Here is a 288,358-nt window from a genome sequence, read left to right on the forward strand (position 1 = left end):
TTGGCCGGTCACATATTCAGTCTTCTTATTTTGTGTATATTGTATATTATTAGGTGTATATTGTATATTGTGTTGTGTAACTAGATGTGTAAACTGTGTTATTTGTAAATCAGATGTTTTTTGTAATTGTAATACTGCTATGTTGCTTGGAACTGCATCCAATACTTTCACCCACTGTTGTACTTGTGTATATGGTTGAGTGACAAGAAGTGACTTTTATTTGATTCATCGCATCAGCCATTGGTGAACTTGTCAACCAACCTACCTACCTGCCTGCCTGCATGTCTGTCTGTCTATCTTTGTTAGTCCTGAGATTTTGATAGTCAGTGGATAAATACAAGGATCAGAGCATTTGATCGGATGACTGATTGGTCTTGTAAAATCTTTGCCCGAATTAAAAAGAGTTCTGGGTTCTAACCCACTCTCACCCTGATATAACTTGTATTTTAATAAACCAATATTGAATTCTGTATGACAGTGGATGTACAGTATGTCATGGGTGGTAATGCATTTGTTAGCATTTTGTTTTGAAAGCCACACTCAAAAAACATATTTTTGCAGGTTGTTCAGTTTACGTAATTAAAATGACATTCTGGAACATTTTGCCTTAACTTGATTTCATAATGTTCTTTCCAATTACATTTATAAAAATTACGTTTACTTAATTTGAGTTGGTACTACATGAATACTTTTGCAGCATTGATGAAACTGGGTGGGGATTTCCACTGATAACAGCAACAATGAGCTGTCATTTTACATTAAAAAAATTATTCCTGCTCCGGCTTACCTGTCATTTGATCACACAAGAAACAGTTGGAAACTCCATGGAGATGGTGGAATGTTGCCTCTGTATTAGACACGTCCCAGATGCAAAGTATTTAAAAAAATGGTGAGGACATGTCCCAACCATAAATTATATTTAGAAGCACAATTGAGTTTTGTCACCAAATCCATAACTCCACCCCTATCTGTAATTTCAGTACTATTAGAGGATCCTTTCACTTGCAACACCTTTAACCTGAAAACAGAGGATTGAATCTCCACAGAATCTTCATTCAGTATCTGTAGAACAGCGGTAAAAATGATCGGAGGCTATTTTTTCCTCGCTCTCTCCATTATTCTCGTCAATGGTAAGATTTGTATTTGTCATAGTTTCAGATCCAGCTTTCATGCAGGAAAGATGACGCTGTTTCAGACAACTTTGTCTTTCTCTTAAATTGTACAGTTATTTTTTTTTAGGTATTTTGAACCTTTTTAATGCTATATTTCTACTCGAAATGCAGCCATAAATGATAATCAATAATAAAAAAAAATATCGAAAAATCAGTTTATGATAATGTTTAGTTCTCTACTTCATTCATTCATTGTGGATTCTGGTTGTTTTAAGAAATCAAATGATTTCCAATTTATTAATTGAGCAATGATTTAAGCATTGAAAATGCTTACACTAAAAGTGTTTTATGAAACAAATATCAACATTTAAATTATGCCATACTTTTGCCTTATATCACAATCACAGCACTAGAGAGAATAGATAAAGGCCATGAAATGGTTAAATAAACATGAGGAATATTACCCTATCACTCTGGGGGGTTTCTTGAATTAATGGTATTGGGGGTTTTTCTTCCGTTTCTGGGTTGTAAGTGATGCAGTTTATTTATACTAGTTCTGTTCACTTTTCAAACACTTCTAACTTGACGAATAATTACCGTGATCCAAACCAAATAGACAAACTTACTGATAATTGGCATATGATTGGTTGGTTTAACAATGATTCAAAATTTCTGGCCATAATTCAAAAGATTGAAATCATTATTGAAGTCGAAGAAAGTGATGAAACACACGGTCTTCATGAACAATCCACAAATAAGATTAGTATTACTAAGTACTAGATTCAGAACAGCAATCTTTGAATACCCGTAATTTCCGGACTATAAGCCGCAACTTTTTTTCCCACGCTTTGAACCTCATGGCTTAAACAACGACGCGGCTAATATATGGATTTTTCCCGCTTTCAAATTGTATTTAAAAAATAAAAAAAAAATTCTGTGACGTGCTCAGTTTTTTGGCGGCGTGAAGCTTTCATTAGACCAATGAAATTGCTGAACGGGTTAAGGTCAAAACAACTTTTTTGTTTACTGTTTAGATTAAATCGAAGGCTCAAACTTCCCATCATTCTGATTACGGTAGTCATTTTGTCACCCTCAAGACACGTAGAAATGCATATGATGCAGCTTTCAAGTTGAAGGCTGATTGATCTGGCTGTTGGAAAGGAAATAGAGCTGCTGCACGGAGGCGTTGGAAACAGCAGCGTGAGGAATTGACTCAGTGCAAAAAGACAACTAAATCTGAGGCTATTCAACTCCGACACTGAAGGAGATGACTTCAGTGTTTTCATGTGCACAAGAGGAAGATAGTGACCAATGACTTTCTTGCTAGGCTACTGTTTACTGCAAATTTTTTGTTACAAGCCGTGTGTGGCAGCGGGGGCGTCCGGGAGAGAAAAGCGGTAAGGGCGCTTACACCTGAGCTAATGTCTAACACCTGTGTCTAATTTCAGTAAGCGTAGGGAGAACGGCATAAAAAGGCAGCAGAGAGAGTGTGAGTGAGTGAGTGACAGACACACACACACACACACACACGTCAGTCTAGTGTTGGCGCATAGAAGTCCAAGAATTGAGAAACTTTATAAAATTGATTGTAAACTTTGCTGTGGCCATTAAAAGCCTTACCTGGAACATCAAGTGCCCTGCTTCACGTGTCCTTCTTGGGAAAACTGTCACACTGGCGCCAGTGTGACAGTTTTCAGCACTTGATGTAAGCGCCTTACCGCTTTTCTCTCCGGACGGCAGCTTGACCACGCCCGCTGCCACACCGTGTTTCATTAAAGCCTATTTATTTTTGTTACAAGCCGTGTTTCGTTAAAGCCTGTGTAAAGTTCATTTGTTTCAATGTACCGGTAGGCACCTGCGGCTTATAGACAGGTGCGGCTTATTTATGTTCAAAATCATATTTTTTTTTAAATTCAGTGGGTGCGGCTTATATTCAGGTGCGCTCAATAGTCCGGAAATTACGGTATCTTAAAAACATATTTGGGAAGTCTAACCATTCAAACACATTGGCAAAACCCATATCATGAGCCACTTACAACAAAAACGGTTCATGTTTTAAGAATAAAATAAGTAAATGGATCCACTTTGAGTCAAACATTAAAAGAAGCTTTCAGAATCTATCATTTTCTATTATTGATATATATTATTGACCCCCAATGTAGAGAATGTTCCGGGTTCAGGACAAGTTCAGCTCAATCAACAGCATTTGTTTCCTAATGTTGATTATGTAACGTTGGTGTCTGGAGTAGAAAGTGTAGATCTTTTAATCCTTTAATTATACACGCTGGAGTGGAACAAACGAAAGGCTCAACAATAGTAAGAGCAATGCAACACTTCAAGGACTGACCAACAGCTAAAGAAAATTTAAGGGTATTTATACACAGTGAACTAATGAGGGAATGGAAAGCAGGTGAGGATGACGATGAGCAGATGAAAGAGATTAGGGCAGTGAATTCTGGGAAATGTTGTGTAGGGGAAAACCTCAAAATAAGAGTCCTTGAAGAACACAATGGAGACAGTCTGTGACAGATTTATACTCTTTATAAATCTGTAAATCTGGTTTACAGTGAGACACATACAATGGAAGAGATTGGAGTCCATTTTTGTAGGGTTAAAAGACATTTTGAATGTAATGTAATACTGTTAATGAATAAGTCTTCTGTATCATAACACAATGTGTAGATATCAAATGTTAATCTCCAAAAGGCTGTATTAAGTATCAATGCAAAAATACCCACCAGCAACTCTTTTGTCTGTTTCCAGGTGTGTTTGGTGTTGAGACAGGTGAAATTAAGACAGTGAGCGTGGGAGATTCTGTCAATCTAGACCCTGGTTTTAACGTACAACCAAATGAAACGGTGCAATGGTATTTTAATGGCAATCTCATTGCTCAAATCAGAGGAAATGCCAATACGACTAGTTTAAATGATGGTGATGACGGGATGTTCAAAGGCAGAATGAAGGTGGACTATCAGACTAGAAATCTCACCATCGAGAACTTAACACGTGAACACACTGGACACTATGAAGCAAAACACCTAAACGGGCAAATCATGGAGGGAAACAGCATCATTAGCCAATCCAGTAATGTTATCTATGTTAATGTCAATGGTGAGTTGTTCAATGGGTGGTGTTGGGGGGTCCACCGTCATTCCAGGCTAACTCTGGGCCTGTAAGATGAAGGTAAAATGGAAATTAATGGCATAACTATCTTACGACTGCAAGTCTTTCTGGTAGAACTATCGATTAGGCTCCCGTTAACTGAACCAGCAAAACATCACTGTTGTGCCATTCTCGCCTCAGATCGGACAATCACAGGCTCGGCAATCTTCACATTTATCATGTATGTTTAACCGCAACATGTTTCATTATACTTCTAAATATGAGTTTAGTTACATCATACTACCGTATTGATATTTTAGATCCCCTAACCGAACCCCTAAATTAACCACTACAATATTAAACCTGTAACAGGCTAGTAAATGTCGTAACACCTAACCCAACCCCTACGCCTAAACCTAACCAATAATATAACAATATGATTGGTTACAATGTAAATGTAAGAAAAAAAAAGCACTTAAATATTGAACTATTTCTCACCCAAACCTTTAATATAGCTTCTGAAAATATCGATTTAACCACTGGAGTCTTACGGATTACTTTAATGCCTCCTTTATGTAATTATTTTGACCTTCTGAGCTCTGGCACCCCTTCACTTGCATTGTATGGACCTACAGAGCTGAAATATTCTTCTAAAAATCTTTTATCAATTAATTGTTTCTCTCTGTATCTCTGTATTACAGTACAGGGTCTGTCCTCAGGTGCAATATCAGGAATGTGTTTTGGTGTTTTGGTGCTGGTTGGACTTCCAGCTGGTGGGGTAGTTTACAAGGCAAGTATTACATTTTAAAAACGTGTCTTTATTGTGTAAGTATTGTGTCAGAATTTGTTTTTAAATTGTATATGAGACTATTTGGTAATATAGGCTTGGTTTAAAAACAAAAACGGAAAAGAGCTCTTGTGAGGGATCATGTGAGATCTAGAGCAAACATTTGATCTGAATCTGAAGAAAACTCAAATCAAGATGGAGATCTTTCAGACATGTATGACATTCTTTGTTCAGCATAGCTAAAATGACGATTTTTAAAAAGAATATTTCAGCCCTGAATGCCCATGCAATGCAAATGAATGGTGATCAGACCTTTGCATCTTAAATAATCCCATAAAGTCAGTATATAAGTAATCCATAAGACTCCAGTGGTTCAATCCATGTCTTCAGATGTGATATAATAGGTGTGGGTGAGAAACAGATCACAATAAAAAAAATAGTAATCTAAATATCCACTTTAACTTTCACTTTCATAAGTGAAAGTGAAACTAAACAGGCACATGTGACTTTCAGATTTAAAAGTGAAAGTGGAGATTTAGAGTAAAAAAGAATTTAAATATTGATCTGTTTCTCACTCACACCTATCATATCTCTTCTGAAGACATGGATTAAACCACTGGAGTCTTATGGATTACTTTTATGCTGCCTTTATGTGATTGTTGGAGCTAGAAAGTTCTGGTCACCATTAACTTGCATTGTATGGACCAACAAAGCTACAGAAGAAAGGTTGTTAATACAGGAAGGGTCCTTTGTGATGTTAAAGGTGTCCATGGAATTTATTATTTGTTTTTCTTTTTCTTTCTTTTTTGGCGGGATTTGTGAATAAATCACAGTATTCAACTGATTGACAACAGCAGCCATGCAGGCATCTCAAACCAACAGGTAAAACTTTTAATTTTCTGATAGGGAACAAGTTTTGATACGAGTTATTCATATAACTTTTATTGTGCATGTGTGTCCTAATGTGTTGTAATGAAAGAAGCTTTTGATCATAAATGCTCTTGGGGACTCTTAATACAGGACAAGGATTTGTTGCATGGTGACGGGCAGGAAATCGGCCTATAGATGTCTTCACTCCGGTCAAACCACAGATCATCTTTCCCCTTCTGGACCTTTATCGTATTGTTCTCAAGCTAATCTCTTTGTTCTATATTAAATGATGGTTCTTCTTGTGCAAGTAACACATACAGCTCTGGATCAATCTAGAAACCCTCTGGCTTGGATCCCTTACAAATATTGTTGTTGGAAACTTCTGCAAACCTGAATAATGTCTACAGCGAAATCTTAAATCAAAATTATACTCTTGATTGACTTTGTAAATGATGTTATGTAGTTATTGCATTTTTCTGTTCTATGCATTATTTCTCTGAAACAAATATAAGTGTCTGGGAAGATTTTGTAGATTCATGGTAAAAGACGATAGTAATAATCCAGTGGGAGAAATCAGTAGGATTTGTCAAAAACACCCTTTTGTTCTTTTGCCTTCATCCTGTACAAAAAAATAAAAACACGCTGATCAAATGTGAACAGTAACTTACTAAAAATAAATGGAAGTACTTCTGTAACAACCACAGCAAAATCTGTGCTGTTGAGATCTCGGTGTTAGCCCTTAAAGTGTTACTGTGTTATAACACTAGTGTACATGTCCTGCCGTGAACCCCAGTTTGTGTTAATGACTTACATTTATACACAATTTACAATCATATTTAATCAAACTACACAATCTAAGACTTTATAGATATTGCAGTTTCATTTTCTGTTAATGCACGATCTTCTGTAAAGCTGCTTTGAAACACTATAGCAGGGGTATTGCACTATAGCAGGGGTATTGCACTATAGCGGGGGTATTTCACTATAGCAGGGGTATTGCACTATAGCAGGGGTATTGCACTATAGCAGGGGTATTTCACTATAGCAGTGGTATTTCACTATAGCAGGGGTATACACTGCTAATTAAGAAATGCCCACTAGGGGGAGTTGTTGTATTTTGTAGGGATATATGTATGGAAGAGGAAAAGAAGTGTGTAAAAATGCCTACCATGCTTGAGGAAAGACGTGCATTATCTTGGTGGGATCTTTCCTAATTCTTAATGACCACACAACAAACTGACGATGAGGATGGCAGTTCATCTTCCTCCTATATACATACAATGCCCTGTTGAACCTTTAATTCCATTTGTAACATGGACTCAAATGTTTGAAAACTATCTGCTGACAATTCATGCAGAGGGAGATGACTGGCCTGATCCTGGAAAGCGTGCAACATTGCTTCATTGCCTTGGTACAGAAGCACGAAGACTTTTCTACACTCTTCCAAATACCGGTACAACCTATGCATCTGAACTTACAGCTCTGAGAGCACACTTTGTCCCAAACGTTAATGTCATCACAGAGTGGCATGGATTTAGCCAAAGGGAGCAAAGGCATGATGTAAATATTCAATGTGGCTGTGCTCCATGATATGGTGTCATTATGTGCGTTTGGTGACAAAGACGACGAAATGCCGAGAGATCAAATTGCTGAGAAAGTGAACAGTAATCGAATTCGTGAACGTCTATTGCTTGAAGCAGATCTAACTTTAGACAGAGCAATACTAATAGCAAATCAAGTGGAAAATGCAATGGTCAATGCGAATGAATTTACAAAGGCTGTCAACCTTCCAGTACAAAGACTGCACGTGAGAAAGAAAGAAGCGAACGCACATAGTCGAATGAGAGTACATCCTGAACGGTGCAATTCTAGCAGTTATTTAGTAAACTCAAAGCGGTGCTCAGCTCTGGTATCTGGACACAACACGCCAAGCAAAGATTCCAAAGCTCAAGGATAAGGTGACTTTGTAAGGGTGAGAAAACCTGTGCACCTCATGAAAGGGAACATACACAGCTATGAGCTGAAGGACGGATGAACTTGGGATGCATCTCATCTGGCACCACTGCATACAGATTTCACCCCTGATGAACAATCAGATTCTGCTCCATCTCCAGAAAACTTTAACATTCGAGCAGGAAGACACATATATCAATGTTGATGTTGCACATGCTTGGTTAAGAATGCATTGTTCTGCATATTGGTGAAATGTGAACCACTCAGAAAACTTGGGATTAACTGAGTATCCTGTTTTGTACCTTTGTTATTGTAACTACAGCACAGGTATCATTATTTAAGTTTGGGGAGATGTTGTGTTCATGTAAAGACACTGCTAATTAAGAAACGCCCACTAGGGGAGTTGTTGTATTCTGTGGGGATATACAGTATGTATTTAAGAGGAAAAGAGGTGTATAAAATGCCTGCCATACTTGAGTAAAGACATGTGCATTATCTCGGTGTGATCTCTCCTAATTATTAACGACCACGCAACACTGACACCTACCTGTCGCAAAAATGTCTGTGTCTTCTCTTGCTATGATAAACACACATTTATCATAGTAAACTACACACATAGTTCATAGACATCTATTAAAAATAATTTACAAAATAAATGTTGTCTTGCCAGTGTACCTGCCGTACTGGTACCGCCACGTTATGCTGTTCTATACTAAGCTTGTCGGGGCATCCTATTAAAAGGGTTCTGACTGCACTTACATCCCACAATGTAATTAACATTCATTTTAATTTTATAAACATTTATATTTACATTTATGCATTTGGCAGGCGCTTTTATCCAAAGCGACTTACAGAGCACTTATTACAGGGACAATCCCCGAGCAACCTGGAGTTAAGTGCCTTGCTCAGAGACACAATGGTGGTGTCTGTTGGGATCGAACCAGCAACCTTCTGCTTACCAGATTACCAGTTATGTGGTTTAGACCACTACACCACTAACCATTCCATACACCACTTAAACAAATGGTAGGCAGCAAGAAACACATGAGTCAGTGACAGTGTGATCAATGTTTAATAATAAAAGGTGACAAGATACTTGTTAGTTTAAATTAAAGGGATAGATCATCCATAAATTCTGTCATCATTTACTGTCACACAGGGCTGGACTGGGAAGAGAAATCGGGCTGGGATTTTGCATAGCAACTGGCCCAAAAGTTGAGCGGGAGCGCTGTCCTTTTCTGCATATAGTGGCACAGTTTTGTGGTCCATTCTGCATAACGCGGTGGCTCATTTTAGCTTATCGTGGCCCATTCGGCCCGATTCACGGCCAACCCACCGGCCCACACGGTTCTCCCAATGGCCAGTCCGCCCCTGATCAGCCCCAAATTGCGTCGGCCCACCGGGAAAATGCCCAGTATGCCAGATTACCAGTCCATCCCTGCTCTCACTTGTTCCAAGCCTGTCTGACTTTCTTTCCGTGGAACATAAAAGAAAATGTTAGACAGAGTGACAACCTCAGTCACCATTCACTTTCTTTGCATCATTTTTCCATACAATGAAACCGAAAGGTGTCCGAGGCGGTCAGTCCTTAATCTTTTTTTTTTATGCACTACTTTAAGCTAAAATACAGTCTTGCATTTCTGGTATATACACTGCAAGATTATCACTAAAGCATAGCAACACAATTCAGGCCAGATATCAAAATAACAGCTTATGTGAGAGATCAAGAAGAAAACCAAAAGAAGGTGTCGTTAGGTAAAAAGGCCCAAATAAAGTCCCAATAATACACATGTTCCTCTGAATAATATCCTGCCAGAGAATAAAGTCCAACTTGATAGAGTTAGTTCATCGTTTCATGGCAACATTTTCATACACCGCATCTGCACCCTTTGATTTCTGCAAGGAAACACATCAGTAAGTTTTTCATTGAATTGCAATCCTCACAAAACCCTCACACTACCTCGGCGGGATGCATCTTCATTATTTCACAAGGTGGAATTGTAACATCAACACAAAAGCAAAAGAACACAGAAACATGGAGCAGCAGGAAATGACATCAAGCATCTAGTTCTTACATCACAATCGTAACAGTGAAATGATCAAACAGATAGACCGTTGAGACTGTTACACTGCGGAAAGCTTGAAGTCAGACTAAAGCAGAGAAACAGTGATGATAAAGCTCAAATATTTCCATATGCATGCCAGTTTAGCAGGAGCACTAAAGTCTGATTCAGTTAAAAACAGATGATCTCAGTTCTGATGTTTGTTTCCGACAGCCGTTGTTTTTTCTTCAGAGAACAGCAACACCAACTTCTTGCTGCACCATGTCTACAAAGCAACCTTACAGTTGTCTACACTGGCTGCATGTCACCTCTGACCACAGACTAGCTGTGAGCTCAAGATGACTTCACGAAAGGTAAAATGGGTGAATAACTGTATATCCTTCTGTATTTTCAAAGGAAAATGCATCGATTTAAAACTGACTTTGTTTAGAATTTAAGAATAATGAATCACTGCCATGCAAGTTAAAACTGTACATTAATACAGTTATCAATAAATATGACTTAAAGTTTTAGTATTGTTTAACAGTAACAACACAACTCATAATGAAGTCATATGTGTTAATAAAATAAGCTCATTTCAGGCAGATGGGGAAAGGTGTTGTGCACCACATAAAAAATAGTAATGGGGCGTCCTCCATCAACTAGATAAAAGGTGCATCGTGGTGCAACTCTGGCCCTGTTCACATCTGGCATTGCTATGCATCTCTTTAGACCACTTCTGTTTGGATTTCAAAGGGAGTGTCTCTGATTGAAGTATGTGACGTTATGATTCGTGTTACTGCTTGATAAAAAGTGCAAAAGCTTAAAGGAATAAAATGAAAATGCTAAAACTGTAACGTTGGTTCGAGGAGTGCAAGAGAAGAGACGCAGGAGTATCTTTCAAGTCTTTTGTAAGGAAGCACGCTGGAGAGGAACATCATACAAAACGAAACGTAATTCATAACCAACTAAATAACACTGACAAAGGAATGGACAAAACTAGAGGGTATTTATATGCAGGTGCTAATGAGGGAATGGAGAACAGGTGAGGTGAATTGGAAACAGTGATTAGGACAGTGCATTATGGGAAATGTAGTTGGAGAAAATTTAAGTCATAGGATAAAAAAACATTTCATAATAAGAGTCCATGTAACAGTTATTTTTAAATTTAATGTAATAACATTTGAATGCATGATGTTTAGAGCAGAGTAGGCAAATGAGCCATTGCCTCCTCAAAAATTCGGGTGCAAAAATAATTGACTACATACAGTGAGGAAAATAAGTATTTGAACACCCTGCTATTTTGCAAGTTCTCCCACTTAGAAATCATGGAGGGGTCTGAAATTGTCATCGTAGGTGCATGTCCACTGTGAGAGACATAATCTAAAAAAAAATCCAGAAATCACAATGTATGATTTTTTAACTATTTATTTGTATGATACAGCTGCAAATAAGTATTTGAACACCTGAGAAAATCAATGTTAATATTTGGTACAGTAGCCTTTGTTTGCAATTACAGAGGTCAAACGTTTCCTGTAGTTTTTCACCAGGTTTGCACACACTGCAGGAGGGATTTTGGCCCACTCCTCCACACAGATCTTCTCTAGATCAGTCAGGTTTCTGGGCTGTCAGCTGAGAAACACGGAGTTTGAGCTCCCTCCAAAGATTCTCTATTGGGTTTAGGTCTGGAGACTGGCTAGGCCACGCCAGAACCTTGATATGCTTCTTACAGAGCCACTCCTTGGTTATCCTGGCTGTGTGCTTGGGTCATTGTCATGTTGGAAGACCCAGCCTCGACCCATCTTCAATGCTCTAACTGAGGGAAGGAGGTTGTTCCCCAAAATCTCACAATACATCCTCTCCTTAATACAGTGCAGTCAGCCCTGTCCCATGTGCAGAAAAACACCCCTAAAGCATGATGCTACCACCCCCATGCTTCACAGTAGGGATGGTGTTCTTGGGATGGTACTCATCATTCTTCTTCCTCCAAACACGGTTAGTGGAATTATGACCAAAAGTTCTATTTTGGTCTCATCTGACCACATGACTTTCTCCCATGACTCCTCTGGATCATCCAAATGGTCATTGGCAAACTTAAGATGGGCCTTGACATGTGCTGGTTTAAGCAGGGGAACCTTCCGTGCCATGCATGATTTCAAACCATGGCGTCTTAGTGTATCACCAACAGTAACCTTGGAAGCGGTGGTCCCAGCTCTTTTCAGGTCATTGACCAGCTCCTCCCGTGTAGTTCTGGGCTGATTTCTCACCTTTCTTAGGATCATTGAGACCCCACGAGGTGAGATCTTGCATGGAGCCCCAGTCTGAGGGAGATTGACAGTCATGTTTAGCTTCTTCCATTTTCTAATGATTGCTCCAACAGTGGACCTTTTTTCACCAAGCTGCTTGGCAATTTCCCGTAGCCCTTTCCAGCCTTGTGGAGGTGTACAATTTTGTCTCTAGTGTCTATGGGCAGCTCTTTGGTCTTGGCCATGTTAGTAGTTGGATTCTTACTGATTGTATGGGGTGGACAGGTGTCTTTATGCAGCTAACGACCTCAAACAGGTGCATCTAATTTAGGATAATAAATGGAGTGGAGGTGGACATTTTAAAGGCAGACTAACAGGTCTTTGAGGGTCAGAATTCTAGCTGATAGACAGGTGTTCAAATACTTATTTGCAGCTGTATCATACAAATAAATAGTTAAAAAATCATACATTGTGATTTCTGGATTTTTGATGTCTCTCACACTGGACATGAACCTACGATGACAATTTCAGACCCCTCCATGATTTCCAAGTGGGAGAACTTGCAAAATAGCAGGGTGTTCAAATACTTATTTTCCTCACTGTAAATTAAACAAATAAAATATTATGAAAGGTGTCCACCACACGCTTCTTTACTGAGCTTCAGATTTGTCTCATCAGTGTAACTGCATGTTGATATCAGACACACTTTAATTATATGCAGTGCCGAGTAGTAACGGATTACATGTAATCTGGATTACATATTCAGATTACTAAATGAATTACTTGTAATGAGATTAAATTACATTTTAAAATACTCGCAATTAGAATACAGTTACTTTTTCATAGGTTACATGATTACATTTTAATGTAATAGCAATATTCATTCTGAATCAGCACACCGCTGATATTCGTTCAGTAAATCTTCAAGTGTTTTTGGAAGGGGGGGGGGGGTTGTGTGTTACCTCAGCATTTAACCACCATTTATCACTATAGTGATAATTTCATTTTTAAGAATGATTGAATTTAATTGCTTCAGAGTATCTAGTGGATGCCATCTCTAAGGGTGCACACAATGTGCAGCAATATGGAACAAAGCCCATCGCTCTACGCAATTATTTGACATTTATGCATTTGGCAGATGCTTTTATCCAAAGTGACTTACAGTGCCCTTATTACAGGGACAATCCCCCTGGAGCAACCTGGAGTTAAGTGTCTTACTCAAGGACACAATGGTGGTAGCTGTGGGGATTGAACCAGCAACCTTCTGATTAACAATCATGTGCTTCAGCCCACTACACCACCACCACTCCACATAAAATATAATTTAGGTTGAAAGTAATCCAAAAGTAATCGGATTAGATTACCACAAAAATGTAATCTGTGAGATTAGGTTACTGATTGCATTTAATTGTACAATGTAATTTGTAATCAGTACCAGATTACAATTCACAAGTAATCCGCCCAGCACTACTTCTACGTATTCGCTTTTCAAATGATATCCTTAAGTCGCATTTAACCAGCGAAGTTTAAACTCTTGTTTTAGTGTGGGGGTTGATTGACAGGTGAGTGGGCGGTGCTTCAGTGCTGAACGAATGAGCATTTACACTATGAGCCCAATGTGGTCACATGCATTTTCCACCACCTCCGGATGTGGTTGTAGTGGGCAAATCTCTAAAAGGTTTTGACCCCGTATACACTTGCCTTTAGCATCGTCCAACTTAAAACGGACTGCGTTAAATGCATCTTAATGCTAAGTGTAAACAGGAAATCTGATTTATCGATCTTGTTTTGTCGCATTGCAGTACACAGCACATATCCAGTGTAGACACGGTTACTTTACATTACTTTTCTCAACTTAGATGGAGCTTGACAAGACAGATAATGGTTTAAAGAGGCTCAATGACTTTCATGTAATTGGGAGATCATTTTGGTTACTTTTCCACCGAGTGTCTGATGCTACACACAAAACTAGAGAGAATGTGTTACATCACAAGCTCCAATCAGATTGCCTGACTGCAGTGCGATGTCTTGCGACACTCATAAATCATCTTACCATCTTATTTTGTGACTTTCGTTTTTTGGAAGCTTCTTCCTGGGTCTGGGCTGCATTAATAAGAATGACAGGCATGTTAAAACAAGAAAGCTTTTATAGTAATATGTACTGTATTTTTACAATCTTTTACCAGATTCATTAATTACAGGTAATACTGTCCTGACCTATTTTTGTGCATTTCTTGTAAATGCAGAATATCACAAATGCAACCAAAATCAACAGAGATCCGGCAGCAGCAGAGATCAGCACCATATGAACTAAAGATGAGTCCAGATCTAATATAAACAGAGAGAGAGACAATAGTGTAACTGAATCTGTCAATCTGATTTTAAACATGTTATAAACACAAATATCAGCACTGACACACCTGAACACGTCTGACAGACTTCAGTGATGTTGAGATGTTTAGTCTGGTTTCTGATGGGATTGTTGATCACACAGCTGTAGATGTTGTTCTCCTGATATTCCACCTCCAGAGGTAGAGAGAGACTGCTGTTGAGATCAGACACACTGATGGAGGACAATAAACTGTTTCCTTTGTACCAGGAGAGAGTCACCTGTGTCACATTCACCACTGAACACACCAACACACATTTAGAGCTTGAAGAACATTGAGAAGAGTTACTGGTGATCACAGGAACCGGCAGACGAGCTGGAAAGATTGCAAGAATACACAGAAGAATGGATCAATCAAATCAGTCTTATTTTCAGTTTAATATGTCGAGTGAGAGTTTAGAATGACGTCATTAAATCATCTCGAACGTTGAAATGTTTGATCATTTTCAGCCTGATCGCACTGATATAGGTAGCTATTTGTACATTAATATTTGTAACATTTAAACGTACATGTTTGAACATTTGAATAGACACTAAAATGTTCAATATGGACGTTTGAAAGCATCTACTTTACTAGTTACTCTCACTATTTTATAGATAATTTAGATCCCTTAACCTACCCCAACCTCTAAACATAACCACATTTCAACAATATAGAGTCATGTAACAAGTCGCTTCATGTACAGTAGCAATCATTTTATATATATATATATATATATATATATTACACACCTACTCCTAAACCTAACCAGAACCATTTATTAAGCGTATAAAACACGTAACATGCAGATCAATTTAATCACAAAAATGCATTCAGAAAAATGGCCAAATTCAGTACAAAAGTGGTCCAAATGGCGATGCGCTGCATCCGATGTGCTCCCTGACGGCGTACAATAGCATTGTGTGATGAAGAGATTGGAATTAAATTATGAATCGCTGTAAATCTTCACCATAACGGCACTATGACACCTCATTCAAACATACAGTATTTATCGTAGAATACAACATGTTGGAAATGGAGACGCTTGAGAGCCAAGGAGCATTCGACATCACTGCTGTAAAACCGGTCGTAATGCTTGAGCAATGTTTGAATTTTGAAAACGAAGCCGACGCATGTTGACGGGTACAGCGGGAGCGGATTGAGACGGACATCGTTGAATAAAAGGCTTGAATTTGTGTCTGTTCTCAACACAAAGCAGTCTTACGATTTGGTGCTTCTGTGGTTTGTTTTGTTTTTTGGCATATCCTGAAAATTCCTTTTGTGTCCCAAAACAAAAATAAAATGCTTAATAAATGATTAAACACAGTTTTTAATCATTTTAACATTTTAAATTGGTTAAGTCTTGGTTAAAGTGATATAATCCTTTAACACGCTGTATAGGGCAGCAGAATCCCATTGATTATAAATTAAATGTAATTTCTTGATTAATTCTATGAATTATTCAATATTAATCCATTCAAACAGTACATGTAACCATTTGTAAGTTTCTATAGGTGCTAATACGTACAATTAGGACGTTTAGATGCGTTAGTTACGTTTGCTTGAGCCAGACTTTACATCGAATACAGACGAATTCTCATGAGATCACGTTGACATTTTCATAATGTAAATAGAGCTGTTCTGTTTTTAGTCCTAAAGTGTGGAAAATGGAGTGGTGGTGGTGTAGTGGGTTAAAGCACAGGTAACTAGTAATCAGAAGGTTGCTGGTTCGATCCCCACAGCCACCACCATTGTGTCCTTGAGCAAGACACTTAACTCCAGGTTGCTCCAGGTGGATTGTCCCAGTAATAAGTGCACTGTAAGTCACTTTGGATAAAAGCATCTGCCAAATGGATAAATGTAAAATAATTGGCACTTTTGAGTGATTTTTCAAGACAATTTTTTATGGTTTTTCAGAATGCCATTTTTCAATTTGTGACTAAAATAAGTTCTGTGGTTAATATTGCTTGAATAGACTTTAACATTGTGTTCTACAACATAAATTGCAGTTATACCTCAAATGCAAACTTTGAAGCTGTTGTCTTTATTTAGCATCATGTTAGCAACTTGGAAAAAAATCACAAATGTGTCTTCAACATTTACGATTGAGGTGACGGTGTAATGTAGAACAAAACATTAAAATCTTAAATAAGCTAGCCTTCCAGGTTGGCCTACAAATCAATGTCAAGACTGGACAGTTCTTGAGATAATAAAATAGCATGCATTAGCAGGACAAACCAGACTGTCAATAATGGAGCTAGGACAATGACTGAAGTATCTCAATCTAAATTATCTTAATTTGAATTCTAGATGAGAAATTTAACAAAATGGAAGATTTTTTTTTGTGCTTTTTATTCGTCTTTATTTATAAATCACAGATATTTATTTCAATTTATTTATCAATTTTGTTTTTAAGGTGGAATTAACTGTAAATACTCAGATTATAAAATGAAAGACTGCAGAACTCCAAACACAAATCTCTCAAATATAGATCTCAGAAATTCAGATTGTAATCCAACGAGGCTCAAAGGTTAAGCTTCCATACTCCAGAGGGACAAGTAGAGGTTATACGAATAAAATGAAGCATTTTGGTCAATCACAGAGCTACCAGAATTCTCTGGCGCGGTCCAGAGATATGTACATGACACTTTGCGAAGCCAAAAGGCCGAGGGAATGCATGCACTGTTAAAATGCATATCACAGATGCGCATTAAGTTTGTGTGAATGTAGATGTTTAGCTGCCTTACTGTAAACAATCAAGTCAATTGTCTTAAATGTCACATGTCTAGAATTCAAATGAACAAGATTCAGATTCAAATATTTTAGTCATAGTTCCCGCTCCATAGTAACTCTACTCACCATTGACAGTAACATTGAATGTTTTTGATGACAGTTTAGCTCCACTGATCTGTAGTTTATAAAATCCAGCGTCTGTGATTCTGGTGTTTGTGATGGTGAGATCTCCAGTTTTATGGTTCAGTAACAGTCTGTCTCTGAATCTCCCATCAGGACCATCAGACATTGAGAAGATTCCAGCCTCTTTATTGATTTGAGTAAAGGGATCATTTTTAGCTCCAAAATTCCACATCATGTCATCACCTTCATGTATTTCAGTATCATTAATGTATAAAGTGACAGATTCTCCCTCCATCACTGACACCGACTCACCGCCAAACACACCTGGAGAACAGATAAGGTTTCTCTTGGATTAGGGCTCCTGTTGGTTTACTTGACCTTTAACTGAGATCAATTGTAGTTTTAAATGAGAAATGGAAAATGTTCAGAACAGCAGCACAATCACAAAAGGAGAAAATGACAGGTGAGGTACATTAATAGATTAGCGTGTCAACCAATAATTTAATCTTTTTGAATGTGATATTTTGAAATCTGTGAAGATAAATATGTTATTTATATCCGATTGAATTTACAAGTTTAATTCTGCTGGACATTTGTAAAAGCTTAATAATTTTTAGGTGTGGGACGGCCAACACAGAATCTGCACCCACAAATTTCAGTAGAAAGCTGGGCTGTATTTCCACAGAATTCAAACTCCCGTCGTGCAGCAATTCAACACGTCTCTAGCCGCAATCGGTTTTCGTTGCTCTTATATTTGGGCTAATTTGATCATGCTTACAGTTGCTAAAATTAGCAACTCTTGTCTAAGGCCACATCCACACTTACCCATTTTCATTCGAGTATGAATTTGCAGTTATGGAGGAAAATATTGTTCTATAAGAGGCGTAAATGCAACATCGAACCGTTTGAATGTTTGAACCCATTTCAAAACAAATTCTACAGAATTTCCCAAAGAATTTCAGCTCAGAAAATTTTAATTAGCAGATCCCATCTAGGCCAGCTGATGGGACATTTAGATCAGCGAAAACAGGGAAATCACAAAACGATACCTGAATCCAAAGCTGCTCTCATTTGAAATGACTGAAAATGCAATGAACAATACTATTCTGTTCTGAAATAGAAATAAATTAAGCCATAAAGGTACATTAATAACTTACCAACCAGATGCCACCAGCACAAACAGAACAAAACACGAGTGTGAAACATGTTTCATATGGCAGAGATTGAAACACATTAGTAATCTGGTATTGATCTGCTGTTACGTGTGAATCCTCCCCCATCAAAATTTGACGACCCTCCCAGTTCACACAAGCTCTGTTAATTGGTGATTTTTTTTGTAGCCTAACATAAAAGTGTTCTTTTAGCTCCTAAGACACTGGTGATGGAAATCGTTCTTTATTTTGATGATTTAACAAAGGTAGTTGTTGAAAGAAGGTGATTTGGCTGTGTTAGATATCTAAAAGTACATGGTTGATTATTGGAATAATCATGCTAAATTTAATGTCAAAATAGAGATTGTTAGTTTTAAAATTGTTGTATATTCATTTAATAGTCAATGGTTGTGTATGCCAAACATAACAACAAAAAGTTAAAACCGTCAATCATCTTGCATTCACATTTTCCTTGTAGTATGCACTGTGACAGTTTACCAGCTTGGATTTGTTTGAGTCAAAGTGAAACCTGTTGTGGTCTAAACTCTTTAAAAATGTGGTTTGATCTGTTGGGTGGACAACGCTTGTGCATGCATGTTTAGTTTGCAGGCAAGGGGCTCTTTCCGGTCCTGCTAATGTGAAGTGATGAACTCACAGACACTGATGTTTGAAGTCAACAATTACTAAAATCTCAATTGTTATATTAATAATTTAAACACTGGTCCACCATTCATCATGATCATAGATTTTATAAAGTTTCAACATAGAGTAATATTTTTAATGTCAAAATGTATAATCAGACATTCAATATTCAACATAAAAATCAAATTCAACAGCAATGGACATTTGTTTATTTAGAAGTTCCCTGGGAAAATCCACCATCAATTCTCTAGTATGTGCCGTCAGCAATGTTCGTACGAAGAGCGTTTTGAACTTGACTATGTCAAAACTCATAAATAAGCAGTTTTACAACATATTTCCACAAATGTTTTATTTCTCTTGTAAAAGAGTTGCAATTTTGGTTTCCCTAGGTAAACTAAAGCTTCTCTGTATCTCAAATATATTGCCTTTTTAACCTTAACGGTATTCAAAGCGCTTTACACTGTGACTCATTCACCCATTCACACACACACATCAATGGTGGCAGAGCTGCTATATAAAGGTGCTAGCCTGCCATTGGGAGCAACTTGGGGTTCAGTGTCTTGCCTAAGGACACTTCGGCATGTGGGCCGGGATTTGAACCACCAACCCTGCAATTAGTGGCCGACACGCTCCACCACCTGAGCCACAGCCGCCCCACATTTCACTAGTTTTCCCTCAGATGAAGAACGTAGAAGTTGGTGAAAGTTTCTTCAACTCGACAAGGCTCAATATTATTAAAGGAGGTATACCACTAAGGCTATAACTGGTTATCTGTTTCCCATATTCCTCATGGTGGCTTAGTGACTCGCCTCAATCCAGTTGGAAAAGGACGAATCTCATTTCCCTCCACGTCCGAGACGTCAATCCGCACATCTTATCACGTGGCTTGTTGAGTGTGTTACCGCGGAGACCTAGCGCCTGTGGAGGCTTCACGCTATACTCCACGGCATTCAATCTCAACTCACCATGCGCCTCACCGAGAGCGAGAACCACATTATAGTGACCATGAGGAGGTTACACCATGTGACTCTACCCTCCTAGCAACCGGGCCAATTTGGCTGCTTAGGAGACCTGCCTGGAGTCACTCAAAACACCCTGGATTCGAACTCACGACTCCAGGGGTGGTAGTCAGCGTCAATACTCGCTGAGCTATCAAGGCCCCCTAAATGGTTGACTGTTAAAAAATTATTATTTTAATTAAGTGTGAAACTTTGCTTTACTCAGGGTTGAAAGCAGGTTTTAAAAAGACGATGGCCTGAGGTTATGTGCATTGTGAAAACCACTAACGCGTGTCACTATCCACTGCCATTGTATTGAAAAATGTTTTTATTTTATGTTCTACAGAAGAATGAAAGTCATCTGGGATTGGAAAGACATGAGGGTGAGTAAATGTCATGGTTCTGGCATTTGTGCCAGCTCATAGTGTTGTTTATTTTTCTCTCTCTCCCTCGTTTTTCACAGGTGGAGCTGACACAGCCTTTCCCGGGAAGGCGCTGATCATGGCAATGATTTACTCGCCCGTTCCACCTACTTCTCACTGATTGCACTCCCTACTGATTCCTTGTGTTTTCACTCTTTCTTTGCCAGTTTATTGTTTGCTGTCAAGTGTTAACCATGCTCTCTTGTTTAGTTGGAGATTGGTCATGTGTCTGGGCGTTACCTTCCTGTTCGCCTGTTATGTCGCCCAGTTCCCTTGGAGGAGGATTCCTCGGTATCTGCCCACGTGTCTGGGAAGAAACTCGCCTGGGCTTTGCTTCACACCACACCAGCTTCAACTGACTTTCTTCGGATAGCTCCTGAATTACACAACGCACGCACTCATCATATTAACATGCTCATACCTTAGCCCACTGAGCGGCTATAGCTTTTGACTCTGCTCATCACTGCAGCCGGTGCCAGGTGTGCCTATCCTCGTTTACAAACATTGTTGTTAATAAACTCATTGACCGTTTCCCATTTCATTTGGGTCTCTTTGTCTCCCCTCGCCCTCTGACAGTAAATTATGACAAAATTGTCATTTTTGGGTAAACTATTCCTTTGAAAAACTGACGGCTTGAATCCTTGAGGTCTTAAAAGCTGTGAATGGTTATTTTAAGAACAGAAAGTTTGAAATAGAAAAAGTAATTTGCAACATTATATTTTTGCTGTATTTTTGGCACATTTAGAATAGATTTTTGGAGTTGTGTGGAAACCCAAGCCTACTTAAGTATGGTGGAAAAGATGCCAGTGGCAAGAAATGTGTTTATGGTGTGTGACTGTGTAAGTGGTTGGGTAAGCTTAACTTGGGAGAGGTTTGTAATCATGCAAAAAAATGCACAGGAACACCTCACCTTCCTGTGTTTGACTGACAGATGGCACAAAAAAAGAGAGTGTATTTGTGTGAACGTGAATGTGTGTGTGGGTGTGTGTGAGAGAGAGAGAGAGTGAGAGGCAGATACCCCCTAATTATACATATTGAAAAACGATACACCGTGAACACCGCTGCCTCTCTCTCAGATGAGCTTAATACTTTTTATGCTCGTTTCGAGGGAAACAACAACGACCTCATGGAAAGAGCTCCCGCGGCTGAAGACTCCAGCCACCCGAGCCATGGGCTGCTCTCACTGCTACCATCAGGCAGGCGGTATCGCAGCATCAGGACTCGCACCAGCCGACTTCGTAAGAGCTTCTTCCCCCAAGCAATCAGACTTGTGAACTCTTGATCGCTCACGATACATATATCAGCACTGCACTTTATTAGCCTCAGACTGGACCTATATTTTATACTTCACTTAATAATACACTGGCTACTTAATAATACACTGGCAACTGACTATCAACTGACAGCTGAATGTCAACACAACATTTCATATTTTTTTCCACTGATTACATGAGGGGGGTCTATGAGTCTGTGCTCACTGTGACGCTTGTGAGGTCGAGACAGACACACTTTCTCCTTCACTGTGAGAAATTTTCAAACCTCTCAAAACTCTCAAACCTGCATGTGTGTGTGTGTGAGAGAGAGATTGAGTATGTGTGTGAGAGAGAGAGAGAGAGAGTACTGTATGTGTGTGTGTGAGAGAGAGAGTACTGCGTGTGTGTGTGAGAGAGAGAGAGAGAGAGAGAGAGTGAGTACTGTATGTGTGCGAGAGAGATTGAGTGTGTGTGTGTGTGTGTGTGTGTGTGTGTGTACTGCTCTGTTTTGGCCTCAGCATCTCCTCCAAACCTCAATGTAAACACCCACTGTTATGATTGGCTAACATTGTGCAGCCCATCCAATGCAGCCATATGTGATCTGAGCAAAGGAACAAGCTCAGCAAAATGATACAAATTAAATTACACATTGTATCCAAATATATGAAACTGTTTACTCAAGCACAGCAGCACCATCAATTATAAAATATCAAACAGTCATAACATTTGAAACATTCATGAAACTGGTTAGTTACTTAACTGCCCCATCCTTCAAAAACAATTCCTTTGCAAAACTTCAGTTGTATTATGACTGGTTCACAAGCAATCCTCGCTGATATGAGATGAAAAAAACATACAATACACGCTGAATACACTGAAGACAAATCTACATAACACAAACACAGTACATATTCCAATGCACGATGAAACAAGATGCACTCATACAGTATAATCCTCTACTGATGCACACATAGCCATAAAAATGGTCAAAGACATCCACCTAGTGCATGTCAACAATCAAAAATATTGCAGATGGGTGCAAGAACACATCCAGGATGTGTTTATGCTCAAACTAGCAAGACAGTGCAGCTGAAAGAAACAGAATGGGAGTTGTAACACTTAAGATTAAAACTATGGTGTGATTGCTCTGTTAGTGCGGTTCATTTGAACAAGTGTAAACCTTGGTGTGCACCAAACAAGCAGACAGAGACCGCCTGAATGGGTCTCAGTCCGCTTCCAAACAAACTCTGGTGAAGTTTGACGGATATATGTATGCAACATGGACCAAAGACGTCTAAACGGACCAAAACCAGGAAGTAATTTGACTCAAGCATACCTGGTTCTTCTAATCATAGGAGCGATGTTGCCCATTACAGTTCGGTACAGGTGTCGGAACCGCCGTCAGCCGTCCTTGCAGTTTTTGTGTGCAACGGAGGAATTCCAACCAAGTTCCGTCAAATATATACAGTGAGGAAAATAAGTATTTGAACACCCTGCTATTTTGCAAGTTCTCCCACTTTTAAATCATGGAGGGGTCTGAAATTGTCATCGTAGGTGCATGTCCACTGTGAGAGACATAATCTAAAAAAAAAAATCCAGAAATCACAATGTATGATTTTTTAACTATTTATTTGTATGATACAGCTGCAAATAAGTATTTGAACACCTGAGAAAATCAATGTTAATATTTGGTACAGTAGCCTTTGTTTGCAATTACAGAGGTCAAATGTTTCCTGTAGTTTTTCACCAGGTTTGCACACACTGCAGAAGGGATTTTGGCCCACTCCTCCACACAGATCTTCTCTAGATCAGTCAGGTTTCTGGGCTGTCAGCTGAGAAACACGGAGTTTGAGCTCCCTCCAAAGATTCTCTATTGGGTTTAGGTCTAGAGACTGGCTAGGCCACGCCAGAACCTTGATATGCTTCTTACAGAGCCACTCCTTGGTTATCCTGGCTGTGTGCTTTGGGTCATTGTCATGTTGGAAGACCCACCCTCGACCCATCTTCAATGCTCTAACTGAGGGAAGGAGGTTGTTCCCCAAAATCTCGCAATACATGGCCCCGGTCATCCTCTCCTTAATACAGTACAGTCGCCCTGTCCCATGTGCAGAAAAACACCCCCAAAGCATGATGCTACCACCCCCATGCTTCACAGTAGGGATGGTGTTCTTGGGATGGTACTCATCATTCTTCTTCCTCCAAACACGGTTAGTGGAATTATGACCAAAAGTTCTATTTTGGTCTCATCTGACCACATGACTTTCTCCCATGACTCCTCTGGATCATCCAAATGGTCATTGGCAAACTTAAGACGGGCCTTGACACGTGCTGGTTTAAGCAGGGGAACCTTCCGTGCCATGGATGATTTCAAACCATGACGTCTTAGTGTATTACCAACAGTAACCTTGGAAACGGTGGTCCCAGCTCTTTTCAAGTCATTGACCAGCTCCTCCCGTGTAGTTCTGGGCTGATTTCTCACCTTTCTTAGGATCATTGAGACCCCACGAGGTGAGATCTTGCATGGAGCCCCAGTCCAAGGGAGATTGACAGTCATGTTTAGCTTCTTCCATTTTCTAATGATTGCGCCAACAGTGGACCTTTTTTCACCAAGCTGCTTGGCAATTTCCCTGTAGCCCTTTCCAGCCTTGTGGAGGTGTACAATTTTGTCTCTAGTGTCTTTGGACAGCTCTTTGGTCTTGGCCATGTTAGTAGTTGGATTCTTACTGATTGTATGGGGTGGACAGGTGTCTTTATGCAGCTAACGACCTCAAACAGGTGCATCTAATTTTGGATAATAAATGGAGTGGAGGTGGACATTTTAAAGGCAGACTAACAGGTCTTTGAGGGTCAGAATTCTAGCTGATAGACAGGTGTTCAAATACTTATTTGCAGCTGTATCATACAAATAAATAGTTAAAAATCATACATTGTGATTTCTGGATTTTTTTTAGATTATGTCTCTCACAGTGGACATGCACCTACGATGACAATTTCAGACCCCTCCATGATTTTCAAGTGGGAGAACTTGCAAAATAGCAGGGTGTTCAAATACTTATTTTCCTCACTGTACGTCATAAAAGTCCAATCAGGTTGTGACTTTCTTGTTGCCTTGTGTTGTATCGATAGGTTCGGTTTTTAAAATGCCAGTGTGAACGCCAAGCGAACTAGGACTAAATGTATCATTTTCTTTTTTGGTCCAGACCAAGAGAACCGAACTACAAGTGTGAACACACCCTTAAAGTGGCGTGAGATACATGACAACGGTCAGAGACAACAGTCTAGTGCATGTTTATATACAAAAATAATCCTAAATAGTCCAAATCGGTCCCCTTTGGTGTTCAGGAATAGTTAGGCCACAGTAGATTTTTGCCCTGCTCTCTCTCTCTCTCTCTCTCTCTGTTTACAAATGGAGTTCCAATGGATGGGGTCAAGGGTATGTAAAGGGATGCAAGGGATGATGTAAAATAGGCACCGTTGTTGTTGCTGTAGAGGCGGTCATGAATTACTGGACCCCATAGTGACGGAGGTAAGTTGTGGAAATACAAGGCTTTTTTGTAGCTTGGTTTCAATAAATGCTTTTTTTGCATCTGGGATTAGGTTTTAAGATGTAAAATTTACAATGTGTTGTTACAGTACAATTACCTCTTATTTGTCAAAATATCTAGGGATATTTTATTCATGACCCCTTTAAAGTGGAATATGCAGTGAGTGATTAGATGAGCCTTATGTAGCTTGATGAACAGTATTTGTGGCTTTCCATGCATTCATGCACAACTCCTCATAGAATAAGGCAAAATATAAAGGATTATAATGTTAATGCAAATTTAGCATACATCTCTTCATCCCATTCAGTGCAACTAATCACTCTGTGAGGGTTGGGGAGATCGCTTGAACTCTGATCTCTGAACGCTGATTGCTCCGATTGGAGAGCTATGTGAGAACTTCATTTCAGACAAGGAAGACTCTGAGAGGATAGGGTTGGTGTGGCTGAGAAAAGGGTGACTTTTTAACACAAAAAGACCTACAAATGTCTTATCCACACTTGTAATTGTTTCTGCATCAAGGATGAACCACATATTCAAGATTGGGAAGGACCATATGTAAGGATTGAATAATCAGCCATGGAAAAACCCCATATTATACCACTATTATAAATAATTGGGGGGATACGTGTCCCCTTCAGTGTCTATGGTGGTTATGGCACTACTCTGCATTTTAAGCTGGGATAGAAGAAAGTATTTTTTCACAATGAAAAAGTTACACTCTTCAGCTTTAAGTGGAGATTTTGTCTCAACAAAGGGTTATATACAGCAATATACTTCAACTTAAGCACATTCAATCTTGATACTATTCTGACATATAACTGTCTATTTTGACCAACGTTGCAAGATTTGTTACTGAAGTAGCTTAAACATTGGTACGAAACATTGTAATTATGTTATGATGCAATGTATGTAATATGGACGCTGTAGTGTAAAATGTTACTCCATTTCTCATACTCCATACTCTTGTTTCTAAGCCAAGCAAAACCAAAAATGTTTCCACAAATGACGATAGTTTGTTGTATGAGGAAGTTTGGAATGAGGAGGTTTGAAAATCTTACCTCTCCCAGACTTGACTTGTTAATAGGAGTTTGTCAGGGTTGCCATGTGTCTCCTTGTTTCTTTTGACTGCCCAACTCCTCTTCTCTTTTATATTGAGTAGTCACCTGCAAGGTATTATTATTGGTGACTAACGGATTCTTATTAGCCAATTAGCAGATGATAAAACTCTGTTTTTGAAAGATGAACCACAGATCCCCATTGCTGTTGAGAACATTAAGACTTCCTCAAATAAATGTGAGTTGCTAGCCATTTAAACCTGGCCTGACAGTATCCCAGTTAAGTCACAGGCATATTTAGTTATATTTGACATATTTAGGGATATCAAGAAAGATAGTGCTAGATGTAGGCTGAACTTTTGACCCAGTGGTTGGAAAGGTAAAGAGGAAATTCAATTCCAGGTTACAGAGATATTTATCTCTGAAAGGAAGGACCCTCCTTGCTAAAGCTGAGGATATATGACCGTAGCAAGAAATTCTGGGCCATTTGAATGTATATTGCTTTGGGGCCCCTTTCATATTAAAAATACAGTTTACATTTTGTTGTGGGTCCTCCTGGTCCCTAGAATCGTTTCTACCTTTCCTTTCCACCATTAGCTACAGCTCTTGTATGACCTACCCTACTCATTCTCTGCATGTAGACAAATCTGTATGAGCAGATATTGGCAGAATGCATTCTGACTTTTTGTGGAAACACAAGACATGAGACATTATGTATAAAAATCGGTCATTATAAATATGGTGGTGTAATAACCAGGATATATGTTGCAAAAAATATGTCATTATTTCTCCCATGATTGGTGTTATTAACATTGTTTTGGTCATTAACAAATGCTGCTGATCGATTACTTTCTTATTCAGAGTTTTTGAATAATATAAACATATAAAACAATAAAAAACAAGGACTTCCCCATAGCTTGTTAGGATAAGATCCTTATAAACTCTGTACAAAGCACAGACTAATAAATTGACTATTATAATAGATTTGCAAGTCTCTAAATTATGTGTCTGAGACTTTACTGCCATCTAGAGGAAGCATTGCATTATTGTGTGCGTGCATGTGAAGGGTATTTTGTCTGAGTGTTCCACTTAATGGATGGGGATGGAAATCTGGTAGCTTTCAGTGATTGTTGTTGCAATGTGTTCAATTGTACAACTAATATAGAATTGTATACTTGTACAACTTTGCACACTCAATTTATATAATTCTTATATGTTGTACTTGTCTTATTTTTCATTGTTATAAAATTGTCATTCAAATTTTTTATGTATAATTATTGATTTATTCATTATTCTGTTGTTTGTATTATTACAATATATTTACTTTTTGTTTATCATTCTGTTTATCTAGAAACCACACTCACATACCCACATACAAACCTCCATCTTCAAGTTAGCATTGCTTCATGAGTGGCATGGATCATTGCGTGTAAATAAACTATCATTTTGGACATTTGCATTCTTGTTCTTGCCGGACAACCTGTGGCGATTGTAATCAAAAGTCTCTCTAGCAAGTCAGTCCACTGTCGGGCATCTTTGGAACGCTAAAAAACTAAATCTAAAAAACAAAACAAAAAACGGGTGGTCAAGATAACGATCAGAGAACATATTTTAAATCAGCAATTACATTTGTATAACATCAGAATCATAAATTGTGCTTCTTTACCTCAGATTACGCTAAAACACGCTAGTTTCCCAGCTTGTATAGATAATGCGCATGCGCGTTCTAGAGTTGATTGACAGGCGATGTCTGTATCTAAAAGGTGATTGGCTCTTTTAACTGTAAGGCGGGACTTAATTTCTACATCCGTTGACCGTTGGGCGTTCAGAGCTTCCCATTCATTTAATAGTAGAGGCCCGTCTCTGCTAAATAATCACTGTTGTAATTAAATCGAACAAATACACTTCAGGTTTAAATTATGTGAGGTCACAAGTTTGGATACAAAGTTAGCCATCACCTCCACAACATATATGAAGACAAAACCTTACTTTGCAGTCTTTAAAATAGATTTTATTTATTACTATATTCCATCCCCAAGATCTATGTAAAGTAAACAAGCCTGTGTAACGGTGTGTAAATATGTTAAATTACTGCATAAATGGCGACAGCGCCGTCTATATGGTGAATGATGGTATTTGCCGAGTGGAATAGGGAACTCCCTACAGCAGAGCTAATGAGACATGCTGTCGGTAAGTGGCACATTTTGAGTGGTCTGGGGATTTATCAGTTAAAAGTACTCAAAACACATAAATAACTGCTCTATTGCGAATTGATCTTGTAATGGATATATTAGGGATCTGTGTTCTTTTATATCGAGTTTTTCTGACTTTGTTTTACGAGGCTTGATCGTAATTCCTCTGTGTATTATCTTGAGTTTCAAGTAGGACTGATTTATTCTCTGTGCCACGAAACCCTTATTTCCATTTTTGTATATTATACAGTGAGCAACACACAGTAAATAGACCACTCGGGCAAGACCGTCACACCTGCAAATTTGTTAAACTTATACAAGACATGAATTTGTTACAAGATGAGTAAAAAGACTTTTTTTTTTCCCTCGTTACATTTTTGTTAATATAGTTTACATGTATATATGTATGTGCCTTGCTTTATGTTTTCATTCACATTTGAATTGCCATGCTTGAATGTATATTTCTATTGTTCAATAAAAAAAATATATAAACCGAATTTGAACTTGCCATGGGTTCCCTCTGGATTTTAGTTTTTTTAATGGCAGTTGTGGTTTTATGAGTAAAACAATGTCTGTGGTTAACATTACTTGAAGATACGTGGATGTTTTTTACATTACACACAAGCAGCATTGAATATATATATATATATTGGTACTGTGCAGAAGTCTTAATCACTTAAGATGTCACAAAAGCATTTGTCCGAAGATGGTTAATTATATCTTCAGCTTTAGTGTGTCAATAGGAGATATATATTTTAGACTCCCAAACATTGCTTTTACAAATATAAAATATTAGAATAGAAGAGCAGGGAGCCCTGCAACAGCCCCCAAAAGAGCCCCCCACTGAACATCGGGCCAGTCTGATATTAAATGAAGAGACAGATGTAATTGAGACAGCTTAAATAGATCGTAGAACTGTGACGAATTCTCCAAGAAGCTTGAAACATCCTGTCTGCCAACAATCAAGAAAAAAAAAGTTGCTGTATTGTCCTGTTTACATTCTCGGGAGAGCATATAAACGCGTTCTGAGGAGATGCTGATGTAAATAGAGGGTCCGCAACCGCTAAATCCATTTGTGTTGTGCATTATCATCGATAACCCAAATCTGACGACTGATAGGAGCCAAGCAAAACAATAAGCCCCAGGGCCCAGGACAACCTTAATGAGGCCCTGGAGCTCAGTTTTCTTACATTGCTCTTCAATGTTATTTGAAATACCCAATCAAATCAATGATGGTGGGACTCAAGTTTAAAAAGCTAAGCGGGAAGCATGTGGATTATTCCAGCACCTTGTGCCAGCATAAGAAAAGTGTCATGTAAGATGTAAGTATCTAACTAAACATGCAATATTTGCCCACTGTTTATGATTCAAATGTGCCGACTGACAATGATTTCCAAGGGTGCAAAGTGCAAACTTTTCACCATTTGCAAAAGTCACCATTTTAAATTGAAAATGTCATGTATAATTAGTATGATTTAAAACATGAAACATTAACAGCAGTTTTCAGCATATCAGGCTTATGACAAATAGTGAATGTGTACATTGTGAAGAATTTTTTTGTAAAGGCTTTAGAAGTAGCCTTCTAGAAAACTCTGTTTTAGAAAACATTGTGTTTTATAGATAATTTTCTTTGACAAAGTAGAGCGTTTTCACCCACAGATAGCTAAAGAACATAGACCTAAATTTCCTTTGAGTTTTAAGGTTGTGGCAATCAGGGGAGGACAGGGAAGAGAAGTCAGCCCTGGATTTACATAAAAACAGTTGGGCTGGAGCAGGCGTGAACACTCTGGGACAGACTTGGCTTCAGGAATTGACTTGCAGACCATGGCAGGCGTGGGCAGTGAAGAAATGGCCTCAGTCGAAGAAATCTTCTTGACCACTTGAGTAGACAGCAGAAGGTCAACCATTACGATGTTAGCAATCAAGTTCCCATGGGGCAGAACATCAGTCCAAAGGGACCATCTTCCTCACAAGTTTATTCAGTCCCAACCAGAACATGGTCCGGAGGACTCTCTCACTCCTTTTATCGTGAAAGACCAAGTTCCAAAACCTTGCACATTAATCCTCCACCGAAGAAGAACTTTGGGTGAGTCGCTCGAGTTTTACTGCTAGATCCATCTTATGTGGGTCGGGAGAGGAGTTAACAGAGAAAGACGCTGTAGTTCTGGTAGCACCAATGATGGGGAGGTGGTAATAGGAACTCTCCCTATGGGATCCAGTGTGTGTCGAATCCAACAAACAACAACCACAAAAGGCTGCATAACTTGTTTGAGAGCATCTTGGGGTTGTGGCTGGTATTGGATCCTTCTGGGTTCATTTTTGTGGTTCGGTTCTTCTTTCATCAACATCAGTTTGCTGGCTAACTTTGTGTGCAACGTTCACAAACCAATATGCTAACAAACAAACAAGAACTGATAAAGACTAAGGGAAACATGAGGGCTATATATACACAAATGGGGACTAAAGACATTACAGTGAACAGCTGGGAACAATGATCAGGTGGAACTGGGGTTGGGCCGGTTGTATCAACTATACGTAAGTTACAACTTAGTCTAGTTGCGGCGTAAATGGGCACTAAGTCTCAATTTACGCACTACTAAATATTGGAGTGTGGTGGTGTAGTGGGCTAAAGCACATTACTGGTAATCAGAAGGTTGCTGGTTCAAACCACACAGTCACCACCATTGTGTCCTTGAGTAAGGCACTTAACTCCAGGTTGCTCCGGGGGGATTGTCCCTGTAATAAGGGCTCTGTATGTCACTTTGGATAAAAGCGTCTGCCAAATGCATAAATATAAATATATATATAAATATAATCTTAGGCAGGACGTAACCCTACATATAAACTAAATATTTAAGAAAGCCTCCGACCAGGAGTAACGGATGGAATAAATGAGCTGAATGACTTTACACTCGTTTACTTTACAGCATGATACCGATCTAACAGTGCAGTTTTCAGTTTCAACACATTCAATATAGGATATTAATATGAATAAATGTCTATTTTTCCAGCCTGTTGTATTAGTCTTTATTTATCACCCCTTATTTATTTTAGATACAGTTCCTATATATGTGTATATACACAAATCTACTATTAAATCTACTTTCATTACATATCGTATTTTAATGGGGGTATAATTTATTACAGCTGACAGTTACATAAGCACACAAGGTCTAAACATCAACCGTAACAAGATAAAACTTAAATGCAGGGCTTTTTAACAATTCTGTGTCACATTTGAAGGCTGTTTATTGGATAAATGTGGGTAAACGTAATTTACAGAGAGTTTACGAGCTACTAGTTAAGTCTTGCCTTAAGAATATGTGGTGCAACCAAATTAAGCTCTGACTTAGTTACAAACTAACTAGTAGTTACTGAGCCCTTACTGTGAACTTTACGTGAGAACTTACGCACAGCTGGTGCAACCCTGTCACTGACGAGGACGTCTGGAAGGTGCATGATGGGAAATGTAGTTCGGGGGGGGGGAAACTCAGAAACAGTCTCAGAACACAAACGTTTGATGACGACGAGACTTTAACACGTTTAGTATTATTGTTGAACACAATCTCTCATATATGATTCAGTATATTGTTAATGTATTCGTTATTCTTGGTATATTTATATATATAAATGTATACTTTTATCTAAACGCCACTTGTGAGATATGATAGTGTGTGTCATTCTTACCTGTAGAGGTCGCTCCTGTGTTCCTGATGTATCCTGTGTTTTAAAATCATCACATCTAATGGAGCTCACGAAGATATTACACCACTACTCTCATTTTTTTTAATGGTTTATGGTTCTGTTACGTCTATATCAGTCACAAAAAAACCCTAAAAAACATGTTTTAAATTCGAAGAACAAACAAGTTTGACGCCCACTTGTTTTGCTTGTTTCCGGGACTCAAACATTTTCACTTTCACCTTCATCTAGTGCGCTCGTGTTTTTGTCTTTCTTTTAGTTTTGGTGTATTCGATAACTTATATTGTAATTAAATATATTATTGACTATGTATTCAACTTACTTTAGTCCCTACACAGAACAAACAGATTTAGACTAGTATCTCGTTCAGTTTTGGTGAATTCAAGCTCGTTTTTTCTGGACTCGGATCACTTCCGCAGAATCTTCTGCGATGAAAATTAAAGAACTCTGTATTTTGTTCGCTGTGATTGTGATTGTGCTCGTGGATGGTAAGTCATGAATCTGTTTTTGATCTCTTTCTGTCAACAGCAAAGAACAAGTGACTCATTTTTTTGTGTGAAAACAATGTGAACATATATTTCTACATTTCTTGTGTAGGCCGAAACCATAATTAATGACGTCACAACAGATTAAAAACATCACTTATGAACTCATTAATATTCATGAGGAACGGTAGATAAATATGAAGTGTCATATTAACCTGTTTTGTATTATTTTAATTTGTATAGCTTTAGTCAAACTGTTTTAGTTCATTGACAAACAGGTTGTGAATTTCAGGCATTCATCTCTTATTTCTTAATAATAGTTTTAATTCTGAGACTCAAGTGAAGAAGATTTTATGTAAATGCAGGTTGTGAATTGTGGGATTGAGTGGATTTTAACATAATAATAATAATAATAATAATAATAACACGTCTGTGTAAATGTGCATGAATTTATGACTTGTATAGAATTAAAGTTAATGAAGAATATTTCTACTCTTCTGTCTCAGTTGTTTCTGCAGCTGATGAGCAAATATCTGTGTCAGTGAATGTGGGGGATTCACTCACTCTACACACTGGATATATAAGAAAACAAGAAGACAAGATGAGATGGTATTTTGAAGACAATTGTATAGCTCAAATCATTGGAAATGTCATGAAGATCTGCACTGATGAACATTGTGATGAGAGTTTCAGAGACAGACTGCAGATGAACAATCAGACTGGAGATCTGACCATCACAAACATCACAACTGAACACACTGGAAATTATCTACTAAAGATTATCTCAAACTTCAGTGAGAAGATCTTCAATTTAACAGTAAAAGCTGGTGAGTCTTTTAATTAATGTTTCAAAATAAACTTCCCTGCTGGAAAATCCAGTTTAAACTGGTAACTGTGTTTTGGAACATGGTAGCTGATCTAAACTGGTCTCCAGCTCATGGACCAGTTAATGACCAGCTTGGACCAGCTAGACACCAGCAGTCATGTTCCAAAACACAGTTCCCATCTTAAACTGGATTTTCCATCTCATCTCATTTAAGGAATAATTTACCCAAAATTAAATTCTATTATTATTTTCTCCCCATAATGCTCCAAACTCTTCTGACTTTCTTTAATGGACCACAAAAGGAAAATAAATCTTCACACATCCTTTAGTCATATTATGAAGGTATAAAGTGACTCGCTCCATAAAGGACAAAAAACACAACAAAACCCCAGTAAAAGATGACACGACTCGAGCACTTTTAAGTAAAAAATCACTTTGTTTGATGAACAGACGGTGCCCAAATCAGATATGGTGTCCACGTCAATAACATCAACATGTTCTTACTCGTCTTGAAAACAAACTTCATGATTCAAGAATCATTGAGATTTGATGGTATTGACAGAGTCACCATATCTGAAGCAGAAGTGTTGTTTTGTTCCTCCCCTAAAAAGATTGATTGTGCATTTGTGTTTCAGGTGTTTCTGGGACTGATGTAATTAAGAAGGTGAAGGAGGGAGAGTCTGTCTCTTTAGATTCTGGTGTAACTGAAACACTAAATGATTGGATCACATGGTATTTTAATGGTACTCGCATAGCTCAGATCAATGGGAATCCCAGTGAGGCCTGTACAGATGTGCAGTGTGATACTGGAAATGAGAGATTGCGAGAACGATTGGAGCTGAATCATCAGACTGGATCTCTTACCATCATAAACACCAGAATCACAGACACTGGAGAATATCAACGAGAGATCACCAGCAGCAGCAGCATCAGTCGTCGTCGCAGCATCAGTCGTCGTCGTCGTCGCAGCATCAGCTTCAGCAGCAGAAAGACCTTCAGTGTTACAGTCATTAGTGAGTGCAGTTTAGTTGTTTAATGTGTATTTAATTGATATCAGTGATTCAAACTGTAATGCAGGTGACTGAAGAAATTTTAAAGGGATAGTTACTTAATAATGATAATTCTCATTATTTACTCACACTCATGAGATCCCAGATGTGTATTTCTTTCTTCAGCAGGACACATTTTAATAAAAATAGTGAAATATCTCAGTTCAGTCGGTCCTTATAATGCAAGTGGATGGTGATCAAACATTTGAAGCTTCCAAAAATCACAGACAGTGAGCACAACCATCATCCATATGACTCCAGCAGTTAAATTAATGCCTTTTAAAGCAATATGATGTTTTTGGTGCAAAAACTATCAATATTTAAGTACTTTTTATCTATAATCCAATGCTTTACAAGAGGGTGGAGTCCAAGTGGTCTCTCGTGTGAAGTATTCGTGTTGGCATGTTACAGACTGTAATAGATAAAGGGCGGGAAATGAGGATTTGGGAACCAGCTGAACAGTCAACGTAAAGTTTAATGGTAAAACTGAACATAAAACACAAGACAAACAGACACACACAATGTGGCCATGTGCGTCTCTCTCGAACTTGCATCTCTGGTTCCCTTTATCTTTCCTGTTGATCAGCTGATTCAGTGCCATCTGTGCACCCTCACAGTGCGTCCACGCCCTCCTCCTCGTCACACTCCACCCTGCCCGATTCAAGCCGGTGGGCCAACTGAACTGACCTACTCATCCCACCACCTCTGGTGTGGAGATGCTGCCCTTCCAGACGTTCTGTCAGCCGGTGGTCCACCCCACCTCCTGTGAACCTCGGGGAGAGACGAGGGAATGCATGGAGAGAGGAAAAGGATGAGTGGGGATACAGAGCGAGAGGAGTGAGAGAGAGAATAACTTGTTCGCCGGTTCCCGGACACAGTGTCGCCTGGTTCTCAACCACTCCTCTGTTGGATGGCAGCGAGTCCTCTGACCCCTGGTGGACGGAACCGCTCCTCCCCTTCTTGGCTGCCAGCAGTGACCCCCTCCATCCCCAGGCAGACGGCCGCGGCTGTTCCCCTCTTGGATGGCAGCAGCGAGGACTCCCACCTCCCTAAATATTGATATTTTTTCACACCAAAAGCAATCGTGTCACTTTTGAAGACATTAATTTAACAGCTGGAGTCATATGGATGATGTTTATGATGATTGTCTGTGATATCTGGAGCTTCAAATGTTTGATCACCATCCACTTGCATTTTAAGGACCTACTGTGCTGAGATATTTTTCTTCAAATGTGTTCTGCTGAAGAAAGAAAGTCAGACACATCTGAGATATCATGAGGGTGAGTAAATAATGAGAGAGTTTTCATTTTTGGGTGAACTGTCCCTTTAACACCAACATGAAATAAAACTGCATTTCTTGTTTATTAACACCTTCTGCTATTTATACTAATGACGGAAATAAGCGCAGTTAGAATAGTTCAATAATGTGGGAGAGCATTAAAACCTTATTATGATCTTATTGTTATGCAAAATAAAGCACTAAAATGTTTCATATTAATATTAGTTGCATAGTAGGGCTGGAAAGTATTATCGGAATGTAATCTAAATTCATAACTTCTAACCGATGTAATTTTCCCATTTCGTATTTTTAATCCTGTTTAGCTGCTTTCACACTGCTAGCGACTTTGTCGCTGCAGGTCGCCAGTGGCTGGCGGTTAGGTCGCTAGTGGGCGTTCCCACTACTGGTTGCCTAGTAACGTTTATAAATGACATTCACGGATGCCATTTCATTGCTGTTGACAGCGAATCAGTTTTCTTGCCACTAAAAACAAACGTTTTGGAGAGAAAAGACTAAATATAAATGGAATCAGTACATAAAATGCTTTATATCAAAGATGAATGAGAAACAAGGTGTGCTGTTTGCCATAGCGGCTGTTTATCTGCGGTGAAAATGCAATTGCCGGTCTGTCAGGGTCCACAAAACCATTCAATCTCTGAGTCAGCATGCCGGTGAGTACCACCGGCTGGTGCAGGAGCTGCGGCTGGATGAAGTCCGGTTCCAGCAGTACTTCAGGCTTTACAGGACCCAGATTGATGAGCTGCTGCAGAGGATGGGTCCCCTGATCTTTCCGTTACTGCAGGAGCTGAGAGAGCGAGAAGGATCACGTGAGCTCTACCGTCTTCTCTCCTATTGGCTGTTGCTCCCATAAGTCGCTCTTCATTTGAATAAAGTTAAACTTGTCTCAACTTTTCCCGTTGCTGGACACGCCCACATCTGGTCGCCAACGGTCGCGACAGCTCGTGTCGCCGGAAGTCGCTGTGCTCTCATTGAAAATGAATGAGATGGTGTCACTGTCTCGCGTGATGTCGCTGGCAGTGTGTATGCTGCTTTACTACTTCCCCTTAAAATATACTACCGCTTGTGTAGTCACGTGACTTCGCCCCGTCCAGTCAGCGGCATTGAAGCAACATGGATGTGAACTCAAACACTGAGTCAACTGAGCAACAGGAGCAGCTTGTACCAAAGAAAAATGTAGTGTCCGTCATTTGGACACATTTTGGCTTCAGTAAAGAAGACATTGTGCATATAGAGTGACAGGACAAGATCACTGTTCTTGATATGATTCACATCTATAAGCACACAGGATACACAGCCTGCTGAAAAGTCACATTTCAGTGACTTTCTTTCATAAGACGTTTTCATTTCAAGCAATGTGTGCTTTGATTTAAATTGTTCAAAATATTCATTAAATAACCATACATGTGTTTCCTTCAAATATTTTAAAATCTCAAAGATAAGAAATGCACTCTTTCATTAGAAACAACTATCCTTTAGTTGTTGAGCATATTTACAGTACAAAACTTGTCAGTGAACTATGAGGGCAAAAAAAAAAAAAAAAAAAAATTATATTTAATCGTAATCGAGGTAAAATGTTCAATTAATTGAGATTTTGATTTTAGGTCATTTCGTCCAGCCCTATTACACAGTGAAATTCAACTAGACATTAAAGAGGAAATGTTTAATAACAGTAAAGTCAGATGAGTAAAATTTAGATATGATCGTTACAAATTATAAATATGTAGATGAAACAAGTATGCATACTACCTGAGCGAGAGACAATGGAAGATAGAGAGAGAAAAGAGAGAGAAAATGGTCAGGTGGTGGAAAAGAGAGCAGGAGCACAAGTTACAGTCTTGTTTCTGAGCAATCAGTACTTTAACACACACTGAATTCAAGCTGCTGCCATTTGCAATATTCTGCTGAATCAGATTCATATTTCCTCTCTCAGATCTGCTGATGTTTCATAGTGTTTGTTATAGATTAGACGGGCAGGACTTTGTGACACTGTCTGGACACACACAGAAGTTTCATTAATGACCGTCTCTTTAACTGTTACAGATTCAGGACCGTCTTCAGGTGTAATAGCAGGTATAAGTGTTGTTGTTCTGCTGCTCGTGACTGCAGTGACTGCTGGAGTTTATCATCTCTGTAGAAGAGCAAGACATCAGGGCAAGTATTACATACAGCTGATATAAAAGAGGACAATCTGAGATTTATTGGGCAAAACGAGTCTTTAAAAGAAAATGTGTAAATATTTTCTTATGAACAAATGAATCTGTGTTTTCTGTGTCAGTGTTTTCAGTCAGAGTGTATGTGAACATCCTGCTGAGATCTTAACCCTTGTGTGACTTTTGGGACATTTTTGTCTTTGTCATTTTGGCTATTAATGCCAACGGCATACATTTTGCCAAAGGTGTGTATTTTGGGGGAATTTTGACATTTCAACCTCATTTCCTATAATACATCTATAACACACTGTGTACACAAAATAGTCACACTCAGGGCCTTCAGGACAAAAATGTCCCCATTGAAACCCATTAAAACTTTGATTATTTGATCCCAGTGCCATTAAAGCATAAAATCATTAATTATATGATATTATACTTTCATTCTGGAGTCCTGGCTTCAACATTGACATTTTTAATATTTTCCACCAGGTGGCGCCATTTTCCTCACGTTTAGCCTGTGGAGCAAATACAAGCTTTCCCCCTATTCTCTGTTTGCTGTATTATAGATCACTGCAGGACAACTGAATAAATTATGCAGATAAAATTGTGTGTGTTGTACATTACAGTGATTTGACCACAGATAAGAGGACTTCACTGTAATGTATGAACTCTTGTGGATTATTGCTTTTATTCATTTCAAACAGGACTTTATTCACAGAAAGATGACTGTTGTGCTGGTAGTTGCTCTTGTGTCAGTTTCTGTTATCTGTGTTTGAAATCTGTGTTTTATTTAGAGGAGAATGACGGAGTGAATCCACCACCTCCTCAGAATGACGGAGTGAACGAGTTGACTCCTCTGAGTAACGAAGTGAATCCACCACCTCATCAGAATGACGGAGTGAATCCACCACCTCATCAGAATGACAGAGTGAATCCACCACCTCATCAGAATGACGGAGTGAATCCACCACCTCATCAGAATGACGGAGTGAATCCACCACCTCATCAGAATGGCGGAGTGAATCCACCACCTCATCAGAATGACAGAGTGAATCCACCACCTCATCAGAATGACGGAGTGAATCCACCACCTCATCAGAATGACGGAGTGAATCCACCACCTCATCAGAATGACGGAGTGAATCCACCACCTCATCAGAATGACGGAGTGAATCCACCACCTCATCAGAATGACAGAGTGAATCCACCACCTCATCAGAATGACGGAGTGAATCCACCACCTCATCAGAATGACGGAGTGAATCCACCACCTCATCAGAATGACGGAGTGAATCCACCACCTCATCAGAATGACAGAGTGAATCCACTACCTCATCAGAATGACAGAGTGAATCCACTACCTCATCAGAATGACGGAGTGAATCCACTACCTCATCAGAATGACGGAGTGAATCCACTACCTCATCAGAATGACGGAGTGAATCCACCACCTCATCAGAATGACAGAGTGAATCCACTACCTCATCAGAATGACAGAGTGAATCCACCACCTCATCAGAATGACAGAGTGAATCCACTACCTCATCAGAATGACGGAGTGAATCCACCACCTCATCAGAATGACAGAGTGAATCCACTACCTCATCAGAATGACGGAGTGAATCCACCACCTCATCAGAATGACGGAGTGAACGAGTTGATTCCTCTGAGTAACGGAGTGAATCCACCACCTCATCAGAATGACGGAGTGAATGAGTCGATTACAGGAAACAATGGGGAATAGTGAATCTGAGACATTATGACACCTACACTACATGAGCACCAGCACTGGCATACTGGACGCCCCTGCGACGTTATTATAAGCTCTTACGACACTCGGCCAATAATATTACGGTTACATTTGGTCATAAAGTGTGATTTTTACTGTGCATAGAAGCAGCATTAAACTGACAAATATATTGTCTCTTCAGTAGCAGACAGAATGTACGAAGATGAGAGATGCACGAATAAATTATAACATGGAGGTTGATGCGCTGTAGTCTTGTAGTCTTCCCAGCAGATAATGAAGGATAAGATTGATGGGTCTCAAACTTTTCAAGCCAAGTATCACCTCAGATCAAATTAGAACAACTGTGCCACCTTGTTTTTATTCACTTTGAGTCCAAGTTTAAAGGGATAGTTCACCTAATATTGACATTTTATTCATTCTCATGCATCCCAGATGTGTACGACTTTCTTTGTGCTGAAAAACACAAGTGAAGATGAGAAGAATATTTCAGCTGCCAATAATATAGTCTTAGATAAAGCTTTACAATATTTTACTAAAGACATTTTTACTGATATATTTACAATGTTTTTCTATTTTCTAAGTAATTTTGAATTGTCATGTTGTGTGCCCGTTTATAAGATGATTGATTTAAAGATTTTGATTTCTCAGTCTTTAGTTGGTCATTTTAATATCTCATGTATTTTCTCTTCTATTGTTGACGGATTGTAAACACGAGTGAAAGTAGTTACAGGTCTAAAGTGTGACACTCATCGTTACCTTGTGTTACATCTTCATCAAAGCTTCCTCGTTGTTAAGAAGATTTGCACAATTACTGGAACTGTGAGACCTAAATATGTTGAATAATGTTTGATGATCTGTACACTTGAAACTGCCATTGTGCAACATTATATGTGACTGTAATGATACAGAATAACAACATGCAGATCAGAGGAAGAGGAAACTGTCATAATGGATCGGAGTGGTGGTGCTGTAGTGGTCTAAACCACATAACTGGTAATCGGAAGGTCGCTGGTTCAATCCTTGAGTAAGACACTTAACTCCAGGTTGCTCCAGGGGGATTGTCCCTGTAATAAGGGCTCTGTAAATCCTTTTGGATAAAAGCGTCTGCCAAATGCATAAATGTAATGTATTACAAAACTCTGTTGCAGCATATTGAACTGTGAGGTGTTGATGAAGCGTCAACTTCATGACAAATGTGCGTTTTACATGTATAAATGTTTTATTAAATAAACAGAGGTTTATTAGAGAGCAGTTCTTACACAAGATGGTGCTCAATGCAAAATGTGTAACTTGTAATGCCGATGCATTCTCTCACACTACACACACTTCCTGTATTCATACTTTACATTCACCAATATGTCCAGAATATAACCATGTCAAATCATCCTTGATGAACAGTAAAACATGAATAAAATATTAGACAGGAGAGCAGTGAAGAATATCAGCATTGTTTAATAATAATCTCTGATGTTAGTTTATTCTATAATTGACATGTTATAAACTACAACAGATAGTTAGGACTGCTGAGAGGATAATTGGTGCCCCCCTGTCCCCCGTCCAACACCTGTAAATCTCCAGATTTAGGAAACGTGCAGGTCGAATCACTCGGGACCCCACACACCCTACCCCCTCCCTCTTTGAACAGTTTCCCTCTGACCGGGGCTACAGAGCACTCAGCAGCAGGACATCCAGGCACAAGAACAGTTTTTACCCTCAGGCCATTTACCACATGAACAATTAAACCTCCTTCAGGACTCCCCCATAGTGCAATAATGTAAATAAATATCTCATTCACTCATATGTAATTCAATAACTGTACATACCCCTATCTTGCACGTGTACAAACACCATTCTATGTTATATGTCCTATTATTTGTATGTCTCTTTATACTCTTACCTTGTGTCTCTGAGATGTTCTGTGTGCACTGCTTGTGTACGTGAGCACACTTGGCAATAAATCTCATTCTGATTCAGATATTGTTTATGGGTAAGTTCTTCCAGATTTTTACTCTTTTACTTATGTTGTTCAAGCCCTTTTGACTTTCTTCCATGAAACACATAAAGAGGTTGTAACAAGGTTAAGGATGGGAAAGGAGAAGGCGAAACGGCTGAACCATCAAAATAATAGTTTAATGAAAACTTAAACAAAAAGACACAGAACACAAATGCAAACACTGCAGCTGCAATTGGCTCTCTCTCTCTCTCTCCCGAACTGCCGCATTCCACTTATCCCTCTCCTCGTCTGATTAGCCCAATTGTCTCTCCTCGTCACATTCCTTCCTCCTTTGCCGGAACCCCCGGCATGACGTACATCGTACAGACATGGAGAGACAGAGCGCGAGGAAAAACCTGGTTCGCCGGAAGTAGAAGAATGTGCTGCTGTGATTTTAAAGAGCCAAATAAGGCCTATTGATATTTTTTACAGGGTTGCACCATTTGGACAATAATAACTGTTGCTACTGCTTAAAAAAATACATTATAAAAGATCAACAAAACATAAAATGACATTGCACAGCAGCTCTCATGTTGAGGTCTTAAAACTAAGAGTAAGAGATTCATTTCAACCAAAGGAATGCATCAACACATTTACTAAATTATCAAGGAATCAGGGACAACCCAAAGTGTAGGACCTTGAACTGGAATGCAGTCCCCTCTACGGCGAATCTCAAGAACGGCCTGTGATGAAGGGGCAGTCTGCACATGAAAGTATCGATTGATACTTTCAGCTCGATTGATACAAAACAATCCGGAGTAAGGACATGAGACAGGTTCTGTCTCTGAGTCACCATCTTGAATGTCTGATTCAAGGGTCTCAAGTCCAGTATGGGCCGCAATCCACCACTCCTTTTATAACTGCACCACTGTGGATTGCAGCCCATACTGGACTTGAGACCCTTGAATCCTATTCGCGTACGTTGGAGAAGAGATTGCCATTGAGGCAAGGTGGCTGCTTCACAAACTGAAGCACAAATCCTTTCTGGACTGTCTTCAGTATCCAACTGGATAGCCTTGGACACAGGGGCTGATCTCTGACCACTGGGGTTTGAGCACTCAGTCACTCATGATAACATACTTGGTTAGTTAAAGCTGGAAATGTATTTTTGTGTTTGTGCCTCAAGCTTCTTTATTTTTTACAAAAACAGACCGTGGGGAGGGCGAGAGGAATGCTGCGGGACACTGAGAAATGTTCCGGGACCTCTGCGGAGCTGAAGTAGACTGGTCAAACAGATCAGTAGGTGCCAAACCATCAGGAATGCTTGACCCACCCAGAAGAAACTTTACTGTTGGGACAAGCACCAGGATGCATCACCTTTTACTTAGGTGCAGGCAAATTTAGGCAAAATCAAAGGTTGCTTGGGCATTAATCTATATATTTACATCCATAACACATGGAAAACTTTTTAGATGTGCTTGCCAATTATGTTCGGGCCTAAACTGGTTTGAAAGTCTGAGATTTCACCTGCTTGAATCAGACTCAAGGAAGTAAAAGAAACGGTGCACACAGACTCAATCCATCATGCCAAACATATGCTGAAGACTTTCGTCTGGAGAGAAAACAAGAAAGATTTGCTGTTGGGGATAGAAAAGTGTTATAATTAAGAAGACTTGCAGTGTTTTAAATTTTAAACACATTTTAACACTAAAATGTGCACAAATTGGAACCTAATAATGAAAACAGAATTACACGTTAAAAATTATTTAAGAATAGTTTTATTAAAATAATAATTTAAGTGCTAATCTATCAAAACTATTATGCAATAAACAATTTTTACCAAACCCTTGCATAGATGCAACATGAGCCTAATTGTTACATTTACAAATATTTACAGAGTTTTCTGAAGTTAACATACCTCACAAACTAGTTATACAACTTAAGATAAAGGGGGGTTCAGTTTGCCTAACCGATATTTGAAGAAATGCATGAAGACTATCTTTTATATATACACAAATTAAATAATAATAAATACCTACACCCAAACAGGAAATACATGATAAATCACATTAAACAAACCAATGTAATGGATGGGTAGGAATTGGTCATTAGGTTACACAGTTCAATAATGTGAAAATTTATGTGTGTGAGAGTCTCATCTGGTACATAGTTTATAGAACAATGTCCAAAGTTGAAACTGTCCCTTAGCAGATGAATAATCCAACCATTTGTAAAGAATTCACTCCAAACGATAACAGTTCTCAAGCACTAGACTTTTCTAAATCAGGAACCGCCATAAGTAAGCCAAAAGCCATTAGCTTACTTCCATCTGGGCTTTAAATCCATATTGGTTCGCAACATTGCAGTGTTAAAGTCACTGATAAAGAGTCCTTTTTAAGTTGAGCTTGAAATGGAGCATTTCCCAACTAGAACATAGCACAAAAGCCGTTAAGCCATGCTTTCTACTGCTGCTGTTCTGCTAACTTCCTCTACTAACCCACCTTTATTAAAGGAGCACATTTAGGTGCAATAGCACCCCTAGCGGTGAGAAATAAAACTGCAGATAACATACTTAGTAGCAGGCATGTCTGTTACAATTGTGCCTATAAATATTTATTTATTTACACATTTATTACACTTACTACATTTGTTTTACTACATGCAATTGTGCCAGAACCCTCCTACTAAGGCAGGAGTTCCCAAACTATGCCCCACAGGCCAAATATCGGCCCTCTGAAACGTTTGAGGAACCATAAGTGTCACACGTTTTGATCGGCCCGCACTGGAAGCGTGAGACTATGGTGTGAACCAATAGCATTCAAGTGCGGTCTGTTAAGGCAGTGGTTCTAAACCTTTTTGGCCCCCTAGTGGGTCCCGACCACTGAGAAACACTGTGTTAAGGAGCATCTCATTGGTTTTACCAGCGGAAGTTCGAGTCGGTCGTTTGAGTCTGAATGAGAAAAGAAGTCTCATTCATGATGGAATTGAATGTACTGGTACACTTCTTCACAAACAAAATGCATGAGCCAATGGATGGATCCACTGATGTAAGATGAAGCTAAAATGTAACATTAAACACAGATTTTAAGTTTTTTCATGTTAGGCTACAATAGAAAAACATATAATGAAAGTTCTCTTGAAGTGACTGGGATATATACAGGATACTGCCATTGAAGTGCTTCTTCTCTCCTGTTGGCAGGTAAGAATAAAGGGGTAATGAGAATTCTGGGAAGCTGAAATACTGTTGAGGGGAAGCATGGTTTTGTGGTTTAATTGGGTGTGATTTATGAGTATTTTATCTTCTCATGAAAACACTGGCGTACTGAACCTCATCCTCTTCTTCAGCTTTCTGTGAGAAAATCACAAAAATTAAAATTAAAACGATGGAAAAGTATAAACAAATAAAAGTTAAAGTTTAAATTAAAGTTGTTGATTATAAGTTTAGAAACAAATATAGTGATTTTATTGCAAAAATATTCAGATATTTGTACACAATACAAATATACAAGTAGTTTGGGAGTGTAGGGAGAGCGACTTGATTGCGTCTTTCACAGTGCATTGCATCAGAGCTCTTTTCACGCACTTTATTTGCCATGATTCTCTGATTTGGTTGATCTTTCTCTGAAAATGCTCTCATTATTTTCTCACCCACATGCATCCCAGATGTGAATGATTTTCTTTGCTGAACACATTTGAAGACAAAAAAATACAAATATTTAATCTCAGCAGGTCCTTAAAATGCAAGTGGATGGTGATCAAAACTTTGAATCTCCAAAAATCACAGGCAGTCAGCAGAAACATCATACATGCAAATCCAGCAGTTAAATTATTTTTTTCTAAAGCGACACGAACACTTTTGGTGCAAATAAGATCAACATTTAAGTACTTTTTAACTATAATCAGATGCTTCCGGTAAGCTTCATGAGACCGCTGAGTTCACGCTTTCTCTCATGTGTCGTATTCACGTTGCCATGGATACCGAGGTAATCTCATGAGACATCCAGAATAACAACACAATCACACCATTGTGAAAAACAAACTGATCTAAACCAAAACCAGTGAAGCTTCTGTACAGCGTTCCTCCTCACTTGTAAACAGCTGCTCTTCCAGGTGTCACTCAAGTGCATCAGTAATTGCGTGTTGCCCGCTACTGACCGAAAACAATGGTTTATCGTTAAAAAGCTTAAATATTTATATTTTTTACACCAAAAAGGATTGTGTCGCTTTAGAAGACATTAATTTAACCGCTGGAGTCGTATGAATTATGTTTATGCTGACTGTCTGTTATTTTTGGAGCTTCAAAAAACTAATCATCGTACACTTGCATTTTAAGGATCTACTGAGCTGAGATTTTTTTTATATTTTCTTCAAATGTGTTCTGCTGAAGAAAGAAAGTGATACACAAATTGGATGGCATGAGGGTGAGTAAATAATGAGAGAATTTTTGGGTGAACTATCCCATTAACAATCTCAGAGCTTACGATAGGTAAGTTGTCATTTAAAATAAATTCCCAAATGGAAAAATAAAACATTACCAGACTTTTGTACTCTATAGTGTCTTAGTCACCATGTTTCCAAGGTCCTCTGTCTTTGTACTTTTCCTTGGACTACGTTTCCCAGAATGCACTGCCCTCATCACTGTCATCTGCTCCCATCAATTTCGCCTGTTCTCGATTCTATCATCAGCCCTTTTGTGTGTATATATATATATATATACCCTCTAGTTTAGATCTTTCATTGTCAGTTCTTGTTCATAGTTACATTGTTTATGTACGACTATCTTGTTTTGCAGCCTTAGTCATCGTCTTCTGTGTATCCTCACCTTCTTGTTATTGTCAATTAAAGGATTGCTGCATTTTGATCCCACTCTCTCGCCTCATCTATACAACACGTGACAGAAGAACTAACGAATAAACTGACTTTTTCCTATATTCCTTCACAGTCATCTAGCACAGTCATGGAGCTGACCGGTCCTTTTTTGAAACTATTCAAACAAGACTTTCCATACACCGTCAAGTTCTGTCAAATCGTCTTATCCACCACTCTCTCGGACCCCTACCTGTAGTGTAATCTACAGAATGGGCTTGAACAATCATGTTCCACTGCTCTTCTGGAAGTGGAGAATCGTCCAGTCTTGGAATATGTATATTTCCGAACCACGCTTTTCATCCATCACCCCTCGCTATCTTCCATTTCTTTCCCCTCATGGGGCTGCCATGATAAAATCACATGATCAGCCAAATACTTCTCGCTTAATCTCAGTAACCACTCTGTTATTGGACACTTTCATTCATGTATGCAAGTAATCATGGCTGACTGTGAAAAGTAAATTACTGAAATAGCATTTCAATGAGGTTGCATGCAAGCAGCTAGGTGTCATTCTCCAAGATGACACAAACACAAAAGTTACTGAGTGCACATTTAAGATATTCCTAAATATTAATTAAATCATTAAGAGCCCAATACAAGGAAAATAAATACATACAAAAATCTGCTATGGATCAGGACATACAACACACTAGCACAGACCCAACTCAGTTAAGTGATCTGCTTATGGACACAGTCAGAAAATATCTAATCTCACAGAAATAAAAACAAAAAAAATAATTTTGATTTCGTATAGCAACTTAAATGGGTAGTTCACTCAAAAATGAAAACCTCTAATTGCCACCCTCATGCTATCCCTGATATATATATGACTTTTGTTCTTCAACAGAACCCAAATATAAGATATTTAGAAGAATATTTCAGCTCTGCAGGTCCATGCAATGCAAATTAATGGTGGCCAGAACTCTGAAGGTCCAAATATCACATAAATGCACCATCAAACTAATCCACTGAGAGAACGAGGGAAGAATGCGACAGGGCGTAGGGCAGGACAGAGTTGTGATGCTACACACCCGGCCCCTAATCAGGCTAATCAAGCTTCAGAGAGGGATAAAGACAAACTGGAGACTGTAGTAGGACAGAGAGAGAGATTGACGGGCAGCCGTCCGACACCTTTGTGTGTTTGTCTTTTTGTTTAAGTTCTTCATTAAAACTATTATTTATATCATTGTAACGTACTGTAGCTGGCAATGGCAAAGAAATGAAGAACCCAAGTGCAATTTATTAATAAACATGAAAACCATATACATGAATACAACATACTATAAACTTGAAACATAAACATGAACTTTGCTAGGCTTAAACTTGACTTGAACTAGAAATAAACAAAAATAAACAATGGTAAACATGAGGGCTAATATACATGACATGGGTAACAAGACAAGAACTATACAGACAGAACTATAAACAAGATAACAAGACTATTAAACTAAACCAATGACAAACTAGAACTGATAACAACCTAACAAGACAATGAAACATGAACCAATAACAAGACAAGACTAATAAACAAAGGAACCAATGAGAACACATGAAACATGGCAGGAACAGGATAATCACATGACTAGACAAGGAAGTGAATAAATTTCAAAATAAAAAGACATGAAATCCAAACATGAACAAAAACACATCTAAACATTACATGGAGCAGGCTGAGGCGTGGCTTTGACATGGCATGGAGCAGGCTGAGGCATGGCTGTGACATGGCATGGAGCGGACTCTGGCATACACAGAGACTCTGGAATGACCTCTGTGGTCGTGAACATGGGCAGAGACTTGGAAACAACCTCCATGGTCCTGAACATGGGCAGAGACTTGGAAACAACCTCAGTGGTCCTGAACATGGGCAGAGACTTGGAAACAACCTCTGTGGTCGTGGGCATGAACAGAGTCTTGGATAAGACCTCTGTGGTCGTGGGCATGAACAGAGTCTTGGATAAGACCTCTGTGGTCGTGGGCATGAACAGAGTCTTGGGAACAACCATTGTGGTCAGGGACGAGGACTGAGACTCGGGAACGACTTCTGTGGTTGTGGGTATCGACAGAGTCTTGGGAGCGACCTCTGGGGTCATGAACATAGGCTGAAACTCATAGACGAAATCCCTTCTCCTCCACTCCGTTGATGTGTTTTCAATAAAGTTTAGGCAATATGTAACTGTGTGTGTGGTGTATGTTGAGAGACGTATCAGGGGCTAATCAGTCGGGACTTAGGCACAATCTTTAATTAAACGAACAAAATAATTATTTTGCAGACAATTCAGATTTTATTTTAATACTTAACGATTGTAGTCCTCGTCAGTGTGTGTGTGTGTGTGTGTGTGTGTGTGTGTGTGTGTGTCTTAGTCATGTGGGTAGTTTTAGCTAAGTGTAGCTACTGCCTAGCAGTTAAAAAAAAAATACTGGCTAGGGTTGAGATTTGATCTAATCTTAAAAAAGAATGTTTGTGGGTTTAGTCTTTAAAAAGACTGTTGGGGTTTTGTAGTAAAGGCCTATGTAAATCGAGATTGATAAGACTAGCGAGAGCTGGCACAAGCGAACTTGGCAAGAGACTAGACTAGAGTGAATGGAAAGCTATGTCATGAGTCAATTTAAATGCAGTGATTTATTTTTGTGTGAGAGTGAGTGAACATTTACATTTATACCCCGCTCTGTAAGCCAGGGCGGGAACGGCGGCGGCCATGCGCGATTCATTTGCAGCCTGGACGCGGGGGGGTGTGTGTCTCCTCTCTGCTCTGACTGCTGTGCGAGGCTACTGAGAGACTGATCGCCTGTGAGTGCTTTTGGATGGGAGAGGGGCTCACGGCAGCACTCGCTGTTCGTTGAGCACAGTAGGCCTAACTGCAGAGTGATTCGTGCTTTCGAGTCTCCAAACACCACAAAAGTCTCCAAAAACACCAGTAAAAGTCGCTGGATTTGTCGCTTTTGACAAAACAAAAAGCCGCCAGGAGGATGATTTGTTTGTGTTATAATCAGTGCTTGAAGTGGCGGGAAAAGGTGGCGGCACTCTCTTTGCATTGGCAAATCATGACATTTTTACAGTGAAAAACAAAACTTGGAGATATTGCTGTTACAACAATGTATTGTTATTTATTTAGCATAGCGCATCTCACAGCAATACTCAATCGTGTTTTGAATGATTCAGTGTTGTGAACGAATCGGTTGAGTCAAAGATTCAATGACCCATTCACAAACATCTGTCTCATTCTTGATGAATCGGCCGTTTGAACGAATCGTTTGAATGAACGACTCAATGACTCGCTTAATGAATCCGCTTATGCTTATCACCTGCATTTGCGCTCACTATCGACAAACCAATCAAATTTGTTCAAAACTTTTTTAAATCAGTCCAAACACATTTACATTTTTATTCAGGAGTTATGTATATACAAAACTATAACTTTTTATGACAGTAGTTCAGTGATAAAAAAAAAAATGTGCCCCAAAAAAAAAAATTCCAGTTTTTTTTCCCTTCCATCGTAGCCTACTCGCGCCTCCCTGGGAGAGAACCACTGGTCTAGGGGATGACTCCCCTGACAGAGGCTGAGAAGCTGAACTGCTGGGTCCATTGTTGTCAGTCTAGTATGCTGTAACATACTGTAGCTGGCAATGGCAATGACAAAGACGATGAAGATGAAATGAAGAACCCAAGTGCAATTTATTAATAAACGTGAAAACTATAAACTCTAACTATATACATGAATACAATATAATATAAACTTGAAACAAACTTTGCTAGGCTTGGACATGACACGACACGGAAATAACCTACACAAACTCACATTAATACTAGACAAAGGACAATGGTAAACATGAGGGCTTAAATACATGACATGGGTAACAAGACAACCAATGAACAGACAGAACTATAAACAAGATAACAAGACTATTAAACTAAACCAATGACAAACTAGAACTGATAACAACCTAACAAGACAATGAAACATGAACCAATAACAAGACAAGACTAATAAACAAAAGGAACCAATGAGAACACATGAAACATGGCAGGAACAGGATAATCACATGACTAGACAAGGAAGTGAACAAATTTCAAAATAAAAGACATGAAATCCAAACATGAACAAAAACACATCTAAACATGACATTTTGATATTCTAGGAACTATTAACAGGCCACAATTTTGCGATCATCATGAACGTGATGGAATATATAATTTCAGAAGGTTACTTAAGTACTGTGAAGCTAGACCATTCAAAGCTTTGTATGTAGTTAACAACATTTTAAAACTAATTTGTATTCGGAAGCGATCCAATTGGTTTTGGGTGAGAACAAACCCAAAAAAATACTCCCTTTTCACTGTACATCTTGCCATTGAAGTGTCTATGCACCATCATGATTTCAAACTCAATTACACTTCCTAGTGGTTGATGTTTACGCAGAGTGCTAGATGGTGCTATAGGAAGTGTAATCAAGCTTGAAATCATGATCGGCAAGCAGACTGCTGTCCAGATTTTATTGTGAAATGGGTATTGCATTTTGGTCTGTTCTCAACCAAAGTGGATTGGATCTATTCAGAAGACATTGATTAAACCATTGGTGTTGTATGGATTACTTTTATGATGCCTTTATGTGATATTTGGACCATCAGAGTTCTGGCCACCAGTCACTTGCATTTTATGGACCTACAGAGCTGAAATATTCTTCTAAAAATCTTAATCTGTGTACTGCGGAAGTAAAAAGGTTATACACATCTGGGATATCATGAGGGTGAGTAAATGATGAGAGAATTTAATTTTTTTGGGGTGAACTAACCTTTTAAATTGAAAATAAAAAATCTTAAAAGTGTCAAATTGAAAATGGTACAGATGTTATATAACTAAAATAACTCAGAGTACTGAAATACTTCAGATTCATTGTTTAAATAACAGTTTTTAAATCAAGATAAATACCATGTTATTACCATCACTTTACTATACTACTGTCTATTTTATAACTCACTAAAATCACATGCTTTGGTGGGGTACTTTTAAAAGATTAAAGCATGCACCCAGACCCCCCTACAAAATAAGGAAACACTATTTGACTAGAGAAGCCTACAAAATATAATGTACATACTGTAGTTTCTGTTTTATTTAGGCACCATACAGTAATTTCTATGCATTCATATCTTATTTATAGATTATATGTTAATCTAAATTACATTTTGCATGCTTAGGTTTTTTTTTGCCCCACCACTTTTGGAGTAGTGTTGCCACCCCTGATTACCTCGATCAAAAAACAAATGTGGTGCCATCAGTCCACAAAATAAATAAAATATATTATATAACTAGACTCTTCAATCTCTAGAATGAAAGATCATTACACAAACACAATGCAGAGTTCTCAACATTCAGATCAGAGACACAGAATATAGCTTACCAAGTGACGTGCATTTCGTTTACAGAATGTTGGATCAGCATAAGTTATCTCTTCTCCACACGTCTGGACTGTTTCAGAAATAACAAAAACAAATAAAACACTGTATTTTAAACAAAGAATGTTTTTACATCAACTGATTAATGTTAACATGTTAGGCAGTTAACACTTGCCCTCTTGATCTGTTTTTTTGTGTTTCCTGTAGATGCAGAACATCACAACTGCAGCCACAATCAACAGAGATCCGGCAGCAGCAGAAATCAGCTCTATATAAACCACAGATGAGTCCAGATCTAATATAAACAGAGACAGTCAATAGTGTAACTGAATCTGTCAATCTGATTTTAAACATGTTATAAACACAAATATCAGCACTGACACACCTGAACACGTCTGACAGACTTCAGTGATGTTGAGATGTTTAGTCTGGTTTCTGATGGGATTGTTGATCACACAGCTGTAGATGTTGTTCTCCTGATATTCCACCTCCAGAGGTAGAGAGAGACTGAGATCAGACACACTGATGGAGGACAATAAACTGTTTCCTTTGTACCAGGAGAGAGTCACCTGTGTCACATTCACCACTGAACACACCAACACACATTTAGAGCTTGAAGAACATTGAGAAGAGTCTCTGGTGATCACAGGAACCGGCAGATGAGCTGGAAAGATTGCAAGAATAAATAAATGGATAAATGACATTAGTCATGTTTAGGTTTCATGTGTTGAGGGAGAGTTTAGCATGATGGCAGTCATTAAACCTCAAATAGAGCTGTTCAGTTTATAGTCCTAAAAGTCGTGGGTTCCCTCTGGAAATTTCTGTTGGGTTTAAAGAGTTGCAGTATTCAAATAATGAGTAAAATCAGGTCTGTGGTTAAAATCACTTAAAGAAACTTGAACGTTTTGTTCCAAATTAACCTGAATTACTCACTTATAGCTAAAGCGTGAATTTTGAAGCTTGTTTCACTACATAAGCACAATAAATACCACAAGAATGCAAGTTTACATGCGTGATGAATCACTATCACTGTTCTCCATATGTAGCAACATGTTCTCCACTTACATTTTAAAAGGTCACAACAGCTCCAGAATTCACGTTTGGGGAATGACTGTGTCATTATTTGTAGAACAAAACATGAAAGTCTCTTCCAGTAATATTAACTAAAAACATTATTTTACTCGTCATTTGAAAAACACTTTTCTAAAACAGATATTTGAAACTCCAGAGGAACACATGGTGAAATAACCTTCCAGTTTGGACTACAAACAGACATCATGACTAAACAGCTCTGTATGTAATATTATAAGAACATATAGAGGACAGGATAAATGACACTGAGACTCTACTCTATTTTAAAATTCTGTTAACTACGTACAAAGCTTTGAATGGTCTCCGCAGTGCTTAAGTGACCTTCTACCACGCTATATTCCATCACGTTCATTACGATCTCACAATTCTGTCCTGTTAATAGTTCCTAGAATATCAAAATCCACAAAAGGAGGATCTATCGCACCGTTGTCACGAAAAGAGAGCTGAGCCGGAAGGCAAAGCTCTCGATCTACCGGTCAATTTTTGTTCCTACCCTCACCTATGGTCATGAAGGCTGGGTCATGACCGAAAGAACTAGATCACGAGTACAAGCGGCCGAAATGGGCTTCCTCAGAAGGGTGGCGGGCTTCTCCCTTAGAGATAGGGTGAGGAGCTCAGTCATCCGTGAGGAGCTCGGAGTAGAGCCGCTGCTCCTTTGCGTCGAAAGGAGTCAGTTGAGGTGGTTTGGGCATCTGGTAAGGATGCCCCCTGGCCGCCTCCCTAGGGAGGTGTTTCAGGCACGTTCAGCTGGGAGGAGGCCTCGGGGAAGACCCAGGATTAGGTGGAGAGATTACATCTCCACACTGTCCTGGGAACGCCTCGGGGTCCCCCAGTCAGAGCTGGTTAATGTGGCTCGGGATAGGGAAGTTTGGGGCCCCCAGCTGGAGCAGCTGCCCCCACGACCCGACTATCGGATAAGCGGTTGAAGATGGATGGATGGATGGACAAAAGGAGGAAGATCCTTTTCATATTTGGCTCCTAAACTATGGAATAGTTTCCCTAACACTGTTGGATATGCAGACACACTCAGTTTATTTAGCCAGACATACACCTAATTTATCCTCCAACCCACAATTAGGCTGCTTTAGTTGGGTCTGCCGGAACCAGAAACAGTGATCATGATCTCTAACTCTGCAATAAATGTAATGGCATCTATGCTAATATTATTCTATTTGTTTCCCTGTCTCAACCTCGGGACTCCTATCCTGAGGTCTCCAGAACCGGCTGGATCCAGCTCCATTCCTGCTTCGTGTTGGACTCCACTGCTACATGTCTCTGAATGATGATGACTAAATTCAGCCGGTGCCAGCCAAACATCACTTCGATCTATGATGACGGACTTCAGTGGATGAACTGATGCCAACTCCAACCTGCATCACCTCAGTCTATTGATGGACTACAATCTTGAAATGGAATGCTTAGACTAACTATTGCCAACAAAAGCCTTCATCAGCCAATTAACAAGGACAATTGCATCTATGTGAACTTCTGCAATGAATCTAGATGGACTTCAAAGACAGTAATCATTAATCTTACAGTTCAAACACAATCTGTGTTTAAACATTGACCCTTAACCCTTACTTAGTTTAATCATTTTAAACCATGATTTTAACTATACACAAGTAATATTTACATTATATTCATGATGTTAGTCAGAGGGGAACTGGCCCCCAAGGTTCTGGTATCTCAAGGTTATTTTTCTCCATTAATCTACATCTTCTGGAGTTTTGTGTTCCTTGCCACAGTCGCCTACAGCTTGCTCACTGGGTTTATAAATACAATTATCATTTAATTATTTTTAAACACGATTAAGAATCGTATTTTATCTAAATTGCACAATGATGATTCATCGACTTTATAGACATAACAGTTTTATCTTCTGTTAATGCTGATCTTCTGTAAAGCTGCTTTGAAACGATGTGTGTTGTGAAAGGCGCTATACAAATAAACTTGACTTGACTTGACTTGACTACTCACCATAGACAGTAAAATTGAAAGTTTTTGATGACCGTTTGGCTCCACTGATCTGTAGTTGATAAAGTCCAGTGTCTGTGATTCTGGTGTTTGTGATGGTGAGATCTCCAGTTTTATGGTTCAGTATCAGTCTGTCTCTGAATCTCCCATCAGGACCATCAGACATTGAGAAGATTCCAGCCTCTTTATTGATTTGAGTAAAGGGATCATTTTTATCTCCAAAATTCCACTTCATGTAGTCAACTTCATGTATTCCAGTAACATTAATGTATAAAGTGACAGATTCTCCCTCCATCACTGACACCGACTCAACACCAAACACACCTGTAGAAAAAACAGGAACAAAGTTTTTCACAGATTGAAGCAACTGTTGGTTTATTATATCTTTAACTGAAATCAGATGTAGTTTGTAACTAAATGTGAACTGAATAATATCCAGAACGGCAGCAGTGTCGCAGAATAACAGATTGATTTGATTTATCTGGGAATTACACCAAATGCAAATCCTCTAATTTGAACAGTAGTGATGGTGTGTTATTCTGTTCTGAAATGGAAAGAAATGAAGCAATAAAAATGCATTTATAACTTACCAACCAGACGCCACCAACAAAAATACAATAAAACAAGCGTGTGAAACATTTTCTTCAGTGGTTCAGTCTGAAATAAAAACTCTTGTGTTACGTGTGAATCCTCCCCTGACAAGTTTTAACGCCCTCCCAGTTCATGCATACTCTGTTCACATAGGTGAGAGATGCTGTATATGTCACATATAAAGGTTTTAGACGTTCTCTGTTTTAGTGGTGAAAAATATTCTTTATTTTCATGAATTAACATATTTGTTGAAAGGTAGTAATCTGACTGTGATAGATCTCTAAAAACTGAAGAGTGGAATAAAGTGACTGTTGGATTAGTCATCCTAAAATACATGTTAATATAGTAATTATTGATTTAAAAATGGTTGTATGTTTTTAACTGTCAATTGTTGTGTATGGCAAACAAAACAAAGAAAGTTAAAACCGTCTATCATCATGCACTAACATTTATACTGAAGTATGCACTGTGACACTTGTCCAGCTCAGTGCAGTCAAAGTGAAACCTGTTGTGGTCTGATTGTTTTTTAGTTGTTGTTTTTTTTAGACATGTGGTTTGGTGTGGAAAAATAGCTTGTGCAAAAGAACGGCCATTTACTGCATGTCAAGTCATTTTTATTTATACAACGCTTCTCAATATACTTATCAAAATACAATATACAGCTTTACAGAATATCATACTGTAATGTCCAGTGACCAGCTTTATTGAATATCAAACCTTAATGCTTTTGTCTTTAAGCCCCCAGTGAGCCACAGATGATGGAGTTTTATTTGTAGGTGAGAAGCTCTTTCCAACGGAAGCCCCAAACCGCAAAGCAAATTCACAAGGTGAGAAAAATGTCTTAAGGCCTATTTGGACATGACTAGTTTTATACAGTGCATTCATAAAGTATTCAGACCCCTTCATCTTTTCACAGTTTGTTATATTGTAGCCTCAATTGGTTGGACATGATTTGGAAAGGCACACACCTGTCTATATAAGATCTCACAGCTGCAAATGCATATCAGAGCAAAAACCAAGCCATGAGGTAAAATGAGCTGCCTGCAGAGCTCAGGGACATGATTGTGTCGAGGCACAGATTTGGGGAAGGCTACAAAAATATTTCGGCTGCATTGTAGATCCCGAGAGCACAGTGACCTCCATAATCCTTAAATGGAACAAGTTTGGTGCAACCAGGACTCTTCCTAGAGCTGGCCGCCTGGCCAAATGGAACAATCAGGGGAGAAGGACCTTGGTAAGAGAGGTGACCGAGAAACCAATGGTCACTTTGGTTGAGCTCCAGAGATCATGTGTGGAGATGGGAGAAACTTGCAGAAGAACAACATCACTGCAACACTCCACAGATCTGGGATTTATGGCTGAGTGGCCAGATGGAGATGTAAGCCTGCTTGGAATTTGCAAAAACAAAAAACACCTAAAGGACTCTCAGACTGAGAGAAACAAGATTCTCTGGTCTGATGAAATGAACGTTGAAGGTTGAAGAAGAGCTGAATATAGAGATAGCCTTAATGAAAACCTGGTCCAGAGTGCTCAGGGCCTCAGACTGGCCCGAATCTTCATCTTCCAACAGGACAATGGAACCTAAATGCAGATTATTTACAGTGGCATCCAAATGTGAAACATAACAATACATAAACAGGAACTTGAATAAACTTGACTTGAAAAACCCAACAATGTTACATTAACACAAACAATACTATTCAATGGCAAACATGAGGGCTTAAATACATGGACAAGGGTAACATGACAGCCAATAAACAGAAAGAACAATAAACAAGACTGAACTAATAATAAGACAATGAAACATGAACCAATGACATAACAGAACTGATAACAAGATAACAAGACTCATGAACACAAACCAAGGAAAACAAAACACATGGAACAAGAGAGGATCAAATGACATGCCAATGAAACAGGAAGAAACTTTCAAAATAAAAGACATGAACGTGACATATACCCCCTGAAAACAGGGTGTGGAGCATGAGACCAGGGCGGAGCCAATTGAAGGTGGAGCTATTAGAGGCTCGAGGGGTGGAGCCATGGAAGGTGGAGCCATGAGAGTCTCGAGGGGTGGAGCCATGGAAGGTGGAGCCATGAGAGGCTCGAGGGGTGGAGCCATGGAAGGTGGAGCCTTGAGAGGTTCGAGGGAAAGAGCCATGGAAGGTGGAGCCATGAGAGGCTCGAGGGGTGGAGCCTTGGAAGGTGGAGCCATGAGAGGTTCAAGAAAAAGAGCCATGGAAGGTGGAGCCATGAGAGGCTCGAGGGGTGGAGCCATGGAAGGTGGAGCCGTGAGAGGCTCAAGGGGTGGAGCCACGAGAATCTCGAGGGAAAGAGCCATGGAAGGTGGAGCCATGAGAGGCTCGAGGGGTGGAGCCGTGAAAGGCTCGAGGGAAAGAGCCATGGAAGGTGGAGCCGTGAGAGGCTCGAGGGGTGGAGCCACGAGAATCTCGAGGGAAAGAGCCATGGAAGGTGGAGCCATGAGAGGCTCGAGGAAAAGAGCCATGGAAGGTGGAGCCATGAGAGGCTCGAGGGGTTAAACTGGAGAACTGGGAACCCGGGTAGGGTTGCACCAGCAGTGCGTAAGTTCTCACGTAAGTTAGGACGTAAAGTTCACACTAAGGGCTTAGTAACTACTAGTTAGTTTGTAACTAAGTCAGTACTTAATTTGGTTGCACCACCTGTTCTTAAGGCAAGACTTAACTAATAGGTCATAAGATCTCCGTAAAGTAATGTGTAGTTGCATAATATGACGTTTACCCACATTTATCCAATAAGCAGCCTTCAAATTTGTACACAGATATGATAAAAAGCCATGAGTTTAATTTGATCTTGTTAAGGTTGATCAAACCTTGTTTGCACATGTAACTGTCAGTTGTAATAAATTATATCCCCATTAAAATATGATACATAATAAAAGTAGATTTAATAAATAGTATATTTGCCCTGTGTAAATAACAATATATATGAACTGTATCTAAAATAAATAAGGAGTGATAAATACTAATAGAACAGGCTGGAAAAATAGACATGTATTCATTTTAATATCTTATATATTTTGTATATGTTGAAAGTTGACACCGGCCGACGCATCCTGAAAATGGCACCGTTTGATTGGTTCCATGCTGAAGAGTTTTTTTCACTCTCATAAATGTAAATGAGTGTAAATGTCAACACCATAATGTCGAAATGATTGATGCCTGTCATGTAAAACATGAGCTCATTGATGTCATCTCGTGGAGCAGAGGCAGGCATGGGCGCTGGCTCATGCAGCAGAGGCAGGCGTAGGCCTGGACTGTGGAACAGAAGAGGGCCTGTGACAGGGCATGGAGCAGGCTGAAGCTGCTCTGTTACATAGCATGGAGCATGTTGAGGCTTGGCTGTGGCAGGGCATGGAGCAGACTGAAGCTGCTCTGTTACATAGCATGGAGCATGTTGAGGCTTGGCTGTGACAGGGCATGGAGCAGACTGAGGCTTGCCTGTGACATGGCATGGAGCAGACTCAGGCATGGCTGTGACATGGAATGGAACAGTCTCAGGTGTGACTGTGACATGGCATGGAGCAGACCGAAGCATGGCAGTGACATAGCATGGAGCAGGCTGAGGCATGGCTGTGACATGGCATGGAATAGACCAGGCACAGACTGGCCATTGGGAAGTTTGGGAATTTTCCTTGGCTTGGCCATGGCAGGCATAGGCATAATGCCAGGCATAAAGCAGAGGCAGGCGTGGGCCTGGACTGTGGAGCAGAGGATGGGCCTGGACCGTGGAGCAGAGGAGGGCCTGTGACAGGGCATGGAGCAGACTGAAGCTGCTCTGTTACATAGCATGGAGCAGGTTGAGGCTTGGCTGTGACAGGGCATGGAACAGTCTCAGGTGTGGCTGTGACATGGAATGGAACAGTCTCAGGTGTGGCTGTGACATGGAGCAGGCTGAGGTATGGCTGTGACATGGAGCAGGCTGAGGTATGGCTGTGACATGGCATGGAGCAGGCTGAGGCATGGCTGTGACATGGCATGGAACAGTCTCAGGTGTGGCTGTGACATGGCATGGAGCAGGCTGAGGTATGGCTGTGACATGGCATGGAGCAGGCCGAAGCATGGCAGTGACATGGCATGGAGCAGGCTGAGGCATGGCTGTGACATGGCATGGAATAGACCAGGCACAGACTGGCCATTGGGAAGTTTGGGAATTTTCCTTGGCTTGGCCATGGCAGGCGTGGGCATGGAGTAGGCTGAGGCTTGCCTGTGACATGGCATGGAGCAGGCTGAGGCATGGCTGTGATACGGCATGGAGCAGGCTGAGGCATGGCTGTGACATGGCATGGAATAGACCAGACAGGTCTGGCAGGGCGGAGGGCGGGGCCGGGTCGTGATCATACACACCCTACGCCCTGCCACAGTCAATAACAATACTAGCTTAAAAAAGGATTATGAGTTCCAATAACATCAATATATTATTGTAATGTGTGGTCTGGACATCACTTTCTTTTATTCATATATTATCTGGCCATTTTTCTTATTGAAAAAGATCGACCAAACGACATGCAGCACCTCCTCACATTCAGATGGTCAGCATATTGTTTAAGAACGAGATGACAGATTCATTTAATTTGTTCATGAACTAGTTTACCAGTACATTTAGTTCGTTCACGAACAACATGACTGACTGTTCAGTGAGGGGTGTATTCATGTAGTTGGTCAAACAAATGAAATGCCCCTTCACAGCCCGCCCTCTAATGCTATTGGCTCAATCTAAAGTCTTTAAAAGCAAAACAAATGGAATTTGCATGTCTACAAATGTACAAAGACACTTTAAAAAAGTGTTTAAATGCCATAACCGTTTTCACCTCAAATGGCAGGTCTTGTTTTCCCTATATTTTGTCAAATGCTGGTCATCATTTTGTTCAAGACAGAGAAAAAGTTCAAGAAAATCCTAATAATATCTTACACTCTGCACCAAAGCACAACATTTACGTTTATGCATTTATGCATTTGGTAGACGCTTATGAATTTACATTCATAATTCATGTCCTTATAACTGTACGTCTTCATTCAATTTTACATATTCATAAATAGGGTTATAAATTATGTTTTGTTCATACCTATAAAATTGTCTTCACTGCATTTCACCCCTTTCTCTACTTGTTGAACGTGATTGACTCACATGCTGAACTGAATGAACGATACACCTCCTCTTGTTCAGTAGTGTAGCAGATACTCATTCACAAATGAGATGATTGAGTGAGTCATACATTAATATATGCCAATATTTACATTTACATTTATGCATTTGGCAGACGCTTTTATCCAAAGCGACTTACAGTGCACTTATTACAGGGACAATCCCCCCGGAGCAACCTGGAGTTAAGTGCCTTGCTCAAGGGCCCAACAGTGGCATCTTGGTGGTGCTGGGGCTTGAAACCCCAACCTTCTGGTCAGTAACCTTGAGACACAACCACTGAGCCACCACTGCCCCACTGCCAATACATTCTGTTTGATCATGAACGACACCTCTCATCTCGTTCAGACTCAATGACTGACTAAAACCTCAATTCTGAAAAAGTTGGGACAGTATGAAAAATGCTAATAAAAACAAAAAGGAGTGATTTGTAAATTATATTCACCCCTAAGTTGAAAGCACTACAACTACACATTATATGATATTTTACCTTGAGAATTTCATTTTTATTTTTTTTTTAAATGTATAGTAATTTCAAATCAGATGATTGCAACAGGCTTCAAAAAGGTTGAGACAGTCAAGTGTTTACCACTGTGAACCATCACCATTTCTTCTAATAACACTTTTTAAGCATTTGGGCACTGAGGAAACAAGTTTGTTAAGTTTAAAAAGTGGATTTTTCCCCCATTCCTCCATTATGCAGGTCTTCAGCTGCACAATTGTATGGTGTCTTCGTTGCCGTATTGTGCGCCTTATAATGTGCCAAACATTCTCAATTGGAGATGGTCAGGCCAATCTAGCACCTGCACTCTTTTCTTACAAAGCCATGCACTTGTAATCTGGGCAGCATGTGGTTTGAAGTAGCAACTTCTACATCCGTCTTCAAGCCTTTTACCTCTCGGAGGTCTCTCCACCGCTGAAAAGCCTAGCCGATGTTGACGTGGCTCCTAGCCCTCGACTTATCATAATTCTTCTTTTTTAGATTATATTTGTCTGACAATTTTATCTTGGTCTGTTTCTCAGCCATTTGTCCTCCTTGGAGTAGGGCTAAGGAGGAAGGACATCCAGGGTCTTTTTGTGAAAGCGACAGGAAGAAGGAGTGCACGTCTTCACCTCAAGGGAGGGGAAAGGTGCTATAAGCAAGCAGTACACCCGGCCAGCTGTTCCGAGACTTACCTGTTTGATCCTGACAACAAATGGGATGAAACCGGCTCAACCCGGAGGTTGTAGAACCTCGCAAAGGTGTTAGGTGTTGCCCTGCAGATGTCTGCTAAAGAGGTGCTGTTGGTCAGAACACACGAGGCCGCTACACCCCTGGTAGAATGGTCGGCCTGTCCTGGGCATGATATGTGATGGCGTCAATGACCCTGTGGGCGATCCTCTGTTTGGAGACAGCGCTTCATTTCCACTGTAGCAGTCAAAGAGCTGCTCGGAGCTTCTAAAGGTCTCTGTGCGATCCAAGTAGATGTGCAAAGCACGCACCGGACACAGCAATGCGAAGGCTGGGTCTGCCTCCTCCTGGGACCGCGCTTGCAGGTTCACAATCTGATCCCTGAATGGAGATGTGGGAATCTTGGGCACATAGCCCGGTCGGGGTCTCAAGATCATGTGAGAATAACCCGGACCGAATTCCAGGGTTCGCTGACAGAGAACAATTCAGAAATAGCAGGTCCAAGATTGGCCGTAGCCCACCACCTTTCTTGGGTACGTTGAAGTAGGGGCTGTAAAATCCCTTCTTCTTCTTGGCTGGAGGAACTCTGCGTGCAAGGCAGTGGCTTTCTTGCCTTTCACCGGATTGAAGCGGACGCCGTTGAACCTGGGCGGGCGCCTGGCGAACTGAATTGCATAGCCGAGTCGGACAGACCTTATCAGCCACCGTGATGGGTCACGCCCCCAAGCTCGGCACGAGGGGAACTGTGTCGGATGTAATGGCGGGGCCTCGCGACGGTGCAGAGCCTGAGGTGCCACTTGTGGCGGTGCCAAGTCCAGGGGCATCAAGGCACTTACCTGGCTCCTTGTGACCACTCCCAGAACAGCCTGGGATGGGAGAGGAAGAATTTCGTCCTCGTCACCCGTGGAGGCGATCACATCAGGGGAGGATTTGTGCCACAGCTGGGCGAGACCCGCCTCCAGGGCGCTGAACCTGCCAGAGAGAAACGTGATAACGACGGCCGTGGACACAGAGTATAGGGCCCAGGAAGTGAGGAATCTGCTCTTTTCTTGAAAAAGTGGGTACTGCAACCTGTTGGGTGTGCGGCAAAGTCAAAAGAAAAGGGAAATAAGGATTCTCCACCCAGCTCTCCACCGGGAGAAGGAGTGGTCTTCTTACCAGCTCCTGAAGTGCAGGTTTCAGACTTCCTGGGCTGCCCGTCTCATGGGTTATTGGCGGCTGGCTGTGAGACGGGTGGCGTCTGCTTCTTGCAGATGGCTCTACACTGAGGCCGGCCCACTGCAGCGGGGGGACCCCCTTGGTGATGAGCAGATGTGGTGTGGAATCTTGAGCTTTGCCAGGACAGGATGTGTTGAATAGCCTCCGTCCGCTTCCTCACCATCGAAAACGTGCCACCCACGGCTTTGCCCCTTGAGCCTCCCACGGCATCCCCACCCACGGCTTCGCCCCTTGAGCCTCTCATGGCACCCCTACCCACGGCTTCACCCCTCGAGACTCCTATGGCACCCCCACCCACGGCTTCGCCCCTCGAGGCTCTCATGGCACCGCCACCCATGGCTTTGCCCCTCGAGTCTCCCATGGCTTCGCCTCATGAGCCTCCCATTGCACCGCTACTCACGGCTTCGCCCCTTGAGCCTCCCATGGCACCGCCACCGACGGCTTCGCCCCTCGAGCCTCTCATGGCACCGCCACCCCACGGCTTCGCCCCTCAATCCTCCCACAGCACCCCCACCCACTAATTCGCCCCTCGAGCCTCCCACGGCACCCCCACCCATGGCTTCGCCCCTCCAGCCTCTCATAGCACCCCTACCCATGGCTTCACCCCTCGAGCCTCCTACGGCACCCCCACCCACGGCTTCGCCCCTCGAGCCTCCCACGGCTTCACCCCTCGAGCCTCCCACGGCACCACCACCCAAGGCTACCCTTCCTCACCTATATCTTCCTACCCTCCTCAGCCATCTTAAATGGGGGGTTATGTCACAGTCTGTCTCCCATGTGTTTCCCCCAGACTACTTACCCAGTATGCACTGCCCTCATCACTGCCATCTGTTCCTGATTGTTCTCACCAGTTTTCAATTCCCTCATTAGCTTTTGTTTGTATAAATACCATTTAGTTTTTGCATTCCTTGGTCAGTTCCCGTTTGTTGTTTCACTTTTATTTTTTATTAAAGCCTGCAAATAGATCTTATGTCTCCTGTCTCATCTCAGCAACTATTCGTGACAACATGAATGAGGGAACATTTGTGTTAAAGCCATAAACACCATAACATTTTTAATATATCATAATATTTTTCTAAATATAAAGTGTGTTTTTTGTATATTAAGATATGCTTATTTTGAATATTATTTCTGTATAATGTAATTTTATATTATTTGGTCTTATATCTTGGCATTTGTATTTGAACATTCAAATTAAAATATTCCCTCTTTTTTAGATCACATGACGAATGTCATTTTCATACGTGATACGCAGGGTTGGTCAACCTTTAGGTTACATAGTTGAGCACCTAGGGCGCATTGCTTCAGAGGCGCCAATCTACTGAGCCAATAACTGTGTTTAATCTGTGTTGAACAAAATTTGCCCTCTGCATTCCGATAACATGTTGTGGCCTTCTTGGAACAAATAGACTGTGTACTAAATGCCTAACTTCCATACTTGTTTTACTGTTTCTGTTATATATCTGTGTTTGTCAAAAACAGGGAGAGTAGTATGGATAGTGTGCCATTGTGAACACGGCCATAGACTCAAAGTGATGCCTGATAAGTGAAATCACTCTTTTGTGTCTGTTCTTCTCAATTAATGTCTAACATGTGGACTGAATCATTTGAAGCTCTTTGTTACTCAGTAAAACAGTAACAGGATACTTTAGAAGAAAGAGAACAGAAACAGCACTGAATGAAGTGTATATTTACTTACAATTCATTTAAACCCTGCAGCTGTGTTCAGTGATTTGCCAGTGATGATGATCATGTGCGTGTGCAGCCTGTGAGTGATTGTATACTGCAGGTAAATATACTTTCTAAATAAAAGTGTATCAAAACACATTACATGAAATACCAAAATTACCATACTAATACCATGTTTATTTGGACATATTCTTTGGAATAGCCTTCTATATAAATACCATGATATAGTCCTACTTTATTACAAAAAATACCAAGGTTTTACCATTTTGTACCATATTGTACCATGATACTGTCACAGCAGGCTTTTTGGGGGTGGGGGTGTGCTGGAGGGTCTCCCCTAGGGTGCCAAATGGGGTAGGCCCAGCACTGGTAATACCTACTCCCAAAGTAGCCAGTAGCTTAATGGCATGTTTCTTTTTCTATGTAATTGATTTCAAAGTGTCAAAGTTTGACCTCTGCTGGTAGATGCTGTAACTGCACCATTTTGCTGGCAAAAAAAAAGCATTTGGCCGAGTTCAAAATGGCATAGCACTATGCTGCTTTATAAAGATAAGGTAGAAATAGTAACAGTAGTATGGTAGAATACCATCCTGAACACAGTATCTGTCTCCTTTGATGGCCATTCAAAAGTTGTTTTCTGACAAATTGTTTTTTGCAAGCAACATTAAATGTTATGGCATTATATGGCAGATGGTTGGACAAATTAGCAAATTACCGGAAAAGCTTCTGTCACATTACTGAAGATTTTTGTAAATGAAGTCACTGAAAAAAGTTATTAGTGTTACTTTTATTTAGTACCCAAAGCTGATGAAAACTAAAGAAATCATCAACTAAAGATCATCTCCATAATGCAATAAATAATGCAACTATCAAGGCTAGTTGAAGCTTTCTAAGAAAGAAGAAACCTTCTGTTAACTCAACTAGTCTTACCGTTGTTCCTTTGTTGTACTGGAGCTCTTTGTATTGTGCCCTGGATCATTGCTGCTACTAATCGGGCTGTGCGTCATGAAACCCCAATTCATGACACATTGTTAAAATACACAAGACACGACACGCTCAACCTAATTTAATCTCGATAATCTTTTTATTGTTTTTCAAATGTTTTCCAAAACATGCAACAGACGGACATCTTTTACCATCCCGCCATGTTTATTTTCAGCATGTCGTGCAGGAGCACTGCGTTTTTAGAAGTCGTGTCAAATAAAAAATTACTTCTCTCCTAATAAACTTTTAAAAACATGTCTCAAGACCAAGGACGGATTACTGACCGGGCCAATGGGTCCTGGCCTAAGCCCTTGACTACCAGGGGGCTAAGGCTGCGCGATCTAGGGATCCAAATTGCATTCGTTTACTGTATATAGTCCTGGAGTACATTAAGGTAAACAGATTTGGTGTGCTGTCCAGCAGGGCACTAGCAGGGGAGTCCCGACTCAAGCTCTGAGATTTACAGTATATAATGTCCATTTTTGTCCTGCAGGTGTCCTCCTGTTGTTTCAAGCACAGAAATTAGTTTTCAATGGGAAATTAGACCTAATAATAATTGTTTTTGCAGTATTAAGAATAGCGATGAAAGTAAATATGATAAAACGCTATGAAAACTGTAAGTTACATAGTAAATCTCTACTCACCACAGACAGTAGCATTGAACCAGTACCACCACTCCCTATACGCAGATTATGCAGAACAAGATGTGCTTTAACTGCAGACTTTCAGCTTTAATTTGAGGGTCTTTACATCCAAATCAGGTGAACGGTGTAGGAATTACAACAGTTTGTATATGTGCCTCCCACTTTTTAAGGGACCAAAAGTAATGGGACAATTGGCTGCTCAGCTGTTCCATGGCTAGGTGTGTGTTATTCCCTCATTATCTCATTTACAAGGAGCATATAAAAGGTCCAGAGTTCATTTCAAGTGTGCTATTTGCATTTGGAATCTGTTGCTGTCAACTCTCAATATGAGATCCAAAGAGCTGTCACTATCATTGAAGCAAGCCATCATTAGGCTGAAAAATCAAAACAAACCCATCAGAGAGATAGCAAAAACATTAGGTGTGGCCAAATCAACTGTTTGGAACATTCTTAAAAAGAAAGAACGCACCGGTGAGCTCAGCAACACCAAAAGACCCGGAAGACCACGGAAAACAACTGTGGTGGATGACCGAAGAATTCTTTCCCTGGTGAAGAAAACACCCTTCACAACAGTTGGCCAGAGCAAGAACACTCTCCAGGAGGTGTATGTGTGTCAAAGTCAACAATCAAGAGAAGACTTCACCAGAGTGAATACAGAGGGTTCACCACAAGATGCAAACCATTGGTGAGCCTCAAAAACAGGAAGGCCAGATTAGAGTTTGCCAAACAACATCTAAAAAAGCCTTCACAGTTCTGGAACAACATCCTATGGACAGATGAGACAAAGATCAACTTGTACCAGAGTGATGGTAAGAGAGGAGTATGGAGAAGGAAAGGAACTGCTCATGATCCAAAGCATACCACCTCATCAGTGAAGCATGGTGGTGGTAGTGTCATGGCGTGGGCATGTATGGCTACTTCCAGCAGGATAATGCACCATGTCACAAAGCTCGAATCATTTCAAATTGGTTTCTTGAACATGACAATGAGTTCACTGTACTAAAATGGCCCCCACAGTCACCAGATCTCAACCCAATAGAGCATCTTTGGGATGTGGTGGAACGGGAGCTTCGTGCCCTGGATGTGCATCCCACAAATCTCCATCAACTGCAAGATGCTATCCTATCAATATGGGCCAACATTTCTAAAGAATGCTTTCAGCACCTTGTTGAATCAATGCCACGTAGAATTAAGGCAGTTCTGAAGGCGAAAGGGGGTCAAACACAGTATTAGTATGGTGTTCCTAATAATCCTTTAGGTGAGTGTATAACTGTCTATTTTGACCAACGTTGCAAGATTTGTTACTGAAGTAGCTTAAACATTGGTATGAAACATTGTAATTATGTTATGATGCAATGTATGTTATATGGACGCTGTAGTGTAAAATGTTACTCCATTTATCATACTCCATACTCTTATTTCTAAGCCAAGCAAAACCAAAAATGTTTCCACAAATGACGATCGTTTGTTGTATGAGGACGTTTGGAATGAGGAGGTTTGAAAATCTTACCTCTCCCAGACTTGACTCACAGATCCCTATTGCTGTTGAGAACATTAAGACTTCCTCAAATAAATGTGAGTTCCTTATAAACTCTGTATAAAGCACAGACTAATGATTTAGAGATATGTTGTAAATAAATTGACGATTTTAATAGATTTGCAAGTCTCTAAATTATATGTCTGAGACTTTACTGCCATCTAGAGGAAGCATTGCATTATTGTGTCCGTGCATGTGAAGGGTATTTTACGGTGGCCGGGAAGTGCAAAGCAACATTACAAAGACTGAAACACTTTTACAAAGCTCGAGACAAATTTACATTTCGGAAAACATTTTTACCTACCATAAAACACAATTACATGGGCAAAACACTTTTACCAAGGACAAAACAAATTAACATTTTAGAAAACAAATTAACATTTTAGAAAACAAATTAACAAGACGCAAAACACTTTTACCAGTACCGAAACAAATTTACAAACGATAGATTCCTCACGGAAAGGGAATGTACCACATACCGGAAGTGACGAGATGAAAGCGGGTGATAGGTGTTGTTGGTGAGCGCGGTCAATTCGTGTTGTCAATGTGGAGTATATGGCGTGAACTAAGTTTATGGTGACCTAACATGGACTGCGGCCGAGGGATGTTTTGCCCGTTTTGTGGCAAAAACACATGAACACCTTAACGCGGTTTTTCTTTACGTGTGGTCGGTGTTTGGAGTTTTTGAAGGACGCGGACCAGAGGGAAACACAGGGGACTTCTCGACAGCGCTAAGCAAAGTAAGTGTAGCAAAACCCTAGCTATCTGAGGACATGTGAATAAAAGTGAGTAGTAATGCTAATGATTTTTCGAGCGGCTTCTAACTTTCTATTTTGAAACGGAATTCTGTCCATTTCAGCAGAACAACCATGCCCATCATACAAACAGTTCATGGAGTACAGAAGCTCGAAGTCAAAAGAACGACAGTCTTTTAACAATGGGCCAAAAGGAAGATATAGGCCTAAAGAAAGAAAACACGTCCAGGTAAGTTGTACTGACCGTCCTATACAATTTTGCAATGTTCTATGTATTTGTGTGTCTGTATATTTATTTTATCTATACATTAATTATATCTTTGTTATTTTACTAGATAAACGTAGGATTGATGGGGCCACATGGAACTGATTTTAAACCTCTAAGAGGGAAAACACTCCCGTTATTTACAGACCCAGAGGTAGCAGCACCTACTTAGGTAAAGTTGGTTTTATATTGCACATTCGCACATTCGCGGACTTCCGCGTTCAGTAACTCGCGAACTAAACGTTGTTGCTACACACAACACCTATCACATATAACTACAGATAAAACACCAGAAGCTACAACATAAATTTCCTCAAAACGATCTTTCCTTCGCACTGTACAAAATACATTGATCTCTATGCGCAGGCTGCTAAGAAGGGACCATCTGCAAAGTGCAAACCCGAAGGAAAGCTCGTTTTGAGGAGATTAAAATATTAAAACAATGTTATTTGTGTAGTAACAATATTCAGCTCATGAGATATTGAACGCTGAACTCCAGCAAATATGCAGCTGAATATAAAAAGCAACTTTACCCAAGTTGCAGACTTGATCATGTAGGACCTTCAGGACCACATAGCCTACGTGGACAGCACCATGAACATAGTCAAGTTTAAAAAAAAAAAACCCAACCAGGGTAAAAATAGTTTCAGGTTGGATATTTGCTGCGTATTCACCTAGACTGCTTTAGTGTACTTTTGTGTAGGCTATTGTACATACAGTACGCAAAAATGTTTTATGTAAATCTTACAGTAATTCACCAAAGGGATTTTTTCATGTTCCAAAGGCTGTAGTGCTTTTCTACTGACCAGGCTGACTTACTACAGGTGGAATTTTGACAATAACTCACTTACTGTACAATTATCAAATATATTTATGTAATAAACATTATTACATGTGTTTATTACATATGTATATGTAATAAACTATAATTCCCCTATAGTATTTTTTTTATATTTATATTCCAAAGGCTGTAGTGCTTTCCTAGTGATCAGCCTGACTTACTACAGGTGAAATTTTGACAATAACTCCCTTACTGTACGTACAATAAACTAATAAGTTCAAGAAAACATTACTGTAAGCCCCCTAAAGTATTTTTTCCTGTTCCAATGGCTGTAGTGCTTTCCTAGTGACCATACTGACTTACTACAGGTGGAATTTTCACAATAACTCCCTTAATGTACAATTATCAAATATATTTATGTAATAAACATTATTACATGTGTTTATTACATATGTTTATGTAATAAACTGTAATTCACCTATAGTGTTTTTTTTATATTTATATTCCAATGGTTGTAGTGCTTTCCTAGTGATCAGACTGACTTACTACATGTTGAATACTGCCAATACCTGCCAATCATATTATTCTGAAGAAATTATTCTATTTTCACCTTTTTTCATGTTCCAGAGGTTATAGCATGTTCCTAGTGATCACTCTACTCAATTAACTTTGATCAATGTATTAGGTAAAAGTATGTATTATAACTGCTGTTCCTTGTACAACACATTTCTTTCATTGATTAAAGAAATTCAGATACTTTAGATTAATCATATTTTCAACGTTATAAATAAGCAACACCCTTATTGTAATGATTCAAGTAAAGTTTTTGTTATGAAGTCCTGAAGAAGTGGATTCTGGAATACAGGATAATGTATGACATTCAGTCCCACGGACAGTAATATTTCTGCAGGACTGTAAACATCAATCAATGTACATGAATTGTGTTATTGTTAGAGTTTCATGTTAAACACAGATGTCATACAACAGGAAAACATCAAATAGAGTTTAGCCATTCTTTTTATTCAACACCTGGAGAACACTGTTACACAGTCTTTATCACAGATAAAAACAGAAAAACAGAGGTGAATAAAACAGCAAGACATGGGCTGTAGTATGTTCTGTAGGGTCCAGACAAGATGATCCAACTTGCTTTGTAGCAGTCGTCTCGATGCTTTTCAAAACCTTTTGAAATAAATCATATGTCACTATTAAAACCACCACACTTACACAGTTCTTTTTCATTTTTTTCTCAAATAAATAAATAAATATAAACGGTTGTAAAATGAAGCAATTAACTATGTTCAGGAGATTAAACATGATTTTCCTTTCTACAGTCTGGATTGTTACCAAATTACAGTTCATGTACAGATTCATTCATTATTATTTCATAAACACATTTTTAAACACCATCATTATAATGCAGGTTTTGTTGCTAAAGGACATTCTATAGCATCAGAACACATCATGTGAGAGATATTTGCCAGTAGGCTACATCTGCAGTTGGCTAAAATGTAGTTGTCTGTTTGCACACGATGAAAAACAATATTAACTTTTTAGACGGTCCCTATCTTGGTTACGACACACATTGAATATTCATCTCTAAAGTACATGCTTAAAAATATACTTGCCCATTTTGATCGATTGTAAAAAATGTTGTAGTTCACAACCTTTGTTGTCAATATCATGTAGCTGCTTCGAATCTGAAAAAAAAATAGCTTTATTGACTATTTAATTGAAAAAGTTCTTTAACGCGAATGTGCGAATATAAAACCAACTTTACCTAAGTGCAGCACCTGATCTACTGAAACAAGCTGTCCAGAAAATGAGAACATTTAACAAGGACATGCACGAAGGACCTTATGTCCTTTTGTATCCAGACTGCTCAGAGGTGGTCAATGTGCCTGGGTCAGAAAGGCCATTTAAATTGGCAGAATATAAAAAGGAAAAATAGGAAAGGCATATTCCAGGATTACTTTTTTTCATTTGCCTAGAAAAACACTTTAAAAGAGGTTAGTGGATCTCATAATTCAATATTTTTACATATTTAGATACTCTGCTGGAGGATAAATCATTCATTCAAAGCAAAAAATAATTTAATAACTGAAACAGAAATAGGGAAAGCTTTGCAAGAGGTGAGAATAGCATAAGGCTAGGGTATGGTAGGGCAGAATTTTACATAGTTCCTGCAGTGTTTTGAGACAATGTTTACTTCCTATATCACGTGCAGAATTTCATTAATTTATTAGTTTTTGATAGTGTAAGATTACACCATGCTATGTATGTCATTAAAAAATAGGCAAGGAGATACAGTGCACAGTTATTGACTGGGGTGTTTATGCCCATTTTCATGTGTTTCAGATTGAGAATGCTGCTTCATTGGATGCTTTGCAAGAATGTATGATGAGACACAGCACAATGTTACAGACAACAGGTTGTCTGAGACATGTGGCTACTGTGTGAAGAAAAGAACGAAATTGTGTCAGACTACCTCCAATGGTATATTATTGACCGCAACTCATCTGTAATTGACAGGTAAGATGATATTTGTGGTGATGAGATTTTCTTCTTTTTTCATGTATTTATGTAAGAACTTTTTGTTTGAAATGCCTCATGGTCCCCTTCTTTGGTTTATGCAGGCATGTATATCTGTTATCAATTTGTCACTGTGACAGAATTTGTACCTTAGTGTATTTCAACTGATATGTGATGTTGCTTCATTCTGTGTCAAACTACAGTGCCTTCAATAAGTCTTCACACCTTATAGATTCAATTTAAAATATATATTAATCCTTTTCCTCATCAATCTACACACAATACATCATAATGACAAAGCAAAAACAGAAATTAGATCTCAGGTTTCTCCTCCTGACTAACTCTTCCATAGAGGAAAATCAGTCCAGTTACTCCTTAAAGTGATCTGAATCTATTTCTGACCTCAGTTCTCATAGAGATCATGACATCCAGAGATGTTTTATTATCTCTTGTGAGTGTCCCTGAAAATCAGTTATAAAGAGTGTGGTGATGTTGATGGGTGTGTAAAGCCTGTAGCATCATACATGAGGAATCCAGGCTGGAATTACTTCCAAAGGTACTTAAACATCGTACTGAGAAAATGGTTCATTAACTTGTGTGAATGTGATATTTCAGCTTTTAATTTGTATTAAATTTGCTACAATTTCTAAAAACCTGTTTTTGCTTTGTCATTATGATGTATTGTGTGTAGACTGATGAGGAAAAATATTAATATTACTATTTTAAATTGAATATATTACGCAACAAAGTTTTGAAAAAGTGCATGGGGTGTGTAGACTTTCTGAAGGCATCGTATGAGTGCTCAAGCTACCCAGCCGTCTGTGTCATTCCAGTCTTTTGTTTCTATGTGTTATACTTCGTTTGTAACAATTAACATTTAATGTGCAACGCAAAAATAGGGTTTCTTAAATAAATTTTCAACACAATAATTTTTTCCCCCAAATGTATGTTTGTTAAGGTGGATAGTAATGGTAGAGAAGAGAATATTTAATCGTTTTCTTTAGATAATTGAAATTAAATTGGCACTACACAGCAGTGAAACAATGTTTGTGTTCACTCTGTAGATTCAGAGACGGTCTTTCAACCCTGGAGTTTTTGACTGCACTACAGCATCACCCTACTTTGCTGGCCCCTGTTCTGTACCACTCTGAAAGGTGACTCACTGCTTTTGTTACTCAGGGAGTAATCAAAGACTTAAAGATAGTCAAACCATGGCCTACTGGGCAGACTATCTCCTTGATTTTGAAGGTTTGTTAGTTAGGTCATTTGTTTTGTATAACTAGTTAAGAAAACACATGGCAATGATGTATCTGAATTGTTTTTTCTTTGCAGAAGGCCAGGCTGCTGTGTCTGTGGAAGATGTTTTGATGTTTGCTACTGGGCTGTCTTCACTTCCCACAACTGGCTTGGAACCACTGCCACAAATAGAGTTCCTGGATGACTGTGTTCCCAATGGCAAATACATGTTCAAACTCCTTGAGATTACCACTCCTAGACTCATACACTTTGTTTAAGTCACAAATGGACTTTGGAATTCAAAATAGTCCAGGATTCGGCTGTTTCTAAGCTATATGATGGATGACCCCTAGAGTTAAGACTCTGAAAAAGTTGTTTTTATAATGTTACAGTATGTGAGCATGTTCTTTTCTCAGTTAACATTTTGAAAATGTTTTAGATCCATGACTCTCAAACTGGGATTCCTGTTTTAGATAAAGAAACAAGAACTTTTGTTTTCTATACTACAAAGTGTAATAAATACTCATTACTATTTTTTATTCATTTAATTCACACTTAAAAACAATTAAGCTTTGGGTGACAGATTCATAAATATTGTGTTCAGACAGGCAGCAGTGTTTCACCACTACAAAAAAAAAAAACTATAATTTCATAGCTGAGCCTTTTCTTTTAGTTTCATATACAGTTCTGATGCAGACTCCCAGTTCTCTGGCTTCTGTAACTGATTGTGTTCCATGGCAAAGTCCAAGTACTCCTGCATGCTTGGGTCCCCACAAGGAGTCATTGACCAGGGATGCAAACAGCGCGCTTTTCGGCGCCTCCCGCTTTTTTCACGTCAGTTTGGGTGACTTGTGTGAATCGTGCAGATTCGAAGAGTTTTTTTTGGGGGGGGGGGGGTCTGTCTGATTATAATTTCACCAACAGTAATTCTGGATTGCATCCACCAAACAAGTAAATAGGAAATAAGCAAATCAAAACACTGCGCGCCAAAACATATCATGCGCGCAAGCGTGAGCCACTGTGTTTCTTCTTGCTGCGTAACTGCCACTTCAACAAATTTCTCCCTGAGGACCAGAGTTCGGCGCCGCGAATTCCCGTCTTACTGGCAACTGGTGAGATCACTGGAGGTAAGGATATTTTTGATTTATAATGTTATATAATCTACTAGTCATGTAATTTATTAAACATTTCAACAATGCCTATTTCAATTGGGTAGGTAATATGTTGTGTGTGTGTGTGTGTGTGTAACCTACATATATATCATTACGTTTTAGCTAACGTTACATCAAGTTCACCTGTAAAAGACCTAACGTTAGTGCTCGTTAGCAGATCAAATTATGGATGGCTGTAGCTACATAGAAAAAGTTGTTCGCCTACAATCACGTTCGTTTGCACGTTATGCATTTTTATATTAAATTCCTGACTTGGCTAACGTTACTATCGCCTATCTTGTACAGTAATATTAAACCCTACGTTACCGATTTTCCAATGTTGTTGTTAATGCTAGATTAGGGCTAATGCTAGATAAATGCTGCATGCATGCCCATGGATTTACTATGGTTAATGTGTAAGGAATAATTGACGACAGGCCGTTGCATTATTAATAATGCACACCCGAGGTGGTAATGCGGTCACGTTTTTTTAGAGTTAGGAACGGAGGTTTGAGCCACTGATAGCAGACTAATGATGGGGACACACTTACGACTTGCTGAAACATTTAAAGACTGACTGTTTCCATCGACTGTAGCAGGTCTTAAACACCGACTCTGAACACCGACTGAACGCGCTGAACACGCGTTTGGGCATGATCAGTCATAAGTATAAAATTACATTCATAACTGGCCTTATAAGTGTGTGCCCGGCTTTTAATGCAGTTATTAGAGAGAGAGAGAGAGAGAGAGAGAGATGTTGCAATAATGAGACAGAAAAGCATGTGCGTCAATATTATTATTTATGTATTAATTAAATTCGTTTTAATTAATTCGTTCATTCTTGTTTTCTATTATTGACAGTAGATAACCTAATAAATGAAACGCACAAAGCCCTTTTAACAAGTAGGCCTATCAATAATTATTTATTTGTTATTATCTGGAATAATTACAAAAAGCCGTGCAGCAGGACTATTAATTTATTTATATATTCAGTTTAATTTTCTATTTATCATAGATAGGACTACTGTATATGCTTTATTTATTAAAATTAAACTATATGTGTCCATTGATTGTGAAGTTAGACATAGAAAATTGCAGATCAAGGGCATGGGGCTGCATGTTTTTTCTTGTTATAAATTGTATCCTATTTTCCGTTATGAACTCAGGATAAACATGTTTTTTGTATGTTATGTGTTGCAGATAATCATGGATTTTATTGGGAAGGTGACCAAGGCATACACAGCTTGTGGCAAGTACATGCAGAACAAACTACCTCTCAAAAGTAAGACCCTACAGGCCTTGTCCTCCATTGATCCTGTGGTAAGAGGCCATTCCCAGGCTGTTCTTCAGCTGAAAGAGTTGGCTAGGATCATGAAACATTTAGTGCCCCTAGAAAGTGACATCACCCAGGAGATCATTAGGTACAATGTGGACCCTAACCTGGCCAAGTATGAAGATGGAGATGACATTGTGAAGTGGTGGGCCCATGTCATGAGTTTGGGGAAGTAGCCAGCTCTCAGCTTATCAGAGGTGCCCTCTCCATCTTCCATGGGCCACTGGTAGAGTCCTCCTTTAGTCTCATGGGAGATGTAATTGACGCTAAAAGATCTAACATGAAGATCTCCACCTTTGATGCAGTGCAGACTGTGAAATATGTCCTGAGGTCTAGGGGCAAGACTGGCATTGGCATGTTCAAAAGAGATGACATCAACATGGGGCCAATTGATAAAACTCTCTGCCGGAACATTAGGGCTGCAGGGAGAAGGGACAAGACCGACAGAGAGAAGAGGATGGAGGCAAAGCAGAAGAGGCAGGCGGAGTATGGCTGCAGTGCTACATGTGAAAGTGCCGAGAAGGCCAAGACCACTGCTCTGGCCAAAGAGAGACAGACACATCTCAAACATGTTGAAAAGAAAATGAATGCAGCCAGACGGAAGGCCCTGGATACGTTGCAGGAGGTGGCCAGGAAGAAGAGGAAGGAGGTGTAAAGCAAGAAAAATAAGTGCTAGATAGTTAAATAAGAGTTTATTGTTCAGAATTAAAAAATGAAATTGAAATTCCAAATTTATGTCGGTGTATTTGATTTTCAGTATTTCATAATACTTTATGTGCCTATAGGGGTGGGCCGGGGATGGCAGGGGTTGGTGGCAATGTAAGTATCTGGATATTTTCCGCGGGGCGAGGGCTTCGATTACCTCTCTCTTTTTTGACCATACATGTGTTTGCATCCCTGATTGACAGGCTGGCCTCAGGAAGGGCATCCAGTTCAGCCTGTTCCATTTGAAATCTGCAGTCTGTGGAGCCAAACCTATGTTAAATAGAAAACATAATTGCATTTCTTTTCATTTAAGTTAAAACGTTATATTAATACTTTGATCTGTTTATCACCTGTGTGGTAAGTAGTAGCATTGGGCACTCCTCCTGGACATGCTGCTGTTCTGGAAGGGCGAATCCTGTGACTGTTCCACAGTCTCTCACACACTCATCCAATAACATCACCAAAGCAATATCTCAATAGGCACTGATGCTCATGACTCCCGTTGAAGTATCCAGCATCTCTAAGTTCTGCAAATAACTCCATGCAGAACTGAGACCTATAGAAATTTTGAGTCCTCAAGTTGATGTTTACACCGTGTATACTTGACATCATGTTCACGATTACAGCGTACGAGTGGCCCTCGTTAAAATATTGAACGCAATGATGCAGTATGTCTGGTGTTTCCGTCTGGTCCGCGTCTTTAACGCGTCCAAACACCGACCACACGTAAAGCAAAACTGCGTTAAGGTGTTCATGTGTTTGCCGCAAAACATCCCTCGGCCGCAGTCCATGTTCGGTCACCATAAACTTAGTTCACGCCATATACTCCACATTGACAACACGAATTGACCGCGCTCACCAACAACACCTATCACCCGCTTTCATCTCGTCACTTCCGGTATGTGGTACATTCCCTTTCCGTGAGGAATCTATCGTTTGTAAATTTGTTTCGGTACTGGTAAAAGTGTTTTGCGTCTTGTTAATTTGTTTTCTAAAATGTTAATTTGTTTTGCCCATGTAATTGTGTTTTATGGTAGGTAAAAATGTTTTCCGAAATGTAAATTTGTCTCGAGCTTTGTAAAAGTGTTTCAGTCTTTGTAATGTTGCTTTGCACTTCCCGGCCACCGTAGTATTTTGTCTGAGCGTTCCTCTTAATGGATGGGAATCTGATAGCTTTCAGTGATTGTTGTATAAAATGCAATGTGTTCAATTGTACAACTAATATAGAATTTAATACTTGTATAACTTTGCACACTCAATTTATATATATGTTGTACTTGTCTTATTTTTCATTGTTATAAAATTGTCATTCTAATTTTTAATGTATAATTATTGATTTATTAATTATTCTGTTGTTTGTATTATTTCAATATTTACTTGTTTATCTAGAAACCACACTCACATACCCACATACAAACCTCCATCTTCAAGTTAGCATTGCTTCATGAGTGGCATGGATAATTGCGTGTAAATAAACTATCATTTTGTACATTTGCATTCTTGTTATTGCCGGACAACCTGTGGCGATTGTAATCAAAAGTCTCTCTAGCAAGTCAGTCCACTGTCGGGCATCTTTGGAACGCTAAAAAACGAAATCTAAAAAACAAAACAAAAAACGGGTGGTCAAGATAACGATCAGAGAACATATTTTAAATCAGCAATTACATTTGTATAACATTAGAATCATAAATTGTGCTTCTTTACCTCAGATTACGCTAAAACACGCTAGTTTCCCAGCTTGTATAGCTAATGCGCATGCGCGTTCTAGAGTTGATTGACAGGCGATGTCTGAATCTAAAAGGTGGGACTTAATTTCTACATCCGTTGATCGTTGGGCGTTCAGAGCTTCCCGTTAATTTTAATAGAAGAGGCCCGTCTCTGCTAAATAATCACTGTTGTAATTAAATCGAACAAATACACTTCAGGTTTTATGTGAGGTCACAAGTTTGGATACAAAGTTAGCCATCACCTCCACAACATATATGAAGACAAACCCTTACTTTGCAGTCTTTAAAATAGATTTAATTTATTACTATATTCCATCCCCAAGATCTATGTAAAGTAAACAATCCTGTGTAACGGTGTGTAAATATGTTAAATTACTGCATAAATGGCGACAGCGCCATCTATATGGTGAATGATGGTATTTGCCGAGTGGAATAGGGAGCAGAGCTAATGAGACATGCTGTCGGAAAGTGGCACATTTTGAGTGGTCTGGGGATTTATCAGTTAAAAGTACTCAAAACACATAAATAACTGATCTATTGCGAATTGATCTTGTCATGGATATATTAGGGATCTGTGTTCTTTTATATCAAGTTATTCGGACTTTGTTTCACGAGGCTTGATCGTAATTCCTCCGTGTATTAGCTTGAGTTTCAAGTAGGACTGATTTATTCTCTGTGCCACGAAACCCTTTTTTCCATTTTTGTATATCCATTATGCAGTGAGCCACACACAGTAAATAGACCACCCGGGCAAGACCGTCACACCTGCAAATTTGTTAAACTTATACAAGACATGAATTTGTTACAAGATAAAAATATTTTTTTTTTCCCTCGTTACATTTTTGTTAATATAGTTTACATGTACATGCATGTGCCTTGCTTTATGTTTTCATTCACATTTGAATTGCCATGCTTGAATGTATATTTCTATTGTTCAATTAAAAAAAATATATAAACCGAATTTGAACTTGCCATGGGTTCACTCTGGGTTTTAGTTTTTTTTTAATGGCAGTTGTGGTTTTATGAGTAAAACAATGTCTGTGGTAAACATTACTTGAAGATACAGGATGTTTTTTATATTACACACAAGCAGCATTGAATATATATATATATTGGTACAGTGCAGAAGTCTTAAGCACTTAAGATGTCACAAAAGCATTTGTCCGAAGATGGTTAATTATATCTTTAGCTTTAGTGTGTCAATAGGAGATATACATTTTAGACTCCCAGACATTGCTTTTACAAATATAAAATATTAGAATAGAAGAGCAGGGAGCCCTGCAACAGCCCCCAAAAGAGCCCCCCACTGAACATCGGGCCAGTCTGATATTAAATGAAGAGACAGATGTAATTGAGACAGCCTAAATAGATCGAAGAACTGTGACGAATTCTCCAAGAAGCTTGAAACATCCAGTCTGCCAACAATCAAGAAAAAAAAAGTTGCTGTATTGTCCTGTTTACATTCTCGGGAGAGCGTATAAACGTGTTCTGAGGAGATGCTGATGTAAACAGAGATGGTCCACAACCGCTAAATCCATTTGCGTTGTGCATTATCATCGATAACCCAAATCTGACGACTGATAGGAGCCAAGCAAAACAATAAGCCCCAGGGCCCAGGACAACCTTAATGAGGCCCTGGAGCTCAGTTTTCTTACATTGCTCTTCAGTGTTATTTGAAATACCCAATCAAATCAATGACGGTGGGACTCAAGTTTAAAAAGCTAAACGGGAACCACGTGGATTATTCCAGCACCATGTGCCAGCATATGAAAAGTGTCATGTAAGATGTAAGTATCTAACTAAACATGCAATATTTGCCCACTGTTTATGATTCAAATGTGCCAACTGACAATGATTTCCAAGGGTGCAAAGTGCAAACTTTTCACCATTAGCAAAAGTCACCATTTTAAATTGAAAATGTCATGTATAATTAGTATGATTTAAAACATAAAACGTGAAACATTAACAGCAGTTTTCAGCATATCAGGCTTATGACAAATAGTGAATGTGTACATTGTGAAGGATTTTTTTTTGTAAAGGCTTTAGAAGTAGCCTTCTAGAAAACTCTGTTTTAGAAAACATTGTGTTTTATAGATAATTTTCTTTGACAAAGTAGAGCATTTTCACCCACAGATACCTAAAGAACATAGACCTAAATTTCCTTTGAGTTTTAAGGTTGTGGCAATCAGGGGAGGACAGGGAAGAGAAGTCAGCCCTGGTTGGGCTGGAGCAGGCGTGAACACTCTGGGACACACTTGGCTTCAGGAATTGACTTGCAGGCGTGGGCAGTGAAGAAATGGCCTCAGTCGAAGAAATCTTCTTGACCACTTGAGTAGACAGCAGAAGGTCAATCATTACGATGCTAGCAATCAAGTTCCCATGGGGCAGAACATCAGTCCAAAGGGACCATCTTCCTCACAAGTTTATTCAGTCCCAACCAGAACATGGTCCTGAGGACTCTCTCACTCCCATTCACTTGAAAGGCCAAGTTCCAAAACCTTGCTCATTAATCCACCACCGAAGAAGACCCTTGGGAGAGTCGCTCAAGTTTTACTGCTAGATCCATCTTATGTGGGTCGGGAGAGGAGTTAACGGAGAAAGCCGCTGTAGTTCTGGTAGCACCAATGATGGGGAGGTGGTAAGAGGAACTCTCACCATGGGATCCAGTGTGTGTCGAATCCAACAACAACAACAACAAAAGGCTGCATAACTTGTTTGTGAGCATCTTGGGGTTGTGGCTGGTATTGGATCCTTCTGGGTTCATTTTTGTGGTTCGGTTCTTCTTTCATCAACATCAGTTTGCTGGCTAACTTAGTATGCAACGTTCACAAACCAATATGCTAACAAACAAACAAGAACTGACAAAGACTAAGGGAAACATGAGGGCTATATATACACAAATGGGGACTAAAGACATTACAGTGAACAGCTGGGAACAATGATCAGGGGGAATTGGGGTTGGGCCGGTTGTACCAACTATATGTAAGTTACAACTTACTCTAGTTGCGGCGTAAATGGGCACTAAGTCTCAATTTACGCACTACTAAATATTGGAGCGTTGTGGTGTAGTGAACTAAAGTACTAAACTGTTAAGCAGAAGGACACTGGTTCAAACCCCACAGCCACCACCATTGTGTCCTTGAGCAAGGCACTTAACTCCAGGTTGCTCCGGGGGGATTGTTTCTGTAATAAGGGCTCTGTAAGTCGCTTTGGATAAAAGCGTCTGCCAAATGCATAAATATAAATATATATATATAAATATAATATTAGGTAGAACGTAACCCTATGTATAAACTAAATATTTCTGAAAGCCTCCGACCAGGAACAACTGATGGAATAAATGAGCAGAATGATATTTTATGACATCAATGAGCTCATGTTTTGTGTGACAGGCTCCAATCTTTTCAACATTTACACTTGTTTACTTTACGGCATGAAACCGATCTATCGGTGCAGTTTTCAGTTTCAACACATTCAATATAGGATATTAATATGAATAAATGTCTATTTTTCCAGCCTGTTGTATTAGTATTTATTTATCACCTCTTATTTATTTTAGATACAGTTCCTATATATGTGTATATACACAAATCTACTATTAAATCTACTTTTATTACATGTCGTATTTTAATGGGGGTATAATTTATTACAGTTTATTATTATTTGCCTTAAGAACAGGTGGTGCAACCAAATTAATCTCTGACTTAGTTACAAACTAACTAGTAGTTACTAAGCCCTTAGTGTGAACTTTACGTCCTAACTTACGTGAGAACTTACGCACAGCTGGTGCAACCCTGTCACTGACGAGGATGTCTGGAAGGTGCATGATGGGAAATGTAGTTCGGGGGGGAAACTCAGAAACAGTCTCAGAACACAAACGTTTGATGACGACGTGACTTTAACACATTTAGTATTATTGTTGAACACAATCTCTCATATATGATTCAGTATATTGTTAATGTATTCATTATTCTTGGTATATTTCTATATATAAATGTATAATTTTATTTAAACACCACTTGTGAGATATGATAGTGTGTGTCATTCTTACCTGTAGAGGTCGCTCCTGTGTTCCTGATGAATCCTGCAATTTAAAATCATCACATCTAATGGAGCTCACGAAGATATTACACCACTACTCTCATTTTTTTGTGGTTTATGATTCTGTTACGTCTATATCAGTCACAAAAACCCCTAAAAAACATGTTTTAAATTCGAAGAACAAACAAGTTTGACGCCCACTTGTTTTGCTTGTTTCCGGGACTCAAACTCTTTCACTTTCACCTTCATCTAGTGTGCTCGTGTTTTTTTATTTCTTATTTTTTCTTTTAGTTTTGGTGTATTCGTTTAACTTCTGTTGTAATTAACTATATTATTGACTATGTATTCTTATTTTAGCTCCTACACAGAACAAACTGTTTTACACAAGTATCTCGGTCAGTTTTGTCGAATTCAAGCTCGTTTTTTCTGGACTCGGATCACTTTAATTTCCGCATAATCTTCATGTATTTTACAGCGATGAAAATGAAAGAACTCTGTATTTTGTTCGCTGTGATTGTGATTGTGGATGGTAAGTCATGAATCTGTTTCTTTCTTTCTTTCTTTCTGTCAACAGTAAAGAACAAGGGCGTGACTCAGTTTCATTTTCAGTGATAAACTCGTTATTTTCTGCAGAAATTCGTCTATTATTACTTCATCTTCGCTGTTTAAAATAAGAGTGTTTAATGTGTTTGTGTGAAAACAATGTGAACATATATTTCTTCAGTTCATGTTTGTGTCGGCCGAAACCAGAATTAATGACGTCACCAACAGATTAAAATCATCACTTATGAACTCATTAATATTCATGAGGAACTGTAGATAAATATAAAGGGTCATATTAACCTGTTTTGTGTTATTGTAATTTTTATAACTTTAGTCAAACTGTTTTAGTTCATTTACAAACAGGTTGTGAATTTCAGGCATTCATCTCTTATTTCTTAATAATAGTTTTAATTCTGAGACTCAAGTGAAGAAGATTTGATGTAAATGCAGGTTGTGAATTGTGGGATTGAGTGGATTTTAACAGGAGGTTAGGCAGCTTTAACATAATAATAATAATAACACATCTGTGTAAATGTTGTGCTTGAATTTATGACTTCTATAGAATTAAAGTTAATGAAGAATATTTCTACTCTTCTGTCTCAGTTGTTTCTGCAGCTGATGAGCAAATATCTGTGTCAGTGAATGTGGGGGATTCGCTCACTCTACACACTGGATATATAAGAAAACCAGAAGACAAGATTAATTGGTATTTTGAAGACAATCGTATAGCTCAAATCAGTGGAAATGTCATGAAGATCTGCACTGATGAACATTGTGATGAGAGATTCAGAGACAGACTGCAGATGAACAATCAGACTGGAGATCTGACCATCACAAACATCACAACTGAACACACTGGAAATTATCTACTACAGATTATCAGCTCAAACTTCAGTGAGAAGATCTTCAATTTTACTGTCCAAGCTGGTGAGTCTCTTAATGAATGTTTAAAACTAAACTTACTGCTGGAAAATCCAGCTTAAACTGGTAACTGTGTTTTGGAACATGGTATCTGGTCCTAAACTGGTCGACAATCTACCAAAAACCAGCTTGACCACCTCGACCTGGTATGACAAGCTGGTAGCTGGTCTAAGCTGGTCTCCAGCTAATGGACCAATTAATGACCAGCTTGAACCAGCTAGAAACCTGCAGTCATGTTCCAAAGCACAGTTACCATCTTAAACTGGATTTTCCATCTCATCTCATTTAAGGAATATTTTACCCCAAATTAAATTCTATTATTATTATTTTCTCCCCATAATGCTCCAAACTCTTCTGACTTTCTTTAATGGACCACAAAAGGAAAATAAATCTTCACACATCCTTTAGTCATATTATGAAGGTATAAAGTGACTCGCTCCATAAAGGACAAAAAACACAACAAAACCCCAGTAAAAGATGATACGACTCGAGCACTTTTAAGTAAAAAATCACTTTGTTTGATGAACAGACGGTGCCCAAATCAGATATGGTGTCCACGTCAATAACATCAACATGTTCTTACTCGTCTTGAAAACAAACTTCATGATTCAAGAATCATTGAGATTTGATGGTATTGACAGAGTCACCATATCTGAAGCAGAAGTGTTGTTTTGTTCCTCCCCTAAAAAGATTGATTGTGCATTTGTGTTTCAGGTGTTTCTGGGACTGATGTAATTAAGGAGGTGAAGGAGGGAGAGTCTGTCTCTTTAGATTCTGGTGTAACTGAAACACTAAATGATTGGATCACATGGTATTTTAATGGTATTCGCATAGCTCAGATCAATGGGAATCCCAGTGAGGCCTGTACAGATGTGCAGTGTGATACTGGAAATGAGAGATTGCGAGAACGATTGAAGCTGAATCATCAGACCGGATCTCTTACCATCATAAACACCAGAATCACAGACACTGGAGAATATCAACTAGAGATCACCAGCAGCAGCATCAGTCATCATCGTCGCAGCATCATCTTCAGCAGCAGAAAGACCTTCAGTGTTACAGTCATTAGTGAGTGCAGTTTAGTTGTTTAATGTGTATTTAATTGATAGCAGCGATTCAAACTGTAACGCAGGTGACTGAAGAAATGTTAAAGGGATAGTTACTTAATAATGATAATCCTCTCATTATTTACTCACCCTCATGAGATCCCAGATGTGTATTTCTTTATTCAGCTGGACACATTTGAAGAAAAATATCTCAGATCAGTAGGTGCTTATAATGCATGTGGATGGTGATCTGACTTTTGAAACTTCAGAAATCACAGACAGTCATCATAAACATAATATGACTACAGTGGTCTTCTAAAGCAATATGATAGATTTTGGTGCAAAAACAATCAATATTTAAATACTATTTTACTATAATCCAATGCTTTACAAGAGGGTGGAGTCCAAGTGGTCTCTCGTGTGAAGTATTCGGGTTGGCATGTTATGGACTGTCATAGATAAAGGACGGGAAATGAGGATGTAGGAACCGGCTGAACAGTCAACGTAAAGTTTAATGGTAAAACTGAACTTAAAACAACATAAAACACAAGACAAACAGACACACACAACGCGGCCGCGTACATCTCTCTTGAACTCACGTCACCGGCTCGCCTTTATCTCGCTCTCCCGTTGATCAGCTGATTCAGTGCCATCTGTGCACCCTCACAGCGCGTCCATGCCCTCCTCCTTGTCACACTCCTCCCCACTAGATACAAGCCGGGGGGTTAACTGAACTGACCTACTCATCCCCCCCATCTCTGGTGTGGAGATGCTGCCCTTCCGGACGCTCTGTCAGCCGGTGGTCCACCCCGCCTCTTGTAAACCTGGGGTAGAGACGAGGGGATGTGTGGGGAGAGAGAAAGGGTGAGCGGGGACACAGAGATAGAAGAGTGAGAATAACTTAATCTCCGGTTCCCGGACACACTGTCACCCTCTGGCGGACGGCAGCGAGTCCTCCAACCCCTGGTGGATGGAACCTCCCCTTCTTGGCGGCCAGCAGTGACCCCCTCCATCCCCAGGCAGAAGGCCGCGGCTGCTCCCCTGGTAGATGGCAGCGGCGAGGACTCCCTCCCTCCCGGATTTCGGCACCACTGTAATAGATAAAGGACGGGCAAGGAGGAAGCGAGAACCGCCTGCACAGTCAACGTAAAGTTTAATGGTAAAACTCTTAATCGCTTAAAACAACATAAAACACAAGACAAACAGACACACAATGCGGCCGTGTGCATCTCTCTCTCTCGAACTCGCATCTCCGGTTCCCCTTTATCTCCCGTTGATCAGCTGATTCAGCACCGGCCGTGCACCCTCAAGGCCCAGCCACGCCCTCCTCCTCGTCACACGGATGCAATCTCACATTCTCTCAGTTGAGACATTCAGGTTAAGCACACAAACGCACCATTGTGAGTAAAGAAACAGACAAATACAGATCTAACCCAAAACCAGTGAAGCTTCTGTACAGTGTTCCTCCTTTTAATTTGTAAACAGCGCTGCTCTTCCATGTGTCTCACGTGAACATGCCAACGCGATTATGTCACACGCGTGTACCGCTCCTGACCGGAAGCATGATTTAGATTTAAAAAGTAAATAATATTGATATTTTTCACACCAAAAGCAATCGTATCGCTTTGGAAGACATTAACTGCTGGAGTCGTATGGATGATGGTCATTTCTGGAGATTCAAATGTTTCATATTAATATTAGTTACACAGTGAAATTCAATGAGACATTAAAGAGGAAACAAGTATGCATACTACCTGAGTGAGAGACAATGGAAGATAGAAAGAAAAGAGAGAGAGAAAAGAGAGAAAATGGTCAGGTGGTGGAAAAAGAGAGCAGGAGCACAAGTTACAGTCTTGTTTCTGAGCAATCAGTACTTTAACACACACTGAATTCAAGCTGCTGCCATTTGCAATATTCTGCTGAATCAGATTCATATTTCCTCTCTCAGATCTGCTGATGTTTCCTAGTGTTTGTTATAGATTAGACGGGCAGGACTTTGTGACACTGTCTGGACCAGTGGGGATTTCTTTAAGACTGCAAGGGAAGCTCAGCTTCCCCTATAATGTCAAAAAAATAATGGTCAAATATGTACTATTGTGTAAACAATTTATTGACTAAAAATGCGTTAGAACACGTTCATCTCGGAGACGAGTTCGTTCAGAATCAGCTACATTACATATAGCAGGTCGGCTGACTCGATTTACTTCTCATACATTCCCAGAAGCGCCAGTGCATTTCCTGTTGAAGCCGAAGCGCCCATTGACTTCAATGGGGCTGCTCTGAACAGTTTTTTCAGTGCTCCGAAAATAGACGGTCATTGGATAAATGCTGCGATTATGTCCCGCCCACGGACGCTCAGCGCCTCTGGGGGTGAATGAGGAGTGGGCTGGCCCGGACTCCGGCTTCCGCGTGATGATTGGAGGATCTGTCGAAAGACTGCATCTCCTTTTGATTGACATCGAATCTGTACTATAAGAAGTCACTGAAGCTATTTCGCAGCCAGTCCCATCGTGATTTCTCAAGTGTAGTCGAAAGACAAACTGCTGCAACCTATTTCTTTATATTTGTTTGGCGTAAATTGCTAGTCAATTTGCATAATACATTTCACACGATTATACACCACATTCCTTGTTTCAGTTTTACCAAGTTTAATATATTTTGTTTTAGAGCGCTCGCTCGTTCGCTCGCTCGCTCGCTCGCTCGCTCATTCATTCATACAGTAGGCTAGGCTAGCGTCAGACGGGTGAAACTGCGCACGATGGCAGACGGTGCTAATATTGTCGACCTGATTTTGGCAAAGCCATTTGAAAGTCTTCCTTACGTGGAAAAAATTAGAATTAAACAGCAGGGCAGATCAACACCTAAGATTGATTTAGTGCAAAAAATAGGGAAAAATAACAGGTCTTTTCAGCTCTCCTGGTATGACAAAGTTAGCTGGCTGACTGGAAGTGCTGTGACAAATAAAATGTTCTGCTGGCCATGCCTCTTGATGAAACCATCTCACGGATGTGTTGTTTGGTCAAAAGTGGGGTTTGGAGATCTGTCTAACTTTGACAGGGCATATAAAAGACATGAAAAGAGCAATGAACATGTGAGTGCATGTGCAACATTAAGTTGCATGGGCAGGATCAGGGTTGAGCATGCAATCAATGAAGGTGCTCGCATTCAAGTGACTAAACATAATGAAACAGTCAAACAAAACAGGGCCTTCCTAAACCGCCTTATTGATGTAACATCCTTGCTTGGCCGACAGGAGCTGTCATTTAGGGGACATGATGAGAGTAGTGAATCATCCAACAAGGGAAATTACAGGGAGTTCACAGAAACATTATCTAAATATGACTCTGTACTGTCCACACAATTAGAGTCCTCAACTGTGTTTTCTGGTATGTCCCATACTATTCAAAATGACTTGATCTCTGCTCTTGCAGCCACCATTTCTGATCAGATCAGAGATGAAATTCAGGATGCTCCCTTTTTTGGATGGCAGGTGGATGAAACAACTGATATATCCTGCCGTGCCCAACTCTCTGTCATTGTTAGCTATGTGGATAGTGCAGGTAAAATTCAGGTGCGCTTTATTGGATTTTTTGATGTTTCTGGAGGGCTGAGATGCTCAGTCCGCTTTTTGATGTTTTAAATGAGAACATGCAGGCCTACAATTTTAAGGATAAGCTTGTGGCACAGACCTATGATGGGGCTGCTGTCATGGCTTCAGCACTCAATGGTCTGCAGGCCAAAGTGAAAGCAATAGCCCCAAGTGCAATGTTTGTGCATTGCTATGCACACAGACTGAATCTGGTGCTGTCACAGGGGGCTAAATGCTTGCCTGAGTGCAGAATTTGTTTTGCATCACTCTCTGGGTTTGGCACATTTTTTTCAAAATCCACAAAGAGGACGTCTTTTCTGGAGTCTGCAGGCTGTTCAAGGTTGCCCAGAAACGCTCCTACTCGATGGAATTTCACATCACGGATAGTGAGCACTGTGGCAAACAATTATGATGGCCTCCTGCAGACATTTGAAAACATCATTGGCACAATCCAGTGTATCATCATCAATTGTCGTGTCTGCAAAGGCTTTCTGAGGAAACTGGAGGATTTTGAGTTTGTGTTCATGTTGTACACATATGAACAAATCTTCACTGAGACTGATGTGGTCTTTGATGTTGTCCAGCAGAGGGCTGATGGATGTTTTTACTGCAAGAAAAGAATTGAATCTCTTCTTGCATTTGTCAAAGAGAAAAGGTCAGAGGGGCTTTCCAAGCTGTTTATGCCAAAACAGCAGATCTCACATCAGACCCACGAGATGAGCCCATGAGAAAGCCCGTCTGACCCAATTGCAGGATCCCCAAGAGCACTACAGAAATCTCTACATGGCCATCCTTGATAACATCTTGGAGCAGATTCCTCAACGTTTTTCAAATTTGGAAAGTATGCTCTTCTTAGAATTAGTCAATCCAGGGAAATTTGATGACATGAGACAAGAATTTCCAGAGGAGGCCTTCCAAAGTGTCCTGAAAAGTTATGGCCATCACTTTGATTCAGGGAGACTGAGGTCTGAACTTCAAGTCCTGTATTCAGATCAGGACTTGCAGGGTAACGGGGAAAGCTGTGTGATTACTTGGTGTTCCTCAAAGACATGGAGTTGGACAGTGCAATGCCTCAGCTTTACAAAATGTTCTCATTAGTGGCAACAATTGGAGCTACATCTGCAGGTGTAGAAAGGAGCTTCTCCTGTTTAAAGCGTCTCAAGTCCTACACCCGTAACACAATGGGCCAAGGTCGTTTAAGCAGCCTAGCTCTGCTGGCCATTGAGAAGACACTGGTCAAGTCACTGGAAAAGATGCCTAGTTGGTACGACAGAGTCACAGTGCATTTTCTCGAAAAGGAACGTAGGGCAGAATTTACTTTTAAATAAGTTTATAATGTAGGCCGAAAATGAGCTTCCCCTCTTTGAAAGACCAGCAGCCGCCACTGGTCTGGACACACACAGAAGTTTCATTAATGACTGTCTCTTTAACTGTTACAGATTCAGGACCGTCTTCAGGTGTAATAGCAGGTATAAGTGTTGGTGTTCTGCTGCTCGTGACTGCAGTTGTGACTGCTGGAGTTTATCATCTCTGTAGAAGAGCAAGACATCAGGGCAAGTATTACATACAGCTGATATAAAAGAGGACAATATGAGATTTATTGGGCAAAACGAGTCTTTAAAAGATGTGAAAATGTGCAAATATTTTCTTATGAACAAATGAATCTGTGTTTAATGAGTTTATTGTTTTTAAAACAGGTCAAACGCAGCCGTGTTATTATCAGGTAAGATATGATGTGCATTGAATCTCTCTGTATCTCTGACTGCACAAAACTCAATTCACAACAGATGCAGTCGTGTATTTGATTTCACTTGAGACGTTATTTTCTGTGCTTTACGACTTCAGTGTTTTCAGTCAGAGTGTGTGTGAACATCCTGCTGAGATCTTAAATAAGAGCAGAAAATATCAGTCCACAGATTTTATGTCAGACTGTTCAATAAAAGACATTTAGTTTGATATGGTTTAACAAGTTAAAAGAACGTTAGAAAAGAAAAGCAATAAAATGTCTTTATTTAGTGATAATGTCAAGTGAGTTTATTTGTATAGCAGCATGTATAGTTTATAGTCAGATGTTGATTTAAAGAAGCTTTACAGGAAATAATACCCCAAATAAACAAGCTAAAGATGACTGTAAGAACAGATTCAACAGTAAGTCAATAGAGGCTGTACATTACAGTGATTTGACCACAGATAAGAGGACTTCACTGTAATGTATGAACTCTTGTGGATTATTGCTTTTATTCATTTATTTCAAACAGGACTTTATTCACAGAAAGATGACTGTTGTGCTGGTAGTTTCTCTTGTGTCGGTTTCTGTTATTTTCTGAATGTTTTTGTATCTGAAATCTGTGTTTTATTTACAGGAGAATGACGGAGTGAATCCACCACCTCATCAGAATGACGGACTCGACTCGTTTGATAACTGATTAGACTGAGTCTATCAGTCTGTTTCCCCGTTAACATTATTGTATTATTTTTGTATTGAGAATGAGAGAGAGATTACAGGAACAGTGTTGAATCTGAGACATTATGGCAGCTAAACTACATGAGCACCAGCACTGGCATACGGGACGCCCCTGCGACGTCATTAAAAGCTCTTATGACATTCAGACAATAATATTATGTTAGATTTGCACATATAGAGTGATTTTACTTTGCATAGAAGCCGCATGAAACTGACAAATATATTGTGCATTTACTGGTGTATGATATCGTGATTGTGCCTTGAGATTGCAATGACTTCTTGAGAGATGTGAGGAAGGACTGGATCAGAGCTGCATCTAATAAGCACACACACACACACACACATACACAAACCAGAATGATACATTTTATGACTTTTTTCAGTGCAAACTTTTGTTCCAGAAATCACCCCGTCACAATCCTGAAACAATAATATATAGTCTTAGATAACGGTTTTCCACATTTGATTTAACACATTTTTACTGATATATTTACAATATTTTTCTATTTTCTAAGTAATTTTGAATTGTCATGTTGCGTGCCGTTTATAAGACCATTGTTTTAAAAGATTTTTGTGCATTATTTTGATTTTTCAGTCTTTAGTTGGTCATTTTAACATCTCATGTATATTCTCTTCTATTGTTGATGGATTGTAAACACGAGTGAATGTAGTTACAGGTGTAAAGTGTGACACTCATCGTTACCTTGTGTTACATCTTCACCAAAACTTCAGTTTTATATGAGGCACAAAAGACAAGCGTTTGTTCAATGTTTTTATCTACACTAAAAGTGTTGGTCAGATCAACTCAATGTAATATTCTAAAACATTTTCCTCATATTGGGGATATTTTGATCAATAATTATCATGTTTTTGCATTATTATTTTAAAGGATCTACACTATCATCAATGATCTTTCAGTGTTTGGTGTATTTCAGTCTTGTGTTGGGTTTCCTGATAACGTTGTCTTAACGTTGTACATTATTGTTCAATGGTGCAGCAGCTGTTTTCCAAACCTTCATGTAGATCCTCGTTATTAAGAAGAATTTGCATAATTACTGGAACTGTGAGACCTAAATATGTTGAATAATGTTTGATGATCTGTGCACTTGAAACTGCCATTGTGCAACATTATATGTGACTGTAATGATACAGAATAACAACATGCAGCTGATCAGAGGAAGAAGAAACTCATAATGTATCACAAAATCTGTTGCTGTATATTGAACTGTGAGGTGTTGATGAATAGCTCGTAACAGTCTTCTTGAGATTATATCAGAGGGTTTGTGGTATTTTTTGGAGGTGCTGGTTAAATTAGATGATTTGTGCTATTGAGGACGCAACCACAAAATCTTACAAACATTTTCTTAAATTATAAATGTGCATTTGTTCAAACTTTGACTTGATCATTTTTCTATGTGAAACATTTTTAAGTCTTTAATAAAATACTGATTTAGATACACGGGGTCATCTTACTCCAAATATTATAACCAGAACATTTAATTAAATCAAATGACTTTCAGTATAAACCAGCGACTCAACTTTCTCCAGACTGTCCGGATCCTTTTTACAAATAGTGACATTTTGGACAAATCCCCAAACTCAGAACTTCAGGGATAAAATTGTGCCAATTCAATTCTGTTGATCGACTGGATGTACAACAACAGGCATGATATGTAGTTTTGTCCCTGAACAAATTTACTTTGGCACAACAGCCAGTAAACCTCAAATGCAAATTTCTCACGTGCTTCTCTTGGATAGAAATGATGGACACTTCCTGTTTACAAGATCACTTGACCAATAAAAGTACAGTTGTCTAGATTACAGACTCTGACCTCAATAAGAAATGATCACGGCTGTTTGACGCCATACTGGAGTTTATTCAATGTGCTGATGTTGTAAATGATCATCATATAATCAGATTGAATTCAGATTCAGATGTGAAAGGTTTGTGTTGTGCATAAATGAGTATTATAACACACTCTTTTGGGCATAGAGAGCGGTTCTTACCTGCTTTGTGCACAAGATGGTGCTCAATGCAAAATGTGTAACTTGTAGCGCCGATGCATTCTCTCACACTACACACACTTCCTGTATTCATACTTTACATTCACCAATATGTCCAGAATATAACCATGTCAAATCATCCTTGATGAACAGTAAAACATGAATAAAATATTAGACAGGAGAGCAGAGAAGAATATCAGCATTGTTGAAGTACACTGGTCCATGAATATTTTAAGTGCTACTCTATCAAAACTATTATGGATTTTGGTTTTACCCTTTGTTAAATGTATAAATATATACTTGAAGAGTTTTCTGAAGTTAAAATACCTCACAATGTATGATTGTGTGTATAAATATTTATGTATTTACACATTTATTACAGTTACTACATTTACTACATTGTGTTAAATGTTTGTTTACATGCAATTGTGCCAGAACCCTCCTACTAAGGTGGGGGTCCCCAAACTACACCCCACAGGCCAAATATGGCCCTCCGAAATGTTTGAGGAACCATAAGTGTCACAGGTTTTGGCCGGCCCGCACTTTTCATGTCTGTGAGACTGACTATGGTGTGAACCGATAACATTCGAGAGTCTGTTAAGTCAGTGGTTCTCAAACGTTTTGACTCCAAAAGCCCCCCCCCCCATAAGCAATTAGATATTTATATTATAAGATATATCTAATATAAGATTCCTTTGATACTTCTACTGTAATGATGACAAAGCTTGAATTCAAAGTTTTTTAATTATTAAAACAATTAATCATAATAAATTTGTCTAGAACTGTTTAATCTTCATAAAAATTAAGCTGATGAAGGGAGATATTTCATTTTGAGCTTTTTCAATACATTGAATTATAATAATTATACCAAAAAATTTTAATAATCTACCTTATTTTAGAAAACACAATAGTAAGAGATCTTGAGTCCCCCCTGGAAGTGTGCTGAGGCCCCCTAGTGGGTCCCGACCACAGAGAAACACTGTGTTAATGAGCATCTCATTGGTTTTACCAGCAGAAGTTCGAGTCGGTCGTTTGAGTCTGAATGAATGTAGAACTGAATGTACTGGTACACTTGTTCAAGAACAAAATGCGTGAATCAGTCATCGTTAACGAGGATCTGCTGAACGACTAAACAAGAGCAGGAGGAGGACAGTGGTTTGTTTAATTCGGCAATCTGGTTCAACAAGAGTGATAAATAATTTACTACAATGGCACCTGGACTTTATTGAAACTCATAATTATTTTTTAGGCTAGTATTGTCTTTTTTGAATAGCTTGATAAATATGAATGCTTAGCAGGTCCCAATGTGATAGATATGTTTTGTTGACATTTGAAGTAAGCTAATATGTAACATTAAACACAGATTTTAAGTTTTTTCATGTTAGGCTACAATAGAAAAACATATAATGAAAGTTCTCTTGAAGTGACTGGGATATATACAGGATACTGCCATTGAAGTGCTTCTCTCCTGTTGGCAGGTAAGAATAAAGGGGTAATGAGAATTCAGGAAAGCTGAAATACTGTTGAGGGGAAGCATGGTTTTGTGGTTTATTTTGGGTGCAATGAAAAGAAAACTAAAAAAGACAAAGAATGGCTATTCAATTGCAACAAAAGCTACCAACAATCTCCAGCGTTTTAAAAAATTCAAACACGACTTATGCTAACAACAATGTTCCTTCTGCTGCTTCAAGTAAAGATGGTGCTAGCACAAGTAACTATAATAGCATTGATACTGTCACGATCCCTTGTTGTCTGTCCCGTGTTTTCTGTTTCACTGATCACGTTCCATGTCACGTTTTCCTTGTTGTCCGCCCCGTGTTTCACTTGTCTATTGTCATGCACTACATTTCCCATCTTTCCCGGCTCTCTCTGCCAGCACAGTGTTCATTTCATGCTCCCCGTATTCGCTGTCTTCGTTCGAGGTTTCCCTGTCTTCTATGGATGTTTCCCCAACCTGTTTAGCCCCTTTATGTTTTCCTCATTTAGTTTATTTTTCCCATCGTGGACTTTTCGTTTGTTCCTGAGTTTGTTTTTGTTTGTGCTTGCTAATAAAAGCCGCGTGTGGATCCGAACCTGCCGTCTGCCTTCTCCTGATTTCCCAGATCATTACAGATACTGAGCCACCTGTGATTACCACAACACCGCCGCCACTGCCACAAAGTCATCTTACTCAGAACGATCACAGAAAGAGTAAGACAGATGAGGACCACCTGTTTTGGGAGACAAACAGCGACCCAGCATTGTGGGGAGATATAAAAAGGGATTTGGTGAGAAGTATTCTTATTTGTCATCAAGTAGATGTGAGGAGTTTATTGATATATTGGTAGAAAAATATAAGTTAAAGTATATTATATATAAGTATAAATTAAAGGATGCCAAATATTTTTCAGTCATCGTTGATTCAACACCAGATTTGTCCTAAATAGACCAGTTAATATGCAGATTCAGATTCGTCAATGCAAAAGTGACTAATAGAACGATTCATAGCTTTCGAGCCCATTTCATGTCACACAGGTTAGAGTTTGTGTGATTATGTCATTAAAATGGTAAACTACCTTGGCTTGGACATATTAAACTGTACAGGCCAATCGTACGATAATGCGAGTTATATGTCGGGCAGATACAATGGACTGCAGGCTCACTTAAAATGGAGAAATCCATGGATCCATTACATACCTTGTGCTGCTCACTCATTGAATTTAGTAGGTGTAAACTGTATACACAGCAGTCCAGAGGTCTGTACTGCTTAGTCTGCTACAGCCATTGTATTAATTTTGTTTTGCATCTACTCGCCGATGGGGAAAAGGATTTGAAAAGACAAATTTAACACTTAAGCATTTGTCTAATACTCGGTGGAGCTGTAGGGCTGATTCGGCCAAAGCTCTTTGGCAAAATTACAGTAATATAAGACAGGCCTTAAACAGTATAGGTGCAGATGAGACCAAAAAAAAGGGATACATGCAACGAAGCATCGGGACTGTGTGCAAAGATGGACAAACTAGAAACTGCATTTATGGCGCAGTTCTGGAATGCTATACTCGACCAGTTTATGTCTACAAAAAAGTGATATGGACATTCGGACAGCAGTGTGACTGCTTGAATCATTGCGTGAGTTTGTATCAGTGGTGATGGCGTAGTGGCTAAAGCACAGGGCTGTTAATCAGAAGGTCGCTGGTTCGAACCCCATGGCCACCACCATTATGCCCTTGAGCAAGGCACTTAAATCCAGGTTGCTCTGGGGGGGATTGTCCCTGTAATAATTGCACTGTAAGTCACTTTGGATAAAAGCGTCTGCCAAATGCATAAAATGTAAATGTAAAATGAATCAGCTCAGCGAGAATGTGATTTGAAGAGGTCAGAAGCTTATGTTGATCGATACTGGTGAGATATAATATACCAATTTGTGGTTTGAAAGTACAGAATATTGTGTGCATTTTCCCCCACATATTAGTTTCATTGTAAATCCTGTATGATGGGCATACAGGTGCAACACTGTTGTCAAAAAATGGGGTGTCGGGGGCCTTTGAGACATCCATCCCCAGGGTACATCAAAGTAATAATCCGTCCCTATTTGGGTGTCATTTATGAGAGTATTTTATCTTCTCATGAAGACACCGGCGTACTCCACTTCACCCTCTTCTTTAGCTTTCTGTGTGAAAATCACAAAAATAGAAACATTAAAATTAAAAAGATGGAAGAGTATAAAACAATTAAAAGTTAAAATTTTAATTAAAGTTGTTGATTATAAGTTTATATATATATAGTGATTTTATTGCAAACATGACTTGATTGCGTCATTCACAGTGCATTGCAGCAGAGATCTTTTCATGCACTTTATTTGCCACGATTCTCTGATTTGGTGGATCTTTCTATTCAGGAATAACTGTGATATCCAATAGCAGTGGACTGATGGCTTTTACAAAAGAATCTACAATCGATTAAAAGGATAGTTCATCCAAAAAATTTAAATTCCCGTATTATTTAATCACTGAACTGCTGAACACATTTGAAGAAACAAATTAAAATATCTCAGCTCAGCCGGTCCTGAAAATGCAAGTAGATGGTGATCAGTACTTTGAAGCTCCAAAATCACACTGTCAGCATAAATGTCATCCATGCAACTCCAGTGGTTAAATTAATTGTTTTCTAAAGCGACACGATTGCTTTTGGTGCAAAAAATATCAATATTTAAGTACTTTTTAACTATAATCCGAGTCTAAGCTTCGTGAGAGAGCTGAGTTCACAGTCTCTCTCATGTGTCATATTCATGTTGCCATAGATACCAAGGTAATATCACGTTTTTCTCTAGGTTTAGACATCCAGGATAAGCACACAAATGCACCATTGTGAAAAACAAACTGATCTAAACCAAAACCAGTGAAGCTTCTGTACAGCGTTCCTCCTTCTCACTTGTAAACAGCTGCTATTCCATTCACTTGCATTTTAAGGACCTACTGAGCTAAGATATTTAAAAATAATTCTTCAAATGTGTTCTGCTGAAGAAAGAAAGTCATACACAAATTGGATGGCATGAGGGTGAGTAAATGATGAGAGAATTACAATTTTATATGGATGAACTATCCCTTTAACAATCTCAGAGCTTACGATAGGTAAGTTGTCATTTAAAATAAATTCCCATATGGAAAAATGAAAAATAATTTTTCATTCTGGAACCAGACCTTTGTACTCTATAGTGTCTTAGTCACCCTGTTTCCCCTGGACTATGTTTCCCAGAATGTACTGCCATCATCACTCCCATCTGCTCCCAATCATTTTCACCTGTTCTCGATTCTATCATCAGCCCTTTTGTGTATATGTACCCTCTAGTTTAGTTCTTTCATATTCAGTTCTTGTTCATAGTTCATCGTCTTCGGTGTATCTTCACCTTCTTGTCATTGTCAATTAAAGGACTTCTGCATTTTGATCCCACTCTCTCGCCTCATCTATACAACACATGAGAAAAGAGCTAACCATTAAACAGACTTTTTCCTATATTCCTTCACAGTCATCTAGCACTGTCATGGAGCTGACCGGTCCTTTCTTGGAACTATTCAAACAAGAACTTCCTCTCCTGCAATACACCATCAAGTTCTGTCAACTCGTCTCATTCACCACTGTCTCGGACCCCTACATAAGTGCTATCTACAGAATGGGCTTGAATATTCACCATCCCACTGCTCTTACATTTACACATACATTTACATTAATGCATTTGGCAGACACTTTTATATATAGCAAATTACAGAGTCCTAATTACAGGGACAATCCCCCCAGAGCAACCTGGAGTTAAATGCCTTGCTCAAGGACACAATGGTGGTTGCTGTGGGGATCGAACCAACAACCTTCTGCTTAACAGTTTAGTACTTTAGTTCACTACGCCACCACCACACCACTCTTCCGGAAGTGCAGTATCTTCCTTCCATTTGCAAGGTAACTCTTCTCCATTCATTAAATAATTGTTATTTTGGGGGGTCTCACCGTCTCCAAGCTCTGGTGGTCGATTCACTGCCACGAACACGGAGATGGCATTCTCTCCATATGCTGTGAATTAAGGCTGGAACCCCGGGCCACAACCAGCAACCATGCCTGCCATGGTTAATGAGCCAGTGCCCATGCCTGCCACGGTTAACGAGCCAGCACCGATGCCTGTAGTCTCCACCATCCCAGAGCCGATGCCTGAAGCCTTGACCATTCCCGTAACAACACTCCCAGCTGTCCGTAAAAGGAGAAGGAAAAGGACAAGTTTTCCCCATTCTCTGCATATGTTCACGACCACGAAGGTCGTTCCCCAGTCTCTGCCTGTACTCACGACCATATAGGTCATTCCCCAGTCTCTGCCTGTACTCACGACCATATAGGTCATTCCCCAGTCTCTGCCTGTACTCACGACCACGGAGGTTGTTCCCCAGTCTCTGCCTGTACTCACAACTTCGGAGGTCGTTCCCTTGTCGCAGCCCATGTTCAGGACCATGGAAGTCGTTCCCCAGTCTTTGCCAGTGCTCATGGCCATGGAGGTCATTCCCCAGTCTCTGTCAACACTCACGACAATGGAGGTCATTTCCCGGTCACTGCCAGTGCTCAAGACCACAGAGGAAGATCCCCGGTCTCTGCCTGTGCTCTTGATCACGGGAGTCAGTTCCCAGTCATCCTTGGCTCTTAGTCCCAAGCCTTCCATGGCTCTTAGTCCCAAGTCTTCCTCAGCCCCGGCCCTCAAGCCCCCCAAGTCTCCGCCTTCCATGGCTTCACCCCTCAAGCCTCTCATGGCTCCGCCTTCCATGACTTTGCCCCTCGAGCCTGTCACGGCTCCGCCTTCCTTGGCTCCGCCCCCTCAAGCTTCCCGCGGCTCCGCCAGCCTTCTTATAGTCTCCCTTGCCTCCTGAACTGGTCTGTGCCCTGTGACTGCCTCCCAAGCCTCCTGACCTGTTTCCTACCCTGAGGCCACCTCCCAGACCTCCTGACCCTGTTCCTGCTCTGCTGCCGGCTCCCAGGCCTTCTGACTCTACCCCTGTCCTATGGTCACCTCCCTGGCCTCCTGATCATCCCCAGACTAATTTCAGGCCACAGGATCATCCACCAATCCCTCCTGGACTCCATAGTCTCCTTCCAGGATCCTCCCCAGTCATCTGTTTCCTCCTGCCCTTCTCCACCTTTAGGAGCCAGAAGTCACCTTGCAAAGGGGGGGGGGGGGCGGGGGGTAATGTCACAGTCACCGTATTTCCAAGGACTCTTATTTTTAAGTGGTTTTCATCCTCTGTCTTCTCTTTGCTCCAGACAACGTTACCCAGAATGCCCTGCCCTCATCACTAACATCTGTTCCCCATCATTGTCACCTGTTCTCGATTCTATCATTAGCACTTTTGTGTATTATCCTCTAGTTTAGTTCCTTTATTGTCCATTCGTAGTTACATTGTTTATGTAAACTCTAATGACTGTCTTGTTTTGTAGCCTTTGTCATCCTCTTCTGTGTATCCTCGCCTTTTTGTCATTGTCAATTAAGGGATTTCTGGATTTTGATCCCGCTCTCTCGCCTCATCTGTACAACACATGAAATATAGCGTGATAGTGAGGGAGATTTACCGGTCAAAATGGGATACTGAAAACGATTGAGGGAAAAACCCTCCTGGACGGCAAAAATGTTTGACAGGTGGTTTGCACTGGGGCCATAATACAACACAGCTTATGAATATTGGTGAACTACACTCACCTAAAGGATTATTAGGAACACCTGTTCAATTTCTCATTAATGCAATTAGCTAATCAACCAATCACATGGCAGTTGCTTCAATGCATTTAGGGGTGTGGTCCTGGTCAAGACAATCTCCTGAACTCCAAACTGAATGTCAGAAAGGGAAAGAAAGGTGATTTAAGCAATTTTGAGCGTGGCATGGTTGTTGGTGCCAGACGGGCCGGTCTGAGTATTTCACAATCTGCTCAGTTACTGGGATTTTCACGCACAACCATTTCTAGGGTTTACAAAGAATGGTGTGAAAAGGGAAAAACATCCAGTATCGCGGCAGTCCTGTGGGCGAAAATGCCTTGTTGATGCTAGAGGGCAGAGGAGAATGGGCCGACTGATTCAAGCTGATAGAAGAGCAACTTTGACTGAAATAACCACTCGTTACAACCGAGGTATGCAGCAAAGCATTTGTGAAGCCACAACACGCACAACCTTGAGGCGGATGGGCTACAACAGCAGAAGACCCCACCGGGTACCACTTATCTCCACTACAAATAGGAAAAAGAGGCTACAATTTGCAAGAGCTCACCAAAATTGGACAGTTGAAGACTGGAAAAATGTTGCCTGGTCTGATGAGTCTCGATTTCTGTTGAGACATTCAGATGGTAGAGTCAGAATTTGGCATAAACAGAATGAGAACATGGATCCATCATGCCTTGTTACCACTGTGCAGGCTGGTGGTGGTGGTGTAATGGTGTGGGGGATGTTTTCTTGGCACACTTTAGGCCCCTTAGTGCCAATTGGGCATCGTTTAAATGCCACGGCCTACCTGAGCATTGTTTCTGACCATGTCCATCCCTTTATGGCCACCATGTACCCATCCTCTGATGGCTACTTCCAGCAGGATAATACACCATGTCACAAAGCTCAAATCATTTCAAATTGGTCTCTTGAACAAGACAATGAGTTCACTGTACTAAAATGGCCCCCACAGTCACCAGATCTCAACCCAATAGAGCATCTTTGGGATGTGGTGGAACGGGAGCCTTGTGCCCTGGATGTGCATCCCACAAATCTCCATCAACTGGAAGATGCTATCCTATCAATATGGGCCAACATTTCTAAAGAATGCTTTCAGCACCTTGTTGAATCAATGCCACGTAGAATTAAGGCAGTTCTGAAGGCGAAAGGGGGTCAAACACAGTATTAGTATGGAGTTCCTAATAATACTTTAGGTGAGTGTATATCCCTATATCTCAAAATAGGTAAAAAGTTATAAAAATTAAAAGTATTTTGAAACTTTGAAAACACAACTTGAGACCATTTAATTTTGTTTTGCTCTATCAAGCTGTCTTTTTTCCCTCCCCATTTCGCCCCAATTTGGAATTCCCAATGCACTCTAGGTTCTCGTGGTGGTGTAGTGGCTTGCCTCAATCTGGGTGGCAGAGAATGAATCTCAATTGCCTCCGCGTCTGAGACCATCAATCCGAGCATTTTATTACGTGGCTTGTTGAGTGTGTAATTGCGGAGACATAGCGCTTGTGGAGGCTTCATGCTATTCTCCACGGCATCCATGCACAACTCAAGCCACACCCGAAAGTGGCAGCCCAGTCGAGTCCTCGGCGTCTGTCATCACCACGGTTCTCTCCGATGCAGCGATCAACATCTCATCCAGCTCACGAGCTCCGGAAGTGCAAGGCTGGCGATAAGGCAAGCCTGAATCATCCCAGTGCTGGACGGAAGTGTATGAGTGTACCGGGGAGTGGGAGGTCCGTGGGGATTTACCCAGCGGAACTGTACCCACTGAAGCCCTCGAATCGCCTTCATCATCAGCCAAAGCGGTCTCGTAACCGTAGGTAGGAGGAGCTGTGAGGGGGACAGCCGATGTGGCTTTCCCTCAGGATCATGACCATCAGAGGCGGAGAGGTAATGACTGCATCCAGGAACGGCACAGAGACGGAAAGGTATCTTTAAAAAGACATTCAACGTTACTGTGCCTTCTCTAATAGAGGAAACACACTCTTTTAGAGGAAAAGCTATGTAAAGTGCTGTCGAATCGCCCAGGGTTGTAGTCTGCAGTGGAGTGCAGTGTGGAGAGAGAACCACTGGAATGCGCCATATATAAAACAGTAATGCTTGCAGTGGTATTCAGCTTGCTGTCAATACAACTGCTCGGCTCCGAATAAAAAGTCTGAATGAATCCGCATACCAGTCTCCCTTTTATACCATTATTTTGCGAGGATTAGCATGCAAATTCAACTCACCAATTTCTCATTGGCCTTTACTCAAAGATCTGAAGGTGAATCGGGTTCCCAAGAGCGACCCCTAGTTTCACTACATCGACACAACGTCGAGTGAGTGACAGAAGTGGAAATTTTGTTTGATTTCATATCACGCCTTAAATGGGTAGTTCACACAAAAATTAAAATCACTAATCGCCACCCTCATGCTATCGCTGATTTATATGAATTTTGTTCTTCTACAGAACCCAAATTAAGATTTTTAGAAGAATATTTCAGCTCTGCGGGTCCATGCAATTCAAATGAATGGTGGCCAGAAATGTGAAGGTCCAAATATCACATAAATGCACCATCAAACTAATCCACAAGACTCCACTGAATTAATCAATGTCTTCTGAAGCAATCCAATCGGTTTTGGGTGGGAACAAACCAAAATATAACTTCCTTTTCACTATACATCTTGGCATTGAAGTGTCTATGCACCATCATGATTACAAACTTAATTACACTTCCTAGTGCTTGATGTTTACGCAGAGTGCTAGATTAAGAGTGTCGACATTTTATTGTGAAATGGGTTTTACATTTTGGTCTGTTCTCATCCAAAGCAGATTGGATCACTTCAGAAGACATTGTTTAACCAGTGGTGTTGTATGGATTACTTTTAAGATGCCTTTATGTGATATTTGGACCGTCAGAGTTCTGGCCACCATTCACTTGCATTGTATGCACCTACCGAGCTGAAATATTATTCTAAAAATCTTTTGTGTTCTGTGGAAGTAAAAATGTCATACACATGTATACACATACACATATATTTATAGATTATATGATAATCTAAATGTAATTTTGTATGCTCTGGTTTTCTTGCCCCACCATTTTTGGAGTAGTGATGCCACCCCTGATTACCTCGATCAAAAAATTAATGTGGTGTCATTCAATCACTAGAATGAAAGATCATTACACAAACACAATGCAGAGTTCTCAACATTCAGATCAGAAACACAGAAAATATCTTACCAAGTGACGTGCATTTCGTTTACAGAACGTTGGATCAGCATAAGTTATCTCTTCTACACACGTCTGGACTGTTTCAGAAATAACAAATAAAACACTTTCATTTTTCTTTTCATTAAGACATATCTTTTAACAAAGAATGTTTTTACATTAACTGAATAATGTTAACATGTTAGGCAGTTAACACTTGCCCTCTTGATCTGTTTTTCTGTGTTTCCTGTAGATGCAGAACATCACAACTGCAGCCACAATCAACAGAGATCCGGCAGCAGCAGAGATCAGCTCTATATAAACCACAGATGAGTCCAGATCTAATATAAACAGAGACAGTCAATAGTGTAACTCAATCTGTCAATCTGATTTTAAACATGTTATAAACACAAATATCAGCACTGACACACCTGAACACGTCTGACAGACTTCAGTAATGTTGAGATGTTTAGTCTGGTTTCTGATGGGATTGTTGATCACACAGCTGTAGATGTTGTTCTCCTGATATTCCACCTCCAGATGTAGAGAGAGACTGTTGAGATCAGACACACTGATGGAGGACAATAAACTGTTTCCTTTGTACCAGGAGAGAGTCGCCTGTGTCACATTCACCACTGAACACACCAACACACATTTAGAGCTTGAAGAACATTGAGAAGAGTCTCTGATGATCACAGGAACCGGCAGATGAGCTGGAAAGATTGCATGAATAAATAAATGGATGAATGACATTAGTCATGTTTTCAGTTTAATGTGTTGAGGGAGAGTTTAGCATGATGGCAGTCCTCAAGGAAATTTCGAATGGGTTTAAAGAGTTGCAGTATTTGAATAATGAGTAAAATCAGGTCTGTGGTTAAAATCACTTAAAGAAACGAATGTTTTGTTCCAAATTAACCTGAATTACTCACTTATAGCTAAAGCGTGAATTTTGAAGCTTTTTTCACTACATAAGCACAATAAATACCACAAGAATGCAAGTTTACATGCGTGATGAATCACTATCATTGTTCTCCATATGTAGCAACATGTTCTCACTTACATTTTAAAAGGTCACAACAGCTCCAGAATTCACATTTTAGGAATGACTGTGTAATTATTTGTAGAACAAAACAAGAAAGTCTCTTCCAGTAATATTAACTAAAAATTTTATTTTACTTGTCATTTGAAAAACACTTTTCTAAAACAGATATTTGAAACTCCAGATGAACACATGGTGAAATAATCTTCCAGTTTGGAGTACAAACAGACATCATGACTAAACAGCTCTGTATGTAATACTATAAGAACATATAGAGGACAGGATAAATGACACTCACCATTGACCGTAACATTGAATGTTTTTAATGTCCGTTTAACTCCATTGATCTCTAGTTGATAAAGTCCAGCGTCTGTGATTCTGGTGTTTGTGATGGTGAGATCTCCAGTTTTATTGTTCAGTATCAGTCTGTCTCTGAATCTCCCATCAGGACCATCAGACATTGAGAAGATTCCAGCCTTTTCATGGATTTGGGCAATTGGATGCGTTTCAGTTCCAAACTTCCATGTTAAATCATCATCTTCATGTATTTCAGTGTTATTAGTGTATAAAGTGACAGATTCTCCCTCCATCACTGACACTGACTCCATCACTGACTCAACACCAAACACACCTGGAGAAAAAACAGGAACAAAGTTTGTGACAGATTGAAGCAACTGTTGGTTTATTATATCTTTATCTGAAATCAGATGTAGTTTGTAACTAAATGTGAACTGAATAATATCCAGAACAGCAGCAGAGTCGCAGAAGAAGGAAATGAACATCAACAGATTTGTGTGTGAAACAATAATTGGATCTTTGTGGTATTTATGTTGCACATGATAATTGTGTGAAGTTATATGAGTTAATTACAGAATTAAGTTGAATTCTGCTGAATATTGTTAATAACTTCATATTTGTACATGTGGTCTGTCGCGCACAGAATCTGCACTAGTGAAATGTCGAATTCAAACACCTGAATTCACAAAGTTCTGCACATCTGACACATTCAGTTTCTCAGTAACATATTTTGGATAATTTGATCTTGCTTTCAGATACTAAAAGTGTAGATAGTGAAACTCATTCTGTGCCATGAACATTCTGCAATCATTACAGCACAGAAATTGTGAAATAAAAGTAATCAGATCTCGTCTCAGACTGCTGATGGTACGTTTAGATCGATAGACCTGAATCCAAATTCACTCTCACAATAACAGATTGATTTGATTTATCTGGGAATTACACCAAATGCAAATCCTCTAATTTGAACAGTAGTGATGGTGTGTTATTCTGTTCTGAAATGGAAAGAAATTACGCCATAAAAATGCATTTATAACTTACCAACCAGACGCCACCAACAAAAATAGAATAAAACAAGCGTGTGAAACATTTTCTTCAGCGGTTCAGTCTGAAATAAAAACTCTGTCTGAAACAAACACAATGGAAATGTGTTAATAATCTTGTGTTACGTGTGAATCCTCCCCTGACAAGTTTTAACGCCCTCCCAGTTCATGCATACTCTGTTCACATTGGTGAGAGATGCTGTATATGTCACATATAAATGTTTTTAGACGTTCTCTGTTTTAGTGGTGAAAAATATTCTTTATTTTCATGAACTAACATATTTGTTGAAAGGTAGTAATCTGGCTGTGATAGATCTCTAAAAACTGAAGAGTGGAATAAAGTGACTGTTGGATTAGTCATCCTAAAATACATGTTAATATAGTAATTATTGATTTAAAAATGGTTGTAGATGTTTTTAACTGTCAATTGTTGTGTATGGCAAACAAAACAAAGAAAGTTAAAACCATCAATCATCATGCACTAACATTTATACTGAAGTATGCACTGTAACACCTGTCCAGCTCAGTTCAGTCAAAGTGAAACCTGTTGTGGTCTGATTGTTTTTTAGTTGTTGTTTTTTAACATGTGGTTTGCTGTGGAAAATTAGCTTGTGCAAAAGAACGGCCATTTACTGCATGTCAAGTCATTTTTCAAACATTTCTCAATATATGTTTTTTAAAGCAGCTTTACAGAATATCATACCATAATGCTTTTGTCTTTAAGCCCCCAGTGAGCCACAGATGATTGAGTTTTATTTGTAGGTGACAAGCTCTTGCCAACGGAAGCCCCAAACCACAAGGTGAGAAAAATTGTCTTGTGCATTCATAAAGCATTCATTTTTTCACATTTTGTTATGGTGAAGCCTTATGCTAAAATACTTTAAATTATTATTCCACCTGTGGCAAATTCAATTGGTTGGACATGATTTGGAAATGGTCTGCACTTATATAGTGCTTTTATTAACCTTAGAGGTTACCAAAGCGCTTTACACTGTGTCCCAATCACCCATCCACACTCACATACACACACCAATGGCGGCAGAGCTGCCATGCAAGGCGCTAGCCTGCCATTGGGAGCAACTCGGGGTTCAGTGTCTTGCTCAAGGACACTTCGGCATGTGGAGCTGTGTGGGCCGGGATTCAAACCACCAACCCTGCGATTGGTAGCCGACCCGCTCTACCATCTGAGCCACAGCCGCCCTAAAGGCTCTGTCTATATAAGGTCTCACAGCTGCAAATGCATATCAGAGCAAAAACCAAGTCATGAGGTAAAACGAGCTGCCTGCAGAGCTCAGAGACATGATTGTGTCGAGGCACAGATCTGGGGAAGGCTACAAAAATATTTCGGCTGCATTGATGATCCCCAGAGCACAGTGACCTCCATAATTCTTAAATGGAAGAAGTTTGGAGCAACCAGGACTCTTCCTGGAGCTGGCCGCCTGGCCAAATGGAACAATCGGGGGAGAAGGGCCTTGTTAAGAGAGGTGACCAAGAACCCAATGGTCACTCTGGTTGAGCTTCAGAGATCTTGTGTGGAGATGGGAGAAACTTGCAGAAGAACAACATCACTGCAACACTCCACAGATCTGGGATTTATGGCAGAGTGGCCAGCAGGAGATGAAAGCCCGCTTGGAATTGGCAAAAACAAAAAACACCTAAAGGACTCTCAGACTGTGAGAAACAAGATTCTCTGGTCTGATGAAATGAACGTTGAAGGTTGAAGGAGAGCTGAATATAGAGATATCCTTAAAGAAAACCTGGTCCAGAATGCTCAGGGCCTCAGACTGGGCTGAAGGTTCACCTTCCAACAGGACAATGGAACCTAAGTGCAGATTATTTACAGTGGCATCCAAATGTGAAACATAACAATAGATAAACAGGAACTTGACTAAACTTGACTTGACTTGACTTGAAAAACCCAACAATGTTACATTAACACAAAAAATACTTGACAAAATTCAATGGCGAACATGAGGGCTTAAATACATGGACAAGGGTAACATGACAGCCAATAAACAGAAAGAACAATAAACAAGACTGAACTAATATTAAGACAATGAAACATGAACCAATGACGTAACAGAACTGATAACAAGATAACAAGACTCATGAACACAAACCAAGGAGAACAAAACACATGGAACAAGAGAGGATCAAATGACAAGTCAATGAAACAGGAAGAAACTTTCAAAATAAAAGACATGAATACAAAACATGAACAAAACACATAAAAGTGACATATACCCCCTGAAAACAGGGTGTGGAGCATGAAACCAGGGCGGAGCCAATTGAAGGTGGAGCTATTAGAGGCTCGAGGGTTGGAGCCATGGAAGGTGGAGCCGTGAGAGGCTCGAGGGGTGGAGCCATGGAAGGTGGAGCTATTAGAGTCTCGAGGGGTGGAGCCATGGAAGGTGGAGCCGTGAGAGGCTCGAGGGGTGGAGCCATGGAAGGTGGAGCCATGAGAGGCTCGAGGGGTGGAGCCATGGAAGATGGAGCAGGGAGAGGCTCGAGAGGTGGAGCCATGGAAGGTGGAGCCATGAGAGGTCTGAGGGAAAGAGCCATGGAAGATGGAGCAGTGAGAGGCTCGAGAGGTGGAACCATGGAAGGTGGAGCCGTGAAAGGCTCGAGGGAAAGAGCCATGGAAGGTGGAGCCATGAGAGGCTCGAGGGGTGGAGCTGTGAATGGCTCGAGGGTAAGAGCCATGGAATGTGGAGCTGTGAAAGGCTCGAGGGAAAGAGCCATGGAAGGTGGAGCCATGAGAGGCTCGAGGGAAAGAGCCATGGAAGGTGGAGCCTTGAGAGGCTCGAGGGAAAGAGCCATGGAAGGTGGGGCCTTGAGAGGCTCGAGGGGTGAAACTGGAGAACTGGGAACCCGGGTAGGGTTGCACCAGCAGTGCGTATGTTGGGATGTAAAGTTCACACTAAGGGCTTAGTAACTACTAGTTAGTTTGTAACTAAGTCAGTACTTAATGTGGTTGCACCACCTGTTCGTAAGGCAAGACTTAACTAGTAGGTTCAAAAGCTTTCCGTAAAGTAATGCGTAGTTGCATAATATGACGTTTACCCACATTTATCCAATAAGCAGCCTTCAAATTTGTACACAGATATGTTAAAAAGCTATTAGTTTAATTTGATCTTGTTATGGTTGATCAAACCTTGTTTGCACACGTAACTGTCAGTTGTAATAAATTATATCCCCATTAAAATATGATACATAATAAAAGTAGATTTAATAAATAGTATATTTGCCCTGTTTAAATAACAATATATAGGAACTGTATCTAAAATAAATAAGGGGGAAAAGAAAGTGGTCACCGGGCGACGCATCCTGAAAATGGCACCGTTTGATTGGTGCCATTTTTCACTCTCATAAATGTAAACGAGTGTAAATGTCAACACCATAATGTCGAAATGATTGATGTCATGTAAAACATGAGCTCATTGATGTCATTAAATGAGTCTGCTTTTTTATTCCATCCGTTACTCCTGGACTGAGTCTGCCTTAAATATTTAGTTTATACATAGGGTTACATCCTTCCTAAGTTTAATGGTGCAACGCTCAAATATTTAGTAGTGCATAATTTGCGACTTAGTGCCCATTACTGCCACAACTAGGCTAAGTTATAACATACGTATAGCTGGTGCAACCGGCCCCCTGGAGGGTAGCCGAAGACTCAAAGGGCCAGGGTGGAGCCGGAGGCTTGGAGGACCAAGGCAGGGTCACTTGACATGGCAAAAGTGGTAACATAGTATGATAAGGTAGGAATGCCAGCATGGCATAACGTGGCCTCTGAGGCTTGCAACACTGGCTCTGGGATGGACAAGGCTTACAACGCTGGCTCTGGGACGAACAAGGCTTGCAACTCTGGCTCGTTGGTTGTGGCAGGCATAGGCGTAGGCTTGTTGGCCATGGCAGGCATGGACATTGGCTCGTGGAGCAGAGGCAGGCATGGGCGCTGGCTCATGCAGCAGAGGAGGGCGTGGGCGTGGAGCAGAGGTTGGTCCTGGACTGTGGAGCAGAGGAGGGCCTGTGACAGGGCATGGAGCAGACTGAAGCTGCTCTGTTACATAGCATGGAGCAGGTTGAGGCTTGGCTGTGACAGGGCATGGAGCAGACTAAGGCTTGCCTGTGACATGGCATGGAGCAGACTCAGGCATGGCTGTGACATGGAATGGAACAGTCTCAGGTGTGGCTGTGACATGGCATGGAGCAGGCTGAGGTATGGCTGTGACATGGCATGGAGCAGGCCGAACCATGGCAGTGACATGGCATGGAGCAGGCTGATGCATGGCTGTTAGTTGTTGTTTTTTTTAGACATGTGGTTTGGTGTGGAAAAATAGCTTGTGCAAAAGAACGGCCATTTACTGCATGTCAAGTCAAGTCATTTTTATTTATACAACGTTTCTCAATATACTTAGAATACATATATACAGCTTTACAGAATATCATACTGTAATGTCCAGTGACCAGCTTCATTGAATATCAAACCTTAATGCTTTTGTCTTTAAGCCCCCAGTGAGCCATAGATGATTGTGTTTTATTTGTAGGTGACAAGCTCTTGCCAACGGAAGCCCCAAACCACAAGGAGGGGAGGGGGGGGGGGGGGGGCAAATTTACAAGGTGAGAAAAATGTCTTAAGGTCTATTTGGACATGACTAGTTTTATACATTGCATTCATAAAGTATTCAGACCCCTTCATCTTTTCACATTTTTTTATATTATAGCCTCAATTGGTTGGACATGATTTGGAAAGTCTCTGTCTATATAAGGTCTCACAGCTGCAAATGCATATCAGAGCAAAAACCAAGCCATGAGGTCAAAGGAACTGCCTGCAGAGCTCAGAGACATGATTGTGTCGAGGCACAGATCTGGGGAAGGCTACAAAAATATTTCGGCTGCATTGAAGATCCCCAGAGCACAGTGACCTCCATAATTCTTAAATGGAACAAGTTTGGAACAACCAGGACTCTTCCTAGAGCTGGCCGCCTGGCCAAATGGAACAATCAGGGGAGAAGGACCTTGGTAAGAGAGGTGACCAAGAACCCAATGGTTCTGTGGACATGGCAGGTGTGACTGTGACATGGCATGGAGCAGGCCGAAGCATGGCAGTGACATGGCATAGAGCAGGCTGAGGCATGGCTGTGACATGGCATGGAATAGACCAGGCACAGACTGGCCATTAGGGAAGTTTGGGAATTTTCCTTGGCTTGGCCATGGCAGGCATAGGCATAGGCTTGTTGGCCATGGTGGCCATTGGGAAGTTTGGGAATTTTCCTTGGCTTGGCCATGGCAGGCATAGGCATAGGCTTGTTGGCAGGTGTGGGCATGAGTAGGCTGAGGCTTGCCTGTGACATGGCATGGAGCAGGTCGAGGCGTGGCTGTGACATGGCATGGAGCAGGACGAGGTGTGGCTGTGACATGGCATGGAGCAGGACGAGGTGTGGCTGTGACATGGCGTGGAGCAGGCCAAGGCATGGCAGTGACATGGCATGGTGCAGGCTGAGGCATGGCACATGGCATGGAATAGACCAGACTGGCCATTGGGAAGTTTGGGAATTTTCCCAGTGGGCCTGCCACGAAACGGGGTCGAATAGACCATGATAAGCTGAAATGGGCCATCAGAAAAGGACGGTGACAGTGACAGAAATAAACTTTCAAAATAAAAAAATATGAACACAAAACATCAACAAAACACTTAAACGTGACAGAACTTCTGAGCACTTTTTTTAATCAAGCTATGCAAAAAAACGTCAACAACAATACTAGCTTAAAAAAGGATTATGAGTTCCAATAACATCAATATATTATTGTAATGTGTGGTCTGGACATCACTCTCTTTTATTCATAGATTATCTGTCCATTTTTCTTTTTGAAAAAGATTGACAAACTGACCGAAAGACATGCAGCACCTCCTCACATTCAGATGGTCAGCATATTGTTTAAGAACGGATGACTGATTCATTTAATTTGTTCTTGAACTAGTTTACCAGTACATTTAGTTCGTTCACGAACAACATGACTGACTGTTCAGTGAGGGGTGTATTCATTTAGTTGGTCAAACAAATGAAATGCCCCTTCACAGCCCGCTCTCTAATGCTATTGGCTCACTCTAAAGTCTTTAAAAGCAAAACAAATGGAATTTGCATGTCTACAAATGTACTAAGACACTTTAAAAATAGAGTTTAAATGCCATAACCATTGTCACATCAAATGGCAGGTCTTGTTTTCCCTATATTTTGTCAAATGCTGGTCTTCATTTTGTTCAAGACAGAGAAAAAGTTCAAGAAAATCCTAATAATATCTTACACTCTGCACCAAAAGCACAACATTTACATTCATAATTCATGTTCTTATAACTGTACGTCTTCAGTCATTTTTACATGTTCATAAATAGGTTTATAAATTATGTTTTGTTCATACCTATAAAATTGTCTTTAGTGCATTTCACCCCTTTCTCTACGTGATTGACTCACATGCTGAACTGAATGAACGATACGCCTCTTCTTGTTCAGTAGTGTAGCAGATACTCATTCACAAATGAGATGATTGAGTGAGTCATATATTAATATATGCCAATATTTACATTTACATTTATGCATTTGGCAGACGCTTTTATCCAAAGCAACTTACAGTGCACTTATTACAGGGACAATCCCCCCGGAGCAACCTGGAGTTAAATGCCTTGCTCAAGGGCCCAACAGTGGCATCTTGGTGGTGCTGGGGCTTGAAACCCCAACCTTCTGGTCAGTAACCTTGAGACACAACCACTGAGCCACCACTGCCCCACTGCCAATACATTCTGTTTGCTCATGAACGACACCTCTCATCTCGTTCAGACACAATGACTGACTAAAACCTCAATTCTGAAAAAGTTGGGACAGTATGAAAAATGCTAATAAAAACAAAAAGGAGTGATTTGTAAATTATATTCACCCCTAAGTTGAAAGCACTACAACTACACATTATATGATGTTTTACCTTGAGAATTTCATAAATGTTTTTTTTTTTTTTAAATGTACAGTAATTTCAAATCAGATGATTGCAACACGCTTCAAAAAAGTTGGGACAGTCAAGTGTTTACCACTGTGAACCATCACCATTTCTTCTAATAACACTTTTTAAGCATTTGGGCACAGAGGACACAAGTTTGTTAAGTTTAAAAAGTGGATTTTTTCCCCATTCCTCCATTATGCAGGTCTTCAGCTGCACAATTGTATGGTGTCTTCGTTGCCATATTGTGCACCTTGTAATGTGCCACACATTCTCAATTGGAGATGGTCAGGCCAAAGATAGCACCCACACACTTTTCTTACAATGCCATGCACTTGTAATCTGGGCAGCATGTGGTTTGAAGTAGCAACTTCTACATCTGTCTTCAAGCCTTTTACCTCTCGGAGGTCTCTCCACCGCTGAAAAGCCTAGCCGATGTTGACGTGGCTCCTAGCCCTCGACTTATTATAATCCTTCTTTTTTAGATTATATTTGTCTGACCATTTTATCTTGGTCTGTTTCTCAGCCATTTGTCCTCCTTGGAGTAGGGCTATGGAGGAAGGACATCCAGGGTCTACACTTTTGTGAAAGCGACAGGAAGGAGTGCACGTCTTCACCTCAAGGGAGGGGAAAGGTGCTATAAGCAAGCAGTACACCCGGCCAGCTGTCCCGAGACTTACCTGTTTGATCCTGACAACACGTGGGATGAAACCGGCTCAACCCGGAGGTTGTAGAACCTCGCAAAGGTGTTAGGTGTTGCCCAGCAGATGTCTGCTAAAGAGGCGCTGTTGGTCAGAACACACGAGGCCGCTAAACCCCTGGTAGAATGGTCGGCCTGTCCTGGGCATGATATGTGATGGCGTCAATGACCCTGTGGGCGATCCTCTGTTTGGAGACAGCGCTTCATTTCCACTGTAGCAGACAAAGAGCTGCTCGGAGCTTCTAAAGCTCTCCGTGCGATCCAAGTAGATGTGCAAAGCACGCACCGGACACAGCAATGCGAAGGCTGGGTCTGCCTCCTCCTGGGACCGTGCTTGCAGGTTCACAATCTGATCCCTGAATGGAGTTGTGGGAATCTTGGGCACATAGCCCGGTCGGGGTCTCAAGATCATGTGAGAGTAACCCGGACCGAACTCCAGGGTTCACTGACAGAAAACAATTCAGAAATAGTATGTCCAAGATTGGCCGTAGCCCACCGCCTTTCTTGGGTACGTTGAAGTAGGGGCTGTAAAATCCCTTCTTCATCTTGGCTGGAGGAACTCTGCGTGCAAGGCAGTGGCTTTCTTGCCTTTCACCGGATTGAAGCAGACGCCGTTGAACCTGGGCGGGCGCCTGGCGAACTGAATTGCATAGCCGAGTCGGACAGACCTTATCAGCCACCGTGATGGGTCACGCCCCCAAGCTCGGCACAAGGGGAACCGTGTCGGATGTAATGGCGGGGCCTCGTGACGGTGCGGAGCCTGAGGTGCCACTTGTGGCGGTGCCAAGTCCAGGGGCATCAAGGCACTTACCTGGCTCCTTGTGACCACTCCCAGAACAGCCTGGGATGGGAGAGGAAGAATTTCGTCCTCGTCACCCGTGGAGGCGATCACATCAGGGGAGGATTTGTGCCACAGCTGGGCGAGACCCGCCTCCAGGGCGCCGAACCTGCCAGAGAGAAACGTGATAACGATGGCCATGGACACAGAGTATAGGGCCCAGGAAGTGAGGAATCTGCTCTTTTCTTGAAAAAGTGGGTACTGCAACCTGTTGGGTGTGCGGCAAAGTCAAAAGAAAAGGGAAATAAGGATTCTCCACCCGGCCCTCCACCGGGAGAAGGAGTGGTCTTCTTACCAGCTCCTGAAGTGCAGGTTTCAGACTTCCTGGGCTGCCCGTCTCATGGGTTATTGGCGGCTGGCTGTGAGACGGGTGGCGTCTGCTTCCTGCAGATGGCTCTACACTGAGGCCGGCCCACTGCAGCGGAGGGACCCCCTTGGTGATGAGCAGATGTGGTGTGGAATCTTGAGCTTTGCCAGGACAGGATGTGTTGAATAGCCTCCGTCTGCTTCCTCACCATCGAAAACGTGCCACCCACGGCTTCGCCCCTCGAGCCTCCCATGGCACCCCACCCACGGCTTCGCCCCTTGAGCCTCTCATGGCACCCCTAGCCACGGCTTCACCTCACGAGCCTCCCATGGCACCGCCACCTACGGCTTCACCCCTCGAGCCTCTCATGGCACCACCACCGCACGGCTTCGCCCCTCAAGCCTCCCACAGCTCCCCCACCCACTGCTTCGCCCCTCGAGCCTCCCACGGCACCCCCACCCATGGCTTCGCCCCTCGAGCCTCTCATAGCACCCCTACCCATGGCTTCACCCCTCGAGACTCCTACGGCACCCAAACCCACGGCTTCGCCCCTCGAGCCTCTCATGGCACCGCCACCCACGGCTTCGCCCCTCGAGTCTCTCATGGCTTTGCCCCTCGAGTCTCCCATGGCTTTGCCCCTCGAGTCTCCCATGGCTTCGCCTCACGAGCCTCCCATTGCACCGCCACCCACGGCTTCGCCCCTTGAGCCTCACATGGCACCGCCACCAACGGCTTCGCCCCTCGAGCCTCTCATGGCACCCCCACCCACGGCTTCACCCCTCGAGCCTCTCATGGCACCGCCACCCACGGTTTCGCCCCACAAGCCTCCCACGGCTTCACCCCTCGAGCCTCCCATGGCACCACCACCCAAGGCTTCCCTTCCTCACCTATATCTTCCTACCCTCCTCAGCCATCTTAAATGGGGGGTTATGTCACAGTCTGTCTCCCATGTGTTTCCCCCAGACTACTTACCCAGTATGCACTGCCCTCATCACTGCCATCTGTTCCTGATTGTTCTCACCAGTTTTCAATTCCCTCATTAGCTTTTGTTTGTATAAATACCATTTAGTTTTTGCATTCCTTTGTCAGTTCCCGTTTGTTGTTTCACTGTTATTTTTATTAAAGCCTGCAAATAGATCTTATGTCTCCTGTCTCATCTCAGCAACTATTCGTGACAACATGAATGAGGGAACATTTGTGTTAAAGCCATAAATACCATAAGATTTTTAATATATCATAATATTTTTCTAAATATAAAGTGTGTTTTTTGTATATTAAGATATGCTTATTTTGAATATTATTTCTGTATAATGTAATTTACTTAATATTATTTGGTTTTATATCTTGGCATTTGTATTTGAACTTTTTTAGATCACATGACGAATGTAGTTTTCATACGCGATACGCAGGGTTGTTTAACCTTTAGGTGACATAGGCGAGCACCTAGGGCAGCATAGCTTCAGAGGCGCCAATCTACTGAGCCAATAACTGTGTTTAATCTGTGTTGAACAAAATGTGCCCTCTGCATTCTGATAACGTGTTGTGGCCTTCATGGAACAAATAGACTGTGTACTAAATGCCTAACTTCCATACTTGTTTTACTGTTTCTGTTATATATCTGTGTTTGGCAAAAACAGGGAGCGTAGTATGGATAGTGTGCCATTGTGAACACGGCCATAGACTCAAAGTGATGCCTGATACGTGAAATCACTCTTTTGTGTCTGTTCTTCTCAATTAATGTCTAACATGTGGACTGAATCATTTGAAGCTCTTTGTTACTCAGTAAAACAGTAACAGGATACTTTAGAAGAAAGAGAACAGAAACAGCACTGAATGAAGTGTATATTTACTTACAATTCATTTAAACCCTGCAGCTGTGTTCAGTGATTTGCCAGTGATGATGATCATGTGCGTGTGCAGCCCGTGAGTGATTGTATACTGCAGGTAAATATTCTTTCTAAATAAAAGTGTATCAAAACACATTACATGAAATACCAAAATTACCATACTAATACCATGTTTATTTGGACATATTCTTTGGAGTAGCCTTCTATATAAATACCATGATATAGTCCTACTTTATTACAAAAAATACCAAGGTTTTACCATATTGTACCATGATACTGTCACAGCAGGCTTTTTGGGGGTGGGTGTGTGCTGGAGGGTCTCCCCTTGGGTGCCAAATTTGGGTAGGCCCAGCACTGGTAATACCTACTGCCATAGTAGCCAGTAGCTTAATGGTATGCTTCTTTTTCTATGTAATTGATTTCAAAGTGTCAAAGTTTGACCTCTGCTGGTATATGCTGTAACTGCACCATTTTGCTGGCAAAAAAAAGCATTTGGCCAAGTTCAAAATGGCATAGCACTATGCTGCTTTATAAAGATAAGGTAGAAATAGTAACAGTAGTATGGTAGAATACCATCCTGAACACAGTATCTGTCTCCTTTGATGGCCATTCAAAAGTTGTTTTCTGACAAATTGCTTCTTTTTTGCAAGCAACATTAAATGTTATGGCATTATATGGCAGATGGTTGGATAAATTAGCAAATTACCGGAAAAGCTTCTGTCACATTACTGAAGATTTTTGTAATGAAGTCACTGAAAAAAGTTATTAGTGTTACTTTTATTTAGTACCCAAAGCTGATGAAAACTAATGAAATCATCAACTAAAGATCATCTCCATAATGCAATAAATAATGCAACTATCAAGACTAGTTGAAGCTTTCTAAGAAAGAAAAAACCTTCTGTTAACTCAACTAGTCTTACCGTTGTTCCTTTGTTGTACTGGAGCTCTTTGTATTGTGCCCTGGATCATTGCTGCTACTAATCGGGCTGTGCGTCATGAAACCCCAATTCATGTCACATTCCCATTGTTAAAATACACAAGACACGACACGCTCAACCTAATTTAATCTCGATAATCTTTTTATTGTTTTTCAAATGTTTTCCAAAACATGCAACAGACGGACATCTTTTACCATTCCGCCATGTTTATTTTCAGCCTGTCGTGCAGGAGCACTGCGTTTTTAGAAGTCGTGTCAAATTAAAAATTACTTCTCTCCTAATAAACTTTTAAAAACGTGTCTCAAGACCAGGGACGGATTACTGTAAAAGCAAACAGCAATACACAATATTTCAAATGCTAATAATAGCTACAATAACAAAGGCATTTCAGCTCTGCATGTCCCAATGGGTCCTGGCCTAAGCCCTTGACTACCAGGGGGCTAAGGCTGCGTGATCTAGGGATCCAAATTGCATTCGTTTACTGTATATAGTCCTGGAGTACATTAAGGTAAACAGATTTGGTGTGCTGTCCAGCAGGGCACTAGCAGGGGAGTCCCGACTCAAGCTCTGAGATATACAGTATATAATGCCCATTTTTGTCCTGCTGGTGTCCTCCTGTTGTTTCAAGCACAGAAATTCGTTTTCAATGGGAAATTAGGCCTAATTATAATTGTTTTTGCAGTATTAAGAATAACGATGAAAGTAAATATGATAAAACGCTATGAAAACTGCAAGTTACATAGTAAATCTCTACTCACCGCAGACAGTAGCATTGAACCAGTACCGCCGCTCCCTATACACAGATTATGCAGTCTGTGTAGGGCACCAACTCCCTAGGGGGCACCATCTTATCCTAAGAAGGGCACCAGAATGTCCACCATCTGCCCTTACACACACGTTATGCAGTCAGGTCCATAAATATTGGGCATAATTCTAATCAAGTCTAATCTTTTTGGCTCTATACACAAACACAATGGATTTGAAATGAAACGAACAAGATGTGCTTTAACTGCAGACTTTCAGCTTTAATTTGAGGGTATTTACATCCAAATCAGGTGAACGGTGTAGGAATTACAACAGTTTGTATATGTGCCTCCCACTTTTTAAGGGACCAAAAGTAATGGGACAATTGGCTGCTCAGCTGTTCCATGGCCAGGTGTGTGTTATTCCCTCATTATCTCATTTACAAGGAGCAGATAAAAGGTCCAGAGTTCATTTCAAGTGTGCTATTTGCATTTGGAATCTGTTGCTGTCAACTCTCAATATGAGATCCAAAGAGCTGTCACTATCAGTGAAGCAAGCCATCATTAGGCTGAAAAATCCAAACAAACCCATCAGAGAGATAGCAAAAACATTAGGTGTGGCCAAATCAACTGTTTGGAACATTCTTAAAAAGAAAGAACGCACCGGTGAGCTCAGCAACACCAAAAGACCCGGAAGACCACGGAAAACAACTGTGGTGGATGACAGAAGAATTCTTTCCCTGGTGAAGAAAACACCCTTCACAACAGTTGGCCAGATCAAGAACACTCTCCAGGAGGTAGGTGTATGTGTGTCAAAGTCAACAATCAAGAGAAGACTTCACCAGAGTGAATACAGAGGGTTCACCACAAGATGTAAACCATTGGTGAGCCTCAAAAACAGGAAGGCCAGATTAGAGTTTGTCAAACAACATCTAAAAAAGCCTTCACAGTTCTGGAACAACATCCTATGGACAGATGAGACAAAGATCAACTTGTACCAGAGTGATGGGAAGAGAAGAGTATGGAGAAGGAAAGGAACTGCTCATGATCCAAAGCATACCACCTCATCAGTGAAGCATGGTGGTGGTAGTGTCATGGCGTGGGCATGTATGCTGCCAATGGAACTGGTTCTCTTGTATTTATTGATGATGTGACTGCTGACAAAAGCAGCAGGATGAATTCTGAAGTGTTTCGGGCAATAATATCTGAGAAGCATACCAAAGAGTTTTACTGAAGCATACTGAGAAAGCAACCAAAGAGTTTAAGGGAAAGAAGTGGAATGTTATGCAATGGCCAAGTCAATCACCTGACCTGAATCCGATTAAGCATGCATTTCACTTGCTGAAGACAAAACTGAAGGGAAAATGCCCCAAGAACAAGCAGGAACTGAAGACAGTTGCAGTAAGGGCCTGGCAGAGCATCACCAGGGATGAAACCCAGCGTCTGGTGATGTCTATGCGTTCCAGACTTCAGGCTTTAATTGACTGCAAAGGATTTGCAACCAAGTATTAAAAAGTGAAAGTTTGATTTATGATTGTTAATCTGTCCCATTACTTTTGGTCCCTTAAAAAGTGGGAGGCACATATACAAACTGTTGTAATTCCTACACAGTTCACCTGATTTGGATGTAAATACCCTCAAATTAAAGCTGAAAGTCTGCAGTTAAAGCACATCTTGTTTGTTTCATTTCAAATCCATTGTGGTGTGTATAGAGCCAAAAAGATTAGAATTGTGTCAATGTCCCAATATTTATGGACCTGACTGTAAATAGACCACTATTATAAATATTGGGGGAGACGTGTCCCCTTCAGTGTCTATGGTGGTTACGGCACTACTCTGCATTTTAAGCTGGGATAGAAGAAAGTATTTTTTCACAATGAAAAAGTTACACTCTTCTGCTTTAAGTGGAGATTTTGTCTCAACAAAGGGTTATATACAGCAATATACTTCAACTTAAGCACATTCAATCTTGATACTATTCTGACATATAACTGTCTATTTTGACCAACGATGCAAGATTTGTTACTGAAGTAGCTTAAACATTGGTACGAAACATTGTAATTATGTTATGATGCAATGTATGTAATATGGACGCTGTAGTGTAAAATGTTACTCCATTTCTCATACTCCATACTCTTAGTTCTAAGCCAAGCAAAACCAAAAAGTTTCCACAAATGACGATCGTTTGTTGTAGGAGGACGTTTGGAATGAGGAGGTTTGAAAATCTTACCTCTCCCAGACTTGACTCACAGATCCCTATTGCTGTTGAGAACATTAAGACTTCCTCAAATAAATGTGAGTTCCTTATAAACTCTGTATAAAGCACAGACTAATGATTTAGAGATATGTTGTAAATAAATTGACGATTTTAATAGATTTGCAAGTCTCTAAATTATATGTCTGAGACTTTACTGCCATCTAGAGGAAGCATTGCATTATTGTGTGCGTGCATGTGAAGGGTATTTTGTCTGAGTGTTCCACTTAATGGATGGGGATGGAAATCTGGTAGCTTTCAGTGATTGTTGTATAAAATGCAATGTGTTCAATTGTACAACTAATATATAATTGTATAGTTGTATAACTTTGCACACTCAATTTATATAATTCTTATATGTTGTACTTGTCTTATTTTTCATTGTTATAAAATTGTCATTCTAATTTTGTATGTATAATTATTGATTTATTCATTATTCTGTTGTTTGTATTATTTCAATATATTTACTTTTTGTTTATCTTTCTGTTTATCTAGAAACCACACTCACATACAAACCTCCATCTTCAAGTTAGCATTGCTTCATGAGTGGCATGGATCATTGCGTGTAAATAAACTATCATTTTGTACATTTGCATTCTTGTTCTTGCCGGACAACCTGTGGCGATTGTAATCAAAAGTCTAGCAAGTCAGTCCACTGTCGGGCATCTTTGGAACGCTAAAAAACTAAATCTAAAAAACAAAACAAAAAACGGGTGGTCAAGATAACGATCAGAGAACATATTTTAAATCAGCAATTACATTTGTATAACATTAGAATCATAAATTGTGTTTCTTTACCTCAGATTACGCTAAAATACGCTAGTTTCCCAGTTTGTATAGCTAATGCGCATGCGCGTTCTAGAGTTGATCGACAGTCGATGTCTGTATCTAAAATGTGATTGGCTCTTTTAACTGTAAGGCGGGACTTAATTTCTACATCCGTTGACCGTTGGGCGTTCAGAGCTTCCCATTCATTTTTAATAGAAGAGGCCGTCTCTGCTAAATAATCACTGTTGTAATTAAATCGAACAAATGCACTTCAGGTTTAAATTATGTGAGGTCACAAGTTTGGATACAAAGTTAGCCATCACCTCCACAACATATATGAAGACAAAACCTTACTTTGCAGTCTTTAAAATAGATTTTATTTATTACTATATTCCATCCCCAAGATCTGTAAAGTAAACAATCCTGTGTAACGGTGTGTAAATATGTTAAATTACTGCATAAATGGCGACAGCGCCATCTATATGGTGAATGATGGTATTTGACGAGTGGAATAGGGAGCAGAGCTAATGAGACATGCTGTCGGTAAGTGGCACATTTTGAGTGGTCTGGGGATTTATCAGTTAAAAGTACTCAAAACACATAAATAACTGCTCTATTGCGAATTGATCTTGTCATGGATATATTAGGGATCTGTGTTCTTTTATATCGAGTTATTCTGACTTTGTTTCACAAGGCTTGATCGTAATTCCTCCGTGTATTAGCTTGAGTTTCAAGTAGGACTGATTTATTCTCTGTGCCACGAAACCCTTATTTCCATTTTTCTATATTATACAGTGAGCAACACACAGTAAATAGACCACCCGGGCAAGACCGTCACACCTGCAAATTTGTTAAACTTATACAAGACATGAATTTGTTACAAGATGAGTAAAAAGACTCATCATGTGCCTTGCTTTATGTTTTCATTCACATTTGAATTGCCATGCTTGAATGTATATTTCTATTGTTCAATAAAAAAAATATATAAACCGAATTTGAACTTGCCATGGGTTCCCTCTGGATTTTAGTTTTTTTAATGGCAGTTGTGGTTTTATGAGTAAAACAATGTCTGTGGTAAACATTACTTGAAGATACGTGGATGTTTTTTACATTACACACAAGCAGCATTGAATATATATTGGTACAGTGCAGAAGTCTTAATCACTTAAGATGTCACAAAAGCATTTGTCCGAAGATGGTTAATTATATCTTCAGCTTTAGTGTGTCAATAGGAGATATACATTTTAGACTCCCAAACATTGCTTTTACAAATATAAAATATTAGAATAGAAGAGCAGGGAGCCCTGCAACAGCCCCCAAAAGAGCCCCCCACTGAACATCGGGCCAGTCTGATATTAAATGAAGAGACAGATGTAATTGAGACAGCTTAAATAGATCGAAGAACTGTGACGAATTCTCCAAGAAGCTTGAAACATCCTGTCTGCCAACAATCAAGAAAAAAAAAGTTGCTGTATTGTCCTGTTTACATTCTCGGGAGAGCGTATAAACGTGTTCTGAGGAGATGCTGATGTAAACAGAGATGGTCCGCAACTGCTAAATCCATTTGTGTTGTGCATTATCATCGATAACCCAAATCTGACGACTGATATTAGCCAAGCAAAACAATAAGCCCCAGGGCCCAGGACAACCTTAATGAGGCCCTGGAGCTCAGTTTTCTTACATTGCTCTTCAGTGTTATTTGAAATACCCAATCAAATCAATGCCGGTGGGACTCAAGTTTAAAAAGCTAAGCGGGAAGCACGTGGATTATTCCAGCACCATGTGCCAGCATAAGAAAAGTGTCATGTAAGATGTAAGTATCTAACTAAACATGCAATATTTGCCCACTGTTTATGATTCAAATGTGCCAAAGACAATGATTTCCAAGGGTGCAAAGTGCATACTTCTCACCATTTGCAAAAGTCACCATTTTAAATTGAAAATGTCATGTATAATTAGTATGATTTAAAACATAAAACATGAAACATTAACAGCAGTTTTCAGCATATCAGGCTTATGACAAATAGTGAATGTGTACATTGTGAAGGATTTTTTTTTGTAAAGGCTTTAGAAGTAGCCTTCTAGAAAACTCTGTTTTAGAAAACATTGTGTTTTATAGATAATTTTCTTTGACAAAGTAGAGCGTTTTCACCCACAGATACCTAAAGAACATAGACCTAAATTTCTTTTGAGTTTTAAGGTTGTGGCAATCAGGGGAGGACAGGGAAGAGAAGTCAGCCCTGGTTGGGCTGGAGCAGGCGTGAACACTCTGGGACAGACTTGGCTTCAGGAATTGACTTGCAGACCATGGCAGGCGTGGGCAGTGAAGAAATGGCCTCAGTCGAAGAAATCTTCTTGACCACTTGAGTAGACAGCAGAAGGTCAATCATTACGATGCTAGCAATCAAGTTCCCATGGGGCAGAACATCAGTCCAAAGGGACCATCTTCCTCACAAGTTTATTCAGTCCCAACCAGAACATGGTCCGGAGGACTCTCTCACTCCTTTTAACGTGAAAGACCAAGTTCCAAATCCTTGCACATTAATCCACCACCGAAGAAGACCCTTGGGTGAGTCGCTCGAGTTTTACTGCTAGATCCATCTTTTGTGGGTCGGGAGAGGAGTTAACGTAGAAAGCCGCTAGTTCTGGTAGCACCAATGATGGGGAGGTGGTAACAGGAACTCTCACTATGGGATCCAGTGTGTGTCGAATCCAACAAACAACAACCACAAAAGGCCGAATAACTTGTTCGTGAGAATCTTGGGGTTGTGGCTGGTATTGGATCCTTCTGGGTTCAATTTTGTGGTTCGTTTCTTCTTTCATCAACATAAGTTTGCTGGCTAACTTAGTGTGCAACGTTCACAAACTAATATGCTAACAAACAAACAAGAACTGACAAAGACTAAGGGAAACATGAGGGCTATATATACACAAATGGGGACTAAAGACATTACAGTGAACAGCTGGGAACAATGATCAGGGGGAATTGGGGTTGGGCCGGTTGTACCAACTATACATAAGTTACAACTTAGTCTAGTTGTGGCGTAAATGGGCACTGAGTCTCAATTTACGCACTACTAAATATTGGAGCGTGGTGGTGTAGTGGTTTAAGCACATAACTGGTAATCTGGTAATCAGAAGGACACTGGTTCAAACCCCACAGCCACCACCATTGTGTCCTTGAGCAAGGCACTTAACTCCAGGTTGCTCCGGGGGGGATTGTCCCTGTAATAAGGGCTCTGTAAGTCGCTTTGGATAAAAGTGTCTGCTAAATATAAATATAATCTTAGGTGGGACGTAACCCTCCGGACGCTCTGTCAGGATGCATGGGAGAGAGAAGAGTGAGAATAACTTAATCGCTGGTTCCCGGACACACTGTCAACCGGTCCTCAACCACTCCTCTGGCGGATGGCAGCGGCGAGGACTCCCTCCCTCCCGGGTTTCGGCACCACTGTAATAGATAAAGGAAGGGCAAGGAGGAGCCGAGAACTGGCTGAACAGTCAACGCAAAGTTTAATGGTAAAACTCTTAAAAGCTTAAAATAATGTAAATCAAGACAAACAGACACACAATGCGGCCGTGTGCGTCTCTCTCTCTCTAACTCGCATCTCCGGTTCCCCTTTATCTCGCTCTCCTGCCGATTCAGCTCTGGCCGTGCACCCTCAAGGCCCAGCCACGCCCCCCTCCTCGTCACACTAATGCAATCTCACGTTCTCTTGGTTGAGACGTTCAGGATAAGTACAGAAATGCACCATTTTGAGTAAAGAAACACTGAAGCTTCTGTACAGCATTCTTCCTTTTCATTTGTAAACAGCGCTGCTCTTCCGTGTGTGTCTCACGTGAACATGCCAACGCGATTACATCACACGAGTGTACCGCTCCTGACCGAAGCACGATTTAGATTTAAAAAGTAAATAATATTGATATTTTTCACACCAAAAGCAATCGTATACGCTTTGGAAGACATTAACTGCTGGAGTCGTATGGATGATGTTTATGATGACTGTCAATTTCTGGTAATTTCTGGAGTCAAATGTTTGATCACCATCCACTTGCATTTTAAGATCCTACTGAACTGAAATATTTTTCTATTTTTCTTCAAATGTGTCCTGCTGAAGAAAGAAATACACATCTGGGATATTATGAGGGGGAGTAAATAATGAGAGAATTTTTCCATCCATCTTCAACCACTTATCCGAAGTCGGGTCGCGGGGGCAGCTGCTCCAGCAGGAGGCCCCAAACTTCCCTATCCCGAGCCACATTAACCAGCTCTGACTGGGGGACCCCGAGGCGTTCCCAGGCCAGTGTGGAGATGTAATCTCTCCACCTAGTCCTGGGTCTTCCCCGAGGCCTCCTCCCAGCTGGACGTGCCTGAAACACCTCCCTAGGGAGGCGGCCAGGGGCAGCCTTACCAGATGCCAAACCACCTCAACTGACTCCTTTCGACGGCAAAGGAGCAGCGGCTCTACTCCGAGCTCCTCACGGATGGCTGAGCTCCTCACCCTATCTCTAAGGGAGAAGCCCGCCACCCTTCTGAGGAAGCCCATTTCGGCCGCTTGTACTCGCGACCTAGTTCTTTCGGTCATGACCCAACCTTCATGACTATAGGTGAGGGTAGGAACAAAAATTGACCGGTAGATCGAGAGCTTTGCCTTTCGGCTCAGCTCTCTTTTCGTGACAACGGTGTGATAGAGCGAGTGCAATACCGCCCCCGCTGCACCGATTCTCCGGCCAACCTCCCGCTCCATTGTCCCCTCACTCGTGAACAAGACCCCGAGGTACTTGAACTCCTTCACTTGGGGCAAAACCTCATTCCCTACCTGGAGTACGCACTCCATCGGTTTCCTGCTGAGAACCATGGCCTCAGATTTAGAGGTGCTAATCCTCATCCAAGCTGCCAAGCGATCCAGTGAGAGCTGAAGGTCACGGACCGATGATGACATGAAGACAACATCATCTGCAAAAAGCAGCAATGAGATCCCCAGCCCACCGAACCGCAAACCTTCCCCACCCCGACTACGCCTCGATATCCTGTCCATGAATATCACAAACAGGATTGGTGACAAAGCGCAGCCTTGGCGGAGACCAACCCCCACATGGAATGAACTCGACTTCGTGCCGAGGACCCGGACACCGCTCTCGCTTTGGACGTACAGGGATTCGATCGCCCTAAGAAGGGACCCCCCCACCCCATACTCCCGCAGCACCTCCCACAGTCTCTCCCAGGGGACCCGGTCATACGCAAAACACATGTACACCGGATGGGCATACTCCCAGGCCCCCTCCAGGATCCTTGCGAGAGTAAAGATCTGGTCCGTCATTCCACGGCCAGGACGAAAACCGCATTGTTCCTCTTCATCCGAGGTTCGACAATCAGCTGAACCCTCCTCTCCAGCACATTGGAGTAAACTTTACCAGGGAGGCTGAGAAGTGTGATACCCCTGTAGTTGGCGCACACTCTCTGATCCCCCTTTTTGAAGAGGGGAACCACCACCCCGTTCTGCCACTCCTTAGGCACTGTCCCAGATTTCCACGCAATGTTGAAGAGGCTTGTCATCCATGACACCCCCTCCACATCCAAAGCTTTCAGCATTTCTGGTCGGATCTCATCAATCCCCGGGGCTTTGCCACTGTGGAGTTGTTTGACTACCTCAGTGACCTCCCCCAGGGAAATAGAATCTGATCCCCCATCATCCTCCGGCTCTGCCTCTACCATAGAGGGCGTGTTGGGATTTAGGAGTTCTTCAAAGTGTTCCTTCCACCACCCAATAACTTCCTCGGTTGAGGTCAACAGAGTCCCATCTTTGCTGTATACAGCTTGGATGGTTCCCCGTTTCCCCCTCCTAAGGTGGCGGACGGTTTTCGAGAAGCACTTTGGTGCGGACCGAAAGTCCTTCTCCATGGCTTCTCCGAACTTTTCCCACACCCACTGCTTTGCCTCCCTCACTGCCAAGGCCGCAGCCCTTCGGGCCTGTCGGTACCTTGCAACTGCCTCCGGAGACCTCCGTGACAACAAATCCCGGAAGGCCTCTTTCTTCAGTCGTACAGCTTCCCTGACCACCAGAGTCCACCACGGTGTTCGAGGGTTACCACCCCTTGCGGCACCTAAAACCTTGAGGCCGCAGCTCTCCACCGCGGCTTCGGCAATGGAAGCTTTGAACATTGCCCACTCCGGTTCAATGTCCCCAACCTCCGCAGGGATGCCTGAAAAGCTCCGCCGGAGGTGTGAGTTGAAGATCTCGCGGACAGGGACCTCCTCCAAACGTTCCCAGTTCACCCGCACTACTTGCTTGGGCTTCCCAGGTCTGTCCAGAGTCTTTCCCCACCCCCTGACCCAACTCACCACCAGATGGTGATTGGTTGACAGCTCTGCCCCTCTCTTCACCCGAGTGTCCAAAACATATGGCCTCATAGCCGATTACACGATTACAAAATCGATCATCGACCTTCGGCCTAGGATGCTCTGGTACCACGTACACTTATAAGCATCCTTATCTTCGACCATGGTGTTTGTTATAGATAATCCATGACTAGCACAGAAGTCTAATAACAAACATCCACTCGAGTTCAGATCAGGGAGGCCGTTGCTCCCAATCACGCCTTTCCAGGTGTCCCTGTCATTTCCCACGTGTGCGTTGAAGTCACCCAGCATCACTATGGAGTCCCCTACTGGGGCCCTATTCAGGACTCCATTCAGGGTCTCCAAGAAGGCCGAATACTCTGAACTGCTGTTCGGTGCATATGCACAGACAACAGTCAGAGTTTCCCCCCCCACAACCCGTAGGCGTAGGGAGGCAACCCTCTCGTCCACTGGGGTAAACTCCAACGTAGTGGTGCTCAGCCGGGGGCTTGTGAGTATCCCCACACCCGCCCGTCACCTCACACCCTGGGAAACTCCAGAGAAGAATAGAATCCATCCCCTATCCAGGAGTACGGATCCAGAGCCAAAACTGTGCGTCGATGTAAGCCCCACCAGATCCAACTGGTAACGCTCCACCTCCCTCACCAGTTCCGGCTCCTTCCCCCCCAGTGAGGTGACATTCCACGTCCCCAGAGCAAGCCTTTGCTGCCCGGGCCGTGGGCCTCGACGGACCAGACCTTCACTGCCGCCCATATGGCAGCGCACCCAACTCCTGCGGTTTCTCCAATGGGTGGTGGGCCCAAGGGATGTAGAGGGGGGTTTCACGTCGCTTCTTCGGGCTGTGCCCGGTCGGGCTCCGTGACAAGCCCGGCCACCAGGCGCTCACCGACGAGCCCTCCATCTGGGCCTGGCTCCAGTGAACAATTTTTAGTCTGGCCCCTCACCTGAGACCACTTTGCCTTGGGAGACCCTACCAGAAGCACATGGCTCCAGACAACACAGCCCTCAGGATCATAAGGGCACACAAACCTCTCCACCACGATAAGGTGCTAGTTCCCGGAGAGTGAGAGAATTTTTATTATTTTTAAAACTGCATTTCTTTTCTATTAACACTGTAATTCCCTTGAAGCACAGGCAGACACAAGTGGTTTTCTTGCTACTGGTTTATTGGAGTCCTCGCTCTAAATCCACTGTGAAAACTAATAAAACAGCATTGACGAGAAAATATAGAAACGATGTTAGCTTAACATAAACAATAACATGCACAGCATGTTGAATAACATTTTCCAAAGTAAAATGCAGATGGACAAATAAATACCTCGTTAGCTGCATGCTACAAAGAAAGGGAAGTCTTTAACTCTTCACAGATAAACTTAAAACCGCTCACATCAAGGTCTGCTTTAGCTAACATGAAATTCTTCACCGGAACACACGTGTCCATGCTATCTGCTGCAGTTGAGCAACAGTACAAGTTACGCGAGAGCAACTTAATGAAATTGTAAGTGACTTCAAAATAAAATGTAACACCCACTAAACAAGGAGTACAACATTAACTGGACGCTTGACTCAATGCCAACAGGTAGCAACTGCAATTTAGTTCAATACACTGAGCCAGATCAATGGGCCAATCAGAAGATACCAAGCTCGAAGGAGGCAAAGCACACACATCACACAAGTTTGAGGTTTTAGATTTTTGTTCTATTGGCTGTTATGATTTTTTCTTTGTGATGATGTAATGAACAGTAAATAATAAATGACAAAGATAAACCAAATGAAATGTCAAACTTTTGACAAAAAAAAGGGAAAGGAAAAAATACAATATGATTAACCCTGGCTTGACCTGGGGAATGCGGCACCTGTAGCCCATTTCCTGCACACGCCTGTGCACGGTGGCTCTGGATGTTTCTACTCCAGACTCAGTCCACTGCTTCCGCAGGTCATCCAAGGTCTGGAATCGGTCCTTCTCCACAATCTTCCTCAGGGTCCGGTCACCTCTTGTCGTTGTGCAGCGTTTTTTGCCACACTTTTTCCTTCCCACAGACTTCCCACTGAGGTGCCTTGATACAGCACTCAGGGAACAGCCTATTTGTTCAGAAATTTCTTTCTGTGTCTTACCCTCTTGCTTGAGGGTGTCAATGATGGCCTTCTGGACAGCAGTCTTACCCATGATTGCGGTTTTGAGTAATGAAACAGGCTGGAGTTTTTAAAAGCCTCAGGAATCTTTTGCAGGTGTTTAGAGTTAATTAGTTGATTCAGATGATTAGGTTAATAGCTCGTTTAGAGACCCTTTTCATGATATGCTACTTTTTTGAGATAGGAATTTTGGGTTTTCATGAGCTGTATGCCAAAATCATCAGTATTAAAACAATAAAAGACCTGAAATATTTCAATTGGTGTGCAATGAATCTAAAATATATGAAAGTTTAATTTTTATCATTACATTATGGAAAATAATGAACTTTATCACAATATGCTAATTTTTTGAGAAGGACCTGTATATATATACAAAACAAATCGTAAATGAGGTCACAAAATTGCAAAAATAAAGATTATACACCCTTCAGTCCATTCAATAATTTCAGTTCAGAAAAATATACCTCAGTCCATTCAGATTTCAGAAGGAAAACGACACCACTAAGTGGATGCGAAGGTAAGAAGTAAAAGATCCAAATTCAGTCCGGGAGGCTCGCCATCTTTCTTTTCTCTCAGCACGGCTTGATGAATCCTCACCATGCACGTAAATCACAGTAGAAAATCCAAACTTCTACATAAACAACAAAAACTGGCCTGTACACACAGGATAATATTTTTAGAAACTCATTTTTTAACTCCGATCAACAGTATTTACTCTTAACAGTATTAACTCTTCACACCATCATTCACACCATCATTTAACATTCATTTACAACACGGCCATACTTCATATACAATGAACATCAATCAATCACTTAATGTCACACACATAGGAATACTACACACCGTTATAATTCATCACACATATGAAAATAAATCCACAACTCACCGATTCCTGAATTAACAGTGTTCTGCTAATATTTTCTCCAGATTACACCACGAACTATAGCGATGACTCAACTAACTTTAGCTCGATATTCCGGATCAACAAGGCCATAACAGGTAAGCTCTTTATCAAAACTTCTCAATTTGACACTAATTTAACTTTAAATAACTTTTATCTGCTTTGTTTAGTAGTTGTTTACTAATTATTTCTCAAAATTAGATCGTTTATCTAAAATTTCTTAAGCTTTGTTCACATGCGTTTCTGTTTCATCTTCCTCTATCAATCTCGCCCGCGTCTCACATTGGGCGGAGTTAATATCACTGCTGATCACACTCAATTGGAAGATCTACATCTGCAGTGCAGATTCCAACTCTAATTGGATACATTTTACCGCAGTAATTTGCATATTACTAATATAATTAATAAAGCATTTTATTTATCTCAATTTTCTTTTTTTTTCACATAAACAGTTTTACTGGAAGGGTGAATATACCAAAAATATATTTTTTCTATTGACTGCAATTTGACTAATTTGAGTCTGGGTTACAAAAAGCATAAATAACAACTGTTACTTAACAAGAAAAAGGGAAATATACAATTACAAAATGTTATTGCAACAACACCTTCTGCTATTTAAACCAACGACGGAAATAAGCGCAGTTAGAATAGTTCAATAATGTGTGAGAGCATTAAAACCTTATTATGATATTATTGTTATACAATATAAAGCACTAAAATGTTTCATATTAATATTAACTAGATTAAAAAGTTTGAGTACAAACTTTAAGTTGGCTTGTGAAAGTTTGGACCAGAAAGTTTGAAGTTTAAAGTAGTTTGAAGTTTAAAGTAGTTTATAGTTTAAAGTAGTTTATAGTTTAAAGTAGTTTAAATGAGTTTAAAGTAGTTTATAGTTTAAAGTAGTTTATAGTTTAAAGTAGTTTGAAGTTTAAAGTAGTTTGTAGTTTAAAGTAGTTTATAGTTTAAAGTTTAACTTAGTTGATAGATAGATAGATAGATAGATAGATAGATAGATAGATAGATAGATAGATAGATAGATAGATAGATAGATAGATAGATAGATAGATAGATAGATAGATAGATAGATGGACATACAGACAGACAGATAGATAAATAGATATTGACCCTCAGATAGATAGATAGATAGATAGATAGATAGATAGATAGATAGATAGATAGACCCTCAGATAGATAGATAGAGAGAGAGAGAGATAGATCGATAGATAGATAGACATTGACCCTCAGATAGATAGATAGACAACAGACAGACAGAGAGACAGATAGATAGATAGATAGATAGATAGATAGATAGATATTGACCCTCAGATAGATAGATAGATAGATAGATTGGTTGATTGATTGATCCTTGCTACCATGAGTCCCATGAACAAAGCCAGAAATCTTTATGTTGTTCTGTTGCAGAGATATGTGATTTGTTACTCGGTTGCTAGGGTAACCCCATCTGGTTGCTAGGCAGTTACCATAGTGATACTTATCAAGTCTTCTTGCCATCCTGTTTGAAATAAATCAACCCAGAAGTCTCTACGATTTTCTGGTGCAGAGATATGTGATTTGTTACTCGGCTGCTAGGGTAACCCCATCTGGTTGTTAGGCAGATACCATAGTGATACTTATCAAGTCTTCTTGCCATCCTGATTGAAATAAACCAACCCAGAAGTCTCTACGATTTTCTGGTGCAGAGATATGTGATTTGTTACTCGGTTGCTAGGGTAACCCAATGTGGTTGCTAGGCAGTTACCATAGTGATACTTATCAAGTCTCCTTTACATCCTGATTGAAATAAATCAACCCAGAAGTCTCTACGATTTTCTGGTGCAGAGATATGTGATTTGTTACTCGGTTGCTAGGGTAACCCCATCTGGTTGCTAGGCAGTTACCATAGTTATACTTATCAACTCTCCTTGCCATCCTGATTGAAATAAATCAACCTAGAATTTGGACTCTGTGTTTAGCTAGAGTCCGAGAAATGGATGTTGTGCTGATTGCTGTAATGTTCCTAAAGACAAGGTTGTCCTCTACAACTCTGGACTGAATGTCCTTCAGTTTTATGTCATTGTCAGCAATCACCATGTTGACAATAGCAAGTTCCTGTTCTTCATTCAGGAGCTTTCCTCTGCCCCCTGAGGGAGGTAGACGTTGAATCCTTAGAGGGACAAAATACAGTGACATATTAGAGACACAGAGGCACACAGTCACTGTAATACATGGTAAAATTATTTACACTTTGCAGTAGGAGAGGCAATATCCTACCTGTTGGTTTCTCTAAAAATCTGAACAATTGACGCCACCGTGTCCCGGCTGAGATTTGGCTGTACACGTTCACCAGCCTCTCTGTATGATAGCCCGTGGTTTATGACATGGTCTATTATAGTAGCTCTTATTTCATTAGCTACCCTAGCTCTGGCCCTTCTTTGAGCGCCACCATGCATTCTAACTCCTCTCCCTCGCCCCACTCCTCTCCCTTGCCCTTGTCCCACTCCTCTCCCTTGTCCTTGTCCCACTCCTCTCCCATGTCCTTGTCCCACTTCTCTCCCTTGTCCTTGTACCACTCCTCTCCCTCGTCCTTGTCCCACTCCTCTCCCTTGTCCTTGTCCCACTTCTCTCCCATGTCCTTGTCCTTGTCCCACTCCTCTCCCTTGTCCTTGTCCCACTCCTCTCCCTTGTCCTTGTACTTGTCCCACTCCTCTCCCTTGTCCTTGTCCTTGTCCCACTCCTCTCCCATGTCCTTGTCCCACTCCTCTCCCTTGTCCTTGTCCCACTCCTCTCCCATGTCCTTGTCCTTGTCCTACTCCTCTCCCTTGTCCTTGTCCCAATCCTCTCCCATGTCCTTGTCCTTGTCCCACTCCTCTCCCATATCCTTGTCCTTGTCCCACTCCTCTCCCTTGTCCTTGTCCCACTCCTCTCCCATGTCCTTGTCCTTGTCCCACTCCTCTTCCTTGTCCTTGTCCCACTCCTCGCACATGTCCTTGTCCTTGTCCCACTCCTCTCCCTTGTCCTGGTATACATCTTCCTCTACCTAGTGCAGACATTTTTCTTTCTTTCTTTTGTTGCTCTATATTGTTCCCTTTCCACAAAAGATCAGCACAAAAGGTCCTCTTTTACATTATACCATATGGTCATGAGATTGAAAGAACCTCAACACCTGAGTGTGTTTCCTAGATGGGAATCAGCTGTGATTTATATATTTGCATAATTCAATCAGCTGTTTCTCAGTAACAATAGAATAAAATACAGGGGATATATTTGTGTTTCAATTCACAATATAAACAGCTGTTTACCTTGACTTTAGCCTGTAAGGTTAGGTTTAGAACATGGTGTTATCTGTTCTGACATACAGTGTTAAAGCATTGGTAAATTTGGCAGTAAAAATCCATTGTTTTGGTCTTGTTTGAGCTTGTGTGTAAAAGAAGTTCAAGCATTTTACATTTGAGTTAATTGTATGCATTTTGTGTTAAAGCAACAAGAAATGTGTTAATAGTATAGCTTACACAGACGGATGTAGTGCTAACTGTGTTAAGAGTTTTGGAAAATTGTTAAAAGTATTGAAAAATCTGTCATAGCAATCGTAAAAAACTGTAATAACAGTAAAGTCAGATGAGTACAATTTAGATATGATCGTTAAAATTATAAATATGTAGATGAAACAAGTATGCATACTACATGAGCGAGAGACAATGGAAGACAGAGATAGATAAGAGAGAGAAAATGATCAGGTGGTGGAAAAAGAGAGCAGGAGCACAAGTTACAGTCTTGTTTCTAAGCAATCAGTACTTTACAGTTTTTTACAATTGCTATGACAGATTTTTCAATACTTTTAACAATTTTAGATAAAGAAAAGTAAATCTGCTATTTCTGATTTCACTGGGAGATCAGTTTGTGAAGAGCTTGCTGCTGGTCCCACAGTAGCACCAAACTCTAAATCAACTCTAATGTGTGCACATGGTCAAGCCCTACAGCTAATGCCCCCCTGGTGACATTTTGCAACCCTCTATGGATACATCGGAGAAAGAATCACCATTGGCAAGTCCATTTTAGTTTTTACTTGCCAGACTTTTAACAACATGTAATTTAATGCACCTGAAAACTGAAAAAGTTATTGAGCAAACCGAGAAGGGGTCATCTTCACATGACTTCACACAATATAGTCTGCAAGATTGTACATTTTATTTTCATATTTTGCTTTTGATTATTTTAATCACATTTTAGCTCGAGTAATAATGCACAAATTTCACATAAGTTCTATGATGTCATGAAATAGCATTTCCAGTAATGGTACAATCTGTCGTCACTGTTTGACATTTTAAACACATTTTAACAAGATTGGAACCTAATAATGAAAACAGAATTTCACATTACAAATTATTTAATAAAAGTAATTAAATAATATTATTTTAAGTGCTACTCTATCAAAACAATTATGATTTTGTTTTTTTACCAAACCCTTGCACAGATGCAGCATGAGCCTATTTGTTAAATGTATAAATATTTACAGAGTTTCCTGAAGTTAAAATACCTCACAATGTATGACTGTGCCTATAAATATTTATGTATTTACACATTTATTACAGTTACTACATTTACTACATTGTTTGTTTATATGCAATTGTTTATATGCAATTGTGCCAGAACCCCCTTACTAATACGGGGGTCCCCAAACTACACATCACAGGCCGAATATGGCTCTCCAAAATGTTTGAGCGGCCAGCACTGGAAGCGCGAGACTGATTTATTGGCTTTTCATGTCTTTAAGACTGACTATGGTGTGAACCAATAGCATTCGAGTGCCTTTTTCACTCCAAGGCCCCATAGTGGGTCCCGACCACTGAGAAACACTGTGTTAAGGAGCATCTCATTGGTTTTACCAGCAGAAGTTCGAGTCGGTCGTTTGAGTCTGAATGAGAAAAGAAGTCTCATTCATGATGGAATTGAATGTACTGGTACACTTGTTCACAAACAAAATGCATGAGCCAATGGATGGATCCACTGATGTAAGATGAAGCTAAAATGTAACATTAAACACAGATTTTCAATTCTTTCATGTTAGCCTAGAAAAACATATAATGAAAGTTCTCTTGAAGTGACTGGGATATATACAGGATACTGCCATTGAAGTGCTGCTTCTCTCCTGTTGGCAGGTAAGAATAAAGGGGTAATGAGAATTCTGGGAAGCTGAAATACTGTTGAGGGGAAGCATGGTTTTGTGGTTTAATTGGGTGTGATTTATGAGAGTATTTTATCTTCTCATGAAAACACCGGCGTACTCCACCTCATCCTCTTCTTTAACTTTCTGTGAGAAAATCACAAAAATACAAATTAAAACAATGGAAAAGTATAAAACAATTAAAAGTTAAAGTTTAAATTAAAGTTGTTGATTATAAGTTTAGAAACAAATATAGTGATTTTATTGCAAACATTTTCAGATATTTACATACAGTACAAATATACAAGTAGTTTGAGAGTGTAGGGAGAGCGACTTGATTGCATCATTCACAGTGCATTGCAGCAGAGCTCTTTTCATGCACTTTATTTGCCACGATTATCTGATTTGGTGGATATTTCTATTCAAGAATAACTGTGATATCCAAAAACAGTGGACTGATGGCTTTAACAGAAACATCTACAATCAATTAAAGGGATAGTTCAAAAAATTTAATAAAATTCTCTCATTATTTTCTCACCCACATGCCATCCCTGACGTGAATTATTTTGTTCTGCTGAACACATTTGAAGAAAAAAATAAAAATATTTAATCTCAGCAGGTCCTTAAAATGCAAGTGGATGGTGATCAGAACTTTGAAGCTCCAAAAATCACAGACATTCAGCAGAAACATCATCCATGCAAATCCAGCGGTTAAATTAATGTTTTCTAAAGTGACATGATCACTTTTGGTGCAAATAAGATCAACATTTAAGTACTTTTTTTTAACTATAATCAGATGCTTCTGGTAAGCTTCATGAGAGCAATAAGTTCACGCTTTCTCTCATGTGTCATATTCACGTTGCCTTGGATACTGAGGTAATCTCATGAGACATCCAGAATAAGCACACAAACACACCATTGTGAAAAACAAACTGATCTAAACCAAAACCAGTGAAGCTTCTGTACAGCGTTCCTCCTCCTCACTTGTAAACAGATTCAAGTGCATCAGTACTTGCGTGTCTCCCGCTGCTGACTGAAAACAATGATTTATCGTTAAAAAGCTTAAATATTTATCTTTTTTTACACCAAAAGCAACTGTGTCGCTTTAGAAGACATTAATTTAACCGCTGGAGTCGTATGAATGACGTTTATGCTGACTGTCTGTTATTTTTGGAACTCGAGAGGGAATAGGAGGAATATGAGGGGCTGTGGTAACCTGACTTAGCAGGGCGGGGAGCATGGGTTCAAGGCGGAGGCATAAGAGGCTTGAGGGGCGGAGCCGATGGGGCTGAGGACCAAGGTGGAGTTGTAAGGGATGGAGGTCCCCTGTGGAGCAGAGGCTTGCTTATGACTTAGCATGGAGCAGTCTGGGGCTTGGCTGTGACATGTCATGGAGCAGTCTGGGGCTTGGCTGTGACATGGCATGGAGCAGACTGAGGGTCGTCTGTGACATGGCATGGAGCAGACTGAGGTTTGGCTGTGACATGGCATGTAGAAGTTTAGGGCATGGCTGTGACATTGCATGGAGAAGTCTGGGGCATGGCTGTGACATGGCATGGAGCAGGTCGTGAACATGAACAGAGACTTGGAAACAACCTCTGTGGTCGTGAACATGAACAGAGATTCAGGAGCGACCTCTGTGGTTGTGGGCATGAACAGAGTCTTGGGAACAACCACTGTGGTCAGGAGGAGGACTGAGACTCGGGAACGACTTCTGTGGTTGTGGGTATCGACAGAGTCTCAAGAACGACCTCTGTTGTCATGGGCATAGGCTGAGACGAAATCCCTTCTCCTCCTCCGTGAGGCCGAAGTTGGCGGGACAGACGAGGCTGGCAACGTTGGCTCATTGGCCATGGCAGGCATGGCTCATTGGCAATGACGTGGGATGCTGGCTTGGCGGCCACGACGTGGAACTCTGGCTCGCCGGCAGCCATATCGAGGAACTCTGGCTCGGCGGCGGCCATGTCGTGGAAATATGGCTCACCGGCAGCCATTTCGAGGAAATATGGCTCGCCGGCGGCCATGTCGAGGAAATATGGCTAGGCGACGGCCATGTCGTGGAAATATGGCTTGGCGACGGCCACGTCGTGGAACTCTAGTTTGGTAACCGCTTCCCCCACAGTGAACGTGGAACCAATGATGTGTAGAGCGAGGTCGATATATTGAGCCAGATTGAGGGGATTGCAGCCACCAGGCATAAAGGAGGAGATGGGCTCATTAAGTCCGACCTGAAAAATGTTCTTGAGGGCGAGCTCATTAAAAGCCACTTGACAGGCTAGGGCACAAAAGTCCTCAATGTAATCCTCCAGGGGACGACTCCCCTGACAGAGGTGGAGAAGCTGAACTGCTGGGTCCATTGTTGTCGGTCTAGTATGCTGTAACATACTGTAGCTGGCAATGGCAATGACAAAGACGATGAAGATGAAATGAAAAACCCAAGTGCAATTTATTAATAAACGTGAAAACTATAAACTCTAACTATATACATGAATACAACATACTATAAACTTGAAACATAAACTTTGCTAGGCTTAAACTTGACTTCATGGCAAGGCACGAACTAGAAATAACCTACACAAACTCACATTAATACTAGACAAAGGACAATGGTAAACATGAGGGCTTAAATACATGACATGGGTAACAAGACAACCAATGAACAGACAGAACTATAAACAAGATAGCAAGACTATTAAACTAAACCAATGACAAATTAGAACTGATAACAACCTAACAAGACAATGAATCATGAACCAATTAGACAATTAGACAAGACTAATAAACAAAGGAACCAATGAGAACACACGAAACATGGCAGGAACAGGATAATCACATGACTAGACAAGGAAGTGAACAAATTTCAAAATAAAAGACATGAAATCTTGATGAACAAATGAACAAAAACACATCTAAACATGACATTTTGATATTCTAGGAACTATTAACAGGCCACAATTTTGCGATCATCATGAACGTGATGGAATATATAATTTCAGAAGGTTACTTAAGTACTGGGGCGGCACGGTGGTGCAGCGGTTAGCACTGTCGCCTCACAGCAAGAAGGTTGTGGGTTCAAACCCTGGTTGCCCCAGCCTATCTGTGTGGAGTTTGCATGTTCTCCCCGTGTCTGCGTGGGTTCTCTCCGGGTACTCCGGCTTCCTCCCACCATCCAAAAGACATGCAGGCTAGGTTAATTGGTGTCTCCAAAAAAATGCCCTAGGTGTGGATGTGGATGTGGATGTGAGTGTGAGTGTATGTCTGTCTATGTGTGGCCCTGCGATGGACTGGCGACCTGTCCAGGGCGTCCCCTGCCTTTTGCCCAATGTTAGCTGGGATAGGCTCCAGCCCCCCGTGACCCTGTACACAGGATAAGCGGTTGACGATGGATGGATGGACTTAAGTACTGTGAAGCTAGACCATTCAAAGCTTTGTATGTACTTAACAACATTTTTAAACTAATTTGTATTCGGAAGCGATCCAATTGGTTTTGGGTGAGAACAAACCCCAAAAAATACTCTCTTTTCACTGTACATCTTGCCATTGAAGTGTCTATGCACCATCATGATTTGAAACTCAATTACACTTCCTAGTGGTTGATGTTTACGCAGAGTGCTAGATGGTGCTATAGGAAGTTTAATCAAGCTTGAAATCATGATCGGCAAGCAGACTGCTGTCCAGATTTTATTGTGAAATGGGTGTTGCATTTTGGTCTGTTCTCATCCAAAGCAGATTGGATCTATTCAGAAGACATTGATTAAACCATTGCTGTTGTATGGATTACTTTTATGATGCCTTTATGTGATATTTGGACCATCAGAGTTCTGGCCACCAGTCACTTGCATTTTATGGACCTACAGAGCTGAAATATTCTTCTAAAAATCTTAATTTGTGTACTGCGGAAGTAAAAAGGTTATACACAAATGGGATATCATGAGGGTGAGTAAATGATGAGAGAATTTAAATTTTTTGGGGTGAACTAACCTTTTAAAGTGAAAATAAAAAATCTTAAAAGTGTCAAATTGAAAATGGTACAGATGTTATATAACTAAAATAACTCAGAGTACTGAAATACTTCAGATTCATTGTTTAAATAACAGTTTTTAAATCAAGATAAATACCATGTTATTACCATCACTTTACTATACTACTGTCTATTTTATAACTCACTAAAATCACATGCTTTGGTGGGGTACTTTTAAAAGATTAAAGCATGCACCCAGACCCCCTACAAAATAAGGAAACACTATTTGACTAGAGAAGCCTACAAAATATAATGTACATACTGTAGTTTCTGTTTTATTTAGACACCATACAGTAATTTCTATGCATTCATATCTTATTTATAGATTATATGATAATCTAAATTTAATTATGGTTTTTTTTTACCCCACCACTTTTGGAGTAGTGTTGCCACCCCTGATTACCTCGATCAAAAACCAAATGTGGTGCCATCAGTCCACAAAATAAATAAAATATATTATATAACTAGACACTTCAATCACTAGAATGAAAGATCATTACACAAACACAATGCAGAGTTCTCAACATTCAGATCAGAGACACAGAAAATATCTTACCAAGTGACGTGCATTTCGTTTACAGAACGTTGGATCAGCATAAGTTATCTCTTCTCCACACGTCTGGACTGTTTCAGAAATAACAAAACAAATAAAACACTATATTTAATTTTTATTTTCATTAAGAAATCTATTTTAAACAAAGAATGTTTTTACATCCACTGATTAATGTTAACATGTTAGGCATTTGCTCTAGTTAACACTTGCCATCTTGATGTGTTTTTTTGTGTTTCCTGTAGATGCAGAACATCACAACTGCAGCCACAATCAACAGAGATCCGGCAGCAGCAGAAATCAGCTCTATATAAACCACAGATGAGTCCAGATCTAATATAACCAGAGAGAGACAGTCAATAGTGTAACTGAATCTGTCAATCTGATTTTAAACATGTCATAAACACAAATATCAGCACTGACACACCTGAACACGTCTGACAGACTTCAGTAATGTTGAGATGTTTAGTCTGGTTTCTGATGGGATTGTTGATCACACAGCTGTAGATGTTGTTCTCCTGATATTCCACCTCCAGAGGTAGAGAGAGACTGTTGAGATCAGACACACTGATGGAGGACAATAAACTGTTTCCTTTGTACCAGGAGAGAGTCGCCTGTGTCACATTCACCACTGAACACACCAACACACATTTAGAGCTTGAAGAACATTGAGAAGAGTCTCTGATAATCACAGGAACCGGCAGACGAGCTGGAAAGATTGCAAGAATAAATAAATGGATAAATGACATTAGTCATGTTTTCAGTTTCATGTGTTGAGGGAGAGTTTAGCATGATGGCAGTCCTCAAATAGGTTCCCTCAGGTAATTTCGAATGGGTTTAAAGAGTTGCAGTATTCGAATAATGAGTAAAATCAGGTCTGTGGTTAAAATCACTTAAAGAAACTTGAACGTTTTGTTCCAAATTAACCTGAATTACTCACTTATAGCTAAAGCGTGAATTTTGAAGCTTTTTTCACTACATAAGCACAATAAATACCACAAGAATGCAAGTTTACATGCGTGATGAATCACTATCATTGTTCTCCATATGTAGCAACATGTTCTCCACTTACATTTTAAAAGGTCACAACAGCTCCAGAATTCACATTTGAGGAATGACTGTGTAATTATTTGTAGAACAAAACATGAAAGTCTCTTCCAGTAATATTAACTAAAAACATAATTTTACTCGTCATTTGAAAAACACTTTTCTAAAACAGATATTTGAAACTCCAGATGAACACATGGTGAAATAATCTTCCAGTTTGGACTACAAACAGACATCATGACTAAACAGCTCTGTATGTAATATTATAAGAACATATAGAGGACAGGATAAATGATACTGAAACTCTACTCTATTTTAAAATTCTGTTAACTACGTACAAATCTTTGAATGGTCTCCGCAGTGCTTAAGAGACCTTCTACCACGCTATATTCCATCACGTTCATTACGATCTCACAATTCTGGCCTGTTAATAGTTCCTAGAATATCAAAATCCACAAAAGGAGGATCTATCGCACCGTTGTCACGAAAAGAGAGCTGAGCCGGAAGGCAAAGCTCTCGATCTACCGGTCAATTTTCGTTCCTACCCTCACCTATGGTCATGAAGGCTGGGTCATGACCGAAAGAACCAGGTCGCGAGTACAAGCGGCCGACATGTGCTTCCTCAGAAGGGTGGCGGGCTTCTCCCTTAGAGATAGGGTGAGGAGCTCAGTCATCCGTGAGGAGCTCGGAGTAGAGCCGCTGCTCCTTTGCGTCGAAAGGAGTCAGTTGAGGTGGTTTGGGCATCTGGTAAGGATGCCCCCTGGCCGCCTCCCTAGGGAGGTGTTTCAGGCACGCTCAGCTGGGAGGAGGCCTCGGGAAGACCCAGGATTAGGTGGAGAGATTACATCTCCACACTGTCCTGGGAATGCCTCGGGTCCCCCAGTCAGAGCTGGTTAATGTGGCTCGGGATAGGGAAGTTTGGGGCCCCAGCTGGAGCAGCTGCCCCCACCTAATCTCGACTATCGGATAAGCGGTTGAAGATGGATGGATGGATGGACAAAAGGAGGAAGATCCTTTTCATATTTGGCTCCTAAACTATGGAATAGTTTCCCTAACACTGTTGGATATGCAGACACACTCAGTTTATTTAGCCAGACATACACCTAATTTATCCTCCAACCCACAATTAGGTTGCTTTAGTTGGGTCTGCCGGAACCAGAAACAGTGATCATGATCTCTAACTCTGCAATAAATTTAATGGCATCTATGCTTACATCTTTTTATTTGTTTCCCTGTCTCAACCTCGGGACTCCTATCCTGAGGTCTCCAGAACCGGCTGGATCCAGCTCCATTCCTGCTTCGTGTTGGACTCCACTGCTACGTGTCGCTGAATGATGATGACTAAATTCAGCCGGTGCCAGCCAAACATCACTTCGATCTATGATGACGGACTTCAGTGGATGAACTGATGCCAACTCCAACCTCACCTCGGTCTATTGATGGACTACGATCTTGAAATGGAATGCTTAGACTAACTATTGCCAACAAAAGCCTTCATCAGTCAATTAACAAGGACAATTGCATCTATGTGAACTTCTGCAATTAATCAAGATGGACTTCAAAGACAGTAATCATTAATCTTACAGTTCAAACACAATCTGTGTTTAAACATTGACCCTTAACCCTTACTTAGTTTAATCATTTTAAACCATGATTTTAACTATACACAAGTAATATTTATCAGAACTGGCCCCCACAGTGAGTCTGGTTTCTCCCAAGGTTATTTTTCTCCATTAATCAACATCTTATGGAGTTTTGTGTTCCTTGCCACAGTCGCCTACAGCTTGCTCACTGGGTTTATAAATACAATTATCATTTAATTATTTTTAAACACGATTAAGAATCGTATTTTATCTAAATTGCACAATGATGATTCATCGACTTTATAGACATAACAGTTTTATCTTCTGTTAATGCTGATCTTCTGTAAAGCTGCTTTGAAACGATGTGTGTTGTGAAAGGCACTATACAAATAAACTTGACTTGACTTGACTTGACTTGACTACTCACCATAGACAGTAACATTGAATGTTTTTGATGACCGTTTGGCTCCACTGATCTGTAGTTGATAAAGTCCAGTGTCTGTGATTCTGGTGTTTGTGATGGTGAGATCTCCAGTTTTATTGTTCAGTATCAGTCTGCCTCTGAATCTCCCATCAGGACCATCAGACATTGAGAAGATTCCAGCCTCTTTATAGATTTGAGCAAAGGGATCATTTTTATCTCCAAAATTCCACTTCATGTAGTCAACTTCATGTATTCCAGTAACACTAATGTATAAAGTGACAGATTCTCCCTCCATCACTGACACCGACTCCATCACTGACTCAACACCAAACACACCTGGAGAAAAAACAGGAACAAAGTTTGTCACAGATTGAAGCAACTGTTGGTTTATTATATCTTTATCTGAAATCAGATGTAGTTTGTAACTAAATGTGAACTGAATAATATCCAGAACGGCAGCAGTGTCACAGAATAACAGATTGATTTGATTTATCTGGGAATTACACCAAATGCAAATCCTCTAATTTGAACAGTAGTGATGGTGTGTTATTCTGTTCTGAAATGGAAAGAAATGAAGCCATAAAAATGCATTTATAACTTACCAACCAGACGCCACCAACAAAAATAGAATAAAACAAGCGTGTGAAACATTTTCTTCAGAGGTTCAGTCTGAAATAAAAACTCTTGTGTTGCGTGTGAATCCTCCCCTGACAAGTTTTAATGCCCTCCCAGTTCATGCATACTCTGTTCACATAGGTGAGAGATGCTGTATATGTCACATATAAATGTTTTTAGACATTCACTGTTTTAGTGGTGAAAAATATTCTTTATTTTCATGAATTAACATATTTGTTGAAAGGTAGTAATCTGGCTGTGATAGATCTCTAAAAACTGAAGAGTGGAATAAAGTGACTATTGGATTAGTCATCCTAAAATACATGTTAATATAGTAATTATTGATTTAAAAATGGTTGTATATGTTTTTACTGTAACTGTCAATTGTTGTTTATGTCAAACAAAACAAAGAAAGTTAAAACCGTCTATCATCATGCACTAACATTTTTACTGAAGTATTTACTGTGACACTTATCCAGCTCAGTGCAGTCAAAGTGAAACCTGTTGTGGTCTGATTGTTTTTTAGTTGTTGTTTTTTTTAGACATGTGGTTTGGTGTGGAAAAATAGCTTGTGCACAAGAACGGCCATTTACTGCATGTCAAGTCAAGTCATTTTTATTTATACAACGCTTCTCAATATACTTATCAAAATACAATATACAGCTTTACAGAATATCATACTGCAATGTCCAGTGACCAGCTTTATTGAATATTAATGCTTTTGTCTTTAAGCCCCCAGTGAGCCACAGATGATTGTGTTTTATTTGTAGGTGACAAGCTCTTTCCAACGGAAGCCCCAAACCACAAAGCAAATTCACAAGGTGAGAAAAATGTCTTAAGGCCTATTTGGACATGACTATACAGTGCATTCATAAAGTATTCAGACCCCTTCATCTTTTCACAGTTTGTTATATTGTAGCCTCAATTGGTTGGACATGATTTGGAAAGGCTCTGTCTATATAAGGTCTCACAGCTGCAAATGCATATCAGAGCAAAAACCAAGCCATGAGGTCAAATGAGCTGCCTGCAGAGCTCAGGGACATGATTGTACAGATCTGGGGAAGGCTACAAAAATATTTCGGCTGCATTGTAGATCCCGAGAGCACAGTGACCTCCATAATCCTTATATAGAACAAGTTTGGTGCAACCAGGACTCTTCCTAGAGCTGGCCGCCCGGCCAAATGGAACAATCAGGGGAGAAGGACCTTGGTAAGAGAGGTGACCAAGAACCCAATGGTCACTTTGGTTGAGCTCCAGAGATCATGTGTGGAGATGGGAGAAACTTGCAGAAGAACAACATCACTGCAACACTCCACAGATCTGGGATTTATGGCTGAGTGGCCAGATGGAGATGAAAGCCTGCTTGGAATTTGCAAAAAAAAAAAACACCTAAAGGACCCTCAGACTCTGAGAAACAAGATTCTCTGGTCTGATGAAATGAACGTTGAAGGTTGAAGGAAAGCTGAATATAGAGACATCCTTAATGAAAACCTGGTCCAGAGTGCTCAGGGCCTCAGACTGGGCTGAAGGTTCACCTTCCAACAGGACAATGGAACCTAAGTGCAGATTATTTACAGTGGCATCCAAATGTGAAACATAACAATACATAAACAGGAACTTGAATAAACTTGACTTGACTTGACTTGAAAAACCGAACAATGTTACATTAACACAAACAATACTTGACAAAATTCAATGGCAAACATTAGGGCTTAAATACATGGACAAGGGTAACATGACAGCCAATAAACAGAAAGAACAATAAACAAGACTGAACTAATAATAAGACAATGAAACATGAACCAATGACATAACAGAACTGATAACAAGATAACAAGACTCATGAACACAAACCAAGGAGAACAAAACACATGGAACAAGAGAGGATCAAATGACAAGTCAATGAAACAGGAAGAAACTTTCAAAATAAAAGACATGAATACAAAACATGAACAAAACACATAAAAGTGACATATACCCCTTGAAAACAGGGTGTGGAGCATGAGACCAGGTCGGAGCCAATTGAAGGTGAAGCTATTAGAGGCTCGAGGGGTGGAGCCATGGAAGGTGGAGCCGTGAGAGGCTCGAGGGGTGGAGCCATGGAAGGTGGAGCCATGAGAGGCTCGAGGGGTGGAGCCATGGAAGATGGAGCAGTGAGAGGCTCAAGAGGTGGAGCCATGGAAGGTGGAGCCATGAGAGGTTCGAGGGAAAGAGCCATGGAAGGTGGAGCCGTGAGAGGCTCGAGGGGTGGAGCCATGAGAGGCTCGATGGAAAGAGCCATGGAAGGTGGAGCCGTGAGAGGCTCGAGGGGTGGAGCCATGAGAGGCTCGAGGGAAAGAGCCATGGAAGGTGGAGCCGTGAGAGGCTCGAGGGGTGGAGCCATGAGAGGCTCGAGGGAAAGAGCCATGGAAGGTGGAGCCGTGAGAGGCTCGATGGGTGGAGCCATGAGAGGCTCGAGGGAAAGAGCCATGGAAGGTGGAGCCGTGAGAGGCTCGAGGGGTGGAGCCATGGAAGATGGAGCAGTGAGAGGCTCGAGAGGTGGAGCCATGGAAGGTGGAGCCATGAGAGGTTCGAGGGAAAGAGCCATGGAAGGTGGAGCCGTGAGAGGCTCGAGGGGAGGAGCCGTGAAAGACTCGAGGGAAAGAGCCATGGAAGGTGGAGCCGTGAGAGGCTCGAGGGAAAGAGCCATGGAAGGTGGAGCCGTGAGAGGCTCGAGGGGTGGAGCCATGAGAGGCTCGAGGGAAAGAGCCGTGGAAGGTGGAGCCGTGAGAGGCTAGAGGGGTGGAGCCATGAAAGACTCGAGGGAAAGAGCCATGGAAGGTGGAGCCGTGAGAGGCTCGAGGGAAAGAGCCATGGAAGGTGGAGCCGTGAGAGGCTCGAGGGGTGGAGCCATGAGAGGCTCGAGGGAAAGAGCCGTGGAAGGTGGAGCCGTGAGAGGCTAGAGGGGTGGAGCCATGAAAGACTCGAGGGAAAGAGCCATGGAAGGTGGAGCCGTGAGAGGCTCGATGGGTGGAGCCATGAGAGGCTCGAGGGAAAGAGCCATGGAAGGTGGAGCCGTGAGAGGCTCGATTGGTGAAACTGGAGAACTGGGAACCCGGGTAGGGTTGCACCAGCAGTGCGTGTGTTCTCACATAAGTTGGGATGTAAAGTTCACACTAAGGGCTTAGTAACTACTAGTTAGTTTGTAACTAAGTCAGTACTTAATTTGGTTGCACCACTGTTATGATGAGACATGTTGGGTATTGTGTGTGTGTGTGTGTGTGTGTGTCTCTCTCTCTCTATCTCTCTCTCTCTCTCACTCTGTCACTCACGCAGGTTGCACCGCCCTAATTGAACGTGTCCATAACGTGCCCCGTGGTTGGTCAGGATGGAACTGCGCGTCTTTTAAAAGAAAGGAAGGAACGTGGATCTGAGAGAGAGATTGGAATGTTGTTTATTGCGTGTCTTTGAAACTGTTGTTATTGTAGGAAAGAGAATTAAGTCCGTGTAGTGACTTTTATAAGTACTGTGTTATTTATTTTTCTCTCACCTTATTCCCCTTGATTTGTTCTTTTCCCATTTCTTTTGTAAAGTTTTTTGTTCACGGTTTTTCTTTTAACACTCAACATGGCTGAGTGTTTCTGTTGGTTATTATAATTATTGTAAATGTCACTGCGTTTCAGCACGGAAGCCATAGGGGTTGGGGTGCCATTTTTCTTTATTGTGAATATTATATTTTCTCTTGTTTTTTTGCTAGTAAGGGAGTCAGTTTAGTCTCTGTATTTTGTTTAAATGTTTTTCTTTTGATAGGATAATAATTTTCTCTAAAACTAGGTAGTCTCAGTTTTGTTTGTTATTTTGGCTTTGACCCAACCCTGAAATTAATTTGCTTCCTTTTGCTGTCTTGTGCTGATCGTATCAGTTTGAACAGCGTGTTTCAAAATAATAAAAAGAAAGAAACAAGAAGTCCAGGTGTAACGACTTTATTTATGTTATTTTCTCGGACCCTAGACCTGGGACATAACACCACCTTTTCGTAAGGCAAGACTTAACTAGTAGGTCAAAAGCTTTCCGTAAAGTAATGCATAGTTGCATAATATGACGTTTACCCACATTTATCCAATAAGCAGCCTTCAAATTTGTACACAGATATGTTAAAAAAGCCATCAGTTTAATTTGATCTTGTTACGGTTGATCAAACCTTGTTTGCACACGTAACTGTCAGTTGTAATAAATTATATTCCCATTAAAATATGATACGTAATAAAAGTAGATTTAATAAATAGTATATTTGCCCGGTTTAAATAACAATATATATAGGAACTGTATCTAAAATAAATAAGGGGGGATAAATACTAAAAGAACAGGCTGGAAAAATAGACATGTATTCATTTTAATATCTTATATATTTCGTATTGAAAGTTGACACCGGGCCACGCATACTGAAAACGTTTGATTTGTTCCATGCTGAAGAGCTGTTTAAAAGTAAGTTTTTTTCACTCTCATAAATGTAAACGAGTGTAAATGTCAACACCATAATGTCGAAATGATTGATGTCATGTAAAACATGAGCTCATTGATGTCATTAAATGAGTCAGCTTTTTTTATTCCATCCTTTACTCCTGGTCTGAGTCTGCCTTAAATATTTAGTTTATACATAGGGTTATGTCCTACCTAAGTTTAATGGTGCAACGCCCAAATATTTAGTAGTGCATAATTTGCGACTTAGTGCCCATTTCCGCCACAACTAGGCTAAGTTATAACATACGTATAGCTGGTGCAACCGGCCCCCGGAGGGAAGCCGAAGACTCAAAGGGCCAGGGTGGAGCCGGAGGCTTGGAGGACCAAGGCAGGGTCACTTGACGTGGCAGAAGTGGTAACATAGCATGATAAGGTAGGAATGCCAGCATGGCATAATGCGGCCGCTGAGGCTTGCAACACTGGCTCTGGGATGGACGAGGCTTACAACGCTGGCTCTGGGACGGACAAGGCTTGCAACTCTGGGTCGTTGGTTGTGGCAGGCATAGGCGTAGGCGTAGGCTTGTTGGCCATGGCAGGCGTGGGCGTAGGCTTGTTGGCCATGGCAGGCGTGGGCGTTGGCTCATGGAGCAGAGGCAGGCATGGGCGCTGGACTGTGGAGCAGAAGAGGGCCTGTGACAGGGCATGGAGCAGACTGAAGCTGCTCTGTTACATAGCATGGAGCAGACTGAGGCTTGCCTGTGACATGGCATGGAGCAGACTCATGCATGGCTGTGACATGGAATGGAACAGTCTCAGGTGTGGCTGTGACATGGCATGGAATAGACCAGACAGGTCTGGCAGGGCGGAGGGCGGGGCCGGGTTGTGATCATACACACCCTCCGCCCTGCCACAGTCAACAACAATACTAGCTTAAAAAGGATTATGAGTTCCAATAACATCAATATATTATTGCAATGTGTGGTCTGGACATCACTCTCTTTTATTCATAGATTATCTGGCCATTTTTCTTATTGAAAAAGATTGACAAACTGACCGAACAACATGCCGCACCTCCTCACATTCAGATGGTCAGCATATTGTTTAAGAACGAGATGACTGATTCATTTAATTTGTTCATGAACTAGTTTACCAGTACTGTAATGATTACCTTGTCTTGTTTCACCATTGCCCTTTGTTTACCAGTTTTGTCACTTTTGTATTCCTTAGTTTCCCTTGTGTAGCTCCATAGTCTCCCTGTTAGCGTTCGTGTTCTCTGTCATTGTTTTCACCTGTCCTCATTAGTTTGCCATTGGTTTCTGTTCATCACCTTGTTACCTTGTTTGAGTTCTGTTTGTTCATTGGCCCCTTTTTCCCTTGTTCATGTATTTAACCCTGTCTGTTTGTTCAGTCTCTGTCGGTTGTTGAATGTTGTTGGATGTTCGTGTTCCCACCATTCCTATGAATGTTGATGTTCGCTCCCATGCCTGTTTTCCCGTGTTCCCAGTTCCTGTGTTTTCGTGTCTTGTTTTCATTTTGCCCATCGCGGTAGTTTCATTTGTTATGTCTGTTTATCTCCTTGGTCAATAAACCCGCGTTTGGATCCTACCTTCTGTCTGCCTTCTCCTGATTTCCCACATCGTGACAAGTACATTTAGTTAGTTCACAAACAACATGACTGACTGTTCAGTGAGGGGTGTATTCATTTAGTCGGTCAAACAAATGAAATGCCCCTTCACAGCCCACTCTCTAATGCTATTGGCTCACTCTAAAGTCTTTAAACGCAAACCAAATGGAATTTGCATGTCTACAAATGTACAAAGACACTTTAAAAATAGAGTTTAAACGCCATAACCATTTTCACCTCAAATGGCAGGTCTTGTTTTCCCTATATTTTGTCAAATGCTGGTCTTCATTTTGTTCAAGACAGAGAAAAAGTTCAAGAAAATCCTAATAATATCTTACACTCTGCACCAAAGCACAACATTTACGTTTATGCATTTATGCATTTGGCAGACGCTTATGAATTTACATTCATAATTCGTGTCCTTATAACTGTACGTCTTCAGTCATTTTTACTTATTCATAAATAGGGTTATAAATGTTTTGTTCATAGTTGTCTTTACTGCATTTCACCCCTTTCTCTACTTGTTGAACGTGATTGACTCACGAATGAGATGACTAAGTGAGTCATACATTTCGTTTGCCAATACATTCTGTTTGATCATGAACGACACCTCTCATCTCGTTCAGACTCAATGACTGACTAAAACCTCAATTCTGAAAAAGTTGGGACAGTATGAAAAATGCTAATAAAAACAAAAAGGAGTGATTTGTAAATTATATTCACCCCTAAGTTGAAAGCACTACAACTACATGATGTTTTACCTTGAGAATTTCATTATTTTTTTTTTTTAAATGTACAGTAATTTCAAATCAGATGATTGCAACACACTTCAAAAAGGTTGGGACAGTCAAGTGTTTACCACTGTGAACCATCACCATTTCTTCTAATAACACTTTTTAAGCATTTGGGCACAGAGGACACAAGTTTGTTAAGTTTAAAAAGTGGATTTTTTTCCCCATTCCTCCATTATGCAGGTCTTCAGCTGCACAATTGTATGGTGTCTTCGTTGCCGTATTGTGCGCCTTATAATGTGCCAAACATTCTCAATTGGAGATGGTCAGGTCAATCTAGCACCCGCACTCTTTTCTTACAAAGCCATGCACTTGTAATCTGGGCAGCATGTGGTTTGAAGTAGCAACTTCTACATCCGTCTTCAAGCCTTTTACCTCTCGGAGGTCTCTCCACCGCTGAGAAGCCTAGCCGATGTTGACGTGGCTCCTAGCCCTCGACTTATTATAATCCTTCTTTTTTAGATTATATTTGTCTGACCATTTTAACTTGGTCTGTTTCTCAGCCATTTGTCCTCCTTGGAGTAGGGCTAAGGAGGAAGGACATCCAGGGTCTACACTTTTGTGAAAGCGACAGGAAGAAGGAGTGCACGTCTTCACCTCAAGGGAGGGGAAAGGTGCTATAAGCAAGCGGTACACCCGGCCAGCTGTCCCGAGACTTACCTGTTTGATCCTGACAACACATGGGATGAAACCGGCTCAACCCGGAGGTTGTAGAACCTCGCAAAGGTGTTAGGTGTTGCCCAGCAGATGTCTGCTAAAGAGGCGCTGTTGGTCAGAACACACGAGGCCGCTACACCCCTGGTAGAATGGTCGGCCTGTCCTGGGCATGATATGTGATGGCGTCAATGACCCTGTGGGCGATCCTCTGTTTGGAGACAGCGCTTCATTTCCACTGTAGCAAATAAAGAGCTGCTCGGAGCTTCTAAAGCTCTCCGTGCGATCCAAGTAGATGTGCAAAGCACGCACCGGACACAGCAATGCGAAGGCTGGGTCTGCCTCCTCCTGGGACCGCGCTTGCAGGTTCACAATCTGATCCCTGAATGGAGTTGTGGGAATCTTGGGCACATAGCCCGGTCGGGGTCTCAAGATCATGTGAGAGTAACCCGGACCGAACTCCAGGGTTCGCTGACAGAGAACAATTCAGAAATAGCAGGTCCAAGATTGGCCGTAGCCCACCGCCTTTCTTGGGTACGTTGAAGTAGGGGCTGTAAAATCCCTTCTTCATCTTGGCTGGAGGAACTCTGCGCGCAAGGCAGTGGCTTTCTTGCCTTTCACCGGATTGAAGCGGACGCCGTTGAACCTGGGCGGGCGCCTGGCGAACTGAATTGCATAGCCGAGTCGGACAGACCTTATCAGCCACCGTGATGGGTCACGCCCCCAAGCTCGGCACGAGGGGAACCGTGTCGGATGTAATGGCGGGGCCTTGCAACGGTGTGGAGCCTGAGGTGCCACTTGTGGCAGTGCCAAGTCCAGGGGCATCAAGGCACTTACCTGGCTCCTTGTGACCACTCCCAGAACAGCCTGGGATGGTAGAGGAAGAATCCCCTCCAGCCTCTCATGGCACCACCACCCACGGCTTCGCCCCTCGAGTCTCCCACGGCTTTGCCCCTCGAGTCTCCCATGGCTTCACCTCACGAGCCTCCCATTGCACCGCCACCCACGGCTTCGCCCCTTCAGCCTCCCATGGCACCGCCACCGACGGCTTCGCCCCTCGAGCCTCTCATGGCACCGCCACCCCACGGCTTCGCCCCTCGAGCCTCTCATGGCACCGCCACCCCACGGCTTCACCCCTCAAGCCTCCCACAGCACCCCCACCCACTGCTTTGCCCCAATGAGCCTCCCACGGCATCCCCACCCATGGCTTCGCCCCTCGAGCCTCTCATAGCACCTCTACCCATGGCTTCACCCCTCGAGCCTCCTACGGCACCCCCACCCACGGCTTCGCCCCTCGATCCTCTCATGGCACCGCCACCCAAGGCTTCCCTTCCTCACCTATATCTTCCTACCCTCCTCAGCCATCTTTGGGGGGTTATGTCACAGTCTGTCTCCCATGTGTTTCCCCCAGACTACTTACCCAGTATGCACTGCCCTCATCACTGCCATCTGTTCCTGATTGTTCTCACCAGTTTTCAATTCCCTCATTAGCTTTTGTTTGTATAAATACCATTTAGTTTTTGCATTTTTTTAATTTTTTTATTTTTATTTATCCTTTATTTAAACAGGAAAAAAACCCCATTGAGATTAAAAATCTCTTTTGCAAGGGAGACCAAGATAGGCAGCAAAATTACATCACATCATTACATACGTACAAAGACACACAAATGAAAGCCAATTATCCACTTACAATGAAATCTCAATAAAAACATTGACATGTGAGGGAGTCCAACTCAAAGCATCTCATTCTGAACTTAAAAACACTCAAAGGAATCAATTTACTAAGTTTTAAGTTGTTCTGCAGCAAATTCCATGTAAAGGGAGCAGAATAAACAAAGGCCTTTTTACCCAGCACAGTACTGCATTCCTTTGTCAGTTCCCGTTTGTTGTTTCACTGTTATTTTTATTAAAGCCTGCAAATAGATCTTATGTCTCCTGTCTCATCTCAGCAACTATTCGTGACAACATGAATGAGGGAACATTTGTGTTAAAGCCATAAACACCATAACATTTTTAATATATCATAATATTTTTCTAAATATAAAGTGTGTTTTTTGTATATTAAGATATGCTTATTTTGAATATTATTTCTGTATAATGTAATTTACTTAATATTATTTGGTTTTATATCTTGGCATTTGTATTTGAACTTTTTTAGATCACATGACAAATGTCATTTTCATACGTGATATGCAGGGTTGTTTAACCTTTAGGTGACATAGGCGAGCACCTAGGTCAGCATCGATTCAGAGGTGCCAATCTACTGAGCCAATAACAGTGTTTAATCTGTGTTGAACAAAATGTGCCCTCTGCATTCCGATAACATGTTGTGGCCTTCATGGAACAAATAGACTGTGTACTAAATGCCTAACTTCCATACTTGTTTTACTGTTTCTGTTATATATCTGTGTTTGGCAAAAACAGGGAGAGTAGTATGGATAGTGTGCCATTGTAAACACGGCCATAGACTCAAAGAGATGCCTGATAAGTGAAATCACTCTTTTGTGTCTGTTCTTCTCAATTAATGTCTAACATGTGGACTAAATCATTTGAAGCTCTTTGTTACTCAGTAAAACAGTAACAGGATCTTTTAGAAGAAAGAGAACAGAACCAGCGCTGAATGAAGTGTATATTTACTTACAATTCATTTAAACTCTGCAGCTGTTCAGTGATTTGCCAGTGATGATGATCATGTGCGTGTGCAGCCCGTGAGTGACTGTATACTGCAGGTAAATATACTTTCTAAATAAAAGTTTATCAAAACACATTACATGAAATACCAAAATTACCATACTAATACCATGTTTATTTGGACATATTCTTTGGAGTAGCCTTCTATATAAATACCATGATATAGTCCTACTTTATTACAAAAAATACCAAGGTTTTACCATTTTGTACCATATTGTACCATGATACTGTCACAGCAGGCTTTTTGGGTGTGGGGGTGTGCTGGAGGGTCTCCCCTAGGGTGCCAAATGGGGTAGGCCCAGCACTGGTAATACCTACTCCCAAAGTAGCCAGTAGCTTAATGGCATGTTTCTTTTTCTATGTCATTGATTTCAAAGTGTCAAAGTTTGACCTCTGCTGGTATATGCTGTAACTGCACCATTTTGCTGGCAAAAAAAAGCATTTGGCCAAGTTCAAAATGGCATAGCACTATGCTGCTTTATAAAGATAAGGTAGAAATAGTAACAGTAGTATGGTAGAATACCATCCTGAACACAGTATCTGTCTCCTTTGATGGCCATTCAAAAGTTGTTTTCTGACAAATTGCTTCTTTTTTGCAAGCAACATTAAATGTTATGGCATGATATGGCAGATGGTTGGATAAATTAGCAAATTACCGGAAAAGCTTCTGTCACATTACTGAAGATTTTTGTAAATGAAGTCACTGAAAAAAGTTATTAGTGTTACTTTTATTTAGTACCCAAAACTGATAAAAACTAAAGAAATCATCAACTAAAGATCATCTCCGTAATGCAATAAATAATGCAACTATCAAGACTAGTTGAAGCTTTCTAAGAAAGAAAAAACCTTCTGTTAACTCAACTAGTCTTACCGTTGTTCCTTTGTTGTACTGGAGCTCTTTGTATTGTGCCCTGGATCATTGCTGCAACTAATCGGGCTGTGCGTCATGAAACCCCAGTTCATGTCACATTCCCATTGTTAAAATACACAAGACACGACACGCTCAACCTAATTTAATCTCGATAATCTTTTTATTGTTTTTCAAATGTTTTCCAAAACATGCAACAGACGGACATCTTTGACCATTGCGCCATGTTTATTTTCAGCATGTCATGCAGGAGCACTGCGTTTTTAGAAGTCGTGTCAAATTAAAAATACCTTCTCTCCTAATAAACTTTTAAAAACGTGTCTCAAGACCAGGGACGGATTACTGACCGGGCCAATGGGTCCTGGCCCAGGGGCCCTTGACTACCACGGGGCTAAGGCTGCGTGATCTAGGGCTCAAAATGTCATTCGTTTACTGTATATAGTCCTGGAGTACATTAAGGTAAACAGATTTGGTGTGCTGTCCATAAAAGAGGGGCACTAGCAGGGGAGTCCCGACTCAAGCTCTGAGATATACATTTTTGTCCTGCTGGTGTCCTCCTGTTGTTTCAAACACAGAAATTACTTTTCAATGTGCAATTAGGCCTAATAATAATTGTTTTTGCAGTATTAAGAATAATGATGAAAGTAAATATGACAAAACACAATAAAAACAGCAAGTTACATAGTAAATCTCTACTCACCACAGACAGTAGCATTGAACCAGTACCGCCGCTCCCTATACGCAGAGTATGCAGTCTACGTAGGGCACCAACTCCCTAGGGGGCACCATCTTGTCCTAGGAGGGCACCAGAAAGTCCACCGGCTGCCCTTACTCGTACGTTATATGTTATTCAAGGACCCGAAAGCAGTTGCGGAGCACAGATGATCTCTTCACGCTCATATCACACGAGCATTTTCTATGAAATTTTAGGGGAAGCCGTGCTTCCTGTGTCGTCTTAAAGCATCGCCACTGGTGTTCAATCATCAACCTCTTTAACACAGGATAAGAGAGGCTCTAACATTATCATCTCATAGGAATATTGTCAAACAGAGTCTTTAATACTAGAAACAAGCACTCCTTCTTTAGAGGGAAAAGTAACATGTAAATGTAAAAGATAAAGTAAAAATGTCACATCAGCAATTACAGCAGTTCACCAGCAGATGCCAACATTGCCCACTTCATGAGGGCATTCTGTAAACCTGTGCCTTTCATGAATGAGTGTTTTTGGCCTCTGAATGGAAGTGAATGGAGCACAAAGTCTAGTGTGACCGAAGCATTGAAGTCTTTGAGTCACACTTGGCCTCCAAGCGGATCCCATCCCCCTCATTAAGACTTCATCAACTATTTCAAAATAATGATCTTTTAATATTTTATTAGTTATAATAAAAATATTGTATTTATATAGTTTTTAAATGTTAGCGCTATATTTAACTTTATGATGATTTATTGATATTAGTATATTTTACTAGTTATAAAAACCAGAGCCGTCGCAATGGGGTAGGCAAGGTAGGCAGTTGCCTAGGGCCCCCAGCTGAAGGGGGCCCCCGATGGCCACACGGTCGTTTAGGTTGTGTATCTGCCCTCGTCAAACATTATCAACCACTGTAAACAAACCACCACAGTGAGACAGCGCTATCACTCAGTACTGTGCTCCGTGAGTGAGAGGGGCCCCCCAAACTAGAGGGATTCCCCCTATGCAACGACAAACACTGAGTGCCCTAATCACTGTAATGTTGAAGTGACATCCACCGTCGCGCACCTCCCATCAGGTCCCCCACTAGCTGTCAGTGGAAGAGAAACTGTCGTTCCCACACTCAGCAACAATGCCTCATTGAAGACACCGTGTCCTTTACTACACTCTAGTGGCCACTTTGTGTAGCGTACTACAGAGTAATTCATGACTCTTAAAATGCACCAGAATACAAGAAATCCCATCTGAATTTTACAAATTTTCCTGAGGGAGGACTTGGGACCTCACTTCACTCTTTTGCCTAGGGCCCCCAAATATCTTGAAACGGCCCTGATAAAAACAACTGAAATATTGTCATGTCACAACTCTGAAGCAAAAGGTCAAATGAATGAACTTTTATGTAATTGTGGTGCGACTCTGATGTTTAGCATATTTACTCTCTTTTGACCAAATCCCAGATTTTTAGAAGCAGTACTGCTGAAGTGGGACAGAGGAAAACCTTTACTTTCACTTTTCATTCATTTCAGGCGAGATTGTCGTCGCCATTAAACCAGCAGAAAACTTTTATCTTCATTTATTCTCGGGGATTTTAAGAATGAAGGAATCGTTTGTTTTGCTGATTTGGGTTTTGCTCATAGACGGTAAGACATTTATTTACATTTATAATCGATGAAGGAGGAAAGTGACGCAGTTTTCTCAAATGTGAACGTCAATTTCACGTCTCTAGCTCGTGATCAGATAAAAATGAAATGTTTATTATTATTTATTTATAGATTTCTCAATGCGGAAGTGACTTTTTTGGCGGTTTTATTATTTATCGGCAGTTTTATATGTCTGTGGTTGCCTTTACTTGTGTTTAAAAAGTGCTTTATAATGATTATTATCATTAGGATTATTTGGCAATGCGTTTGTGCAGGTGAACACATTGCGGGTTGGGGTGTAGCCCTTGTTATTCATTATGATCTACATCAGGTTTATAGGATGTAATCATAATGTATTTTAATGTTAATAAAAGTTATTATAAATGGTTTATGGTTTACAGTGAATAAATTACATGAGTTCTCAAATATCAGCTAAACCAGTTTATTCTTGATTCATTGATCCTGTATGATCACGTGGGACATGAAACAGTTTGACCCTCACATGTTTAACACACTTCTAAAAAATATCATAAAAATAAAAACTACCACTAGACATGCAATATGTGTCTTCACTGCTTAAATTATTAACCCACAATAAATAATAATAATCTTACTTCAATATGATCATATTCTATGTCAAATCTTAATAACAGCCATTTCCATTGAACAGTATTATTTACTGCATTCAATATAAATACAAACACATAATTTTCACAGTATGACATTATTTTTAATCACTTATTCTTTCACAAACAGTAGACCATGTGCTGCGGCGGTGGAGACGGGATCCGTTCCTCCCGTTACATCTTGATCATATTTAATCATCGTTAGATTATGTTTGACCTCATATCTGTCACGGCGACAGCACTTTGAAAAACAGCCGTTTGCAATCAGAGTTTACGTAATTTCTTTGTAAAATAGTGATTATCCTCCAACAGCTTCTGCAGGTCAGTTGTGTCTAATAGAGCAGATGTGATAACAATGATGGTGACCTGTGAAATATCATCATCATTTATGACAAATCATGAGTTTTTCCTGATGCAATGATCTGGTGGAAATATAAAAAAGCCCTAATCTCCAGTAACAGCACTTTCTGGGCAGTTTTAGTGCAATTTGAGCTGAGTGCCCATAGACAGCAGGGGCCTGATGTATAAACGTTGCGTACACACAAATGTATGGCAAGCCGTTTTAACTTTTATTCATTTCCAGGATATGAATTCTTGATATCAACAATTCAATTTTCACTAGTTAAAATGATAATTATTGATATCAGGAATTCGAGATCTACTAGTAACAATGGCAGTTTTTGATATCAGAAATTAAATTTCCACTAGTAACAATGCTAATTCTTGATATCAACAATTACATTTTTACTAGTTAAATGCTCATTCTAGATATCAAGAATTGTATTTCAACTAGTAAAAATTATAATTCTTGATATCTGTAATTGTATTTTCACTAGTGAAATGTCACCATAGGCTGCCATTCAAAATCAATTGTTGATATCAAGAATTGATTTCTTACTTGTTGAAATTCCAATTTCACATATCAGAAATACAATTAGTACTAGTAAAAACCTTTATTTTTGATATCAAGAATTCAATTGTCACTAGTTGAAATGTCTATTCTTGATATCAACAATTGAATTGCTACTAGTAACAATGTTCATTTTTGATCTCAATAATTCCATTTTCACTAGTGACAATGTTCATTTCTGATATCATGAATGTGATTGTTACTAGTAAGAAAGCCATTTTAGATATCTGAAATTATGTTGATATCATAAATACATTTTCAGATATCAAAAATTAAAATTTTTACTAGTAGCAATTCAATTGTTGATATGTAGAATTTAAATGTTTACTAGTAACCACGTAATTCTTGATATCAAGAATTCACATTTTTACTAGTAACAATGTAATTATTGATATCAAAAATGATATAAATACAAAGCTGATATGTGTATTCGGAATTATAACTAGTAAGAAATCAATTCTTGATATCAACAATTTATTTTGAATGGCAGCCTATGGTGACATTTCACTAGTGAAAATACAATTACAGATATCAAGAATTATATATTTTACTAGTTGAAATACAATTCTTGATATCTAGAATAAGGATTTAACTAGTACAAATGTAATTGTTGATATCAAGAATTAGCATTGTTACTAGTGGAAATTTAATTTCTGATATCAAAAATTTCCATTGTTACTAGTAGATATCGAATTCCTGATATCAATAACTATCATTTTAACTAGTGAAAATTGAATTGTTGATATCAAGAATTCATATCCTGGAAATGAATAAAAGTTAAATCGGCTTGCCATACAAATGGGCATTCAAATATGCGTAAGCAATTTCCCACGAACATATCATGATTTATAAAAAATAAAGTCCGGACACTCTTGACTGTGTACAAACTCTTTTACTGATGACTCCAGCTGGACAAATGATGAACTGAACACACTGATTATAAACTCTGATTCACTTTTACAATAGAAAAGTATGTAATTGAGCACTTGAATCAGAAGTAATCGTTATCAAGTCAATAGTAGACTATATTATTGTATAATTGAAAATGCATTGAGCTGTAAACGGGAAATATTGGTTTGGGATGCAATTATAGAGAATGAACAAACAGTAACTAAAAATGGCAGTGAAGATTTCTTAGTTTGAATAATTTGAATAATGTTCATTTTGTTTCCAGTACTAAATAGGCTATTTAAAGGGTATTTAAAATTATTTAAAAAGTTTTCTGAGAAGCAAAACTGCTTAGGTTAGATTTATGTCTGCAAAGATAAAAACATTTTGCCAAGGGATAGTCAAGATATACACTAGTGGGTCATGTGATGCCATGCGAGGGCCAGACGTGTAACTAGCACTTTGCTAGTTTTGAATCATTTTTATGTTATAATCCGTTGCGATTCGATACACACTGCTACATATCTGTTCTTTGAAGTCAACATGGCAAAGAATTCAAAATCCTCAGGCTCTGGAGATATTAATAGACACTTACGTGCTCAAGCTGAAACCTCTGACAGGCCCGCAGACCGGGGACTCGGTTTGGACAGTGTGGCGGGAGAAATTCAGTGTCAGCTGTCCACGTGTTTGTGATGCTGATGAAGGTTGTTGCTGACTTGGAGGATCTCGCTGTACGTCGACCGAGTACAGTGAAGGAAACTAAATTCTATGAGTTGGTTAAAAGATTGTCGAAGGTCGAGAGACAGATTGATTATCTGGAGTCTTCGGAGAGGGAATTAGCTGCTAATCCGCTAGCAACCAAGATGTGACAAAAAATGCAAAACAACGTCCGGATTATTAGAACTCCTGATCATGAAGAAAGTCGAGATATGGTGAAATTCCTAGACAAGCTCTTCCCAAGTCTGCTCAACATAACATACCATAAACTGGAAATCGTGCAAGCTCACAGAGATCGGCTGAGGGAGACGGGCCACGATCAATTCTGGCCAAATTTCTGAGATCATCCGATAAAGATCTTGTGTTGCGTGAAGATCAAAGGAAAGCTTTCTAGGAAGAATCACAGCATTTTCTTGTTCCCAGACTTTGCGAATTTAATGAGAGAAAAACATAATCGATTCAAGGAATGCAAGAAACTCTTACATCAACGGAAAATCACTTTTGCACTGATGTTCCCGCCCAAATTGTGAATAGATGCTAAAGATGGCCGCAAAATATTTACACGCCCACAACAAGCATTGTCTTTTATAAAGTCAGTGGGTGAGTAAACAATTTGGTGACTTTCATATGGCCCCCGGGTGGGCTGTCTCGTTGTACATACTCTTGACTGTCTGAGGAAGCTGGGCACCATTTTTGTTTCTTTTTGTGTTCTTTTTGCCTAGTGGCTGGAGTTTGTTTTGTGTAGTAACACTCATTCAAGAAACTCTTGCAGTGACGAAGGGACGCTTTTACACTGAAGTTCCCGGCCAAAGTGAGAATAGTTACTAAGGATGGCCGCAAATATTTACATGCCCACAACAAGCGATGTATTTCATAAAACCAATGGACTGAGGAAGTCATGGTCTGTTTCTCACGTGAATCCAAATGGGATGTCTCGCTGAATATACATTTGACTGTCCGAGGAAACTGAACGGCTTTATTTATAATTTTTTTTATTTGATTGCGTGCATGTGGAGGGGATATACAGTGTGAATGTGATGTGGATTGTGTTGTGTGCATGAGGAGGGATATACAGTGTGAGTGTGATGTGGATTGTGTTGCGTGCATGAGGAGGGATATACAGTGTGAGTGTGATGTGGATTGTGTTGCGTGCATGAGGAGGGATATACAGTGTGAGTGTGATGTGGATTGTGTTGCGTGCATGAGGAGGGATATACAGTGTGAATGTGATGTGGATTGTGTTGCGTGCATGAGGAGGGATATACAGTGTGAATGTGATGTGGATTGTGTTGCGTGCATGAGGAGGGATATACAGTGTGAATGTGATGTGGATTGTGTTAGCGTGCATGAGGAGGGATATACAGTGTGAATGTGATGTGGATTGTGTTGCGTGCATGAGGAGGGATATACAGTGTGAATGTGATGTGGATTGTGTTAGCGTGCATGAGGAGGGATATACAGTGTGAATGTGATGTGGATTGTGTTGCGTGCATGAGGAGGGATATACAGTGTGAATGTGATGTGGATTGTGTTAGCGTGCATGAGGAGGGATATACAGTGTGAATGTGATGTGGATTGTGTTAGCGTGCATGAGGAGGGATATACAGTGTGAATGTGATGTGGATTGTGTTGCGTGCATGAGGAGGGATATACAGTGTGAATGTGATGTGGATTGTGTTGCGTGCATGAGGAGGGATATACAGTGTGAATGTGATGTGGATTGTGTTGCGTGCATGAGGAGGGATATACAGTGTGAATGTGATGTGGATTGTGTTGCGTGCATGAGGAGGGATATACAGTGTGAATGTGATGTGGATTGTGTTGCGTGCATGAGGAGGGATATACAGTGTGAATGTGATGTGGATTGTGTTAGCGTGCATGTGGAGGGATATACAGTGTGAATGTGATGTGGATTGTGTTGCGTACATGAGGAGGGATATACAGTGTGAATGTGATGTGGATTGTGTTGCGTGCATGTGGAGGGGATATACAGTGTGAATGTGATGTGGATTGTGTTGTGTGCATGAGGAGGGATATACAGTGTGAATGTGATGTGGATTGTGTTGTGTACATGAGGAGGGATATACAGTGTGAATGTGATGTGGATTGTGTTGTGTGCATGAGGAGGGATATACAGTGTGAATGTGATGTGGATTGTGTTGTGTACATGAGGAGGGATATACAGTGTGAATGTGATGTGGATTGTGTTGCGTGCATGAGGAGGGATATACAGTGTGAATGTGATGTGGATTGTGTTGCGTGCATGAGGAGGGATATACAGTGTGAATGTGATGTGGATTGTGTTGCGTGCATGAGGAGGGATATACAGTGTGAATGTGATGTGGATTGTGTTAGCGTGCATGAGGAGGGATATACAGTGTGAATGTGATGTGGATTGTGTTGTGTGCATGAGGAGGGATATACAGTGTGAATGTGATGTGGATTGTGTTGTGTGCATGAGGAGGGGATATACAGTGTGAATGTGATGTGGATTGTGTTGTGTACATGAGGAGGGATATACAGTGTGAATGTGATGTGGATTGTGTTGTGTGCATGAGGAGGGATATACAGTGTGAATGTGATGTGGATTGTGTTGTGTGCATGAGGAGGGGATATACAGTGTGAATGTGATGTGGATTGTGTTGCGTACATGAGGAGGGATATACAGTGTGAATGTGATGTGGATTGTGTTGCGTGCATGAGGAGGGATATACAGTGTGAATGTGATGTGGATTGTGTTGTGTACATGATGGAGGATATACAGTGTGAATGTAATGTGGATTGTGTTGTGTACATGGATGTGTACAAGACATATTTGAGAAAGATGTTAGTTTGTGTCATGAGTGAATGTTCTTGTTGTGTTTGTGTCATCTTGACAATATGACCTGTAAAAGAATCATTTTCACAGTGTTTTCCTGTTGTGCATCTTGAAGAGTGACTGTTCATTTGTGTCTCCAGGTGTGTTTGGTGATGAAGAAATTAAGATGTCTGTGTCAGTGATGGAGGGAGATTCTCTGACTTTACGCACTGCTGTTACTGGATTACAGAATGACAAATCTGATGTTATTGATTGGTTCTTCAATTACGTCCTTGTAGCTCGAAGCAATGGAGATCTCAGTATGTTCTGTACAGATGTGAAGTGTCCAGGTGATTATAATGAGAGATTCAGAGACTGAAGTTGAACAATCAGACTGGATCTCTCACCATCATGACCACCAGAATTACAGACTCTGGAGATTATCTACTACATACCTTCATCAACAACAATAAGACTATGAAGACTTTCACTGTCACTGTTACTGTCAAACCTGGTGAGTCATTTAATGAGAGATTTAAAACAAATATGATTAAATAATCTTCACTTTACCTGTATATTAATTCACATATAAATTGAATCTCTTTTAAAAACACACTTTTAACACAATTTCCATTATAAAAAAAAAAACAGCAGATGTTTAAAACGTCTAGGTTACGTATGTAACCTCCGTTCCCCGATGGAGGGAACGAGACGTTGTGTCAGAGAAGCGACACTAGGGGTCTCTCTTGAGCGCCGATATTCACCTCTGAACTGTGAAAAAAGGCCAATGAGAGTTGGCAACCAGTATTTGCATATCCCGCCCCCGGACATACGGGTATTTAAGCGGCGCAAATACGGGAGTTCATTCAGGATTTTTCTGAGGAGCCGGAAATGGTCCGGCCACAACAGTGGCTCGGCTCAGCGACGTGGCAGGGGAGACACAACGTCTCGTTCCTCCATCGGGGAACGGAGGTTACATACGTAACCTAGACGTTCCCTTCTGTCGCTCTCTCCACGTTGTGTCAGAGAGGCGACACTAGGGGTCCACTTATAAAAGTGCCATGCGCTGAGCCGTGTACGTGAACTGCTGATACAGGAGCGAGCAGGTATTCTTACGTGCAGGACGACCAACTGTATCAGGCTGCACGTACCCTTCCCCAATGCCCCATTTAAGCCATCAGGATTCCTTATCGTTACCCTGGAGGGGGGAACAAGGTGCTGGCCGCCAACCTGGGAATGGGCCAAGCCTGGCCGGGCCTCTTTTCTCTCTATGTTTCTCGCATAGAGCAACTAAGGCCGGGGCCCTTACACGCATTGAGGGAAGGGGGTCTTAGCCCTTATTCAGGGCGGAGAAGACCCTGCGGAGGCCATGCCTACCCGAGAGGGCCTATGTGGAAAAGTTGGTGCGGTGGTGGATCCAGCCTCATAGAGGGGGGAACATACAGCACGGCAACCGAGGCAGCCGTGACTGCCTAAGGGAAACACGGGAGTTTTACACACAGGGGGAGTCCAAAGGAGGCCTTACATGTGGAGCACCTATACCAGTACAGGGTAGCTTGCGGTACCCGCAGTGGCTTGGGTCGGCGAGTTCCTCCGCTGAACTGCGACCCACGAGGGCTAGGGAGGAATCAACCAGTGTCCCAAACCTGGGATCTCCTGGGAATGAAGGCGCACTGTTTCCGCTGGTTAGGGGGAAGGGCGCTAGGTGCAAGCGATTCACCCGGTCAGATCGTGGGGGTGCTACCAGTTCTACGGGATCGGTACCTGAGAAAACACGGGGACGATACTGACTCAACTCGGAGATTGTAGAATCTCGCAAAAGTATTAGGTGTTGTCCAGCCCGCTGCTCTACAAATGTCTGCTAGGTCAGTGCCCCTAGCCAGTGCCCATGAGGACGCAACACTCCTGGTGGAGTGGGCTCGGACCCGCAAGGGGGGGGGCATGGCCTGGGTGTGATAAGCCAGGGAAATGGCGTCGACAACCCAGTGGGCGAGTCTCTGCTTGGAGACAGCGTTCCCTTTCTGCTGTCCCCCAAAGCAGACGAAGAGCTGCTCAGAGCATCTGGTGCTCTGTGTGCGGTCCAGATAAATATGCAAAGCGCATACTGGACACAGCAGTGAAAGGGCTGGGTCTGCCTCCTCCCGGGGCAGCGCTTGCAGGTTCATTACCTGATCCCTGAAGGGTGTGGTAGGAACCTTGGGCACGTAGCCCGGTCGCGGTCTTAGGATCACGAAAGTGTCTGCCGGACTGAACTCCAGGCAAGCGTCGCTAACAGAGAACGCATGCAGGTCCCCGACCCTCTTGATGGAAGCGATTGCGATCAGCAGGGCGGTCTTGAGAGAGAGGGCCCTGAGTCCAACTGAGTCAAGCGGCTCGAAGGGGGGTCTCTGGAGTCCCGTAAGGACGACCGAGAGATCCCAGGAGGGGAACAGGTTAGGCCGGGAGGGAGTCATCCTCCGGGCATCTTGCCGTCCACCGTGTCGTGGTGGGCCGTGATAGCGGCGACATACACCTTGAGGGTGGAGGGGGACAGCCTCCTCTCCAGCCTCTCCTGAAGAAACACGAGCACTGACCTAACTGTGCACTTCTGCGGGTCTACGGCTCGGGAAGAACACCAGTCCGCGAACAGACGCCACTTTAGAGCATAAAGATGCCTGGTAGAGGGGGCTCTGGCTTGATTGATTGTACCTATGACGGTCGATGGTAGGCCGGCTAGATCTTCCGCATCCCGTCCAAGGGCCAGACGTGGAGGTTCCAGAGGTCTGGGTGAGGGTGCCAGAGCTTGCCCCGTCCCTGAGAAAGAAGGTCCTTCCTCAGGGGAATTCGCCAGGGAGGGGCTGTCGTGAGGAGCGTGAGGTCCGAAACCAAGTCCGGGTGGGCCAGTAAGGGGCTACCAGAATGACTTGCTCCTCGTCCTCCCTGACCTTGCATAGCACCTGTGCAAGAAGGCTCACTGGGGAAATGCGTGCTTGCGCGAGGCCAGCTGTGTGCCAACGCGTCTGCCCGAGGGGAGCCTCTGTCCGAGCATACCAGAGCGGGCAGTGGGAGGTTTCTTGGGAGGCAAACAGGTCTACCTGAGCCTTGCCGAACCGGTCCCAAATCAGCTGGACCGACTGGGGGTGGAGCCTCCACTCTCCGCCAGGCAAGCTTTGTCTTGACAGCTGGTCCGCTATCACATTGGTTGCCGGGGATGTGAGTGGCGCGCAGTGACTTGAGTCGCTGCTGACTCCAAAGGAGGAGACGACGGGCGAGCTGTGACATGTGGAGGGAGCGTACTCCGCCTTGGCGGTTTATGTAGGCTACGACCATGGTGCTGTCTGTCCTGACTAGGGCGTGTTTGTTCAATTAGCGGGAGAAACTTCTGCAGGGCCAGAAAAACAGCCAGCAGCTCTAGGCAGTTGATGTGCCAGCGCAGCTGGCCTCGATTCCACCGCCTGCGACTCTTGCGCCCGTTGCACTGCCGCCCTAACCCAATTTGAGGCGTCGGTTGTGACCAGAACGCGTCGGGACACCTGCTGCAAGGGTACTCCTGCCCTTAGAAAGCAGAGGTCTGTCCAGGGTTTGAAGGTTTGGCGGCAGGCAGAAGTAACTTTACATTGTGCGTGCCTGGCGCCATGCTTGTCTCGGGACTCGAGTCGGAGCCAGTGCTGAAGTGGTCTCATATGCATCAACCCCAGCCGCGTGCCGCTGGAGGATGCCATATGCCCCAGGAGCTGTTGGAAACATTTTAGCGGGACCACGGCACCTGGCTTGAAGGTAGCGAGGCATTTCAGCACTGACTGAGCACGCTCGTTGGAGAGCGTGCTGTCATTGAGACTGAGTCTAACTCCAGACCGAGAAAAGAGATGCTCTGGACGGGGAGAGCTTGCTCTTTTCCCAGTTGACCTGAAGCCCCAAGCGGCTGAGGTGGCTGAGCACCTGGTCTCTGTGTCGCATAGTAACTCTCGGGAGTGGGCCAGTATGAGCCAGTCGTCGAGGTAATTGAGTATGTGTATGCCGGCTTCTCGGAGCGGGGCAAGAGCTGCCTCTGCGACTTTCGTGAAGAGCGAGGGACAGAGACAGGCGAAGGGGAGGACTTTGTACTGATACGCCTGGCCGTCGAACGCGAACTCTAGGAAGGGTCGATGTCGAGGGCGAATTGAGGCGTGGAAGTGCGCGTCCTTCAGGTCTACCGCTCTGAACCAATCTAGATGCCGGACGCCAGATAGAATTTGTTTCTGGGTGAGCATTTTGAGCGGGAGTTTGGACAAGGTCCGATTGAAAACTTCGCAGGTCCAAGATCGAGTCAGTAAGCCGCCACCTTTACCTTTCTTGGGTACAACGAAGTAAGGGCTGTAGAAACCCTTCTTCGTTTCGGTTGGAGGGACAGGCTCTATCGCGTCCTTTAATAGAAGGGAGGCGATTTCTTCACGCAGGGAATGTGCATGTTGGCCGTGTACTGCGGAAAAATGTACGCCCACGAAGGGGGGCAGAGACCTGGCAAACTGAATTGCGTAACCGAGTGGAATGGTCCGGTGCAGCCAGCGTGACGGGTTGGGCAGTGAAAGCCACGCCTCTAAACTCCGTGCTAGGGGCACCAAGGGGACAAGTTTTTGGGCGTACCCGGCGGGGCCACTAGCGGTGCTTGGAACAGGTAGCGAGCGTCGGGAGGCAACGTGGCGTCCCGAGGCTCTGGTGCTGAGAATAAACTCAAAGCACTTACCTTGCTCCGCGCATCCGGCAGGGGGCGGGTTCGTGACTGAGGAGGAGGTCTGATGCAGGCGTCCTCTGGACTCGTCTGAACCAGCCGGCCGGGGAACAGTCGTGGGGCTGAAGGCGGGGACACCGCATCCATGGAGCCGGGACTGTTGAGGCCTGAAAGCAGAGTGCCGTGAGAACGGCATTTGTGGGCCATGTGCCCCAGAGACAAAGGAAATAGCTCTTTTATTGAGAATTTGGGTACGGCAAATGAAAAAACAAAGGATTCTCCTCCCGGCCCTCCACCAGGGGACAGAGCGGTCTTACCACCTCCGGAGCTAACGTCTTGAGCTCTGGGTGCGTTGTCTCAGGAGCGCCTGGGAGCCTTACGGGGCCTTCGAGGGGGTCCGTGAGACAGGGGACGTGTGCTTCCCGCGGTTTGCTCGACGCTGGGGCTGAGAGCTGGGCCCGGGTTGATGCGGAGCAGGAGCTTGTCTTCTGGCCATGGGAGGACGCCCTCGGCGAGCAAACGGGGCATGGGCCGTGGCGGCAGGCTTGCGGCGAGGCATGATGTGAGAGATGGCCTCCGTCTGCTTCTTTACCGTGGAGAACTGCTGCGCAATGTCCTCGGCGGTGTGCGCCGAAGAGGCGAACTGGGAGACAGGGGCGTTGAGGAGCGAGTCTTGTCGGCTTCGCATCTCGACCATGTTCAGCCACAGTTGACGTTCCTGGACCACTAAGCGTGGCCATCGCCTGCCCAGCGCTGCGCTGTGACCTTCGTCAGCTCTCAGGGCAAGGTTGGTACGCTGGCGCAGTTCCTGCAGCGTGTCGGGATCAGGGCCACCCCGTGCATGTTGCGTAGTGCCTTGGCTTAGTGGACCTGCAGGAGAGCCATGGCATGCAGGGCGAAGCGGCATGTCCGGTGACGCTGTAGGCCTTCGCTGTCAGTGAAGAGGTTGCTCTACAGGTCCGGGAAGGGAGTACGGGGCGACCTCGCCAGGTGGTAGGGGTTCCGGGGCATAGATGGATCGCAACCGCCCTACCCACCTGGGGAATCGCCTCGTACCCGTGGCGCGCTCCGCCGTGCTCATCTGCTTCCATCGCAAGAGGGTCGGCAGACTCGCTGCCGACTCGAGCACGGAAGGGACTCAACGAGCATGCTGGGGTGCGGGTGGTCCGAGGGGGCCTCGCTGCCATCCCCAAATCGCCTCCATCACCAGCCGCATCGTCCTCAATCCCGTGGGAAGAAGGAGCAACACGGGGGGTGGCTGGAGTGGCTTGCTCACGGTTGTAAGCAAGCCGCGACTGCAACGTTGTCATGGTCATGTTCTCGCAGTGAGAACATGAACCATCCACAAACGCAGCCTCGGTGTGATCGCTACCCAGACACACGAGACAACGCCTGTGGCCGTCTGAAGCGGAGAGCACTCTACCACATCCAGAAACAACACAGGGGCGGAAAGGCATCTTTATAAAGACGCGTCCTTAAAAGGACATTCAACGCCGCTGTGTTTTGCTCTTTTAGAGGAAATTACTCTTTTAAATAAAATCACTCTTTTATGAAAAAAACTTGTGAGAGTTCTTTAATCTGCGCTGTCGAAGTGCCCAGGGGCAGGAAGAGCACAGCCGTGCAACAGGAGAAAGCCACTGTTGTGTGCCGTAGAATCCAACAGCATGCAGCAGAGGGATAGCAGGAACTCTGTGTGTACACGCAGCAGTTGCAGACACGACCATCGTCTCCGAAGAAATTTTCTGAATGAACTCCCGTATTTGCGCCACTTAAATACCCGTATGTCCGGGGGCGGGACATGCAAATACTGGTTGCCAACTCTCATTGGCCTTTTTTCATAGTTCAGAGGTGAATATCAGCACTCAAGAGAGACCCCTAGTGTCGCTTCTCTGACACAACGTGGAGAGAGCGACAGAAGGGGAACTGTCTTTTCAGTTTTTTATCAGTTTTAGTTAGTGGTTGACTGATATGAGTGTTTTAATCACAGATGGCGATGCAGATATCCAGAGAGCTTTCACACATTTATCATCCTCTCATCACACTCTCATCCTGTAAAGTGACCTTGAATATGAAGAAAGGCACTATATAAAATAAACTTATTATCACTACAATACAAATTTTTTCAATATTCTTATTTACAGTTAAAGTTTTGTGTGAAATATTGTAAATATAGTGCTAAATAAAATTGTATTCATATTTTAGTAATTTTATGTTATTTATGAAATTGTGTGATAATAAGTTTGTTTTATTTAGTGCCTTTCTTCAAATTCAAGGTCACTTTAAAGGATGAGAGTAAACACAAAATAACAGTACACACAGTAGTCCAGTTTCCATGGATGGCATGTGCATATTGGCAATTGCATTTTCTTATAAAATACAGAATTAAATAAATTGGACATACAGTACAAAGTGAATAAGACATTTACTCATATCACGTGAAGCACTTTTACTTAAGTTGATCTCACACGCTCCAGCGAGAGCTGCAATCTCCTGACAGTTTAAACGGCCTGGATCACCTGCTTGGATTGTCACAGAGTGACCGTCATGATTTGTGAATCAGAGGAACTTTTAGATGAGCGCTCAACCGGAAGAAAACACTGAATGTTCGTGAATTACATCTGCTTAAACAAGATATCCACATGTTTGTAAATGGTTGGATAAATGTTTTATTGGTATTTCCGTTTTGATCATTAGACAAGACATTTAAAGTTACAGGGAACTGTTGAGGAGAGAGAATGAAACAGACGAGCACTTTAACATTATGAGCTCACACGTGTCTGTCTGATATGAGACTGTTGCACACCGGTCTGTTATTGTAGTAAAACGAAGGCACATAGCAACAAAACTAACCATGATTGCTTGTTTACATATCTCAGATGCTCCTTCACAAGCAGGCGATTATCGGCGCCCTCGTGGCCTGAAGACATAAACCGGCCAATCAGGAAAATGTATCGGCCGAGTTTTAAGCACTTACTGGAAGAACAAGTGTGTGTGTTTGTGTGTGTGTGTGTGTGTGTGTCCATCCCAGATGTGTGTGACTTTCTTCTGTTGAACACAAATGAAAAGATTTTTAGAAGAATATTTCAGCTCTGTTGGTCCACACAATGCAAGTGAATTGGTGCCAGAGCTCCAAAAGTGTATAAAGTCACCATAAAAGTAATCCATATGACTCCAGTGGTTTAATCAATGTCTTCTGAAGAGATCTAGTTGTAACAGACCACAATGTAACTCCTTTTTCATTAAACAGACAATTACTATAAAACTGGTGCACACTTACTAAGATTACTACGGTGACCTGAAGGAAGAACAGACAGACACGCGTTGTTCACACTGTTTCTGAGTTGGACAGCGAATCTTCACATAATGACAAAATATGATAGTTATATTTTGAATCTTTTGTACATTTTGTAACATACTATTTTATAACAGCCTATAAAAATGAATAGATGATACACTGGAACAACAATCACAATATACAGATATGAACATGTAATCGCCCCTTGAGTACCAACAAGTACTCGAGTAATTAGTCAGAGTTGACAAAATGACCAAAATGCCCATCCCTAGTTTTCATGGGGTGCAGTTAATGTTTCTTTAACACTGTAAATTTGTGGGTAAGATTCTGTACAATTGTTGTTATTTCCTCAGTTCTGTCCTCTACTATGGTGGAGGTTTATTCGCCCAAAAGAAGAAACTGTTCATGTGTGTTTCAGGAGTGTCTGCTGCTGAAATGAAGATAAAGTCGGTGATTGAAGGAGATTCTGTCACTCTACACACTGATGATACTGTAAAACAGGGAGATGTTGTGATGACGTGGTATTTCAATGACACTTCGTGATAGCTGAAATGAATGAAGATCCCAGTAAGAGCTGTACAGATGTGGCGTGTGATGAAGGTGCTGAGAGATTCAGAGACAGACTGAAGATTGACCATCAGACTGGAGAGCTCACTATCACAAACAGCAGAACTACAGACTCTGGACTTTATCAACTAGAGATCAGCAGCAGTATCAGCAGCAGCTTCAGCGTAAAGAGCTTCAGTGTTAATGTCAGCGGTGAGGACGATTTCATCATTTAATGCAGATAATCAGATCTTCAGTTGTTATAAAGAGCTGATGATGATCACATTCAGTGACACTAATGACTGTCTCTCTTCATCATTACAGTATCAGACATAAAAACTCCAGATCCAGGTCCGTCTTCTGGTGCTGTAGCAGGAATATGTGTTGGTGTTGGTGTTCTGGTTGTCGCTGTAACTGCTGTTGTGATTTACTCTCGCTGTAAGAGCTCAAGACAAGGACAAAATGGCAAGTATTACATACAGCTGATATAAAAGAGGAAAATTTTAGATTAAATGGGTAAAATGAGTTTTTAAATATGTGAACACTTTTATTTTTATACTCAAAAAATATTTACAAAGAAAATCAGTGTTTAATTGAGTTTTTATTCAACAGATATGGAGATGAAGCACAATGTTCAGGTAAGATACTTCAGTATGTGCATTACATCTTTCTGTCTCTGAATTTACAACAGATTCAGATCAGTTTGATTTCATCTGAAGCATTTCAGAGATTATTTTCTGTGTTTTACAGTTGTTGCATGTTAGATTGTTTGATGAGATCACGTGTCAAATCAAAGTCAAACTCGAGCAATCGTCTTTTGTTTTAGAAGGTTTAACACACATATTCCTCCAGACTTTAGTCGACAGCGTTAACTGGGTAAAAACATCATCAAGTGTTTGGAGACTGTCGTAGTGAAAAGAGAATTTATGAACTTCTTATTCTTCAGAGCAAACTGTAGTAAATTAATAATTCAATCAAAAGCCATCTGAAGGCATTTCTTTTGGAAAGAAATTGGTACTTTTATTCACCAAAGTGACATTCAGCTGATCACAATATATAGTCAGGATATTAATAATGTGAAAATGTACTATTAAAATTTTATAAAAAATATTCATAACTTCTTAAAATACTTCAAAGAGGTCTCGTTAAAAAGTCCTCCATGTGCAGCAATGACAGCTTTGCAGATCCTTGCCATTATAGCTGTCAGTTTGTCCAGATACTCAGGTGACCTTTCACCCCACACTTCCTGTAGCACTTGACCTTTCACCCCACACTTCCTGTAGCACTTGCCATAGATGTGTCTGTCTTGTCGGGCACTTCTCACACACCTTACAGTCTAGCTGATCCCACAAATGCTCAATGGGGTTAAGATCCATAACACTCTTTTCCAATTATCTGTTGTCCAATGTCTGTGTTTCTTTGCCCACTCGAACCTTTTCTTTTTGTTTTTCTGTTTCAAAAGTGTCTTTTCTTTGCAATTCTTCCCATAAGGCCTCCTGAGTCTTCTCTTTACTGTTGTACATGAAACTGGTGTTGAGCGGGTAGAATTCAATGAAGCTGTCAGCGGAGGACATGTGAGGCGTCTATTTCTCAAACTAGAGACTCTGATGTACTTATCCTCTTGTTTAGATGCACATCTGTATTAGAGTATTTTCCAAAAGAGAATATATTCCTAAAAGAGCAGCACACATTGGAATGTCTTTGTTAAGACACGTCTTTTTAAAGATGCCCTTCCGGTTGTGTGTTATTCCTGATTGCAGTCGATACTTTTCGCCTTCTGATGGCCATGATCACTGTTTTTCGTACCCACGCTGAGACATCTTTCGTGGATGTGTCATGTCTTTATTGCGAGGCAATGACAATGGCAACATTGTGGTTGCGGCTCGCTTTCGTAAGAAAGCAAGCCACCCCAGAGGCTCCCTCCTTAGGTCCTCCTATCTATGGGTATGAGGCCAGCGCAGTGGCTGCACTGGGGTCGATCGGGGACCTCAATGGGACCACCTCTCGCGGTTAAATCCCGCTGACCTCCCATTCCTGGCACGCTCGTTTGTTCCGGCTAGGCATTCGGATGAGTGGGCTGGCTCCTTCCAGGGTGAGTTCGACCTCTTATTCAGTGCCCGTGAAGGTGATGAGCTCTCAAGCGCAGCATCGGAGAGCGTGCCTGTCCTGTCCGTCTCGGAAACCTCTCGGCTGGATTATTGGTATCTGGGCTTGCGACACTGCTCACAGCTGCGCACCGCCCCATTGCCCATCTTCCGGAAGTGCACAGGGAGCTGGCGAGTATGTGGGAGGCACCTTTTGAGAATCTTTTGTTCCCTTTTCCTTTTATTTAGCCGCGCGCTCCAGTAGCTGCGGTACCCACATTTTCATGAAAAGAGCAGTTTCCTCAGTCCCTGGGTCACATAACCAGTGTGTTCGGCCTTCACCCTGACCACTGAACCTTTTTCAGCGCCCGGAGGCAGCTCCCTGACCCGGCGTCAAGTTGTGGCACGGTACTCAAACCCGGATGGCTTCGACGGACTACCAATCCACAAGGGGTTCTACACCCCTACATCATTATACCGAAAAAAGGCGGTGGGTTGCGGCCAATCTTGGACTTGTGAGTTCTGAACAGGGCCTTACACAGACTCCCGTTCAAGAAGCTGACAATAAGAGGCATTCTAACAAGCGTCGGTATCAAGGTTTGCGGCGGTAGACCTGAAGGACACGTACTTCCACGTCTCAATTCTACCTCGACACAGACCCTTCCTACGGTTTGCATTTGAGGGTCAGGCATACCAGTACAAAGTCCTCCCTTTCTGCCTGTCCTTGTTCCCTCACATCTTCACGAAGGTCGCAGAGGCTGCCCTTGCCTCAACTACCTCGATGACTGGCTAATCCTAGCTCACTCTCAGGATGTGTTGTGTGCACACAGGGACCTGGTTTCACGCAGATGATGGGACAGAGGGAACGAGACATGTTTCCCTCCTGCCTACCATTGAAATGTCCAGGACCTTATTCTCCTCTCCTCAGCACAAAACCTAATGAGCGGTATGCACATCCCTTCCTTTTATACCCGTATTTCCGGGGAGGGGCATGCAAATACCACTCACCAATTCCCATTGGCCTTTTATCCTTTTATATTGTGTCTAGGGCTCTTAAGAGTGACACCTAGTGTGCACACAACACATCCTGAGAGTGAGCTAGGATTAGCCAGTCATCGAGGTAGTTGAGAATGTGGATGCCCACTTCCCTTAGCGGGCAAGGGCAGCCTAGTGTCACTACATCAACACAGCGTCTCATTCCCTCCATGAAGGAGCGGAGGTTCTGAAAGTGACCAGGGCGCTTTATGGCAATTTCAAGCATTGTATAGCCTTCATTGTTCAAAACAATGATTGACTGACAGATTCTAGAAAGCTGTTTCTTTTTGCCATTTTATACCTAATATTGACCTTAAGATATGCCAGTCTTTTTGCGTACTGTGGCAACTCAAAAACAAACACAAAGACAATGTTAAGCTTTCATCTGTGTTTGATATAATGGCAAGTGATTTTCTAGTAACAAATTAGCAATTTAGCATGATTACTCAAGGATAAGGTGTTGGAGTGTCTAGATTTGATCAAAAATGACTTTTTTCAAATGGTGAGGGTGCTGTTTTTTTTTTCATCAGTAATGTCCTGTCTATACTTTGTGATCAGTTGAATAACACTTAGTAGAGTAGCCAAAAACTGTACTCAAGTAAAAGTACAATTATTAAAAAAGAATTACTCAAGTAGAAGTAAAAGTACTAACATATATAATTACTTGATTAAGAGTAAGAAAGTATCCAACTAAAAGAGTACTCAAGTAGTGAGTAACTCGTTACTTTCACAAATGACATAATGGACATTAACGCCCCAATATTCCATTACATAATACACATTTAACATGTATTACAGAATTATTATTGTTAGTGGAAATTCTGTCATCATTAACCATCATGTTGTTCCAAACCCGTATGACTTTCTTCCATGCAACACAATAATGAGATATTAGACAGAATGTCTAAGAAGTCACCAGCCCCAGAGCTCCGACACAATTCAAGTGAAATTGATCACTGTTCATTTTCACTCACTTATTTTGTTCACTCACTTCTGAGATATAGTGCACTAACTGCCATAAGACTGGAGGAAATAGCAAATGAATGAACGTTTTCGGACACAGACATCTCTCACACACTCAGCCTCATGCCCCTCTCGTGCAGAAATGCTGTCTGTTCGCTCTCAAGTTGTCAATCATGCAAACGGCAGAGCAAAAGGCATTTACACTTAACTTGGATGTTTACATGGTTTTATACAGTTAAACCGCCCGAAATAGCTGCAATAGTTTCCAGTAAATGCGTAAATACTGCTCATGACACGCGGGAAGCAGCTCACTGATATATTGCCGCACTGATTTAAAAATGTACACATAAAAACTGATGTCATAAGAGCCCAGTTACAGAATCATCCTGAAAATGAAAATCTCATGATTAAGAAAAGCCTGTGTTAGCATTAGAGCCACAACTTCAGCGTGCTGCCTTAAATTGAAGCTGAGATATTAATCTTGAAATATCAGCTTGTCTTGGTGTTAAATGAAGGCGTTGCATGACGAAACTATTATTTTTTTCACTGTTCACTTTGAAGAGTATGATGCTGCAGCAGTGATGACTTGAGTGACAGTCTGTGACAACGTGCGCAGCTGAGTGAACTTCTGCTCTCGTAAAAGTCCCATTCAATAATCTCTCAATAAATTGCACATGTACAAAAAATAAGCCCAGTAATGTAATGACGGGAACAACGGCTATTGTAAATAAGTAAAAGTATAAAAAATTAATTTACTTCAGCGACAGTAAAATGTACCCACTTTTAAACTACTCTAAAAGCACATTTGTTTTCAAAAAGTTACTCAAGTGAATGTAACACGTTACTACCCACCTCTGAAGAGGACTTCACTGTAATGTATGAACTCTTGTGGATTATTGCTTTTATTCATTTATTTCAAACAGGACTTTATTCACAGAAAGATGACTGTTGTGCTGGTAGTTTCTCTTGTGTCAGTTTCTGTTATTTTCTGAATGTTTTTGTAAATGAAATCTGTGTTTTATTTACAGGAGAATAACAGAGTGAATCCACCACCTCATCAGAATGACAGAGTGAACGAGTCGATTCCTCTGAATGATGGCGTGAATGAGTCGACTCCTCTGAGTGACGGAGTGAACGAGTCGACTCCTCTGAATGACGGGGTGAACGAGTCGACTCCTCTGAATGACGGGGTGAACGAGTCGACTCCTCTGAGTGGCGGACTGAACGAGTTGACCCCTCTGAATGATGGACTGAACGAGTCGACTCCTCTGAATGACGGAGTGAACGAGTCGACTCCTGAATGAGGGAGTGATACAAACTTTTCAAGCCAAGTACCACCTCATTTTCTATCCACTTTGAGTCCAAGTTTAAAGGGATAGTTCACCTAATATTGACATTTTATTCATTCTCATGCATCCCAGATGTGTATGACTTTGTTTGTGTTGCAAAACACAAATGAAGATTATTAGAAGAATATCTCAGCTCTGTCAAAATCCAATCGGTTTAGAGTGAGAACAGACCAAATTATATATAATAAACAATTATAACTCCTTTTTCACTGTAAATCTTGCCATTGCAGTCTTGAGGCACAATCCTGATATCATGTTAAATTATGAGACTGCTGTTAAGACGCACAGTGAAAAAGGAGTTATAAATGTTTATTATATTTAATTTTGTCTGTTCTCACTCAAAACTTATTGGATCACTTTAAGAGACATGTGATCTTGAGAGATGTGAGGAAGGACTGGATCAGAGCTGCATCTAATAAGCACACACACAAGAATAATACATTTTATTAAATTTAATAATTATTATTATATATTAATAATAATAATTATTTAATAATTTTTTAAATACATTTTATGACTTATATCAGTGCGCACTTTAGACCAGAAATCACCCCGTCACAATCCTGAAACAATAATATACAGTCTTAGATAAACCTTTACCATATTTTACTAAACACATTTTTACTGATATATTTACAATATTTTTCTATTTTCTAAGTAATTTTGAATTGTCATGTTGTGTGCCGTTTATAAGATCATTTTAAAGATTTTTGTGCATTATTTTGATTTCTCAGTCTTTAGTTGGTCATTTTAACATCTCATGTATATTATCTTCTATTGTTGATGGATTATAAACACGAGTGAAAGTAGTTACAGGTCTAAAGTGTGACACTCATCTTCACCTTGTGTTACATCTTCACCAAAACTTCAGTTTTATATGAGGGACAAAAGACAAGCGTTTGTTAAATGTTTTTATCTACACTAAAAGTGTTGGTCAGATCAACTCAATGTAATATTCTAAAGCATTTTCCTCATATTGGGGATATTTTTATAAATAATTATCATGTTTTTTCATTATTATTTTAAAGGAACAACACTATCATCAATGATCTTTCAGTGTATTTCAGTCTTGTGTTGAGTTTCCTGATAACGTTGTCTTAACGTTGTACATTATTGTTCAATGGTGCAACAGCTGTTTTCCAAACCAGCATGTAGATCCTCGTTATTAAGAAGAATTTGCATAATTACTGGAGCTGTGAGACCAAAATATGTTGAATAATGTTTGATGATCTGTGCACTTGAAACTGCCATTGTGCAACATTATATGTGACTGTAATGATACAGAATAACAACATGCAGCAGATCAGAGGAAGAAGAAACTGTTATTTTACATTTCCTTTAATTATTATATATATTATGGCCAATATATATATTTACTACTGCAGGGTAATATTTGTCATCTTGTGCATTTAAGAACAGATCATCATTACAAGTCCTGCCTTATTTGTTTTGGGTTCTCATGACAAATGTATCTTTTTAAAGGAAAGTTGTTGTTTTTATGTTGTTGAAAATAGTGCCTTGGAATGAGCCGTGTGCATTAATGTTAAAGATTTGTTGAAGTTGCACAATATAAGTATGAATGATTCAACTGTGAGGATTGTGAATGTATGACCTCATTTTATATGATAATTACTACAGTTTTGTAAATGTGTTGTAGACATTAATTCTACTTTTCTGTGACAAACATTGTACTAAGAGTTTGGGAAACTCAGTCCTGTGCTGTGATATGTGAAGACTTAATAATGTATCACAATTGTGTCCTTCTTCAAAACACTGTAAAGTTGCAGTATATTGAACTGAGAGCTGCTGGTTAAATCAGCTGATTTGAGCGATTGAAGATGCAACAAAAACATCTTAGAAACATTTCCTTAAATTAGAAATGTACATTTGTTCAATTTATGTACATAATCAGATTTCATTAAAATTCAAATATTGTAAACAAGTTTGTTCAATCTTCAGTATTTTCTAATATTGTGTTTGATTATTTTCTGTTTAACATTTTTTGCATTGAGTTGAGTCACATAAATGATTATTTTCTATAAAACAGAAATGTTCTTCTCATAAGAGCCATAAAACATCTAATTCACTCTTAACTTTACTGAAGAGCTGGCATAACTCACTCCTTGCCAAAACTGACAGATTACCAAAACAAACTTTAGTGACGAGATTGAAATATGCATTTTAATTGATAAAGAACTGTATTTGGGATGAGATCTTTTAATTGCAGAGTTTGTTTGAGAATCTTCAGATTTGTCTTTCATATGAAAGTGACATTATTTTCTATTGATATCAGATTTGAAATTTTCAAAGCTTTCTATTCTTGAAGTCCGATTCAAATGTGAAAGGTCAGTGGTTTGTGTTGTGCATAAATGAGTATTTATAACACACTCTTTTGGGCATAGAGAGCGGTTCTTACCTGCTTTGTGCACAAGATGGCGCTCAATGCAAAATGTGTATCTTGTAGTGCCGATGCATTCTCTCACACTACACACACTTCCTGTATTCAATTACTGTATGCTCAGGTCTAAGCTGGTTTGAAAGATTTCACCTCCTTGAATCAGACTGGATGAAGTAACAGAAACGGTGCACACAGACTCAATCGAGTCTGTTAATTAAGAGGACTCACAGAAGGCAGTGAGTGGGCAGGTATGCAAACAAATAGCTGATGAGAATGGGAGATGGCATGACGTCTTGGCACAACAGTACTCTGGTTACAAGCTCATATCGAACATTTTCTGCTGTGCTCTTGAAGTGACTCTCTTTATATCTCTGATAATTATCCAGCACTCCTGGATGTCAACGGCGCTCCACTTCTCTTCTCTTACCTTCAGTTTAGAGACAACAAAACACCCACTGGGGTGCCGAGTCTCACAGGTGGAATCAGGCTGTATTAATGGTAAATGGTCTGCACTTATATAGCGCCTTTTTAAGCCTTAACGGTATTCAAAGCGCTTCATTCACCCATTCACACACACATTCACACACCAATGGTGGCAGAGCTGCTATGTAAGGTGCTAGCCTGCCATTGGGAGCAACTTGGGGTTCAGTGTCTTGCCCAAGGACACTTCAGCATGTGGAGTCATGTGGAACCACCAACCCTGCGATTAGTGGCCGACCCGCTCTACCAGCTGAGCCACAGCCGCCCCCTGGGCTGGTGCAAAATGTTAAGGCTGGCTGAAATACTCTCCCCTATTCTCTGAGCCAGATCAGTTTTTCACCCTGCTACTGAACATTCAGGAGTAATGTTCAGTAACAGGGTGAGTGACTGGAGTACTGAAAACACTTGCCGTTTTGGCCACTGGGGACATTTCGGCACACACAGACCAATTATAGATAAAGAAACTGATTGATTGATTATTTTAATCACATCTTAGCTCGAGTCATAATGCACAAATTTCACATAAGTTCTATGATGTCATGAAATTGCATTTCCAGTAATGGTACAATCTGTCGTCACTGTTTGAAATTTTAAACATATTTTAACACTAAAATGTGCACAAGATTGGAACCTAATAATGAAAACAGAATTACACAAAAAAAAAATTGAATAATTGTTTTATTAAAATAATATTTTATGTGCTACTCTATCAAAACAATTATGCAATAAAAAAATTTAAATACCAAACCCTTGCACAGATGCAGCATGAGCCTATTTGTTAAATGTATAAATATTTACAGAGTTTTGTGAAGTTAAAATACCTCACAATGTATGACTGTGCCTATAAATATTTATGTATTTACACATTTATTACAGTTACTACATTTACTACATTGTGTTAAATGTTTGTTTACATGCAATTGTGCCAGAACCCTCCTACTGAGGCGGGGGTCCCCAAATTACACCCCACAGACCAAATATGGTTCCCCGAAATGTTTGAGGAACCATAAGTGTCACACGTTTTGACCGGCCCGCACTAGCCAGCTTTGTTGGCTTTTCATGTCTGTGAGACTGACTATGGTGTGAACTAATAGCATTCGAGAGTCTGTTAAGTCAGTGGTTCTCAAACTTTTTCACTCCAAGGCCCCCTAGTGGGTCCCGACCACTGAGAAACACTGTGTTAAGGAGCATCTCATTGGTTTTACCAGCGGAAGTTCGAGTCGGTCGTTTGAGTCTGAATGAGAAAAGAAGTCTCATTCAAGAAGGAACTGAATGTACTGGTGCACTTGTTCACAAACAAAATGCATGAGCCAATGGATGGATCCACTGATGTAAGATGAAGCTAATATGTAACATTAAACACAGATTTTAAGTTTTTTCATGTTAGGCTACAATAGAAAAACATATAATGAAAGTTCTCTTGAAGTGACTGGGATATATACAGGATACTGCCATTGAAGTGTTTCTTCTCTCCTGATGGCAGGTAAGAATAAAGGGGTAATGAGAATTCTGGGAAGCTGAAATACTGTTGAGGGGTTTTGTTGTTTATTTTGGGTGTGATTTATGAGGAAACAGTGCCATGAGTATTTTATCTTCTCATGAAGACACCGGCGTACTCCACCTCCCCCTCTTCATCAGGTTTCTGTGAGAAAATCCCAAAAATTTAAAAATACAAATTAAAATGATGGAAAAGTATAAAACAATTAAAAGTTAAAGTTTAAATTCAAGATTTTGATTATGAGTTTAGAATAAAATAAAAATATTTTATGCAAATATATTCAGATATTTGTACAAAATACAAATATACAAGTAGTTTGGGAGTGTAGGGAGTGCGACTTGATTGCGTCATTCACAGTGCATTGCCGCAGAGATATTTTGATGCACTTCATTTGCCACGATTATCTGATTTGGTGGATCTTTCTCTTTAGGAATAACTGTGATATCCAAAAGCAGTGGATTGATGGCTTTCACAGAAGCATCTACAATCAATTAAAGGGATAGTTCAACCAAGCAATTAAATAAAATGCTCTCATTATTTTCTCACCCACATGCCATCCCTGGACTGGCAGTGCGAGAGAGGCAAGCCAACACGTGGCTCGTAGCCAGTGCACCTAGCCATCATGTAACCTCCCCCCGTGCTTTGTATGGTCCCCCACACCTCTGGGACAAATCGACTGCCCAATATGGGGACAGGCTGCTCCAGCCATGGCCTCTTCATTTCTTTTTTCTCTCCGAAAAAGTGTGTAAACCGTTCAGCTAGGTTGCCATAAGTGTCCACGTCGGGGGTGTCCATTCCCAAGGGGAAGACACCGCAGAGATCACACCCTGCCCGAAGGGGAGGTAATTGTGTGGAAATACGTTGCATGGTCTTACTGAGTTCTGTCAGCAGTGTCACATGTGGGGAAGTCCCCGTGGTATGTCCTACCCAGAGAGGACGGAGCTCTACAAACAATGCAACCGGTGGCAGAGGGGACGCCCAAGAAAGACGCAAGTTTACCAACAAGGGAACCATCTCGCGGAAGATACATCACACAGGGTTACATACGGGCAACCAGTGCATGTGGAGCAACTACAAATACTTACCATCAACTGCATTGTAGTGAGCCACCATAGCAGCCACGTACATCCTGAAGGTGGTGGGGGGCAACGATCCCACCAGCCTCTCCTGCAGAAGGAAAGCACCGACCCATTTGTGCATCTCGCATTTCGCGTCGGAAAGAACACCATTAGCAAACAGGCTCCTCGTAGAGGGAGCCCTAGAATTAGTGATCATGTCTACCACTGCGGTTCGTAGGCCACTTAGGTCTTCTGCGTCCCTTCCAAGGGCCAGACATTCCAGAGGTCTGGTCATGAGTGCCCGATGGTGCTCTGTCCCTGAGAGAGGAGAACCCTCCTCTGGGGAATTGCGTGAGGTCCGAGACCCAAGTCTGGGAGGGCCAGTAGGGTGCCACTAGGATGACCTGCTCCTTGTCCTCCCTGACCTTGCCTCCCTGATCAAAATGTGCTTGCCCTAGATCAACAGCCAAAGCCTCCGCAGGGTGAGCTACACTGACAGCAACTCAAGGCAGTTGTGGCCTTGTCCAGGAGACCGCGGATGCATACCCATTGCACTCAGTGCCCGTTCAAGGGCTGAACAAGTAGTGGCAGATTGGCTTGATGACCACGCAATGTGTGCTGCGTCACCATGCCCACCTTGTGATTCGAGTCTGACGCCAGTGCTGAAGCGGTCTCATAGGCATCGACCCGAGTGGCATGACTGCCGTCAAGGATGCCATATGCCCCAGGAGCCTCTGAAAATGCATCGGTGGGACCACCATGCTCAGCCTAACTCCAACCCGAGAAAAGAGATGCAAGTTGACCAAAGCCCCAACCGGCTGAGATGCCTAAGCACCAGGTCCCTGTATGCACACAACAAGTCTCGAAAGTGAGCTAGAGCCAGCCAGTCATCGAGACAGTTGAGGATGTGGGTGGTCTGTGTGGAGTTACCTGGTAGCGGCTCCCATTGGCATCCCCAAATTGCCCCAGTGCTAACTGACGTGCCCTCAAACGAAGGAAAGCCGCGACTGCAACGTTGCCATGGTCATGTTCTTGCAGTGAGAACATGGCACGTCCACGAATGCTGTCTCCACCTAGGCAGCGCCCCAAACACGTAAGACAGCGATCGTGGCCATCGGAAACGGAGAGCATCTTTAAAAAGACGCTCTCCGTCAGTGCCACTGACCCTTTTATCACAAGAATACATACTCTTTTAGACTGTCGAGATGAATTTCTCAGAGCTTTCTCAGAGATGAACAGTACGGCAGAGGGATTCAGCTCGCAGAACAGTGGAATCAGTGGTTGCGAGCCAGCTCATTTTATAGCCGTATGTCCGGGGGAGTGGCTTGCAAATTCCACTCGTCAATTTACATTGGCCTTTTCTCAAATATCAGAGGTGTCTGGGTCTCCCAAGAGTGTCCCCTAGTGTCACTACATCAACACAACACAGAGTGAGTGACAGATAGGGAACCATCAGTCTGTTCAACTTGCAGTGTGCTTTGGATTACTCAACACAAATGACTGCATAAACAATTTGCAGATAAGAGCACTGGTTGAATATATACTGTTAAAAATCAATTACCTCCAGGGCTGCCGGAGCAAAAGGGGCGGGCTGGCCTTTTACCTAGCACTTTCAAACCACTGGGGCGACACCCCACCACTTTTAGGCAATGAATGATATGTCTGAATCAGTGGCAAAACCAATTAAAATAAAAAGCATGCCCCCAGACCCCCTTACAAAATATGCATTCATATCTTATTTATAGATTATACGATAATCTTAATTTAATTTTGCACACTCAGGGTTTTTTTTACCCCACCACTTTTGGAGTAGTGTTGCCACCCCTGATTACCTCGATCGAAAAACAAATGTGGTGCCATCAGTCCACAATATAAATAAAATTAATTAGATAACTAGACACTTCAATCACTAGAATGAAAGATCATTACACAAACACAATGCAGAGTTCTCAACATTAAGATCAGAGACACAGAAAATATCTTACCAAGTGACGTGCATTTCGTTTACAGAATGTTGGATCAGCATAAGTTATCTCTTCTACACACGTCTGGACTGTTTCAGAAACAAATAAAACACTATATTTCATTTTTCTTTTCATTAAGAAATCTATTTTAAACAAAGAATGTTTTTACATCAACTGATTAATGTCAACATGTTAGTTAACACTTGCCATCTTGATGTGTTTTTTTGTGTTTCCTGTAGATGCAGAACATCACAACTGAAGCCACAATCAACAGAGATCCGGCAGCAGCAGAAATCAGCTCTATATAAACCACAGATGAGTCCAGATCTAATATAAACAGAGAGAGTCAATAGTGTAACTGAATCTGTCAATCTGATTTTAAACATGTTATAAACACAAATATCAGCACTGACACACCTGAACACGTCTGACAGACTTCATTAATGTTGAGATGTTTAGTCTGGTTTCTGATGGGATTGTTGATCACACAGCTGTAGATGTTGTTCTCCTGATATTCCACCTCCAGAGGTAGAGAGAGACTGTTGAGATCAGACACACTGATGGAGGACAATAAACTGTTTCCTTTGTACCAGGAGAGAGTCGCCTGTCTCACATTCACCACTGAACACACCAACACACATTTAGATGATGAAGAACATTGAGAAGAGTCTCTGATGATCACAGGAACCGGCAGATGAGCTGGAAAGATTGCAAGAATAAATAAATGGATGAATGACATTAGTCATGTTTTCAGTTTCATGTGTTGAGGGAGAGTTTAGCATGATGGCAGTTCTCAAATAGGTTCCCTCTGGAAATTTCGAATGTGTTTAAATAGTTGCAGTATTCGAATAATGAGTAAAATCAGGTCTGTGGTTAAAATCACTTAAAGAAACTTGAACGTTTTGTTCCAAATTAACCTGAATTACTCACTTATAGCTAAAGCGTGAATTTTGAAGCTTTTTTCACTACATAAGCACAATAAATACCACAAGAATGCAAGTTTACATGCGTGATGAATCACTATCACTGTTCTCCATATGTAGCAACATGTTCTCCACTTACATTTTAAAAGGTCACAACAGCTCCAGAATTCACGTTTGGGGAATGACTGTGTAATTATTTGTAGAACAAAACATGAAAGTCTCTTCCAGTAATATTAACTAAAAACATAATTTTACTCATCATTTGAAAAACACTTTTCTAAAACAGATATTTGAAACTCCAGATGAACACATGGTGAAATAATCTTCCAGTTTGGAGTACAAACAGACATCATGACTAAACAGCTCTGTATGTAATACTATAAGAACATATAGAGGACAGGATAAATGACACTCACCATTGACCGTAACATTGAATGTTTTGGATGACAGTTTAACTCCATTGATCTGTAGTTGATAAAGTCCAGCGTCTGTGATTCTGGTGTTTGTGATGGTGAGATCTCCAGTTTTATGGTTCAGTATCAGTCTGCCTCTGAATCTCCCATCAGGACCATCAGACATTGAGAAGATTCCAGCCTCTTTATAGATTCGAGCAAAGGGATCATTTTCAGTTCCAAACTTCCATGTTAAATCTTCATCTTCATGTATTTCAGTGTTATTAGTGTATAAAGTGACAGATTCTCCCTCCATCACTGACACCGACTCAACACCAAACACACCTGGAGAAAAAACAGGAACAACGTTTGTGACCGATTGAAGCAACTGTTGGTTTATTATATCTTTAACTGAAATCAGATGTAGTTTGTAACTAAATGTGAACTGAATAATATCCAGAACAGCAGCAGAGTCGCAGAAGACGGAAATGAACATCAACAGATTTGTGTGTGAAACAATAATTGGATCTTTGTGGTATTTATGTTGCACATGATAAATGTGTGAAGTTATATGAGTTAATTACAGAATTAAGTTGAATTCTGCTGAATATTGTTAATAACTTCATATTTGTACATGTGGTCAGTTGCGCACAGAATCTGCACTAGTGAAATGTCGAATTCAAACGCCTGAATTCACAAAGTTCTGCACATCTGACACATTCAGTTTCTCAATAACATATTTTGGATCATTTGATCTTGCTTTCAGATACTAAAAGTGTAGATTGTGAAACTCATTCTGTGCCATGAACATTCGGCAATCATTACAGCACAGAAATTGTGAAATAAAAGTAATCAGATCTCGTCTCAGACTGCTGATGGTACGTTTAGATCGATAGACCTGAATCCAAATTCACTCTCACAATAACAGATTGATTTGATTTATCTGGGAATTACACAAAATGCAAATCCTCTAATTTGAACAGTAGTGATGGTGTGTTATTCTGTTCTGAAATGGAAAGAAATGAAGCCATAAAAATGCATTTATAACTTACCAACCAGACGCCAGCAAAAATAATACAATAAAACAAGCGTGTGAAACATTTTCTTCAGTGGTTCAGTCTGAAATAAAAACTCTTGTGTTACGTGTGAATCCTCCCCTGACAAGTTTTAACGCCCTCCCAGTTCACGCATACTCTGTTCACATAGGTGAGAGATGCTGTATATGTCACATATAAAGGTTTTTAGACGTTCACTGTTTTAGTGGTGAAAAATATTCTTTAGTTTCATGAATTAACATATTTGTTGAAAGGTAGTAATCTGGCTGTGATAGATCTCTAAAAACTGAAGAGTGGAATAAAGTGACTGTTCGATTAGTCATCCTAAAATACATGTTAATATAGTAATTATTGATTTAAAAATGGTTGTATATGTTTTTACTGTAACTGTCAATTGTTGTTTATGTCAAACAAAACAAAGAAAGTTAAAACCGTCTATCATCATGCACTAAAATTTTTACGGAAGTATGCACTGTAACACCTGTCCAGCTCAGTGCAGTCAAAGTGAAACCTGTTGTGGTCTGATTGTTTTTTAGTTGTTTTTTTTAGACACGTGGTTTGCTGTGGAAAAATAGCTTGTGCAAAAGAACGGCCATTTACTGCATGTCAAGTCATAACGTTTCTCAATATACTTAGTTTTTTAAAGCAGCTTTACAGAATTTCATACCATAATGCTTTTGCCTTTAAGCCCCCAGTGAGTAACAGATGATTGAGTTTTATTTGTAGGTGACAAGCTCTTGCCAACGGAAGCCCCAAACCACAAGGTGAGAAAAATTGTCTTTTGCATTCATAAAGCATTCATTTTTTCACATTTTGTTATGGTGCAGCCTTATGCTAAAATACTTTAAATTATTATTCCACCTGTGGCAAATTCAATTGGTTGGACATGATTTGGAAAGGCACACACCTGTCTATATAAGGTCTCACAGCTGCAAATGCATATCAGAGCAAACACCAAGCCATGAGGTAAAACGAGCTGCCTGCAGAGCTCAGAGACAAGATTGTGTCGAGGCACAGATCTGGGGAAGGCTACAAAAATATTTCAGCTGCATTGAAGTTTCCCAAGTGCACAGTGGCCTCCATAATTCTTAAATGGAAGAAGTTTGGAGCAACCAGGACTCTTCCTGGAGCTGACCGCCCAGCCAAATGGAACAATCGGGGGAGAAGGACCTTGGTAAGAGAGGTGACCAAGAACCCAATGGTCACTCTGGTTGAGCTCCAGAGATCAAGTGTGGGACTTCACACTGCTCCAGTGATCTATTGAAGATCTGAGTGAAGATGGGGGCCAGTTGGTTAGCACAGGAACGAAGGCACGCTGGTGAGACGCCATCTGGGCCTGAAGCCTTCCTTGATATTTGCTTCTGAAAGACCTGTCTTCACAGATCTTGAGTGCAGGTTGTGTAGCAGGAGGTGGGAGGAGGGGGTTGCTGGAGGTGTTAATGTTTGTGTGAAGCAGAGGTACAAGTGAGTGTGGGGTGTGAAATTGGGCCTTTCAAATCTGCAGTAGAACACATTCAGGTTGTCAGCCAGTCGTTGGTCCACCACAGGATTGGGGATAGGAGTCCTGTAATTAGTAAGTTGTTTCAGGCCACTCCACACTGATGCAGGGTCGTTAGCTGAAAACGTGTTTTTCAGCTTCTCAGAGTAGCTTCTTTTAGCCACTCCGATTTCCTTATTCAGTGTGTTCCTGGCCTGATTATACAAGACTTTATCCCCACCCCTGTAAGCATCCTCATTGGCATGATGAAGCTGTCTGAGTTTTCCTGTGAACCATGGTTTATCATTGTTGAATGATAAAAATGTCCTAGTAGGGGGCCTTTCGAACAGCTGGAAGCCCGACAGATGTAATGCGCTGTCCGGAATGGCTTCACTCAGCCAGGTTTCTGTGAAGCACAGTGCAGCAGAGTTAGAAAAGTCCTTATTAGTACGTGTGAGGAGATGTAGTTCATCCGTTTTGTTGGGAAGAGAGCGGAGATTCGCTAGATGAATGCTCCGCATTGCTGTTCGAACGACGCGCTGACGGAGTTTAACCATTTCCCTCGCCTGCGTCTCGTAGCGCATTTAAACAACACAGCCGCGCCTCCAACTAAAATGTCCATCAAAACGTCAGAATATTCATATACCAGGAAAAGATTATCTGGAATGTGCTGCCGAATGTTCAGCAGTTTGTCCCTGGTAAAACTGACTGGAAAAAGATTACTAAACACTGAATCTGGGCATTGATGTGGTAGGTCTTTTTGAGATAGGCCCTGTTAGCTCTAGATATTCCATTCCATTAATTGAATACCACTCAAAATGACCAGAGGTCGCATTTGCAGCTCATGTGACTGTATCTACTCTTACCAGTTTTCTGAGATCAATGTTCAGCCAAAAATGGAATCCACTGGAGATTGTCACGACAATGGACCTCAGTTCCCGTCATCAGAGTTCAAACGTTTCCTGCAAGAAAGAGATGTCAAGCACATTCGCACCTCCATATTCCATCCGGAAGGAAATTGAACTGTTGAGAGTTGGAATAAGGTACTGAAAGATGCGATTCTGACTGCGGAAAGAGCGAGAGCTCCATGGATATCATTTATTGTAGAATTCTATCAAACGTACAGAGCTACACCCCATGCTACCACAGGAACCTCTCCTTTCAAGCTCTTGTTTGGAAGGAAAATTAGAACAAAACATGAACCCTGCCATGAAGAAACTGAGAACAAAAGTGATGCAAAATCAACAAAAGATGAAAGCATACCTGGACACAAAGCATAAAGCAAGGATTCCAAAGCTCAAGGAAGGTGACCTTGTAAGGGTGAGAAAACCTTAACATGTCAGGAAAGGGAAATCAAAATTCAGTGACTCTATGCAGATTATAAGGAGAAAAGAGACACATAGTTACGAGCTGAGTGATGGACATACTTGGGAAGTGTCTCATTTGGCACCACTACATACAGATTTCACTCTGGCTGAACAATCAGCTTCTGCTCCACCACTGGAAAGTGTCAACATCCAAACAGAAAGGCATCATTGTAGAAGGAAGCCAATGTGGTTGAAAGACTATGTAACTTAAAATCTCACAGTAAGCAAGAAGAAAGTAATGGTCTACTAAAAGTGAAATAAATATTTGATTGGTTAAAGTTAAGTTGAACTGTGTTGATGCACATATCAATGTTCATGTTTGTACATGCCTGGTTACTAGCATTGTTCTACATTTTGTGAAACTGAGATACTCTTTTGGATCTTTGGTAATGCTCAGTGAAGTTGCATTCCGGATGTAATCTATTAAGTCTGGGGGAGATGTTGTATTCACTTAATACTGTTGAGTGGTAAATGGCCACTAGGGGGAGTTGTTGTAATATGTGGGGAACTGGTATGCATGTAAGAGGGAGAGAAGAATGCTTTGTTGTTGACATGCAATTCTTTAAGTAAAGAGACATGTGCGTTACCTGACTGTGATCTTGCTTGATTTATGTGACTAGACAACAGGCTTGTTCACATGTAAATAGTTCCCAAGTTTGATTGTTTTGTATTCTGACAAACGTAAAGTAAACTGTTACAATGCAAGTTTATGGCTTCATGTGTGCAATTTTTCTGTGACTACCTCTATGGAAATGGCAAGTTATGAAAAATGTGAAGTGGAAACCAGATTGTGACAATTGGTGCTGTGGCAGTTATGGAAAATGGTTTACAAGCTGAGGATTATGGATATTTTAAACTTGTGGAACGAAAGAATCTTATGTCAGGATGATGCTGACTGTAAGTGAGCTCAGTGTGAATAGTCTGTGACCAGTTGGGGATTTAAAGACATTCAAACTTGACGCTTTAAATGAATCAGAACATTCCAAAGACATTTTATACAGCTTTAAAGTCAATTGGTTTTTGAACATTTGAATTGTGAAGACATTGTTTTGAACATATACAAAGACTATAACACTTATGCTAAATGTTTTATTAAATTATGGAGGACATGGAGGAAAAGGCTGCTGCAGTGGCAAACACTGGCAGTGCAGTAAAGTACACTCACAAAGCACTGGAGGAGCGTCTGAATCTGCTCATTAATTTAAGTCAAAAATGGGTCAAATTACCATCCAAATGAAAGAAATGGACAAACTCAAAGAAAATGAGTAAAATGTAGACAAATTAGAACAAATTCTCACAACACTTAACAAGTTATGTCATGGCTTTATTGATCTAAATTAAAATGTTCAAGAGCTGCTGCCTGAGGATCATCAAATTAATGATCACCATATCTGGTTTGAACCAAAATCATCAAGCATCAGGGACTTTGTTCTTTCTACTGAACAGCAGATTAACCAAGCAAGGGTTGCAGGAGCTGCAAAAAATGAGGACATTGAGCCAGTGTTTCTGAAGTTGCACCAGTAGTAAGAAAAAAAACAAAGAGTAGAGCAGGTTCATCATCTGGACTTAGTTCTACATCATCTTCAGCTACTATTCAAGTCCTACTCTACAAAAGAGAAAAGAGGCTGATAAAGCTGCTTTGTTAGCCAAAGCTGCCTCTTTAAAAAGGTAACAAGCCTTACAGGTGGAAGAGGTGAACTTGAAAACCAAATTGGTGCAACTGGAATTACAGACTGCAATTACAGCTTCTGATGCAAAGTTGAAAGAATATGATGAACATGAAAATTATTTTTTATTTATTTTCACAACTACATTATAGAGATCACGAGGAGGTTACCCCGTGTGACTCTACCCTCCCTAGCAACCGGGTCAATTTGGTTGCTCAGGAGACCTGGCTGGATTCACTCAGCACGCCCTGGGATTCGAACTAGTGAACTGCAGGTGTGATAGCCAGCATATTTACCATGGAGCTGCCCAGGCCCCAAAATGAAATTTCTTGTGTTGGCATGAATTAATATGTCCAGTCACAGGATGCATTGGATCAAAGGAGTTCAAACCCTTGTGAAGAGCATGAGAGAGAAAATGCTGTTTTCTGGCCTGCAACCAAACCAAAGTCAAAGGCTGCTGCTGACCATACCCAAACTCATAGTTTAAGTCAGAATTTTCCAATACCTTAAATTCCAGAGGACAATTTGGTTCAAATCATGAAAAAACTAATTGAAATAACACTGATGCTTGTAAAACAACTAAATCTGTATCAGTCACCCCATTAAAGTGTTCTAGTCTTTCAGGGTGATTCTCTAAGCAACTGATCATTTATCAGAGCCTTTGACAATACCGTAGACAGCAAAACTGACAATTCCAGGGACAAGTTGTTTTATTTGGAGCAATACACTAATGGTTAGCCACAATACTTACAATACAGTACATACTGTCAGACTTCAAAATATTTGGTCGTGCACGTTTTTCTTTTTTCTGTTTGTTTGGTTCTGGGGGAAGTTCAGGGGTTGATTGTTGCTCCAATGTGGAATGTGGTCTTTATAATTATATTTTTGACAGGCAATCAATTTTTTCTCATATGTCAAAATGTCAAATGTTCATATGAGTGAACTGTCTCTCTCCACCTGGAATGTGAATGGGTTGGGGCAACCCATAAAAAGAAGGAAGGTTATTTATTTTCTTAAACGTAAGAAATATGATGGAGTGTATGATGGAGTGTTTCTTCAGGAAACGCATATTTCCCCGCAGGGGAATATTATAAGTAAATATCTACAATTCAAATGTCTCAAACAGATTAAAGATAAATTAGAAAGTGTCTGTAACGGTATTCAATGGAGAGGAGGAGGCGAGAACCGGCTTTTCAATATAAATAATATTTTAATGAGAAACTTAAAAGACAACATAAACACACACGACGGACATGTCCGCTAACGATCTCTCTCTCCCGCACGACACCCTGCAGTCGACCTTTATACCTCGGAGGCTTGATTAGCCTAATACTGGTCACGACCCGGCCCCGCCCTCCGCCCTGCCACAGTGTCATTATTGTTTTTGGGCAAAGATTGATTTAGGCTAATATTTACGCACCTAACGCTGATAACCAGGGCTTTTTTTTAGAAGTTTTTTTATAGAACTTGAAGGGATGTTGCAAACTGCTGACACCCCTCATGATATAATATTGGGAGGAGACTTTAATCTTTTGATTGACTCAGTCCTTGATCATAATGAAGCCAAAGTGTGTAAGCCCCCTAGAGCAACATTGACGCTTCACAGGATGTGTAAAAATCTTGGTAATATAGATATTTGGAGACTTTTGAACCCATCTGGTAGGGACTATACTTTTCTTTCATCAGTCCATAAGATCTATTCTAGAATAGATTTTTATAATATATATCTAAGTCCCTCATTTCATCTGTTGTTGATTTCTCAATCTCAAATCACACCCTGGTGAGTTTAGAGGTGTTGCCACATCAGCAGAAAAAGAAATCAGCAGTTGGTGCTTTAATGTGTCCCTTTTGCAAAATCCTGATTTCCAACAAATGTTAAAGGCTGACCTCAATGTTTATATGGAGACCAACTGGTCCTCAGTATCATCAGTGGCTTGGGAGGCACTTAAGGTGGTTCTTAGGGGTCGGATCATACATTATGTCTCATTCATAAAAAATCCAAAGCATGAGAACTCATGGAGTTTGAAGGAAGTATTAAAAGAGCAGAGACAGAGCTGAAGTGCCGAAAATCATCTGATGGCCTCAGAGAATTGACCCAATTGAAATACAGATATAATACTATTTTGTTGCGGAAGGTGGAGTTTTGGCTATTCAGGGCAAGACAGTCATACTTTGAGTCAGGGGACAAAGCAGGGAAGCTTTTGGCTAGATATATAAAGCAGAGAAAATCTTTTTCTACCATTCCCTCAGTGAAATCTGCTGGTGGTAAAATTTTTACCTCTGCCACTGATATTAATAATACCTATTATAAGTATTCTATATTGATCTTTCTAGTTCCGCATCTTCATCTTCTGATGAAGATATTAGAAACTTTGTGGAACCATTAGAACTCCCTAAACTGATGACTGAGCAAACAAATCTCCACATCCTTGGAGAACTACAAGTTCTCCAAACGTGTTATTTTCCATTCCTTTTCTTTCAGGGGGAAAATACCCTGTGGAGACCACATCCTGCACAAAAGGGGAAGTCAACATGTGGCAATACGACGGATAAAGGATCTTCTTTCTCAGGGATGGGCATCTGGCACCCACGCCCAGACCTCTGGAATTTCCACATCTGCTCCCTGGATGGGAGGCAGAAGACTTAAGTGGTCTACTGCCCGCAGTGGTAAACATGATTGCTCAGACCAGGGCTCCTTCTACAAGGCAGCCGTATACCCTGAAGTGGCGTGTGTTCACCAAGTTGTGTTCTTCCTGATGCTAAGACCACAAGAGATGCGCAGTCGGATCAGTGCTTTCCTTCCTGCAGGAAAGGCTGCGGGTGGCTAACCCCCCACCTTGAAGGTGTTTGTAGCGCACCACGATGCAGTAGACAATAGGTTTTTAGGGAAGCATGACTTGATCATCAGGTTCCAGAGAGGCACGAGGAACTTGCATAATTACTGGAGCTGTGAGACCAAAATATGTTGAATAATGTTTGAAGTATTGTGCACTTGAAACTGCCATTGTGCAACATGCAGTATGTGACTGTAATGATATAGACTAGCCACATGCAGCAGATCAGAGGAAGAGGAGGAAACTGTCATAATGTATCACAAAACTCTGTAAGTTGCAGTATATTGAACTGTGGTGCTGGTTAAATAAGCTGATTTGTGCTATTGAGGATGCAACCACAAAATCTTAGAAGCATTTGCTTAAATTAGAAATGTGTTCTGACATTTTTCTTTGTGAATGTGTAACATTTTTAAGCCTTTAAGAAAATACTGATTTAGATTCACTGGGTCATCTTCTTGTTCCAAAAATTATAACCAGAACATTTAATTAAAACAAATTACTTTCAGTAAAAACCAGTGGCTCGACTTTCTCCAGACTGTTTGGTTCCTTTTTTCAAATAGTGACCATATTGGACAAATCCCCAAAAAGCCCTGAAGTTCGAACTTCAGGGCTAAAATTGTGCTAATTCAATTCTATCGATCGACTGGATGTACAACAACAGGCATGATATGTAGTTTTGTCCCTGAACAAATTTGCTTTGGCACAACAGCCAGTAAACCTCAAATGTAAAAAAAATGACTTTGATTTGTGTAATAAAACATGCTTCTCTTCATAGCCAGAGAGAAATGATGAACATTTCCTGTTTACAAGGTCACTTGACAAATATAAGTACAGTTGCATAGATTACAGACTCATCTTACCTCAATAAGAAATGAACATGGCTGTTTGATGCCATATTGGAGTTTATTCAAGCTTTGTCCTAATTTTGCAAATGATTAGTAAATAATCAGATTTAATTTAAATATTACATTGTTTGGCCAGTCTTCAGACACTCTGAGCCGGATTATTTTCTGTTTAACATTGTTTGCATTAAGTTGAGCCACATAAATTATTATTTTCTATAAAACAGAAATGTTCTTCTCATAAGAGCCATAAAACATCTAATACACTCTTAACTTTACTTAAGAGCTGGCATAACTCACTCCTTGCCAAAACTGACGGATTACCAAAACAAGACTAAAATATGCATTTTAATTGTTAAAAGAACTGTATTTGTGATGAGATCTTTTAATTGCAGTTTGTTTTTTCCTGTAAAACAAAAATATAAATCTTGTTTAAATAATTTATATTTTTACATATAATACAGATTTGTCTTTCATATGAAAGTGACATTATTTTCTATTGATATCAGATTTGTAATTTCCAAAGCTTTCTATTCTTGAAGTCCGATTCAGATGTGAAAAGTCAGTGGTTTGTCTTGAATAAACACATGTTTATTTTGTGCATTTGGCTGCTGTCATAGAGAGTGGTTCTTACCTGCTTTGTTCACTAGATGGTGCTCAATGCAAAATGTGTAACTTGTAGGGCAAATGCATACTCTCACACTACACACACTTCCTGTATTCATACCTTGCTGAAGTACTTTACATTCACCAATATGTCCAGTATATAACCATGTAAACCATGTGAAACCATCCTTGTACAGTTTTTAACCGGTTCCTGTTGCTGATGGTACGCTGCATGAGTGTTTGTAACTTACTAGTCTGCTTAGCATTGCTTATTATTATTCTTAGAAGTTCATTGTTTTATCCATTGCCGTTTTACCATGTGCTTCGTGTTTTTCCGCTTTTCTACTATTTCATCTGTGTGTATTATACCGTGCAATCCCTGTTCTCCAATTTGTTTCTTTTTTCCGCTTGTCTACATCTCACATCTCGACTGTGTGGATTTGTTTTCTCCACTGTGTTAATGGATTATCCCAAATATTTGCTGATTAGGAACCACATCAATCTCAAACACTCGCAACTCAAGAACAACCATAACAACAACACCAACAAACAATTGCGGTTAGTCATGGCATCCGCTCATTTTATTGCTTCCTGCATTGCAGATCAAGTTTACAATGCTGGTTAATTCTAAACGTACATTTTCTAAAATTGTTATTCATGTCGGCACCAATGATGTCCGGCTTCGCCAGTTGGAGATCACTAGAGATTATGTTAAAGAGGTGTGTGAACTTGCAAAAATGATGTCAGGCATTGTAATATGCTCTGGCCCCCTCCCTGCTCGTCATGGTGACGAGGTTTATAGTAGATTAGTGTCACTGAATGGCTGGATGTCAGAGGTGTGTTTGGAGAATAGCATAGGGTTTATAGACATTTGGAAGAGTTTTTGGGGTAGACCTGACCTGCTAAAGAGAGGGGTGGCTGTGGCTCAGGTGGTAGAGTGGTTTGGCCTCTAATCGCAGGGTTGGTGTTTCAATTCCCGGTTCCACATGCCGAAGTGTCCTTGGGCAAGACACTGAACCCCAAGTTGCTCCCAATGGTAGGCTAGCGCCTTACATGGCAGCACGTCCGTCATTGGTGTGTGAATGTGTGTATGAATGGGTGAATGAGATGCAGTGTAAAGCACTTTGAATACCGCTAAGGTTAAAAAGAAGCTATATAAGTGCAGAACATTTACAATTTACTCCATCCCTCCAGGGAAGTCTGCTAGCTGCCTTGAGACGTCACACAGGTCACATAAACTACAACACATAGAGACTGTATCACCTAGATATCATTTAGAGACTGTGTCTGTTCATCGAACTACCAAACACAAAACCCTCACTAAATAATTGGTCAAACTAGGTCAAAAAAAGTAATTGAAGATAAGCATCATATAAAGGTTCGTCAACTAAACATTAGAACTCTTTCAACCAAAGCAATAATTGTAAATTAAATAATTGTAGATCATAGTTTGAATGCACTCTGTTTGACTGAAACCTGGCTTAAACCAGATGACTATTATTAGTTTAAATGAATCTACTCCCCCAGGTTATTGTTATATACACAAGCCTCATCTGAAGGGTCGAGGGGGAGATGTTGCTACAATTTACTGTTAAGTTTTTGGTGTTACTCTTACATCTCTATCTGCTCGTATGAATGTAACACATCATAAGATAGTGTAATGCACTTTGGATCACATCATGTATATGTAAATGTTTTCCATCTGAAAGGACTAAATATAAATTGAAACAAATGACAATAAAATGCAAAGTAATCTCTTCAGTAATCAAAATACGTTTTACGTGTAACTTTATTCTAATTACCAATTATTTAAATTGTAACTGTAGTGGAATACAGTTACTTATATTTTGTATTTTAAATACGTAATCCCGTTACATGTATTCTGTTACTCCCCAACCCTGACTAATAATGCTTAATATGACACCATAAAATATACATAAACAATCTCTGTCAAACCATTTTCTGGTTTCCTTGGTGAATTTGCTAATTTTCTATCTGATCTAGTAGTTACTGTAGATAGAGGTTTAATTGTTGGTGACGTCAACATTCACACAGATAATGAAAATGAAACATTGGGATTAGCATTCATCGATATTCTCAACTCTCTTGGAGTCAGACAAAATGTGACGGGAGCAACTCATCGCCATTATAATAAGCTAGATTTAATTCTGTCATATGGAGTTGATGAGGGCAACAGTCTGGTTCCGGAAGTAAAAAAAATCCCATTCATTTATCCCATAGACGAATCGATTTTCAATGATTACTTATAAACCTTTAAGGAATGACCTACCATGAGCTGCAATGTTGTTCATCGATGGTATATGCTTCCGTTGAAGCCAAACGTCTGCGTAATCTCAACTTCATTTTTTAAAAATCATGTTTATATAGCGGAATTCATGGTAAACAACTACATTACCCATGATACCACAGATAAATATCCACCCACAGAGAACCGCGTCCAATGAAACCTACGTAACGTCCCTCTGAGCGACCGCGCGCTCCCATGTCGCACTGTGAATGACGTAATTCGGTCTCCCTTCACATTTAAACTACTGATATATTTGCACATATCGGGATATTTTGCAATAAACGTCAAATATATTTATTCTTACAATCAACAACCCAAAATCAATAGTTTTATTTATTCCATCGATTTTTATTCAACGACATCATTCGCAATGCTTCATGGGATTGTAGTTTGTACCCTCATGAAACACTATTTTCAAATTGGTGATGTTGTGATTCTCCTCGGAGCTGGTTAGTTTGATTCATGACTTACAACTCTTTTATGAAGGAAGAACCCAGACGACTGAAAAAGTGGGCGGGCACTGTTGCGCTCTATTGTCCGTTTTGTATTTCCTGGTCTTGAGACGCCATGTAAAAACTGCCAAACGAGAACATCCAGAAGACAACAACAACCATGTATGTGTTACTTGTTGTGTAAAATTAATTATCGTCATGTTTTAAAAAAAAAAAAAAAAAAAAACATTACATTACATTACCCGCTATATACGCCAATGCGAGTGAAAAAACTGTAAAAAGGTGGATAGAAAAACATATAAACAAATAAATGAAGTAAATAATAAAAATCACACAAATATATTTCACTTTCTCCATATTTTTAAATATATTTTTCAGAACTTTATATTTAAGGATAAATAAAGAAGTTGCTCTTGAATGAAAATATTGGGCAATGTAAAGCATGTTTAGCTGCTTTTGTCTAGAGTCCGTTGTATTTTCACACGTGACAGCAGATGTCCTCAGTGTGCACTTCAAATAGAGAATCGCTTTGTGAATCATATTACATTCACCACATTAGCAGTACACAACTAGAGCACAACACGTGGGATAGGCCTCCTAAAGCCCTTAGTACAACGCAAACACCAATTCACTTAAGGATTATGCTAAGATTGATTAGTTTTTCAAAAATATATTTTTATTTTATAGATTTTTTTTCCACTAAATCTAAAATGCAGATGATAGGTTAATACATATTGAATCATCGGACAATAAAATTGTTTGATTATTAATAATTAAATTAATTAGCTGATTATTTGGTTGAAGTACAGATGAGATAAGATTAAGCAAACTGGACATGAAACAAGAGGTAAATAAATATTTGCAATTTTTCTTTAAATTGGCATATTTTAATTTGTCCAAGCCATTGAGAGACAGAAAAAAAAGATGCTCTTGTACATACATGCACAGTACAGGAAGAGGGCCTAGGTGTGATTATTTAAGAAATAAAAAAATACTGAAACGTGCATGAGCACTGAGCATGAAAGGGCATGCATTTTTATGTAGATGGATTTGCCTTTAAATTGATGGGGGGCATGGTCGTGTATCTGTCTGCGAGAGAGGGAAAGTAAGGCTCGTCACCTGGGCTGTCATTATCTAACACATGTCTTGCTGTAGTAATGGCGGAGGAAGACCTAAAAGGCAGATGTTGTATGCAGCCTTTGAAATAGAGGTATTTGACATGTTATTCACTTGCAGACCTACAGACACACACAGTCTAAATTAGATCTGATCTGGTTTTGACAGCTTATCAAAGGCAAAACGCCAAATCAGAATCAGCTTTATTGCCAAGTATGCTTCACATACAAGGAATTTGTCTTGGTGACAGGAGCTTCCAGTGCACAACAATACAAAAAACAATACAAAAACAGCAGCAAGCCATGGATAATAATAAAAAAAATATTAAACATATACGTACATACACACAGACACACATACATAGTGCAATTCTAATACAACTCCATTATATGAAGTACAAAAATACAATATGTTATGTACAGTAATGGCAGAAGAGGATATGTTGGATAATATAAATAGACTAAACTGTGTATTGCACATAATTATTGCTCATTGGGGCAGCTTTAACTGTTCAGGAGATGGATAGTCTGAGGGAGAAAATAGTTCCTGTGCCCGACAGTTCTGGTGCTCAGAGCTCTGTAGCATCGACCAGAAGACATCAGTTCAAATGGGTAGTGGGCAGGGTGAGTGGGATCCAGAGTGATTTTTACAGCCTTTTTCCTCACTCTGGAAGTGTATAGTTCTTGATGGGGGGGCAGGGGGCAACCAATAATCCTCTCAGGCATTCAAACTGTCCTTTGTAGACTTCTGATGTCTGATTTCGTAGCTGCACCAAACCAGACAGTTATTGCAGTGCAGAGGACAGACTCAATGTCTGATGAGTAGAAGTACCTGTGGCAGGTTGAACTTCCTCAACTGGCGAAGGAAGTACAACCTCTGCTGGGCCTTTATCACAATGAGAGTCAATGTGTGTCCTGTGAGATGGTAGTGTTGAATGACTCCACTGCTGCCACAGTGCTGTTTAGAATGGTGAGGGGGGTCAGTGTTGGGGTGTTCCTCCTAAAGTCCACAATCATCACCACCGTTTTGAGCATGTTCAGCTCCAGGTTGTTTTGACTGCACCAGTGAGCCAGCCGCTCAACCTCCTTTCTGTATGCAGACTCATCATCATCTCGGATGAGGCCAATGACAGTGGTGTTGTCTGCAAACTTCAGGAGCTAGACGGAGGGGGTCCTTGGCAGTGCAGTCATTGGGGTAGAGGGAGAAGAGTAGTGGGGAGAGCACACATCCCTGGGGGGCACCAGTGCTGATGGTACAGGTGCTGGAAGTGTATTTCCCCTGTCTCACAAGCTGCTGCCTGTCTGTCAGGAAGCTGATGATCCACTGACAGATAGACATGGGAACAGGAAGTTGGTTTAACTTGATCCGGAGAATAGCTGGGATGATAGTGTTGAAAGCCGAAATGAAGTCCACAAAAAGGATCCTTGCGTATGTCCCTGGTCTGTCCAGATGTTGCAGGATATGATGCAATCCCATGTTGACTGCATCATCCACAGACCTGTTTGCACGATAAGCAAATTGAAGGGGATCTAGAAAGGGTCCAGTGATGTCCTTCAGGTGGGCCAACACCAGTCTGTCAAATGACTTCATGACCACAGACGTCAAGGGTGACAGGTCTGTAGTCATTAAGTTCCTGTGATTTTTGTTTTTTTAGGGACAGGGATAATAATTGAGAGTTTGAAGCAGCATGGGACTCCAGTGATCTACTGAAGATCTGTGTGAAGATGGGGGCCAGTTGGTTAGCACAGGAACGAAGGCACGCTGGTGAGATGCCATCTGGGTCTGGAGCCTTCCTTGACCTTTGCTTCTGAAAGACACAGCACACATCATCTTCACAGATCTTGAGTGCAGGTTGAGTAGCAGAAGGGGGGAGGAGGGGGGTTGCAGGAGGTGTTGATGTTTGTGTGTGGTGAAGGTCAGAGTGGGTGTGGGGTGTGAGATTGAGCCATTCGAATCTGCAGTAGAACACATTCAGGTCATCAGCCAGTCGTTGGTCCACCACAGGGTTGGGGGTAGGAGTCCTGTAATTAGTAAGTTGTTTTAGGCCACTCCACACTGATGCAGGTTTGTTAGCTGAAAACTTGTTTTCCAGCTTCTCCGAGTAACTTCTATTAGCAACTCAGATTTCCTTATTCAGTGTGTTCCTGGCCTGATTATACAAGACTCTATCCCCACCCCGTAAGCATCCTCTTTGGCATGATGAAGCTGACTGAGTTTTCCTGTGAACCATGGTTTATCATTGTTGAATGATAAAAATGTCCTAGTAGGGATGCACATGTCCTCACAGAAACTGATGTATGATGTAACAGTATCTGTGAGCTCGTCCAGGTCTGAAGCTGCAGCTTCAAAAACACTCCAATCAGTGCAATTGAAGCAGGCTTGTAGTTCCCGCTTTGCTTCATTGGTCCAAGTCTTAACAGTCCTTACTACTGGCTTTGTTGATTTAAATTTCTGCCTGTAGGTCGGATTACGATGAACCAGACAGTGATCAGAGAGTCCCATCGCTGCATGTGGGACAGAGCGATATGCATCCTTTATTGTTGTGTAGCAGTGATCCAGTATATTCCTGTCTCTGGTGGGACATATGAAGTGCTGTCTGTATTTCGGAAGTTCACTTGTGAGGTTTGCCTTGTTAAAATCCCCCAAAATAATAATAACTGTGTCCGGGTATTGTTGTTCTGCATTTGTGGTTTGATCAGCCAGCTGTTGCAGCACTATGTTCCCACATGCGTTTGGAACGATGTAAACGCACACCAAAATAAACAAAGAAAACTCCCGCGGCGAGTAGGAACGGCTTACAGTTAATAAAGAACACTTCCAAATTAGGACAGCACATCCTCTATAACGTTGTTACATCTGTACACCAACTTTTATTGATGTAAAAGCTTGTTCCACCGCCTCTCGTTTTCCCCGTTAACTCTGCGATGTGATCTGCTCTGAAAAGCTGAAAGCCCGGCAGATGTCACGCACTGTCCAGAATGGCTTCACTCAGCCAGGTTTCAGGGAAGTACAGTGCAGCAATTTGAAAAGTCCTTATTTGTACGTGTTCGTCCGTTTTGTTAGGAAGAGAGTGGAGATTCGCTAGCTGAATGCTCACCTGCGTATCAAAGTGTGTTTAAACAACACAGCTATGCTTCCGACTAAAATGTCCAGCAAAACGTCTGAATATTCAAAAACCAGGAAAAGATTATCTGGCATGTGCTGCCAAATGTTCAGCAGTTCATCCCTGGTAAAACTGACTGGAAAAAGATTACTAAACACTGGACAAACAAACAAAAATAGCAAAGAATTGGAGAGCTTCACACCGAGGCGGCCATCTGTGGCGCCATCATTGTGCATCAGAACATGAAAATATGAGATTATATGTTGATTCTATTTGTCAGGAAAGTCATTGGGTTCAACAGCCACAAAGAACTGAACTGAAGTTTAATTTTGTATTTTTTTTTATTTGTCTTCACAGCTTTTCTTGCTTCTTGTTTCACACTTAGTCTTTGCCATTCTGTGGTCTAATGTGTTTCCTGAGTTGCTGTTTAACTGTTTTTAACAGCACGTACACCCTGAGCCAATGTCTTAACAGTCTTAGAATGTCCTGTGTAAATTCACTAAATATTATTCTTAAAATAACAATGTTGTATATTTATAAAAAATAAAGTTTTCTCTCTCTGATTTATTTTCTTTAGTCATTACTTTCATTTAATAACTGTTTGATTAGGGTTAGGGCTTTATCAGTCATGCAGTTATGCATGAGTAAAACAAAAATAGAACTAAATAAATAGTTTTAACTTTTTAAGTTTATGATATTCATTATATTTGCTAAATCATACTTTCACAATACCCCATTACTCTGAAATATACTATTCCTTTAGCAACATGTCTTAGAATAAAGGGAATGTCATTGAATTTACATGTGATATACATTTTATAAAACAGAATTACAGTGCTGGCAAGACCCCCCTCCCTCCCTCCCCTCCCCCCAAGACCCGCCCCTGATTTGCAGCCTTTGAAATAGGAATATTTGGCATGTTATTCACTTGCAGACACACACACACACACAGTCTATATTAGTTTTGAAATATTTTCATTTTAATAAGTCCATAAACCAGCTACAGAAGTCTATTAGAACACCAAATTATTTGAAAATGTTAGGAGACCATTTCATTAATCTTTAAATCACACTTTAAAACTCAGGATCATTTTGGCCATCTCTAAGGTAAACATTAAATAGCGTTATGTCCCGATTGTCTGGGGTTCTCTTGGATGCAACAAACTTAACTCGAAATCCAGACAGAAACGAAGAAAAATCTCTTCAGGAGGACGCAAGGGCAAAATAACAAACAAAAAATGTAAACTTACTAAGCACAACCCCAAAAGCTATTAACTTGGCCTGTAAAGAAAGAATAAAAGAAATAAAATTATTGGGCTCAGCGAGTATTGACACTGACTATCACCCCTGGAGTCGCGAGTTCGAATCCAGGGTGTGCTGAGTGACTCCAGTCAGGTCTCTTAAGCAACCAAATTGGCCCGGTTACTAGGGAGGGTAGAGTCACATGGGGTAACCTCCTCGTGGTCACAATTAGTGGTTCTCGCTCTCTTTGAGTGTGGATCACGAAGTGTAGCATGATCCTCCACATGCTGTGAGTCTCTGCGGTGTCCTGCACAATGAGCCACATGATAAGATGTGCAGATTGACGGTCTCAGAAGCGGCAACTGAGACTTAGTATAAGTGGATATATATACACACATACAACATGTGGATATATATACACACACACACACAACAAAAATGTCACCCCCTCCCCACAGTGTCCCAAAATGAATTGTAAAAATGTTCAAATTAAATTTATCCAAGTATATCTGCAGTGAGGGGAAAAAGTATTTGATCCCCTGTTGATTTTGTACGTTTGCTCACTGACAAAGAAATTATCAGTCTATAATTTCAATGGTAGGTTAATTTGAACAGTGAGAGACCGAATAAGAACAAAAAAATCCAGAAATTGAATTGCATTTTAATGAGTGGTAGTGGTCTAAGTACATAACTGGTAATCTGGTAATCAGAAGGATGCTGGTTTGAGCCCCACAGCCACCACCATTGTGTCCTTGAGCAAGACACTTAACTCCAGGTTGCTCCAGGGGGATTGTCCCTGTAATAAGGGCTCTGTAAGTTGCTTTGGATAAAAGCATCTGCCAAAATGCATAAAAGGTAATGAGGGAAATAAGTATTCGGCCCCCTCTCAATCAGATATTTCTGGCTCCCAGGTGTCTTTTATACAGGTAAAGAGCTGAGATTAGGAGCACAGTCTTAAAGAGATTCCTCCTAATCTCAGTTTGTTACCTGTATAAATGACAACTGTTCACAGAAGCAATCAATCAATCAGATTCCAAACTCTCCACCATGGCCAAGACCAAAGAGCTGTCCAAGGATGTCAGGGACAAGATTGTAGATCTACACAAGGCTGGAATGTGCTACAAGACCATCGCCAAGCAGCTTGGTGAGAAGGTGACAACAGTTGGTGCGATTATTCGCCAATGAAAGAAGCACAAAAGAACTGTCAATCTCCCTCGGTCTGGGGCTCCATGCAAGATCTCACCACGTGGAGTTGCAATGATCATGAGAACGGTGAGAAATCATCCCAGAACTACACGGGACGATTTTGTCAATGATCTCAAAGCAACTGGGACCATAGTCACCAAGAAAACAATTGGTAACACACTACACCATGAAGGACTGAAATCCTGCAGCGCCCACAAGGTCCCCCTGCTCAAGAAAGCACATGTACAGGCCCGTCTGAAGTTTGCCAATGGACATCTGAATGATTCAGAGGAGAACTGGTTGAAAGTGTTGTGGACAGATGAGACCAAAATCGAGCTCTTTGGCATCAACTCAACTCGCCGTGTTTGGAGGAGGAGGAATGCTGTCTCTGACCCCAAGAACACCATCCCCACCGTCAAACATGGAGGTGGAAACATTATGCTTTGGGGATGTTTTTCTGCTAAGGGGACAGGACAACTTAACCACATCAAAGGGACGATGGACGGGGACATGTACCTTCAAATCTTGGGTGAGAACCTCCTTCCCTCAGCCAGGGCATTGAAAATGGGTCGTGGATGGGTATTCCAGCATGACAATGACCCAAAACACACGGCCAAGGCAACAAAAGAGTGGCTCAAGAAGAAGCATATTAAGGTCCTGGAGTGGCCTAGCCAGTCTCCAGACCTTAATCCCATTGAAAATCTGTGGAGGGAGCTGAAGGTTCGAGTTGCCAAACATCAGCCTTGAAACCTTAATGACTTGGAAAAGATCTGCAAAGAGGAGTGGGACAAAATCCCTCCTGAGATGTGTGCAAACCTGGTGGCCAACTACAAGAAACGTCTGACCTCTGTGATTGCCAACAAGGGTTTTGCCACCAAGTACTAAGTCATGTTTTGCAGAGGGGTCGAATACTTCTTTCCCTCATTAAAATGCAATACAATTTATAGCATTTTTGACATGCGTTTTTCTGGATTTTGTTGTTGTTATTCTGTCTCTCACTGTTCAAATTAACCTGTATTTATACTAAAGTAATACAAAAATGTCTACAAAAGATTTAGAAGTGAGTCGTTTTACGATTATACTGCAAATCACTTTCACAAATCAGCCCCCAAATGCAGTCTCCCATCATGTTCTCGTTATAGTGTCCTTGGTAGCGTGCTCAAAGTCCAGTATATCCTGATGTAAGAGCTTGCCTTGCTCCAAGTATGCTCTCATGTTCTCCTTGAATTTATCAAGATGAGCATCAAGGATATGGACTATGAGGGATATCAGAGATGGAGCTGAGGAGAGAAACCCACTCTACCCCAACCAAAAAGACCTCAATGACTTGATTAGAGATCTTGGTCTCACCAAGTCGAATGCCACATGGTCGACTTGTGGGGTAATACATTTGGACCTTTTGAGCTCTAGTCTAAATGAACCACACATTAACATTCAGGGTCACATGAAACACTACAAAAATTACTCTAAATGGCACAAAAAAAGTAACACATAGTTACAGACTTCAGAACTTCATTGAGGAAACTGAATCTCAGACCGTTTGATTAAAGTCTCACAGCGACGCCTGCGTATACCACTTGATCATCCTCGTTACCTTTCTGAAAGAAAACACAAGAACAATCACAGAGGGTAAGAAAGCCATTGGATGTTGAGTGTTTTATAAATGGTTGTGATGTGCTAAGTTTGAATATATTGTATGCGCATGTGCTATAACAGTCATTTAGAAGTAAATAGAAACTTCTCTGCTTAGTTTCTGTTCCTCATTAGCACGAGAGGAATATTTATAACATTTGGTTCCTGGAAATTCAGTTACTGGTGAAACTGGTTATCAGCGGCTATTTTAGCTATGTCAGTGGCTTCATTTAGGATACCCTTTATTGTTAATATGAAATGTTTTAACTGATCTGTGATTGTCTTACAAAAATGTGTTTTATGTCTAGATTTCTGGTGATCTCATGGTGATTGTGCAGTTGGATGCTGACTTCTATAAATCAAAACCACTGACCTGAATTGGATTTTGACAATTAATCAAAGGCAAAACGCCACATGAAAATATTACATTATATGTTTGTTATTTGTCAGGAAAGTCATTGGGTTCAACAGCCACAAATAAACTGAACTGCAGTAATGTCTTGATGAGGGAGTCTAAAGACAAAATAAGATCTGAGTGAAGTTCACTAGAACAACTTAACTAAAGTTTAATTTGATATTTTTTTTTATTTGTCTTCACAGCTTTCCTTCCTTCTTGTTTCACACTTAGTCTTTGTCATTCTGTGGTCCAATGTGTTTCCTGAGTTGCTGTTTAACTGTTTTTAACAGCACGAACACCCTGACCCAATGTCTTAGTCTTAGAATATCCTGTGTAAATTCACTAAATATTATTCTTAAAATAACAATGTTGTATATTTATAAAAATAAAGTTTTCTCTCTCTGATTTATTTTCTTTAGTCATTACTTTCATTTAATAACTGTTTGATTAGGGTTGTTCTAATCTCTTAAGTATTATAACTATAATTATTAAGCCTCTACAATTAATTCCAATGCATTAAAACTTTGTACATAATGTAAGCCTTATGTGCGCTATCTAACTTTTTACTTTAAGATTAAAGTTTGAAAATCTTCCACTGACTAACAATGATTTAGCTGAAAATGTGAGCAGGCAATGATGACGTCATTGTAACATTTGCATACTGATTTGTGATTGGTCTTGTCTTCCTTGCACTTACCATATATAGTCACCTTTACACTGCACAGTGACTATATTAATGTTTGTGCCAGCAGAAAAGACATGTGCTGAGTGTAACAATGTAAAGAATCTGTGTCTTGCTTGAGTTTAGATGTTACGATGACTCAATGAGTCTACAAATAACTAATAGAATACAAATAAATGTGTTTGTCTGTTTTTAGATCATTATACATATGCACAAATCTAAATCTGACACTGCTGTACATGATACAGAATCACACGACAGTCATGAATTCTCACCGTTTTCGGTGTATTTCGTTTGTAGAGCGTTGGATCGGCGTATGTTATCTCATCAACGTTCTGAACAGTTTGAACAAAAACAAACACAACAAACTCAACTTTTAGAAATCTGTTTCTTCAGAAAAATGTAAGTGTATCGTAGTGTAACATCTACTTTTTCTTTAAATGTATTTGCTCTAGTTAACACTTGCCCTCTTCTGCTTTTTTTCTGTGTTTCTTGCAGATGTAGACTTTAACTGCAGCCACAATCAAAACTGCAGCCACAATCAACAGAGTCAAAACTGCAGCCACAATTCCAGCGACGGCAGATATTGATAATATCCTTGGTGTCGGGACTGAATCTGTAATGGAGAAACAGAGTTGGGCTATGGTTCTCAAATTGTCTGAGGCTCTCAAATTGAGGGTGCACTTTTTCATACTGTCATCATTGAAAAGTGACCCGAGCACTTGTACAGCATCATCAAATATGTTAAGAATCTATAATTGCTATTTATATAATTATTCAAAGGCTCTTTGTCCCCAGTGTGTGATATGCAGATGTAACCGGTCCTGCTTGACCTGCTCCACGTGGGATTCGAACCAGGGTCGCTGACAAGGGAATCAGGCGCGATAAGGCTAAAGGCTACAGCCCCAAGTGTCAGTCACTAGTGCGCCTCTTGAGGCTAGGGGAGTGAGATTTAAACAATGCACAGCTACATACCAGCTGCATACCAGATGTTAATGCTAATGATGTGAATTTTAGTTCTTAACCAATGAGAATTTTCGTGCTCAAATTTGCATTAATAAACACAAATATCACCGGTGACATACCTGAACACGTCTGACAGACTTCAGTGATGTTGAGATGTTTAGTCTGGTTTCTGATGGGATTGTTGATCACACAGCTGTAGATGTTGTTCTCCTGATATTCCACCTCCAGAGGTAGAGAGAGACTGCTGTTGAGATCAGACACACTGATGGAGGACAATAAACTGTTTCCTTTGTACCAGGAGAGAGTCACATGTGTCACATTCACCACTGAACACACCAACACACATTTAGAGCTTGAAGAACATTGAGAAGAGTCTCTGATGATCACAGGAACCGGCAGACGAGCTGGAAAACAACATAGAATAAAGAGATATAATATTAAACTTAAAGCATTATTTGTTGAAGATCCCATGAAAACAGTGCAACGAGTTCGAAAAATCCCTAAAATGTTCTATAAATTTCCAATGTTACTTAACAAGTTTCTCTTGATAAACCAAACTGTTTGTTACAAACCTTAGAACTTTGTGTCTAATCACCAAATTATTCAAAGTTCAAAGCACAAGTAGTATTTTTTAAGATTTCATGACCATTATGTCAGTGGCACTTTCCCTTAACTGCTCATGTACCCTCAAGGCACGGTGGCAATTACATTTATATTTCCTTTCAGTAGGCCAAAGCAATGAGATGAGATTTCCTTACTTCATGCTTGCCATCTTCATGTTATATTTACAATGCATGCTTACAAACGATCCAATTTACACAATGTTGTCTGAAAACCTGCGTAAAGTTGTCAGATGAAGCACAAGTCTATCCAGATTGTCATTCAGAAAGCAAAAGTACTCCGAATAATTCACTCAAGCCATCTCAGCTGAAACTCAGTTAACACGTTTCACCATGTGTAAACACTAAGTAGCAAAATTGTTCAGACACGAGTCTGAATCTCAGGATAAATTAATAGGGCTGCATGTGCTTTGAAAATAAAAGGATCACAAAAATGTTGGTGGGTTGGTGGTTCGAATCCCGGCCCACACGATTATGCCGAAGTGTCCATGGGCAAGACACTGAACCCCAAGTTGCTCCCAATGGCAGGCTAGCACCTTGCATAGCAGCTCTGCCACCATTGGTGTGTGTGTGTGAATGGGTGAATGAGTCACAGTGTAAAGCACTTTGAATACCGTTAAGGCTTAAAAAGGTGCTATATAAGTGCAGACCATTTACCATTTGTAATGTCTACAAAAAAAATGCACTTTATTGTCATATATACAGTGGATGAACACCCTTGTTATTACCCAAATTCGTATTCACGATATACTGGTTCACAACATAGGGAGCTTGGGTGCACAGTGAGATACAGAGTTAGAGAACTGTTCATATGTGTAATATGCTGCAGATGGCATTTGACGTGGTGTGTTGCCTGTACAGCTGAAGCGCTGACTGCCCCCTACTGCAACAGATTCACGCTCGTATCAATAATGAGCGCGTTTACATGCACGTTCACGTTCTTACACGGCTTGTGCTCTACACTGTAGTGTATACTATACTAATAGTAATCTAAAGTATAAAAAAAAATTGTTTACTCAATTTAATCTAATGAAGTTACTGTTTCTCTCTAAATCCTAAAGTTGTCATTGATAAAAACATTTAAGTGGTCCTAAATAAACATTAATTGAAATGTCACATTTTGGAAACAACTCAAATGCACAAGTTCTTTAAACTTTGGCTTTTAAGTACAAAATTGTTACTGTGTGGAATAACCATAAACAGAGAATAACCTGATTGTTTCAAATCTCATTTAATATGGTGCTCTTGCTTTGTCAGATTTTTTAAAGTTGATTTTTGGGAGTTATCAGCATATTGGTGTGTAAACAGGCTCAGTTTGATACATCAGGCTTTCATTGCTATGCTTACTATCACATTAATATGGAAGTAGTGGTACTTTTGACATCCCTACAAGATGATGAAAACATTTAACAAATTATTGGGGGCTTTGCCTCTGAAATTAAAAATGTTGTAAATGTTATAATGAGTTTTTTGTGTTTTATATTTAACATCAGGTATGCATATTATTGCATAAAACAAGATATACAGAATTTATGATTACAAATCACTTGTATTGTATGGACCTACAGAGCTGAAATATTCTTCTTAAAATCTTTGTGTTCTGAAGAAGAAAGTCACGCATCTGGGATGGCATGAGGGTGAGTAAATGATGAGAGAATTTTCATTTTTGGGTGAACTGTCCCTTTAACAGCATAATGTAGGCTACTCTCTGACAATAAATACACTTTCATATATGATGTGGCATGATCGTGTGCTTTAACCTCAAAACCTTGAAACCTTAAAAACTGAACCTTAAAATTGACCTTCAAAAGTCTCTCTGGTTGATTGCAGAGGTTTGAATCACACTGTCAAAGATGCCAACTTTCTAATAATTAATCAAAATAATAAATTTAAGAATTACAAATCTAAATAATAGGACATATCTACTTAAAAGCAAAAACAAATGAAAACGGTGAATCTGATATTGAACTCAACATAGACAGTAAGACTGAAGTTGTTGCTCACACCGCTAGTCTTTAGTTGATAAAGTCCAGAGTGTGTGATTGTGGTGTTTGTGATGGTGAGATCTCCAGTCAGACCGTAGAGCAGAGAGTGAGAGGCTTCCTCGTGACTTCGAGTCCCGAGCTTCCTTGTACTCTACATGGCATGGAGGATCAGGCAGCAGCAAGCAACGAGTTCAGCAGAAGAGAGACATGAAGAGAGGAGGCAGAAGAGACATTCTTTGTGTTTGGAGACATTTGAACTGAAATTGGCCCTATCCCCAAAGGTGCCTTGCGCCAATCAGAAGGGATTTTTCAGAGTCGCATGGTCGACTGGTCTGTCCCATTTCAGAATTGATTTGTTTTGGGTGATTCTTGGGGCTTTCCGCTCAAAAATAGTGCATGTTTTTATATCTTGACAGCAGTACAAGAGACATGACATGCGTTGTCATCAGCGTTCTCTACTTAACCCAGCAATGGTAAATGGTCTGCACTTATATAGCGCCTTTTTAAGCTTTAACGGTATTCAAAGAGCTTTACACTGCGTCTCATTCACCCATTCACACACATTCATACACCAATGGCGGCAGAGCTGCTATGTAAGGTGCTAGCCTGACATTGGGAGCAACTTGGGGTTCAGTGTCTTGCCCAAGGACACTTCGGCATGTGGAGTCGTGCAAGCGTTTACATACTAAATATGACATTCTTTCATGAATATTATACGTGTAGGTACCAAAAATCCCATGGGAACATATGAAAATCCCATGTTACAAATCATACCGGTTAATTAATTACTTTTACAACATGGATGATAAATTACACGTTATGACAATTGTCTGGGTATAATATCCAGTTGAACCTTGAATTTACCATACAAGATTAAAGATTATAATCATCGATTTGTTAGTTAGAAGTGATTACTGTTGTAGAAATTTTGATGCTCATTGATCAGTAATAGTCATTACAGGGGAATGCCTCTGTGTCTGAGGGATGCAGAGGGGGAGAATCTGCTTCTGTCAGACAACCTTGGAATAAAAGAGTATAAAATACAGGTCAGCCCTCCCTTTCTCGGTCCCACTCACGGCACAGATTAACTCCTGTGTAATGACCGGGTCCTTCTTGCAAGAATAAATAATTTTAAAAGACTGTTTGAGTCAGAGTGTCTCTTACGCAGTGATAATGGTTGGTTAATAATTTTTTGCCACAACAATCGTCAGAATAGTGGGATTCCTTGGAAGTGCCTTCTGGACCTGAGAGCGGACGGTGTTTGGCCACCTGGACTGAGAAGTTTCAGCTCTACCTCGTAAGCTTCAGAGAGAGGGACCGACCGCACCAGGGCCAGGAGAAACTCCACTGGAATCAAATGAAAACGAACCTGTGGCAACCCAAATATCTCTGGTAAGGGACGACTAAATAATTTTCTTTTGGTATAAAAGTGAGTGAACCATAGTGGCTGGGACTGTTTTTCTGTGGTGCGACTACAAGAGGATCTCGACCAGAGACTGAGACCAACGAACAGGTCAAGAGGTTTTCTAAGAGAGACTGAGTTCTCGCAAAAATTGTTTAATTAGGTTAGCTGAGCGCTGGAACGTCCTCCAGAGAAAGATTTTGAGCAAACCGTAATTAACAAAGCACAAGGGAGTGCACCCTTAACTGATCTTGGGTTAAGAAATCAGATCTGTTGGAGACGTTCGACAGATTATTAGACGCGTGTCGAACGGTAAATCCACAGAGGAACAGAAACAGCCAGTATGGGGAAATCTCAAAGCAAGCTTGCCGAATTTGATACACCGGTTTTCTGTAAAATGAGAAAAAAAAACTATAGGAGAAAATGTATGCAGGGCATAGAGAAACTGATCAAATACCATGATTTCCCCAGGGGAGGGGACACTGAGCACTGAGAGTGGTGCGAGAATCAGTGGGACAGGGCAGCACACGAAACAGAGTTGTGGCTGGGTTCAACATGTGTGTAAGAACTGTGAACAGACAGTGGGCTGTTGGCTTAAGGAAAGCAAATGCAGAAAGAATTAGCATGTAGGATTGAAAAGTGAAGTAAAAAAACTAAAATAAAATGTGTGAAAGATCTGTTTGTGTGTCAGCACCACCAGAACATTTTTTATTTTTTTTTGAAGAGTATGTTTGTGTTTCCCCACATGAAACGACAATTGTGCCGGTGCTGCTGGCATACAATCATCACTATCCCGTGGCGGAGCTGAAAGCCCTGAGACTGAACCCCAACCTCGACTGCTCTCAGCCCAGAAGACAAGCACCACAAGCGCCCGACTCTGACAGTGAAGGAGACCTGAATGAACTTTTTTCTGAGACCTGAGATCGCACAAGCAGTGAAAGTAAGTTACATTGAATGGAAGGGCGATTGACCTCCACCCTGGCACACGCTGTACACGCAGAGGAACAGCTGCTGACAAAGAAAGACAAAGTCAAGGTGAAGGGGGAGAAAGATCTTCAGCCAGCAGTTGTGCGACTACAGTCTAATGTCAGCACATCGAAACCACAGCAGAAGTGGGCAGACAAAAAGAAGAGATGCTACAGAAACCAGCGGAAGTGGAATTGCGGCTTGTGTGAGACTGTCAGGAGAAGAAAAAGGCAGACTGAGGAGGAGCAGAGAGCAGCGAAGGTGGGGGCCGGTACAGGGTAATCAGCGAGAGGCTACAGAACAGGGAAGTGAACATTTTTTTAACCACACACACATACAACACACACACATACACTAATTTACATACTGCTCTCTGCAATGAAGACAATGCTTGCAAATCTTTCAATGTGACTGATGAAGTTTTATGTGATAATGTTTCGGATGAATGTTTGAGAATGTACAAAAGTTCAGGGTTTTTACAAATGCCTAGATATCAAATATTAGTTGATGGGACATTAGTGAATTATTATTCTTTTTGTTAGATTCTGGGGCTAGCAATTTTACTATACGACCATGTGACTTGCCATGTGTCCCAAAATTGACAGGTTCAGTGCATAAAGAGCACTTTGGCCTAGGGCCATTTGATTTCTGAAAAGTTCACAGTGCCCTTGGAGTGTGAGACGGAGAAGGGGAGAACATTTAAACATGCGCTTTTGTGTTCACCAGCTTGTCCGGTACCTCTAATGGCCAGAGATTTAATGTGTGAATTAAATTTGACCCTTACTTCCTTTGGAATTAGCATTGAGGAAGAACCACAAATATGTTGTTCTAAATTTGAACCGCAGTGGGCTTATGAATGGCGTGTGAAAAATGATGATTGGGCAAAAATGGCAAAAGATCGAACAATGTCATTTAACACAGAAAATATGACGCCTGACCAATTGCATTGCACGTCACATGTCGTAATTGAACGGGAACCACAATATGAGGAGGGGTGGTTTAACGGGGTAGAAAATGAGAGTGTGAAATTTGATAAGATTTTCTGGGCAGAAAATGTGTGTGCGCGCTCTCAGCTTGCCTGACAGAAAAACAAATGCAGTTCTATTTGATAGCAGGGAACACAGACACACCTTATCTTTGGCCAAGGCAAAAAAAGCAGCTGTGGGCAGATTTGGGCCCCTTTGTGAGAGAATGCATGAAAGCAACAAATTGGGCTAAAATAAGTGCAGGAGTGGAACACAGGAGAAGTGTAGGAGCATTTATATCAAAATGTGATTTTGAGATTGAAGTTCAGATGGTTGATGAGACAGTAAATCCATCTGTGACAAACGTGTACAGGTCAAAAAAGATGTGCCAAAACCAATTACGAAAAAACAATTTGAGGTCGTGACATCTGGCAAACTGCCATCAAATTATTCAGCTCAGGCAGCTGAGCTGGTTGCTTTAACAGAAGCATGTAAACTTATGGCAGACAAATGTGTGAAAATTTACACAGATTCGCGTTATGCCTTTGGGGTAACACACGATTTTGGTGCTTTATGGAAGCACAGAATTTTTTTTAAGTCAGATGGTCATCTAATATTAAATGCGTCTCTTGTGTCTGAGCTTTTGGAGGCCATTCTTTAACCAGACAAGGTCGCGATTTGCAAATGCGCAGCGCACACTAACGATAACAGTTCAGTCTCAACAGGAAACGCACGAGCAGATGCGGCAGCGACAAAAGAGACTACGTGTGCTTTGATATCTGACAATAACCTCAACATTTCTTCTTGTTTACAGAGCATGCAAACTTTTTCCACAGGCAAGGAGAAAACCGGTGGAAGGCGGCTGGCTGTAGTTTTAAGGAGAATGTGTGGATGAGATGTGATGGCATGCCTTGTTTACCCAAACACTTCTTTCCTCATTATGGAAAGTTGATACATGGGTTAGATACATGGGTAAGGCCTTTTGAGTATCTGATGATGGATTTCATTGAGTTAACCCCTTGTGGGAAACAGAAATACTGCCTGGTGATGGTTGACATGTGGTCCAAATGGGTTGAGGCCTTCCCAACCTCAAACAAGACTCGGCAGCAGTAGCGAAAGCTCTTTTAACCGAGATTGTTCCGAGATGGAGAATTCCAAGGAAAGTCAGCTCGGACAATGGGACACACTTTGTCAATGAAGCAATAAAGCAGGTGGGTCCATTTTTGGGAATTGACATGAGAACACACTACAGTTACCACGTCGCAAGTGGAGGCGCTATTGAGAGGGAGAATCAAACGATCAAGAACAAATTGGCTAAGTGCTGTGAGGAAACTGGGCTCACATGGGTTAAAGCACTCCCAATTGTGTTGATGTACACCAGAATGAGAAAAAGAGTCAAAACCAATTTGAGTCCATTTGAAATACTTTTTGGTAGATCCCCATTCATGGGAATAGAAAGGGGTAGACAAGGGCTGCCATCAACAGATCTGTGTGAGAATGACATGTTGAATTATTGCAAAGAAATGTCTTCTCTGTTGTCCAATGTTTGTGTTCAGAGAGGTTGCTGAAACCCTCCTGCATAAGATCAGGCCTGGCGATTTTGTTGTGATTCATGACCTGAGGAGAAAGAGCTGGAAGGCGAAAAGGTGGCTGGCACCATTCCAAGCGCTACCAACGACTCACACGCCAGTGAAGGTCGCAGAAAGAGCTACGTGGGTTCATGCCAACCATTGCAGGAAAGTTCCGCCACATCGCAGGAGAATCAGCAACAGGAAGAGATTGTTCCGAGTGAATGTCAATAAACGCAGAGATCAAGTTTGAACACCAAACACCACTATCAGCGGAAGAGCAAGGCTAACCACAGAGAATAACACGGCCTGTGTGCAGAGTGGACCCCATCGTGTGGTCACAAGCAGTAATCATCATAAAAAGGTACGAACTGAAAAGAATTCAAGAACAATGCGAGACGGTTTAAAGCAGGATGGTCTGACTGCAGGGTCAGAATCAACGTGAAGGACGGAACAGCGGACAACTGTACAGCCGTCATCAATGACAAAGTAGTCAACTTCACATGCCCATTCAGCAAGCCACATGAAACTTCACCTGCAGCAGTGTGGGTGGGTGGCAACAGGGCATTTCATCGGATGCCAAAGAAATAGTCAGGGTGTTGTTATCCAGCTTTGATGAATGTGGGTACATCTGTGTATTTGCCAAACAAGGCACCTGGGGTGGTCATTGTTCTTAGGGGTGGGTACAATGGTAACAATTAATAAGATAAATGGGCTAGCATGGACAGTATTAGCAATAGCTAATAGCACAGAAAATGCTTTGACAATGATAAATGATGAAATGAAACAGTTAAGAGATGCAGTCTTTCAAAACAGGTTGGTAACTTGATATGTTAACTGCAGAGAGAGGGGGAGTTTGCAAAATGTTGGGAATGTCTTGTTGTTTCAATATTCCAGATTACAGCGACAAGTCTGACTCCAAGAGAGATGAGAATATCGATAAATGCTAATCCCAATGTGACATTTACATTATCTGTGCCAGTGGGTTCCCACCCTGTTCCTGGAGGCCTCCCAAAACTAAGAATTTTGGAAATCTCCCCAAATAAACACACCTGATTCAGCTCATTAGTAGAGACTCCACGACCTGAATTCAATGTGTCAGATAAGGGAGATATTCAAAATGTTCAGTCTTGGGGGGCCTCCAGGAACAGGGTTGGGAACCACTGATCGATGCAAATGTTGTAGTCACCAACAATTAAAGCTCTATCTACAGTAACTACTAGAACTGATAGAAAATCTGCAAATTCACCAAGAAAATCAGAATACGGCCCAGGTGTTCTATATACTGTATAAAGGTAAAAGATGAAAGATTTATATCTGAGAATATCACATTATGCATTCATAGTTCAAAACACTTAAACTTGAATCCTGTCCTCTGAGTAACCAAAATATTCACTGTAAATTGTAGCAACACCTCCTCGACCCTTCAGACGATGCTCATGTTTATAACATTTATTCAGTTGGCAGACGCTTTTATCCAAAGCAACTTACAAAAGAGGAAAACATAAGCGAATCATCTTAAGGAGACAGTGGTACGAAAAGTGCCATACTACAAAGTTTCACTAGCATGTTTTTTTTGTTTTTTTTTAGTGACTGGTTAAGTGCTCATGGAAAAGATGTCTTTTTACTTGTTTTTTGAAGACAGAGTGAGTCAGCTTCACGGATGGAGTTGGGAAGGTCATTCCACCAATGTGGTATGATGAAATTGAAAGTCCGGGAAAGTGTTTTGGTGCCTTTTTTGTTGGTACGACAAGGTGACGTTCCTTAGCCGACCGCAGACTTCTGGTGGAAATGTAGTTCTGCAGAAATGATTTTAGGTTTGCTGGAGCAGATCCAGTGACTGTTTTGTATGCCAGCATCAGAGCCTTGAATTGAATACGTGCATCAACCGGTAGCCAGTGGAGAGAGAGACAGAGTGGTGTAACATGTCCTCTCTTTGGTTCATTAAAGACCAGATATGCTGTTGCATTCGGGATCATTTGCAGAGGTCTAATTGCACATGCAGCGAGGCCTGCAATGAGAGCGTTACAGTAGTCCAGTCTAGAGATGACAAGTGACTGAACGAGCAGTTGTGTGGCATGTTCAGAGCGGAAGGGTCTTATATCTTTCTGATACTGTAGAGTGTAAATCTACATGATCTTGCAGTCTTTGAGATGTGGTCTGTGAAATTTTGATTGTTATCGATGGTTACCCCTAGATTTCAGACCGTTTTGGAAGGCGATACTGTAGTTGTACCCAGCTGCACGGTGATGTTGTGTTCAATAGCAGGGTTGGCTGGAAAGACAAGGAGTTCGGTTTTGGCTGGATAGTTGCAAGTGGTGTTCCTTCATCCAGGCCGAGATGTCTGCCAGGCAAGCAGCAATTCGAGCAGTCACTGTGGTGTCGTTGGGCTGGAAAGACAAGTAGAGTTCCGTGTCATCAGCGTAGCAGCGGTAAGAGAAACCATGTAACTGAATTATGGGTCCCAGTGATGTTGTGTATATAGAGAAGAGAAGTGGCCCAAGCACTGATCCCTGAGGTACCCAGTAAGTAACTGATGTGGCTTGACACCTCACCTCTCCAGGCTACCTTGAAGGACCTAGCTGAGAGATAGGACTTAAACCAGCCAAGCACAGTTCCTGTGATGTCCAGAGTAGAGAGGGTAGAGAGTAGGATCTGAAGGTTGACTGTGTCAAAGGATGCAGAAAGGTCCAGCAGAATCCAAACGGAAGATCTGGATTCAGCTTTTGCCTGTCTCAGTGACTTGGTGACAGAGAACAGGGCAGTCTCGGTGGAGTGTCCACTTTTGAAGCCTGACTGATTGTCATCCAGCAGCATGTTCTGTGAGAGATAGGCAGAGATCTGACTGAAAACTGCCCTTTCAAGTGTTTTTGCCATGAATGGGATGAGAGAGACTGGTCTGTAGTGTTCTATTTGTGTGGGGTTAAGTGCAGGTTTTTTCAGCAGCGGGGTTAATCGAGCCTGCTTAAATGTAGTGGAAAAAGTGCCTGCAAGAAGAGATGTGTTAATTATGTGTTTAAGTGCAGGTAGGATGGACGGAGAGATGGCCTGGAGAAGGTGTGATGGAATGGGGTCAAGGGAACAGGTGGTGGGGTGGTTGCAGTACCTCGGTGTCAGTCAGAGAGAACATAGAGACAGAAGAGTTGCATACAGGAAACAGGCGTTTGACAGGGTGTGGTTCTGAGAATGTATTGCTGATGGTTGTAACCTTATTAGTAAAAAATGTGGCGAAGATATCTGCTGTCAGTGATGTGTCAGTAGGTGGAGGACAGAGAAATGTGTTGAATGTTCTAAACAAGCTACGAGTGTCTGTGGTGCTGTTGATCTTTGTCTGGTAATAGGAGGTTTTTGCAGCTTTAACGTTTTCTGAGAAAGTTGCAAGCAGAAGCTGATACTTACCGATACTCTTTAGATTTCCGGCATCTCCTCTCAGCTGCCCTGAGGTCAGTCCAATGTTCATGAAGGACGTCAGACTGTCAGGGGCTGGGTGGTGTAGTACGTGCTGGTCTAGAGGAGAGGGGACATATGTTGTCTAGACAGGTTGTTAAAGTAGAGCTAAGTGTGTCTGTGGCAGTATAACGATATATAAATACTCCCCCAAGTTATTATAACAATAACTTGGGGAGTAGATTCATTTAACCTAATATATTCATCCCATTTAAGCCAGGTTTCAGTCAAACAGAGCACATCCAAACTGTTATCTGTAATTAAATGTACAATTAGTGCTTTGGTTGAAAGAGATCAAATGTTTAGTAGCCCTACTTTTATATGTTTATATTCTTTTTTTTTTTTTTAAGTTTGAACTTGTAAGCCCGTTTATCGGTCCAATGGCGGTCTTCAATAAATAAAGGTCTCTGCGTGTTACTGTCTTTCCTTGTACGCAACACAACAAGATTAAATGAAATACATTTTCTCTTATGTATTACCTCGTTATTTCATCTGACTCCATAAATGAAAAAGGTTTTTAATGATATCTGAGCATCATTAAAAGTGAGCGAATGTTCGATTATTCTTTTAACTCCTTTAATTATATTTTACCCATTTAGATTAGGAAACTATGTCGCTTTGAGGTCCTCGCGTGTTTCTCTCTACACTGCGGTGGTTTCTCACCACGGACCCGCTATCTGCCCCCTGACCAACTTTTTTTTAACTTTTTAAATTGCATGTGGGATATCTAGATCTCAGCTCTGGGCAGACTTGGGAAGCTGAAACCTGTATTTCTGTATTTTCCAAGCCTCCTCTTTCTATGGTATAAATTTCATTAAGATCTGAGGATGTCAAAAATGTAATGCGTACCTGTGGAGAGGAGGGGGGCGGGGCCGGGTCGGAATATCGCATGCCCGGTCCCCAATCGGCCTGATGAGGCGCGCGAGGGATAAAGGCGGCCAGTGACGATTGTTCGAGAGAGAGAGAATTACGGGCATGTCCGTCATGTGTGTGTTTGTTTATGGTTTTGGTTTGAGTTTTCATTAAATTATTATTTATATTGACAAGCCGGTTCTCGCCTCCTCCTTGCCCATCGTTTAACTGTGTTACATTGGTGCCGAAAGCCGGTAGGGAGGAGGGATGCCCGTCGCAGAGTCCTCGACACTGCCGTCCACCCTGGGGAGCGCCGCTGCCATCTGCCGGGTGACGGAGTGGCCCGACCACCCGGATGCGGGGAACGGCCGTCGTCTGCGGGGCAAGTGGGGACGGGATAGCCCGACTGCCTGGAGCGAGGGAGCCGCTGCCGGGGGCGGAGGAGTGCCCTGACGTCCCCAGAGAGGCGGAGGGGTCGAGGGAGACCGCCGTCCGCGAGGGGAGGAGGGAAGAAACTCTCCGACCGCCCGGAGCGGTAGGGCCGCTGCCAGGGGCGGAGGAGTGTCCCCATTTGCTGCCAGAAAAGCGGAGGCGCGTTCTGCCCGCTGGGGGTCGAAGGTTTCACTCCGGTTCGCCCGGGGTTGGAGCGGCTGTCGTCCGCCTGAGTGTGGAGGAGTGTTCGAGGACCACGCGACGGTACATCAGAGAACCGGTGAGTGAGCTTTTTCTCTCTCTCCTCTCTCTCTCCCTTTCACACCGTGTTGGCCTTTTCCCTCACTTTTTTGTTGTTTTTCCCCTCCTGTCTCCTCCCAGGGCAAGGAAGGCGGGGATGACCACGCGAGATACACCCCGCCCCAGGGATGGGGGGGAGTGTACGTCATGCCGGTGGCACCCCGGCCTGAGATAACGCCGGGAGGAATGTGGAGCGGAGGGGGGCGGGCCGGGTCGGAATATCGCGCGCCCGGTCCCCAATCGGCCTGATGAGGCGCGCGAGGGATAAAGGCGGCCAGTGACGATTGTTCGAGAGAGAGAGAATTACGGGCATGTCCGTCATGTGTGTGTTTGTTTATGGTTTTGGTTTGAGTTTTCATTAAATTATTATTTATATTGACAAGCCGGTTCTCGCCTCCTCCTTGCCCATCGTTTAACTGTGTTACAGTACCCCTTTAAGTTTTTTGCGTGCAATTTTCGACTTCCTCAGATTTTCTTGAAACTCACAAGATAGAAAGACGAGGCTTGGAGAAGAACAGAAACAGAGGTTTGAGCACACCAAGTCTGTCCAGAGCTGAGATCTGGACATCCCACATGCAATTTATTTGCATTGGCTAAAATCATCACTTTTTGGACATCATTTTTTTAACTCCTGGATCAAATTTATGACATATAATCACATTTAGGTGACTGTAGGACTCCCCCTGAACATAGTGCAGCCTTCAAATCATAAAAGTTCCACTGACCACCAAGTGATGATTTCAGCCAATGAAAATAAATTGTACATGGGTAGACCCACTTCCAATCAATTTAATGGGCTAAAAATCATCACTTGGTGGACTTCATTTTTATAACTCCTGGATCAAATTGATGACTTAAAATCACATTTAGGTGACTGTAGGACTCCCCCATAACAACATAAGCCCTTCAAAACCTAAAAATTCCACTGACCACGAAACCTTTATTTCTGTGAATGGAAAAAGATTGGATGTGGGATGTCCAGATCTCAGCTCTGGACATACTTAGTGAGCTGAAACCTCTGTTTTGTTCCTCTCCAAGCCTCCTCTATCTATGGTATAAATTTCAAGAAGATCGGAGGAAGTCGAAAATTTCGCCCCAAAAAAACTGAAAAGAGCTTTGAGTTTTTTTGCAAGAAATTTTCGACATCCTCCGATCTTCTTGAAACTCACAACATAGAAAGAGGAGGCTGAGATTAGAACAGAAACACAAGTTTCAGCTTCCTAAGACAATCCAGAGCTGAGATCTGGACATCCCACGTACAATTTGTCCCATTCACAGAAATAAAGGTTTCGTGGTCAGTGAAATTTTTATAGGCTTAGGTTGATCAGGGGGCTTCACTGAGTCACATACATGTAATTATATGTCATAAATGTTATCCTGGAGTTATAAAAATGAAGTCCACCAAGTGATGATTTTAGGCCCATTAAATTGATTGGAAGTGGGTCTATCCATTTGCATTTTATTTGCATTGGCTGAAATCATCAGGTTTCTCACGGTGACACGTCAAGGGCCCCTTATCGACATACTAAGAGTCGTTTGGAGCTTTTGGAGTCGTGTCCACGGTCCCGCTGTGAAAATGAATGGTACAAATGGTAAGTGGGATGTGCTCTAACTTTGCTCCCTGAGCTCCAACGGACCCCACATTTCACACGTTACTAAGAGGACTAAGGTCTAGGATCGAAAAAAGTATTTTTCATTATTTTCCACAGATCTCTCTGTCTGTCATAGGAATCAATGAGACAGACTGCATTTTAGGCCTGTGTGCAACAGTACATTCATCAGAGGCTTTAATACTTAGCAAGCCCCCAGGGCCTCCAAAATCTAGGACCTGAATCGGGGGCCCCTGAGAAGCTACTGTTGTCAATTTGGAGTCGTTTGGACCTTTCGGGGTCGTGTACACGGACCCGCTGTGTAAATACAAGGTACAAATTGCACGTGGGATGTGCTCTAACTTTGCTCCCTGAGCTCCAACGGAGCCGAAATTTCACTCGGTTGCACACCTGGTGCCCCTCTATCACTCACTAAGAGGGCAGACGACTCCTGTGATTCCTTTTTTTTCACCTTCAAAATATGCCTTTTTGAGGGTGTGGGCGGGCACCACGGCCACCAAACATGTGGCCCGTGAATTCCCAGAGTGTAAAAACTTATTTGGGAAAAACAGTTGGTTAGGGGGATGATAATGGGTCTGTGGACAGACCGGGGTGGTCTGGGGATTTCATTGGTCAATTTGGGTAATATAGTGGGTCAGGGGGTCTACATCATGCCGGGGGCTCCCCTGCCTGAGAGAACGATGGAGGAATGTGACAGGGCGGAGGGCGGGGCGGGGTCGGATTATACACACCCGGTCCCTTATCAGGCTAATTAAGCCTCTGAGAGAGATAAAGGCCGATTGCGGACGGCGGTGCGATGAGAGAGAGATCGTTTACGGGCATGTCCGTCATGTGTGTGTTTTTGTCTTTTGTTTAAGATTATCATTAAAATATTATTTATGTCGCTAAGCCGGTTCTCGCCTCCTCCTTTCCATTGAACTGCGTTACAACCGGTATAAAATATTTGGCTGTAACTAATCTCAATTCAGTGCAATATAATAACTGAAAAAATCACTGATTATAAGGTGCCAGATTGTAGATTAAAAAAATATATGGCAGAAATTTTAGATAATGTTGTCAGCATACAGTGTTTCGAGCACTTTCGAGTTGTTTTTTTGAAGTGGGTCAATTGATTTAAATTTTACAATTCTTTGATTCTCCCACCACTACTTTTTACATTCAACAAAATTAGCAGTACACAGCCAGTTCACACTGGTGGGATAGGCCTCCTTAAGCCCCCATATACAAATACGAATGCCTTGCACTTCCATATCATTTAAAAATGGCAGACAGTAAAAGATTAGGTGTATCATTTTTAAATTGAGAGCAAGCACTTCAGCTCTTCATTTTGCCAAATCACAAAATGAACACACATTTTTCAAAACTTATTTATTTTACCATTTTATAATTTTTTTTTTACAAAAATGCACATTTACATTAGAAAACAGTTAACATTTCACCACTTACTCTTAGACACAAATCTAAGAAAAAGCAAAAACAACAAAAAAGAGCAAAGACGCGGAGCAAGATTTATGTATGGGGAAGTTTATAAAGACAAGACACTAGGCAAGACTGCATTAAATTAATAAATACTTCAGCATAGTGGAACATAAAACTTCAGTCTTTCTACTTTGTTTCTTGAAGTATTTGAAAAATACAAAATAACTAGAAAAAATAAATAAAAAAGGGTTTACATGTTTACATTTAAATGTGTGAATATGATATTAACATACATATTAACATGAGTTTACAAGGTCAGATGTTTCATGATTCAGATTGCTTTAAAAAGAATATCTTTCCAAAACAGGAAGGAATATTATCTATTTTTATAAACAGCCAGATATGCACATCCACCTAAAATTAATATCGCTCTCCTTTAATCTTCATTCAAAAGTAGCTACTACTGGTTGGAAAAAGTAGCTTTTTACTGGCAAAGCTGAACTGTTCTGAAAACACCCAAACTACTTTTATGCTATTAAAAAAAGCCATTTGGTTAGTTGCATTGCTGCTTTTATTAAGTTTCTCTTCAAAACCGATGAAAACTCATGAACATCAGCATGATTCCTTAAATATTGCACTAAATCGCATGCATGTGTTTTTTAAAATGACTCATTTGTATTTTTTTCTCAGATGTTGATGGACAAAACTAGGATATGTTCTTCTACAACAGTGCAGTACAGGAAGAGGGGCCTATTGTAGGTGTGATATCAAGAATGGTTAACACGTTCGATGAACAAAACTTCTGTTAACTCTAGCTGGATCTCTTCTGAAACTGCTTATATGAAGTCACAGCATGAGCATATAATTAGCATATTTAGGGGCCAAAGGTGCTGGAACCCTATTGTATTTGTTAGGATTCTTTTTCTTATTTTTTCTTATTTATTATTATTATGATTATTATTATTCTGCCCTAAAAAGTGTTGACATCACTCTGAAGTACTGCGCAAAGATTGGCCCACATTTGCCCTTAGGTGGCGCTACAGCCACGGCCAAAATTCCCATTTTCTGTTTAAAAATGTTCTAATTTGGTACATTGATACTACATGCCAACAGGAACCCGCAAACCAAGAATGGCCCACATTCACCCTTAGGGGGCGCTACAGGCCACTCCCAAATGTCTCATTTTCTGGTCAAAAATGTTCTAATTTGGTACATTGATACTACAGGCCAACAGGAACCCACAAATCAAGAATGGCCCACATTCACCCTTAGGGGGCGCTACAGACCATGGCCAAATGTCCCATTTTCTGGTCAAAAATGTTCTAATTTGTTACATTGATACTACAGGCCAACAGGAACCCACAAATCAAGAATGGCCCACATTCACCCTTAGGGGGCGCTACAGACCATGCTCAAATGTCCAATTTTCAAAGTGATGACATTTCCAACCCATTTGTCCAATTCTTCTGAAACTTGGTGTACATGCCTCATTTCTAGTGGGGAACAAAAAAGCCTCAAGGAGCCATGTTTCCACAATGATAGATTTTCCTGTACCCTGAAAATGTATCGTTTAGGATCAGACAAAGACATGTTTTTTGGATTCCTTAATTGGGAGGGTTTAACCCCAACCATCTACTGATCAATTTTAAATGATTTGCCATTTTGAGGAGGAATCGCATTGCTGCTTGCAGTTATATTTATTATTATTATTCTGCCCTAAAAAGTGTCTGGGCATCTGAGACCATAAGTTGTAGAGATCCCAAAGTTGGCAGGGTGGTTCCAAATGTGCACCCCTACTCAGGCATACGTTCACACCTCCATAAGACTCTAGGTGGCATTATAATAAGTTCTTTTGTATTTTCGTGAATAACTCCGGAACTATAAGGGAAAAAACAACTTTATTCAAACTCCTCCTAGGTCGTTTGTCCGATTTGCACAAAAATTGGTATACATCCTCTACATACACTCCTAACTAAAATGTATCAAAATAATTTTTATATGTGAAATAGTTCAGAAGATATTAGCAATAAAATTATTTCGGTTGAATGCACTGATTATTAATCAATATCTACTCAACGGAAAGTCCAAACGTACCGAAACTCTGTACACATAGTCAACAGACCATGTTGAGCATGCATGTCGATTTTCTTACAATTGTACACAATTGTACTACAACTAAAACTGTATTAACTCAGCAGTCATTTGATCAACAAAGGTCAAATTAAATATGCACCTTCTTTGGGTCAAGTGCAAACATATGCTTAATATATCATTTAGAAAAATAAAAACTAAATGGCCACCAGCAGCCAATCAAACCTCAGCTAACCTCACATAACTCGAATTGTGAATGGCCAATGGAACTTTTTACACAAAAGAAGGGTCTCTACTTAAAGCTATATATAAAATTTTGTGAGAACCGGCCACACGGTGGTGCTATAATAAGCGAATTCGTGTTTTTGCCAATAACTATGGAATGGTATAGACTAGAATAATTTTTCTTAGCTTTCCCAAATCCTTATGTCCCCTTAAATCATATAGGCACATGGTTTTCCATTTTGGCACAAAAACTTTTCAACCACTTAGATTTTTTGTACTTCTCCTAGGCCATTTCCTTGATTCACATGAAATTTAGTATACATCATTTACAGAGCCTCCTGACAAAAGTTATCAAAATAACTTTGATTAGTTAAGTCGTTCTTAAGATGTAAGCAAATACGTTTTTGGTTGTGAGCTAAAAATTCTAACTTAAAACTTAAAAAACATGGGCAAGAGAACATTCTTAGGTCACATGCATAATGTCTTAAATGTGTGATGCTAGGGGGCGCTATATCTTAATTGTGCTACTGTGATTGAGGCAGTTAGGTTAGGGTTTGATTTAGGGTTCCAGATCTTTTCCATCAAATTGGCCTCAGATAAGTGCCACTTGCGGCTATATTTTTAATGATATTTTTTTTATTTTTAAAAGAACATGCAAATAAAAGTCTAATCCCAGTCTTATTTTTTCACCTACACAAAGTAATTCATATTTGAATATTTCACATTCACAAAATATTTTAGCTCTGTATCTGAGCTGATTAACAGGTGCATTGATGTGTCACTAATGCACTCAAACAGAGATCCCACACCTGAATTCTTACTAGATCTCACTGTAAAATCAAAGATTTATTTGAGAGCTTTTTTTATATGGCAATAACCAAACAAACAGGCAAAGCGGTCCTAATAAAACTAAAACAAGAGCTGAATGGATAAGTAAAGATACAATTTAAAATGAGCTCATACATTAGTTGACTTTTAAAAACATAATTGTTGATGCATTTCATTATAGCGGCGTTTTGTGGAGAGTGATCGAATCCTTTCACCAAAAAAACTACCGATATAAACCAAACACACCTACATCCAATAAAAGACACTGATGCACAAACTATTGTCCACCCAACATTTCAAACCACATTTCTAAAAAAATCAGACCACAGCAGGTTTCACTATGACTCAAACCGAGCTATTATTGTCAATGTGCATTTAGTGCAATTACATAATTTTTCCATGACAAAAACATGAAAATACTGGGTTTGATTTCAAAGAGTGCATTATTGTAAAATTAAGACAAATACCTAAACATAATGGGTTATCGGTGTTGTTGATCTTAATGTAACTTATTTCAATAGATTTCAACAGTACTTCCTGTAGATTTTTTTGTTAACATTTTGTCATTTCAATTTTCAGCCTCCAGCGTGTATTTTGCATGTTATTCACTTGCAGGATTTCACACACAGTCTTAGTTAGGTTTGAAACTTTCTTTGAGCATTTTCAGAAGTTTTTGAGTTAGAACAACACATTATTTTAAGTGGTTTAATTAATCTATGAAAACTCTAAAGTATATTTAAAAACAAAAGTAACTGCAGATCAGAGTCATAGTTACTGTGATCATTAATGAAGAATCAGAATCACAAAGAGTTTGATCAAGGTCTCACGGTGACATCTGCGTACACCACATCATCCTCTTTAACGCTCTAAATGAAAAATGAATAAAAAGGATTAAGGTTCAATTAATTCAATGAATACATCTACAGCAGTGATTCTCAACTTGTTTTACTGCATAAACCAGATTTCTAGTGGCAACACTGTGCAAAACTGTTTATCGTTCACAAGTAAACAAAAAATGTATTTAAAGTCAAACACAGAAATGTAATATTATCATAAACTGCATAGACCTAACAATATGCTAAATCTAAGATGACATTAGCTGAATAGGTACATTATGTGATGCATAAACAAGGGCAGATGTGTGGTTTATCAACCTTACACATGGGACAAACACTGAGCCAAATATAGAATAAGAATGAGCCATATACCACATGATCAAAAATACCATAGAATATGGACACACAACCGTCGTAAAAACACTAAATATATTAGGAACGTTTTCTCTCTTTTCAAAGTTGATAAGCTAAATGTGCACAATTATATGATTGGTTGCATTGAATTCCTTGTATTTAGCCTTACGGTTGTCTGTGACCCTATCAGAACAGACATGCAACACATTTTTCAGGTCACAACCCAGAAATCAGTGACATGATCTTGATCAAATGTCATCCTTTAGCCTAAAAATGTGTTGAGATCTGAGAATCAATGGTCCTCATTAATGAAACAAGCAGAACAGATTTGAGCATATAGCCTTCAGTTTCTTGTTAGACAGTTTTTCATCGCTTGTTTGAACAGAAACACACTAATTCAAATGTGTTTACGGACTAGTGCTCGACCGATAGATATGTATATAAACACACACAAGTTATGCAATATTATGTTTTGTTAATGATACAGAGAGACACATGACAATTAACTTACTGTTTTTGGTTTTTGTTTGTAGAATGTTGGAGCTGCATAAGTTATCTCTTTTTCATCATTCTGGACTGTTTTAACAATGAACAATGAAGTCTAATTAGATCTGTGTCTTAACAACAATGTAGTACTGTATTATATTGTTATTTGTCATAATACTCATTAGTAGATAGGTAATACTTGCCTTCTTGATCTGATTTTCTACATTTCCGCCAGATGCAGAACACAAACAAAATCAACAAAATCAATGCACCCGCAGAAATCAGCACTATCTGATATGAGCTCAGTTCTGTAACAGTTAAAGAGAGACAGTCATTAGTTTAACTGTCAACAAGTAACTCTAACGAGTGGTGGTGGTGTAGTGGGCTAAAGCACATAACTGGTAATCAGAAGGTTGCTGGTTCGATCCCCACAGCCACCACCATTGTGTCCTTGAGTAAGGCACTTAACTCCAGGTTGCTCCGGGGGGATTGTCCCTGTAATAAGGGCTCTGTAAGTCGCTTTGGATAAAAGCGTCTGCCAAATGCATAAATGTAAATGTATGTATTGTATTATTGTCATGAAATGATGTAAACTCTCATCAGTTACAGGTTACATGTGTATTTTCAGAAAATGAAAAAGAGCAGGTGAGTGTCACATCCACACCGGCAGATACACCCATCCATCACTCGGGGCCAGTTGTTCAAAAAGTTTATGATCCAGATTTGGAAATCCCATGTTTTGCTATCCAGGATTAGGTTATTCATTTTACTTTTGTGTCGGTTTTTCAAAGCAACATTGGATCGAATCACCATGATCCAGAAATAAACTTTTCAAGATTACCAAATCCAGATTACCAGTGCTCTAAATGGGACTGCATATCACAATGTAGGCTACCAGCTATGTAAAGAACAACAGGTAGAATAGCCAGCATGGGGTCTCTTTAAGTGTTTTTACTTGGGCTGTCAATTTAACGCGCTAATTCAGTGCGATTAATTTTACAAAAATAATGCGTTTTAAACTTTTTAAACGCATTTAAATCGCACTTCCCCCAGATCATAATTTGGAAGATTCCTGAGAAATGCTTGTAGTTCCACCTGTTTACTCCAGAGGGCAGTAAGTGAAACTTCAGCTGTATGAGCAACACACAGTTTATACAGTGAAGAAAACACTTCAGTAGGCAGAACAAACATGCGTTACGTTCTTGCATTCAAAACACACAAAGAGATCTCAAGATGTGTTTAAAGATTGAGTATTAATCTATATTTAACTCGACACAGTGACCTAAAAATTTTATGTTTATGATGCAACACACCCGAGACGCTACACAAGCATGTCTGACGCTGGCTTGAGATTTCGGAGATTACCTCATAAATACCCCACTAATTATTTTCTTGTAGAGAGATTTCATTGTGATGTCGATATAATTAGTACATTTTGTGGTCTGCAGGCGAAAAAAAAAATTCATTTATTTCGAGTAGTCCCGACTCGACTTGTTTTTGGTCTGATTTCTGCAAGATTGTTAGAGATCAAATCATTCCCAGCTTTCAACTTTGTTTTGAAAATGTTTTATTAGTTTTTTTTAGCTATGACATGTCTCTTCATAAGGAATATTATTAGATTCATTTTCTGCTTTTCTTGGCGAAGTTTAGTATTCATAAATGTAAGTATGGTGGTTATAAACCATTATTTTTACCTAAGAACAATTTCCAATTTGAGTAACAAGAAAGCTGTAAAGTGTATTGAAATATGTAAACAATTTGATATTTTTATTTAAACTGTTTATTTATTTTCCTTTTTGTTGTTGTTTGTTTTAATATTACTCTTGGCTCTAGATGTAAAAGTTTTGTAAGCATTAATTTAAAGAAATCATAATAAATCTCTGATTGATAAATTCACTTGTGTAATGGATTGCTGTGAACTGTGTGTCAATGATTGACTTATGATCAATAATATGAAACAATACATTGTATTATAAAGACGCTTTTTGTATCTTATCAATGATTAACTCTTCTGCCACAAGATTGTAAAGCATTTTAATTATCTGAATATTTTATTTATATATATAATTTTTTAATATTTAAAGATAACTATATATAATTATATATTGATATAAATATGTATAATCATTATATATTGAATTGTTATATGAGGGGCTTTCTAAGCAAATATCTGTATATGCGATTAATCACGATTAATTAATCGGGACATCATGTAATTAATTTGATTACAAATTTGAATCGATTGACAGCCCTAGTTTTTAATTGAAGAGACCGAAAACATCACTATAAAACAATACAAATATCCTCTTCCTTTTTCAATTTGTTTTAAACAGTCAGACCCATCATCTAAGCCACAACAAATAAACACAAACATATGAATATACAGCTGTGATGAAGATCATGATCCCCTGATCCTGCTGAATAATTCAGACCAACCTCCGGCATTCTCTCAGAGGAACCGACTGGATGTGCAATAAGAGATGCAATCGCTAAAAACTACTTTTGACTGGTAGATCTCTGATGATTGATTGTCATTAATATACTACTATATATGTTAAAATGACATATTTGTCTTTGCTATTGACATCTGTTTGGGGATTATTTATAGGGACAAAATCTTTTATTCTTTTTCACTTTACTGAAAGGCTTAATTGGTAACCCAGTGTGTCCTTTATACTTTATCACTATAACAGTTAAACTAACCAAGAGCAAAATAAACAAAATCTACATTTTTGTATATATTACATGATACATGGTGTATTTTCAACCAATTTTATAGTTTTATAAAATTTTTGTTGTTGAAATCCACCCTTCTGCTGAGATCAGTATAATCCAGATTGTTTTTGGATCAAAAGTATCCCAATCTTACTAAAACGTTTTGAACAACACAAACTGACAATTTGATCTAGATCAAAACCAAGATTGGATTTTGTGATCTAATCCGATTTCAGAATCCTTTTTTTCTTTTGAACAACCCGTTTTCAAGATTTGATCCAATCACTTTTGAAGAACTTGCCCCAGAGGTTCTCATTGCCCCAATACTAATCAAGACTCATCTCACCTGTGCCCAATGTAATGCATGAGTATAAATGCCCTGTCCCTTTATAAACTCTCTGTAAAGTATTGCCTCTCATAGCTGCAGTTCTGAGCATTGCTCATGTCTATTGCCTGTCCAGTTATCTAGACCACTCGTGCCCTCTTTGATATCTGTCTTGGCCATTGCATTTGTTCTGCTTAACAGTATTTTTGCCTCCAGTGGTTTTGACCCTGTGCTGTTAAAACATTCCCAATCATCATTGGTTGAGATATTTTGCAGGGTTTCTGTAGGATCGAAGGAATGAAATGTAAGATTTTTTAAGGCCAAATAAAATAAATTGAAGACCACTTTGGCAATAACAAAACACACATTAATTTCTTAGCTGGTCAATACAAAACCACTGAGGCTACTTGAATGTCTCTGGACATGTTTTATATATATATATATTACGGTGGCCGACAGAGCTCAACGTACTGCAACCTAAAGAAGACGCATGCAAATAGAAAAAAATGCATGCAAAGAAAAAAACGCCCGCAAATTAAGAAAAGATCTTCATCAGTTTCACAACACATGTGTGCTCCAAATACTCACAACACAACAAAATACAGAAACGCGCTGCAAGTAATACAGACCACAACGGAAATGTTTCCGGGGGAACCAAATAAGTGACGAACCCGGCTGGGACGTGCTTATTGCACGTGAGCATCCCTATGCCCTACTCCCTTCGAAGGGCAGACGGCAGAGCTCTTCAAGTGGGACTTTGGAGTGAGCATGGCACTAGTGTGCCATTTATGTAGCCGTTTGGAACGCACTTGATGAAGGGAGCAATGAAAGAAAACTTCCAACGTAATTATTTTCACCTGAGATGTTCCCATGACAACGCAGCACGTTGTCCATCAGCTGAATAGCTGTTCTGAGGACAGAAATATAATGCTGTTAACATAACGGTTGCAAATAAATTTATTTTTACTTTACAAAAAAACTGTTAAAATATGCGTTTTATATATCCGTTATATATCTGTGTGTTAGTGTCTCAACTTTAAAACATTGGACCCTACATTACCTACACCTTCTTATGAAACTTTTCTTTATGAAAATTTAAACATAACATGAATACAATTTGTATAGTGTAACTCAGAGCCATGGAGAGAATGCTCTGGTGTAACTGATGTAAAGATTAATATCTTTCCTTCATGTTCTTCTTCTCTATCTTTTTTATTTATTTTAGTTTTCAGCTCATTGTTCTTTTCTCATTTCTGATGACATTGAACATATTGTTAATACATTTTGTATATTGTATACAAGTTGTATGTCATAAAAAATTAATCTCTGTATGTTTTGCGGAAAAAAAAGTTAAAATAAATAAAATAAAATAAAGTAGAATTTTGAGCTGTAAGCAAAGAGTAGAAGAACTATAAAAAAGTATAATATTACAATATTATATTATAATATTATTACTATATAAAATATATTACAATATTATTTTAATATTATAGTTTATTTATAAAAAAAAACATATAGGCTTTCACTTCTTGTCAATATTAGTTCTTTGCTGTAAGCACGTCCCAGCCGGGTTCATCACTTATTTGGTTCCCCCGGAAACATTTCCGTTGTGGTCTGTGTTACGTACTTGCAGCGCGTTTCTGTATTTGGTTGTGTTGTGAGTATTTGGAGCACACGTGTGTTGTGAAACTGATGAAGATGTTTTCTTAATTGGCGGGTGTTTTTTTCTATTTGCATGCGTTTTTTTCTTTTTGCATGCGTTTTTTTCTATTTGCATGTGTCTTCTTTAGGTTGCAGCACGTTGAGCTCTCTCGGCCACCGTAATATATATTCTATTGTGCATGTATGCATTAATAAGTTAATACAACACTAAATCTCTAAATGAGATCATTAAGAATGCATGTAGCCTAACATATGAAGCCTATTTGCCCCCTCCAACACCTCCGCAAGATGCCGGCCTGGCCAACTGCCATGTCACCCATACCTAAATCCGCCACTGCTAGCATGTGCTGAATAACGTTTATATTTGTTTGTTTTGGCATATACCTTTTTTTAGGGCAGTTCATTTAAAATTACATTTCTGTCATCACTGGTCACCCTCAAGTCAGTATTAATTTTTCTCTGCCGTGGAACAACAAAGGAGATGTTAAGCAAAACTTTTAGACTCAGTCACCATTCACTGTCACTGCATCTCGTTTCATTCAATGTAAGTGAATGGTGACTGAAACTCCCTAATATCTCATTTTGATATCCACTGAAATAAGAAAGTCATACAGGTTTGCAGAAAGTGATGACAATTCAAATTTTTGAGTGAAATATCTCAAATAAAATCTCATCAGTTACCTTAAAAATGGCCGTTTAAATTTGAAAATGTTAACAGATTAAATTAAGCATCATGCGGTCTGCTCTGTCTTGTCTGTCCGTGAGCTGCCAGTTCCTCTTTTTCTCTGCAACATTTTTAATGTGTGACAAAAGGGACGTGTGGTGTGAGAGCGTGATAACAGTGTTAATTGCGTCTGCAGATAGATCTAAAGAGATGGCGATGAGATATAACAAGTGTAACTCTGCAGATGAGTAGTTCTGTTAGCTTTACTATTATTGTCAAAGCTGATGTAAAATAAGGAAGAGGAACGATTTGAAAGGCGTCAAAAGACTGACCAACCTCGCACGCTTGCAAATTGTAATGTTGACTGTTTGTTGATTATAACCAGGAGCGACAGTGTTAGAGACGCAAAATAACACCATTTGCATTTCTGACTAATGGGTTTATGAAGGTTTCTACATGTGTAACATCATAAATTCAGTAAAAATGTGCTTCCCTGCACACGCTCACACTAAACACAAGTGTCAGCTGCTAAATGACGGATGCACGATAGAGAGAGAGAGATGTGCTTCTGCTGTTTTAAGCGTCTCCTCTATTCACAACCCAAAATTTAAGACCTCAGCTTAAGATATTTAAGACTTTTTAAGGACCCTCGGAATATAAATAAATGTCTGCTGACGTACCTGAAGCTGAACACGTCTGACAGACTTCAGTAATGTTGAGATGTTTAGTCTGGTTTCTGATGGGATTGTTGATCACACAGCTGTAGATGTTGTTCTCCTGATATTCCACCTCCAGAGGTAGAGAGAGACTGCTGTTGAGATCAGACACACTGATGGAGGACAATAAACTGTTTCCTTTGTACCAGGAGAGAGTCGCCTGTGTCACATTCACCACTGAACACACCAACACACATTTAGAGCTTGAAGAACATTGAGAAGAGTCTCTGATGATCACAGGAACTGGCAGATGAGCTGGAAAACATGATAATACTATATAATAAATAATGATTATAATAAAAACAATAAACAGCGGATGCATTAGTTTCAGTTTTTAACCCGTTCATATTTCAGAGCATTTAGTGAATATTAAGCAACACAGAATATGCGAGATGGACAAGTTAATGTACAAAGTATTTCTCTACTCACCATAGACAGTAACACTGAATGTTTTTGATGACATTTGAGCTCCAATGATCTGTAGTTTATAAAGTCCAGTGTCTGTGATTCTGGTGTTTGTGATGGTGAGATCTCCAGTTTTATGGTTCAGTATCAGTCTGCCTCTGAATCTCCCATCAGGACCATCAGACATTGAGAAGATTCCAGCCTCTTTATTGATTTGAGCAAAGGGATCATTTTCAGTTCCAAACTTCCACATTAAATCATCATCTTCATGTATTTCAGTGTTATTAATGTATAAAGTGACAGATTCTCCCTCCATCACTGACACTGACTCAACACCAAACACACCTGCAGAACAAACATGAAGAGCGTTTGTCATCGAATTACACTCCTAGAAAACTATATTGTTTAATAAAGTCTAAACTGAAATTATTTTTTGATTATTTAAATGTGAAAGAACATCCGGAACACCAGCAGAGAAAGTTAATTTATAAAAGAAGCAAAATGTAAGAAGAAACTGATCAACAGATTCGTGTCTGGACCATAACTCATGTCAACTTGTCTGCTGTACACCAAAGAAAAAGCCAATATACCATTTATATTTTCTTAAATATCTTTGAATGTTTTTATTCTTTTTTATCTTTATCTAATACACCATACAGAGAACATATACTGAATCCAAACCACATATCAGATGTTAGTGTGAAAGCATATTGATCTAGTAATAACAAATACTTTGACTGTCTCATACATTTGTTACTTCCCTTCCTGTCTCTTAACACTTACTCGGTACTAAAATGCAATAAAATACATTTATAACTTACCAGCCAAACACAACAAGCAAAAACAAAGTAAAACATATTTGTGGACCATTTTCTTCAACCGTTTTTCAGTAGACATTCAGTAGAAATGTCTGAAAACTCAGACCTTTTAGAAATGCAAGAAGTGTGACGACTCCACCCCGACACGATCTGACCACACTCACAGACAGTACACACGCAATAACTCCGATCATGCATATTTGAATAAATGACTTTTGACCCCTTTTCATCCTACACATTATATCCTTTAATGCAATCATTGAAATTAAAATATGTTTGACACATCTTTTGCCACAGTAAGAATACAATGTGCATCACTCTGTGTCATTAACAATGTGTGAATGAACCCACTGTGTCCAGGAACATTTGCCATCACCCAATCGTTAAATTAAAACGAAACTTGTGCGCTTTGCGTTCACCATCAACGTTTATCTCTGTTCGTTTATATTTTCACGGGATTTTGGCATGGGTATCAGAGCATTTCACACATACACTTCCAGACATGAGCTGCTCTGGGTTGATGTCCGAGGTGCGGCGCTCGGAGTTCGATTGAATGACACAAAGATGCCTGTCATGGCATTTATATATTCGTTTAAAAGATATCAAATAACCACGATCAGACATTTATTTAATCATCAAATCACTTTATTGTCACACAACCATATGCACAAGTGCAGCAGTGGGTGAAAATCTTGTGTGCAGTTCCGAGCAATATAGCAGTCATGACAGTGATGAGACATATACCAATTACAATAAACATACCAAGACAACTTAATTGCAGTACCAATTACAGTAAACAACAAATTAACACAACAATTTACATATCAAATGTAAACATACTTACAAAACACAATAATTATATACAATGTACAAACAATACACACAATCTAGAATACAAAACAAAAGTAGATACAGTAGGTTGTAAAGAGAATATAATTTATGACAGTCCAGTGTGAGATTAATAAAGTGCAGTGCTGATAGTTGATCGTGAGAGATCAAGTGTTCAACAGTCTGATTGCTTGGGGGAAGAAGCTGTCATGTAGTCGGCTGGTGCGGGTCCTGATGCTGCGATACCGCCTGCCTGATGGTAGCAGTGAGAACAGACCATGACTCGGGTGGCTGCAGTCTCTGATGATCCTCCGAGTTTTTTCACACACCGCCTGTTATAGATGTCCTGGAGGGAGGAAGCTCACCTTCGATGATGTGTCTGGCAGTTCGCACCACCCTTTGCAGGGCTTTGCGGTTGTGGGCGGTACTATTGCCGTACCAGGCGGTGATGCAGCCAGTCAGGATGCTCTCTACAGTGCTGGTGTAGAACGGTGTGAGGATGTGGTGGTTCATTCCAAACTTCCTCAGCCGTCTCAGGAAGAAAAGGCGCTGGTGAGCTTTCTTCACAACGGCCTCAGTGTGGACAGACCATGTGAGTTCCTCAGTAATGTGGACACCGAGGAACTTGAAGCTGCTGACTCTCTCCACCGGTGCTCCATTGATGGTGATGCAGTGGACACAGGCTTACCAAACCTGGACAGTTGAAGACTGGAAAAACATAGTCTGGTCTGATGAATAATTTCTGCTGAGGCACACAGATGGCAGGACCAGAATTTGGCAAACAATAATCCTCTCAGCAGTCCGAACTGTCTTTTGTAGTCTTCTGATATCCAAATTTGTAGCTGAACCAGACAGTTACTGAAGTGCGAGGACAGACTCAATGACTGCTGAGTAGAACTTTATCAGTAATTGTGATTGGTTTAACTTCCTCAACTGGCGAAGGATGTACGATGTGAACTCAGAGTCAATATGGGTATCTCACTTCAGGTCCTGTGAGATGGTAGTGCCCAGGAACCTGAATGACTCCACTGCTGCCACAGTGCTGTTTAGAATGGTGAGGGGGGACAATGTTGGGGTGTTCCTCCTAAAATCAAAAATCATCTCCACCGTTTTGAGCGTGTTCAGCTCCAGGTTGTTATGATTACACCAGTGAGCCAGCCATTCAACCTCCCTTCTGTATACAGAATCATCATCATCGAGAAAAGACCGGGAAAAGATTATCTGGTTTGTGCTGCTGAATGTTCAGCAGTTCGTCCCTGGTAAAACTGACTGGAAAAGGATTACTAAACACAGGACAAACAAATAAAAACAACAAAAGAATTGGAGAGCTCCACACCGAGGCGGCCATCTGCTGCGCCATTGTTGAACAAGCATCATATTAGGACATGTTCAACAGTTTCAGGAAGACCACATCTTACACAATGACTGGATTCCTGTTTGCCAATACTGAAAAGTGATCGATTTAATGAGGAATGTCCAATTCTGGGTCGAGATGTTATGTAATCTTCTCTTCTGTTTCCATAACTATTCCTCTCAACTGCAACATCTCTTTGGATATTATATAACTGATGCCCCTTTATCTCTCGATCCCATTGACCTTGCCACATCCTTATTACAGCAGTTTTGATTGTTTCTTTTACTTCCATTTTACTCAATGATACGCTAAAGTCTATGATGTCTTACAGCTTGTTTAGTTATCCGATCAACTTCCTCATTTCCTTCTACCCCCATGTGAGCAGGTACCCACAAAAAGGAAATGACTGTTCTTAACTGATGTATCCTATACAGACTTTAAAGTATTTCTAATAAAATATGCAGCCTTGAAGATTATTTTCCACTTTTTAAACTTGAAAGAGCGGAGTACGAGTCAGAACAAACCACCATTATGATAGCAAGCATTTCTGTATTGCAAACTGATGATTTGTTGTCCTTTTTGCTACTTTGTACTTGAAATATGGTGTTCACATCTGCAGCTGTATTGCCTGAATCAGGATCTTTAGATCCATCTGTGTATATCTGAATTGTTGAGAAAAATGTCTGGTCCAAATACCGATGCACTACTGTGTCTTTTGAAACTTGTCTGTTTTCAGGGTTCATACACATTTTTACCAATAATTTTTCATGACTTCTCCATGACTTTAAGGAGAATTTTCATAACCAAACATTTCCTTAAACGTCTATGTACACCTGTCAAATAAGAAAAATCCATGTCAAAATTTACCACCGCATATCTTGACAACTGACAAGCTATGTGGTTTACTACAATTAATCGCAAAATCGCAAATCGACACAAATGGATGTCAATGAATGCGTGTGTGTGTCTCTTGTTCCACAAATACACATTTAATGCTTCACAAGAACAATGTTTAATTTGGAAGATATCCCTTTGGTTGCACACACAAATTTATGTATTTGTACAAAAAGGAACACTTGTATTCACAAATATGTCTCTATTTGTACAAATCCCAGCACATTCATTTAATTTTGAATTTTACATACACAAGCTGAAAGGCATTTGTCTCTAGATTGTACGATACATTTGCAACATTTATCAAATTGATGGATAAGTAGGTGTGTATTTGTTAATCATTTTTAGTCTAATTTCATCCCATACCTTTTCTGTGTCCCGCAACATTTCCCTGCCACTCATGGTATGTTTGTTTTAAAGTGCAACTGATGATGTAATCATGCTTAAATAGGCAAAAAAAGCATGCGCAAGTCATTTTACTTACTAAACAATTGCGGACCGGAGTACAGTTTGCTGTCTCACTCATGCGAACCGTGCCAACCAAATTTAATGCAAACCATGCTCTGTTTAATATTTGTCGCCTCCTGCCCGTTTCCATTCGTACAGAAAGGCTGTCCATGCTTTCTCTATTTCTGACATACTTTAATCACTTTACATCTTCCACTTTTACCCCAGTTAAATTTCTCTAGATGATTTCTTCTGTCACATACGTTGTAATCCTGTAATCCAACATGGTACACGTGATCTTCTGTCCTAGTAATGACTTTAAGACTAACGCTGCCTTTTGTTGTCTGCCTCCTTACACAAGATCAACAAATGTATATTTCTTAACATTTGTGCACTTTCAATTTTCCCTATCGCATCCTTCGACGCTTTGGTCACTTTCAATGGGTTCAATTTTATCATTACCTTGAATTCCTCCTTTTTCCTTTTCACTTTCCGATCCTGAAGATTTTCTTCTTTTTCGGCTTTCTACTATGGTCCATTAACTATTACCACTATTACCCCTTTTTTCCCCGCCACGACATTCATCCTCCATTTCCTGCTCACTTCCCGATTCTGCGTCACTTGCCATCACCAATGCTCCAGTCAAACCAGTGTTGCCACGCATTCACCAGTCTAACCAGTCCACCGTTTCGAGCAGTTGGCGACTTCCGGCAACACGAGCGATTGCTACTTCTGGGCGACAAGATGTGGGCGTGGCGAGCAGCACAACAATGGAAGCACGTCACCCGCATTGTTGCCAAATAGCTGTGCTCGAAACCGCCCTTATCTCTAAAGAGTGCACTATTTCGGGTGTCAGCCATTTTGTAGTGGTGTCCCAATTAATTCTCCTGTGTCTGAAATCGCCCACTCGTTCACTCATTCGCTATTTCCTATATATTTCAGCAGTGAGTGAACGAAATGAGGCAGAGATTTCAGACGCCGACGTAAATTCCATGCGTCAGAGAACACTCGGGAGCTGTCGCAGACATTTATCATGAACATTTCACCTGTGTGGCTTCATGAATTTGATAATCTCTGTAATCTTTATATAGTTTATATATATATATATATATATATATATATATATATATAATTTTATAATAGGCAATTACATATTTAGGGCCCAAGCCTTGAAAAGGCAAGGCCCTATTGTTTTCGTTAGGATTATTAGGGCCCAAGCACAAAGTCGTAGGACCCTATTGTTTTCGTTAGGATTATTAGGGCCCAAGCACAAAGTGCGTAGGACCCTATTGTTTTCAGTTAGGTTATTATTATTATTAGGGCCCAAGCACAAAGTGCGTAGGACCCTATTGTTTTCGTTAGGATTATTATTATTAGGGCCCAAGCACAAAGTGCGTAGGATCCTATTGTTTTCGTTAGGATTATTATTATTATTATTATTATTATTAGGGCCCAAGCACAAAGTGCGTAGGACCCTATTGTTTTCGTTAGGATTATTATTAGGGCCCAAGCACAAAGTGCGTAGGACCCTATTGTTTTCGTTAGGATTATTATTATTATTAGGGCCCAAGCACAAAGTGCGTAGGACCCTATTGTTTTCGTTAGGATTATTATTATTATTATTATTATTTTTTTTTACGACTATTGGGGCACTTTTGGGGCTCTTAACGTGCTCAAAAACTCTTGAAACTTTGCACACGGGTCAGAACCCGCGGCTGTCAGGGCCGGGCTGAAGCTGGTACCCGGGCATGGCAGGGGGGCTCGACAGCGCCCCCTGGAACAGGGTCCGAAAACTTGGTCTATAACTCAAACACGCTTGCATGTAATAATATGAAACTCGGTGCACGTATAGATCTCATCGTTTCATATATCCTTCATACTTTTACTTTTTACCCCAGACCAACAGGAAACCGTCTATTTAGGGTTGTTTGAAAAACGCACGCAATGGAATTTGGAATACTCCTCCCAGAGAATTCCACCAATCACCACCAAACTCGGTCAGCATGATGTCAACACATTGAGCATGAAAAATTGCCGGCAGATTTTTGATACCTCGAACGGTTTGGCCGTGGCGAGGAAACGAAATGATGGCGCGAAAAGAGAAACAGGAAGTGTGTTATAACTTCTGCATACATTAATTGATCTCCATGAAACCGCAGCAGCGTGATCGCTGGAAGAAGCCGATCGCATGGATGAGACTATTGTCAGTCAAAGTTATAGCGCCACCAACTGGCAGAAGGAAGTGTGTCACTTTCAAAATGCTTTGAAATCACCCACTTATTTTTACCCGATTTACTTAAAACTTTAGGTGTATAATGTAAACACACGGCAGATGTAGACATGTGAAAGGATTATTGATATCTTCGATACTGTCGCCGCGGCAATGCTTCAAACTCGAATATTCTTTTTGATGCTTTTGAGACTCTTAGCATACTTGAAATTGCATGAAACTCGACAGACACATCACATTTATTAGCCAGTACACATGTGCAAAGTTTCAGAAACGGGCGTGGTGCAGGGGCTCAGTAGCGCCACCTTTGACAAAAGTGGGGGTTGCTTTACACTTTGACCCACAGTCACAAAACTCAGGAATTATATTGTTCTCATCGAGCCGGACAACTTTCTAATTTACAGTCATTAGCTCAGACCAACAGAAAGTCAGATATTGTGGTTTGAATGTGGATGTTTTGGAGAATTTCTCTCCCTCTCTCACTGACCCTACGTCTCTCTGTGTCTGGGGGAGGGTGCTGATTTTGCTGAGGAGTGAAAATGCTTTTATTTTTGTTTTTCAAGGTTTTGGGGCCCTTAACGTGCTCGAAAACTCTTGAAACTTTGCACACGGGTCGGAACCCGCGGCCATCAGGGTCGGACCGAAGATGGTACCCGAGCGTGGCAGGGGGCTCGACAGCGCCCCTGGAATGGGATTCGAACACTTGTCCATATATCAAACATGCTTGCATGTAATGATATGAAACTCGGTACACTTGTAGGTCTCGTCGGGCCGAACAACTTTCGTGCTCTAAGTTTTACGCCAGCCCAACAGGAAGTCGGCTATTATGGGTTGTTTGGAAACACGTGCTCTGGAATTATATATTTTCCGCCTAGAGAATGAATCCAATCGCCACCAAACTCGGTCGGCATGAAGTCAAGACATTGAGGATGCTACATTCGGACGGATTTTTGATATCTCGAACGGTTTGGCCGTGGCGAGGAAATTGATTTATGACTAAAAAGGACACATGAAGTGTGTTATAACTTAGTTAGTTCTATCTACAGTTACAAAACTCGGCGTGTATATTGTTCTCGTCGAGCCGAACAACTTTCTAATTTACAGTCATTAGCTCCGACCAACAGAAAGTCAGATATTGTGGTTTGAATGTGGATTTCTTAAAATTTTTCTCTTTCTGAGTGACCAATCCTCCTCCCTTTCTGTGTTTTTTTCTCTCAGTGTCTCTCTGTCTGACAGACAGAATGGGCCTGCCAAATTTTTTTTTGTGTGTGTGTGTGTGTGTGTGTGGGGAGGGGAGGGGGGGGAGGTTCTCTGTTGGGTTTAGATTTGCTTTTTAATTGTTTGATTGTTTTTCAAGGTTTCTGGGACTTTTGGGGCCCTTAACATGCTCGAAAACTCTTGAAACTTTGCACACAGGCCAGAACCCGCGGCCATCAGGGCCGGGCTGAATCTGGTACCCGGGCGTGGCAGGGGGCTCGACAGCGACACCTGGAATGGGATTCAAACACTTGTCCATATATCAAACATGCTTGCATGTAATAATATGAAACCTCGAACACTTCTAGATCTCGTCGGGCCGAACAACTTTCTAATTTACAGTCATTAGCTCAGACCAACAGAAAGTCAGATATTTTGGTTTGAATGTGGAACACATTTCAAATTAACTTTGAAGCTCCAAAAGCACATCAAAAGTAACATAAAAGAAGGGAGTGTGTTATAACTTCTGCATACATTAACTGATCTCGATGAAACTTCAGCAGTGTGTTTGTGGAAGAGGCCGGTCGCATGGATGTGACTACTGTGAGTCAAAGTTATAGCGCCACCAACTGGCAGAAGGAAGTGTGTCACTTTCAAAATGCTTTGAAATCACCCTCTTATGTCTCAAGTGAACAAACAGACCAACAGAAAATCAGATATTTTGGTTTGAATGTGGAACACATTTCAAATTAACTTTGAAGCTCCAAAAAGCACATCAAAAGTAACATAAAAGAAGGGACTGTGTTATAACTTCTGCATACATTAACTGATCTCGATGAAACTTCAGCAGTGTGTTTGCGGGAAGAGGCCGGTCGCATGGATGTGACTACTGTGAGTCAAAGTTATAGCGCCACCAACTGGCAGAAGGAAGTGTGTCACTTTCAAAATGCTTTGAAATCACCCTCTTATGTCTCAAGTGAACAAACAGACCAACAGAAAATCAGATATTTTGGTTTGAATGTGGAACACATTGCAAATGAACTTTGAAGCTCCAAAAAGCACATAAAGGCAGCATAAAAGCAAGGAAGTGTGTTATAACTTCTGCATACATTAACTGATCTCGATGAAACTTCAGCAGTGTGTCACATGGATGTGACTATTGTGAGACAAACTTATAGTGCCACCAACTGGCAGAAGGGAGTGTGTCACATTCAAAATGCTTTTAAATCACCCTCTTATGTCTCAAGTGAACAAACAGACCAACAGAAAGTCAGATATTTTGGTTTGAATGTGGAACACATTGCAAATGAACTTTGAAGCTCCAAAAAGCACATAAAGGCAGCATAAAAGCAAGGAAGTGTGTTATAACTTCTGCATACATTAACTGATCTCGATGAAACTTCAGCAGTGCGTAAATTATAATTACATTAATAAACCTGAACAGAGACCTCCGGATAAATACTGGCCTTCTGGATTAACACGCTTAAGTGCTGCAAAAGATATTGACCTATGACATCAAAAATTATTCTACATTTGAATTACCTCATAGATGTGACTATTGTGGTTCACGGTCCTAGGCACTGTCCCTGTCTCAAATGGCACACTTCATATGAATTTTCAGTCTTGTGTACTTATTTCGTGTGTCCATTAACTCCATGAGACCGTAGGGGTGTCTCATTTTTCATTTTAGGTATCGGAAGGGTGCTCACGCATACTTTGTGGTTGATATGTGCCCTCCATGCGAACTTTTGCAGAGCCCACGCTGATGCGAGCTCTACAGCACACGTCTTCTCGACGGTCAAAGCGAGGTTACGTTATTGCCCATCGTGCACAGCGACCCTAAAGGCACGGGTGGCGGTGCCACCGGCTTAGGCTCGCCATCGCTGCTCGCAGCTATATTTAGGGCCCAAGCCTTGAAAAGGCAAGGCCCTATTGTTTTCGTTAGGATTATTATTATTATTATTAGGGCCCAAGCCTTGAAAAGGCAAGGCCCTATTGTTTTCATTAGGATTATTAGGGCCCAAGCCTTGAAAAGGCAAGGCCCTATTGTTTTCGTTGGGATTATTAGGGCCCAAGCATTGAAAAGGAAAGGCCCTATTGTTTTCGTTAGGATTACTATTATTATTTTTTTACGACTATTGGGGCACTTTTGGGGCTCTTAACGTGCTTGAAAACTCTTGAAACTTTGCACGCGGGTCAGAACCCGCGGCCATTAGGGCCGGGCTGAAGCTGGTACCGGGCGTGGCAGGGGGCTCGATGGCGCTCCTGAACGGGGTCCGAAAACTTGGTCCATAAATCAAACACGCTTGCATGTAATAATATGAAACTCGGTACACATATAGATCTCATCATTTCATATATCCTTCATACTTTTACTTTTTACCTCAGCCCAACAGGAAATCGTCTATTTAGGGTTTTTTGAAAACGCATGCAATGGAATTTGAAATACTCCTCCTAGAGAATTCCACCTATCACCACGAAACTCGGTCAGCATGAAGTCAAGACATTGAGGATGAAAAATTGCCGGCGGATTTTTGATATGTCGAACGGTTTGGCCGTGGCGAGGAAACGAAATGATGGCGCGAAAAGAGAAACAGGAAGTGTGTTATAACTTCTGCATACATTAATTGATGTCGATGAAACTTCAGCAGTGTGTTCGCTGTAAGAGGCCGATCGCATGGATGTGACTATTGTCAGTCAAAGTTATAGCACCACCAACTGGCAGAAGGAAGTGTGTCACTTTCACAATCCTTTGAAATCACCCTCTTATTTTTACCCGATTTACTTAAAACTTTAGGTGTATAATGTAAACACACGGCAGATGTAGACATGTGATAGGATTATTGATATCTTCGATACTGTTGCCGCGGCAACGCTTCAAACTCGAATATTCTTTTTTGATGCTTTTGAGACTCTTAGCATACTTGAAATTGCATGAAACTCAACAGACACATCACATTTATTAGCAAGTAGACATGTGCAAAGTTTCAGAAACGGGCGTGGTGCAGGGGCTCAGTAGCGCCACCTTTTGACAAAAGTGGGGGGGTTGCTTTACACTTTGACCCACAGTCACAAAACTCAGTAATTATATTGTTCTCATCGAGCCGGACAACTTTCTAATTTACAGTCATTAGCTCAGACCAACAGAAAGTCAGCTATTTTGGTTTGAATGTGGATGTTTTGCAGAATTTTCTCTCCCTATCTCACTGACCCTACGTCTCTCTGTGTCTGTGGGGAGGGTGCTGATTTTGCTGAAGAGTGAAAATGCTTTTATTTTTGTTTTTCAAGGTTTTGGGGCCCTTAACGTGCTCGAACACTCTTGAAACATGTGCAAAGTTTCAGAAACGGGCGTGGTGCAGGGGCTCAGTAGCGCCACCTTTTGACAAAAGTGGGGGGGTTGCTTTACACTTTGACCCACAGTACAAAACTCAGTAATTATATTGTTCTCATCGAGCCGGACAACTTTCTAATTTACAGTCATTAGCTCAGACCAACAGAAAGTCAGCTATTTTGGTTTGAATGTGGATGTTTTGGAGAATTTTCTCTCCCTATCTCACTGACCCTACGTCTCTCTGTGTCTGTGGGGAGGGTGCTGATTTTGCTGAAGAGTGAAAATGCTTTTATTTTTGTTTTTCAAGGTTTTGGGGCCCTTAACGTGCTCGAACACTCTTGAAACTTTGCACACGGGTCGGAACCCGCGGCCATCAGGGTCGGACCGAAGATGGTACCCGGGCGTGGCAGGGGGGCTCGACAGCGCCCCCTGGAATGGGATTCGAACACTTGTCCATATATCAAACATGCTTGCATGTAATGATATGAAACTCGGTACACTTGTAGATCTCATCGGGCCGAACAATTTTCGTGCTCTAAGTTTTACGCCAGCCCAACAGGAAGTCGGCTATTATGGGTTGTTTGGAAAGACATGCTCTGGAATTATATATATTCCTCCTAGAGAATGAATCCAATCGCCACCAAACTCGGTCGGCATGAAATCAAGACATTAAGGATGCTACATTCCGGACGGATGTTTGATATCTCGAACGGTTTGGCCGTGGCGAGGAAATTGATTTAGGACTAAAAATGGACACATGAAGTGTGTTATAACTTAGTTAGTTCTATCTACAGTTACAAAACTCGGCGTGTATATTGTTCTCATCAAGCCGAACAACTTTCTAATTTACAGTCATTAGCTCCGACCAACAGAAAGTCAGATATTGTGGTTTGAATGTGGATTTCTTTCAATTTTTCTCTCTCTTCAGTGACCCCTCCCGTTCAGTGTTTTTTCTCTCTGTGTCTCTCTGACAGACAGAATGGCCCTGCCAAATTATGGCAGGTGTGTGTGGGTGGGGGAGGGGGAGGGAGGGGGTTCTCTGTTGGGTGAGATTTGCTTTTTGATTGTTTGATTGTTTTTCAAGGTTTCTGGGACTTTTGGGGCCCTTAACGTGCTCGAAAACTCTTGAAACTTTGCACAAGGGTCAGAACCCATGGCCATCAGGGCCGGGCTGAAGCTGGTACCGGGTGTGGCAGGGGGCTCGACAGCGACACCTGGAATGGGATTCGAACACTTGTCCATATATCAAACATGCTTGCATGTAATAATATGAAACTTCGGTACACTTCTAGATCTCATCGGGCCGAACAACTTTCGTGCTCTAAGTTTTACGCCAGCCCAACAGGAAGTCGGCTATTATGGGTTGTTTGGAAACACATGCTCTGGATTTATATATATTCCTCATAGAGAATTAATCCAATCGCCACCAAACTCGGTCAGCATGAAGTCAAGACATTGAGGATGCTACATTGCGGACGGATATTTGATATCTCGAACGTTTTGGCCGTGGCGAGGAAAAGAATTTATGACTAAAAAGGACACAAAGTGTGTTATAACTTAGTTAGTTCTATCTATAGTTACAAAACTCGGCGTGTATATTGTTCTCGTCGAGCGAACAACTTTCTAATTTACAGTCATTAGCTCCGACCAACAGACAGTCAGATATTTTGGTTTGAATGTGGAACACATAGCAAATGAACTTTGAAGCTCCAAAAAGCACATAAAGGTAGCATTAAAGCAAGGAAGTGTGTTATAACTTCTGCATACATTAACTGATCTCGATGAAACTTCAGCAGTGTGTCACATGGATGTGACTATTGTGAGTCAAAGTTATAAGCGCCACCAACTGGCAGAAGGAAGTGTGTCACTTTCAAAAAGCTTTGAAATCACCTTCTTATGTCTCAAGTGAACAAACAGACCAACAGAAAGTCAGATATTTTGGTTTGAATGTGGAACACATTGCAAATTAACTTTGAAGCTCCAAAAAGCACATAAAGGCAGCATAAAAGCAAGGAAGTGTGTTATAACTTCTGCATACATTAACTGATCTCGATGAAACTTCAGCAGTGCGTAAATTATAATTACATTAATAAACCTGTTCAGAGACCTCCGGATAAATACTGGCCTTCTGGATTAACACGTTTAAGTGCTGCAAAAGATATTGACCTATGACATCAAACATTATTCTACATTTGAATTACCTCATAGATGTGACTATTGTGGTTCACGGTCATAGGCCCTGTCCCAAATGGCACACTTCATATGAATTTTCAGTCTTGTGTACTTATTTCGTGTGTCCATTAACTCCATGAGACCGGGTGTCTCATTTTTCATTTTAGGTATCGGAAGGGTGCTCACGCATACTTTGTGGTTGATATGTGCCCTCCATGCGCACTTTTACAGAGCCCACGCTGATGCGAGCTCTACAGCACACGTCTTCTCGACGGTCAAAGCGAGGTTACGTTATTGCCCATCGTGCACAGCGACCCTAAAGGCACGGGGGTAACGGTGCCAGCAGCGACCCTAAAGGCACGGGGGTGGCGGTGCCACCGGCTTGGGCCCACCATCGCTGCTTGCAGCTATATTTATTATTATTATTATTATTTATTTATTTTTTTTTACGACTATTGGGGCACTTTTGGGGCTCTTAACGTGCTCAAAAACTCTTGAAACTTTGCACACTGGTCAGAACCCGCGGCCATTAGGGCCGGGCTGAAGCTGGTACCCGGGCGTGGCGGGGGGCTCGACAGCGCCCCCTGAAACAGGGTCCGAAAACTTGGTCCATAAATCAAACACGCTTGCATGTAATAATATGAAACTTGGTACACATATAGATATCTTCGTTTCATATATCCTTCATACTTTTACTTTTTACCTCAGCCCAACAGGAAATCGTCTATTTAGGGTTCTTTGGAAAACACATTTCACAATGGAATGTGAAATACTCCTCCTAGAGAATTCCACCAATTGCCACGAAACTCGGTCAGCATGAAGTCAAGACATTGACGATGAAAAATTGCCGGTGGATTTTTGATATCTCGAACGGTTTGGCCGTGGCGAGGAAACGAAATTATGGCGTGAAAAGTGAAACAGGAAATGTGTTATAACTTCTGCATACATTAATTGATCTCGATGAAACCGCAGCAGCGTGATCGCTGGAAGAGTCCGATCGCATGGATGTGACTATTGTGAGTCAAAGTTATAGCGCCACCAACTGGCAGAAGGAAGTGTGTCACTTTCAAAATGCTTTGAAATCACACTCTTATTTTTACCCGATTTACTTAAAACTTTATGTGTATAATGTAAACACACGGCAGATGTAGACGTGTGAAAGGATTATTGATATCTTAAATACTGTGGTCGTGGCAGCGCTTCAAAGTTGAATATTCTTTTTTGATGCGTTTTGCAGGGGCTCAGTAGTGCCACCTGTTGACAAAAGTGGGGTATTGGTTTTATACTTCGACCTAGAGTAACAAAACTCAGGAATTATATTGTTCTCATCGAGCCGGACAACTTTCTAATTTACAGTCATTAGCTCAGACCAACAGAAAGTCAGATATTTTGGTTTGAATGTGGAACACATTGCAAAGGAAACTTTGAAGCTCCAAAAACTCCATAAAGGTAGCATATAAAGGGAGCAAATAGCAAGGAAGTGTGTTATACCTTCTGCATACATTAACTGATCTCGATGAAAATTCAGTAGTGTGTCACATGGATGTGACTATTGTGAGTCAAAGTTATAGCGCCACCAACTGGCAGAAGGAAGTGTGTCACTTTCAAAATGCTTTGAAATCACCCCCTTATGTCTCAAGTGAACAAACAGACCAACAGAAAGTCAGATATTTTGGTTTGAATGTGGAACACATTGCAAATGAACTTTGAAGCTCCAAAAAGCACACAAAGGAAGCATAAAAGCAAGGAAGTGTGTTATAACTTTTGCATACATTAACTGATCTTGATGAAACTTCAGCAGTATGTCACATGGATGTGACTACTGTGAGTCAAAGTTATAGCGCCACCAACTGGCAGATGTGTGTCACTTTCAAAATGCTTTGAAATCACCCCCTTATGTCTCAATTGAACAAACAGTTGATAAAGAAATCGGGTATCAATATATTGAATTATGAATTATTGCAGTGATCAACTGTGATGTCCGGTTAAGATGAAAATAAACTATCGCTCTGTCTAAGCGATTATCTTTCTGAAACACGTCACAAAAACTTACAGAAACGGATAACACAAACATGATGTTGGAAATATTCACTTATCAGAATAGTTATATTAAACCTTAGTCTATTTCAGTTAAAGCCATTTAAGTTATAAAGCTGTCTCATGTAATTTCTCCTTTAATTCTATAATATAACCACTAGGTGGAGTTCTAAGCCTATTTTCTGTATTCTCGTTGTTTTAACGCATGAAGAAGACTTACATGTTGTTGAGAACGCAGTAAAGTGTGGCGATATTTCGTTCTGTGAGTTTTATGAGTACTCGAGTCTTTATTAAAACCAACACATGAAACATATGTCTAAAGAAAGTAGGGATGGGCTTATCGATCCTAACGTATCAAAACTTCCGAGTATGATGTTGTTTTAGGGTTGTCTGACTAGAGCTGTCGCGATAGTCAATATATCGACTTATCGCACGATATATGTAAATGAGCGCGATCATTTTTGGTGCCACGATATATTGCAACTGATAATTTGTTTTATTATTAAAAATAATAATCAGATTCATTTTTACATTAAAATGAATGTCACCAACATTTTAGTTGATCGCGCTGCCTGTCATCTTGTCTGCACTCTGTGGCGGAGGCGGGGCTCAGGCAGCGTGTCCACACACACACACACACACACACACACACACAGAGAGAGAGAGCGGACACCGTCAGGTGAAGAGAAGGCGTGAACCAACTGCATTTTAAAGTGTTCTGTTTCGTGACATCTTCAGCGAGCCAGTTAGGAAGAACGAGTCCAACATGGAATTGATTTCAAAGCCGCAATCTTCAGCTCCGGTGTGGGAACATTTTGGCTTTAAGCCGAACGAGAGAGGAGAGCTAATTAACATGAACGAGCCGGTATGTCGACTGTGTTTTAAAACAGTAGCAGCGTAAAGAGGCAACACAACAAACTTAAAATCGCACCTAAAACATAACCATCCCACCCAGTTTTTCAACCTGGGAACAACAACTGCAGCTGGAGTTGGAGAGGGGCCTTCTATCTGTTGCAGATGCCTTTTCCCGACAGTGCAAATATAAACGTCACAGCGCGAAATGGCGCACACTCACGGATAGCTTAACTCGCTATAAGAAAGACTGTTTAGCACAGCTGGTAACATTGTTACCCCAGTAAGATCCTGCCTTAAGCCCCACAAGGTAAACATGTTGGTGTTCCTTTCTCGGAATCTGCCTAACAATTAAAAAACTAATCTGGCAGCAGAAATGTCCTGTTGATGCATCTGTGCCTTTGTGTGAGACACTTTAAAAGTTTAAATTGACATATTAGCCTACTTTGTTTTGATCTAGTTCTTGATACCTTGCACTTTTTTGTTAACGAAAGTGTATTTATTTACTTGTTTTATTTATTTGGGATATATTTTTCACATTTCACAATGTCTAAATATTGAATAGAATAAGAATACAATGTTCTTTGTTCTTTGAAACAGTGTACTTGCATTATTATGCTATTATATTGTCATTATGTAATCAGTATAAAATGGTCTGAAAATTACAATAATATCGTTTATCGCAATTAATTTATGTGCAATATATCGCACAACAAAAAGTAGTTATCGTGACAGCTCTATGTCTGACAGATTATTTTTGCTCGCATCTTCACGAAGGTTTGTCGGTTGTATACAATGTTTGCCTGTTTGAACATTCAAGCGATTTTACACTATTCAACTCAACAAATGTGAAAACAACTCAAATACATGTTTGCGAGCAGATTGAGTGACACAGCGATCGAGCAGCGTCGTGTCTAACGCTCGCTCGAACGCCTGCTGCTTGTGTCTGAGCGGACAATTTCATACAACAAAGTGTAAAAATACATGATATATTGAGGAGTCTGTTATGTCTCAAGTGAACAAACAGTTGAGAAAGAAATCTGGTATAATTATATTAAATTCTGGCATTATTCCAGATGACGTCCTGCTATATTTTTCTCTCGAAACAGCGGAAACAACTTAAACAAAATACTGCGTTATTTGTGCCCATACTGATACATTTAATACATCATCACAAACTATGAAAGTCGTACTTTTATTTGTGTACACTTAAAATAACAACAAAACCTTGTGCTTTTGTAAAATAAAGAAAATAAACCGGCTGTGTTGTCTCTGTCTTCGCGATAATCTTTCTGAAACACGTCACAAAATTCAAGTGAACAAAATCAGCCATTCACACAGTCTGTATTTTATCATCTCACAATGAATACAGATGCAACAAGCACGGCACAAAACGAAAATAATGATACTTCTCAGTTCTCAAAAGATTAAACTGAACTGTGCCTTGAATATCGTAACATGCGATAAAACCCTCTTAAAGAGACAGTAACAATTTAGCCTTCGCCCTGAACATAGACATCCCAAGTCATTGAAAAGTACAAATGGTATTATTTTAAGTTTTTTAATTTCTCTCTTACGCTGTAAAATGCCACGTTTTTGAATGGCATGTAAAAATAATCACTGATGATTTAAAAATCAAAGGACTGACCATTTAAAGTGTGAGCTTGTACATTTTGAAATTTATAAACAGTCACAGCAATGCAGTGTTATTATGTACCTAGATAGTCTTTCAAATAAAATGAGTTTACCCCAAAAATATATTTCTCTCATCATTTACTCACCCTCAGGCACGTGCACACATAGACATCAAAGGGGCTTGAGCACCTGCCCTTTTTCTTCCTCGAGAGAAATTAGTGCCCTTTTTTCTGGGGTGTTTATTTTTATTTTTTAATAAATAAATTAATATATATATTCCTGTTTGCACACAGCTTCCTGTCAAACAAATATATTTATTAAATAAAAAACATCAGGTCGGTAGATGAGATTTTGTCGATGCCCGCCCTCCCTCAGCGTCGTGTACAGTGCCTCGACTATACAGCTAATTAGCCAAAAGCAAATATAGTTAACTTGTGTCTTGCTAACATTCATGACTCATGAGCTACTAGCTAATGTAATAGGTTAGCTAAAGTCTAGCTAAGGCAATATATCATGGCCATACAGGCCAATATACTGTACTTATTGGAGACATTACAGGTGAATACAGTCACATTTGTGTGATGTACTTAACATAATGATAAATAATCTTAAGATATTATATCAGTATGCTATGTATTGTGAATACACCCATGTTAAACATAGAAATGTACTTCCATTGCATATCATAGGAACACAAGCGTAAATTATAATTACATTGATAAACCTGTACAAAGACCTCCAGATAAATACTGGCCTTCTGGATTAACACATTTAAGTGCTGCAAAAGATATTGACCTATGACATCCTATGACATCAAAAATGATTCTACATTTGAATTACCTCACAGATGTGACTATTGTGGTTCACGGTCATAGGCCCTGTCCTAAATGGCACACTTCATATGAATTTTCAGTCTTGTGTACTTATTTCATGTGTCCATTAACTCCATGAGACCGAAGGGTGTCTCATTTTTCATTTTAGGTATCGGAAGGGTGCTCACGCATACTTTGGTCGATATGTGCCCTTGATGCGCACTTTTGCAGAGCACACACTGATGCGAGCTCTACAGCACACATCTTCTCGACAGTCAAAGGGAGGTTACGTTATTGCCCATCGTGCACAGCAACCCTAAAGGCACGGGGGTGGCGGTGCCACCGGCTTGGGCCCGCCATCGCTGCTCGCAGCTATATTGTAGAATTGTTTTCGTTAGGATATTTTTATTTTTTTTACGACTATTGGGGCACTTTTGGGGCTCTTAACGTGCTCAAAAACTCTTGAAACTTTGCACACGGTTCAGAACCCGCGGCCATTAGGGCCGGGCTGAATCTGGTACCCGGGCATGGCAGGGGGGCTCGACAGCGCCCCCTGGAACAGGGTCCGAAAACTTGGTCCATAAATCAAACACGCTTGCATGTAATAATATGAAACTCGGTACACATATAGATCTCATCGTTTCATATATCCTTCATACTTTTACTTTTTACCTCAGGCCAACTGGAAATCGTCTATTTAGGGTTTTTTGGAAAACGCATGCAATGGAATGTGAAATACTCCTCCTAGAGAATTCCACCAATCGCCACGAAACTCGGTCAGCATGAAGTCAAGACATTGAGGATGAAAAATAGTTAGCGGATTTTTGATATCTCGAACGGTTTGGCCATGGCGAGGAAACGAAATGATGGCGCGAAAAGAGAAACAGGAAGTGTGTTATAAATTCTGCATACATTAATTGATCTCCATGAAACCGCAGCAGCATGATCGCTGTAAGAGGCCGATCGCATGGATGTGACTATTGTGAGTCAAAGTTATAGCGCCATCAACTGGCAGAAGGAAGTGTGTCAGTTTCAAAATGCTTTGAAATCACCCTCTTATTTTTCCCCGATTTACTTAAAACTTTAGCTGTGTAATGTAAACACACGGCAGATGTAGACATGTGAAAGGATTATTGATATCTTCGATACTGTCGCCACGGCAACGCTTCAAACTAGAATATTCTTTTTTGATGCTTTTGAGACTCTTAGCATACTTGAAATTGCATGAAACTCGACAGACTCATCACATTTATTAGCCAGTAGACATGTGCAAAGTTTCAGAAACGGGCGTGGTGCAGGGGCTCAGTAGCGCCACCTTTTGACAAAAGTGGGGGGGTTGCTTTACACTTTGACCCACAGTCACAAAACTCAGTAATTATATTGTTCTCATCGAGCCGGACAACTTTCTAATTTACAGTCATTAGCTCCGACCAACAGAAAGTCAGATATTGTGGTTTGAATGTGGATTTCTTAAAATTTTTCTCTTTCTGAGTGACCCCTCCTCCTCCCTTTCTGTGGTTTTTCTCTCAGTGTCTCTCTGTCTGACAGACAGAATGGGCCTGCCAAATTTTTTTTTGTGTGTGTGTGAGGAGGGGGAGGAGGGGGGGGGGTTCTCTGTTGGGTTTAGATTTTAAATTCTGGGACTTTTGGGGCCCTTAACATGCTCGAAAACTCTTGAAACTTTGCACACAGGCCAGAACCCGCGGCCATCAGGGCCGGGCTGAATCTGGTACCCGGGCGTGGCAGGGGGCTCGACAGCGACACCTGGAATGGGATTCAAACACTTGTCCATATATCAAACATGCTTGCATGTAATAATATGAAACTCGGAACACTTCTAGATCTCGTCGGGCCGAACAACTTTCTAATTTACAGTCATTAGCTCAGACCAACAGAAAGTCAGATATTTTGGTTTGAATGTGGAACACATTTCAAATTAACTTTGAAGCTCCAAAAGCACATCAAAAGTAACATAAAAGAAGGGAGTGTGTTATAACTTCTGCATACATTAACTGATCTCGATGAAACTTCAGCAGTGTGTTTTGCGGGAAGAGGCGGTCGCATGGATGTGACTACTGTGAGTCAAAGTTATAGCGCCACCAACTGGCAGAAGGAAGTGTGTCACTTTCAAAATGCTTTGAAATCACCCTCTTATGTCTCAAGTGAACAAACAGACCAACAGAAAATCAGATATTTTGGTTTGAATGTGGAACACATTGCAAATGAACTTTGAAGCTCCAAAAAGCACATAAAGGCAGCATAAAAGCAAGGAAGTGTGTTATAACTTCTGCATACATTAACTGATCTCGATGAAACTTCAGCAGTGTGTCACATGGATGTGACTATTGTGAGACAAAGTTATAGCGCCACCAACTGGCAGAAGGGAGTGTGTCACTTTCAAAATGCTTTTAAATCACCCTCTTATGTCTCAAGTGAACAAACAGACCAACAGAAAGTCAGATATTTTGGTTTGAATGTGGAACACATTGCAAATGAACTTTGAAGCTCCAAAAAGCACATAAAGGCAGCATAAAAGCAAGGAAGTGTGTTATAACTTCTGCATACATTAACTGATCTCGATGAAACTTCAGCAGTGCGTAAATTATAATTACATTAATAAACCTGAACAGAGACCTCCGGATAAATACTGGCCTTCTGGATTAACACGTTTAAGTGCTGCAAAAGATATTGACCTATGACATCAAAAATTATTCTACATTTGAATTACCTCATAGATGTGACTATTGTGGTTCACGGTCCTAGGCACTGTCCCTGTCTCAAATAGCACACTTCATATGAATTTTCAGTCTTGTGTACTTATTTCGTGTGTCCATTAACTCCATGAGACCGTAGGGTGTCTCATTTTTCATTTTAGGTATCGGAAGGGTGCTCACACATACTTTGTGGTTGATATGTGCCCTCCATGCGAACTTTGCAGAGCCCACGCTGATGCGAGCTCTACAGCACACGTCTTCTCGACGGTCAAAGCGAGGTTACGTTATTGCCCATCGTGCACAGCGACTCTAAAGGCACGGGTGGCGGTGCCACCGGCTTAGGCTCGCCATCGCTGCTCGCAGCTATATTTATTATTATTTTTTTACGACTTACGGGCACTTTTGGGGCTCTTAACATGCTCAAAAACTCTTGAAACTTTGCACACGGGTCAGAACCTGCGGTCATTAGGGCCGGGCTGAAGCTGGTACCGGGCGTGGCAGGGGGCTCGACAGCCCCTGGAACAGGGTCCGAAAACTTGGTCTATAACTCAAACACGCTTGCATGTAATAATATGAAACTGGGTACACATATAGATCTCATCGTTTCATATATCCTTCATACTTTTACTTTTTACCCCAGACCAACAGGAAACCGTCTATTTAGGGTTGTTTGAAAAACGCACGCAATGGAATTTGGAATTTTCCAAATTCCACACCAAACACCAAACTTTATGTGTATAATGTAAACACACGGTGTTTACATGTAGACGTGTGAAAGGATTATTGATATCTTAAATACTGTTGTTGTGGCAGCTCTTCAAAGTTGAATATTCTTTTTTGATGCGTTTTGCAAGGGCTCAGTAGCGCCACCTGTTGACAAAAGTGGGGTATTGGTTTTATACTTCGACCTAGAGTCACAAAACTCAGGAATTATATTGTTCTCATCGAGCCGGACAACTTTCTAATTTACAGTCATTAGCTCAGACCAACAGAAAGTCAGATATTTTGGTTTGAATGTGGAACACATTGCAAAGGAAACTTTGAAGCTCCAAAAACCCCATAAAGGTAGCATATAAAGGGAGCAAATAGCAAGGAAGTGTGTTATAACTTCTGCATACATTAACTGATCTCGATGAAACTTCAGTAGTGTGTCACATGGATGTGACTATTGTGAGTCAAAGTTATAGCGCCACCAACTGGCAGAAGGAAGTGTGTCACTTTCAAAATGCTTTGAAATCACCCTCTTATGTCTCAAGTGAACAAACAGAGCAAAAGAAAGTCAGATATTTTGGTTTGAATGTGGAACACATTGCAAATGAACTTTGAAGCTCCAAAAAGCACACAAAGGAAGCATAAAAGCAAGGAAGTGTGTTATAACTTTTGCATACATTAACTGATCTCGATGAAACTTCAGCAGTGTGTCACATGGATGTGACTACTTGAGTCAAAGTTATAGCGCCACCAACTGGCAGAAGGAAGTGTGTCACTTTCAAAATGCTTTGAAATCACCCCTTATGTCTCAATTGAACAAACAGTTGATAAAGAAATCGGGTATCAATATATTGAATTATGAATTATTGCAGTGATCAACTGTGATGTCCGGTTAAGATGAAAATAAACTATCGCTCTGTCTAAGCTGATTATCTTTCTGAAACACGCCACAAAAACTTACAGAAACGGATAACACAAACATGATGTTGGAAATATTCACTTATCAGAATAGTTATATTAAACTTTAGTCTATTTCAGTTAAAGCCATTTAAGTTATAAAGCTGTCTCATGTAATTTCTCCTTTAATTCTATAATATAACCACTAGGTGGAGTTCTAAGCCTATTTTCTGTATTCTCGTTGTTTTAACGTATGAAGAAGACTTGTACATGCTGTTGAGAACGCAGTAAAGTGTGACGCATATTTCGTTCTGTGAGTTTTATGAGTACTCCGAGTCTTTATTAAAACCAACACATGAAACATATGTCTAAAGAAAGTAGGGATGGGCTGATCGATCCGAACGTATCAAAACGTCCGAGCAGCCTGTTCATTATAGCCGCAATAAAATATAATAATAAAATAGTAAACCTAACATATAAAAATTACTCTGTTTAAATTAGGGCTGGGCGATAAAACGATCTCGATATGGCATCGCGATAATATTTATTTAGACTACGATGATAAACTTTTGACATGTTTACTCGATATGGATAGACCTAACAGCCTATTACAAAGCAGAAATAAACGGACAACAGCCAGTCAGAACGCAGATTTTGGCTTGTACGTCTAAGTACACGCCCATTTGCTAGCAGAGCACTGTTTGAGCTACCGGCAGTGAAGAAAGTGAGTGGAAACGACGAACTCGAACTATCTTCCAAAGCTGAGGAAATTGTTGACAAAAAAGGTAACAAGACGTCAATTATATGGAAGTGGTTTGGATATCTGAAAGCTGACGACGCGCAAATAAAGACGGTCTCGCGAAATATGCCGTCGGTCGGTGATAACCAAAACGGGAAACACAAATAAAACCTTTTCGGTCACCTGAAAAGGTACCATCCCAGCGACCACACCGAGTATGACAATGCGGGCCCATGTTAATGTTACTCCGTCCAAAAGTTTTGCAGACTAGTCTTTCTGGCAAAAAACCTATAATAGGGTAATTAGGGTTACATGAGCACTACCTAAAAGGTGTAGCATAGTGACTGGTTTACAATGTTTACATTTTGCACTTTTTACTCAGATTGCTACCTCTAAAACATTTGAGATATTTAAAACCAGTACACAATTAATATTTTATTTATCTGACAGTTAAGTACTTAAATCTGCCAGGGACTTTGTGGTTCACTTGTTTACATTTGTTGTCTTGGTTGTACCTCTGCAAACATTTTGAAATGTTTGCTGCCTTGCCAAAGAAATTTGATGTGATAGTACTGTAGTCACAGCTTTTAGTTTGATATTTTATAATCAGTTACAAGGCAAGCTAACTTGCATTGTTTTGTCAAGGCAGATAAAGCATGTTTGCTAAAAGTAAAATGTTAACATTTAGATTTAAAGTTTATCAATATTCTTTTATAACAAAATATATTCTCAACCAATCCATGTTTGCACAGTTAAATGTTTGCATTGTTATTTATGTTAATAAACTATATAGTTCAACTATTGAACCTTCTGGTTTCTTCAGGCATCATTATCAGTATACTATTCAAACGGGCAGCATTATTAAATTATATATCGTAACAAATATCGATATCGATCAATATGGAAAAAAATATCGTGATAATATATTTTGCCATATCGCCCAGCCCTAGTTTAAATAGTCAGTAGTACAATTCGTATCATTCACAGTAAGCACCGCTCCACTGTGATGTTTCCAAGCATATTTTTGCGCATGTAAAGCGGATGATTCTCTACGTCGGTATTGGGCGTGAGTAAAGTACAAAGCCTATAATAAAGAATAGTTTAGCATCCAAATACATCGCAAATGTAAAAACATTTTGATTGTAAAGAGAGCGTTTTTTTATTCGTGTTCTGTTCTGAATATCATTCAATTTCAAGGATTTGTTGTGGAATGTTTTGAGAGTATCATCAAATAAGAATAATTCTCTCGTTTTAGTGATTCCCTAGTTATTCTTTTTATAATTCTAATCAGGTAAGGCAAGTAATATTCTCTGTGTCTTTATATAAATAAACCAAAACAAAAAGTTTGAGAACCGCTGCTTTATGGCACGTTTTGGATTGTGGTCAGCACAGAAAACAGCGCACGATTCTTAAATGGTTTGAAAGTTATATTGAAATGCTTACAAAGGAATGGATAAGAGGAATCGACATTTTTATTTAAAAACAAGTCATCTGAAACCTGACATCAAGTAAGGTGAGGAACAACGAATTTCACACACTTGGAAAATGCTTTTTATTTGAATGAGTGAATGTGGCTCTTAAAAGAGCCATTGTTGCTGCCCTTAAAAGGACATTTGTTGCTTCATCTTCTGAGTTCCACCTGCAGAGCTTCTCGGAGGTTGCTCGGCAGAAGCTGGTTTCCCTCTGGTCTCAGGTGGACTCCGTCTCTGCACAGATGGAACAAGCCGATGTTTCTGTGGTGAATGCAGCGCATCTGCCTCTCTGCCAAGAAGCCAGACATGGCGCCGTTGATCCACCGCCGGCTTCGTTCAATGCCATAGCCAGTCCTGCCAGTCTGTCCTCTCCAATTTAGACGGGGTAAAATGCCAGAAAACACCAGCCTGGTTCTGGGAAACATTTGTAAGACTTCGGTCAGGTCACTCTTTATTTCCCGAAGAAAATCGAGGCGGTTGCGGCCCACCCAACACAAACTGTTCCCTCCCAGGTGAATAATGAGAATATCTGGAGCTGTAGCTTTGGCCCTGAGAGAGCGCAGAGCTGGAAACAGCTGCTCCCAGAGTCTGCCTCCTCTGCCGTCCCAGGTGTTCTCACACTGAAGACCGAGGTTTCCGTCCAGGCGCTGCTCACAGAAGCGAGTATGCAGTGTGCGGATGATGGAACTGCCGACGATCCAAACACGTGAAGCCATCTCAAAGACGAGTGAGTCAACTAAACTTCCTACCACGCGCACTCCACTCTCTATGACGCTTGTCGGTACACGATCCGTTCCACCTGCACGATCCGTTCTACGCATGCGCGAAATTACGTAGTAGAAAACGTCACGGTTTAAACGTCGCTGTTTTCCTACACTATCGGTACCACGCATGCGATGAAACACTTGACGGCCAGGCGGCACAACTTGCGGCATATTGTGTAACGTTAGTTGTATTGTGTTTAACATTTCACAGAGGGTCTATTTTGATGCTTTTAAATGTAGCTTACGCTATGCATTACGATGCGTTTACGTGGTTGCCAATCCAAAATAATAAAGGAGAGTTATTACATGAACATACATGATCTTTTTCCTCCATACTCTCCTTTGCGATTCATTGCTGTATGGTATTAGGCTTAAATTACCGTGTTTTGGTCTGAGGTCAGTAGTATTGTCAAAGACGGTTTGTGTAGTTTTTTATAATTAAAAGCTGCTAGTATTAGTTAACTTTTAAATTGAGTAATTTTGTATTAGTATGGGTCTATATAGGCTAATATCTATATAATCTAAATGATGAAAATAATCCCTTCAATGTTGTTTACAGAAGACTATAAGGAACATAATATGCATTTCTGCCTAGACTATCTGCACTTACATGAAGAACTACAAACAAGTCTGGGGAAACGTTATAGAGTATTTCAAACTGACAATGGAAATGACTTGAAAGAAGCATGTGTACACACAGAAGTGACATGAGACCAGCGGTGAACAGTAGTGAAGTACACGTAACTTTATTTAAGAGTAAAAAAATTCTCGCACACACGCAGAGTGTGGGTTGCACAGTCACCCAGATACACTCACACTAATAAAATGTATATGGGTGACTGTGCACCCCAACTCCAGCATTTACTCTCAGGTTGAGGGTGTCTTTACAAATAACCATGAAGGTTTCCATGACCTGGATGTTTTCAAAAACAAAAGTGAAAGGCTCCATGGCATAGCACTCCATTGACTCCTTCAGCACCCTCCACGCATTCATTTGGTCATCATGATCCATCAACATGTATGATGGTTCTTGAACCTGGCCAGTGAAAAGCCCAAGACTGTTCCTCACAATGTATTCTGCCTGGTACATATGTTTCAATGTGAGGGGCAGCTCCTCCACTTCTACCTGTTCCTCCTATGATAAAGTAAAATACCATAAATTAAGACTACACTACAACATAAGATGTTTTGGGTCTTTCAAAAGGGGCCTAAAGACATATTTTCAGCATAAATTAAATAGTTATGAGTTATGGTTTGTATATTATTGTATTTTCATTAGGCTATTAATTGCGTAACCTTTGTATTGTTTTTATTTGTAAGCCACTTTGGACAAAAGCATCTACTAACTCATATAAACCATAACATGCACAAAGTAAATACAGGTAGGTCTCACAAAATTAGAATATTGTGGAAGTTTGTCAATTTCAAAAATTCAAATGTAAAACTCATACATTATATAGATTCATTAGACACTATGCAAAATATTTCTATTATGCGTGTTAATTTTGATTACTATGGCATATATCTAAAGAAATCCCAAAATTCAGTATCTCACAAAATTAGAATATAACAAACAACCAATAAAAAAACAAGAATTTTTAATACAGAAATGTCAGTCTTCTGAAAAATATGTACACGTATATGCACTAAATACTTGGTTGGGCCTCCGTTTGCTTGAAATACTGCATCAGTGTGACGAGGAATGGAGGCAATCCACATGTGGCACTGCTGAGGTGTTATGGAAGCCTAGGTTTATTTAAAAGCAGCTTTCAGCTCACCTGCATTGTTGTATCTCGTACCTCCGATCTTCCTGTTGGCAATGCCACATAGATTCCCTTTGGGGTTCAGGTCAGATGAGTTTGCAGGGCAATCAAGCACAGTGACTCCTTGGTCATTAAACCAGGTATTGGTACTTTTAATTTTTTTTTAAATTTTTTAATTGATCAATTGTCACACATTATACATACATTTCTGCACATGGTGAAATTATTTATTTTTCACATATCCCAGCTAAGCTGGGGTCAGAGTGCAGGGTCAGCCATGATATGGCGCCCCTGGAGCAGATAGATTCAAGGGCCTTGCTCAAGGGCCCAACAGTGGAGTCTTGGTGGTGTTGGGGCTTGAACCCCTGACCTTCTGATCAGTAACCCAGAGCCTTAACCGCTGAGCCACCACTGCCCTTTTGGCAGTGTGGGCAGGTTCCAATTTCTGAAATTCTGGACATTTCAGTTTATTTTTTATTAATTTGCAAAAACTTCTACAATTCCGTATTTTTCTGTCACTATGGGGTACTGAGTGTAGATTAAGAAGAAAAAAAATTAACAAATGTCTCTAGGAGATGGCCGCAATGTAACAAAGGGTGAAACATTGACCACGTTTACATGCACCCTCTTAAATAATGGGATTTTAGCAATATTGCGATTATACTTTACCTCCTGTATACACAATACTTAATAATGTGATTAAGCTCATAATCGCATCAACTATAATCGTATTAAAACAGGTGGCGTAGGCCGTTTTTAAATCGCAGTATGCTGCCATGTAAACACTGTAATTGCACTAACTGAAGTGCGTGTGTGTTTTTGTCACGCACCTTAAGGGCGTATTCATTTTAAACTTGACATTAGGAAGTTTTCCCTGAACTCTGTCAACACGACTCACTGTCAGCAGTCTGCCTTCATCCAGAAACAGCTCAAATAACGTGACAGCAGTGTATAACACTGTTACAGGCCCCGACATAATATTTCGGTCTTCATCACGGCACAGAATAACAAAATACATCCATAAGAACCCGTTTGTTATTTAACATACGTAAATTAAAACAGTGGACAGTATAAGAGTTCATCATTTGTGCTCTGCTTTGGGGTATGTGTGAATAATCAGAAAATAAAAACTGCATGTAGGAGTGAAGAGGTTTGCTCCAGTCATGTAAACATCTTACTGCAATTAACTCCGATCATTGGAAATAATCACAATATTGGTGTACATGTGAATGTATGTGCACAATGTATTGGCTGTGAATACTTTCCGGATGCACTGTAATGTATGTGCACAATTTTTTTAGCCTGTGTGCACTAAATGTATCCTGTCCCAAATGTTTTCTTAAATACCTTAAAATGTAACACCACTTGACCCATGGTGAAATGCTGTTTTGTCTCACTATACACAGTGTACTGTATATGGTTGAAATGACAAACCCACTTGACTTGAACTGTTTGTTACGATCTTCTATTTTTGAATATATCACGTGACGTAACATGTTGTATAAATCTATATAATGTATCAGTTTCAAGTTTTACATTTAATTCAGTAATTCACACACTTTTCCACAATATTCTAATTTTTTGAGACCTACCTGTATAGAATGCATACGTGAAAATTGCTGTCTGTTTAGTTTGGCCATACTTTGACTATTTGGGGTCGAGAAATCCTATAAATAGGTGGTAGGGTGCCTGCCATCAGCTGTTCTGCCTCCTCTGTCCAGAAGGCAAAGTGCTGCCCGAAGTTCTGCCCATGCCTATTCAAAAGTATGGTACTTTTAATGTAGCATAATTTTAAAGCAGACCAATGTTTTACTGCTTGCAATGTGTCCTACCTTGCAATCGACAATTTCTCCAGAATCTGGAGACACCACCACTTCCGAATAGATGGTATGTCAGTCTGTAATACACATGTAATATTGGAGTCTTGCATTGTTTGTTTTTTAACATTCTTTGATACATATACATTCCATGAATTACAACTTACATCCAAAAAGTGAAACATGGCACCAGTACAGATGCAGAGGGCATACTGTTAAAGAGAAAAAATAATGATTATGGAGATTTAGGACAAACAGGAGAAATTTAGTAGAAATTGTATAAGTTTACCATAAGCATGAATATCCCACAGCTCTGTCCATCTGACTGAACTGGAAATGGCTGAAAAGTAATATACAGTTACTCAGATGTGATGTTGACAACCATATATAGTGTCCGCTGAGCAAAATGAAATGACAAAATTACATATTAAGCAAAGTTACATCAAAATCTTTGCCCGTCTTCTCCACCCACGGTCCATTAGCCACTGCTCCTGCAAGTTGTCTGGAAAAAATTATGCAAAACTGAATCCATAGAACAAGGTTTTTGCCTCAATCCTAAAGCCAGAGAACAAGGCTTTTACTCAAACCTAAAGCCAGAGAACAAGGCTTTTACTCAAACCTGAAGCCAGAGAACAAGGCTTTTACTCAAACCTGAAGCCAGAGAACAAGGCTTTTACTCAAACCTGAAGCCAGAGAACAAGGCTTTTACTCAAACCTAAAGCCAGAGAACAAGGCTTTTACTCAAACCTGAAGCCAGAGAACAAGGCTTTTACTCAAACCTAAAGCAAGAGAACAAGGCTTTTACTCAAACCTAAAGCCAGAGAACAAGGCTTTTACTCAATCCTAAAGCCAGAGAACAAGGCTTTTACTCAATCCTAAAGCCAGAGAACAAGGCTTTTACTCAAACCTGAAGCCAGAGAACAAGGCTTTGCCTGAACAGGATATCAGTCCATTTCACTCAGTTTGATCTGTATTTGTTAAGGCTGTTACACAGTGTTGTTCAGGATTAACTGGATGAAAAAAAAAAAATTGTATTCCCATAGTAGCATGTAACTACATGCACTTTCTGTTCTCTGTGTTAGCCTTAATCGGTCACAGGTCAAACCTTGCTAATGTCCTCTGCTTATGCGTTTCAAACCTAAATATGGTTCGGTATTTCTCATCTCCAAACCCATTTGGACATAATGAGTCCAGAAAAATAGCCTCCTTCTTAGCAACTAATAACACCTATGAAGAACATACCCTATTAATGTCAGCTATAGGGGCACCAACTGGTTTAAAAATAGAGGAAAAACTAACATAGCCACACTTGCCACAACCTTCTCAGTCAGGGATGTGAGGGTGAATGGCCCTTGGTGGAGATCCTGCAAACAATTTCCCATCTTCACCCTCTTTTTGGGCTCCCCAATTAGGACCTCGTCCCCTGCCTTAACAGAGCACTGGCGAACCCCTTTCCTTTTCTTTGCCTCAGAAGCCTTTTTTTGTTTCCCCTGTGCCTTTTCAATGTTTTTACGTACCTTAAAGATAAGAATATATTACTATGCGAACATTCTTATTCAAATTGAACATGCCATCCACACAACTCTGAACAAACCGTTTCATTGAGTGCCTTGACTCCAGCTAGTTTTAGCTCCAGCTCCTCCTCTGGGTCCGCCAATTCAAAGGCAGCGTCTGTCTCACAGACATTTAATGCCTGTGGTAGACGGGGGTGCCTATTGTACATTAAAAAGTACGGGCTGTACTTGGTGGATCTCTAATTTGAAACAAAATGTTTTGCATCAAATCACAAAATAAAACTCTTAAAACATGTATGCAATATACATTATCTAGTCATTTTGAATAATAACCTGTTTTGCAGTGTTTATTCCATAAACTACGGCCTGCAAGTGGATGTCCCAATCATCATGGTGCTGATTAACATATTTTCTGAGAGTCCTCTTTACATTTTGATTAGTTCTCTCATCCTTCAACATAGAAAGGAATTACTACATGCACTTTAGTATACATTGGCTAAAGTTGACTTTACTGTTTTGCGGGATGTCATGATGGCACACTTACTTGGCCATTTGACTGTGGATGGTATGCACTTGTGATGGCATGCTTGATGTTCAGCGCCGCAAATATGTGTGCATTAAGCTGTACATAATTCAGACACACATGGTTATTTTCAATATTTATTGGTCTCAGAAATGACCAATGACCGCTTAAAACAGCGTGAATTGTGATGTCATATGTCCTGTATGAAGGGAGAGGGTAATAAGGACACATACCTCGTTAACAAATGCACGGCCCCTGTCAGTGATGATTTTCCGGACCATACCAAACGTGTAGAGCTTTGACACAAGTGCCTCAGCCACCTCAGTGCTGGAGCCACACTTCAAAGGCTCAGCGATAACCCACTTGGTGAAAAGGTCTGTCACCGTGAGGACGTATTGATGGTCTTTCATGGTTTTTTTCAGTGGACCAATGAGGTCCATACCGACCACCTCCCACGGCTCTTTCACCTGTAGAGATATGTAATATTACCACATCACCTAACTTGTTGCTTCAAGTGGTACACCAAGGTAAGCTCTACCTTAATAGGGTGAAGGGCAGGAGACACAGTCTTTATGGGGTCGTTCTTTTGGCATCTGTGACAGCTTTTGACCTGATGGATATATTTGTTATTTAGACCAAATAATTATCTGAAGTCAAACAAAGCCACTAAATCAATTCATTGCCTTAAAGCCATAATGTTAAATTCCATGAAAGTTCCAAAAAAGTACCCAATCTGCTACATCTGCCTTTGTTATCCCAGTAGTACCCCACAACAACCCTGTCCATGGTCGCCCTCACGCCCCCATGGTTCCCTGTGCCAGGGTTGTTGTGGCACTCCTCCAGGACAGCCCGCCTCTGCTCATCAGACAGCACAACCAGCCTCATGAATTGTGCACTGGGGCCAATGTAGAATAATTTACTTTCTGTGATAAGACAAACAATGTTTGTTACGTAATGATTTTGCTGCTTTGTTTGGTATTACAATACAGTGCTTATGTGTAGGGCTGGGCGATAAAACGATAACGATAATTATCGCGATATAATTTTCCTCGATTCAACGATAACAACAGTTCGATAAATGCTCGATATAATGCTTACGCACAATGCGTAATGCTGCGCATGCGTTTTGCAGACCGGGCTTCCGAGTGCCGCACGCGGTGTTATTGACAGACACACAGTGGCTGACAGGCTTGAGGAGTTGAGTGAAGCAAGAAAAATGAGCGATAGTGGAGAAAATACAACGCCCACGACCAGCTCGGAGGACACAGACATCGTTGACAAGAAAGGTCACTCAACTTCAGTGGTTTGGAAATATTTTGGCTATTTGCGATCCGACAAAAAACAGAGCGACGTTCACTGCAACCTGTGCGGACGACTAGTGCCATCAAAGACAGGCAATACCTCAAACTTGTTTCATCATTTAAAACAATGTCACCCATTAGAACACGAGGAAGCTAAGAAATTACAGTCCCAATCCCAAATAAGTGTTAGTAGCCGTCGACCATCTACAAGCACTGCGACTCAGCAAAGTATCATATCATCATTTTCACACGCCGTGCCTTACGACAAAAAAACCAAAAGACACGAAGACATCACAAAAGCAGTTGCTTATTGCATTGCAAAAGACATGCTTCCCATTAGCGTTGTCGAAAATGAGGGATTTAAGAAGCTTATCCGCGTCCTTGACTCCAGATACGAGCTACCTGGCAGAAAACATTTTTCACAGACAGCGATTCCCGAATGTACACGGAGTGCAGGGAGAAGGTAGAGCGCCAGCTGCAAAATGTGCAATTCTTCGCCTCTACTTCTGATATGTGGTCTAGTCGCACATCTGAGCCTTATCTGAGCCTCACTGTTCATTTTATTGACAAAGACTGGAATCTTCAGAGTAAATGCCTCCAAACGGCTTACTTTCCAGAAGACCATACAGGTGAAGTTATTGCCCAAGGAATGATTGAAGCACTCGCCTCCTGGGGGCTGAGTGAAGACCGACAAGTGTGCATCACAACTGATAGTGGTGCAAACATGGTAAAAGCCACTTCACTCAACAAATGGACACGACTTCAGTGTTTTGGGCATCGACTACACCTGGCTATTGGTAAGTTTTAGTCTCCGTTCTCCATTTAGTAACAAAACTGCTGTAGAAGTAATAATATAATAATAATAATAATAATAAAAGAAAATAATTTAAGAAGAATCAAATCATTATTTTATTACTCCTTTGTTCTTAAATGTTAGTGATTATAAGCATGAAGCAATATTTAAAACTGAAAAATATGCTGATTTAAATTGTAATAAATATGATTAAAAAAAATAATAAATATGAATAAAATGATGATAAAAAAGTAAAATTTTAAAAGAATCAATACTAATTAGTCCTTTGTTCTTAAAGGTTAGTGATTACAAACATGAAGCAATATTTGAACCTGAAACATATGCTTATTTGAATATTTAATATGAATATTCTGTTATAATATATATATCTGTTTAGAACTTCAGATGTTTTTTTTAACATACTATTGTGGACTTACTCAGATACTTTCTTTGCTCATATTTTTTCTCTATTTCCTTTCCTTCAGCGGGGAAGGACAAGAGGATGGATCGAGCTGTTGGGCTTTGTAAAAAAGTAGTGGCTGCCTTCTCCTTCTCCTGGAAAAAGAAGAGAGACCTTGCAACTGCTCAGGAAGAACTTAAACTACCGAAGCACAAGCTGGTGACAGAGTCACCTACCAGGTGGGGCTCCCGTCAAAAGATGGTGGCAAGGATGATTGAGCAGCACAAGGCTATCTCTCAGGTACTCACTGCTGACAAGAAAACCAGGCACTTGGTGCCCACCTGGCAGGACATTGAAGTGCTGGAGTCAATGAATGAGGCCTTAAAGCCACTTCTTGAGTTCACAGATTCACTCTCTGGTGAATCTTATGTGAGTGTGTCCTACCTTAAGCCTGTGCTGCACCTCTTCAGAACAGAGCTCCTGAATCCCTCTGATGATGACACACAGCTCACAAAGGACATAAAGACAGCAGTCATAGAATATCTCAATGAGAAGTACGATGATGAGATAACAGACGAACTGCTTGATATGGCATCCTTGCTTGACCCAGGCTTCAAGACTCAATATTTCAGGCCAGACAAGATTGAAGCCATCAAAACAAGAGCAGTGACTGAGATTCTGAGAATGGAGGGAGACCAAGGCCCATCCACTTCACAGGCTTCATGCAGAACAGAAGAAATAGAGGCAGAGGGAGGCGCTGCTGCAGCTCTTCCTCTTCCTGTAAAGAAGCAGAGGAAGTCACTGGGCAGTTTTTTTAAGAAGCCATGCCCCAGCAACACAGGACTCAGTGACATGCAGTCAGTGGAGGGGAGCTGGAAAACTATCTCATGGGTCCAGATGCAGACAGTGAAACAGAACCCCTGGATTGGTGGAAGGTGTATGACAAAAAGTTTCCTGAAGTGAGCCAACTAGCAAGGCGCTACTTGTGCATCCCTGCTACCAGCTCCCCTCTGAGAGGATTTTTAGCACAGGAGGGAACATTGTGACCTGTCACAGGGCAGCTTTAAAACCTGAAACTGTAGACAGGCTTGTCTTTCTTGCCCGTAACTTGTAGAGTAAAAAAAAAAATGCTGACCACAGTTAAGATTTTTCTTTTATTTATTTTATTTATCTTGTCAATCAATGTCATTTATTTATAAGGTTTGGCATGCTGGCATTTTTGTTTATTGACAAATATTATCTTTAAAGCACTTTAATTTTGCATTTGCAGTCAGCAGAGCCAAGTGTCATATTATTACAGTTCTTGATTTTTCTATAAAGATATTTACTTTATATATTCTGTTCTATTTATATAAATAATATTCTACTCTATTAATGTTGATTTTAGTAATGAATACATACATCTACCTCAGTTTTGATCAATTGTTCACCTGTTTGGGAAGTGTTTGTCATGTTTTGACAATAAAGAATAGTTTAAAACCACAATTAACTATCTGGTTTCTACATCTTTCACTCAGGAACAAAAATATGCCTTTAATCTTCAAAGAAATAAAGATTTGAAATTTATCGTGATAATTATCGATATCGACTGATATGGAAAATTATATCGTGATATTTTTTTTTGGGTCATATCGCCCAGCCCTACTTATGTGCACATGTGTCTTTGTTCAGGGATGCAAACACCTGTGCTGAAAAATGTTGGCGGTTACTATGTCTGACTAGATGGACTGACATGACATGTTCACACGTGTTAAATAAAACAATGCTAATATTATTTCAAATACCCACACTCACGTACCTCTTATAACGAAATGTGCAGCCATTCGTGAGACCTTCTTCTTCAACGCCGCATCCACCAACCCGTCAACCAAATATTAAGGATGGCTGGCGCGAAACAGACGTTCCGAAGCTTTGCGAGATCCCGAAGCAAAGATGATTCGAAACACTGATCCGAAGCGTGATTCAAAACACCCACGTCACGTGACAACGGCTAAATGAAGCGTCTAAGTGTTTCATCAGGTGGAGTGCTCCGCCGAATCAGGGTTTCATTGATTGGTCGGTTCGGGAACAAATCACACAATCACACAGTATAAAAGTTTTGTCAACGCATTTTCATATCGTGGGTTTTTGTGAGAGGAGTTTGGTTTTGAGATAGTGGATTTTTGGTGATATAGTGACATTTATAGTGCGATTTGTTTAGTTATATTTAGGATTTAATTTACATTTACACATTGACTTAGAGACACACAGAGTACATATAGTGACACATGAATAGATGCATTGATAGAAATATATATAGATTATCTATTAATCTATATATATATATATAGATTAATAGATAGATACATATATTACAGATACATATAGATTATTAGATAGATAGGCTACATATAAAATAGATAGATAGATAGATAGATAGATAGATAGATAGATAGATAGATAGATAGATAGATAGATAGATAGATAGATAGATAGAAAGAAAGAAATGGAGGCTCCACAGAAGAGATGCCGTACATCTGTCGTGTGGGAGCATTTCCATTTGGAAACCCCAAATAAAGTGAGATGTGTGTATTGTGATCGGCAGCTCAGCCTACTGCAACAATACATCATCCATGATGCGCCATTTGAGGAGCATTCATCCTGCCATTCTGCAGGGTGCAGAGGATGGTAGTGTTCCCCTGTACCAAGGCCTGCTACTGACACTGCTGGACCCAAGGTTTAAAAATGTGGCTTTTGGAAATCCTGCCAAAGCCCTGGATGCTGAAAAGCACATCACACTGGAGTGTGCTTCACTGATGCGTTCAAACACAACTCCTGGTGAGTTTCAGTCTATGTTATCTTATGTAATGTGATTCATGAAATTTATACTTCATATGTGTTGTCAGTTTATGATTTGTTACTAATTGCCGTTTTCTTTTAATTCAGAACCACAAATGTCAACATCAGGCCCATCATCAACACCAGTTGAAACACAAGACAGTTTATGGGAACATTTTGACAATCGTATCCGTGAGACCCAGATGATACACAATCCTACAGCTGATGCCACAGTGGAAGTGAAAAAATACCTCAGCGATGCGTTTTTGCCCAGAACTCATGATCCTCTAACTTACTGGAAAGAGAGAGCAGTAATCTTTCCTCATTTGTATGTCCTAGCTAAAAAATATCTTTGTATGCCAGCAACAAGTGTCCCTTGTGAGAGAATTTTTTCAAAGGCTGGAGAAATTATCTGTAAAAAAGAAGTAGGCTGAGTCCTTCAACAGCAGAGAAATTAATATTTTTGAATAAAAATCTATAAGAAAGGGAGACATTGTGGCTTGATTTATTTTTATTAATATTCATTTTTCATGACCAAAATCACATTATGCAATGTGAAGAGACTACAGGTTACAAGCTTCATATATTACAAAAATACAATAAAAAAAAAACCAACACATTTTTTTATTAGCTCTTTGTAAAGGTTGTTTCAGATCAACACCTGCAAGTGACCACTAGGTGTCACCGTGGAGACGGGTTTCGGATTGATTCGAAGCCTCGAAACAAAATGGCACATTTGCTTCGACTGTTTCATTGCTTCACGAAGCCTCGATCTGCCCATCACTACCAAATATTGTCTAACGGCAGCGTAAAGGGCAAACTTCTCATTTCTTCCGCTGAACTCCATTTTCTTTCGCTGTGAGTGAATGAAAGTCTCGCGGTACAAATATGCGCATGCGTAGAACAGATCGTGCAGTGTCGTAAATCAAAATCAACGTCGCAAAACAGAATTATCATTTGCGCATGTGCGTTTTCTACTACGTAATTACGCGCATGCGTAGAACGGATCGTGCAGGTGGAACGGATCGTGTACCGACACAGCTGTTGCCAAAAACCGCCGCGCAGTGTCACCCGCGAGTCAATCCTCCCCACACACACACAAGTGTCCTGAGTTGCACTTTAATTACTGTCACTTTATAACTGTCTACTACCTCAATAACTGCTATGTGCATAGAACACGATCTCATAGTATGTTATGTTTACGTTTTTAGAAACTGTCATCTTTTTGCACTACTGAGTACTGGTCGGCGCTGCACTGTGTCTATTGTCCTGTTCATTGTCAGACATTTGTTGTACTGTCCCGTACTTTTTGCACACGTTTGCACGTGCACTTTATATAGGTATGTTATTTAGTCTGTGTAGTCTCATGTGGTCCTGTGTTGGTCCTTTGTTGTTTTTATGTAGCACCATGGTCCTGGAGGAACATTGTCTTGTTTTTCTGTGTACTGTACTAACTGTATATGGTTGAAACGACAATAAAAACCACTTAACTTGACTTTGGTGAATTAAAGTACCAATTTCCTTCCAAAACAGAAAAATCTGTAAATTATTCCAAACATTTGGCCGTCAGTGTAAATATGTCTGATGTAATTTAAACTTTGTAATGCAGCACTTTTCATACAAATGTCTCCTTTAGATGAATAATTTATATTGTTGCCTATTATGCCTCTTCTGTAAGTCACTTTGTATATAAGCCTCTGCCTATAAATTATATGTAAATAAAAGTGCTTGATTTTAGACTCTGACCGGAAGTGTAAAAAGCTACTAATGGTTATTATGTGTTTTTGTGTTGTTCACCTCATGCATATGATCTTATATTATTATAATATCTGTCTATTAAAGTTCAGTAAAGTGGTTCCGGTCAAGATGGCGGAGTGATTGCACGCACGCTTCGGAGCTGCTCACCCTCAGACTTGCATTTTAGTGAAGCTTAGTTATTTGAAGTATATTCTTGGAAATACCTTACTACAGAATTGGGTGCACTGTGTTTACTTTTGGTTAAGAGTGTTTAGTATAGATTTCTCGCCGCTTAACGACACACGTGGGGAATAAACCTCGGCTAACAGTTTCGCATGCTAATATGCCACAGCTTCAGCAGCATGCAGGTACCGACGGACAACCCGCTTGTGAACAACCTACACGACTACTGCATGCCAGATACTCCGGTGCTCTCGCTTCAGGACCCAGATTTCTCCCCTATCCCCTTAACTACTACCTCAACTCCCTCCAAACATCCTGCTCCAAAAAAAATGAAGCCGCAGCGTTCTCTGGATTTAGATAGTGAAGATATTGTGCAGAGAATCTCAGTCATCTTCAACACAAGAATTGACTCTCTGGAAAAGAGTGTGGAGAAAATGATTTCCAACAATACACTGAAGATTGAGGGGTTAAAGAAGACTGTTGATTTTGCCTACACAGAGATCCGTCAAGTGAAAGGTAAAGTGACCCAAATTGATGACCGAGTCAACATGGCGGAGAAGAAGACAAACCTTCTGGAACATCGAATTACTGAGCTGGAAAACTATTTGCGACGGTGGAACCTGCGTCTCTATGGTTTGGCGGAAAACAAAGATCAGAATGTTCGCCAAGAGGTTATTCGTATCTGTCAGGCCACTTTGCCGGAGCACAAGGCCAAACTCCCTTATGTTATTGATTCAGTGCACCGTCTTGGCCAATTAAAGAAAGATGCCACGAAGCCTCGAGGGATAATTCTACAGTTTGGTGCTCGTATTTACCGCGACGCTGTCTGGAAGGCTGCAAAGAAGTCCTCTTTCCTTCAAAACAACAAGCTACGTTTTGCTGAAGATCTATCCCCACCAATCAGAGAGCGAAGACTGCAGTTGTGGCCACTTGTGGCTAAAGCGCGAGAACAAGGGAAAGCTGCTTACTTCGTGGGTGGTCGAGCCTTTGCCAACGGGGTTGAACTGTTTCCAGATACCTGAAAGTGGTAAACATCATTCCTGTCAATATGTGCCTTAAGTCGAGTCAAACTAGCTTATCCTAAAGCTTGTCCTTCGCTTTGGATTTGTCCTTTTATTTGCTCTGAGAAACACTATTTTCTTTAATCCTTTTACTTATTTATACTCTTTGTTCTTGTTTATAAGGATTATTGTGCAGTTTATTGACATTTTTCTGAATATGTTTACATGATAGATTCTATTACATTTTGTTCAATTATTTGTAATGTTTTATAGGCTATCATTTTATGTCTATTTATTGTTGATAACTGTTTTGTGCTAAGTTGTCGTTTGAAAATCTAGGTATCGCCTTTATTTTCAATGTTTCACTAAGTTTCGCTATGCACCTTCTATTTATGTGAATTGGTGCAGCTCCATACATTCATAGTATAGTTAAAGTTTAATTTCATCCGTACTTTATTTTTTACATTGTTCTTTCTGTTGTTGTTAATATGTCTTTGTCTATCACTACTCTCAGTGCCAGGGGGTTAAGGAATATTGTTAAGCGTAAGGCATTATTTTTGTTTGTTAAGCAGCACAAATCTGATTTCTGTTTCATTCAAGAGTCGCACTCAATTCCGAATGATGGAAGATTATGGAGATCCCAATGGGGGAATGACCTGTGGCAGGCTCATGGGTCTGAACATTCTGCAGGTGTTGCGACCCTAAAATATAATTTTTCTGGGACTATTCTCCTGTCTATCAGTGATTTTTCAAGTTTTAACCATTGAAAACTTTACTCGGTTTGTTATTAACATATATGGCTATAACTCTAACCATGAGAACGACATATTGCTTGAAAATTTAGAGAAGCTTATATAAATTCTCCCTTAGTAAATTTCCAAATTCAGGTATAGTAATAGGGGGAGATTTTAACATGAATTTGGATCATCGTAATGACTGCTGGCCTCCTCGTGTTCCCACTGCAGTAAATTGTAATTTAACTTTATTTATGCAAAAGTTTAACTTGGTAGATGTATGGAGATTTAACAATCCTAACATAAATGCATTTACTTGGAGTAATAGTAGTGCCACCAGGCGTTCTCGTTTGGACTATTGGTTAGTTTCTGATCACTTGAATATTGCTAATATTTCTGTTAATATTATCACAACCCCATTAACAGATCATAATGCAGTCTCCATTTGTATCCCCTTGCACTCTGCCCCCTCCACAAGATGTAGGAATGCTTACTGGAAACTAAACAGCTTGCTTCTTCAAAGCGATGAGGTAAAAGCAAAATTAAACATTTTGGAATATAGCGACGTCCGAGGATGCTTTGTGTAGCAATTGGGAACTTATGAAATGGTAGTATCTTACCCAAAAATCGTAAATTGGAAGAAGAAAGAGTGGTCTCTAAACTAATTTCCTTATATCAGAAGGACCCTGCAGATACATCAGAAGAGGAACGGCTAACTTTAATTTCGGAACAAATTAAATTAAATGAAATTTACTCCAACAAAGCCAAAGGTGCCTTTATAAGATCAAGAAAAAGATGGATTGAAGAAGGGGACCAGAACACTGCCTATTTTTTCGCATTAGAAAAATATCATGGGACATGTAATTTAATCCAGCAACTTAATATTAACGATACTGTTACTGATAATCCGAGGAGTATAGCTGTTTTCTGTGCTGACTTTTTTAGAAATGTATACAAATCCAAATTTTGCCATCAATCTTCCACTACATTCTTGAACTCTCTTAGCGTCACTCCAATCTCTCAAGATGATAGGAAACTATGCGATGACCTTATAATTTGCAGGAAATGACTTCCGCGATTGAACATTGTAAAACTAACAAATCTCCTGGAGTGGATGGCCTCTCTGCAGAGTTTTATCAGGCTTTTACACAAGATCTGGCTCCCTTTCTGCTTGAAGTAATATTAGAAAGTGTTGATAAAGGTTCTCTACCCTTTATCCTATCCCTACCCTATCATTGATGAAGTCCAATCAGGATTCATGAGAAAAAGGCACATATCAAACAATATTAGACTTGTCTTAGATATAATTGATTATTCTTTTTATGTCCTGATGATAGTTTTATATAAAGCCTTTGACACAGTAGAACATAACTTTATATTTCAAACTATTGAGAAATTTGGGTTTGGTGATTTTTTCTGTAAAGCTGTCAGAACAATGTACTGTAAAGGCAATAGCTCCATCAGACTAAAAAATGGAACCTCGCCAAGATGAGCTGCAAAGAGGCATCCGACAAGGCTGCCCTGCCTCCCCTTACCTATTCATTTTATGTACTCAACTTCTTTCTACCCATATTAAAAATAGTGCTTTAAAAGGAATTTCCATTGCAGACAGAGAAATTATCCTCACCCAACTAGCAGATGATACTACTTTAATTGTAATCTAAATAAGTGTGAACTTTTTTCCATAAAAGAAAACGATACCTCCCAGGTCTGTAGCATACCTATCAAAGATAAGGTCACTTATCTTGGGATTACTATAATGAAAAATGAGGAGGAAAGATGTTCTGAAAATTTTAATTTAATTAGTGATAAGACAAAGAAGAAGCTAAATCAATGGCTGCAGAGGGATTTATCTTTGAAAGGACGAGTGCTGTTGACAAAGGCAGAAGGTTTATCCCTTCTTATGCAGCTATCCCTTTGTTTGTCAACAAAAAGTTCTGTAAATCTATTGATAACTTGCTATTCAATTTTATTTGGAAAAACAAGACGCATTATGTGAAAAAATCTGTTATTATGAACATATAGTATTTGAACGTGGTGGTCTAAACTTTCTGGATTTTACAACCCTCAATAATACTTTTAAAATAAACTGGATTAAACATTTTCTAAAAAAAAAACCTCATCTACTTGGAATTTTATACCCAAGTATATTTTCTCTAAGGTTGGTGGTCTAGAATTTTTACATTTATGTGATTATAAAATAGAAAAGATTCTGTTAATTTTATCTGAATTCCATAAACAAATGCTCTTAGCATGGTCTTTAATCTACAAACATAATTTCTCCCCACATAGGTGCTTCATCTGGAATAATCGGCCTTATTTTATAGCAATTGGTTTAATAATAACATATTCCTTGTATCTCATCTGTTGAACGATAACGGTTCATTATTGAATTATTCTGAATTCCTTCACACTTTTGGCATTCCAATCACCCCAAGAGAATTTGCAATTGTCATGGATGCCATCCCATCTGGTATTTTAACTCTCTTAAAAGGGACTGGAAAATGACTCGGTTACTAACGTAACCTCGGTTCCCTGAGAGGAGGGAACGAGTATTGCGTAAGTAGCTTACACTATGGGAAAACTCTGTTTCTCAAGAAATATTGAAGTCTTTATGTAAAACGCATTGCAGCTGCACAGCAGACAGCAATGAGCGAGGCAGATCGGTCATTGGCTGTGCTGTGGCAACTTGCTCGAACCAATGACGGGGCGACTCTGAACGCAGCGACCAATGAGCGCTTCACGCCCGCGACGCTCAGAGCCCGCCAAGATTAGCGTGGCTAAGGCTATATATTAGAGCCCGTCATGAGAGTTCTTTAGGTTCAATCGACTGAAGCGACTGACCAAGCACAAGCACGGCAGCTTACGCAATACTCGTTCCCTCCTCTCAGGGAACCGAGGTTACGTTAGTAACCGAGTCGTTCCCTCTCGAGAGGTCTCTCCTATTGCGTAAGTAGCTTACGCTATGGGAACACCATGCAAAACGCCGTGCGTGCTGACTTCGCTCTATAAAGCCAGAGGCGGATGCCTGAGCCTTAAAGCAAAGTGATTATCCAACAAGCCGGCCAACAGCGAGCTATATAATAGGAAAATACAGAGCGCCTTTGCCCCAAGGAGGTCCATGGGTGGGGCGCTCATTGTAAAAACACAAGCACATAACTTAAATACTGATTTTTCTATGTATTGATATGCATAAAAAATCCTCTAAGTCAGTCAGAGACGGACCTATAGGGGAGGAGATAATGCTCAGCATATACATACTCCACTCCATTCTACAGTCAGGCTGATAGAATGTTGGAATGCAATGAGGGGACCTGTAGGTTATAAAACCTGATAAATGTCGAAGGCAAGGCCCAGCCTGCCACGCAGAAATATCTTCAATGGGTATCCCACTCGACCACGCCCACGAGGAGGCCATGCTCCTCGTGAGAGTGAGCTCTGACGCCTAAGGGGCATTGAAGGCCCTTGGCTTCATAAGCCAGCCTATAGCATCCACTATCCAGCGATATTCTTTGCTTTGAAACTGCGAGACCTTTAGTGCGGCCGCCAAAGCATACTGAATAATTGTTCCGTCTGTCTGAACGGGCAGAACGTTCCAAATATACTCTGAGCGCCCTGACCGGGCAGAGTAAATTAGCGTCGCTTTAGATCCGCTGGGGACGATATCGCTGCCAGAGATATCACCTGTACTCTGAAGGGTGTGGAGAGCACTTTAGGAATATACCCGTGCTTTGGCCTAAGGACAACTCTGCAGTCGTTAGGTCCAAATTCCAGGCAAGCAGCACTTGATGACAGCGCGTGCAGGTCGCCCACTCTCTTGACTGAGGCAGCCAACAAGAGCGCAGTTTTGAGCGAGAGCTGTTTAAGGTGCACGGTTCGGAGAGGTTCGAGCGGGGCACTCTTGAGTGCGTCCAGGACCGTGGCCAGGTCCCAGATCGGCACCGAGGGGGCGAGGGGGTTCATCCTCCTAGGCCTCTTAGGAAGCGAATGATTAGGTCGTTTTTCCCTAATGAGCGTCCTTTATCAGGATTGTGTGGCCGCTATGGCAGCCACATAGACTTTGAGCGTGGAGGGTGTGCGGCCCGCCTCCAGCAGCTCTTGCAAAAGGCGAGTACACTTGGTATCTCGCCACGATTTGCGGTTCAAGCTCTTGGTATCACACCAGTCACTGAACACTTTCCACTTTTGGGCATATAAGCGTCTCAGTAGAGGCGCCAGCGCCTCGTGATGGTTCTCAAAACTCCACTGGGAGGTTCTCGGGAACCCGTTGAGGGGCCATGCATGGAGGGCCCACAGATCGAGGCGGGATGAAGAATCATCCCGTTGGCCTGCCTGAGGAGGTCTAGCCTCAGCGAATCGGCCATGGGGCAGATTGCATCATCTGCATCAGTTCTGGAAACCACGTCTGGTTTTTCCAGAGAGGGGCTACCAGGAGCACTGCACATTTCACTTCCCTGATCCGACTGATGACCTGAGGTAGCATCGTGATCGGGAAAAGCATACAAGGCGGCTCGGCCAGACTTGGGCGAAGCGTCCGTGCTCTTTGAGAAGAAAAGGGGGCAGTGCGCATTTTCCCTGGAGGCGAAGAGGTCGACCTCCGCCTTGCCAAAGGTTTGCCATAACCACTGAACCGTCAGGGGTGGAGAGACCATTCTCCTGGGAGAACCTTGTCTCTGGACAGCATGTCCGCTCCCTGGTTCAGGACGCCTGGCACATGCGCTGCTCTCAGCGGCGCAAGTGGTGCTGTGACCATGAGATGAGCTCCCTGGCCATAGAGTGCAGGGAGCTCGACCTGAGTCCACCCTGGCGATTTATATACGATACTACCGTCATGTTGTCCGTTCGGACCAGGGCGTGTTCGTTTTCAGTTACGGAAGCAGGGCTCTGAGAGCCAAGGCGACCGCTTTCATTTCCAGACAGTTTATGTGTAGAGCTTTTCCGGGTTTGACCAAAAGCCGGAGACAGGCCTGCCCTCGTAAAGGGCCCCCATCCTATTTTGGAGGCATCTGTCGTGATCATTTTTCTCCGTGTGTTCACGCCCAGACTCACGCCGGTTCGATACCAGTCGACGGCTTTCCAGGGCGTCAGGGCTTTTATACAGCCGTGATTTGCTCTGATTAAAAAGTGGCCCGAGCGCCACGCGTGAGTGGGGACACGGCTCTTGAGCCAGCGTTGGAGAGGACGCATGTGCAACAATCCTAGCTGGAGTACAGCTGATGCCGAGGCCATGAGACCGAGCATCCTTTGAAATCGTTTGACGGGGGCGCGCGCGCTCTGATGAGAGGCGCGCCGTCATCTGCACTGAGTCTAGCACTATTCCCAGAAAGGAGATATTCTGGCTGGGGGATAGCACGGTCTTTGCAAAATTGATTCTCAGACCCAGGCATTCTAGATGGCTGATAATCCAAGATCTGTGCGTCGTTAACTGACTCTCTGATTGTGCTATGATTAGTCAATCGTCGAGGTAATTCAGTATTCGCACTCCCCGCTGTCTCAGGGGGGAAAGTGCTGCGTCCATACATTTCGTGAATGTACGGGGGGCCAATGATAGGCGAATGGTAGTACTGTGTACTGGTATGACTGTCCCTCGAGCGAATCTCAGAAAAGGCCTGTGATGAGGCGCTATCGAATGTGAAAGTAAGTGTCTTTCAAATCCACTGATAGAAACCTATCCCGAGGCGAACTTGCGCGAGGATATGTTTGGTCGTTAACATTCTGAGCGAGCGAATCATTAAAGCTTTGTTCAGATGTCTGAGATCTAGGATGGGCGGAGGCCACCGTCCTTTTCGAGACGAGAAAATAGCGGCTGTAAAAACCTGCCTCAGCTCATAGAGGGAGGAACAGTTTCTATAGCCCTTCTCTATTAGTTTGAGCACCTCGGTGCGTAGAACATGTGACACATTTCTCCTCACTTTCGTCTCGACCACCGCTGAAAAGCGGGGTGGTCTCGTGGCGAATTGAAGCGAGTAACCGTGTTTTATTATGTTCAAAACCCATTTCGGCATGTCAGGGATTTTTTCCCAGGCTTTTGCTCGCACAGATATGGGCTGAATGCTGGCTGGGGGCGTGTCGCAGTGACGTATGGGCCCCACCGGCAAATTGCCTTGTGCTAGGGGGGTGCATACATTGTAATAGGCACGCGCGCCACTTTCATAAAGCTTCCCGCTCTTAGCGGGGAGTTTCTTGGCTCACGAGTCGCATCTGTGATGCTTGCGGCATGAGACAGAGAACTGTTTGAAACTGTATGGGCAGTGCTTATGGGTGGGGGTGCATATACCGTAGTAGGCACGCGCGCCACTTTCATAAAGCCTCCGGCTCATGGCGGGGGTTTTGGCTATGCATACAGTGTTTGTGTGTAGGTGTGCATGCAGGACAGCAGGCACGCGCGCTACCTTTATAGTATTTCCCGCTTTTACTGGGGAAGTGTTTATAACTGTGGGAACAGTGCTTGCGTGTAGTGGTGCATACATGACAACAGGCACACGATCTACATATATGGTGCATCCAGCTGGAGCTGGGGAAGTATTCGGCACTGTTTGGACAGTATTGATACGTGGGAATGCGCACTTTAGTGTGGACACGTGACCCCTTAGTGACACAGGCAGAAAATGACTCTTTTTGTGATTTCTGTGTGTTGCCGTTAAAACGGTGTTTGATTGCAGGTGAGCGAGTTCTGTGACTGGCCCATTGACTGCTGTACAGACATTTCCAGCCGCCTGTAAGGGGACTGGGTAATGTTTCACACGTTTTAGAGAGAGTGGTCCGGCTTTTGCGAGACACGCACTCTCTCTTTTTCTTCCTATTGCTAGGAAGACTTACGAGGCTTCGGGTTCAGCACGATCTTGGGCCGAGGACCCCGTTGCTCAGGCGGCTTCCTTCGGTTAGCGGAATGCGAGCGACGTCGAGCGTCCGTTTCAGGTCTGCTCTTTGGCTGGGAGACGGGAGGCGCCGCTCTGGCTCGCTGCTGCTGCTGAGGCGGTCTCTGATGGCTCTGAGACGAGCTGGAGCGCTTGGGCAGGAAGTGACGCATAGCCTGCGAATCCTTCCGAGCTTCAGTGAAGCGTTCAGCAAACTCTTTTACCGCCGGTCCGAACAGGCCGCTTGGAGCGATAGGCGCGTCAAGAAATGGCGCCTTATCCGCGTCCTTCATCTCTGTTAGCGTCAGCCACAGATGGCGCTCAAGGACAGTCAGGTTAGCCATGGCCCGGCCGATGGATTGGGCGGTGGCCTTTGTGGCTCGCAGGGCTACGTCAGTGGCGCTGCGCAGGTCCTGAAAGCCTCAGGTTCAGGTCCCGACTGCGTCCATGGTGCGGAGAAGTTTGGCCTGATAAACTTGTAGAACAGCCATGGAATGAAGCGCTGACGCAGCTTGGCGGGCGGCGGCGTATGCGCGCCGGGCGAGCTGAGGTAGATCGGCAGGCTTCGAGGGATGAGAAGCTTTGGCTTTCCATCCAGCGGTGGAGGGTGGGCACAGATGGTTGGCCACAGCCTCCTCGAGGGGCGGGGTTCCCTCGTAGCCTCTTTCTCTCGCGCCGTCCACCGAGGAGAGCGAGGAAGAGAAAGAAGGCTTCAGGCGAGCAGAGTGCGGGGCTTTCCACGACTTTGTGAGTTCGTCGTGAACTTCGGGGAAGAAAGGGGAGGGTCTCTGTCGAGGGGCCTGCCGGCGCCCCTGCAGGAACCACTCGTCCAGCCGGCTGCGGGCGGGTTCTTCCGGAGAAGACCAGTCGAGCCCAAGGTCTTCCATGGCTTTGGACAGGATGCGGACGATCTCAGAGTCCATGCTGGTGCCTGTGCTCGTGTCCGCTAATGTCGACGGTGCGGGGTCGAAGGCCGAGCCTGGCCAGTCGTCGGATGCAGCGTCAATAGAAAGGCTGTCATCCTTTTCACCGTCGTCCCCTGACGCGCCGAACGAGACGAGACCCACCGCTCTGTTGGAGGGGTGCTGGTCCGCCTGCGTGAAATCGACTGGCGGCGGGGAGATCTTGGGTAGTGGTGAAGCACGCGGGGACTGGCCCGGCGTGACGTCACTGAATTCCGCGTGCTCTGGCAGCCTCTGTGAGCGGTGCTTTTTCTTGCGCGGCTCGAACGGAGGAGACGGCAGCACGGTGGAAGCAGGCTCGTTTGCGGCGAAGGCGGCAAAGCGAGCGCGCAGCTCGGCGAGGCCCAGGGAGTCACATTCGGGACATCCGCCCTGAATGAGAGCAGCTTCTGCGTGGTCAGGTCCCAGGCAGCGAGTGCAGATAACGTGAGGGAAGAGGGCCTCTGCACGAGGCGCAGGTTAAAGGCATTTGGAACAACGCCTCGAAAATTGCTCTTTTACTTAAATCAAAAGCGTCGCAGAGGCGAACACTTGTAAGTAAAAAAGGATATCAGTGATGCGCGCCGGATGGCGTAGCAGAAGGCTTCGAAGGTGGCTGAAGGCGCCGGCGTCCTCTTAGCAGTCCTGCTGTAGGCTTGTCAACACCGGGCGAAAAGACTCCAAAAATCCGGAGGATCCAGCGAAGAGAAGGTCTTCACTGAAGGAGATTAAATCTGAAGAACTCTCATGACGGGGCGCCTAATATATAGCCTTAGCCACGCTAATCTTGGCGGGCTCTCATTGGTCGCGCGTTCAGAGTCGCCCCGTCATTGGTTCGAGCAAGTTGCCGCAGCACAGCCAATGACCGAGCTGTCTCGCTCATTGCTGTCTGCTGTGCAGCTGCAATGCTTTTTACATAAAGACTTCAATATTTCTCGAGAAACTGAGTTTTCCCATAGTGTAAGCTACTTACGCAATAGGAGAGACCTCTCGAGAGGGAACCGGATTGACCTATTTTGGATCCTAGGTTGACCTTGGTTGGTGATGTTTGTTTCGGAACTACTTCAAAGAATAATAATCGTAATATTCGTTCTTTATTCCAGAGTGATGTCATCAGCTCTCCCAATGTTGTTCCCTATTAGGGGATATTATCCTGCTAAGCAATATCTCCTTAGGTTTAAACTTGACATATGTGTTAACTGCTCTTTATGTGGTGTATGCCCAGAAACAATGGCACACCTGTTCTGGCAATGTCCCTACACCAGCACTTTTTGGAAAGATTTGTCCCGATACATTGCTGGTAAGCTTTTCGCTAATTTCTCTCTGTTATGGAGGGATGTGCTGTTTGGTCTCCATGCTAACAAAGGTAAAAATCAGGAAGAAGTATACCTAATTAACTTATTGATAATTTTGGGGAAATATCATATTCATAAAGCCAAATTTAGTAATTCTAAACCAACCTTTGTTGCTTTTGGTAAAGAGACACAACAGTACCTTAAATCCATCTATGACTCTAAAAATAAGAAGGCTGCTAAAACTGTTATGTTCTTTAATGTATTTACCTGGCTCTTTGTTTGTTTAATATGCTGTATTCTGTATTAATGACGTTTTTGTATGTTCTTACTATCCCACATGGAAAGAACCTATATAAACATATATGTTTTAATATAGGTTTAGAATATATGTGACATATATAAAATTGGCCGGTTTCCTATATTATATGTACATATAGGTACATATATGTGTACATATATACACACATATGTACATATATACACACATATATACACATATGTACACATATGTACATATATGTCTACTTATATACGTGCAAAAAAAATATGTACACATATATGGACGTATACATGCACCTATATTTACCTATATATTAGTAAAATTATTAAAATCCATAGCTACTAGGCAACATAAATAATAGCCTAAAATGTAGAAATGTACATTATTTATTTACTTACGAACAATCAAAAAATAGTACAAGAACAAAAATAAGACAAAAAAATGAACAGAAAAAAAAATACAATTAATCTTGCTGATCTTCTCAGCTCCGTGAGCTTCGAATTGATTTTTTTTTAGTTAGTTCTTAGTTATTGCCTTGATAATAGAAAATATGAGCTAGGCATCATGTATGACAGTTGCCAAAGTGAGATATGAGCTACAAAATGACCAGATCCTGCCATGAGCTATATAGGAGACATATCTTGTATGCACATATAGGGCTTATATGTGGATATAAAGAAGCAATACAGGAGACCTATATGGCCTGTATGCACATATATGCACCTCAATGTTGCCTATATGTGGCATATATATGCATATATGCATATATGCAGCATATATATTATCATATATGTGCATATAAACTGCATAGGTTTGTATGCGCATATATCCTCATATATGTTCTTTCCATGTGGGATTTGTTTTGTTAAACATCAATAAAGGAAAAAAAAAAAAAGTTCAGTAAAGTGCTTCATGTTTTTTCTTCCTGGATTATCTGATATTTTCAGTGTACTGCCATCTATCGTTTATGTGAAAGTAAAAGCATGAGTGTTAGTTACAGTTAGACACAATGTGCGGGAGGAGAGGAACACGCCATTACTGAACTTGAACTGAAACGGATTTTATTTTAATATTCATTCATTTTTCGAATGAACAGAGGAAACGATGGAAAGATTCTTCATTGCTCTCTCTCTCTTGCTCATTAATGGTAATATTTGTTACAGTTTTATTTCATGTTTTCATCGATGAATGAAACTACAGTTTCACTTTAAATTCTGACTTTCTCTTAAATGTGTTATAATTTACTCGTCGCTTTTTGAGTAATTGTGAGGAATATGAGGGAGGATTATGTGTTTTTATCGTGCATGATAAGTGTATTTTCATTCTTCCTGTTCGGGTGTGGTCTATAGGAAATGGCCGCTGAAGTGACTCAGTTTTATTGGTATGAACTCTTCAAATGGAGTCGACAATATTGTTATTGCACATGAAAGATGCAGAAATGTTGGGTCGTGTGTAGGTACTGATGATTTCGCAATGTTATTTAAAATCTATACTTTAATAATATTAATGGATTATATATGTCCGTAAAACGTCTCACCCTTTGTGGTTTGTTTTTAAGAAAATTATTTTATAATTTGTTGATACCATGCATTAATAATGGCAGAAGGAAAAGGGGTATCAGATCAAGTTTTTGGTGTTTACAGGATATGGGATTAAACAAAACTCTCATATGTTCAGACTCAAGCTCCGCCCTGTTATGTCTGGAAGCTCAACAGTCTGAATCTAGACAAGATACATTGATAGAGATTCTTCAGGTATTATATATAATGCAGCAGACAAATAAGACAGTTCAGTTTTTATGGGTTCCTGCACATATTGGACTATCAGGGAATGAGGAAGCAGATAAATGAGAAAAACAATAATGGCAAAGGAAAATATAGATATGCATATAATGTATTGTAAATCAGAAATCAAATCAATAATAAAAAATGAGTTAAATCAAATATGGCATTTTTATTGGGATAATGAACAAAAGGGAGACATCTACATTTAATACAACCATTAGTCGGAAGAGGAAGGAATTCAGGCGGGAGGAGGAAAGAAGATTGTATTTTGTCTAGACTCAGACTGGGACATACAGGACTTAACTCAACAATGTTTATAATAGGGAAACATCTTACAGGATTGTGTGATTGGTGTGGAGTTCGAGAAACAGTGGAACATGTATTAATACAGTGTAACAGATATAAAGAGGAAAGAAATCATATAACAGGTGAATTACAGAAGAAAGGAGAACAACAATTAACCTTAAAGAAGCTTTTGAATCCAGTAAGAGGGGATTGTCTAGTAAAGTAATTTCTGAATAGAGCACGGTTCATTTAAAGAATATAGCTGGGACAGATAAGGTGTTTATTTGTATTTTTTCCCCTCGAGAAACAGAGAGAGAAGGGAAAGAGTCTCTGATCTGTAACAGTAGATGGCGGTAGATTCTATTTTAGAATGTGAGCCGCCAATAGAAAGAAGAAGAAGAAAGAAGTGTGTCGCCCATAGACATCA

At 40.8% G+C, this 288,358-nt stretch overlaps 4 protein-coding genes and 2 long non-coding RNA genes across 7 annotated transcripts in view; 2 read left to right on the forward strand and 4 right to left on the reverse strand.

Moving 5' to 3' along the window:
* Positions 1-8,889: 8,889 nt before the first annotated feature.
* On the reverse strand, positions 8,890-21,092 carry LOC127639471 (hepatocyte cell adhesion molecule-like). The gene is made up of 7 exons (XM_052121523.1): positions 21,054-21,092; positions 20,791-20,926; positions 17,341-17,661; positions 14,533-14,817; positions 14,330-14,440; positions 14,166-14,215; positions 8,890-9,720 (listed from the first exon to the last, which is right to left on the reverse strand). The coding sequence occupies exons 1-7, from the start codon at positions 21,090-21,092 to the stop codon at positions 9,670-9,672; spliced, it is 993 nt and encodes a 330-aa protein (XP_051977483.1). The 3' UTR covers positions 8,890-9,669.
* Positions 21,093-26,429: 5,337 nt separating this feature from the next.
* LOC127639418 (uncharacterized) lies at positions 26,430-28,121 on the reverse strand. Its single transcript, XR_007969969.1, has 3 exons — positions 28,070-28,121; positions 27,784-27,961; positions 26,430-26,511 (listed from the first exon to the last, which is right to left on the reverse strand). It is a non-coding gene; the product is annotated as an uncharacterized LOC127639418 (long non-coding RNA).
* A 4,188-nt stretch (positions 28,122-32,309) lies between these two features.
* Positions 32,310-92,699, forward strand: LOC127639400 (uncharacterized). 2 transcript variants are annotated; one of them, XM_052121389.1, is made up of 7 exons: positions 32,310-32,785; positions 33,289-33,609; positions 34,244-34,272; positions 84,866-85,190; positions 90,197-90,310; positions 90,455-90,480; positions 91,121-92,699. In XM_052121389.1, exons 1-7 carry the CDS (start codon positions 32,728-32,730, stop codon positions 91,181-91,183), a joined length of 936 nt encoding a protein of 311 aa, XP_051977349.1. In that variant the 5' UTR covers positions 32,310-32,727; the 3' UTR covers positions 91,184-92,699. The 2 variants fall into 2 exon arrangements, with proteins under 2 accessions (XP_051977349.1, XP_051977348.1); XM_052121388.1 differs by lacking the exons at positions 32,310-32,785; positions 33,289-33,609; positions 34,244-34,272 and adding exons at positions 82,708-83,187; positions 83,805-84,128 and having other exon boundaries at positions 84,837-85,190; positions 91,121-92,693.
* LOC127639413 (uncharacterized) lies at positions 39,026-178,799 on the reverse strand. The gene is made up of 3 exons (XR_007969964.1): positions 178,080-178,799; positions 39,139-40,374; positions 39,026-39,108 (listed from the first exon to the last, which is right to left on the reverse strand). It is a non-coding gene; the product is annotated as an uncharacterized LOC127639413 (long non-coding RNA).
* Positions 178,800-206,913: 28,114 nt separating this feature from the next.
* Positions 206,914-236,960, reverse strand: LOC127639392 (uncharacterized). The gene is made up of 6 exons (XM_052121375.1): positions 236,824-236,960; positions 236,027-236,347; positions 235,562-235,852; positions 209,249-209,533; positions 208,439-208,779; positions 206,914-207,050 (listed from the first exon to the last, which is right to left on the reverse strand). Exons 1-5 carry the CDS (start codon positions 236,897-236,899, stop codon positions 208,619-208,621), a joined length of 1,134 nt encoding a protein of 377 aa, XP_051977335.1. The 5' UTR covers positions 236,900-236,960; the 3' UTR covers positions 206,914-207,050; positions 208,439-208,618.
* Positions 236,961-286,851: 49,891 nt separating this feature from the next.
* The window catches only part of LOC127639407 (uncharacterized), a 10,595-nt gene continuing 9,088 nt past the window's right edge, over positions 286,852-288,358 (forward strand). The window contains exon 1 of the mRNA XM_052121396.1: positions 286,852-287,009. Within this exon, the coding sequence (XP_051977356.1) occupies positions 286,967-287,009 (43 nt within the window). The 5' untranslated portion in view covers positions 286,852-286,966. The remainder of the gene's footprint in view (positions 287,010-288,358) is intronic.

This window comes from Xyrauchen texanus, chromosome 48, assembly GCF_025860055.1.
Source record: "Xyrauchen texanus isolate HMW12.3.18 chromosome 48, RBS_HiC_50CHRs, whole genome shotgun sequence".
Taxonomy (NCBI): Eukaryota; Metazoa; Chordata; class Actinopteri; order Cypriniformes; family Catostomidae; genus Xyrauchen; species Xyrauchen texanus.

Bases quoted from the DNA above. Each gene is read 5' to 3' on its own strand.
- LOC127639471 (XM_052121523.1), bottom strand. From the start codon at position 21,092: ATGAAATGGGAAACGGTCAATGAGTTTATTAACAACAAT. The intron at 20,927-21,053 runs GTTTGTAAACGA...TGTGTAATTCAG, and splicing joins ATGAGTTTATTAACAACAAT to GAGCTATCCGAAGAAAGTCA. The intron at 17,662-20,790 runs GTAACGCCCAGA...TCTGTTCTCCAG, and splicing joins CATAACAGGCGAACAGGAAG to GTGTGTTTGGCGGTGAGTCG.
- LOC127639400 (XM_052121388.1), top strand. From the start codon at position 83,121: ATGTATTTTACAGCGATGAAAATGAAAGAACTCTGTATTTTGTTCGCT. The intron at 84,129-84,836 runs GTGAGTCTCTTA...TTTGTGTTTCAG, and splicing joins CAATTTTACTGTCCAAGCTG to GTGTTTCTGGGACTGATGTA. The intron at 90,481-91,120 runs GTAAGATATGAT...TTTTATTTACAG, and splicing joins CGCAGCCGTGTTATTATCAG to GAGAATGACGGAGTGAATCC.
- LOC127639392 (XM_052121375.1), bottom strand. From the start codon at position 236,899: ATGTCTACTGAAAAACGGTTGAAGAAAATGGTCCACAAATATGTTTTA. The intron at 236,348-236,823 runs GTAAGTTATAAA...TTTGTTCTGCAG, and splicing joins TTGCTTGTTGTGTTTGGCTG to GTGTGTTTGGTGTTGAGTCA. The intron at 208,780-209,248 runs GTATGTCACCGG...TCTCCATTACAG, and splicing joins AGTCTGTCAGACGTGTTCAG to ATTCAGTCCCGACACCAAGG.